Below are 288,358 nucleotides of genomic sequence, written 5' to 3'. Positions count from 1 at the left end.
AAAGCTGAGCTTCAACCCCTGTCTCCCTGCCCCCTCCCCCCCTCCACCTCGCTCCCTCCTGCCACCAGAAACACAGGTGTGGCCCCTGCCCAGCCCGGCCTCAGCTGCTCTGACTGCTCAGCAGCTGACAGTGTGGGCCGGGCCCGGGTGTAGACAGCTGTTGTCACTGGGGTTCCTACCGAGGGATAGATGCCAGAGGTAGAGACCTGCAAAATGGCTCATATTAGTTTGAGTAAACCGAGGCGATGTCAGATGAAAAATTTACAAAACAGGAGTCTCCAGCCTGAAGTGAAGGAAGGGTTTTAGGAGAGCCCCTTGTTTCCATGGTCCCCCACGTGTGGGAGGTGTCTTCCCCCCCCCCCCCCCAGTGCTCGCTGACTCTCCGTGAATTCACCCCACTCCGGGGTGAGTGATGGCGACCCTCATGAATCCACTTGTGGTGGGAAAGAGATAGGAAAAGGTGCTGGTTATATCCTAAAGTGCCTGCTGTCCCAGGCTCGTGGGGGTGAGGGGAGGCGAGTTTGGTTTAGAGTCTCGTGTCAGGGATTATAGATTTTTCTACTTCACTTCCTCCATCTCCCAAGTGGGGATGGTCACGGTCAACCCGACCTCTCCTGCTGGCCCTTACTGTCTCCACAACCTTAGCTTTGCCGTACTTTGGAGAAGAATTTGTTGATTTTTAAGGAAAGAGATCTACAAATATGATAAACTGGAAGAATTGGGACAATGTTGTTTCGAATAGTTATCAAGTCCTAGACGTGTCTACAGTGGCCTCTCGAGACCACGTGATTTCTACCATTTATGTTCAGAAGTCAATTTTCTGACGGCACTTGCCAATTTTCTAATTACCCATGTTAGTCAGGACTAGACCCGGTCTGATGACGTGAAGCCTTACTGTACTGAGTCTGAGTGGTGCTTCAACTTACTTTCAGAGCAAAGACACGTCACCCCTATTATCTTCTCAAGAGCCATCTGAGTGGAAGAGACTGAACAGAAACCCAGGTATGCTCTGTCTTACAGGAGTGCTGTGGACTCAGGTCTGCTGTGTATTCAACGTTGACATTTTCACCAGCCTCCCACGGAGATTTTCCGGGCCACTTTCCCACCCACAGCGTCAAATTCCATTTCCGTGCATTCGCTGGAGCTGCTGAGCGACTTTGAAGGTCAAAAGCCTTTTGCCCTCTGTGCCCTCTCTGCCTTGATCCCCCTGGTCAGGTTGAAAGAGTGAGCAGACGGGGCACCTGGGTGGCTCGGTCGCTAAGTGTCCAACTTAAGCTCAGGTCATGATCTCGTGGTTCATGAGTTTGAGCCCCGCGTCGGGCTCTGTGCTGACAGCTCGGAGCCTGGAGCCTGCTTCGGATTCTGTGTCCCGTCCCCCCTCCCACCCTTCCTCTGATGGTGCTCTCTCTGCCTCTCAAAACTAAATAAACGTTAATAAAGAAAAGAAAAAGGAAAAACAGAAAAGAGCGAGCAGATAGGAGAAGCAGGAACAGAAAGGAAACAAGATCTCTCTGGTGGGTCTTTCCCTGGTCCCAAATGTGCCTCCCACCCCTCCCCTGTCCACCGTGTCCAGTCCCAGATTATCAGGTCCCTACGTCGGGTTTGAAGAGGTGAGACAGAACAATGACAAGCAGAACAGTGAGGAGGACAAGACCAGATAGTTGACCTAAGAGACAGTCACACGGGAAATCAGAATAGTTGATCAGCACAGGTGCTTCTTTGTTCCTGGAATTTGAAGAAGAAAATTCAGATCACAGCGTTCCCCACGCAAATCACGCCATGGAGTTTGGAAAGCAATGGGTGTGTTGAGAGAAAAGGGTTAACTCAGGAAAAGAAGGCACAGTGACGGGAACCTGGTGTAGCCTGTACAGGGGCTTTAAGAAGACAATTTTTTTTTTTAAGTTTATTTATTTTAGAGAGAAAGAAAAACTGTGAATGAGGGAGGAGCAGACAGAGAATCCCAAGCAGACTCCACACGGTCAGCACAGAGCCCGATGTGGGGCTCGAACCCACCAGCCACGAGATCATGACCTGAGCTGAAGTCAGATGTTGAACTGACTAAACCACCCAGGAAGCCCCAGAAGATGAGGTTTAAATACGGACACTGGAAGAAAGAAATGCTTGCAGTTTATCCAGGGTATTTGCCTCTTTCTCCTGTGTTTTACTCACAATGTAACAGTCCCCTCAACAAGTTGGGAAATGTATGCGAACACAAAATGCTCAAAAAAAAGAGACGAAATTTGCGAAAACAGGTGGTGGTCAGGGATGAGGGGAAGGGACGGCCCTGAGAATAATGGTAAACCCAGAAATTCCACTTCTGCGAATTTGTTCCAAGAAATAACTGGATAGATACATATGGGTAAGGGTATGTATCTTATCATTATTTATAATAGCAAAAAAAAAAAAAGAGGGAAAAAAGTATCAATGAGACATAAGGTAAATAAAGTGCGGTATATCCACAGGACAGAACGCTATGGAGCCATTTAAAAGCATTGTAAAAGCAACATGGTAAATTTACATTTGACACAGTCAGATGTCTAGAGCCTGGTAAGTTTAAAAAGCAAGCTGCAGGGGCGCCTGGGTGGCGCAGTCGGTTAAGCGTCCGACTTCAGCCAGGTCACGATCTCGCACTCCGTGAGTTCGAGCCCCGCGTCAGGCTCTGGGCTGATGGCTCGGAGCCTGGAGCCTGCTTCCGATTCTGTGTCTCCCTCTCTCTCTGCCCCTCCCCCGCTCATGCTGTGTCTCTCTCTGTCCCAAAAATAAATAAACGTTGAAAAAAAAATTTAAAAAAAAAAAAAAAGCAAGCTGCAGGGGCACCTGGGTGGCTCCGTCGTTTAAGTGTCCGACTTCAGCTCAGGTCACAGTCTCGCGGTTCGTGAATTGAGTTCGAGCCCCACGTCAGGCTCTCTGCTGTCAGCACAGAGCCCGCTTCAGATCCTCTGTCTCCCTCTCTCTGACCCCCCTCGCTGCTTGTACTCTCTTAAAAATAAATATTTTTTTAAAAAAAGCAAGTTGCAACTGGCAGTTATAGATTCCATGTTTTGGTTTTAAAAAACAGGCATATACATGTGTGATCTAATGTTTCCCCCAAATGATTTATATATACTCTATTTGTGTAGAAAGGACAGGAAGAAATCACACTGAAATGTCAATGGTAACTAGGAGGGGGTGGTGTCTTTATGATCTGAACCTTTATAATGAAACACATACATAACATGATCAATTTTCGTTCAAAAGAAAGCAAGGGCCTCTGTCCGGGCAGTCGGTGGGGCCCTCACATCTGTCCTCTGGAGCACACGTGTTGTGCAAGCCAGCTCACAGGATGATATGTGCCAGGGTCCCTCCTGATGCCTGGAAGGAAGTTCCCAGGATTCTGCTACTGTCCCCAGCTGCTTCACGGAACAGACTTGAAGATTTGTGATTTTGGTCACTCCTCAGAGGAAAATATAAGCAGCAAATGAGTCAGAGAAACCACATGTAAGGAAAAACAGACTAAGCCTCCCCCCCCACCCCCACCCCACCAGATACACTAATCTGAGTGTGGCTGTTTCCTGGGGTCATGTTCAGAGTGATAAAAGAGAGAATCTGAAGATAACCTCTGTTTCAGTGCACGAAGCTTGGACAAAACAAAGCTTTATTTGAGGTAAAACAAACGGAAGAGGAGAAACTGATGTCTTGTGACATTTTCTGAGTCTATCATCTTCTTTTGCGTCCTTTCCACCCCCAGCTGTTTCAATTAAGACTCTCTCTGGTGGTGACATGTTATGGTTTCTGTCATTTCCCCAAAGACCCGGACAGGCAGATAACAACCTCTCCGGGCAGGTGAAGGACTGGGGGGGGGGGGGGGGGGGGGGAGGGGAGAAGCATGGAGAAAAAAGACGACAAAGGAGGGAAAGAATGAACAGGAAGAAAGCTGGCGAGCGAGAAAAGAGAAAGACTCATCCAGGACTCCACAGAGGAAAAGAAGGAAATGGAGTTGCCCTCCACACCCTCTGCCACAGACAAGATTCTCCTTTAAAAAAATTTTTTTGTATTATTTATTCATTTGAGGGAGAAAGAGAGAGAGAACAGTGGGGGAAGGGCAGAGAGAGAAGGGGACAGAGGATCCAAAGCGGGCTCTGTGCTGACAGCAGAGACCCCGACGCGGGGCTTAAACTCACGAACTGTGAAATCATGCCCCGAGCTGAAGTCAGACGCTTAACTGACTGAGCCACCCAGGCGCTCAGACGTTCTCTTTCTGAAACAAGGCAAGGGGCGACGCAGTGGGCCCAGGTCTGGCCAGAGCCCCGGAGAGCTGGGCCGTGGACGCTACAGCATTAAAGGCTTTGGCAGAGCTCGGGGACTTCTCAGCACTTTTGTTGCTCAGGGACTTGCCACCTAAAGACCTTCACGTCTCTTGAGTCGGGGGGTGGGGGTGGAGGTGGGGTCTGAGGCTCCAGTTTTATTACTCCTGATTTCCTCTCCTGCCATTTCCGCTTCCTGTTCCCACACACCACCTGAGGAAACATGGCTTCCTCCCTAAATGACTGGCCTGACCAGAGGCCTTATCCAGCCGGCTGACCCAATCGTGACTTTGTCTTATCAAATTTAAAACTCAGTTTGTTTGTTTTTTTAATATACTTTGGGGTGCCTGGGTGGCTCAGTCGGTTGAGTGTCTGACACTTGATTTTGGCTCAGGTCATGATCCCAGGGGGATGGAGCCCCGAGTTGGAGCATGGAGCCTGCTTGAGAGTCTCCCTCTCTCTCCCTCTCTCTCTCTCTCCCCTCTGCACCTCTCCCCCATTTGCTCTCTCTCTCTCTCTCTAAAATAAAAGAAAAAAAAAGTGCTTTAACAAACTTCAACTAACAGCTTATGAAAGCTAAACATTCACACCACCATAGGCTACACTCTTGTGATGGAACTTTTATTGCCCCCTACTTTTACAGGAAGAGCCTAGCTCTCAGAGAAGTTAAGTACCTTACCCAAGATTACACCGCTCAGTATTAGAGCTGAGTTGAAATCCAAAATCCACAGTGTGTTCTGATATCTTTGGTGATGTCCCCAAATGTAAGAGATCAGACCCCTGGTCCATCCAAGAGCAGAAGTTCAAGGTTTTGTGTGTATTATTAAGGACATTTCATAATCAGGGCCAGGTTGCTGCGTAGCCCAAAGGTCATCCACCCCAAATGTTTCCAACCACCTTAATAATCCAGGAAACTCTAGCACTCAAGATACATTTGGTCTGTTCTGAAATGCTTGGATCTTTTATCCTGAGCCGCTGTAGAATGGGTTCTAGGCCCATGGCTGGCTTAGGGGCTGGTTGACAGAGTCCCCACTGATGTTGAGGTAAGTGACCCAAGTTCCAGGCTCCAGCGTGTTCACTTGTGCACCCACTGCTTGGATCAGTGATCCTTTCGTTCATTTCAAAAGAACCCTTCGCCTCTTGAACCTCAGTTGCCTGTTGTGTGCAAGGGGGGCCGGCCTTCTGAAGGCGCAGCTCAGACGTGTGACAGCCCGTGGTTCTGAGCTCACCTGTGCCCTCCAGCTTCTGTTTTCCCCTTGTCTGGGTTCCAGTTTCCCCAGCCAGTCTGTTTCCGCATCCCCTTTACCATTTCTGTCTCTGTAGGAGGGTGTGGGGTGGATTGCACCTGCTATCCAGTCCTTGGGGCCACGGGTACGGGCTCCTTCCCCAGACTGGGCAGTGCTTTCTTTCCCAAAGGTGACCTCATCAGATAAGATCTTTCACGGGTAATGGCATCCTCTGTGGGACTTGGGTGGTGGGCATCTGAGCATCTTTGATGAAAAACCCTTGGGAAAACATCTCTGAGGAAAACCTGGTGTCTCTCTTTTGCAATTTTCTCTTTATGTTATTTTCTACAAGGGCACATTTCTTTTTTTTTTTTTAAGTTTTTATTTATTTATTGAGAGAGAAAGAGAAAAAAGAGAGAGAGAGCAGGGGATGGGCAGAGAGAGAGGGAGAAAGAATCCCAAGCAGGCTCAGCACAGTCAGTGCAGAGCCCGAAGTGACGCTCAAACTCATGAACCATGAGATCGTGACCCTAACCGAAATGGAGAGTCGGACGCTTAACTGAGCCGCCCAGGCACCCCTACAAGGGCACATTTCTGAAGGAAGAGTGGCAGTGCGACTTTGACCTCCCTTCATTTTCCTTAAAACTTAAGGAGTGCCCCAGCTCCCCATAACTCCCTGTATTGGGTGTCTCTGCTTCCTTTTCCTACACTTTCAAGTTGCTCTCTTTCCGTTCTTTGGATTCCTCCAGAGATAAGTGTGAGGGGACTAACATTTAGAAGCTCTATGTGCCAGGGAATGAACACACACACACACACACACACACACTTTTGTTTATTTTGTACACATTATCTCCTTTAATCCCCACAGCAAACCCCTAGAGGGTATTGCTGTCAATGTTTTACAGATGAGGAAGCTGAAATTGGGAGAGGTGGAGTAATTTGCCCTTGATCTCTGCTACATTGCCTATAGGGTAAGTTACAAACACTTCAATAGCAACAGTGTGAGACTTGGCCAAGATCCCTCTGATCTATACCTTGGGAGCACCTAGTGAGTGAGTATTCCAGGACAGCAGTAGTCAACAGACTAAGTGCCCTAACCAAGAATCAATACCTTCAGAGGCAGTTACTTGGCATTTAAATTGCAGTATGTCACTGGACACTGAAGAGTTTATTAGTTAGCATAAGGGATGCCAGAAATATTTCTGTTGGTGATATGAATAGGTGATGTTCTCTAAAACAGGTCATTGGTTAGAAATATGGTGCAGTCTCCAGTGCCATTGCATAAACGAGGCTTAAAACGTGGGCAAATCCAGCAGTTTAATGCTGAAGGGCATCCCAGTTGCTCCTGAGCTCCTCCAGTTCCCTGTGGACCTACCAGAAGGCATGGCCTGAACTCCTGAGCAGACCTCCCATGCAAGGTCCTTGTCAGAGCACTACAAAATGGGTTGGGTGAACAGGTCATACACCTGCTACCGGCATGCTAATAAACGTTTGTACCCCAGGCAGAATTGAGCCTAAGACTGGCTTTCACTGTCACTTGGAATGCCGCTGTGGGGAAAGGGACATCAACTCGCTCGTCTCTGGTCTCCAGAGAACCCCCCACCCCAGCTCTTCGAGGTGGTCCCTGCCACGTGCTGCACGATCGGACTGGCTTAGGCGCGGTCCGCAGTCGTCCCGCAAAGAGTGAGGGGCAAGGCCAGAATGCGGGGCCAAGTCCATCTCCTTCAAAGCCCACGGGCCAGCTGCCTCTTAAAGAAAGGGTGAAGGCCAACGTGAGCAAACAGCCATTCAATACCAATAGTTCTGTCAGTCAACAAAGTAGGAAAAAAAAAATCCTCTTTATTGACTGAACTACCTTTAATCTGCAGGATCTTCCATTAAGTGAATCCTTAGAAATCCTACTTGAGTCCTAAGTTCTTTAAAGGTCAAGCTGCATATATAATCCACTTTAAGCCCTAACAGGAAGTAAATGATGTTCGGCCTGAAGGATGTACTTAGAATATCTCATGTAAAATTCAGTACCAGGCCCCGTAAGCGGGAGGGCCGCAGAGTGGAAACCACGGACACAAGTTTCTCAGTGTGCCTTTTCAAAAGGTCAAATTTATTTTAACTCTGGTGTCCCTGGGCCCGGCCAGGGAAATGCACTCTTCTCTTTCATGTGGTAAGACTCCAGGCTGCTGCTGTTTCAAGCAATCAGATTGTCCAGATTATCAACAAATACTTATTTTTAGACCTGAAAGGATGAGAATTTCCTATCCGTCCACCATCCTGTGAAGGCAGTAGGGGCCTTGTTTGTGAGTATTATCAACAAGGATAGAAAGCAGAAAATCTTCCAGATTTGTTTCCATCCGCACTGACAGTTGACTGAAAGCACTTCCGAATCGGACCCAAAAAAAGAAAACATTGTGAGCAGGAAGGTCACCTCAGTGGGAATGAACAGTGAGCCGTGGTCTTTAAAACATTCGTCTTGGTTTTTGAAACACATGTATTTATTGCAAGAGATTGCTGTGAGCGTTCCCCCCGAATGCGTTTATAGTGGTGAGGCCAACAGGCTTACCTCAGGTCCTATGAACAGCCGGCTGTAGAACCAGAAGAATGAAGGAGTTCGGAATCCTAGTGTCCTCCCCAACCCCCACCCCCAATCCACTTACTTAACTTCGGTGCCTGTGGGTTCCAGGCCAAGTGTTAGAGTTGAGGCATCATACATAACAATCTCTAGATCCTTCTATACTAATCCTTTAAAATTTTTTTTAAATGTTTATTTATTTTTGAGAGAGAGAGATGGAGACAGAGACAGAGCATGAGCAGGGGAGGGGCAGAGAGAGAGACCCAGAATCCAAAGCAGGCTCCAGGCTCCGAGCTGTCAGCACAGAGCCCGAGGCGGGGCTCGAACTCATGAGCCGTGAGATCATGACCTGAGCCGAAGTCGGCCGCTTAGACTGAGCCACCCAGGTGCCCCTATACTAATCCTTTTGTGATAAAAGAGTCACACTGGGGCAGAGTTCCCAGTAAACCTTCTCTTCTCCACACTTCTCTTGAAACCTTTAGTTGCGGCCTGAGAAAGACTTGAAGTTTTTAATACTTGTCATCTAAGGAAATATATTTATCCCTGCATCATAACAAATACACTGAAACACATTTTATACCCCCTTGTGAAACCAGCTTCCAAGCCACAGCCAAGCATCTGGTTTCCTGAAGAGCTGAATGGTCAGCGCCCCCAGCTTGGGTCACTGAACAGCTGTCCATCATCTGGCTTTGTTCGGTGCCTTTATGAAGATCTGAAAGCGTCAGCCTGAAGCAGCGGTCGAAGTGAGAGAGGCAGTGCTTCTGAGACCTGGGGGCTTCCCCGGGGTTCTCCAGGTGAATTTCTTGATCCCGAAGGGAGGAGTCCTGTGCTTGAGCCTACCGGTACCTAAGAATAAAAGAGACAAGGAAGGGGGCCTGGGGACAAGAGCAAGAACCCAATCTGATTCTAACTTTACTCTGGAAACTCTTAACCCCCTCATCCTTATCTCCAGAGCCCTCCCCTGGACCGGTTTCCCCTGTTTGACGCCGTTCCTTTGACTCTGTAGCCTGGAAGCTGTACCTTTCCGGGTAGGAAGGATGATGTAGGAGGTAGGATGACCCCACGGCAAGAAGACCCGACAGCCTATTTACTTCTTTTCCTTCATATGTGTTCTGAACACTTGCCCTGTGCCGGGCTCTGTGCTTAGTTAGCACCGATGCTCTGGTAGGAACTAACACCCACATTTTTCTGGCTAACCTTCTGCCTTACTCCTAGGGATCTAAAGTTGCCTTACACCTCACCTCTTGAACCGAGCTTGAAGAACTCTGTATCCTCCTTTGCCATTCACCCAATCAGCAAAGACTTTCGGATTCAGCTGCTGTATGTTCAAAATGCTGTCGGGGTGCACAGATGAATTAGGTAAGCGTCCTGTCCTCATTGTCTAGGGGAGAAGATGCTCATACAAAAATAGAATGCCCATTTGGGTTGTTTCCAGTTTGGGACCATTAGGAGAAAAGCTGCTATGAATATATTTATACAGTTCTTTTTATAGACATATGTTTTCATTTATCTTGGGTAAATATGTCATCCAAAGGTCCACTGTCAGGTGAATAGAGAAACTGTGGTATCGTCATCCAATGGAATATTACTCAGAAATAAAAAGGAATGAACTACCGGTATTTGCAACATCATGGAAGAATCCCAAACACGTTATGATGAGCAAAAGAAGCCGGGCACAAAAGAGTTCATTCTGTACGATTCTATTTATATAAAGTTCTAGAACAGGCAAAACTAATCTATTGTGAGAGAAATCAGGACAGTGGTTGCCTCTGGCAGGGGGGATTGACTGAAAAAGACACATGAGAGAAAATTCTATATCTTGTCCTATCTGGGGCGATTGTTACACAGAAGTACGCAGTGGTCAAAACTTACCACACTGTACATTTCAAATCGCTGTACTTTATTATATGTGGATTATATCTCAATAAATATTTAATTAAAAAGAAGAAACAAGTCTGCACAGGGTTTATTTGTGTCCAGAATAAAAAGTTAAAATTTGACCATTAGGTGTTAGTTACATAGGTATTTGTTGTTTGCGGTATTGTTTCTGTACTTTACCATATGCTTGAAAATTTTACAATAAAAAATCCTTTAAAAGTCCAAAGGCAAGAAATAGATATAGAATAACCAAACCATAGGGGTGCCTGGGTGGCTCAGTCAGTTAAGCATCTGACTCATGATTTCAGCTCAGGTCGTGACATCATGGTTCGTGGGTTCAAAGCCCTGCATGGGGCTCCATGGTAGCAGTGTGGAGACTGCTTGGGATTCCCTCTCCCTCTCTCTCTGCCCCTCCCCTGCTCAAGCTCTCTCTCAAAAAATAAATAAACTTAAAAAAAAAAAAGAACAATCAGTGTTAGGAGGGATCTTAGGGTTCATTTAGCCGAACTTCCCATCTTGAACTTGGAACTTCTTAAAATGTCGCTGTTAGATGGTCTTCCAAGCTGGGTTTGACACCCTCTGGAGCAGCAGATTCTAAAACCAAAATGATGATGGGGCGCCTGGGTGGCTCAGTCGGTTAAGTGTCTGACTTCGGCTCAGGTCATGATCTCACGGTTCGTGGGTTCAAGCCCCGCGTCAGGATCTGTGCTGACAGCTTGGAGCCTGGAGCCTGCTTCGGATTCCATGTCTCCCTCTCTCTCTGCCCCTCCCCCGCTCACGCTGTGTCTCTCTCTGCCTCTCAAAAATAAATCAACGTAAAAAAAATTTTTTTTTAACCCCAAATGATGAGTGAAGCATTCAGGAAGGTACAGAGATGGGGTGCTATGACAATCCAGAAGAACATAGCCCACTGTTCTCAGGAGCAGGCTCATTGGAGAGCCACCACTCTGAGCACTCACTCGGGGCCTCCACTGGAGGTGCAGTCATGAGCAAAAGCTGGCCACGTCGCCACGAGTGGCTGAGCTGTAGCCGCTGGGTTTGGCAAGCTTAAAGTTCTGGTTCCTTCCTCTCTGCTGAACACTCTGTCTCCAGCACTGATGGAGCTCCAGGGCTCCTGGCCAAGCTGGTCTGGAGGAAAGGGGAAAGGCCAGGAAGGAGACAGCCAAGTTGGAGTCTGACCTAACAAGGAGTCAGACCTGGGAGGCCAGGCTAGATGCAGGCAAATACTGAGAAGAACCACCTCCCTTCCCCTCTGGACTCGGGCAAGGTAAAGAGAACATTCTGGAAACTTCAGTCCAAAATATGAAGGGATTTTCTTCATGGCAACACTGATCACACGGCAGAAGGGTGGGGGCAGGCCAGCTACTCTACAGGCATCACAGTGCAGGTAAGTCGCTCGGCTAGCTGGACCCTCCTCTCTCCAGGCCTTCTCTGTCACTGGGGAAAGCAGGTTCCAAGGTCCCTGTCAGCCTCACTGGTTCTATGTCAACCTCTCCCTGTGCAGGATCAGGTCCGGGGACAAGCCTCCGATTAGCTTTCTTAATACTTAGGGGTCTAAAGTTGCCAGCGACAGAAAAGAACTCTGGATAATCTCAGCAAGAAAACGAATGTATTGGACAGATAGAGGGTAGCTTCCAGCACTGAATAATCAAGTTTGAAAAGGATAGGAATCAGAGCCATCTGGGATCTGAGCAGCAGAATCTTATCAACAGGCCCACTGAGACAAATCCATGCCAGCCGACCTCATGTCTGCTCAAGAGAAAGACAGTCTGATAGGCCAGCCTGGTGGCTGTGCCCACTGAAGGCAGGCAGCTTGATTGACAAGCCCACCCAGATTGAGAGAAAGCATGTTTCCCCACAGGAATATCATGCCCCTGTGGCCAAAAGAGAGAATATTGGGCAGGTGGCATGCCCAGTACAGTTCCACTGCACTTACTGCCTGCTTTGTGTCCTTACTGGACACAACGTAGGGCATTTTCCGGATGATGTGACATTACGGTGCATCGTGGCATGCTGTGACCATCCCCCTGCTTGCAGCTCAAAGAATAAGCAGAAGAAGCGAAGATCATGGATTCCAGAATGTTTTCTCCAATGTTTCTCCAAATCCACCAGCCAAGCTATGCTCACAAACGCACGTTTCCAAGGTTCCCCACTTTGGACCAACCGAAGTTCCAATTGAGTAGGAGTTTTCTCTGAGCAATCGCTGGGATGGCCTTTGTGAGTCACCTCTGTCCCCATCTGGCCCGAACAAGACTTCAAGTCTCCCCTTGCAAGCCCCGCCCCAAAGCTGACACTCGGGAAGCCTGTGCCTTTTCCGGGCCGTGATGGGAGCTTACCCGGGGTAGCAGGGGCCCACAGACCTGAACATTACCTTAGCCTCGCCCTGCAATCAGTGCCAACACCCACGGTGACCCGGACCGGGAGGGGGGACACGGCTGGGGGAGGAGGCAGTGGTGGGGACACAGGACACAGGATGATGGAATGCCCATCAGGGTAACATCGGCCGAAGGCTCGAATTCTTAAGAACCTGGCTAACTTCAATCACTCATGCACCAGAATGTGAATTCCTGGGGCGCAGAGTTTCTTGTCTGTTCGGGTCACAGCTCCACCTGCTCCACCCAGGGCAGCCCCTGGCCCAGTCGGGAGTCATGAAGAATTTGTACCACGAATGGGCAACGCTGCTGCTCTGCCTTCTTCGCGAAACTAGTCTGGGGTCTCCACTAGTCTGTGGCCGGGCCTGTCTGCGGAGCGGAGCTAGAAAGTCAGTCCTGCCATTCGGGGCCGGCCGCTGGAGGCGGCCGAGTGACCAGGCCAGGCAGCCAGCAGGCTGCCGTGCAGTGCTCGGGGCTGGGATGAGTCAGGAACTTTGCACGGAGGAGCCGTGACGCGGGCGGGGGGCCCCTCTGGGCCGGTGCTCAGGGCAGAAACGCACAGACAGACACACGGGAGGCCTCAGCCGAAGAGCGCCGGAAGGAGAACAGGACGGTTATGTAAGACAGAAGCGGGGATCAAAGGCCTGCACAGGGCGCTCTCCCACATGGCACTATTCTTGGGCTTTTTTCTTCCTTCAGCTCCAGAGGATGTAATGAAAAGGAGGGGAAAAAACCTGCTGCGGAAAGAAGCTTCGTTCACTCGGCTTGGGAGACAAGCTCTCACCTTCGCTCAGGCCCCTCAGGAGCTGAAAGGGGGCCCATCCCCAGTGCCCCCAGCCATGCCAAGGGGCCTGGACCCACTTGTTCTTGGGAGGCACCTTTTGCAGGCCTGGCGTCCTGCCACTGTCCTGTTTGCTACGCCCATTAGCGCTTACCCCGCTTTCCTCACCCCCACCATTCTAGCGTTTGGGGGGGCCGGTGACCGCGGTCTCCAACTGCGGCCCGCTCTCGGCTTTCTCTCCTTCTGCTTCTCCCCGGTGGCTTCTGTGGTCAAGAAGTACCTCCTAGGCAACCAGCTGTGGGGGTTAAGGAGAGCTGCCTGCCAAGTCTCCCCCCCCCCCGACCCCCCAGCAGCCCAGCAGAGATCACCTCCGGCTTTGCCCAGTACGGCTCCCCTGGGCCAGGCGAGGGGGTTCGCTGCACCCCAAACTCACTCCCGAGCTGCCTTAAGCTACCTTTGTTCTCCACTTGTACACACCTGGGAGCCATGGGGTGGGGGTGGGGGGGCAAGGGTAAGAATCCAGAGCCAGACACCGGAGTCACAACCCTGGCTCTGCGAAGCAGCACGTTCCTCCCCGGGAACCTCCCCGGGGCCCCAAACTCTGCGTGCCTCACCGTCCTCCTCTGTAAACTAGGGGGTCATTGCAGGACCCACCTCCTAGGCCTGTTGTGAGGATTAACTGGGCTCCCGTAGCACCTAGAACAGCGCCTGACGTGCGGCGGATGCTTGATAAATATTTGTAATTATGATTACATCTCTCCTAACCCCTCCTACCCTTCAGGGCCTAATTAGATGTCTCGTCAGGGTCTTTCTCTTCTCTGAGCTCCCCGAGTACGTTCATCTGAACCTCGAAAGATAACGCTTTGCATCACACGTTGTCCATGGGATTCTGTGAGTCTGGAATGTTCTTCGGTGAGGCTCTCTGTGCTCCTCACGGAGGCTGTGAGCGCCCCGGCTCCGGGCGCGGCCTCTCCCGTGGTGGCCGGTGGCCAGTTGCCCTGAACCCCTGCCGACAGTCTCTGTGAACCAGGACATTTTGGGGTGTGGGAGGGGGTGGATTTCTTACAAACTAATTTCAAAACTGTCTTTTAGGGTTTCCATATTTAAATTCAGACAACCAAGAACGATTTTTCATGATTCTATCGTGCGTGGAGACATAAAGATTAATCAACCCATCTCACTTCGTTGGAGCCAGAAACCTTTGAGTCATGCCTCCCTCTCGTGCCTCCCTTTCCCCCCGGTCCCCATCTCAGTCTGTCACTGGGTCCTGTGGCTTTCACCGCATCCTTCCCCTCCTGGACTTCCGCAAGGCATCCGCCCTACTTGGGGCCCCGCCGTTTCTTGCCTGGCCTGTTGCAAAAAGTTCTCACCGGTGTCTCTGCTTCCAGTCTCTGCTGCCCCTCCCCCGGGGCATCGTACCAAAACGCAAATTAGAGCATCGTCTCTCACTGACCACCGAGTACAAGTTCCAATTCCACGCGAGGCCATCAGCCCCGTGGCCTACTCAACCTCAGTAGACTCGGCTCCCACCGTGCTCCTTCCAAGCACCACGGATTCAGGTCCTGACAACTCTCCCTTCTGCTGAGCACGGCTTTCTTCCCTGACTCTCTTCCCCTGGCAACCGCCACCCTGGCTTCGAGGCCAGATCAGATGTCACTTCCCCGAACTCCCCTCGCAGCTGTCTCCGCATCTTTCTGTTCCCAGAGAGCCTGGTGCGATCCTTCACTAGGATGCCTGTGGCTGTTGGTGGTAGCTCCCAGGGGTTCGGCTCCGTTCCTTTGGCACCCGTGCCTGGCACACGTTAGATGACCGGGAAATATGGGATCGACCTAAAGTAAAGAGCACCCTAAAGCGACTTACCTCCCATTCTTTGCTCGCTCTTTTCGGCAATACTGATCGGAAGGGTGGTTTTTATACTCACTGCCTCAACTTTGTCCGTTCGTCCCATTCTCTCTTGCATCCATTTCAACCAAGGTGGAGTCCCGTCGAGGGCACCGGTGACCTCCATGTTGTTAAACCTCCGATCTCTGTCCTCATCGTCACAATGGATCACCACCTCCTCCTTGCTCACTTTCCTCCCTCAGTTCCCCGGACACACAATCTTCGGGTGTTCCTCCCGTCTCCTTGGTGGCTCCTTCTTAGACTTGGCTAAGTCCTCCTCATCTTCCTGACCTCCTACTGCTGGACTCTTAGGGTTTGATCCTGGGACCTCTTCTCTTTTTTGTCTACTTTCTACCTCACTCCCTGGACCCCCTTGTCCAGAGTGATGGCCTTCAGCACCATCTCTCCGTTGATTACTTCCAACTTGAGAACACCTGCCTATCCTTCTCTCTTGAACGTAGGGTTCCCGTGTCCAGCTGAATAGTCCGCATCTCCACTCCACATTTCAAACTTGTTACACAGAAATCCTGATCTACCTCCCCAACACCTCCTTCCCGCTCAGTCCCGCCATCTCAGTGAATGTCAACTCCAGCCTTCTGGCTTCTCAGCTCAAACACCTTGAGTCTACCTGCAGGTCTTTCTTTCTCTCACACCCTACCTCCGATTTGTCGCCAAACCCTGTTGCTCTGTCTTCAGTGCATATACAGACTCCAACCACTTCTCACTGCTCCGGCCAGTCTCGCCCGGCCTGTTCCAATGGGTCCCTGGCTGGTCACCTTGCCGTGGCCTTCGTCCCCATCAGTTTATTTCAAGAAGACGACCTGATTGGTCTCGTGAAAACCTGAGCCAGATCACGTCACTGCTCTGCGCAGAACTCTCCAGCGGCTCCCGTCTCGCAATGGCCTGCAAGGCTCCGGGCGATCCGGCCCTATCACCTTTCTGCCACCACACGCTACTGTTCTCTCCCACCCTCCTTGACTCGGCTCCAGCCACACTGGCTTCCTTGCTCCTTGCTGTTCCTCAGACAGGTCAGGCACACTCTGCTTCAGGGATATCGGACTTTATTCTCGCAGCCTTGAATGCTTCCCAAAGCTGCACACTCACCCCTCCACCACCTTCAAGTCTTTCCACAGGCCACTTGCCCAATGATCTCCCCTCAACGCCAGTTATGACACTTGTAATTTACTTTAAGATACTTCAGTATGGTCAGTGGCGTATGAGAGATGTGCCCGTTAGTTTAATTCTAGAGATGGTCAGTTCGCGTGCGGTCAAGAACGCACGGTTCAGGGATGCTCAGCTGGCGTTCCACTGGCAAAGGCCACACTCCACGGCAGGTGCTCCAAGAGTTTCTGTTGCCCCATCTCAAGCAATGACCAACACTGTTAACTAGAACAGTAAGTTAAAAAGAAGAAAAAAGGTCTTTATTGGTGAAACTACAAACCTGTTGGGGCGCCTGGGTGGCTCAGTCGGTTAAGCGTCTGACTTCGGCTCAGGTCGTGACCTCACGGGCCGTGAGTTCGAGCCCCGCGTCGGGCTCTGTGCTGACAGCTCAGAGCCCGGAGCCCGCTTCGGATTCTGTGTCTCCCTCTCTCTCTGCCCCTCCCATGCTCATGCTCTGTCTCTCTCTGTCTCTCAATAATAAATAAACATTAAAAAAAAATAAAATAGAAAAAGAAACTACAAACCTGTTAAGCAACATGGTAAAATTGAAGAATTGCCTTTCTTATGTAAAATTAAAGTCACCTCTGCAGACTGGCTCCCTCAGTTTGCTAAGACGATACGTAAATAGGGCATACGAATCCAGTAAGGCTTGTAACCTGTGCCCACTAGGAGACACTTGTTCCCTACCCTGCCCCATCATCGGATACCAGTTGGGAAGAATCTGTGGTGTATGGTCCCAACTGGAAGGCAGAGAACCTTGGAAACGTGAAAGGTCGCTGGGAATTCAGAACAGGTTTTATGAATGCCGTCAGGCCTGCTTTGCGAACAAGTGCTCGGCTAATAGATGTGATAAGCAGAATCCGGTTTGAGATTTCCTGATGGTGACATTGTGGGGGAATGGCCAACCGTCACCTACCTCAGACTTCTTTGTGGCCACCATCATCTGCCAAAAAGAACCTGAGAACTGAGCAGATACAAACCAGCTTAGGTCTAGTTTACAAAACCTTCTTATTTAAAAGCTTTACCAGGGGCGCCTGGGTGGCGCAGTCGGTTAAGCGTCCGACTTCAGCCAGGTCACGATCTCGCGGTCCGGGAGTTCGAGCCCCGCGTCAGGCTCTGGGCTGATGGCTCGGAGCCTGGAGCCTGTTTCCGATTCTGTGTCTCCCTCTCTCTCTGCCCCTCCCCCGTTCATGCTCTGTCTCTCTGTGTACCAAATAAATAAATAAACGTTGAAAAAAAAATAAAAATAAATAAATAAAAGCTTTACCATCCTCCCACACTCCGTAGCTCTATCCCTGTTTTATTCTCCATGACCTGTCAACCTGTAACATACTATACATGTTAGCTTTTTGTGTTTGGGGCCTGTCTACCTGTAGATAATACAAGCTCCACGAAGTCAGGGGTTTTCATCGTAATTTATTGACCAATAAATTGGTCCTGCTGACCACCACCACCCGGTACAAATAACAGTGCCTGGTAGAATAACAATGCCTGCGTGTTTGTTAACTGAATCAAGAAAAAATGGAGTGCTGAAAGAGTTGAAAAGAAAAGAGGATTACTTTTGGCTGGAGAGTCAAGAAAACAGAGCATTTGATCATGACAAGGAACAAAGACCATCCCTGTAAGTGCATAGGCATGAATGTATCGTTTGCCACACTAGGAAGAGCCACATCCTTTCAGAAATGTCAGTGCGTCTCCGTGAACCGAAAGTGAAAGGGGCAGATATAATGTCAACAGAAGTTTTGTCCAAATTTCCAGTTGACTCAAAAGGGAAGTTTGAAGTCTCTTCTTGAGACGGGTTACTGTTCTCGTTTTGCATCACTCGGATGTGGGGTGACCGTCAAACAGACCCACGATGGGTTCCATGAGGCCCGGGTGGGAGCGGACCGGGAATCACACAGCGTGCAAATTCGTCCACGCATGCGCAGAGCGGGGCGCGCGCTTCTTTCGGCTGTCTGGAGAGACCCGGGAGAAGGACACGTGTGAGCCAAAGCGCTCAGGAGAGAAAATACAGAGCACATCCAAGGAAGACACAGGGCAAAGGGTGACTCCGGACAAAGGGTCAAAGATGTTGGGAGAGGAAGCAGATGTTTCGGGGTAGACTCCTTGAACGTGGCCAGCAATAGAGTCATCAGACGTTTAAAATCAAGAGGTACGATCGGAGCTGTGTTTAAGAAAGTTAATCCCGCAGCAGTGTGGGGAAAAGGCTGTGGACGCACCACCCGTTTTGGTGGGAGATGGTTGGGCCAAGAGACATCTGCGTCTTCATGGATGTAGGGAGAGGGCTGGGGATTCCTCTGCCTGTGCACCACTTCTCTTCCCCGCTCCCCAGCGGAGCTTCCGGCAGACGCTTGGGCTATGGAATGACCAGTGTTTACCCAACCTTTGTCTCTTTTCTGCTGCATTGGGAAGAAAGGGGGTACTTTTTTATTTTTAATTTTTTTCCAATGTTTATTTACTTTTTGAGAGAGAGAGAGAGCATGAGCAGGGGAGGGCAGAGAGAGAGGGAGACACAGAATCGGAAGCAGGCTCCAGGTTCTGAGCTGTCAGCACAGAGACCAATGCGGGGCTGGAACTCACGAACCTTGAGATCAGGACCTGAGCTGAAGTCTGACGCTCAACGGACTGAGCCACCCAGGCACCCCAAGAAAGGGGGTACTTTTAAGGACACAGTACCCAAATAACTCTAACACAGTTCCTACCCTTGCCAAGCATATCCTAGTTGCTTCTCTGTCAACTTTCCCATTTCAGCACCTTCTGGAGAAGTTAGGAACTAGGCTAGGAAGGGCAGGAACAGGCAAAAGAGAGGCAAGAGAGAAAACCGCCACCAATGGGCTGCCTTGCGCCCAGGCAATGCTCTTCCCAGGGCTGACCTCTTCTCTCCCCCGGTTCCTCGGCCAGGAAATGCTGCCCACCAGAGCCCCGACCACAGAGCAGGAGAGCGTGGGAGAAACGGGTGGGGGGTGGGGGTGGCGGGGGGGGGGGTGGTACTTGGAAAGTGCTGATTCCAGCAGCCCTGCAACATGCCTTCTGATCTAGAAACTCCTTCTCTATCTTCAGGGATGTCCTCCATACACTGCCTTCTAAAGCAAGGAGAGCCAAGCTCTCCCAGCGAATCTGGCACTCTCCCTTGTCGCCCTCACTCTCCTCAACTGCTCTTAGCAATTGCTTCTGGCTCTCCTGACAAGCCATAGGTCACCTTCCACAGCCTGGGAAACTGCTCATCCCTGGAATCTGACAACCTAGTACAAGCAGATTTGCCTTGGCCCCAATCCAAGGCTCGAGCATTTCGATTTCTTTCTGTGGCCACGTTGGCCTCTCCACCAGGAGACCTCTGCCCTCCCCTTGCCTGCCCTGGGACAAGCACCCTTGGAGTTGAGGCTCCCTAGCCCTCCCCCACCCCCAGCCCAGCAGGGGAAGGAGCTGCTGGAGGGAAGGTCCAGGAGCACAAAGCAGGTTCAGCTGTGCATGTGGGATCCAGGAACAGCGCGGGGCCCCAGGAGACAAAGATCCTTCCCTTGAGGTTCTGAGATATCCTGAGGGGCGCATAAGCTATTGACCCAGCAGGCAATTGCTCTCTTGGTCAGAAATAAATGTACCTGTCTGATCTCTAGATGGGCATGTGCTTGGGGACCTCAGAGAAGTGAATGAGTCAAGAGGTAAGGTAGGAGACATGCGTCTTGAACCAGGTAGCATGCCAGGCTCTTTTACGTCATTATATTGAATCCTTGGGCTGCTCCTAAGGTGTGTGGGTTGTGTCCCATTTGTCAGCAGAGGAAACTGGAACTCAGAAACATTAAGTAACCGACCTAAGGGCACACAGCTAGAAAGGACCAATCTGGGATTCAAATCCAGTTCCGGCTGATTCTAGAACCTGAGTTCTCTCAGCCACACAGAACTACCTCCTGGGGAGAGTGTCAAGAAGAATGATATTGAAGATTTCAAGCCTGTTTCTGGGAAGAGTTAACAGCAGCTCTGTTGTGTCACCAAAATTCATACGTTAAAATCCTAACTCCCCGTACCTCAGGATATGATGTATGTATTTGGAGATGGGGTTTTTGAAGAGATAATTAAGTTAAGATGAAGTCATAAGGGTGGGCCCTAATCCAATATGATTGGTGTCCTTATAAGAAGAGGAAAGTAAGAAAGGCCACTGTGAGGACACAGAGAGAAGCCAGCCACCCATGAACCAAGGGGAGAGGCCTCAGAAGGAACCACCCCTGCCGGTACCTTGATCTTGGACTTCGGGCCTCCAGAACCGAGAAAATAAATTCCTGCTGGTTAAGCCACTGTGTCTGTGTCTGTGTCCTTTCTTATAGCAGCCCAAGCTGACTAAAGCAGGTCCCCATTTTCTGGGTGCTCATTGTGGTCTACACCCTGGCAGGGTATTTGACATGGAGTCATGTTCAGAAAGGAGCCCCATCCAAGAAGTAGGCAGAAGAGGTTGCTCAGTCCTTTCAAAATAGGACTACAAGTGGGGGCACCTGTCTGGCTCAGTTGGTTCAGTGACTGACTCTTGGTTTCACCTCAGGTCATGATCTCGTGGTTTCATGAGTTCGAGCCCCATGCCGGACTCTGTGCTGACAGTGAGGAACCTGCTTGGGATTCTCTCTCTCCCTCTCTCTCTCTGCCCCTCCCCTCATACCGTCTCGGTCTGTCTCAAAATAAATAAATAAACTTAAAAAAACCCCCACACAACAGAACTAGAAGAAGCACAGGAGGGATTCAGAGAGACAGACACAGACCCTCCCTGATGACAGGCACGAGCTGACCTTGAGGCACTGGCCAGGTAGGAGTCCAGGCCCTTCTTCTCGGGGCCTCATTTGAACAACTACTATTCTCCTCTGCAATGATGAGAACGAAATGCAAGACGGCTCACTCCTGGATCCTCCCTGATCCTCCCTGTCCACCCCCAAGCACCCCGCATCAATCATCACCCAGTGATTGCTGCTGACCTTCCAGAGCGGTAACTAACTCAAGAAGCACCGACACGTGGGAAAACCCAGACTGGAGGTGGAATAAAATCGGTCTCTGAATTTTGCGAGCACTGAATTTGAATACATCTTATCACAAGCGAGCAGGAGTTAACACATACAACAGAAGAGGAAGAAAGCCCCTTTGAATTGCAAGGGTGGGGACAGAACAAGGAGGTTTTACAAAAATGAGCCCAGGTAGGGACAGGGAGGTTGGAAATGGGTGTTTCAAGAAGAAAAAAAAAATGTATATACACACACTTGTGCAGATGTGTATGTATATACAAACACGTGCACACAGGTATGCGTGTGCATATATGTATTTGTGCCCACGCACAGAGATACACACACACATCTTATCTTCTGAAATCTTGGGGAATTTCATACAGGAAAAGGCCTCTGTCAGAGCTGCCCTACAGGGAAGGGTTAAGCCCATCTGCAACTTTTTTTTTTTTTTTTTGAGAGATTGAGAGCATGAGCAGGGGAGGGACAGAGAGAGAGAGGGAGAGAGAGGATCTGAAGCAGAGGATCTGAACCAAGCAAAGAGCCTGATGTGGGGCTCAATCCCATGAACCGTGAGATCGTGAACTGAGCCAAAGGCAGCCACTTAACCGTCTGAGCCACCCAAGTGTCCCGCACAACATTTTTTCTTGATTCTTCAGCCACGTGGAGAGCAGGCACAGAAACAGGGGTCCTCGTAAGGAAGACCAAAAGAATCTACAGTTTTAGCATTCCGCAGTTTGGTATTTTTCAACCTTGGTAACTTCCAAGTGGAAATCCTGAAAATTTAAAAAACCATTTCTGTGCTTTTCCCAACCCAAACTCTGTGAAGCTACTGCTAAAGGTACCTAGTCTGATCTCCTGCCTTTCCTTTTAAACCAACACCAAATCCCCCAGAAAAATGTCTGCTCTAGAATTACATCCACTGACATTTGTGTAAAATATTTATCAGTATGCTCTGTTTACTCCACTTTTATTCACATGTATAAAAGAGAAAAAAGGAAAAAAACCTCTGCCTGGCTTAATATTCTAGAAGCGAATACATTCTGACCACACTTCATTACAAGCCTGAAAAATATCCCTTATGAAAGGAGAAAAAAAAAGTATATGTGGTGTTTATGCCTCAGGCCAGGAAGTATACCCTTTAGCTCGGGTTCTGCTCTGCACAGCCATCTACACACATAAGCCTGTTTCAATGTGACTGCCTTTGTGCGCCTCAGCTGAGCGGAAGCAGCTAGTTTGGTCAGAAGTTCCTGCAAAGCACACGCCTCTTCAGGGCGGGATTGGAAACTGCCTGGAGCTTTGGACAGTTGCTCAGGCTACAGGGGTCCAAGGAGAAGTTGGCCCCGTGGACTAGCTGGAGGCTAAGGGTCTGGATGGGTCTCTCCAGGCACCTGAGCTGTGGTCCTGGGTCCCCCGGCTGCAAACATCAAAACCACATAAAAGGTGCAGGAAATGGTGGGCAGAGAAGCCAGCAAGAGTGATGGTGTGCTGGAGCAGGTGAATCCTGCAGGGTGTGTGAAAGACCGTAAGGAGCACAAATGAAACACAGAGGTGGCGCTGGGGGGAGGGGGAGAGGGAGACAGGAGGGGGGAGGGGGGGCGATACAAGGAGCCTCGGCACTTGTTCTGCATAGAGCTCCGCCTGAGGATTGTAGGAGTTTCATCAGGGTTCAAGCACAGAGCTTGCAGTGTTGCCATTCACGATATGGACAGGGGCTTTCGTGTGAATTTGCTGCAATGTCTAAGATGAGTTTAATTCTGCCATTGAAAATCAGGAAAACCCCGGCTGGAAGCGGGAAGCTTGCTGCAGACTGAATGTTTGTGTCTCCTCAAACTTCAGATGTTGAAACCCTAATTCCCAGGGTGATGGTACTCCCGAGAGGTGGGGCTCTGGGGGGTGATTAGGTCTTGAGGGTGGAGCCCTCATGAATTGTCCTTGTAAGTAGAGACAGGCCAGAGCTTGTGTCCTCCTTCTCTACCGGGTTATGATGCCATGGAAAGACAGCCACCTGGAAGCCAGAAAACGGGTCCCCACCAGACCCCAGATCTGCCGGCATGGTGATCTTGGGCAGAATCCCCAGCCTCCAGAACTCTGAGAAATGAATGTCTGTTGTCTCAGCCGCTCTGTCTGTGCTATTTTGTTATAGCAGCCTGAACAAACTAAGACAGATACTTTGCCCAGGAGTAGAATTGGAGGCTACCGTTTCATCAAGAGCACTTCTCACATTTCTTGGTGGAAGGAGAAGTACCGTGCAGAAAACAGTAAGAAAGAAATGAGTGCAAGGCAGCAAGGACTGGAGGAAGCCAGAAGCCGGAAGGGTTGCCTTTCTTGCTGAAGGGGTCACAGAAGTTCTCACTGATACAGTGAGATGTGTGTGGGGATCCGTGGGTTGGTGGAGACATATGGAGGGGGATGGGAGGGGGGAGCACGGAGCAGTCCAGGGTAGCGGGACGCAGCAGAAAGGATCCAGGGGCCTTTTGTGGCACATTGGCCGATGGGCAAACACCTGGCTTAACAGCTGGGCCAGCTCAGTAGCCTGGCCTGACGACACTGTACCTACCCGGGCTTTTCAACGCACCTGGAGTTTTGCCAGTTGCACCTCTGATTCTGATGTATGAATCAGAAAAGCTGGGGCGCCTGAGTGGCTCAGTCGGTTGAGCGTCTGACTTCGGCTCAGGTCATGATCTCGCGGTTCGGGAGTTCGAGCCCCGCGTCGGGCTCTGGGCTGACAGCTCGGAGCCTGGAGCCTGCTTCGGATTCTGTGTCTCCCTCTCTCTCTGCCCCACTCTCTCTCTCTCTCTCAAAAATAAACATTAAAAAAAAAATTTAGAAAAGAAATGCTGCCTCACAGGCATCTCCCAGCTTAAAAAATTCTCGAAAAGAAAGGGAATAAATTTTGAAGAACGACACTCTCCCAAATTAGCCTAAGCATTTAGTAACACTCCCATTGAGAGGATGTGGAAAGTAAAGGTCAGAACTCATCCAAAGTTCCCCAGGTGGCTAAATGACCAAGTTAGCACACAAAACCCACATTTGTCTGGCTCCAAAGCCTGTGTCTTTTTCCACTGCACCAAACGAAAGCCAGGTCTGGAGAGGATATAGCTCAGGTTCAAGGCAGGGGCATCCAGATGGGCTTTGAAAAGGGCCCTTTGGTCCTTGGAGGAGAAGACCGTTCTCATTACCTTTTTCCTTGGTAGGGAGGTTGAAGACTGTGTGACAGACAGGATGCAGGACACCAGGAGTCTGGGGAAAAAGAGAAATAGATTAGATTAAAAACGGAGTTGGCTGGGTGCAAATTAGTTAACCTCTAATCAATGGGATAAATAGCAGGATGTAATTAACCACTGCTTAAAGAGAACCCTGGGTATTTCCCTCAGTGAGCAAACCCCTGGGGATTGTTATGCTAATCGCAGCTGAAAAGGTAGAGAGAGAGAGACAATTCTTATCTGGAAAAGAATAGAGCAGGTTTAGCTGTTTTCCTTTTGTAGGTTGATGCCGGCTGGCCCAAATCATTTCTTTTAAAAAACAAAAATTGGATTAAGCAGCAGATTAGATTGTATGGAGGAGAATTTGCACTGTAGGAGGGGCAGCTCCTGGTGCAGAACATGGAGGCAGTGTCGTGACCAGGGTGCGTGGGCAGGTGGGGCTGTCATTCTGCAAGAGCTTCTGGGGACTCCAGCCCACGGAGAAGCTTGAGGGAGAGAGCAGAGACCTTTTGCTCCCCCTTGCCTCTGCTTCTCCCTTGGTTCCTTTGCAGGGCTGGTAATCTGAGCATCCTATCCAGCTGGGAGAGGCTGTTCATGCCCTGACCCCAGAAAACGATGATTTCAACTGGAGTGAACCGATCAATCTCCTGCACTGTCAAAGGCCTTTTGCTTTCTGCTAAAATTGGTAATTAAAGGTGGAAATTTTTCATTCATGAGTTGTTGGTTCTTGGCCTCTCCCTTCTGTCTACCTGAAAACTCAGAAATAAGGACTTAAGGGTTTCTAAATGATTAAGGGTTTCTAAAGCCACTGATTGGCTAAGTGGGACCGGTTTGTCACTCAAGCAAAGCTCAAATTGAAACTCTGATACCCTTCCTTGCACTACCCAGTACCTGCTCAAGCTGTGATACGGTTATCAAGGGAATCAGGATACAGCATCCCCAAATATGCCACTTTGGCATAAGGATTGTTTTGAGCTGAAGGCAATTGAAAAAAAAAAAAAAAACAGACATAAGAAGAGCTCTCTGTTCCCTTTCCCATCTGCCTAAAAGTAGCACATAAATTTCCTTTGTGCGGGTGGCTCCTTCCATATAAGGAAGGGGAGAACAATCCTTAACCACCAGAGACAGAGATGGCACCAAGATGAGTCTGTACAAATCTTAATAAACAATCTTTATCTAACGTTAGTTTCCTCCCATAGATTTCCTAGTTGTCTTTCCATAACTTATCAGCCCTAGAAGCCGAACCACCCTTTGTCTAGTCATTTTTCTACAATTTATTACCCTTTGTTAAAATGGCATTGAAGTTCTTAAGTTTAACCACTTCTTTGGTTTTCATTTTTCTGTGAAGCCCCTGTGCAGGTAAAAAAAAAAAAAAAAAAACAAACCCACAAAACAAAACCCAAAATAAACAAGAACAACAACAAAAAACCCCAACTAACATCAATTAAAATTAAATGCTTTTTCTCTTGTTAACCTATCTTTGTCAGTTTAATTTGCAAGCCCCAGGTACAAACCTAAGAGGGTAGAGGAAAGATTTTTTTCATCTCCTACAGTTTTGATGAGAGTTAACCAACTGTTACACAAATAAAACCTCAATGAAGCCAAAACATGGAAGCAAAGAATAGCATAAACATCTAATAGTAAGGACACACACTCCCCACACTTACTGGGCAGGAAGGACCATGCCCAGGACCGTCTGCAGATTGAATGTGGGGTATCAGTGGATAATGATGATCTGGAGCTAAGGTAGCAACTATGGTAGAAAGTAGGTAGAATGACATAGGTTTTCTTGGTTGTTTTGTTTTGTTTTGTTTTTACTGTTTCTCTAATGAATAATGCCCCAAAGTCCAAGATTTTCTGTGATAGTCTTAATTTGGGGCTGTTCTGATTGCTTTCGATTAAAGAAGATTTACAAAATATATAAACAAATGTGATTTCATGTTTACCTCTTGGTAAGAATTTTTATAGAAATAATTTCATAAGTCCAAAAATCTTTTCTGAGCGTGTACTCGACATTTGATTAGGCAAATATGTTCACCAAGGCTGGGTCCTTAGGAAGGTGATTTTGATATTTTGTTGTCCTAAAAAAAAAAAAAAAGTAAGTATTACATTATTTTTCCTAGTTTTATAGATGGTAAAATTAAGATCTAGAACAACTGACTTGCTTGCGATGACGTCACTGTCACTAGAGTCAGGCCCACACTTAGGTTACCTGGCATCTAAGGTCAGCTCACTGTCCAAGGCATAGATTTTCTACAGAGTTTTTGCATCATCTTGGCTCTCTTGTAGCTTCAGACCAATCGCTCATCTATTTTTAGCAGGCAAAACCACTGGGGAAGAGAGAGGTTAACAAATGAAAGGAAAAGATGTAAGGCACAAGGACAGAATGAATGTCAGAGGTGGGATAAAAGTTAAAAAAGAAAAAAAAGGACCTAACAGAGAAGTCAAGGATAACATTTAAGTAGATGAAATTCATTTTATTCGCACTGTCCTTTTCCTTCCATTTCCCTAATCCCGCAGCACTGTGCAATCCCTTTCTTTTCTGAATCCCCCTGGCATTTTATTTGTTTTTCCCTAATGATATTTATTAGATCCTTGCAATAACGTACGGTGACATTCACACCCTGAGTAGCCCGACTGAATTATAAACTCTTTGAAATTACAGTCAGTATTTTGGATAAGTTTGTTTCCCCCACCTTATTTCATGTGTTTGTTGAATAAATGTTATCAAGCTACTTGGGATATTAGCACTTGACAAAAAACATCTAAATAAAAACTACCAACTTTGCTCTCCATGAGCAAAAGAGGGCCAGATAGGAGTTAGAGACTGTTCCTGGTCTTGGGCATTTAGTGTGCCAGGCTCTGGGGAGGGAAAGGAGAAGGCTGCTGAGGTTTGGGCTTGGGGTTGACAGGAGGCTCTCTTGTGCATTCACACAGGGTGGGAAATGGACTAGACCTTAAAAACTGCCCTGCCTCAACTCTTCCATTTGCAGATGAGGAAACTGAGACCCATGGAGATTGTCTTGCCCAAGATCACAAAGCTACATGGTAGCGTAGCCTGGATTGAATAGTTTTCAAATAGATTAATGAACCAAGCAATGTATTGAAACCTTTCTTCAGAGACCCTAAGGTTAGAAACCTAGCATTTTAAATCATTAGCAAGTGCTATAGTATTATGCATAGAAAGTAAATGTGACAAAGTCAGGTCTAAAACTTGAGGCTATGTTTTTGACATTGCTTGCTGATGTTCAGTCCAAATGCTGAAGAACATTCCATTGCTTTTAAGTTCTGACTTGATGAGCAGAGGTGGGCAGGGAAGGACAGACATGCCTCAATTCCATTTGTGTATGTTGCCTAAGAACATGCAGGGGGCACACACTTTTCTGCTTTGAGGAGCATGAAGACAGCTTTCCAGTCCTTTTGAGCGTTCTCACTGCCAGAGGAGAAGCTTCCCAATCAGCTGATGTAGGAAGCCTAACCAACAGGTCCTTGCAAAGCAGATCATTTCCGTTCCAAGTGAGAGAGTAATGAGCAAGGTAACTTCTCTGCTCAGGAAAGAGGAATCCACAGACCCTTTCTTTCCAATGCCACCTTGATTAATTCATTAATGGGTTTTCAGGCAAGTTTTATTCAGGCACCTTGGGACAGGGCAGTGAGTCAGAGGTTGGCATCGAAACCAGAATAGAAGCCATAGTCCTCTCTGGGGATCCTACTCTGGGCTTTAAATTCCCAGATCACACAACAACCTAATTGGAAAGAAATGTTCTTAAACAAGAGCAGGGGTTTTGCCAGGTCTGCCAGGGACTAATAAGGTCGGTCTAAGGACTGTCTGATGAAAGAGAGATTGGATTTACATGTCACAGCGAATTTTTAAAGTATTTTCACCCGGAGGGTTACTGCTGACTATAAATAAAATCTCTCTCCTTGGGCAATCCCACACCAACTCCTGCAGATATGGCTTCCTTAATTAAATTAACTTTGAAATGACATTCAAACAATGTCTTCCTGCCACACGCCTTTGTTTTCTCCAAGATCTACCTTATTGACAAGCTGTTTCCCGAGGTTCCTTTGTAAACTGATTGTTTCCCACTCCCAGCCTGCACATTAATTGGAGAGGAGTTTTGACGTCTCTATAGCCGGTATCAGATAGCTCTCACATTGCATTCATTTCACCGTGTACCAAATGGCCGGCACACTTACAATACCAAAAATTAAAAATGAAAAAAAAATTATCTAGGGTGCTTACAGAGAACCGGATAAATACAAAATCTAAATTTCATCTGCTGAAATTCACACGCCTGAAGGCTCCGGAATTTCCCAAGTTGAGGAAAGAATTTTTTTTTTATTAGTCTCTCAAAAATCAGGCATTCGCATTCGCAATTAAAGCTGCTGCTGGCTTAAATACATTAAGTCCGAAGCTGCGGCTCCCCTCCAGGGTGCGGGCGCGCAGGCGCGGGGACGCAGACGTGGACACACACACACACACACACACACACATACATGCCCGCCCACACCACCTTCCTTGTGAATTGCCTGCGGGATTTATGGGCTTCGCCACCACGGATTACTGTCAGGTGCAGAAAGCAAGCCTTTGTCCTTGGGCATTTTCCTCCCCACCCCCCCCCCCCCCCCCCCCCGGATTTGACGGTTATTTACCGGCCACGTGAGCGCTGGGCGGGGGTCGGGTAGGGGAAACAAAGGCTAGCTGAGCGCGGCCAGTGTGGCCCAGGGACGGCTCCCCAGCTCCTGCGACACGTGTGACATTAGCCAAGACCTGCATCCGACTGAGAGGCTCCTCCAAGAGAAATCTCGTCCAATCCCTTATAAAAGTGTCGCGTTTCTTGAGGCCGGGAGAGCGCTCAGTCAGCGGGCCGGGCAAAGCCGGGTTCCTGGGCCGCCCCGGAGCTCCGGGACTTGGGCGGCTTCTTGGAAAGGGCGCACACTCCTGGTGTACCAGTGAGAGCGAGTGTTTAGACAGAGCCTTGCTGCCGCTCAGCAAATGAGAAACCGGACACAGGCCCCCTTTGCCCTCAGGAGGAAGTACAAACCCCTCCCCAACGGAGAGGTCACGCAGTGAGCCTTTGGCTGCTGACCTCCCCACCCGGAGTGCCTGGCGCCCAAGGGCCTGCCTCCCCGAGGCCTCGGTAGGTGCGCAGTTGTGGCCCCCTCCGATTAGCAGCAGCGTGCCGTGGGCGTTAAAATTTCGGAGGCACCGAAAAGTGATCAAAAATGCAGTGCTTTTTAAAACAAAATTTATTGCAAAAAAATATATGAACAAAATATTAAATGCTAAGTAGAAACCGGATCAGTGCAGTGCCGTGCTGAGCCATTTTGTAATCCGAGGTAAAAGGAAGATCCCCTACTTGACCTGAGCCCGGGTATCAGGGGATTCGCGGCGCAGTAGGAGGGGAGCGCGGGTGGTAGGCCTCGGAAGCGGCGGGGGGGGGGGGGGCCCTCCCGAGGCCCGGCTGGGGAGTGGAGGAGGGGTCCTGGGGGCCCGGAGATGAGAGCTCCAGGGAACCGCTCTGCTAGTAACAAAGGCGGAGCGGAAGGCCGAGTTTGGGGCGGGAAGGACCCCGCGGCGGCCGTCGCTGCTTGGGTCGTGCTTCCAGGGGAGACCCAGAATGGAAGGCCCGACCCCGCTGCTACCGGGGCCGCGAGCGAGTCCTGTAATTCCCCCGCTCGGTGGTTAATTCTCACTAACAAGATTTGGCAAGATGTCGGGCGAATAATTTTTGGCTTGTGTCGTGTCCCCACCGCGGCGCGCACAAACCCCATGCCAAAAGCGGCCTCTGGGATATTAAATGCCTAAGTAAAACTGGGGGCGGGAAAAATGCTACATGACCTGGAAAGAGAGATGCATGGAAACCTGAATCACCCTCAGAACTTATTCAATCCTTTACGCATCAATTTCTCAGGGTCTAGCTTCGCACCAAATGTAGACCGTAACTGTCATTTCCCGAGAAAACAATTCACATGCATGCAAGATGAGGTGAAGACTTTTCCAAACGCCTAAAACGTCGGGTTTTCCCCCCACCGGGATTCAATAAACATCTTTAGGAAGCGTGGACGGGAGTGGCACCCCTACCTTCCTCCATAGAAACAGCATTCCGGCAATTAATGCCTCCCTCTGGGTCATAAAGCAACAAACCCAACACCTCACTACTACTGGGCTGCGGGGCAGGAGGGCTTTTCTCTTTCATCTTGTAAGTTAGGGCTTGCCCACGTTCTCGGGAAGCTATAAAGCTGATTTAATGGCTTGAGATGAAAATCGATCACACTAATGCAGAAGCTAACGTCTGAGGAGTCGCTTCGACAAAACGACCGGCCGGGCGGAACGCACTCCGTAAGCCCCGGGCGAGGAGGTCCCCGGCCATGCCCGCTGGGCAGCGGGGCAACGCTGCCCTCTCCACTTCGGTTCGCGGGAGGAGACCCGCGAGCCTGCTAAGGGGGAAGCACGGAGGCAAAAAGGAATGAAACCTCCAAAACCGAGCCCCGGCCGCCGTTAGGCCGGCTTCCCGGCGGGCCGTTTTCCGTACGCCGAACGCCGCATCGCCGCGGCGGGGAGGAATGGCTGGACTGCCACTAGGGTCCGGGCGGGACGCGTGCCGAAGAGGCCGGGGCCGGCCGGCGGGCTGCGACAGGCGCCGCCGCGTTCCATTCACAAAGTCCTGGCGCGGCCGCTCGCCTGCCGGTCGGAGGCCGCCTCCCTCTTCCTCTAGGTCTCGGTTTTATGAATGGGCCTGAAGGCGAGCGCCGAGCGCCCTGTTTACTCTGCTCTTTGTGACGTCGCGTTCCCATGACTGGGCGCAAGCGGCCCGCGCTCCATTCACGCGCAGGGGAGGGGGCAGGGGAGGGGCAGGCGGGGCCGAGGGAGCAGGCGCGGGGCGGGGAGCCGGCGCGGGGGGCGGGGGGGGAGGGCGCGAGGCCCAGAATGGCAAGGGGCGGGGCCTCTCGAGGTAGTAATGAATCTGCCCCCTCCCAGGGGAGTGCAGAGGAGCATTAATACATCTACAAGCTAAAGAGGAAACTCTGGCTGGGGCAGTGCGCGGAGCTCCGGCTGTCGGTGGCGAGCGGCAGCGGCCCGAACGGCAGCGCCGGTGGCGGCTACGGCGGCAGCGGCACAACGGGCAAAATACAATAGAGGCAGCAACAGAAGGGAGCCCCGGTGGTCCTCTCTCCCATAAACACACTCCCCTTCACCTTCCCCTCAGCACCGCGCGCGGTGCCGCCCGGTGCCCGAGGCCGCTCGGACTGCTATGTAACCGCGAGACTGCTGGAGGAAGGGGACCGGGGAGAAGAGGCTCGCCCGTGGGAGGCCGTGGGGGCCAAGTTTGCGGCCACTTCTGCACGCGCTTCCCTTAGCCCCCGCTTGTCCCCTCCTGCAGCCCAACTGGCCCGGGTCCCCTTCGCCTCCTCCTCGCGTGCCCAGCAGCCGCGGTTCCCGGCGACCATGGTGACGGTGGAGGAGCTGCGGGAGATGGACTGCAGCGTGCTCAAAAGGCTGATGAACCGGGAAGAGAACGGCGGCGGCGCGGGCGGCAGCGGCAGCCACGGCGCCTTTGGGCTGTTGAGCGGCGGCAAGTGCCTGCTCCTGGACTGCAGACCGTTCCTGGCGCACAGCGCGGGCTACATCCGAGGCTCGGTCAACGTGCGCTGCAACACCATCGTGCGGCGGCGGGCCAAGGGCTCGGTGAGCCTGGAGCAGATCCTGCCCGCGGAGGAGGAGGTGCGCGCCCGCCTGCGCTCCGGCCTCTACTCGGCGGTCATAGTCTACGACGAGCGCAGCCCGCGCGCGGAGAGCCTCCGCGAAGACAGCACCGTGTCGCTGGTAGTGCAGGCGCTGCGCCGCAACGCCGAGCGCACCGACATCTGCCTGCTCAAAGGTAAACTCTGGCGCCGGGGCGCGAGCTGGAGGGTAGGTGTCGCGGGGCTTGGCGGCCTGCGCCTTAGTGGGCAAGGGAAGAAGCAAGTGCCTGGAGGGACTCGTGGCTGCGTGGGTACCCACGCACTCCTTTGTGCGTGCTGTTTTGCATGGGTTTGCAAGGTTTTCGTGCGTTTGTGTGCAAGTGCGAGCGCCTGAAGTCCTCAGAGACGGTGAAGGTGCGTTTCCTCTGTCACCTGCAAGTCGGTACTCTTCCTGGAGACTGCATTTATTTACGCTCACTAACCGTCAGGTCTCTTAGGCGTAGTGGCTCCACTGCGTTGCCCACCCATATATAGTCCAGGGAGGTGCTCCCGGTGCTAGTGTGCGGGTGCGGAAGGTCAGGCCTGTCGTTTTGGCGTGCTCGGGCCCTGCACTGAGTCCGACCCCTTGAACCCGAGAGGTGGGGAATACGGTGAAGAAGGGCGAGCGCCGAGGTGGGATCGGCTTGGTAAATGCAGAAAGGAAGATCGGGTTGCGGACATTGCGTGGAGCTATCTGCTGCCCAACTCCGAGCTCCGCCTGGAAGGTGGCCAACTTCTCCCGCCTCGGGCTAGACCCCAGCTCCGGGAGCGGGGAAGGGGGGGAGGGGCGGGAGGACTGAGTTTCGGGGAACGCGAGACGCGAACGTCCCCCTTAAATTCAGGCCGCGGAGAAGTACGACCTTTTGTTCAGACGGGGTTCTCGACTGTCTTGTTAGCGCGTGCTTGACTTAAGTGAAACCTGGCGAAACTTCGGGGACGGGAGTTCTGGTCAAATCTGGAAGTCAGAACCCCCAAAGGACCGCGTGCTATCTAAGTAACTGGAGGGCCGGTGCCCCGGCCGCACCTGCCGGGCCTCGTCGGGTCCCGGTCCCTGACGTTCCTCGGGTGGGAGAGCGGACAGGACGGGGTGTGGGTAGGGGCGCCCCTGCCGCGCTGCGCCCCGTCTTCCCACTGCCGCATTCCGCGCATTCTTTCGCCCGCGTCCGGTCCTCGCCTCCGAACCCGAGAGGCGTTTCAGACCCTGGCCTTCAAAGAGCCGCTCCTTTCCCTGCCGGCGTCCTTCGCCTCCTCCCTCCTTTCTTTCCCCTCCGGACCTGCTCGCCCCGGAGGAAGGGAGGTGGTGGAGGGAGGAGGGGCGGAAACCTCTCCCCACCGCCCTTTCCAAAAAGCACAACAAAACTGCTCAGTGCCGCCGAGCCGGGTTCGCCCCTGCTGAACAGCGGGGGGCTTTGTTCTCGGCAGTTGTTTCCTGGCCATTTGACCTGTCAGCTGCTGGGGAAATGCTGCTGTTGACCTTTGGTTGAACTACTAAGGCGATTTTGCTGATATTTCTTTCTCTGTGAGAGCTGCCTTTTGCACCTCCGATCCAGCCTAATCTTCCTTTTTTCTCCCCAAAGCGCTTTAAGAGAAAGTGCCGGGAAGGAGTGGCACCGGAAGGACCGGCGAGCCGGGCTCCTGGGACTCGGCGGCCTCGCCTGCCTGGGGGCCGGCCGAGCTGTGCCCGGAGCGCCCGGCAGACGCACGTCCGGCTTCCACCCGTGCCAGTGTGGGGGTCCGGGCTGCTGAGCGCGCCTCCCCTCCCCTGCCTGGTGCCGGCGTCCATGGCGACAATGGGAGAAATTTCTCCCGGGAGATAGCCCTTTCGGGTGGCACGGGCTGCACTCCGAGCCGCACTGCCCTGGATCCCTCCTGATGGAGAGCCCGAGCCTGTGCCTTCCTTCGCGGGCTCGGAAGTCAGGGCTCTTCTCGAGGTGGTGCAGATCCACGTGGAGGCTGGCTGCGTTTTGTTTTGTTTTTCTTCCTGGAAGAAACCCGTAGGGGATCGCCCTAGAGCCGCAGCTCGGTAGGGGACCTTGACCCCTGGGCTTCCGGGCTCCAGGACGCTTAAGCCCCTGGGAGGGAGGCGTGCTTTTAAGGTTTCCTCCTCCCGCTGGTGGCACCTCCCTGGACCCGCAGGGGAGAGCCCAGAGCCAGATCCGTTAGGCTGCTGGGCGCGAGGCTAATGTTAAAGACTGAGTAGGGCAGAAGCCTCTGGGTAAAGTGACAGTTCTCTGGTCGTTGGCGAGGTCCCTGGAGGGAGGAAGAGGAGCCATCTAACGGCTCTTTCCTATTGGGCCCTGTACTGCTTCCTGTTGTCTGACCTGGGGTGGTGGGGAGGCCTACCTTCCGCTTCTCAAAGTCGATATCCTTTAGTATCTAGGCCTGGGCGGCAGGTTGAACTAATGCCTCTTCTGGAACAGGCCAGGGGGAGTAGCCAGGACACTCAGCTGAACAGCTGTGTCTTCCAGGGGAAAGGAGCCTGCTTTGGAAGCAGCCGCCTGAAATTCAGTGGTGGTGGTGGTGGTGAGGGGCTTGTTCTGTAGCGATGGTAGAAGCTGCCAGGTTCACAGGGTCGTATGCTATTAACCTGGCTTCTTTTCATATGTGTGCTAAGCAGAGGAAGTATTAATTAACACCGTTCCTCTTCCTTCCCTTGGCCCTCTAATGAAAAGGCATCCCTAGTGAGTTGAGGGAGAACCGGGAAGTGTCTGCTCCCACACCGCTGGAAGAGGACAGCCATGCCTCCTAAGTTCTAGTGGAGAAGCCGGTAAAATGGAGAAAATGTGGGTTCATGGAAGGGCACTCTGGGGGCGGAGAACTAATGGGAAACTGGGGAGGAAAAGCCCCTTAGATTATCTTTAGTAAATGCCTAAATTGATTCAGTGTTGGGTAATTTGGTTCCCATCGGAGTTGTTCATTTTAATTTCCATCTAATGGGACTTTCTGTATATCTCATTGCACATGTGGTGGGGAATGTGAAAGGAAAAGTGGCCAGACCCGACTGTTCTCTGCCAACCTACAGGAACAGAAAAACAGAATATTTTCGGAAGTTATATTATCCTTTCCAGCCAAAGGCTATCTAATTCTACCAACTAATTGTGTTTAATAATCTGAGTTTTCTATTTCTGCCACGTGGACGTGCGTTGGTAGAAATGAGTTAGCTGCAGGTGGTTAACTAACACCACATGCAAGAATTCGTAGTTAAGAGTAAATGTTACTTAATACCAATAAAATGCTGCCTGGCCTTTACATTTCCTAAATGTTATCCCAAGTTTTGCTAAGAACGATAACCTTAAATCACTACACTCTCTGGTCTTTTTGCTAGTAGAAGATTCCCATTGGGGCAAATCTTCCCCCCACCCCCACCCCCCAACTTTAAGCTCATTTTATTTAAAGTCCTGTAAGGCATTTTGGGGGAAAGTTTAGAAATTTCAGCTTTTCAGATTTCATTAGAATACACACCTCCTTTGAACTCCCTTTCTTTCCTTGATAGCTCCTCAGATGAGGGTTTTAGACCCTGGTCATTAGAGAAGGACAAAAAGGGCATTTTCTTACCCTAATATCTTACTTTTTTCCTGTCTCAAATTCATCTCAGCTCATGACTTTTGTCCGTTCTTTAAGTTCTGATTTAAAAGTTGTCCTGGCCCTGTCTTGAGGCAGTGGGACGATCAATTAGATATCAATTAGATAGCTTCTCCCTCCAGGTTGGGACTCACATACACTGTAGTCCTAAGGCCTGACCCTACAGACTGTGACATTACACTTTCTGTAGGAAACAGCCCCCAAGGCCAATGACGGAGTGGGGGGAGCGCTCAGCCAGCAGCTGAGCTGGGTCTTGTCTCTCTCTGTCTCCATTTCCCTGGCCCATCCTAGTCCCCCAGGAGGTCAGTGGCAGCAGACAGCAAACCCCGGCTGGGGGGGTGGGGATGACGTTGCACACCTTTTGACCCAAAGAGAAACGGACTGGCCTTTCTTCTTATAAATATGATACAGTGCCCGTGCCAGCCAAGGATTGAGAGCATTAGCATTACACACAATGGCAGGCCTTAGAGCTAATCTCTCACCTCTGTTGTCATTCGTTAAAGAATGACCCCGAGCAAGCGAAGCAAACTCCTTCGACCTGGATATTTCCAATCAACAAAAGTAACAAAAGACCGGGCGCAGGTATCAATTGAAAGTGAAAACCCTATCACTAGGAAGCCTATCACAGGTCCCTTGGGCTTGTCCTGAGGGCTTATAGGAGAGACGGGCTACACTGGGAACTGAGGGAAGGTGGCTTTTCCAAGGAGCCAAGAAATTCCTTTAAAAAATCAGAACATCTGAAACCAGATAGCCAGTTTCCTTACTGGGAGGCAGTTGCCGCCTAACAAAGGAAGTTTGACAGGAAGAAAAGTTCACTCTCCAGCGGAAGGCAGCACCAGCCAGCTTGCTGAAAGTAGCAGATAGCCCAGAAGGACTGGGAGGGACCGTGAACCAGCTCCAGCTCCAGGGTGGCATTAAGTGTCAGCCAGCTGGCCCAGGATGCACAGGTCTGTGTGTGGGGTCCCAGAGTGGGAAGCTCACTTAGGTAAATCTTCAGCACTGCTCAGCGTTTACGTGGGTGCTTACTAAGTTAACACCCGCATCAACGGGAGTTCTCAAAGTCGAATGACCCCAGACTTTCTTGCTGGGCAGCGTTTGGCTCGTACTGATAATGAAGTCCCAGGAGAGCAAGCCCCTGTCTGTGAACGGGTGACATTCTGAGTGTTTGAGAGAGGGTGACTGGAAGAGCGACAGCCATATTAAGATCTGTGACCACTGTCCCCACCAAATGACTGGCTTCCCCATCACAGACCCCACTAAGAGTCCTATTGTAGTGATGTGATCGGCACTGCACCAGCCTGTCCTTTCTAGAGCACTTCTATGCGCACTGTCGCAGCCCTGCATGGACGTGTGGACAGTGGGTCATCCTTTTCAGTAAGCTGTGACAGTTGTCTTGCTTTGTATGAGAAAAAGAGCGTGGAGTTCAGCTAGCTATGGATGTGGTTATCCCTCAAAAAAAGTTGGGGGGATATTATATTCCTTTTCTTCCCTCTAGACTCTCACGTTTCAAAATTAAGATGAGAAAATGAGAGCTTTAAGACCAGAAAGTCTATTATTTTTTCTTTAAATTTTTTTCTTAACGTTTTATTTATTTTTGAGACAGGGAGAGACAGAGCATGAACAGGGGAGGGTCAGAGAGAGGGAGACACAGAATCTGAAACAGGCTCCAGGCTCTGAGCTGTCAGCACAGAGCCCGATGCGGGGCTCGAACTCACGGACCGCGAGATCATGACCTGAGCCGAAGTCGGCCGCTCAACCGGGCGCCACCCAGGCGCCCCCAGAAAGTCTATTATTAAGAACATGGGAAAAACAGGTCAAAATTAGTCAGAATATCTGTTATGGAATTACATCCAATTGGAGCTACACAAAACAGGCGGAAAGTCATTGGTGTATGTGTCATGAAACTGCATTCAGAAGCTAGAAATGCAGATCTTAGACACCTGCTTTGCAGAGAAGCTTGTGACATTTAGAATCGCAGAGTATCAGAAGTTAAAGATGATAACAGTCTGAAATCCTTGCATCGTGACCCCGTAGGGATACAGATACACCTGAAACCAGAGGCCCATGAACTTCTACCTTCTTTAAATGCAGTGGATTCTAGAAGTTTCTATCCTGTTGTGTTTCCTTAAATAAAGAGTGCTAGTCATGACTCTTTAGTGGCAACCTGTAGTTTGAAAAACACCGGTTAGACGCGGAGATTGGTGAAATGTCACGAGTGTCCAGATCCTTTCTGTTTCTACATGTGTCTTCAATGGGATGAAACCAGCAGTCTGTGCCTCCCCCGGGAGAAGGACCACCAGGAAGGCAGAGATGGGCACACAGCAGGGTCGGCTCCCGGTGGCCAGACTAGCAGGTGGCTTCGAGGTCAGTGGTCTGAACGCTGGCACTGCCCTTACCTGAGGTTGCCCTGCGCCTCAGTTTCCTCATCTGTAAACCTGGGGCCAGTCACCCCTCAAGGACTGCTGCTTGGGAAGAACCTGGCACATAGCATTTCCTCTATCCCTTTTAGTAACATGGAGCCGATACCCGGCGTGGACGTGCTGGTCTTGTGGAGTGTGGACGTGGGTGGTTCCCCACTTGCAGCCTTCCGTCCCTGCCACCCTGCCTGCCACCCCGCCTGCGTGCTCTGGGACTGTCCTTCCGTGCTGCGCGCAGCCGAGGTCCCCGCCCGGTGCCGCTCTCACCCGCAGGAAGGAGCTCCTTGGGTGCAACTCTTCATAACGGTCAGCCACAGACCCTCCAGAGCTAGTGACAGCTCAGGAGGGAGAATCCCTTCCACGGCTGCCTGCCTGGGACACTCCAGTCCCTCAGGCAAATCTGCTTGTTCACTTGGTTCCTTTCTGCTTGTTCTTTAAAGAGCTGCCAAAGGGAATGGACCTCAGTAATCCTGTTTCTGCTCCACTCTAATGCTGCCTTCTCCCGCCCTCTCTGCCCTGTTATGAGAGGGTTGGGGGTGGTGCGGATGACAAATGGCCCCCCTTCAAGCCTGGCCTGGCCCCCCGGGTCACCTCTGTCCCTCCCAGTTGGCTGCTCGCCCCCTGCCTGCCACACCCCGAGGGCATCGGCCAGCTCGGGAGCCTTCTGGGCTGTGGGTGCTGTGCCACCTGCGGGGCTGACTGAGGATCGACCTGGAGGCAGCAAATGTCCCCTATGGGGAAAGGTCCTGGAACTCAGGCAGTGAACTCAGCCCTTCTGCTGTCCAACTACCAGATCTCAAGACTGTGACTGGAAAAATAAGTAAAGCCCAGGAGGAGAGGGCTGTCCAGAGTCTGGGAAATTGCCCGTAATGCTGGAGTCCCCTTGTAAGTGCCAGAAAAGGAAGTCTTCGTTAGGTGCCTCCCCGAGGCCAGGTGCAGAGCACTGGCTGTTCCAATCAGTCCTCAGAGGATGCCAGGTGCGGATGTCTCATCACGCTTTACAAGTGAGGGAGAGGCTCAGAGAGGTTCGATGACAGCCCCAGGCCGCACAGCTTGATGACTTAACCAGGTTGGGATTCAACGCAGGCCTTTTCAGTCTGGTGCCCTGTCCCGCACCTTCTCAGCAATGGGAAGGACATTGTGTGTTGACCACTCTGAGGCTCCTCCTACTTCCGCTGCCCTTTGGTGGGGGGGGGGGTGCTCCTCCTCGGTGACCTCACAGCCTGGCCCTGGCGCTCCTGTGTCTCCAGCACTCGCTTTCAGGGGGGGCACCGCTAGTCTGCCTGTCTGGGTGACAAGCTTTGGGAGCGCACCGCCCATGTCTTCCATAGCTTTGAAAACAGCATATTTGAACAGCTCAAATTACGTAATAAACACAGGAAATCATTTTACTTAAAAGTCTTTAAATCCTATAGAAATACATAGAGTAACAGCTAATGGCTTTGTATATAGGTGTTCAACAATGGTTTGTTGATTGATTCACTTCCCTTTCTGCCTTTCAAAGGGAAACATTTAAGGAACTTTCCCAGAGTTCTACCTTAGGAACTTGAGCTAAAGACATTTGCTGGAAGAGCCATCTTCCCTCATTATTCACTGCATTTGGGGCAGCAATGTTTGTAGCCTTGTAAAGAAAAGGGGGTGCTTATGGGAAGGAGGGGTGCCCCTGTGCTGAGATGACCATTAAGGCCACCAACGCGCCCGAAGCTGCCAGTACTGGGCCCTCTCCTCCGGGGGAAGCTGGTTATTGTGACTCAGCAGGAGCCGGGCCTGTGACCAGAGAGATCCCCATTTATATCCCGAGGGAGGGAATGGAGGGGAATAGAGAGGAAAAAATGTATACCCTGTTCTGTAAGCCTTATGATGTGGCGAAGAAGCATTCCCTTCTTCTGCAAAGCAGAATTTTCTAGGGCTGGGATCTGGGCAAGTGATTGACTAACTGTCACATGTCTGCATGTCGGAAGGTTACCATGAATGTCTCTAGGAACCCGTGACACCATGCCGCTTACGAGTCAGGATTTAACGGTGCTAGCTACATTCGGGACTGTTGGTTGAATGGTCGCTTCACAACCTGTAGGCTCTCCTGAATGAATTTGTAATATGTTTCAGGTCCTGTGGAAACTGCAAGATAAAAATACAAGCAGGGCCACACAAGGACCGTGGATGATAAGTTACTCGCAAAGCAAAGTCCCAGAAGTGAGAGTAAATCGGATACTGACCAAGCGCTTCTCTTCTAGTGTTTCCTGCCCCTCTCCTGCCTCTCTGCCCTCCGCCAGCCAGCAGGAGCTTTTCGGCTTGGCACTAACACTATTCCAGAGAAGTCGGCCCTTTATCTCTTTTTACTTAAAAGACCTCCCTTCCCCGGAAGACTATCCCACAGATAACCATTCCAGAGCTTAGCAACTCGCAGGTCAGGAAATCCTGCCTTGCCCCAAACCTGTATGTAGCAAGAGGGATTTATATTTAAGCCCGTTTCCTCTTATTTTGGCCCCTTGCTGATGAACAGCTGTTCATGAGGCTGGGCGACTGGCATCTGTTCTGTTGCTGAGATCCAGAAGGGCTGGTGCCAGGGTAAATTTTTTTTCCTTCTCTCCCACATTGCAGAACCTCTCCAAAGGCAGGACTGGAGGTGGGGGATGACAGACATCTTTGCAGGCCCCAAGGCCCAGCACCAGACTGCCTCGGGGCTCCTGGAAACACACAATGGCTAGTCTTCCATGCTTTGTCATCACCCCAAGAAGCTGCCGTGGAAAGTCCCTTCTGCATATCCCCTGCACGTCGTCCTTTCTGTGTCTGCCTCCCAAACCTAAGTCTTAACTCCTAAAACTTCCCTTCCAGCCTTCAGGATGCAGCCCTGGCCAAATGCGGCTCTCTGAAGGTTCCATAGCCGTGATCTCTGGGCCCACAGCGCCACCCGGTGGCCAATGTAGATCCGGCCGTTCCCAGCTTCCAGCCGTTCTCCTCAGTCCAGGAGTCAGATTCAAGTACTTTTCTGGGGTTTTGCCGGCTTCGTGACTCTATTAACACCAACGTCTTTCTCTTTTACAGGTGGCTATGAGAGGTTTTCTTCCGAGTACCCAGAATTCTGTTCCAAAACGAAGGCCCTGGCAACCATCCCACCTGCTGTTCCCCCCAGCACTGCTGAGTCCTTGGACGTGGGCTGTGGCTCCTGTGGAACCCCGCTGCACGACCAGGTAGACCCGGGCCCAGAGCCTGGGAGGAAGGGGCAATGGGAGGGGGTGAGGCGGGGGCAAGGGGGCTTATTTTCAGAGTTCTGCTTTTCCGAGGCTTTGGGTCCAGTGCCTCAATTTGGGGAGAATGGAGTGAACCCCGAGTACTGGGGTGCAGTGTTAGGGAGGGTCCATTTGTTCCTTCCTTCCCTCTTATTGCCCTCATTTGGAAACATACAAAGACCTAACTTTCTGACTTTGCCTCTAACTTCACGTGCGGACACGCGGGGCTTGCTGAAGCCAGCGCATGTGGGCTGCTGTGTAGAAAGAGCCAGGCCACCCTGCCGTGTACAAGCCAATTGCAAACGCCCAATGGACATAAATGGTTGGCCAACCCTCCCCCAAGAAAACTGGCTTAAGCTGCTCTGTGTCTTACCAGCCTTTGCACTTAGACGGAGAGGGAGTGGATTCATAGGGTCCAGCAAGTCTGCTGTCAGATCCCAGACCATTTGAGTTGGTCTGACTCAGAAAACGTCACGAATTGCAGCCCCCATTTCCTCATAGATCCCGCCTCTTGTCTGTGAGGCCGAAACAGCATCCGTTTCTAATGTGCCCAGGGAAATAAGTCCCTCGACCCCACAACAGACAGCCTGGCGCTGAGTTAGGTGTAGATTCGTGTCCTAAGTGGTGTGGCAAGGCCGGTGTTGTGTCTGCCACTTTATTTATCGAGGGGGAGGGGGGCTGCTTGAACCGGCAGGTGGGGCCCACGAGGCTTGACCTGTCCTGGCTTTGCCGCTCACAGCAGAGCGGAGCGTAAAGGCTAGAGAAGCCCACCGGGCCTGGTGTCCCGCCAGGAGCCCCAGCAGGCTAAGGGGAGACCCGGAAGGGCTGTGTCCACAGCCCACCTCGCCCAGGTACCCTCCCGCCCTGTCCCAAGCACCCCGGCCATTTTCCTGGGGGCCTTACACTCACGATGTTGGGGGCACTCTGCCCTCTCTTTCTGGCGCAGGGGGGTCCTGTGGAGATCCTTCCCTTCCTCTACCTCGGCAGTGCCTACCACGCTGCCCGGAGGGACATGCTGGACGCGCTGGGGATCACGGCCCTGTTGAATGTCTCCTCCGATTGCCCGAACCACTTTGAAGGCCACTATCAGTACAAGTGCATTCCCGTGGAAGACAACCACAAGGCAGACATCAGCTCCTGGTTCATGGAAGCCATTGAGTACATCGGTAGGTTGGCTCTGGTGGTGCGGTTCAGGGTGGAGGCCGAGTGCAGGCGGTTGTGAGGGAACCACGGGTACTTGCCTGCGGAAGGAGGGACCGAAGGGGCGTGGTCGCCGGGGTGTGCCCGTTTCCCCTGTGCCTCTGAGGAAGGCTCACTGCCTGGATGCTGTGTTGGGTGGGGATAGATAGGAAGAGAGACTCCCCAGCCGGGCCGTTAGCTTATCTAGGCAATAACGTTTTCCGTGCGTGGCTCCAGATGTCTAGATGATAAGGCTTTGGGGATGGGGAGGAAACAAATAAAGGGAGAACTGGGCCAGTGTTTTTGTTCCTGCACATGGAAATCCTTGAAGGTATGTTGGGATTTAACCGGCTTTACCATGCATTTTTCCCAAGCTTAGTGCATTTGTTTGGATCAGCCTCAAAAAAATAGCCCAGAATGGGTGGAAGGAATCCTAGAGTCCTTTGCGGTGGGCTTCCTCCTCCCCCTCCTCGGCCGCCAACGTTATTCCTGGACCGGGAGTGCCCCTCCCCCAACACTCTTCCCCGCCCCTCCCCCCCCACCCCCTCGGCGCCTCCCGCACCTGCCATCTGGTGGAGCCTGGGGACCGCGCGCGGGGCACTAACCGCGTGGCGCTCTCTGCCCCAGATGCCGTGAAGGACTGCCGCGGCCGGGTGCTGGTGCACTGCCAGGCGGGCATCTCGCGCTCGGCCACCATCTGCCTGGCCTACCTGATGATGAAGAAGCGGGTGAGGCTGGAGGAGGCCTTCGAGTTCGTCAAGCAGCGGCGGAGCATCATCTCGCCCAACTTCAGCTTCATGGGGCAGCTGCTGCAGTTCGAGTCGCAGGTGCTGGCCACGTCCTGCGCCGTGGAGGCCGCCAGCCCCTCGGGGCCCCTGCGGGAGCGGGGCAAGGCCACCCCCACCCCCACCTCGCAGTTTGTCTTCAGCTTCCCGGTGTCGGTGGGCGTGCACTCGGCCCCCAGCAGCCTGCCCTACCTGCACAGCCCCATCACCACGTCCCCCAGCTGCTAGGGCCGCTCGGAGCCCCCCACCCCCACCCCGCGAGCCCGCCGGCCCCGCGGGGACTGACCAGCGTGGGGAGCAGGTGGCCAAGCTCCTCCCCCTTTGCTCCTCCTGGGCCAGCGTGGGGCCAGCTAGAATGGCAATAAGGACTTCGAATACACCTACTACGAGCAAACAAAACACTCCAACCTAGAGCAATAACGGCTGCGGCTGCCTCAGCGGGCAGGGAAGACCTTGGTTTGGTTTGTGTGTCTGTTACTTTTCAGATAGGAATTTCTTACCTCATTTTTTTAAGCGGTAAGGCTTGAAGTTAGGAAACCCACAGATCCTGGCAAATGTGCCCACCCAGTTTTGTTAAGGTGGGGGGGAGGCGGGTGGGAGTGGGAAAGGGACAAAAAGAAAACAAGTTTGCCAGAAGTGCCTGGTTCTGTGTGCTTCGTCCTTTTTTTGTTCTTGTAACAGGTTTTTGGTTTTTTTTTTTGGTTGTTGTTGTTTTTTGGTCGATGTTTTGTTTGTGTTCTTTGACGAAATCTTATAGGACGTGGTTTTCCCTTTGAAGTCACCAACAGGTGAATAATTACGCTTCGTAATAAATAAAAGTATTTATTAAGAATTTCCTCAGAGTATGTAAGTACAAGGAGTCTAGTGACAGTGAATTTTGGATATGTTTCTGTCGATGTCCCGCAGCGGAGCACGATTGCGTGCAAATGTCGAAGCAGTTAGAAGGGAAATGGCATCTCCCAGGTGTGGACAAGGTGGCGGGATAGACACCTGGGATTGGTTGCCACTGAGAAGCAGGCAGGGTGGGGTGGCAGGTGGAAGGAAGGTGAGGACTGCTGTTTGATGACTTTTGAGGCTGGTTCCTGGGCACATGGAACACTAAAGTGGCTTTACATCCCAACAGTACAGTCTTTTCTTTCTGAGGATCAGTGATCCAGTTGGTGGGAGCATGTTCTCACAGACCTGCCTGAGGACTTGCAAATCATGTGTGAAATGCCATGTTGTATAAGGTGCTCCTGAAAAATTGGGCGCAGTGGAGATTTTCCTCCAGGGAATCACTGGGCCGAGCCATTGGGGAACCCAGCTGACTAGAGCCAGACGTGATGTGAATCCTATGAGAGTAGAAGTACGCCAACAAATTCTTGCCTTCTTAAAATTCCCCGGCTTAGGTGAATACTTTTTAAAGGCCCTTATTTGAATAAAAAGAGGGGAATGGACACCATGTTTCAGGTCTAGGATGGAAGAGTGTGTGTGAGGAGCTGGGCAGACCCTTTGCTTGGGAGCTGGCTGCTGGGCTCCTGGAATGGGCACCGTGGGTGCCGGGTGCCATTTTGGAATCCATTCTTGGGATAATGCCATTTGAAGGGGCCTTTCCAAATGGAGGTAAGGCTTTCTGAGGGAGAAGGATGTTGTGTGTGGGTTGGGCTTGGGGGGAGGGAGGAGGGAAGCTACATGTTACTTCAATTGTAGTAGTGTGGAACAGTGTTGTTACTGAGTGCCAGCTTAGAGGTATTTGCAAACTTGTCTAGAAATGAGAGCATGTTTATTTTTTGGTTGTTTTTTTGTTCTTTGTTCTTTTGTTTTTTTGTTCTTTAGCCCCTTGTGAGTCTAGATCTAAATGAATATTCTTGCTCATCCGTAAATAACTTCAAGCCTCAATGTCAGAATCGTGTTGGAATGCTCTTTCTTATCCTGGCATCCCAGACAGGACCAGGTTCATTACATTTCCTTCCATAAACATGAACCTGTGCTGGTATCACTCATCCTGCCTTTGTCAAGCCCTGTCTTTGGGTGAGGCCAGAGTTCCCGCTTCCTGTTTTTAGAAAAGCCAAAGGCTCCCTCATTCCCTAGGAGCCGCTTGGCTGAATAGGGGTGAGGTGTGGAGGGGTTAAGATGCCTGGACAATGGACCTATTTAGAGGTGGCACAGCTGGCCATTCCCACTTTTTCCTTGATTCCTGGAGGTTGCTCTGTGTTTTGTGGTGAATGAGGTCCACTGGGTTCTGCAGCTGAGGGAGCCCTGGGTTCCAACAGCAGATGGACCTGGGGGGCAGGGTGGCTGTTGCAGGGGGAGGAAAAGTAACCTGGAACAGACTCACTTTCTATAGAACAAGTGCACATCCGCCAAAACCTGTGTTTTCCCAGACTGGATTCCAACCATGTGGACAGTCGGAGCTCAGGACCAGCCCCAGACACGTCTTCCCCCCACTTTCCAATTCAAGTCTTCTGTCACTGTGTCAAACTGCTATTTATAAAGCCATTTTCTTTGTACTTGATGACAACGTGAGTCCCAGAACTCTCAGAAATAAAAATAGGAAATTGGCTTGATAGGAAGAGGGGATTTGGGGGAGGTGGTCATAATTCTGCCATCAGAAGCCTCTTTGATGACTCGACATAACTCTAATGAAGACACCACCACAGGGTCAGTTCAAATGGTCAGGTGGGTTTCCATTGGCCTCTCTCCCATGAAGTGATTTCTGGTGATGCAAACTTTCTGTGATGGCCGGAAAACGTTGCCACTTTCACTGATTATCAGCCATGCTGTTGGCTACCTTGGATCTCCTCTAGAGACCAAGGGTTGCTGTCAGCTCCCAGAATCTTGTGTGACCAAGGGTGTTTGTGGGTCGCTGAGGGTAACACACCTGACTTTCCCATGGAGACATACCAGGCTGAAAGTGCCAAGAACAGGTGGCCGGGAGCTCACAGTCTCAGTCCTTTCCTCCTGAGGCCATTTTGCTCAGGTGCTTGTTGGAACTGGATTCCAGAGTTTTCAATAAGGTTGGGATGCCATGAGAAAAAAATGTAAACATCTGTGGGAAAGTGGACAGTCGGAGGCAGGATGGTTGATCGGGATGGGAGTTGGCCACCAAGCCCAAAGTACGGAAGGGGTGGTTCGCCTTGACTGTCCACCGGCATCAGCTGGGGAGTTTTGAAAACCTTGCTACCAGGCTATCCCAGACCAATTAAGCCAGGATTTCTGGAGTTGGGACCAAGACATCCGTGTGTTTCTGAGCTCCCCAAGTGTGCCCCATGTGCAGCCAAGATGGGGAAAATGGCCTTGCTTTCTGGAAGGCTAGTCTTCATGACAGAACTAGCTTGTCCCGAAGAAACCACAGCCAGGGGTTGGTCACTGGCTCAGCAGGGTCTTGCCACCCGTCCCAGCCTGGCTGCGGGACGAGATGGTTTCTATCAGGAGCTCAAGGAGCATGTGACCTCCTGAAGGGGGCACCTCTCAGGCTCCTCGAAAGTCATCTGATCTGTGGAACGTTGTCGGCGAATTGAATACAGTGTCTGGACGTTGGGGTCTTTCCTTACATTTTCCTTGTCGAACAAGAAAGATGGGGAGTTTCACCTCTTGAAGATAACCCCGTCCCCGAAGGGCACCCTGCCTGTTCTTAGAGCTTATGAGTCATATGAGGAAGAGGCTTCTTCAAGACAGAGCAATGCAATACTTGTAACTTTTGTAAATAGCCCCGTCTTTCAGAGTGATGTCATTTCTACATTTGATATGCTTGTATTTCTGTAGGATGTATATAGTTTAGGGGATTTTTTTTTGTTTGGTTTTGTTTTTTAGAAAAGTTGACATGTCTGTTTTTATTTATTGCTTGAAAAAGATCATTTGAAGAAAAATAAATACATTTTCAACCACCTCTGGCCTGGTTTATTCTTTCCTTGAAAACTGCTCTGCTGGGATGACTTGGAAGAGAAGGGAAGGACTGGGTCACTTAATGTGCGCTTAGTGACATTGACAGTAAGATGGTAGGCAGACTGGCTGGTAAAATCAGTGACCCCACTGTTCTCCCTGATGACCACTTGAGGACAGTGATGGTATAGCTGACGTGCATCTCTGAGAACCTGATTTCTCTAGGCACACTCCTACGGGAAGAATTCGACAGTGGAGCACCTGGGTGGCTCAGTCGGGCCGGTGTCTGATTTCAGCTCAGGTCATGATCTCATGGTTTGTGAGTTCGAGCCCCACATCGGGCTCTGTGCTGACAGCTGGGAGCCTGGAGCCTGCTTCGGATTCTGTGTCTCCCTCTCTCTCTGCCCCTCCCCCACTCACTCTCTGTCTCTCTCTCCTTCAAAAACAAACAGAACAGTAAGAGACAGGGACTGTCCTTCATCTGAGAATCTCCTTAGGGCCAAGCACAGGATGAAGCGAAAAGGATGGCTCCTTGGTGGGAGGAGTCGATCAAACTGCCTAAGCAGGAAGCGATTAGGGCTATAGTAAAATGTATAAGGCATCACTACCACTGGGACACCCCTCCCCATTGATAAAAGGTCCTGCCTGACTCACACAGAATCTTAGGAAAGTTTACGGACTTCATATTCCATTGGGATCATGGAAATCACCAGCATGTTTGAAGGCCAGATTGAAGAAATACCTGGATAAAGAATTATATAAATTGGCGGTCCCCCAGTGCTGATCTGCGGGTTGTTATCAGATTCCTTTGTGCAGATTTCCCAAGTTGTAAACCAAAAGCAATTAATAAACCTCATTCCCACTCTATCATTTTTATTTGATATTCTGGAAGCCCTACCCAATGTGATTAGGAAGCCATAAAAATGAGGTATACAGTTTGGAAAGTGGGAAGCCAAATTGTTTGCAGAGGATGTGTGTCAGGAAAACACAGAATCAACTAAGAGATGATCAGAAGTAAGAAAATTCAGCAAGCACTTGATGGTAAAATTAATATGAAAAAATCAATAGGTGCTGCTATGTGAACATATCCATCAACAGTAAGATGGGAGTCGATCCCATTTACAGTATAACTTACAGATGAAATGCCTACAGGGCACCTGGGTGGCTCAGTGGGTTAAGCATCCAACGTCGGCTCAGGTCATGACCTCATGGTTCATGAGTTTGAGCCCCACGTCGGGCTCTGTGCTGACAGCACAGAGCCTGCTTCAGCTCCTCTGCCCCCCCGCCCCTCCCCCACTGCTTTTCTCTAAATAAATAAATAAATAAACTTAAAAAAAAAAAAGATGAAATGGCTAAAATAAACTTTACCAGACATAGGCAAGACCTATATAATGGACATAGTACAGCCCTACCAAGGGGTTTCTAAGAACACGTGAAAAAAGTAAAAGACATACTATGCTCTCAGATAAACAGACTTAATACTGGAAAAAATATTTCTCTATAAATTATACATTTTTAAAAATGTTTATTTCTGAGAGAGAGAGACAGAGCATGAGTTGGGGAGGGGCAGAGAGAGAGGGAGACACAGAATCGGAAGCAGGCTCCAGGCTCTGAGCTGTCAGCACAGAGCCCGACGCGGGGCTCGAACTCTCACGGAGGGCGAGATCACGACCTGAGCCGAAGTCGGCCGCTCAACCGACTGAGCCACGCAGGCGCCCCTGTAAGTTATACATTTAATGTGATCTCACAACACCTACAGGATTTGTAAGGAACATGGGAAAATGATTCTGATTTCGCCTGGAGAACTAAATGTGCAGAAATGGGCAGGATGGGAGAGAATGGCAAGGTGGGGGGATGGGGATTATATATATCCTTCTCTCCTGTGGGAGATTATCTAAAAGGTAGAGGTTCTTGGGCCCACCTAAGACTTCCTGAGCCAGAGACCCTACAGACTCCTACAGGTGATGTCCGATTTACCACTCAGGAATCCCTGATACAGCTTTGTCTCTTCCACCCTCCCCCTTCCATTCAACCCCCAGACCCTGACTTCGGATTACTGTCGCTATTACTATGACAACTTACCCCAAGAGCTTCCTTGTATAAACCAATAACCGCTTTATTTTGCTGACGAATTTGTAGATTAGAAACTTGGGAAAGGCCCCGCTAAGCAGTCCTCCCTCGGCGTGTCTCAGGTGGTCCCAGTCCGTGACAGCTTGCACCGCTGTCATCCGAAGGTGGTTAGGCCGTGCCTCCAAAATGGCGCAAATGGCTGGCAGCGATGCTCTCAGCTAGAGTTCAGTTGTGACGGTCACTTGGACTGCCAACACACGCCCTCTCCTGAGGGCAGTCAGATTTCTCACGAGACGAGTGGTCCAGTCAACACCCCTTTTTACGATCTGGTTTCAGAAGTCACTTCCTCCCTACTTGGTTGACGCAGTGTCAGGCCTCCTCAGACTCAAGTTTTGCTCCTAACCAAGAGACATTTATCATCTAAGATCTCCTCCAAGGACTGAAACAGCTTCCGGCCACCACGCACACTGTCTATGGCCCCTTCTGATCCAGAAAACATCACAAGATAAATCCATTCTTCGAAAAACGACATGCTCGAACAGTGCAATCCCAGGAGGGAATGCAGGTAGGAGGGTTTGAAGCAACCACTGATTTCAAGACCCCCACCTCACCATGAGAGTTCACCTTTTTACGTCTGTGTCCACCCAAGGTGTCTTCCCCGCTGCAGGGCGGGGCGTAGAGACCAACCCAGTGCATGATATGGAGAACAAGTGGCTAGAGAGAGTGTGCTGGGTTTTCCTCCAGCAGAATACAAAGCTACTGAAATTGTCTGGCAGCCAGTTGAGGCAGGCAGACCAGGGTAGCTCAGGGGTCTCTGGACAGACACATTCCCGTGAGTCCTTGCGAAAACTCCTTGCCCTGCGTCTCTGGGGGCACATACAGTGCCGTGAGGGTAGGGAGGTTTGGACTGGATTTTCATCCAAGAGGTTACTAGTAACAGCCACCAAATGGATACACATCTGCCACCTCCCAATGACGGGCTCTTACACAAGACTCTTACCCAGCTTAGACCAGCAACTTCGTACTTCGTGAACCTGAAAGAGCCAGGCCCACTGCAACTTACCATCCTCGTTGCTGGCAGAGAAGGGAAGGGCTTTGTGGCAGGAGAAATAACAAGGAAAATGTGTTCACCTTGAGGCATAGGGACCTCACCCAGTGGAAAAAAAAACTGTAGTCCAATGGCTGTCCTGAGTTCTGAGCAGTTAGATGGGTCTCCTTTTCCTGGGAGAGAGGAGAGAGAGAGGGTAGGCAGGCTGAGGCACAGAAAGGGGCTGGAAACAAAAGGAAAAGGTCCGTTTCTCCAATATGTGCCTTCAGGGGGAGACGCCCTTATAGAAAAGTCGTCTGTTACCTTGAGATTGGGGATTTCATGACCATCTGCTCCCTAAAGGTTGTCCAGCCTCTGGATCCATGGGTCTAAGTGGCATGGGCTTTATCTCTCAGTAATTAGCAAAGGTCCCATCGAGGTCCCGGGAACCTCACTGTCATCAGCGTAGACAGAATAGGGAGCTGGGACGGTCTGGAAACAGGGCCCAGACCTCTCATGAAAGTAGGGAATCCAGCCTTACAGAGCAATAATAGCCAAGGGAGCTGGCTCTGGTGAGGTGCCCTAGGGAAGTTCATTGGGAAGACACGGAACTTGACCTTGAGGCGTGTCTCCCATCAGAGTTCCAAGCTGACCTGAGTCAACAATTTTGGCGGGGGGGGGGGGGGGGGATGGGGTGTTGCACAACTCTTAAATTTAGTAAATTTACTAAAAAAATCACTGAATTGCACACCTAAAATGGGTAACTTTGTGACACATAAATTATATCCCAATAAAGCTGTTCAATGATTAATATATGGAAATATGCTCACTGCCAAAAATATCAAAGAACACAAATATAGATGAGGAAAATGGAAACTTTCTCCTTCTCAATATTTCTGCCCTACATCCCACTGCTTTTACTTTCCATAACCAAAATGAACAATTCGGCACGATCCGTTTGAGACTTTTATGTGCGCATTGTGTAAAATGTGTGCGTTTGACAGGATAATACTGTTACGCCAGGATTTTCCCCCTTGTTGTTCTCTGTTATTCTTGCCCTGCCCTCAATTTGATCAGCTCACCATTTGCTCTAACTGCCCCTAAGGTCAGGGATGGCACTGGGCAAGAACACAGAAACCAAGTAATCACATTCTTCTTTTGAGTTGCAAAGACACAAAGCAGTAGAATTGAGAAAACGTCTTTGTGTGGTCAGACCCTCCTGCCCTAGGGGATGGTGGGGTTGCACGTGTTGATCCATAGCCTACTTTTCCATTTAATGGTACACTCTGCAGATGTCCCGTGTCCATACCTACCATTCTACTTCACCTTTAAAAAATGTTTATTCATTTTGAGAGAGAGAGAGAAAGAGAGAGTACAAGCAGGGAAGGAGCAGAGAGGCAGAAAGAGAATCCCAAGCAGGCTCCTCACTGACAGCATGGAGCCCCGTGTGGGGCTCAATCTCATTAACTGTGAGATCGTGGCCTGAGCCCAAGTCAAGTCAGACTCTGAACCAACTGAACCACCCAGGCGCCCCGTGCCCCCTTTTTTTAATTTTAAGTAATAGTTGGAGGTTTATCTTTCGATCACAGAGAAAACCTGACCATTAAGTCATAGAAATGTGTCCACGGTATAGGTTGAATTCTGTAATTAGGCCAAATGTTGATTCTGGGTATTTGTTTACAACAGTGTAACTGCATTTAATGTATAATCCATTGCTTTGAGGGGCGCCTGGGTGGCTCAGTCGGTTGAGCGTCCGACTTCGGCTCGGGTCCTGATCTCATGGTCCGTGAGTTCGAGCCCCGCATCGGGCTCTGGGCTGACGGCTCGGAGCCTGGAGCCCGCTTTGGACTTCTGTGTCTCCCTCTCTCTCTGCCCCTCCCCCGCTCGTGCTCTGTCTCTGTCTCAAACATAAATCAACATTAAAAAAAAAAATTTAATCCATTGCTTTGAGCAGACACAGCAAGAGACAAGCAAAGAGAGACCCTTCCCCCAGTCCTCTTCATTTCCACCTTCCAGCTGAACACATGCGCTTCCAACATTCTGAGCAAATGGGCAAAAATAACAGAGGCACTGGCAGAATCAGACACCAACACTGTCATCACCATCATGGCTTCTGCCGTCGCTAAGATGACTGCACCTGCTTTAAGTTTCCAAACAGATCAAAGCAATTCACGTAGAGATCAGACTCTAAATTTAGAGGAGCCTTGAGTTACCGAGCTACAGGAGCGTTTATAAATTATTCCTTTTTCCTTCCCACGGTAAAGTGGCTTTATTGAAAAATTCAAACGCAGCAAAAAATTAAACAGCAAAAAACCCTCTGACATCCTTATCTCTGAAGCTACCACCCTTAGATTCCGTGAATGTTTTTTATGTATGTGTGTGGGTGTGCGTGCATGGATATATACATATGTGCAAAATATATGCAAATATACATGTGCTTCGATGTCCTATTTCATGGATGAGTCACGATAGCTCTGTTTTTCTTGTGGCTTGTGGGCGATGTTTCTTCCGTGTTTGACAGATGCAGGTGCGTGTGTGTGCGCATGCACACACACACACTCACACACACAGTATTCCAGAGATATGTCAGACATATTGTTAAAGAATACTTTTCGACTGTGGCGCCTGGGTGGCTCAGTCGGTTAAGCACCCACATCTTTTGATCTCTGCTCAGGTCATTCGTGAGATCGTGCTGACAGTGTGGAGCCTGCTTGGGATTCTCTCTCTCTCTCTCTCTCTCTGCCCCTCCCCTGCTTGCGTGCATGCTCGCACCCTCTTAAAATAAATAAACATTGAAAAAAAAAGAATACTTTTTGACTTACCTCCCTCCTTCCACCAGACCCTGCAAACAACTATGGTACACAATCATGTGACCTTCCATAGCTCTCCCTGCTCAGTCATATATAATGTATTGAATTATATGCTATCATGATATATTGTATATATACCATGTATCTCTATATGTAAGTACATATAAGGATTTTATTTCATAGTTGCTTCATTAAAAAAGCAACACCATATAATATGCAATGTTCTGTATCTTGCTTCCCTTAATATATTGTGGAAACCCCTCCAAGTCTAAGATAACCCAATTCACTCCTAATTTTTAGTTCTTTATATAATTTGTTCACATGGATGATCAACATCTGGAAAATACAGATGTGTATACAATAGTGTCTTCTTCTCAACTATGTTGCCTTGACTCTCAGTTTACCCATGTTTACCGATGTTGTCAGATTTTTACATATTTACCCAGAAGATCTGCCATGCATATACAAGTAAGTACATGAAAGTGTGTGTTCACATTTATGTAATTTCGCCCCCCACTCACTGCTTTTTTACCCAAATACTCACTAACACTGTCATAAAACTTCCTGGGTTAATCTGGTAGGTAAATTGCATTAATTTACTATTTTAACTTGCGTTTCTTTTATTATGAGATTGGATACTTTTATGTACTCAAGAATCATTTGTATTTTTTACTATGAACTGTGTGTTCACAACTGATTGGTTTAGCTTACAGATTTTCACAAACTCTTTCTGTATGAAAGAGATTAATCCCTTGTCTATAGTATGAATTGAAAACATTTCCCGTTTGTCATTTATCTTTGCTTAGTTTTTTTTTTTTTTTTTTTTTTTTACAAATACCTCTTTGAGTCCCTGCTTTCAGGGTATATACCATGCTGCCTTACTTGAACAACTATGTAGACAGAGAACAAAGCCCTGTGGCCAGGCCCCCAGGCCCGCACAAGAGAGCATCGTGTGGATCGGTGCTGTATGTGCTGGTGAGCCTGTGGGAGAAGAGCTCATCTGTCTTAGTGCTCTCTTTCCCTCACTGTTTTCCTGGGTCTCAGCTTCAGGGCACCGGTCTATAAAATCCGCCTCCGAGTCCAAAGTGGAGGAAACACCAAGAATTTTTTTGCTTTTCCTCTTCATTCTCCCAAGTTTCAAATTAATTAAAAGTCTAGGATTCTTTAATATGTTTATACTGTTCACCTCCTTGAAGTCAAAGGAGGAATGAAGTCAAAATTAACAAATTTTATTTAATATTTATTTATTCATGTGCATGTCTAGGTTTCCTGTCTCCACTAAAAGAGAAAGTCTATCATCTATCATCTATCTATCTATCATCATTATCTATCTATCTATCATCATCATTATTAAGTATCATCATTATCTATCTATCTATTATTATCTATCTATCATCCATCTATCCTTTGCTTGGACATGTTTCTATCCCTCATCTCTCTCTCTCTTTAAAAATAGACTGAATTTTTAACAGCAGTTTTAGATTCACAGCAAAACTAGAAGGTACAGAGATTTGCCATATACATTGTGTCCCCACACGTGTGGCTTCCCCCCATTTTCAGCATTTCCCATCAGAGTGGCACAGTTGTCACTGTGGATGAGCCTGCGTTGACACCTCATAGTCAGCCAATGTCCATAGTTTCCATGAGGGTTCACTCTTGGGTGTTGTTCATTTCATGGGTTTGGACAAATGGGACACGTGTCCAGCATCACGATATCCTACAGAGTATTTTCATTACTCTAAAACTTTTCTGCGCTCCACTTATTTATCCCTCTCTTCCCACCTGACCCCTGGCATTCACTGGTCTTTTAACTCTCGCTAGTTTTGCCTTTCCCAGAATGTCATGTAGTTGGAACGGTCTTTTCAGATTGGTTTCTTTCACTTAGCGGTAAGCAAGGTTCCTCCACATCTTCTCATGGCTTGGTAGCCCGTTTCTTTTCAGTGCTGCATAACATCCCATTGTCTGGGTGCGACACGGCTTATTTATCTGTGTGCCTGCTGAAGGACATCTTGGTCACTTTCAATCTTGGCAGTTATGAATACAGCTGCCAGAAGCACCCGCGTGCAGGGTTTTGCATGGACGTGCTTTTCCACTCCTTTGGGTAGATACCAAGGAGTACAATTCCCGGACTGTAGGTAAAGAGTGTGTTTAGTTTTGTGAGACAGTTGCCGAGCTGTCTTTCCAAGTGGCTGTACTGTTTGGCGCTCCCACTGGCAATGGGTGAGAGTTCCCATCACTCCACATCCTCAGCAGCACTTGCTCTTGTCCGCATCTGGGATCTTGGCCATTCTACGTGTGTCCTGTTTTCTTGTTGTTGTTTTAGCTTGTGCTCACCTAATGACAAACGATGTGGAGTGTCTTTTCATACGCTTCCTCGCCATCTGTTCACCTTCTCCGGTGAGGTGTCTGTTCAGATCTGTGGCCTATGTTTTACTCCGCTCGTTCATTTTCTTAATATTGACTCTTACGAATCCTTTGCGTGCTTTGGACAGGAGTACGTCTTGTCAGATGTGTCTCTTGCAAATATTTTTTCCCAGCCTGTGGCTTGTCTTCTCATTTTCTCCACAGTGTCTTTCAAAGAGGTTTTTAAAAAATTTTAATGAAGTTTAGCTTATCAACTTCTTTCTTCTGTGGATCGTGTCTTTGGTGTTGAATTTTAAAAAGGCATTGTGGAAGACTCTGCCAAAGAACTATTAGGATGAATTCAGTGACGTCGCAGGATACAAAATTAACATACAGAAATCAGTTGATTTTCTATACACTAATAATGAAGCAGCAGAAAGAAACATTTAAAAAGCAATCTATCATTTCTGTTTTCTAACATCAGCAAAAACCACAGGGGAAACTGGAGCTCAAGGGCGCTTAGAATCTGATCTTCTCGTGAGATGACGACATAAAACCATGTAGCAGAGTCACCTTGGTGGTTTCATTCCTGCTTAAACACCAGCTTCAGACAAGAGTCAGGTTTGGTGCCTGTCAACAGGTGTTAAAGTCCATGTTGGAAAGAATTCTGGGACATCAGTTATTTAAGCTGTTTCACCTCTCTGAGTCTCAGTTTCTTCATCTCTAAAATGGGGATTAAAATTCCTATTCTGTGGGGTTGTTGGAATTTTTTTTTTATCCTTAATATTTGCTTGTTTTTGAGAGAGACAGTGTGTGAGCAGGGCAGGGGGCAGAGAGAGAGAGAAAGACACAGAATCTGAAGAGGCTCCAGGCTCTGAGCTGTCAGCACAGAGCCCAACGCGGGGCCCGAACTCACAAGCCGTGAGATCATGACCTGAGCCAAAGTCGGACGCTTAACCGACTGAGCCACCCAGGCGCCCCGGTTGTTGGGATTGTTAATGACAAGGTATATATAGAGTCCCCGGCTCATCACAAGGGCTCAGTGATAGCTATTGCTATTTGTGGGGTTATTAGCGTGCTTGCAAGTACTTAATTTATGACCTCTTGTGACTCTGCCACCCTCTGGCAAAGAAGTCGTAGATAAAATGCTAGCTTCCAATTTGCTATGTAATGCACCACGAGGCATGGAGAAAGGAGGATGGAAGCAAAGGGAATGATTTCCTTAGTGCTACGTGCCAGGCACCGTGCCAGGTGCTTGGCGTTTCCCATTGCACCTGGAAGTTATCACACCGGGAGTGGTGGAGGCAGGGAGTCTCGGCACAGAAGTCGTGCAGGGCCTCCGAGATGCCCCGGGCGCCGGCGTGGGTCTGCCGCCAGAGCCCAGGCCCCTTCATTTCAGAGATATTTCTAAAAGGAACCTGTGCTTCTTTTCCCGTGGCTGCTGGACGTCACCCACTCCCGTGCGAGCTTACAGGTGCGGATGAGGCGTCTGCAGCACGGATCTGAGCAGGAAGACGAGAGGAACAACAGCTACTTGTATTCTGACAGTTTTAGGTCAGTTGTGTTAAGGGTGGTCAGGCTGAAATGGACAAGCAGGGAAATGATGACACTCCAGAGCTGACTGCTGTCCATACACAGTATATTTTAAAAATGTTTTTATTGAATATTAAACAGTTACAAGTACTGTTAGACATTTAGCCAAAGCACAATTACAGGTTAAATATAATCATAAAGATGTCTTAAATAGAAACCCACCATGCAGGCAGGTGACGTTCCTTGATGCCCTCGTTTGGAAAGTAGAGGGCGAGGAAAAAAGGTCTTCTGTTTCACGGGAAAGACAGTAAAGACTAGAAGAATTTACATGCTGTAAGCGATTTCCCATGAGCAAATCGATAGGGTTGCCAGATTTAGTAAAACAAAATAAAACAAAGCAAAAAGCCAGGATGCTCAGTTAAGTTTGAATTTCAGATAATGAGAAACCTTTTTCTTTTTTACTGTATATATGTGCCAAATAGTGCATGAAACATATTTAAGCTAAAAAATTATTTACCTCAAATTCAAATGTAACTGGGTGCCTCGTATTTCATCTGGCAATCCTGCAAACGGACAAACGCAAAAAAGCAAAGCGAGGGGACTGGAACCCCCTGCCACTGGTGGGTCACAGAGAGACTAAAAATAAAAACAACACCAATAACGAACCAAGGCGTCACTACAATGGTTACTCACACAGACCAACATCACAATGGGAACATATGATCACTACTCCAAATGCTGTTGCCAGGAAACACTCTTAGATTTCCTCAAAGCTGGTTTTGTAAATGTTGAGAAACCTTGTTGATAAAAGTACCTTTATAGTTTGTAGCTATCAAAGACAAATACCACTACCACTAAGACCGGTGATGTTGAAACAATGGAAGCAGAAGCAGGTATTGTATGCACATGAAGAGCTTAAATATTTTGTGTAATCACTACAATGGTTACAGGGTCAAGGTCATCCTCTAGGTCTAGGCTATTAGCCTCAAAGAGTTTGGTTCCGCTTGTACTGCTGCGTGTTCTCGCTCCTCATCCTGAAGCTTGGGAGGGGCATGGGAGCGTGAGAGACACCCCACTACCAGAGTTTTCCTGTGTTTCTCTGCAAACACTCTCAATCAACAAAGGGCTTTCAGGGCTGCCTGAGGAAATGCACAAACAGATGAAAAAGTAGCAAAACAATCTGAATTGTGGCGCATGAGAAGTCTGGGTGAGTGTGACAATGTAACGCGGGAAAGAAAACAGGAACGAAGGAGGAGCCCAAATGCGACACCCCTGCGGCGTGACTGTTATTTCAAAGGAGGCGGGACCTCTGGCGGATGTAGAAAATGGGTCGCACGGCGAGCGGCTTTGGTCTCATGGGGTATAAAAGCTGGAGCTTCCTACTGCCCTTCACTCATAACCGTGGCTTATAATTTAAAATGATGAGAAAACAGCTTGGGGAACGCTCAGGCTCCACGTGGTATCACTTCGTGAGATGCTGCTGTGTCCCCCTCCGCCGCCCCCTGCCCCCCACCCCCCGCCCCCAAATGCTAAGTTTTGAAATCCTGCTAGCACTTCTTTAAACCAGAATATCTGGTCGCCGAAGAATTTCAGGCATCGAGAAATCAGGGGGGATTGATTAGATCCAGTCCGTGGCATGTAAGGGAGCATCGGTTGTGAAATACGTACCCTCATCAAATCAGCTTTATGGGTGTGACATACACGAGACATGCCCGACTGACACCTTTCAAACACTGAGAAATGGAATTCTAACTTCTTTATTAGGCTATAAAAGGTTAAAAAGTTTCTGCCACAGTTAAGGCTTTTTCTTAAGAAGAAACATTTAATTGTCTATTAATTTCAGAATGCACAAGGTATCTGAAGACGCCTCACTTTCCAGGGCGGTTTTTCAAAAAAAGCATTTCCTGTTCAGGTGCGAGATGTGTCCAACCAAAGCTCAAATATTATCTTCACAATTACGTTCTTTTCCTTTTTCCGTCACTGACTGACAGTGAACAAGTTTGAGTTTAGTCTTTAAATGAATTTCTGACACATGAAACCCTATCTTAAGGTCGGCTTGGAGTGTTCCCCGCATGACCGGAGTCCATAGCTCTGTAGGAGACAACTGCCCAACGAAAAACACAGCAAGAAGGCCGCTTATCCCACATCCTGATACAAGCGGGCTCTGGCCACACTGGAGGCAAGGTGCCCGAGGACACACCCACTTCTTTTCTCAAGGCTCTTTACAGGATTCCAGAGCACGCACGTTGAGAAGGGGGGGGGGGGTGAGCAGTGGCCAATAACCCCGTGCACTTGGCAGGTGGACTGAAATAAAGAAGAACCCAGGCAACTTCGTGCATTCTACTGCTGCCCTTCCAGAGCACACTGAAGCGCTATTTTTTGTATAAAGGCTACAATAATAGAATACTAATCTATATTACTTTATTTGCCACGTTCAGGCATTTCTCTCTCTACATCAATGCACTTTGCTATTTTGAGAGCAAAGGGAAATTAATCTAGCCGCTGATGTCAAGCTCCAGGAGCACAAGGATGCTGTCATGAAAACATCCTGATATTACTTATTCTATTTATGTTACTGAAAAGCTAGAAATCCCGAATTCCAAGAAGGAAAGGGTAAGTAAGAATCCTGGTTGTACTGCTATTATTTTGCATAGAAGTAAAACTCTGGTTTCCATGCTGTCATTTGTTAACCGATTGGCAGGATCTTTGGAGCAGAGCACAGGAGGCCGCATACCGGATCTGGTCATGGTATGCAAACAGAAGCACAGTCTCCTTCTGCAAGACTCAAGATGAAGAAGGGAGGAAGATGAGTGGGGTCACAGGTAACTATTGGAGCTACTCAATTCCAGACTAGCAACCTGAGGAAAAGGGAAGAAGGCCAAGTGCAAGGAGAGAGTGTCCAGAGCACTTAACTTACGAGTTAAGAACCCAGCCGGCAATACCCAGTAAACTGGAAGCATCAGGTCTAGAAGATTTGACTTTAGAACTGCAGTCAGGCTGGTGGAGGTGTGCAGATTCTCTCTTCCATTTGGTTTGGGAAAACAGAAGGGCCATTTCAGGGGAGGCCACACTGAAGTCCTCAACTTGCTAGCGCTCCTACAGAAGTGCGTATACAAAAAAGCAAATGGATTTCGGCCTAAGTTAATGCCATGCTTTTATATTCCAAAGGGGTTTTCACACTGCTATGGATGGAAGTCCCAAACGTAACCAACTGGTACTAGCTTGTGGGCACTCATGATGACCTTTGGTTTTCAAGTTTTGAAAAGATGTATTTGGCTCCTGTGAAATATCAACGAACCCATTCTCTTGGCAGATGAATAATACATACACATTCTTTCGACAACTACTATGCACTTGGATCATTACAAGACAAGAAGCACTGCAAATGTCTTCCTTACACAAGTACCTTTACTCGGCACACGGAACATCAGATACGGAACATCGACGGGTTAGATACTGAGCCACAGGTGGACTTCTCAAGTGTAAGGCTGAAGTTTAACACATCCATTAATCTAGTTAGTATGATGGAAACAACATATAACCACGGTTGAGCAGTGGCTTATCTTTTTAATAAAGCTATAAAGCTTTTGAGATCTATACCATATTCACCCTTTTACTGAACTAAAGATCACAGCTGTGTTTACCATTTTAAACTATTTCTAAGTGGGGAGGCAAGTATTATACACTTTCACAGCTACTGAAAACAATACAGATGCCATTCCTTCAACCCATTGTTACACACGGCAAAAAAGAAAAGAAAGGAGGAAAAAGGCCTTCTTAACAAATATTAAACTCTGAAGCTTCGTATGGAATTCTAGTGCTTTACACAGGTAGCCAAGACACGAACACCCAGCTTGGGTCACTAAAACTTCAATAGAAGCAACAACTGAGGCTAATTCTTGATTTCATTTTGAGGACCCATGCAAGATTCTGCTATAAAACTCAAACTAGTTCCCGATGCCTAGTTCTAGCACTGGACTCAAGCCAAAAAGAAAGCTAAGTGTATACTTTAAGAGCCTATTCTAGAATTTTTGCATGTAACCATTTTATTTTCCTTTAGGAAGTAAATGAGGTCACAGCTTAATCAGCCTGCATTAAAAAATAAACCGGTTTTCAGAAATTGAAGTTGAAACGGCAAGTTTGTTGTCACACTGTTTCTCCTTTTCTTTTTTTTCCTAACCACATTTATGTTACTTTTGCTTCAAAGCTGAGAAGATGCACAGCGTGTCAAAGTAAGTGAGTTAACGCAGTCAATTCGATATTCAGTTCGGGTGAAAAGGGCGAGTGTAAAAACTAGAATGGGTAATCTTTTACGAGCATTGATGTGCACCGGGCAAATATTGATTAAAACATGCAAAACAAAGTGGTAACTTCCTGCAGAAACAGTATAGTATTTCTCCACCTTCATTTATAAAAATAACCGAAAAGAGCTTTGGTTTCAGTTTTTGTTCTCCTTGTCTGTTAAGAAGTTTGAAGAAATGGTTCGGAAACGTAGTGCAGGGACCTCTATAAACTATCTGAAGCACCTCACTCAAAATAAGCCCCAATCTGGAGTAAACACAAAAGTCCCTGCACATCTATCTACTAAAGACGATGTGAACTTTAGCTTTTTGAACTGGAGAAACCATGAAGATTTTTGTGACTCTAATAGAGTACAATAATTCCACTCAATTTGGAAATAAGGCAGCTAATTTCGGGGGTGACTCTTCCGGCGGTCCGGATTAGGCGAAGAGAAGTACTTTTTCTTGGAGGAGGCCCTGCGAGCCTTTCCTACGACGGTATCCTGCAACCACGTGCTCCTCCCACGCGTCAGTGGGGTCCCCCACACCGTCCCGCGGTGTTTCCTGAGCTCCGAGACACATCACCCCCCACCCCCCTTCCCCGGCTGCGCTCTTCGGAGGTCTCCGCACCAGGCGCCCTCCCAACACCTCGAAGGCTGGAACGGGAAGAGCAGGGGCCCAGAGCAGCTTCCACTTTTCTGAGCTAGCGAGCTCCTAAGTCAGTCTGACCTGTGTGCCTTTCCCTTGTAAGACTGGCCAAGTCATAAAAGGAAATTAAACCTGATGTTTTTCCTTCCCCACCCGATTTACAATGATACGAAGTACAGATACAAAATAGATCAGAGTGAAAAAAAAGGGGGAAACTAAGTCTTGCTCAGCCAGAAGCTCATGTTGCATTGCTAATGATTTTAGTCAGTGTGACTTTGTGCAAAATATCCTCGAGAAGGCTCTGGCTCATTTTCAAAGTAAACAAAAACACATACCAAAAAAAAAAAAAACCCAAAAAAAAAGAAAAAAAAAAAAGGAAAAGAAAAAAAAAAAAAGAATGATGCATGTTTATAAAACATTTAAAATGAGCCTGACATAGGTATTTGTTGCATACACGTGCCATATATAACAAAGCAAATGTAGTGTGTAAATTGTGAAATTTGGGAAAGTATGTTTTGTTTTTCCATTTCCAAGCCCAGATCAAAGCAATCTTGTTTTAGAAATGGACAATTGCAATGCAAATGAGCCTGAGATATGTTAAAAGGCCGCCCCTGTAAACATTTCCTCAAAGGGAACAGTAGCAGTTGAGTATTTATCAGTTACTCATACTATATTCATCACTATAGCAATGCTTTATAAAAGACAAACAGCTTATTTCTAGGCTGTCAGGGATTTACGGAATATTGATTTTGTTGGAAACAATCCACTGTAATCCAGTCCCAAGTTTAAATCCGATCTGGCTTTTCCCTGGGGGCCTTCACTAGGTCTTCTGCTCCGCGGCTGTGGCGGTTTGCGAAGGAGCTTCCGGCTTCATGATCTGGTATGTGATGAGATACTCTGGGTAGGCCTGCAAAGGACCGGAAGAAAACAAATCACTCCTTTGGCAGGTAAGATATTAAGTGGATGTCTCGGAGGCTGTTGATCATCATCAATATTCTATACATACCCAAAGCCTGCAAAGACCAGCCAATCAACAGGTGTCTAAACCTGCCCACCACCCCTCCCCCCCGCCCCAAACATACACGATCTACCTGTATCTTGTACATAAATGTATCTAGACCCTATAATCGAGAGAATGGTTTTAATGTTATTTCTACTTTGAGTACTTTAAAGTGCTGCATTCACCTGTCATGCACATGGCATTAATGGGAAAGCTAAGGCAGGAGATAATCTCTCTCACCTCATCTAACGTGGTGCTGTCACACAGCATGTGTTTAAGAAGTTTGTTAAATGAAAAAGTAATTTGGCTGAACCGATTTCAAACTAATTTCAAATTAATTAATGACAAATAGAACATACTGAACTAGAAGCAGGAAGAATGAGGCTTGTGGAATCACTAGTAATGTAGAGGCAACAGTTTGGAGATAATGTTTAAAAGGTGACTAATGAAAGGTAACATAATGGTTCAGATTTAGGCCCTCCACCCCATATAGTCTCTTTTGTCTCTTTTTCTTGCAGTACATAAAATGAAAGGCTCAGGATCTGGAATGGAAGGAGTACTTCTTAGGGGAAGTTGTTACAAACCTTCGCCAGACAACTGAGTGGGGGGCAAAACCCCCTTGTAGTATGTGTACTACATAGGAGTTCTTCAACCCTAAATATAATGACACAGCTGGATGCAGTATTTCAGAGAGGTCTGGGCCTGCACACTACTACTCTTTGGTGAGGTAAATGTTTCGGGGCCCAAAAATAATTTGCTGAATGCGGACTTATAAATTACTTGTATACAGATATGGAATAATATAAAAAAAAAAGATGAAAAAAACTGGACTTTCAAAAAGATACATGACCATCTATGTTCACTGCAGCATTATTTACAGTAGCCAAGACAGAAGCAACTTAAGCATCCATCGATAGATCAATGGATAAGGAAGGTGGTGTGTGTGTGTGTGTGTGTGTGTGTGTGTGTGCGTGTGTGTGTAATGGAATATGACTCAGCCATTGAAAAAAATGAGATCTTGCCATTAGTGACAATATGGATGGCCTCAGAGGGTATTTCTGGAGTGAAGTAAGTCAGGCACAGAAAGACAAATACCACATGCTTTCACTTATATGGAATCTAAAAAACAAAACAAAACAAACACAAGAAAATGCTAGCAAACCAAATCCAACAATACATTATAAAAGTCATTCACCACAATCAAGTGGGATTTATTCCTGGGTTGCAAGGGTATTAATATTCACAAATCAATCAGTGTGTTCCATCACACTAATAAGAGAAAGGGTAGGAACCATATAATCATTTTGATAGATGCAGAAAAAGCATTTGATAGAATACAACATCGATTTATGATAAAATCCCTCAACAAAGTAGGTTTAGAGGGAATGTACAGCAACATAAAAAAGGCCAGATATGAAAAGCCCACAGCTGATATCATCCCCAATGGGGAAAAACTGAGAGCTTTCCCCATACGATCAGGAACAAGACAAGGATATCTGCTCTTTCCACTTGTATTCAACATAGTACTGGAAGTCCTAGCCACAGCAATCAGACAACACAAAGAAATCAGAGGCATCTAATTGGCAAGGAACAAGTAAAACTTCCACTATTTGCAGATGACATTATTATGCTGCATTCTATACTAATCTATATTTAGAAAACCCTAAAGACTCCACCCCAAACTGCTAGAATTGATAAATGAATTCAGTAAAGTTGCAGGATATAAAATCAATGTACAGAAATCTGTTGCATTTCTATACTCCAATAATGAAGCAGCAGAAAGAGAAATTAAGAAAACAGTCCCATTTATAATTGCACCAAAAAAAATAAGATCCCTAGGAATCCAGCTTGTAATAACCAAAGAGGTGAAAGACCTGTGTTCTGAAATCTATGAAATGCTGGTAAAAGAAACTGAAGACAAAAAGAAATGGAAAGACATTCCATGCTCATGGATAGGAAGAACAAATATTGTTAAAATGTCTATCCTACCCCAAAGCAATCTACACATTTAATGCAATCCCTATCAAAATATCACCAACATTTTTCACAGAACTAGAACAAACAATCCTAGCATTTGTATGGAACCACAAAAGACGCTGAATAGTCAAAGCAATCTTGAAAAAGCAAAGCAAAGCCGGAGGCATCACAGACTTCAAGCTATATTACAAAGCTGTAGTAACCAAAACACTATGCTACCAGCACAAAACCAGACATACCGATCAGTGGAACAGAACAGAAAACCCAGAAATAAAGCCACAATTATATGGTCAATTAATCTTCAACAAAGCAGGAAAGAATATCAATGGGAAAAAGGTAGTCTCTTCAATAAACAGTATTGGGCAAACTAGACAGTAACATGCAAAAAAATGAAACTGAACCACTTTCTTATACCATACACAAAAATAAAATTCAAAATGGATTAACGACCTAAATGTGAGACCTGAAATCATAAAAATCTTAGAAGGGGGCACAGGCAATAATTTTTCTGACATTGGCCATTGCAATTTTTTTCTAGATATGTCCCCTGAGGCAAGGGAAACAAAGGCAAAAATGAACTGCTGGGACTAAGAAGTTTCTGCACAGTGAAGAAACAATCAATAAACCAAAAGGCAACCTATGGAATGGGAGAAGATATTTGCAAATGACATAGCTGATAAAGGGTCAGTATTCAAAATACATAAAAAACATGCAACTCAACACCCAAAAACCAAATAATCCAATTTAAAAAATAGGCAAAAGACATGAACAGACATTTGTCCAAAGAAGAGACATCCAGATGGCCAACAGACATGTGAAAAGATGTTCATCATCACTTATCATCAGGGAAATGCAAATAAAAACTATAATGAGATAATACCTTGTACCTGTCAGAATGGCTAGGATCAAGAACATAAGAAACAACAGGTGTTGGCGAGGCTGTGGAGAAAAAGGAACTGTCATGCACTGTTGGTGGGAATGCAAACTGGTGCAGCCACTGTGGAAGACAGTATGGAGGTTCCTCAAAAAATTAAAAAAAAGTACTATGCTATGATCTAGCAATCACACTACTGGGCATTTATCCAAAGAACACAAAACAGTAATTCAAAGGGATATATGCACCCCTATGTTTACAACAGTATTATTTACAATAGCCAAGATAGGGAAACAGCCCAAGTGTCTACTGGCTGATGAACGGATAAACAAGAAGTGGTGTATGCATACACGATGGAATGTTACTCGGCCATAAAAAAGAATGAAAGCTTGCCATTTGCAACGACATGGATGGGACTTGAGAGCATAATGCTAAAATGAAATAAGTCAGTCAGAGAAAGACAGATACCATAGGATTTCATTCGTATGTGGAACTTAAACAAAACGAATGAGCAAAGGGAAAAAAAGAGAGAGGCAAACCAAGAAACACCCTTAACTATAGAGAACTGATGGTTACAGAGGGGCAGTGGGTGGGGGGATGGGCGAAATAGGTGACGGGGATTAAGGAGAGCACTTGTCGTGATGAGTACTGGGTGTTGTATGGAAATGCTGAGTCACTATACTGTACACCTGAAACTAATATTATGCTGTATGTTAATTGACATTTAGATAAAAACTTAAACAAAAAACCCTGAAACAAACAAACGAACGAATGAACAAACAAACCAACCCAGCCTCACAAATGCAGAGAACAAATTGGTGGTTGCCAGATGGGAAGGAGGTGAGGGGATGGGAGAAACAGGTGACAGGCATTAAGAGGTACAAAATTCTAGTTATTTAAGTAAGTTGTGGCGGTGAAAAGTGCAGCATAGAGAATACAGTGGATAAACCAGAAAAAAACCTGCACTGTTGAATATTTAAAATGCAGAAATAAACATGCGATTGACTGACTGGATTATTTCTAATTTCACATCTGATTTTTAGGAGGCAGAAACTGTTACAGGTCTTTGCCTCCACTTTCCTCATCTATACAGGGGAACGGTAATAATACTAAGATTTTTGTAAGCATTGAATGCAAAGATCTTAGAATAGGTTTGGCCGACTAAGAATTTGGTATGTGTAAATTGTCACTATTAACATTATTATCATGATTTATTAAAGACATAAGGATAAACAATTAAAAAAAGACCCCTCCTGAGGGGGTCTCAGCAAGAATAAAAAATGTAAATGTGTCTTTAAAAGTTATAACTGTGTACATGTGTAAGGAAACACTATCACTCATAATATGTTTCCAAAAATTCTAGTCTGCTCTGATTTGATGTAAAAACAGCAATGGTTTCTATCTTCTTAGTACCTCTAGTTGGAATAACACAATTAACAATCTTCATCTCTCCTGACTTTCCAATCTGAAGCTTCAATAACTAAAAAGTTTGTAGTCTTATTTTATTATGATTTGAACACTGCTTAATTCTTGAAATGGTATTTTAGTCAACTAGTTACTAAAACAGGCTAGGTCAGCTAGTCTCCTAATTCTAGAGTTTGAATAAAACTCTAGGAATTGAAAAACTCTAGGAAAGCTCAAATACCGCTGGAGAAATGGACAAACTGCCCAGCCAACTAGATGGTTAAATGGTCAAGAAAAGTATTTATTCACCACCAATATACATGTATTGAGCATCTCTATGTATAAAGTACTCTACGGTGAGATAAGGTCCTTTGCTGTCAAGAAGCTTCCAGTCTTGCTTGGGAAGGTAAGTCAGACCCAGAAAAAGAAGGATTCAAAAACAACCCACACTGGCATGTGCCCAGTGTCAAAAATGAGTGTGAAGCACACTCCTACTTCTTTTTGTCCCAGTGAAATTTAGTATCTACCATACCTTGTGTGACATTCGTTTTGCTTGCAGAAAAGCTGCTGAAGCAAAGGAGTTGGTAATGCTAGTGTTTACATTTTGGTGGTGCACTATTTAAGGAGATCCCTCTCACATGTAAATTTTAGTCAGGCAGATTCTAAGACTCCAGTGGTATGAATGATTAAGGGCCCTGGTTCCTAGTGGTTAGGCTACCGCACTGTTTGTGGGTACAGGCTGATTACAGACATTCAAGTCCAGAGGGATTTAAGACAAGGGAATTATTTAACTGCAGGAGCAGAAGGGCGCAGGATCAACCACCGAGTGTTACTTCCTGTCAAGTCACTTTATATCCATGCTGGTTATAAAAGCGTGGAATGTCTTTTTTTTTTTTTTTTTAAGTTCCTGTAAGAAAAAATTCAACAACCACTTTGGTAACTGACTTTCAGGAACTGACTTCCAGGAAGTTCTAACTGACTTTCAGGAACCATTCCTTAACCCAGATCCCTACTGTTATCTAAACTCAAATGCTTTCAGTTTATTCTTCACAGGGATGAAGAAGAATCATGGTCTCTTGAATAACTTTATATATTTGAAAATCATGCTATAAATTATTATACAATTTTCTACTTTCCAGGTTAAATAACTACATTGTTCGTGTCATTTCAGTAAAATAAAGGCTAAATCTCTGTAGCAACCAATGGCCAGAGAATACCTCTCCTTTATGTCTAATTTAATGTGATGCTTAAAGTACAACATACAAAAATACTCCTGACATTTTGAGTCCAGCCATATACTAAAATCAGAACCACTTTTCTTCCAAGCATAATTTTGAACATATCTTTTCAATTCTAAAGAAAGAAACAATCTCACCAATGATGAATGATACTCCTTAAATCAACCCTCTGAATAAAACATTTGTGTGTTCTTGAAAGCGTTAGTACTAAGGGTGAAGAATGATTTAAGGTATAACAAAGAGAAATGAAATAAAGTTACCAACGGAAAACTTCACCCAAACTTTAGGAGAAATGCCAAAATGGAAACGGAAAATGACTCAATTACTAGACAATACACTTAACAATATCCATGCGGGCAAGTATGCCTTGAAATAAAACAACTATTACCTGCGTTTCATTGTTGAAGGAACTTTTTTCTTTCAAATAGACTTGGACTACATCATTCTCTAAAATTCTCTTAGCAACAGATTGTAAACAAGTTATCAAGCCAAATTACTCAGGAAATGATGATTGATCAGCAAATATCAGAAACGTAAACCTATTATTTTTGAAGTAGCCCTTATTATTTCTTTACACCCAAATATGAAATACATTATTCTTACCATAGGTAACTTTCTTGAAAAGTGTATGGTGAAGACCACTGAAATCACCTATAATCTCAATACCCTTAAGTTTTGGGGTTGACTCCATTTGACATAAATCACGTAAATGTATTTTTTTAAACTCACAGGCATATAAATATACTAACACCTATTTAATCATTCTCCTTGTTGAATATTTAGGCAATTTAAATTTTTCATTATGGTAATCAAGACAGTGATGAACATCCTTATATGGTTTTGTGGGCTTGTGTTTTTTTGGTGGTGGTCATCATTGATTATATTGAATACAAATTTATAGAAGTAGAATTACTGGATCAAAGTGAAAGTATTTTCTCTCTGATTTACACAGAAAATTTTGACAAATTTGTTCTTTGGCAGTTTTTAAACTTTTTATTTGGAAACAAATGCAAACTTACATATTAAATTGAAAAAATTAAAATGTCACCAAAACACCTGTACACCCATTACCCATATCCATAAAATAAGCTTTTATTTACCCCTTTGCCTTGTCATGTACACTCTCATGTACACTCTCCCCAACCTCTAGGGAGGTACTAGGGAGACAGACACACACACCCATATTTTCTTTGAACCATTTGAGAGTAAGTTCTATATATCATCATAGTTCTTTACCCCTAAATATGCCAGTATTTATTTCCTAAGAATAGGGATACTCTCTTACATAAGCACAGGATCAACAGTATAATTTTATGCTAATACTTTAATACCTATCCTTCATATTCCAATGGTCTTGGTTAAATTTTTTAAAAAGTTTAATTTATTTTTGAGAGAGTGTGATAGAGTGGGGGAGGGGTAGAGAGAGACAGGGAGGAGGAGAGAGAATCCCAAGCAGGCTCTGCACCATCAATGCAGAGACCAACACAGGGCTCAAACTCAAGAACCGTGAGATCCTGACCTGAGCCGAGAGATCAAGAGTCACATGCTGAACCAACTGAGCCATCTAGGCACCCCATCAGTGGATTTAATGATGCTGTTTCTCTTCCAATACCAGATCCAACTTGGGGGAAAGACCTTACGTTAGTTGTCCTATCTCTTGTGTTTCATTTAATCTCTAAAGTTTTTTTTTTTATTAAAAAAATTTTTTTTAAGTGTTTATTTATTTTTGAGAGAAGGAGAGAGAGACAGAGCGTGAGCAGGGGAGGAGCAGAGAGAGAGGGAGACACAGAATCCGAAGCAGGCTCCAGGCTCTGAGCTGTCAGCACAGAGCCCGACAGGGGGGCTTGAACCCACGAACTGTGAGATCATGACCTGAGTCAAAGTTGAACCTTTAACTGACTGAGCCACCCAAGCCCCCCTAATCTGGAAAGTTTCTAAAGCCTTTCTCTTTTATCATATTTACATTTCTAAAGAATCTAATCTTCCCACATTTTAATAGAAACTTTATTTCTTTATTTTGAGACAGAGAGCACACACCATGAGCAGGGGCGGGGCACAGACAGAGGGAGAGAATCCCAAGCAGGCTGCGTGCTATCAGCACACAGAGCCTAATGTGGGGCTCAGTCTCCCATACTGCGAGATCATGATGTGAGCCAAAATCAAGAGTTGGACAGTTAACTGAAAGAGCCACCCAGGTGCTCCATTCCCATATTTTTTTTACTAGAACATTCCTCATTTTGATTAGACCAGGGTTATGCATTCTTGGCTAGAATACTGCATAGAGGATGTGCCCTTCTCAGAATATATCTGGAGGCCCACTCTATTTCTGTCTGTCCCTCATTAGTGATGTTAATTTCGATCATCTGGTCAAGGTGTTGGCCCCCTTTCTCCAATGTATCATTACTGTTTGCTTCTCCTTTGTAGTTAATGAGAACACCATGCAAATATCATTTTTCTTATCAAAATTATCTCCTAGATTTAGCATCCACTTATGATTCTTGCCACAGTGGTCTCAAGATGATGACTTTTCAAATCCTCCCTCCACATGTCCTCATCTGCCCTTGGCTTTCTACTGTAAGCAAACCTTCTTTGCCCCTTCATTTATTTACTTACCTATTTGTTATCAGTATAGAGTCATGAATTCCTATTTTTCCCAGTGGCTTTAAATTTATTACTGTACTTATTTTGGTATTCCAACTGTTCCAGATTTGGCCAGTGGGAGCCCCTTCATGCTGGCCCTGTGTCCTTGTGACATGCCCTCACCACTTCATTCCTTTCTGGCATAACAGGATGGTCCAGGCTCACTTGTTCCTATTCTGCTTCAGCCCTGGAATTAGCTGCTTCTCCAGAGACGCCGGGTTCCTTTAAGTGGGGAATGGTATTAGAGACCAACCAAGGTCTAGGTCTGAGTATGTTCACCGCTATTGGGGTTTTCTTGTTTTCAGCAGACAGTGCTAAGAAATATATGTGAATATATGCTCATATACATACATACGCTTACATATACTCTTACCCACATACCTACACATAACATGGATTTACCAGTGCACATACATACATTAGAAACAATGAGTTCCTATCGATACCTCCAATTTCAGTCCATCTTTGCATTTTTTATGTCCCTTCTTCCACCATGAGAATCCCAGGTCCCAAATCAAACATCAACACATTTACTCATTTGTTCAATCCTACAATGCACCTAAAGGCATTTCATCGCTTTGCCCATATCCCCACCATCAACATGTCTACTAAATGGAGTTCAGGATTTGTGGCCCACGACTGATGGCATATAATACTGTTCTCATATGTTACTTGTACTTAATTTCTCCTTTCTCCATTTTGTGTTTCCTCTTCTCCATCAGAGTAGTTAAGGTATCCATTTGGAATTCAATGAAGTTCAGACAAACTGATCTTTGTTTTTAGACAAATCGGTAGGCATTTAGCAGTACTGTGAGAGTTAGGGACTTGGTTGAAAAATGACAGGAAGTTTTCCTGCTTTGTTGACAATTTTACTTTGGAGCCTTGGGCAGTCGGCAGAATTTAATGTAGCTTTACAACTCACAAAACTATTGTTCTATGTTAAGTGCCATGATCAGAAATATAGAGATTCAACTCATGTGACCAGCCTATGGCAAGGACATCCATCAGGAAAATTCTTTAGGGGCACCTGGGTGACTCAGTCGGTTAAGCGTCTGACTCTTGGCTTCAGCTCGAGTCACGATCTCATGGTGGTGGAATCGAGCCCCGTGTAGTGCTCTGCGCTGAGCGTGAGTGTGAGGCTTGTTTGGAATTCTCTCTCTCTCCCTCTTTCTCTGTCCGCTCCCCCTCCCAAATTAAAAAAAAAAGTAGTAAAAATTCTAAAATAAATACAATATTTTTTTTTTTTTTTAAAAGGAAAATTCTCTAAACAGAAGTTGGTCTTAGCTCTCCTCGCACCGACATTTTAGCGACTCAGTTATGCTTATCTAACGAATACCATACCTGTTCACCTCTGTAGATGACATATTCAGCATATGCCAGCCCGTTCACACTTGGTCTCCCGATCACTGAGTGATGTCCTGGAGGGGCATGAGCCATTTTCATGGTGCTGAATTGCAGAAAGGATTTGCCAAGGGTCACTCTACAGAAAAGCATTTGTCTAAAGAAGGAAAGGAAAGAAAGGAAAGTGATGCTCTGAAGGAGGCACTCAATCTTAGAGTGATAAAATTGTTATATTTGTTGATTTTATAAAAACTATTTCACACAAGGCAAGCTAGTTTAAAATGTCACTTTCAAATATAAGTAGGAATGGGATGGGAGGTGATAACTGACTTACTATAAACAGTCAGCAGGCTCAATAGTTAGTTACACAACCAATGACAGCAAATCCCTGGTGAGTTTTGACTAGTGGGACAAGAGAAATACTAGCAAAAACTGAGTTCTAAGAGGATGAAAAGGAGGAAACTGAAGCAAATAAACAGAGGGCAGATGCATCTGAAATTAAGACTGGGTTTACTCATTATGAAGAAGTAAAAACAAGGATGAAATAAATAATAATAAAAGTGGATCATATACAAAACTACTTAGCTTAAATGTACGGCTAGGAATCCTCCTACTTGGGAGAAACACCAATTGGGGTAGATGTTAAATATTACAGAGAACACGAAAGGTTGACTGGGAAGAAGGTGTACTATATAAACTAGGGGTTGAGACGCTACGGCCTATGGGCTAAACCTAGTCGGCCACCTGTTTTTGTAAATAAAGTTTTATTGGAACACAGCCGCACATTTATTTACATGTCATCTGTGGCTGCTTTTGCACTACAAGGGCAGAGGGGAGTCACTGTGACAGGGATCATATGGCCCGTGAAGCCGAAAGTATTTATTACGTGGCCCTTTAAAATAAACGTTTGCGAACCTTTAATATACACTATCAACACTTCAGTCAGTGAGATTGGTCACACTGTTAAATGTGTAAAACAGTATTCAGTCAAATGGTTTGTTTTTAGTTACACAGTATGATCTCTGCATTATAACCAACCAGAGATATCATTTTGAGCCAAAACTGTGCCAGACCCAGTCTAACTGGGTCCTGCCTGGGTTTGCTTTTTCTGTTACTGATGACCCTGGGGGGTGCTGGCTCAGTACCGGCTGCATCTCCCGCAGGTCCCAGAGGAAAAGGTTTGGCTCTGTATTAGAGGGAGATGTTTGAGCCCCATTTCACATTATGGCGGCACTTGGGGGTCACTGGACCTTGCCCGCCCACTGCCATGGCTATTCTCAGTCCTTAGGTCACACAGAGCTTGACCTGACAGGCCCCCACCTCCTGGCTTCTGCTTCCTGCCCCAGAGCTGTGGAGGCAGGAGAAAACGCAGGACCGGCTCACGAAGCGGTGGGCTGCAGACGGACAGGTGGAGGGTACTGGCTTCTGCTTGCTCACTCGCCAGCTTTGAGTGTTGTGCCGCATTCTGCAGACGCAACAGCCCCAGACACGGGGATACCGATGTCCCGTGGGGTAACTAGTGACAGTGCCAGACAAGGGCCAGCAGACAAATTCCTCTGTATCCTCCCATGATGTCCTATTCTGAGATGCAGGAGTTCACACAGCCTCTCTGACGACGTCTCGCGGACTCAGCGACCACCTGCTCGTTATGAAACAGGCCAACTCACTGAGGCATCATCTCACGGTCTTTGCTCTGCCTCCTTCTCCACCTCACTTCCTCGTGTGCCCTCGTTCCTGCCTCCCTGGTATCGCACTTGCCAAGAAAGCGTTAGTACATCAGCTTTTGCTTCAGGCTCTGTTTTCTAGGAAATCCTGGCTAAGACATAAACCTATGTGTCTAGTTGTCATGGGCAACTGCTCATCTAGGCTCATTTTTATTGTTTATTTAGGATAGGTTTGCAGCAGCAGAGAGTTTTTGCATGTTACGTATCCCTGGGAATTTTTGTGTATTATTAACCGTGGCGGCTTTAATAGAAAGACGGTTTTTTTCTGGACATACCGGATCCATCCTAGAACTGCTGACGGCTATAATTTTTTCATAAAGTAATGGAGGGCAGGAAGTTTTAAAGTCAAAAACTCTATGTATTTCAAGGCTATCTGGGTCTTTTTGAGCTTTCCTCTGAATTACAAGATCTCTAACTAACCTGGCTTTCCACCTGGTTAAAGAACAATGCAATCAACGGCAATCTCTGTGATGTATAATTTGTTTGTATTTTTTCCAATGGCAGGGAAGAGAATGGCATTTTTTTCACTGACTTCAGAGACCGTGTACTATTATTCTCTTGAATTTGAGTTTTAAAATTCTATTTAAAAAGCTAATATTCGTTTGTTTACTATTAAATCCAAAGTTAATATTCTGCAATTAGACTTCTCAAGGCTTACTATATATCCTGCCTTAAACACTGCTAGCAACATCAGAAGGAAACTGAAGATTCAACTTGTTTATAGAAGTTGTGTCTTAGTTCAAATGTGTCTAATGCTCAAGGTTCTTCGACAGATAAAATTCTCAACCTTTTCTTGTTCTGAATCTGAACCTCAGCAAGTGACGCTCAGGGACCAAGTCCAGCTGGAGGGAGCTTCATCATAACCTATGACTGGTTGGCAGATACCTGGTTTTTCCCAGCCCCGCTGTTAGCTGTGCTGTCGTTTCTCTTCTTAGGACACAGGCTGATCAGCTATTCCCATCCAACCCCGAATCCGTGTGATCCATTATCAACACTGAGGATAACCTGTGACTTCAGCAGAGCCTGAGAAACTAATCCGGTTCGTGACCTGAGGATAGCAACCACTATACGAGACCCAAGGTGCTCACCTGTGACATATATAACACGAGCGATCTTTGTGCGTGGGACAGCCTGTTCCTCCGCCAATTCCATAAACATACTGGTTGCTTTTGGAGGAGTTTTCAGCAAAATAAATCCCGGCACCAAACATTCCTCCTATGTATGCATGTCGCTCATCAAACCCTTTATGAATAATGGCATTAATGAAAGGAGAACCTAAAAATACAAACACAGAAAGATCAGTTTTTGAGTACCTGTCTGGAGTCTCAATTAGCTGCAAACTATTTTGCACTTGGCACGTTAATATTAAGTAATTAGTGATGCACAAATGAAGTTGTAAGATGGTCTACCTTACATAAATTATTATCTTGTACTAGAATCTTAGCAGGGACCTACGGTGTTCACCAAGCAAGGATGTAATATGGATTCTGCAGATGGCAGGAGATTTTAGATACCAAAGTACAATGCGGCTTTAAAAATATAGATTTTACACGCAACCTTACTTTACACAAAAACAGATAATCAGATAAGCTGAAGCAATTATGCTAAACTATAATAAAAATATTTCGTCATCTAGATGGCTCAACTTGCAATATGAGTTCTAAAACAATTTCCGTGAAGTGATTTTCACTCTGCATGCCTTGGAAAGCCCGTACTAACACGCAATGCATTACAAAACTGGTCACGCAGAATTAAAACAAAAACTCAAAACCAGCCATTTTTAACGACACTGATACGGTCAATGACATCGGAATTCGCAAAAAAGCCCAGAGAGATAATGGCGGGCCTGACGCTCACCGTGAAATAGCATGCGCTCATTGTGATGGTTGTGATTCTCCTCAGACACTTCCTTTTGTCTGTGACAGAATCGTTCCCTCAACTTCTTGTTGACAACTTTTTGAATCTTTAAGGATGAGGAAGAAAGAAGCAAATGAGTGCAAAGAATGTCAAGTGGCAGTTTATAATTTAAAATGAAAAGTATGTTTTCTTTTAGGAAGGTTCAATTTTTGTTTGCTGAAAACATTACCTGAAAATGATAAAGTTGCCAGGTAGCATGACTAAGTTAACATTCTGGCTTTTAGTGACATAATTTTCAGCTCTGGCTTTTGTTACTCTGCACTAGACCTGGCTGTGCCTCAAAATCACCCAAAGAATTAAGGAAAAAACAGAGTTATTCCTAGACTCCTCCCAGGCTTGCCGAGTTTTAGGATACAGGGGCCTGCACATCTACCTTCTTCGAAAATCTTTCCAGGGAATTCTGACGTGCGCTGGTGTAACTCAAAAGGGATAAGCCCGTGTTCAACAGATTCTACTCGTCTTTAGGACGCTCCCTTGAAAAAAGCACATCTATCCTATATTATTGATTGAGATACTGAGACGAAGAGATATATGCATTCTGATACAATCGCTGACTCAGACTGAAAATCTGGGCTCTGGACACTGCTCTGAGGTGGTGATAAAAATCACTGTCAGCTACAGTCTAAATATGTGGGTGGGCCAGGTCTCCTCACTGCCTCTGTACCAGCAATGGCAGCAGATCTAGACTCCAGTCTGTAGCTTTCCTCTTTCCACCCAGTCTCTGTTTCTAGCGAAGTATGGTCTTGAGGGGTCAGAGGAAGGTAACACCTGACTGTCAGGCAACAGATGACCCGATTAGCTTGGCAGTTTAAAAGCAGGAAGCTTAGAAAAAATTTGTCATTTTCTATATTTGATTTCAGGCACACCTTGCAATCTAATTTTCACCCTGAAATTTTAAAAACTTACTCGAATGACATTGTATCTGTTGAAGATGCCACCAGCATTACCACCATCTCTGTGTTCTCGAATCGTACTTTGCATCTATAGAACAAAATAAAATAACTTTCTGAAAAGATGCCAGTATCTAATTCTAAAGACATTCCTCTGTTGTTTTCAACATTCACCTTCTGTTATATTGTTTTGCTGATGACTCTCAGACTCAGCACTAAGAAATAAACGGGAGTTCACTGTAAATCGTTCAACAAAGTCTAGTGGATGAGTATTTCTGATGAGAAAATAAGTCAGAAATACAGATATTAAACCTCTACATTTTCTTTCTTCCTAATAAAAAAAAAAAGCTTTAAAAGCTTTTCCTGTCAGCACTGTGGGGAAACACAGAAATAAAACATCACACTAAGCCATCTCCATTGCTATTTTATGGTACTGAGGAGAAGCCACACCGGGGTTAAGTCAAACTTCAACTCCTCACATTCGATGAATACTCATTAAACTCATCAAACAAATGTGATTTTTAAAAATTAGTAAGTTTTTGTTCCCTAGGTGAGATACCCCGTATTCTCTCTTTAATCTGGGATCTCAAAGTGCATCTGCACAGACAGACTGGGCGAAGCTGGATGACGTCTGCCCAGGGGGAGTAACCTTCTTCTGCGCAGTCCTTGCTCTTCTCCCACGCTCCAAATTCAAAAGAATGATGGAAAAGTAACATGTTTGGAAGACCCAAGTTCCTCACAGAATTGACTCCAAAGAGTTAATTCTCCATCTCACTGCTCTATCTGTGAAGGTATTCGTCACGTTTTTGACAGTATGATCCAAATTTGCGACCAGTAAAAGAAGGATCAGGCACTGAGCTGCTAGAAGATCTGATGCTCTCCTGACAGACTGGCCAGGCATGAGCTGAAAGACCACCCTGAGGTAATAATGGTCCTGAACTTCCTGGGATGAGAATAATGTGATTAAAAGGCAGAAAATAAACAGAGAAAAATACGAAGGCATGCCTTCCTCTGCAAAATAACGGAATTGGTTAGGCAGCTTCTTTACTGTGACAATACCACTGGCACTGTGTTTATTAGGTGTAAGAAATGAGGCATGAGCCAGCGGTAGAGGGGGAATCTCTATGGCATCTGTCAAGCAAGAGGGGCATCCATCAGCCTCACCACGGTGCTTTCACACAGTGACCGGAGAGATAAAAGGTGACTCGAGGTATGAGGCAGATTTCATAAGCACACACGAACATCAGGTGTACTGTTTTATAATCACATTTTATAACTTTGCATGAAAGTGAAAACAAGAGGATCTTTGCTATTCGTGAGGCAAGATTCTCACTCCCTATCATTCTTAGGTAGCATTTTAACGCTGGAAGAAAACAGTTCTAGTAGGGCTCTTGTATAGCTTCAGGAAAGCCTCTACGATGAAAAGACACCTCTGGCCCCCCTACCGGAAACCCTAGGCTTATTAAGATGTGCAAACACTGTGGCATAGTCCTAATCCCGAGTCCTAGCTGAATTGGGCGATATGTCACCATAATGGCTAAGGGAGACAGGAAAATAGACAGGTGATCATAAATCACTGTAAGACCAACTTAGCTCTACTGGAAAAACAGGCTTAACCACAGATTTCAGGAAGACAATGAAAAATTTTGCTGTACATTACCTCTTCTTCTACTGACTGATATTCCTTATCCTCTGGAGCAAGATCCAGCAAAATAGTTCCCTGATTAACACAGTGAAAAGTCAGATAAGGGTTGGTGCCTGTAGGAAAGAAAAATGAATACGTTAAAGTCCACACTCCTCGGCCTCAATTTTAGGGAAAACTCTGTCATAAATAATTGACATTTTGGAACAAGTCTCAATTACTTGCAATTCAAACCTAATATATAAGGCTATATTGAACAGTACATCCAAAGACAAGAGCAGTAATGGAGATGTGTTTGGGGATCAACTTTATCTGTTCTTACAGAGTTCTCCAGCCAGGGCTCAACAATTTTTTGTTGAACTGAATTCATTCATAAACACACATGAAGCTATCTCTGATACAAAAGAGAAACACACTGTGATCACAATCTAGTCAGGTCTAAAATGTACGAATTATCCTGTAGTAACTCTGTGAGATGGCTTGAGATGGTCACTTATAATCAGTTTAAAATACATTATTCTTGTTCATTTCATCATGCTTAATTTAATGCAGATAAATGAGCGAGACTTAAGTTCAAAACCTGCTAACACTTAGTTTCATGTTGCTCTTGCAATTTTATTGGCTGCAGAGTGGCTAATTCAAGTTTCTCCCTTTTCTCCCTTTACTTTCCTATTGTAAAAGCACTTTTAACAAATAGAAAAATGATAAAAATGGGGGCCGACAAAGGGGAAAGATAGGAGGCTTGTAACAGCAAAGTATGGTGGGAGGAAAAAGGCTGAGCTGACAACTGTGAGTGGGGAGAAAGGTTCAGGACAAGGTCAGAGAAAAAGGTCAGATTATGAAAAGCCATGTTACGAACGTCTGATTTTATCCTAAGAGCGACAGGATTCTGTTGAAAGGTCTTAAGCAATGGAGTGATCTGATCACACATTTTGAAAAGAGTCTTCTGAGTACATGCAGGGCAGGTACTGGAGGGGAGACAAAGGTGAGGGTCGGAGATAAGCTGGAAGGCGGTTGTGACAGTCAAGGAGACAGCTGACGGTGGCCAGGATTAGGTGACCTGTACTAGATTAGACAGCAGTGGGAAGCAGACAGAAGTGTAGATTCCAGAGATGTTGAGGGTATAAAGTGAGAGGGGAGAAGAGAGAACGAGTAGACGGCTAGCTAGAGCAGCGAGGGGGAGAGCCATGTCCATAACTAAGATGGGGCAGGCAGGAGGCGCTACACCAGCTGAGTGCATGCGCTCTGGGTTCAGACCACCTGAGCTCAGATGCCAGCCCTGACAACTTACTTGTTCCTTCTGAGATTTTACTGTTTTGTTTCCGAATAGCTTACCTTGTTGTCCACCTAAGAGTCTTTCTACTCCTTTGATTAATTTATGGCGGTGTCCATATGCATTGATGCCTATTTCTTTCAACTCCTCATGACCCATATCAGCCAGTACATCTAGTGTAATCTAAAAAAAATGGAACAAAATTAATTGCTAAATCTTGAACTGCTCCTCAGTTCTTCCATTGGTCTTTAATGCTACAATATTCATCCAAATTAATAAATTCTTTTGTCTCCTTTATAAAACAACCTTAAAATTGTCTTGATAATTTTATCATTTTTTTTTGTTGTTTATTTTTTTGAGAGAGAGAGGGTGCAAGTGAGTGACAGCAGACAGAAAGAGAATCCCATGAGGGGCGGGGGGGGGGGGGAGAGAGAGAGAGAGAGAGAGAGAGAGAGAGAGAGAGAGAGAGAGAAGTGGGGCTCACCCAAAGCAGGGCTTGTGCTCATCCCATGCGGGACTTGAACTCATGAACCGTGAGATCATGACCTGAGCCAAAGTCAGATGCTTAACCAACTGAGCCCCCATGTGCCCTTTATCAGCTTTTTACTCACATGAAAAACCCTCTGCTTCCAGCTGACTGTGAATTAAAATGGAAGAAACAATACTGTACAAATATAAAATGGTCACTGCTGTATTTCCTTTTGATTATTTAATTCTACCACCTTTTGCTTTCTTCAAGACATAAGAGAGAACAACCAGAAGCATAAAATAGGGAAATACCAGGTCCCAGTATCCAGCAGGTAGCAGAGAAGAATGGTAGGGGAATGGGAGAGAGGTTTATTAGCACAATGAAACAGAATGTAGCAAAAGGAGTAAGCAGTTTTAGGTAAGCGGGGTTTATATCAAGATGAAGAAGAACTTCCCAGTGCTAAGAAATATTCAAGTCTGGAAAAGGCTGCCTTAGAAAGTGGTGAGATTCAGATGAGAAGTGTTTAGTTCAAGTACAGACCATTTTATGTAGAAGCTGTATACAAAATTCTGATTTGGAAAAGAGAGAGTAGATGGTTTTCAAGTTTTCTTTAAATTCCCAGATGGAATAGTCCCTGAAGCCTAACATTCTGTTGTTGTAAAAAATAGTGGTTTTAAATTTTTGGTTCTTCATCCCTGCAAATGGAGATGATTAGTTGGCTACCATCAGGACTCAAAATCGCCCATTTCCTTCTGTGGACGAACAGTTAACTGTGACTCTACCGCCACCCAGTGGCAGAATTCTGAATGCACAGGATGAAATCGTGGGCAACCACATTTCTAGGGGGCTGAACATGCAATTTTCTGGCTCAGAAGAAGCTGGCCCTCTGACAGTGCAGATACTACTTTACAAGATCAGCCTTTAATTTTATCTTTCCTTGAAAAACTGAGAAATCCTTTCAGAGACACCGTTTTCCCAACTCAAATGAGATGTGCTTTATCTATCTATAGCATTCTCTACCTTTTTAGTTATACATAACATTAAAAAAAAAAAAACCTGACAAATTCAGCCTGTAGTTCTGCTGATTTTTATTGTCAGAATGAAGTATTTTATAATGAGTCTGATCTCAGTGCAGCAAGCATATACCACTCATTCTTTGGAAATAATTACTATATTGCTCTTAAGTGGCCATTTGAGAAATGATTGCTCCATTGTACAAAACGGGCAATTCGCTTCCAATCACCAAAAGGAAATTTTGAGCAGAGCTCTTAAAAAGCAACAGTTTTGAAATATACATCGTGGAGACAGAATAGTTCACACCATAATAGGAGCCTGTACATTTTTAGCTACATGTAATTTAATACGCATTGGAAGCCATGCACAAGGTTGACTACATTACTGATGTCTCAGTTTTTCCTTCTAAACTTTGGTTCAGATAAAGTTGATGTACAAACAGGATCTCAATCAATGTGGTAGCTTCAATCCAAAGAAACCTTAAGCTTTTCTGAATAGCTACATATTGTGTATATCTGGAAGAAGCAGAAACCAGGCCAGCAAAGCATAGAGTGCTCTCTATGAGGTTTTAGAAAAGAAACGGAGAATGTTTAATATATTTGTTGATTATATAGCTCCATCCATAAAATAAATAGCTCAATTCCTCCTCCCAATCACCCATGAAGTACTACTGATGTACTCATGAGGAAACTGAGGCCCAAAGAAGTCATAAAAACAGTACACGCAACAGCGGAGATGGATTGTATCGGTCTTTCCCTTGCCTATATTTCTTCAAAGGGCTGACTGGAAAGCTAAAATAACATTTAGTTGCTTGGGGTTACATGATACCCAATTCGTCCCCATACTTATCAGGCAGTGGCCACTGGAAAACCTGAAACGATAAAGCTAAGGAATTCAGATTACTGTTCATTTGTTCACTTATTCATACATATTTAATGAATACCTTCTATATGCTAGGTATTTCCTTAAAAAGTAACTAAGCATTTAATTCTAAAACTTCCCATTATAGCTCAGAAAGTTAAATAACTGTCCCAAATTGGTAGTAAAGGACTGGGGCAAGTAAACAAACAAGGTAGTACCACAAAAGTTCATGCTATGTCCTCTACCAAGAAGAGAAGTAAACATTAAAATACCGTACAGGTTGGTAAATGTTTTGGAGGAATCCTATGGGAACTCTATGGAAGGTTCTTACTTGATCAAGGCTGTAGGTAGGGCTGGAAAAGATGGAAGGAACAAGAAGGTGGTCAGGAAAGGTTCTTAGAAGGTAACAGCTTGGCTAAGAAGCAAGAGCTAATCAGTCGGAAGAAGGGAAGGGTATTTAAGACAAAGGGAACAGCGTACGGAAAAGGAAAAACAAGTAAGAGAATACAGAACATTTGGGAGATTCTCAGCACTGGAGTCCAAGAGGGTGAGCATATAACATACACACAGGAAAAAAGAAGGGATGGATAGAGCAGCAGGCTAGGAATAGATCTTAATGGGCTTTTTAGATCAAGTCAAGACAGTATCCAAAAGCTCCTGGGAGCCGTTTCAGCAGACAACACAATCAAAGTTGTATTTGATGAGGAGGATGGTAGCATTCTGCAGGATTTGGAAGGGAAAGGGACTGTGTGAACAAGGTCAAGATGGAGTGGAGTGGAAGGGAGGGATCAGAGAAAAATTTCAAAAAGAGATGACAGGGCCTGGTAAAGAGAAATGGTTAATGAAAAAAAAAAAAAAAGGAATAGGAGTAGAGATTATCCCAAAAGTCTGAAAATTAGTGAATCTGAGATTATCCTATCAATAAAAGAAATGTAAATATCCAATATAAGGCAGGTTAGATGTGTTGGTCCAAGATTTAGGGCTTTTATACTATTAGAGATAGATTTTTTTGAAAATTATCTTTTACTCACTTCAAAAATAACTTTATTATATCTAGGAAATCACAAGTTTCTTGCGCTAGATATTTATATCTAGCACACATTAAAATCAAATTGATCAAACCTGTCAGACTAGCTACTTTCAAAAGGAAAAAAAATGGGGGCGCCTGCGTGGCGCAGTCGGTTAAGCGTCCGACTTCAGCCAGGTCACGATCTCGCGGTCCGTGAGTTCGAGCCCCGCGTCGGGCTCTGGGCTGATGGCTCAGAGCCTGGAGCCTGCTTCCGATTCTGTATCTCCCTCTCTCTCTGCGCCTCCCCCGTTCATGCTCTGTCTCTCTCTGTCCCAAAAATAAATAAACGTTGAAAAAAAAAAAAAAGGAAAAAAATGACAACTGTTGGCAAGGATGTGGAGAAAAGGGAACTGCTGTTGGTGGGAATTTAAACTGGTGCAGCCACTGTGGAAAGCAGTATGGGGGATCCTCAAAAGATTAAAAATAGAAGTACCCTATCATCCAGCAAGTCTACTTCTGGGTATTTATCTAAAGAAAATAAAAACACCAACTCAAAGAGACAGATGAGCCCCTGTGTTCACTGCAGCATTATTTACAATAGCCAAGATATGGAAGTAACCCAAGTGTCCATTAACAGATGAATGGATACAGGTGTGGTGTATTTATACACAATATTACTCAGCCATAAAGAAGAATGAAATCTTCCCATTCACGACAACATGGATGGACTTAGAGGGTATTATGCTAAGTGAAATAAGTCAGAGAGAGGAAGACAAATATATGATTTCACTTATATGTTGAATCTAAAAGAGAAAACAGAAACAGACACACAGACATAGGAAGGAAACTTGGTTACCAGAGGAGGTAGGGGTGGGGAGTTGGGCAAACAGATGAAAGGGATTAAGAGGTGCAAACCTCCAGTTATAAAATACTTAAGTCTTGGGGATGCAATGTACAGCATAAGGAATATAGCCAATAACATGGTAATAACTTTGTATGGTGACAGATGTAACTAGACTTATCATGGGGATAATTTTATCATGTATAAAAATATCAAATCACTATGATGTACTCCTGAAACTAATAAATGCCACAGGTCAATTATACTTCAATTAAAAAAATCAAATTATAATCTTTAAAATAAGGATTATCCATGTATCAATGCAATCATCTTGCATATAAAGCAAGCATCATTTTAGGCAGGTTGCCTTTTGTTTCTAATATCTGTTCATTTTCTCTAGGGTAGAGAGAGAAAAAGTAGAGTTTTATTGCACAAAGAAAGTAGAGTTTTAATGAAAAAGCCCTTTCTTTTACTTAGGCTTAAAAGGATACAGGTCAGAGCAGAAATAACTTTACAATCATGTGCACAATTCAATGTCTTGAGTCCATTCCTTGGTCTTTCGATTTTGAAATAAAAATTTATATGATCACTTTTCATGAAAATATATAGGTTGCCCATAAATATGTCCACAAAAAGTCTTCTAAGTCATAGCATTTCTGTTTAGGAATTGCAGTGTAAATCAAATCAGCCTTTCTCATAGAAAAAGTGTTCTAATCAGGAAGCTATGTCATAAAGGAAGGGCGAAAGTGACACTGGTATTATATTTCATTAACTATAAAAGACCTGGGTATGTATTACTTGGCAAAGTATATGTGTTCAAACAGGCCAAGTTAGTTAAGAGACGTCTGAGAGAATAATTGTGAAGATAAGAGGTGAGGCTGTGATGTTCTGAGGCAGTTTTCCTGATACTGGAGTAAAAGAACTATATCCCCCACTCCATTGGCAGAGAAGTATCCTTGAGCAGGAACAGAGGCACTGAGATCTTATGTGTCAAAACATCTCAGGAAACAGAACAACTCTCTGGATTAAGAGAAATAGAAAAGAATTAAGTGAATATAATGTTTATACCCACTCCTTCCCTCACTACACAAATATCTCGACCATCATCAATCACATACTCACACCCTGATATAGAATGTTAATGGGAGAAAATTCTATGGGTGAACTATAGAAAGGGCTACAGAATTACTCTATAACTAAAGGCTACTCAAGTAACACTTGGCGGTGGAAATAAAAATTAATTTGATTGCTTGATGACTGGGCCAGAACACGAACACAGTTCAATACAAAGAAAGGTAAAATCATTTGTCTGCGGTAAAGGCGCCGTGCTGGGCAATATACATTAAATGGAATAGTCAACATATTAATTAAAAAGATATAGACATTATTCTGGCAAAAAGAAAATCGATGGAACCATTTACTCAGAACAAAAGACAATACAACGGACCAAACAGGATAAGCTGTCAAAAGGACAGACTAAAGTATTATGATCAATAAGGAGATAACCATGACATAGGAAATCAGTTACTGAGAGAATAAAGTTAAAGAGAAAAAAATAAAACACAAGATTATGTGCAAACTAACTGCAAGAGTAGAAACTGAAATCCTTTGAAAATTTTTAAATAGTCACTTGGAGTTATTTGTGTGAATTAGGGTCTTTGGTTTATTAAGCAAAGATGTGTAAAATTTCACAGTTATTGTGGTCTGATCTGGGAAGAAGGGATACATTAAGATATATCTTTTGGCTTTATCAGAAGATAATGCTTTTAAAACAGCTTTCATACCTTCAGGAAGGGAATAAGGGGAAGACATTCTTACTGTTTAGAATATTCTCAGAAGAAATCTTAAACCAGAGGGTAAATCAATGGTAGGTGAAGCTAAAGGAAAAGTAACTACAGAAGTTTATAAAGTCCTCACCACTAGGGGCGCCTGGGTGGCTCAGTCAGTTGAGGGTCCGACTTCGGCCCAGGTAATGATCTCATAGCTCCTGGGTTCGAGACCCGCGTTGGGCTCTGTGCTGACAGCTCAGAGCCTGGAGCCTGCTTCTGCTTCTGTGTCTCCCTCTCTCTCTGCCCCTAACCTACTCGCATTCTGTCTCTGTCTCTCTCAAAAATAAATAAACATTAAAAAAAATTTATAAAGTCCTCACCACTAGACAAAGACACATCTGGTGCTTCATTAAAGCATGTTCTAAAAATTGGCACAGAAGCACAGCATGACTGAGAATTTTAACTGTCTGGACATTTGAAGGTGTTCTATTTTATAGTTAAGGGGAGTGATACGTTAAGTGCCTTACCCAATTTACATAGTTAATAAGAAAAATAATCACAACCAAGATCTGTTAGTCCAGTGCTATTTCTACTCAACCGTTTTGATCAATAAGAGCATAAAAGATGAACCATAATAAGCACTATAAAGAAGTTAAGCTAAAAAAAAAAAAAGACAAGACATTAGAACATCCTCACAGTATAACTGCTATGAAAAAAGAAATGGTGTTTTTAATGAACTCCTAATTGACTATAAGCCTACAAAAAACCCAGAATGGGGCAAAGAGGCTAGTGAAGAATTTGGAAACTATGTACATATAAAGAATAACTAGGGAAAAAAAGTGTATAGTTATCCTAAAATAGGAGAAGCTTTGTAGAGTGGGTGGCTGGAAGGGTTAAGTCCATGATAAGTTGATTAGGTCTTAGAAATATATGAGAGGCTATATAACATGTTGTGGTGAGCTGAATGGCGGCTCTCCATGTTTTGATTACCAGAATTTATGAAGGACCTATTTGGAAACCTTTTTTTAGGTCTTTGCATATGTAACTAAGTTAAGAATCTTGAAATGAGGAGATCATCTAGTTTTATATAGGTAGGCCTTATATCTAGTGCAAGCGTATTTCTAAAAGATACACAGGAGGAGGCTGACAGAGAAGGCAAGGTGCCCATGGAAGCACTGCAGAAAAGCAGCCATAAGCCAAAGGGGCCTGGAAGCTGGCAGAGGCATGGGAGTGCAGACCTGTCAAAAACTTGATTTTGGGACACCTGGGTGGCTCAGTCGGTTAAGCGTCCGACTTTGGCTCAGGTCATGATCTCACGGTTCGTGAGTTCAAGCCCCGCATCAGACTCTGTGTTGGCAGCTCGGAGCCTGGAGCCTGCTTCAGATTCTGTGTGTGTGTGTGTGTGTGTGTGTGTGTGTGTGTGTGTGCCCCTCCCTGCCCGTCTCTCTCTCTCTCTCTCTCTCTCTCAAAAATAAATATTAAAAAACAAAAAATAAAAAACAACTTGACTTTGAACTTCAGGCTTCCAGAATTACCAGGGAATAAGTTTCTGTTGTTTAAGCCACCAAGTTTGAGGTAATTTCCTGTAACAGCCCTATGAAACTAATACGTTAAGTAGACTAGAAATTAGATTTCTATGCAAAACAAGGTAAATGTAAACATAAAATTAATGGATTATACACAGGGGCAGATTTGGGCACACTTTAAATTACAAGCGTTTTATTACACTTCCCCAAAGTGTAATAAATCGTCTTCCCACATGGACGTTAAAAGAGTAATTCCTATGTAGGATCTGGGAAAGTGACTTAATGATCTCTAAACACCTCTCCCATTTTAAGATTCTACATACAGTAGCAACTAACAGTCAATTTAAACTCAGGAACTTATTATTCTTCAATATTTAACACTGATCCTGGTAATAAAATCACTGATAAGTTAAAAACTCATTATCCTGTATAAAAGCAGAATGACAAACAGAAGGGTCTTAATTCATAAATACCCTAATGATGACCTCATATTAAGACCTTCATATACATGTAAGATGTATGTGAAAATAGGACAGGTCTATGAATGTGTGGCCAAGTTTAGGTTCAACATTATTTTGGACTCAACTGGACAACAGAAATTTCCTAAAGAGGCAATTTTAAAAAGGTACACTTATCTAAGAATTATTTTGCTTTCCAAATTTAACAGATAAGTGCTTTGTGAAGATTTTGCTAATATAAAATTTGTCATTGGTTTTAAGTGGAGTCAAGTCACAACAGTAATATATCGAGATGAATAAGGAACAACACTTTTTGGAAACAAAATAATGAAAGAAGATTTTGAAAACACTCTTCCGAGGTGGTTTCATGGCCTAAGTTTTGACATGTAATAAAACATATAGAGTCAAACGGCTTATAACAAAATAACAGTTAATAACTCCCACCATCTATTAGACAATTTTGGGGAGAATAATAAAACACTGGGTTCCCCTGGTTTCTTTAGAAATTTGATGAGTTTTAACGTATTGACTAAGTGATTAAGAAGTAAAAAACAAAGAATAGCAATTAATAGCTATTACTTTTTAATAAAAAAGACTCAGCTACATATGAGAGCTTACCTGTTCTGTTTCAAAGATGTCTCGAAGGTGTTCAAGACCAAGGCTTTTCAGGAATTGGCTGATATTCATGTCAAGACCCGCAACTAAAAGAAACACATTGAAGTTTTCAGAAAGCAGTTGATCAATCTAAAGGAAGTTACAGTATTCATTTAAAGCCATGACTCTGACACCCTTGGCTGTGCAGATGATTTTATACAGCGTAAAAATAATCCAGAATACATAAATTTAATTCAGACACTTCAGGTTATCTCTGAATTTGGCAGAGAAGTAAAAGAAGAATTTATCTTATCAGTAGCATTTATATTAATCGTAATATTATAATCTAATGCTTTTAGTGAAATATTTAATAGGTGGAATTAAAAATCGAATTTACCAGTTATTGTTTCAGTTTCCACTCCTTAAACATCTTTCAGGTTTTTTTTTTTTTTATATAATTTCAATAATAAGACTCACCAGTAGTTAAATGAAATATTATGGCTAAAAGTGGGTATACTGGAATATATGTAAGTAAGAACAAGATTGATGTCGAAAGATTTAGTCTATGAAGACAGTTCTTATAAACTGGTGTGTATACGAAGACTCACAGGATGTCTTTAAGATAGGTGTTCAATACTTACTAAGAGAGGTAAGTGAAATCTATTCATTTAAAAAGCCCAAAACCAAATACACGTTCACAAGTATACTCGCCTTCTCCCTCCTTCCTTTCTGCGCCCGCTGCTCCATCCCCTGTGTTGGCCGCTCCTCCTACGGCCAGTTCTGCTAAAGGGCCAGTGAGGTTATCGATGCTGCTGGCAGCAGACAGGCAGGAGGGGGTGGATGCTGGTGAGATCAGAGAGGCACTCACTACGGTGGCCTGAGGTTTAAAACAGGTAGGTAAGGCCTCCGGGGGCATGGCATCTATCAGCAAAGCTCTGATGTCGTCAGCCTAAAAAGAGTAATACAAAAAAAACAAAAAAACAAAAAAACAAAAAACACACACACACACACACACACAAATACTATATTTTAAAACAGTAAGTTTTTCATTAAGGACAAAATGCATTCTGAAATTAGTCTTTGGCAAGTGCCTCATTATTGCCTATTGGTTTTTGATCATTTGTTTCCAGCCCCTGGCTCCAAAAAGTCCCAGCAGTTTCTTTTCTTTTTTTTTTTTTAAATTTTCTTTTTTATTTTTTAAAATTTACACCCAAATTACTTAGCATATAGGGCAACAATGACTTCAGGAGTAGATTCCTTAGTGCCTCTTACCCATTTAGCCCATCCCCCTTCCCACAACCCCTCCAGTAACCCTCAGTTTGTTCTCCATATTTAAGTCCCAGCAGTTTCTACAGGTAGACCTGGAATCCCTGTATAATTTTTAAAAAAATATTTCATCTTTTGAAGATCTGATGTACAACTTGGTGACTTCAGTTAATAAAACTGTATTGTATACTTGAAATATGCTGAGAATAGATCTTAAATGTTCTCGCTACACACACATCCACATATACGAGAGTTAACTATGAAAAAAAGTCTAAGAGTGTAGAATGTAGACTATGTTGACTTCTGGAATGTTTTTTAACACTACATGTGCATACAGCTGTTCATACTGATCACACAATCACACACGTATTTAAAGGAGAAGTTCATCTTTTTTTTTTTTTTTTTGAGAGAGAGAGCGAGCGAGCATGCACAGGTGAGCAGTGGAGGGGCAGAGAGACAGGGGGAGAGAGAATCTTAAGCAGGCTCTATGCTGTCAGCGCAGAGCCCGACTGAGGGTTTGATTTCATGACCTGAGCTGAAATGCAGAGTTGGATGCTTAACCAACTGAGCTACCCAGATGCCCCTCATCTCTCATTTAAAAAAGAACCTGTTGGGGGCTCCTGAGTGGCTCAGTCAGTTGAGCATCCGACTTCGGCTCAGGTCATGATCTGTTTGTGGGTTTGAGCCCCATGTCGGGCTCTGTGCTGACAGCTCAGAGCCTGGAGTCTGCTTCGGATTCGGTGTCTCCCTTTCTCTCTGCCCCTTCCCCTCCCTTTGCACTCTGTCTCTCTCTCTCAAAAAATAAATAAACCTTAAAAACATTTTTTTAAAAAAAGAACCTGTTGCAGAGTGTTAATTCTCAATCTTTTCTTTAGAAGGAGTTTCTATACTTACAGTATGTTTTTGTATACTGTTTAAATAACAACAATGATTTTTATTCATTGTGCATTATTTAGTGCACACTTAATAATTTAAGGTATAATTAAAATCTGGAGACTTTTTTTAATGTTTGTTTATTTTTGAGAGAGACAGAGCATGAGTGGGGGAGGGGCAGAGAGAGGGTGAGGGAAAATTCCAAGCAGGCTCTGAGCTCTCAGCACAGAGACCAACGCGGGGCTCTTACCCACGAATTGTGAGATCATGACCTGAGCTGAGGTCGGACGCTTCACCGACTGAGCCACCCAGGGGCCCCTCTTTAATCTGGAGACATTTTACAAGGATGCCACTTTAATTTGGCCAGCTTATTTGTTAACTTCACAGTTAGGCACAACTGCTGTGAGATTAGGTAGGAGCCTCCAAAAACAGAAAGCCATTAATTCCCTCCTCCGTGTGCCGCTCTTCCCATCAAGAGGTGGCATCTATTTCCCTTCCATTAAATCTGGGATGCCCCGCGGGTTTCTGTGACCAAGAGAACATAGAGGGAGTAATGTCTGAGGCTTTTAGTCAGGCTTTAACAGAAATGGCAGCTTCGACTTCTCTCCTAGAAGGCGTCTCCATGCTGTAAAAAAAGGTCAGGTTGGACTACTGACTCAGGAGGGGCTCCGTGGAGAGAGGCCCTGTAGGATGAACGGCCGCCCCAGACCCCGCAGCTCAGCCGAGGTCCTGGCTGAAGGCAGGTGCACGTATCACTGCCTCGCTGAGCCGCCGACCCACGGAACTGTGAGGAATAATAAATCACCGTTTTACTCCACTCACTCAGTTTTGGTTAAGCTACTAAGTGTTTTGAAGTGGTCTGTTACTCAGCAATAGATGTATGAAACAGGATGTGGCTTGGAAAAGTACTTCAGGTTAAAAAATGATAAATTATTGTGCATATTAATTTACTTTTCCATCTTCGGAAAAATAATATACTGCCTAGAAGGTAATTTTTCTTGGACTCTTTCATAGTCTCAGGTAAATGATCATGAACATCAGTTGTTCCTGAACAATATGCCAAATGTAAAAGTTAGAAGATATTTTACTAATGCAATTCTCTGAAGATATACGGTATGTTCTTCTAGGATTGTTTTCCCTCCCTGTTAGGCATGGCAAAAAGAATTAAGTTAGTGTACTGCTTAGCTTGCCTTAATAGAGTTCTGAATTATATAAAAAATACACATTTAAAAAATTCAGAAGGAAGGAAATTTGTTCTTATTCTAAGTGAAATACGCACCACTAAGGTAAACCTGCTGCTGCAAATTTTTTAAAAGTATTCATTTATTTATTTAGAGAGAGAGAGGACAGCACGCACGGGGGAGGGGCAGAGAGACAGGGAGAGAGACTCCCAAGCAGGCTCTGTCTGCATTGTCAGTGCAGAGCCCTCCATGGGGATTGATCTCATGACCCTGAGATCATGGCCTGAGCTGAAATCAAGAGTCGGATGCTTAACTGACTGAGCCACCCAGGGGCCCCAGCTCTGTAACTTAAAGTCATCTCTGAAAGTATAAATTTAGTTTTTTTTTAATCAAAAAAAATTTTTTTAACGTTATTTAATTTTGAGAGAGAGAGAGAGTAGACAGAGTGCGAGCAGGGCAGGGGGCAGAGAGACGGGGAGACACAGAATCCGAAGCAGGCTCCAGGCTCTGTGCTGTCGGCAAAGAGGCCAACATGGGGCTCGAACCCACAAACCGTGAGATCGTGACCTGAGCTGAAGCTGGACGGTTAACTGACTGAGCCACCCAGGCGCCCCGAAAGTATAAATTTGAAGCAATACTAAATAACTCAGAATGAAGACTCACCGTCGCCAGATCTAAAGGTGTCTGGCCTTCCTGGTTCTTCATAGTTGGATCTGCACCATGTGCTAGGAGTAGGGCACATAACTGTGTCCTTCCTTTCTGGGCTGCTTCATGAAGAGGAGTAAACGCCCACTTGTCTGTTGCATTTACACACGTGTTGTATTTTATCAGCAATGCCGCTATGTCCACATGCTGAGGAAAAACAAAGGATGTGAAGAGTGAAGAATGAGATTGGTGAAGCTCCATCAGGTACGCTTGTTTTATTTAACATTTCATTCCCTCTGTATCTCTATTCTCATCCTTCATAGAAGTTTCTTCTATTAAAAAAGGCCTACGTAGCCCACTCCTGTATTTTGGACTCCCATCTTTTCTCGCCCACAGAAGCTCAATTCTGCAATCACTCCTTTACCTGGTGACTCTTCCCAGGGGCTTTTAACATTTTTTATTCAGCCTTTCAACACGGTCAGGTCTATCTTAAAAACGAACACACGAAATGCAACTATTACCTGACTCCACGCCTCCTACTAAAGGTCTAGTCTGTCTGTCAAACCTTTCAAACAAGTGTTCTTACTTGCTTCTTTTATGTTCCTATTTCCCTTCTAGCCACTGCAATCTGATCTATTTATTGAAATACGCGTCTCAACGATTCTCCGTGTTCTCTCTTCAGCCTTTGGGAAAGGTAATGTAACATAACAAAATGACTTTTTACAAAACTTAGTCTGTCATGTCCAAAATGACTCGAGGGTGGGGGAAATGTCAGCAGCAGATGTGTTAACTGACAAACGGCGTGAGGTGCTCAGATGCCGAACTGTGACAGAGGAAGAATAGAAAAGAAGAGCTACATTTGAGAAATTGTGAAGGAAAAACTACTGGGTTTTAAAAAGACATTAACTACAAAGAAAGAAAGTGAGAGACAAGTCAAAGATCACTACCTCTCTTTTTGCAAAATTTGTCTAGAAGATTTAAAAAACAGAATTGGAACTGTTAACAGAAACTGAGCAGTTTAAGTGGGAATGAAACTGTAAGAAAGTTAAAGTTCACTTGGGGTAAGTAGTTTTTGAGGTAAAATATCAAAGTAATGATGTTCCGTAAATGGCTTGACACAAATGGCTGGAGCACAGATAAGGGTCTGTTTATTCACTCACTTAACGCTCTCCCACCACCTCCCCCAACAAGCACACATTGGTGAACACCTACTATGCGCCTGGCCCTGGGGGTAGGGGCCCCGGGGAGGTCTGCAAAACAAAATGTCTAGCTGATAGCTGCAGCCAGGTGATAAATGAACTCACTAAGAAAAGGAATTCAGAAAGATGATTTCAAGGGGGATAAAGCCTTGAGAGAACAACATTTGGGGAAAGGAGAGTGGGCGAAGGGTCCCCAGAGGAGACAAAAGAGGCACTGAGAACGAAAGAACTATAAAGAGGTAGGACTGCGCAAGGCAACGTAGGAGAAAGTTTCAAGGAGAGCAGTTTCTCTCAAATAGTTAAGTTCTACATAGCATAAAGTTTGTTTCTTCCCAAAAGTCCTCATAAAATAAGCTTCAGATAAGCAATTATGCAACAGTAATATTGATTCAATGATTGGGCTTTGAGAATAATAAAAATAACCTTATTCTTATAAACATATTTAGGGATGCTTAGTTTGGTTACCTACCACTAATGAATGCATTTTTGAAATTCATTTCAACTCCAATATTCTATAATTCTGTGCAACTGGCACATTTGTGTTCTTTATGGATACATTTCCTGGCATAACTTGATCACTTTTAATAATTAACTCAGAAGCACATTATCTGTTGAGACTAAAATTCTGACTCATGCTGCAGTATATTCAATTATCAGAAACTTTCGTAAGAATGAGAAGAGATGGGGAAGGTAGCAACAGAAATATCCCAAGATAAGATTTAGGCCACCCTTCTTCATATTTTCTATATGACAGCCTTTTGCTCTCCTGAAGACACTCACCTCAAAAAGAACAGACACTTTTTCTGAGGTAATATTAAAGCTTTTTAAAGATAATACAAGTACTTATTATTTCAGGAAAATAGTTTCAGAAAATAAAGAGAAGAAAATTTATTAGGAAAATACGAATGAAATAACATTTTTATTAAAAAAAATTTTTTTTTAATGTTTATTTTTGAGAGAGAGACAGCGTGAGCAGGGGAGGGGAAGACAAAGAGGGAGGCACAGAATCCGAAGCAGGCTCCAGGCTCCGAGCTGTCAGCATAGAGCCCGACACGGGGCTCGAACTCCTGAACCGTGAGATCATGACATGAGCTGAAGTCGGACACTTAACTGACTGAGCCACCCAGGTGCCCCAGACCAAGTAACTTCTAAGGACACTCTTGCATTTGCTCTGAGAGTACAAGAAACAAAATAGTAGTAAAGGAACATCATGACACTAGGGCGTCTGAGAACAAGCTATGTTTTGTGATCCTTTTGGGATTAGGAATGATACATCATCATTATAAAACTGATTCTAACACAAAAGATAAAAATAGGTACCAACTGTGGTATTATCCAAATTACTTAAAACAAAACAAAACAAAACAAAACAATGGGGCACCTGGGTGGCTCAGTTGGTTGAGCATCCGACTTCAGCTCAGGTCATGATCTCATGGTTCGTGAGTTCGAGCCCTGCATCGGGCTCTATGTTGACAGATCGGAGCCTGGAGCCTGCTTCAGATTCTGTGTCTCCCTCTCTCTCTGCCCCTCCCTGCTTGTGCTCTGTTTCTCTGTCTCTCTTTCTCTCAAAAATAATAAATATTTAAAAATTAAAAAAAAAAAAGTTTAAAACAAAACAAAAATCCCCCAAAACGTATCTCCCTTATTCAAAGGACGTATGTTGAAAAGGGATAGCTTTTTGTTCAGTTAACCCAAATCATGGAATAACTTCAAGCTTCTCTCCAGTAAGGTTATATGGCATTCAAACAATGCTTCTGATGATTCATTTTATTCTACTCCCATGTGTACTGGCAGGGTGATATAATTCGGTAGACTAATTCGCACAGGCTTCCAAAATTAGATAGTCCCAGGAAAACTACGTGTGTGTGTAAAATGAATTGTATACAAGTATATGGTATTTATTATTCAACTTTCTTTATATTGAATATGTAGTTTATGCTTGGAGAAACCAATTGCATGCTTGTTAAATTTGCTGACAGACATGTGAAAGGGCAATAAACAGGAAGGAGTATATTACTACCAAAGTAGATGAAAAACACAATTCTTAAGTCTTCTAAATAGCTACACCACTGGGACAAAAATAGTAACTGAAATTTAAGGCTGACAAATGCAATAAATAAGCTGCAGCTTAGTTCTATACCATTTATAAGAACAATGTACTGAACTGGAAGGTCTAGAAAAGGAACTGAACTCTGCTGGAATGTTTCCAGAAGAAAGAGCCAATTAAACATAGCTTCAGAATCCAGCTGAAATGCAGAACGCTTTAAATGACAGATACTATGTAAATACTGTGAGGGCCTTAATTTAATTTTAGAAAGCTGGAAATTAGGGAGAAGAGAAACATAGTTGGGCTCCAGTTAGAACCATTTAATTGTATGAATGTCATGAAATCCACCCAATATTATACACTTTGGACAAAGCACTGAAAAATGAAAAAGTCAGCAAGTTGATTTATGAGATAATAGAAAATCACATGCTTCACGGTAAATAAATATTGAGGTCTTACATTTGTTAATAGAAAAATGAACTGTCTCGTGTAAATGTATATTAAAAATATAAGGCATTATAATACAAAACACTGAACAAGATAATGTATATTACGACTAATATAAACTCTCATGAAATCTACACCTTTTATTTAAACTTCTTAAACTATGTGTTTCTCTGTTTAGAAAAACCGAGCTGGCAAAGTTCTTTCTGTATAAAATGGTTAAAGATATACAGACAGCAGTCTGAGCTCTCTAGAGGAAAAAAGGTAAAATACAAGTCAAAGAATAATTACCAATAAATAACAGCTTAAGTAGCTTTATGTAATTTCACAGACACCTCACATGATTATTTTATCCCCAGGCTACCAGTCATTATCTCCTACTGAAGCCAGTTAGTCTGCGTCGGATACTGAGCTGGTCAAGCACACACATTACTCCCAGGGCTGTGCAACGTAAAAGTGACATACAGCCCGTATTCTAACCAGTAGGATGGCTGTGGGGAGTGACTTATCTTATAATAATAGTTATTATCCCAGATTTTATAGTGCCTTAGGCTAGCGAATGCACTTTCCACATTCAGGGTCTCATCTAATTATCACAACAACCCTGTAAAGAAGATTTCAGCATCTGAGTTCTACTAACGGGAAAACTGAAGATCAGAAAGATTAAGGCACTTCCTGAAGATGGTTGGGTTACTGAGTCAAAGCCTAAAGACTAGATCCCAGATGTTTAGATCCTGAGTTCAGGTCCTTCCATTACACACAGCTGCCTGCAAGGTCTTGCTGGACTAAAACTCAAGAGTCATTTCTTGAAGAGCTGAAAATGGCAAAGTGTATAGTATCAGGGAGAAGCCATGTCAGCAGGGATTACTGAGTAACACTATACCCCAAACTACTCTGCGAATAGCTTTATTTTTAACTTAGAAGTTTCTATTTCATAGGAAGCACCGCAAAAATCTCCACAAAACTGTTATTTCAGGGTAGGGCAGGGCACACAGCCAGGACAGCTCAGGCATCACTGGGATGAATACAATATAACTAGTGTTTTGCCACTTTAATGTGGACCAGAGCCCTACGATTTCATTAAAATATCCAGCCAAGGCTCATTGTAACATGAATAAAAGGGGACTTTTGAAAGATAACAGATTTGTATACCCATAGATAATAAAAATATAATTCTACCTACCTTTTAGTTAAAAGACAGGGTAGCTTTGAAAATTTTTAGATTGTGTTTAACATTGGTCCTCGTTTTAAATGTACTAATTGAGATTGAGGTAAATACTGATTTGATATGGTTATTAACAATAGATAATACGGTATACCAATTGCATTAGATAAAATAATTTTGTAGAGCAGAGATTCTCAGTGGCGGGGATAATCTGACCTACTGCCAACTGGAATCACTGTGTATCATAAGGGATGCTACTGGGACATTTGTATATGCCAAAACCCTGGCAAAAAAGAAAGGTCAAGAAACCACAGGGCTAAAGTTTTTAGTGAATAACAACACATGGTCATGAACTCACAGATATTTGATTTTTGAATTCGTAAGTTGAATACCAGAAGGACTTTTAATGACTCAAAAACTCCACCTCCACAAGGAGGTAAAAATACCTACCATAAACACATTATCTAGCCTGTTAACATTCTTCAGTAGGATGGGACAAACCAGGTTGACCAAAACCTCTACCCACATGCTCTTTACACAGCCTGGAGAATTTTCTGTTCATTTTTGCTTTGAAAAATTACCTTCATTTACACAGAGCTTAGCAGCAGGGATGTGGTAACACACAGGATAACACGAGATGAGAGAATGAAACACAAAAATGTCCACTATTTGTCTCCCACGGAGTTAGAAGGAGAGAGCAGATGGATGACGGTGAAGTAAGTTCATGAAATGGCACAGGGGGCCTCTGATCTGGGCCCTGATTGCATTACACCTCCCCTCGGCTGATGGAAGATGCTTCGAGGGAACGTGAAAGAAGACAAGACTGACCTGTACACTGCACTACTCGTTAACCACAAGACAGATCACGAGACATTTTGATTCTCTCCTCACGCTAGTCACCACATGATACACGTGTAAGTAACATCTCAACACCTTTCTGATCAGAGAAAAGGTAAAATACTTGACTTTTCAAGGAAGTTTTACGTTCTCTGCTCTCTGTGACAGCTGTGAAGACTGTGACAGTGGAAGACTGAAGGGACAGAGCTTAGCCACAGCCACAATGTGTAAAATACACTGAAAAGCACACAGACCCACAGAGTCTACATACAACTGACCGTGTAAGTTTTACCAGGTTGGGGCAATTACTCCTTCTACTGCCACACCCATTCTTACTCCAAAGACTCCGCTTTAAGTTCTACTGGACCCATCAGTTTGATAAACTCTTAACTGAAGCTTTATCAAACAGATTAGTGGAATGCAGTATGGAGAGAAGGATCACGCTAAGAAGTGAACGTTAATCTCCAAACGGTATGTATTTGTAGTTCTAACACAGAGGTAAAGAAATTCTACATAACTGTGTAAGCAGATGGTAGTGGTAAATATTTAGCGTGTCTGGTCTTCAGGAGAAACGTATGCTGTGCAGTGAAACTGGGCATCTTATATGAAGGAAGGTTAAAATTCTAATAAATGTCATTAAAGATAATCATCTTTGCACAGATTACTGCAGCTCCAAGAGGATTTCAGTACTAATAATACATGCAGTAAATATGGTAACTTTCGATGAATTTATGTGACATTTGGAAGGATAATTTTCTTTCCTGTTTGTCCAACTCAAAACTAGACTGTTTGCTTTTCTTAAGAGTATTCCCACTCAGACTGTCATCTCTCTGAAATACAGATTTTTGCAGAGGGGATATGAGAAGACGAGGACATTCCTTATGGAGGGCAAGGGGGAAAGACAGTAAGAGAATATGGAAATCACAATGATTAGGTTTTACTTAATAGCTTGTTAGGCTTTTGCAAATCCGGAAACTGTCCTCATCAATAGTGATTGGGCATCTGTGGGTTTTTATAATCAAATAGGGATTTAGTGAATGAACAGATAAGCACATGAACATTCATCCTGCAGGATTATTCCTGTGTGATTCAGGCCTGAGTGGGCCTGGGTGACTTCCAGGCAGTCAGTTTCAACAAACATCATCAACACACTGCAAGACACTCCCCTTCCTCGTCCTCTTTCAGCTGATGATTACAGTTCCAGTGCTTGGAGAATGGCTCTGGACTCTCACTGTGGGGCTTTAGCTAGTCAATCAAATTCTACGAAACCGTATGTACCAAGAGCTGAACCATTTACCTGAATATTTTTAAGATGCGGACGATAAACAAAAGCAAGCATGATTTCTATGCCTGCAAATAAAAAGCCTCCTGGGTCTTACGGTTTCTAAAAGCTCTATCATCTGTAACAATAAATATTAAATGAGCTGCCATTACACACCTGTTACCGCGCTAGACAATGTGAGGAGAACAGGGAGCTGTAAAGAGCACGGCCCTTGACCAAAAAGGTAGTTAAGCTTAACTGGGAAGGCTAGAAACGCGCTGAACAGGAAGACTAAGATTGTCCTAAATTATGTTGTTGGTTAGATATCTACTTACTTCATGCACAGTATGCATTTGATAGAATAGTAAATGTCAGTGAAGTTTTCTAGACTTGAAATGTAGCATGCTCACCCCATAGGATGCTGCGTTATGAAGAGGAATTAAACCACCTTTGTCTTGGGCATTAACATCTGCTCCGTGCTCCAGAAGATATTCAGCTACCTCCAGGTTATTGTAGCCTGCTATTAGAGTGGAAGAGGCGAACATGTCAGATTAAAGAACTATATATTTCTATCTATGTATACAAATCACAAGGGCTGGAAAACGTGACGATTTTAATACTTTTTGCTCATCTGAGCAGCTGATACTACTCTCACATGACTAAGAGCCTTTATGATAAGGCGTCATACAAAATGAAGCCAACCAAAAGCATTTCACTATTTCTGTCCAGCGTCTCCCTCATCTTTCTGGTGAGCTGTATCAGGTATCCGAGCAAGCACCGTGAGCCTCAGGGGGGCTGGGTGCGCTCACCCGCCAGGTGCAGAGGGGTGGAGTTTCTGCCCTGGGTGTCCCTGCAGTTGATATTCTCTGGGGTGCAGAGCTTCTGCACTCTCGCCAGGCAGCCTTTCTTGGCAGCATCCAGTAAGGCGGCGTCTCCCCTCAGCAGGTCCTGGATGTCCGTGTCTCCCTCTTTTACCAAATCTAATGGTGTGTTTCCATCTCTGTTCTTTTTGGTTGGGTCTGCTCCATGCTAAAACAACAACGAGACAAAACCAAATGGGGTTTGTATTTTCTATAGTACCTTTCTTAAGGTCTTTTTAATTTTTAACTTCACCTTCATTCACCCAAAGAAAGGTATCTATATCCTGTATGCATTTTGAAAACCAGAGGCAACACCTGCCTTTTCTTTGTAAATTCCCTGCTCAGCAATATGGTGGATCAGCTTTGTAACTACTTCTCAGTGGAAAGTCTAAGTCTTAGGATCAGTGGTGACAGTGAAGTGGGGAAGGGGCTGGGCACCTTTTCTGTGTCATGTCATATACTTTCCCAGACACCACGCTGTCTCCGGAAACCCCTTTTCCTTTTAAGAGCAGCCTGGATATTACTTTTTGACCAGACTTTAATGACATAAAGATATTTAGTGTGTATAATGGGAAGGAAGTAAGAAGAGGAAGATACACCAGTGGAAAAAGTACTTGATTCTAAATGCAATCAATACCAAAGTCTGCTAATTTTTTACTGTTTTCATTTTAAGTCTTAACACCTCATGTGAAATTAGGTGTAGATGTATTAACAATGGATTTGATTTTAAAAGTTGAATCATCTACACCTATAACATGAAACGAATAAAAGTCAAGGACCTTTATTATGGGCCTGACAGACTGCTACCGGCCCACTGGAGAAATTCAGAATAAACCAAACTAGACAGTGAATTCACAGTGACCTGGAAGTTCTTTGTTTGTTTGTTTTTCCTGGAAGTTATTTCTTACCACCTAGTGAAGGTAAAAATGAGTATCAAATACATTATTATCCTTAAGACTCATAAAAACATATTTAATGGCATAAAGGTGGTGGGGACAAGAATTCTATTTATGTTTAACCAGCATAAGCTTTAAAAAAAAAAAGAAAACTACACAAATATATGTCTGATCATTTCTCACATCTTTTAATCCACAAAATTGTTAGTTTCATATAACTATTAGTTCCTACTATCTCGTTGCTTTCCCCCAAATTTATATGAATAACTTTGTTTAAAGATTACTTTGTATTTTAATAAAAATCTAATATCAAAGTTCTTATAAGACATGTATGTTTAATGTTTGATAATGAGCAATGAGTTTTGTTAATAATAATACAGCTACTAAGAAAAAAAAATCAAAGTTGATTGAAAAACTTGTTTCTCCTTCTACCATGTTTTCTGATATTAATACCACAAGTATAAGCAATGCAAACAAATGCAACTCTTTCCAAGACCTACCTTGATGAGTTGTGATGAAATGAACTCATCAGATCAGCTCAGAAAGATACTTCAGACACTATTCAAAGCTATGCAAGTATCATGTTATCACACTCAAACACGCCCCTAAAATAGAAAATGTAAGCAATCTCTACAGCACTTATTGTACTTAATAATTCACTGTGATGTAATTTTCCATACTAACTGAAAAGCCAATGCAATTACTTTATATTTTATAATTTTAAAAACTACATACTTTTAAAAGGAGCTTGCAGATTTCATATTTTCCTTTAGCTGCTGCTTCATGCAGAGGGGTAAACTTCCATAAGTCCGCCACATTGACAGAAGCCCCATGCCTTACTAAAAGTTCCGCTACCTCATAGTGTCCATATGAACAGGCATTATGAAGGGGCACCAAGCCACTAAACAAAAGAAAATTATTTTTAAGACATGTAACAGATCTTTGTGTTAAGATGATACTTATAATAAAAATGATGTTAATTCTTCTTTGGCAGTGACTATGATGAGCACTCACTTAAAAAGAAAGAATTCTCCCTGGGTCTTGAAGATAAAGTCACCCATTTCCAAGTAAGGATTAATAATTTCAAAAACACCCCTTTCAACACAAGGATTTCCCCTAGCCTCTTGGTGATGGGACAGAAATTTCACAGCAATCCTATGCTTAGAACACATACAGACAGACCCAGAGAAAAGGTTCCATCACAATATTTTTAATTAAGAAAAATTTTTTTAAGTTTATTTATTCATTTTGAGAGAGAGAGTGCAAGCAGGGGAGGGGCGGGGAGACAGAATTCCAATCAGGCTCCACCTTGCCAGCAGAGAGCCTGATATGGGGCTCAAACCCACAAACTGCGAGATTCATGACCTGAGTGGAAATCAAGAGTTGGATGTTTAACTGACTGAGCCACCCAGGCGCCCCTCCATCACAATATTTTTAATTCAGGTTTCATCCTGGTGATAGGGAGAGCAACACTACAAAGTGATTTCAGGAATAATTAACCAATAATCTGGTTTCACCCACTCAGATTTTCTTCCATTTGGGTTTTCCTAATGAAAATGGTATGCCTACTTATAAAATAGACAAAAAAATTTAACTAATTTACTCAGTCAAGTTCTACCTTCTGTCTTTCGTTTTTATTTCTGAATTCCTAATTCAGCAGTGGCTTCAATGCACAGATTTAATATTTAGATGTTAAACAATGAAAAGTCAAAATCCAAGTGATCCAGGAACTGTAGTATTTGGTGAGGAAAATAATGACACCAACCATAAACTCTAGTTGCATGAGAAATCTAGCCACCTCAGCTCATGAACACACTATTCTGAGACAACTCCAAGCTCTGGTTAGAAGGCAGCTGGCATTCTAAAAGGATAGAAAGCTGTTCCTATAAACAGGGTGCAATGAAAGGATAAGCTTAAGTTGCACTTAAAATATAACAAAAACAAGGTACCAAATGTTTTTTCTTATTTAGAGATCAGTACTTTTGTTTTTAATATTTTGAGATAAAAAATATTAAGTGCTGGGGCACCTGGGTGGCTCGGTCGGTTAAGCGTCTGACTTTGGCTCAGGTCATGATCTCTCGGTGAGTTCGAGCCCCGCATCGGGCTCTGGCTGACAGCTCAGAGCCTGGGGCCTGCTTCGGATTCTGTGTCTCCCCCTCTCTACCCTCCCCCTCCCCCACTCATACTCTGTCACTCTCAAAAATAAAAAATAAAATAAATAAACATTAAAAATACTAAGTGCTAACTACAATGGGCAGTAGAAATAAATGTTGGTTGCTCTCCAGTGGACTACAAAACTTCAAGTCTGATGTATCCCTTTTAAAAGATAAATGCATAATGGTTAATTAAAGTCTGAATTGTGTGGTTTAATTCTACAGTACTCTGATATGTAATTGCACAGAAAAGTGCTTGCTTATTTCTATTTTGAGATGATATGAAATTAACTCAGAATATGGAAGCTCATTTCAGTTAAAACTTCCTTCTTGCATCACTAAATAGTTGCCATGGCTGCTTTAAACTCTGACTAGATAAATTAAAATAATTTAGTAAACTAACATAAAAATACAGAATATCTGAGTTGGTAAAAATAAAATTATGTGTCTATTAATAGCAATGACGTTGGGATGGATGGCTTCTTTTGGAAAGAGATTATACATTTTTAATAGCAAAAAAAAAGGACACAATAAATTGTAAACTATATAAACATATTCATACAATGCAGTAAAATACTATGATAGGCATTAAAAAGATGAGATGAACAATTAAGTACTGATATGGAAAGCCACTCAAGACCTATTTCTGGGTGAAAGAGCAAATTACAAAGCAGGCTGCATGGAATGGCATCCGCATTTATGTTAAAAAAGAGCCCGACCCCCCACAGCAGCATTCCCGCTGCTTTTAAAAAGTCTGGAGGATTACAAAACAATTTTTATCTAGAAGGTGGGGTGACAGGAATTTTCGTTTTCTATACTGTATGTTTCTATTAATGCTTTAGGTTTTAAAAAAACATGCATGACTTTTTTAACAGGGAAAAGAATCTGAGACTTCAACCACATTTTAACAATTTTTAAGTCCCAAACAGCTCAATTCTAGCACCTACCCTTTGTCTTTGGCGTGGACATCGGCCCCGTGGTGTAGGAGGTACTCCACAACAGACACACGATTGTAGCCTGCTGCAAAGTGTAGAGGTGTAGAATGCCGACCCTCCAAATCTCTGCAATTCACATTTTGAGGGCTGCAAAGTTGCTTTAGTGACACACACACACAAAGGACATTAATATTTATTCATAGGTTTTGCTCCAAAATACCGCAGGCATCTTAGATAAACTGTAATTTTCTAATGAATATCTATTTCCAAAGATTAGATCACGCAAGTGATGTTTAAAAATCAACACTATGCCTGGCTTCACAGTGTCTACAAATGTTCTTACTGTTTACAGAGCAATTTAATCTTTTTTTCATCATTTCCTGGCCAAAATCCTAATCGAAAAGAAAAACCCGGCATAAAGCAAGGCTTTCCAAGGCAAATGATGCCTTCATTTTTCATCCTCACAGGGCGTTTCTCCCTGAGACTGACTGCCACAGCGCGTCTACGGTCCTGCACGCGGTCGGCCACTCCTTCCTCAAGCAAGACCGACCCTGCTTGACTGCAGAACCACCCAGAGATCCTGGCTCTGCGGACATGGCAAGCAGAAAGCCTCCAGAAAAAACAAATTCTGCCTGGGCCACCCACTCGGCCCCCTGACCCACTACAGCAAAGCCGGGCAGTCACCAGGGCTTGAGCTGATCTTTGGGAGATGTCCGTCTGACTCATAGAGTCAGACTGATTTCAGTCATGCTCTAGTGTTTCGCCTTCCCTTTCGTCTCCTTCCGAATGCTACTGTCTCAGCACAAGCTCCATTCTGTCTGCTTACACGGCAGTGGGAAGCAAAGAAAGGCTGGTGGGCTGTGCCACTGTGCCACTGGCGGTTGGCGATGAATTATAATAACAGTATGTGAATAATAATCTACAGTTTATTTAGAATCTCGTGTTCTTTCAGTGAGAGAATTACTGTCCGTGAAGGGGCTCATCATCTCCATCTCACAGATAAATACACCAAGGTTCAGAGAGGCTAAGTAGCTTGTCCTTTTTCATAGAGCTGGCAAGGCAAAGGTACAATGAAGACTCAGACCCGGTTTTCCTGATTTGTGATCTCTTGATCTTTCTGCTCGATCCCTGCTTACTCTCTTAATTGCCCTCGTTCAGGGAAGTGATGTGAAGAAAGGTAATAGAAGAACAGTCAAAAAAGCCGAGACAACAGTGACATTTTCTAGGCTACAAGGTATGACGGCAGGACTTTCCAGGCATTTGACAATCTTGCTGCCACTCCTGCCACTGTAATGAGCTACGATAATATAAAAACTAGGACCTTGGAAGGCATCTGTTTCTACGGATTTACTGACGAGGCGCCTTCAACGTTGGTAGAGTAGAAACAGGGCTTTTCAGGTGGTACAATGCTTACATGACAGAAGAAAGTCTGGGCCATAAGGGAGAGCCTACGATCTCATCAGTTCTATGTGGAAAAGCCCCAGACTCTAAACTCCGAGGAGCCACGGTCATCTGGCCAGGTCATACATCTTATCCTTTCACGACAAGTGAATCTGTGGCTACATTAATACATATACTATAGAATCAAAAAACAGAATAAACACATAAAGTAAAAAGAAAGGATACAAACATTGGTAGCAAACACCTTCTACTGGTGTCCTATGTGATGAAAGCTGCTTCATGCTGCTGCTGGTGGCTCTTTAGGCTGTTATACTCTAAATTCACTTTTTTTCCATGCAGAGAATATTGGCAAAACAGGGATGAGGTAGGGAATAAAACACAACTCATTTAGCCAGGTCCCCAAAATAAAAGCTCATTTTGCTTATTAAATATTTGATATCTAATATTTGGAAGTTCTTCATTCTCTGTTCCATTTCACTTTCTTTTGAGTGCCAAAGAATTTCACATCTTTCTCACCTGGTCTCCATAGTTTCAGTCAAGCTGTGTGCTTTACTCAGCAGACAGCCTTGCCTCTAATTCCTAATTTTAAAAAATACTTTCTGAAGCCTATAGGGAAAGCAACCTACCACACTTAATTCTCAGTCTGTCCTTTGCTTTTTTTCTTCCACTTCCATTCCATTCATAAAAAATTATTTGGCCTTTACTGTGAATGGATTGTTTCAGAAACCTGAAAGCTGTGATATATTTGCCTATCAGTACATACAGAACATGTGGAATTAAAAACTACATATTCGGGAAATACTAAACGATTAATTTAATGATAATGGGCACATGTAGTAAGTCTGGAGCCCAGATTATCAATGCTGTGATGCAGAAAAGGAGTCCTGATCACTTTTCTATTTAAAGATTTTTTTTTTTAAGTTTATTATTTTGAGAGACAGAAAGAAAGAGAGTGCAAGAGGCAGTGTGTGTGCACACACGAGCAGGAGAGGGGTAGAAAGGGAGGGAAAGAATCCCAAGCAGGCTCAGGCTCTGTGCTGTCAGCACAGAGACCAACACAGGGCTCGATCCCAGGAACCATGAGATCATGACCCGAGCCGAAACCCAGAGTCAGACGTTTAACTGACTGAGTAACCCAGGTGCCCCTAAAGATTTTCTGTTATTAGGATACATTTCAAATGACAAGAAGTATGTAATTTTAATTATGAAAATAAAAAGTATATAATTTTAGATCTAAGAGAACTTTAAGATTTCTCCCCAGTGGCTATTACAACTGAAATTTACTATTTTTTCTTTAAATAACTTAGATGTTCTTGTAAGATGGAAGAGATGTTAGAAATGGCCACATACTGAAACAAAAATAAAATTTCTGCATATTTATTGTCATTTTCAACCAGAAAGAATGCTAAAGGTAGTTTGCTAAAAATCACAAAAATAGAGTTTGCTTAATAAGTGACAAACTTTAGTTTGTAAAAAATAATGTTACAACTATCAGTCCCAATTTCACATTAGCCTTTCTTTAAAAGAAAGAAAGAAAGAAAGAAAGAAAGAAAGAAAGAAAGAAAGAAAGAAAGAAAAAGAAAGAAAGACAGACAAACGAAACCACAAGACCAACCCCCAAACAAGAACAAAATGCCACCTCTTTCTATCACCCCTGCATGAGTGGTTACAGATAGGAAGTGTATTTATTCATTTAACGTTTATTCATGTTTGAAAGACAGAGAGAGAAAGAGCACAAGCAGGGGTGGGGCGGAGAGAGAGGGGGACACAGAATCCAAAGCAGGCTCCAGGCCCTGAGCTGTCAGCACAGAGCCTGACGCGGGGCTTGAACTCACGAATCGTGAGATCATGACCTGAGCCGATGTCGGATGCTCAACCGACTGAGCCATTCAGGCACCCCGGAAGTGTGTGTTTTTAAAAAACATATTCAAGATCAGACTATTATTTCATATTTGAAAAAAATTAAATCTATAACCATGTTTCTATACCACAAACAACGGCTGTTAAAATTTTCCTGGCAAGCAGAGTTACATAGAAAAGAAAATCCATCCTCTGTACATAAGTAATTCCAAATGGTTGCAGGATCATAAGAATGCTTTTCTAGAGCAATTGTTGAGAATCTCTTGGAAAAGTTGAAGAAACATTGTTTTGAAATTTATTGTACTATTATCTGGGCTTGAACTAGCTTAGAAATTTATGAGTGTGGCCAAAAGTAACAGTTTCATTAATATAAGTGAAAATAAAAGAGCTTTCATATAATCAGAAGAAAAGTGACTAAAACTGGTTTAATGGATATAAAGCACGTACTAGGAAATCTTCCTGGTTTATGGATCGACTTTGTTTTTCCCTTTCATTGTTTGGATTTGAATGGTTTCACTTATAAGCTTAAAATGAATTGGTTAGCAAAGTTCAATAGTGCCACCCAAGATGTTAAAAGCACTGATTTACCTTCACAGTTTCCAAGTCTCCAGCTTTAGATGCCTCTAAGAGTCGATAGTCAACATCAGAAGTGCGTATAGGTGTACTTTCTGAATAAAAGAGAGGAGAGATTAGTGTTAGGTTTTAAGGAATCACAGAGTTAAGAAGGAAAATTACTTGGTGAATGGAAAGAGGGATTAAGGGGTCAGAAATTCCTGAGATATAATCTATGGATTTTCTAAACCGTTTTCAGATGAGAAAAAAGTGGCTTCTTATTTCAATTTACATCCATCTCATCCTAAACCACATTAAAAAAAAAGTATTTATTCTGAGAGAAAGTGAGAGAGAGAGTGGGGGACAGCGGCTAGGCACAGACAGAGTGAGAGAGAGAGTGGGGGATGGGAGGGTAGGCACAGAGAGAGTGAGAGAGAGAGTGGGGGAGGGGGGATGGGCACAGAGAGAGAGAGAGAGAGAGAGAGAGAGAGACAAAGAGAAAGAGAAAGAGAATCCCAAGCAGGCTCTATGTTGTCAGCATAGAGTGCAATGTGGGGCTTGAACTTACAAACTGTGATATCATGACGTGAGCCAAGATCAAGAGTTGGATGCTTAAGTGACTGAGCCACCCAGGCACCCCCATCCTAAGCTACATTTAAATAAATTCGAAGACACATAAATCCTTCTCTGTCCCTACTATTCTAGCCTTCAAATCTTCTGGCCAAAACTTGGCAAAAGGGAATAAAGAAACATAGAACACAGTATCAAGAACATCTTTATGATACTTTGGTCTTACAAAGTGCTTTCGCAAAGCTTTGCCATTGATTTTGTTGTGCAAACCTAGGGGAGCCACTCAACTTTCAGTATTCAATGTTTAGCCTTTTTCTTTTTGGCCTCAACTTCCTCAATTTGAAACAGAAATACTACTCCCAAAATTAGTGATCTCAGAAAATATAATCAGTGTACTAAAATTCACATTAATTCACATTCGTTGAATGGCTTCAGGGAAACGCAATAAAAAATGTCTGTACAATTGGGAGGTGTGACAGAAATGCCAAATGGAATATAATTAGATTAGGCCATTAGGTCCAGATGTATGAAGTTAACAGATGAAGTGTTTTGATTAATATAAACCAAAAATTCATTACACGTTGGCCCAAATAAAAAAATTTTTAAAGAAAACAATGTACAAATATGTCACTCAAAATATGTTTGTGGACATTACGTTGGCCTTTCTACTGCACACGTGTACACACTCATGTAACACAAAAGGAGTGAGTGAAGTCCACGAGACCTGGATTTTAACAGTGATGACGGACAAATCACTTAATAGCTTAGTTTTGCACCTATAAAGTGAGTGTTGGGTTCCCTTAAATCCTCTTTCAGATTTAAAATTACATTATCTTTTGATCAAAGATCCTTCCTTGAGTCCTCTGTCTACAGGGAAAGATGAAGTGATACTACGAAAAGGTTTTAGATTTTAGAAGAAACAACTTCAGCTCTTTCTAAAGTGCTTCATTCAGGAAGAGTGGCTTTTACAGCATAAGTTTTGAGAACTCTTCCATAAAAGATAAACTGTGTTTATTTAGTCATATTACTTAGCAGATAAAATGCTAAGATTAAAGGGAGGAGAGGAAAATATTTCATTTAATGAAGTACATTTTTGAAACATCAATAAGTATTTTTCTTTAGACAAGAGCTTATTATTCATTAATTTGTGGAACTGTCGAGGAAAGAAATCAAGTCTTGCTCGTCTTCAAGGTCCTTTTCACAGAGAACATTCAGAAAGCATTTGCTGAACTGACTTCCACCATGCTATTTTATACTGGGGTCAGTGTGTCTGGCCCACCATCACTCTTTCTTTGGCTGCCTTTATCCTGTTCTTTGTTGTCTCATTTGCCTCCTTTCTCGGTGTGCACGACTTCGCTGCATGAATGGGTGAGGGAGTCGGTGTGGATATTATGTCTCTGTGACAGTAATTCTTGCAGCTGGCAGAGCTCACGGAAACATCCTTTGGATGTATATAGGTAATATTTCGCAAAGTGAAATGACAGTTGTTTATGTATATAGAGTTAGAACTTTGGATATTTTCAGACTCTAGCATTTGAGGGATACTGCTCGTATGGATAAGTGCTTTCATTCAATGAATTATTTGAAATTGGCACATTGGTCTTGATACAGACTACTTGCAAAGGGTTATAATTTTACAATCAAGCAAAAATTTTTATGCAAATATAAAAATCCCTCTGAGAACTATGGAGAAATTCTTACTCCTTGTCAAAGAGTAGAAAGTAGTTATTTAAAGATATTGATTAATTACTATAGAAATTATAGACCTTTGCATCCATTATAAATCCTGAACAGGCTTAGAACAGATTCATTTCTGGGAACAAAGTAGTAGCTGAAAGGATATGTATATACCCAGGAGCTTTGTACAAAGAGAAACAGAATTAAAAGAAGGATATAAAAATGAAGTTAAAAGGGAACATAGGTAAAATAAGAGTAGCTGATATGCAAAGTACTGTATCAGTAAATTCCTTTATGAGCACATTGGCTTTTTCAGAGTATGAAATTAAAGATTTCACTTAGAGTCAAAGGCTAAAGATAGGCTTCTAATTTTTTCTCCAATTCTATTCTGGCTCACCAGAATTTTAAAAAGAAAATAAAAGAGAAGAAAAGAAAAGGAAAAAAAAAAAAGAAAAGAGAAGAAACCCAAACTGAAAGTTCCAAAGGTCAGAAGGCAGTTTGCTATTAAAAAACAAACAAAACAGAACAAAAACAAGTCTCCTGTAGACTGGCTGTCACTGGACTGGCCAGAAATAAGTCTTACTGACTTATTTCAATGTGCAAATGTAAGTGGGGATTTCAGTATTTAATTTAGCTCTTATAAATCTCCAAATCCTTACCTCTATAAATGATTAGGTAAAAGTAATGGAATAATCATACTGGAATATACAGTCAGAATAATTCATTCTAGGGCACCCGGGTGGCTCTGGTTAAGTGAGTGACGTCGGCTCAGGTCATGATCTCGTGGTCCGTGAGTTCGAGCCCCACGTCAGGCTCTGTGCTGACAGCTCAGAGCCTGGAGCCTGCTTCGGATTCAGTGTCTCTCTCACTCTCTGCCCCTCCCCTGCTCACACACTCTCTCTCTCAAAAATAAAGAAACATTAAAAAAAAGAATAATCCATGGCAAGGTCTACCCTAAACATACTGTTTAAAAGAATTTATCTGTGATGCTGGATATATTCTTTATCTATGGTAATATAGTAGCCACTAGTCATATGTGGCTAGGACAAATGATGAACAGATTTAAAATTTTTATTTAATTTTAGTTAATTTAAATTTAGCCACAAATAGCTAGCAGCTACTACACTGGACACAGCAGAATATAGAGAAAGCAGGTCTGGAGAAAAAAGTCAAATCTTCTGAAATCATGTTTTAAAATTCTGGTTCATTGGGGCGCCTGGGTGGCTCAATCAGTTAAGTGTCCGACTTTGGCTCAGGTCACGATCTCAGGGTTCGTGAGTTCGAACCCCATGTGGGGTTCTGTGCTAATAGCTCAGAGCCTGGAGCCTGCTTTGGATTCTGTGTCTCCCTCTCTCTGCCCCTCCCCCACTCGTGCTCTGTCTCTCTCGGTCTCTTTCTCTCTCTCTTTTTCAAAAATAAACATTAAATAAATAAATAAATAAATAAATAAATAAATAAATAAAATTCTGGTTTATAAAAAGCTGCTGACATTAATTTTGACATAAATACTGCCAACAGTTTACAATTCAAACTTTATTTTATTTTTAAAGTATTTATTTATTTTTAAAGTATTTATTTTGAGAGAGAGTGAGCAAGCGCACAAGTGCAGGAGGAGCACAGACAGAGAAAGAGAGAGAGAATCCCAAGCAGGCCCCGCACTGTCAGTATGAAGCCTGATGTGGGGCTTCAACCTATGAACCATGAGATCATGACCTGAGCCGAGACCAAGAGTTGGTTGAACACAACCGACTGAGCCACCCAGGCACCCCTAATTCAAACTTTATTAATGTAAACTATTGGCAATTACTGACTTGAGAGCTGGAAGTGCAGGTTTCTAAAAGTGGATCTTAAACCTGGTATCAACATTATTAGTTAAATGTATCTTCATAAAAATGTTACCCAGAACACAACTCCAATAACCTGGTATACATCCTATATGACTGATGCATTCTTTTAGGAGTCATTAGAGATATAAACTGGAATTGGATTAGTAAATTTAGGTACAAGCAAAAAGTCCAGCTAGTACATGGTCCACAGACTATAGATACTCAGTTGCTCATAGAAATATTAATTTAAAAAACTGTATCCTTGGGGCACCTGGGTGGCTTGGTTGAACATCCAATTCTTGGTTTCAGCTCAGGTCATAATCCCAGGGTCTTGAGCTCAAGCCCTGCTCAGCATGGAGCCTGCTTAAGATTCTCTCTCCCTCCCTCCCTCCCTCTCTCTGCCACTCTCTCCCACTCGTGTGCGTGCTCTCACTCTCAAATAATTAAAAATTAAAAAAAATTGTCTCCTCTTCCAAAAAACAATTCCCATTTCAAAACCTTTCTAAGGGCAAGATTTTATCATATAATTCTACTACTGTATTATTTTTCCATATCAATAAAGAATATTAAGAATTAAACCAAAAAGTTCTGGCATATCCTATGCTAAGCATTTAATTACCTATTTAATGTTTTATCTTCCAAACAAACTTCTAAGAAGAATTATCAGAATAATTGAATAAAATATTTCATTTGTGATTCAGTATTTAATTTTATCTTTTACCAGAAGTCATATACTCTAATTGCATTGATTTAGAAGACATTTAAGAAACATTAATGGATCAAATCTGCCTAATTTATTCAATCCTTTCTTCTCCATTTTGTCAATTATCTCTAAATTATGCGTAGTATTATTAAGAATTTTTAACGTGATAGCTATCTGTTTGCCTGATTTATGGTTACAATTTAAAGAAACTAACTGAAAATTCAGCACTAAATGGTTCTTGGTAAAAAGCAGAAGAAAAACATTTAGAATGTTTGAACAAAAATCACACCTTTTGGAATTATATTAGAATTTACTGGGAAGGAAGAACTATTTCTTAGTCAAAGCATGATTACCTTCTTTAAGTAAATGTTCTATTGCTCTGTAGAAACAGGAAGTTAAATGAAGTCATGTTTTTCATAGTTTAAGCTTGAAATCCTATAACAGGAAATTTCATTCCTTTACGATCTTATTAGTTTTGATAGTAAAGGTGTCCTAGATAGGGCTTACTTCAACTCAAGATCAACCATCTAAGACTGAAGTTGAACGATACTACCTCCCAATGAATTAGCCTGAGGAAAGTAAATCCTAACTACTAGCTCTTACAGTGCGGCACACTCTTAGGGGGTTGGTTAGCTCTGATTCAGCTCTAACACATATGAGCTCCACAAGTCTGGAAAGTTCCCTATTTTAGTAGACAGCTGTGATGCTCAACTGTGTTGTACTTTTGGGGGGTCTTTCAGAAATCTGTGGGGTATATTTTTATCTTCTAGTGTAGTTTTGCCCAAGCTATTACTATTACAATAATCATAAATTATTTTATTGTAACTTACTGTCATTCCTTATATTATAGTTAGGGCATCTAATAGGAGTTTTTAGAAGGTAGCTGTGAAGGTAGGTCACATTATTTATACATTTCATTTCTGTATAAGAAAAGGGGATGTTATAGAATATTCATTACGAAAAGGGGGCACTGTGCCTGATGGAGTAAAGAACTACTGGGTTACAGGCAGGAGAAAGAAACTGGGACTCTCGATTACTAGTCTGTAGCCTTTCTTCTCCATTTAACTCTTCCAGTCGGTTATGTCATTCTAGAGCAGATATAACCCACAGACAAAATAAAAGGGATGGGAAAGAAGAGTCAATTACACCAAATTAATTCTGTCCACCATTTTTTAATAGCTAGACTGTGTTATTTCCTCTAATTTGGGGGCTTGGGAAACTAATCTACTTTCATATCTATTTACCTTTGATTTCCCTCAACAAGTTAAAGAGTTAAAATATCTAATACTGTTCTAGGAAGGCACTAACATTCGGCAAGATTTTACAATTATATTTAAGCTAGAAAAAAAAACCAAGATAATCTCATAATGGCACAATGAAGGTAAGAATTACAAAAAAGCAGGTCAGGCTATCACATATGTAAGAACAGTCAATTAAAGATCATTACCATATGAGTGATTTCTAATTTTCTCTATTTGATAGATTTGAGAGCTACCATAATTCCATACTGTTTATATGAGCCTTAAGTCACCTCTGGTTGTCACACCCATGAGTCGGATTTTCAATTTAAAACTGAAAAAAACAGAGCATAGGTCTCCTTCTCATGACACCTACCTCACTCCACCAAAAAGCCTGAGAGGGAGGGTCTCAGGCTAAACTGGGAGCAAGGAGAGGTATGAGAGATACTCAGGCAAAGAAAGCCTTCCAAGGAGCTACTTAAAACAAGCGGTGCAAAGTTTGTCTGCTTAGATCGGTGGCCGTGAAACGGGAAGCGGGAAGCCGAGACCTCACCGTTCATCTGCTTTAACTCACCGCTCAGAATCTGCTGCACGGCTTCGTTCCCCATCTGCGCTGCCGTAAAGCCTTGTAAGGAGATGATGGAGGGATCGGAGCCGTAACTCAGCAGGAGGCGGCAGGTCTGCAGGTGGCCTGCTAGGGCAGCTCTATGCAAAGCAGTCTGACCAAGAGTGTCCAGTGCGTTCATCTGAAAGATCATTGGGTGGGCACACGGCATTGAGCATCTATTTGTTCCCTTTTACACCCTAGCAAATAAGTTTCTATGAGAAAAATAAATTGTCAAAGGTTCTTGAAAAATGCCACAGACTATTCACTATTAACCTCTGTTTTCTGCTTCTGAAAAAATATCCCTTTCTTAGTCTCACCACCTTCCAAATACAAATGACGACATACTCATCCTTTCCCTGAGTAACTGTCTTCCTGTCCATCTTCCACGCCCGGCCACTCCCCTCAACAACTAGGATGTGAGATCCCTGAGGGCGGGACCCTGACCTGCACTGCCTGCCACATCTCAGATGCACATTAAATACTTTTGGATGAATGGGTTTTACCAAACTTGCTCCTGTAATATAAAGACAGCAGGGTATGTAGGCAAAGACAAAGTAGCTAATTACATTTCTCTTCTAATTTTAGTAAATAATTATAACAGAATGCTCTCATTGAATTACCAACACATTTAACACCCCCCCACCAGAAAGATTCAAAGGTTCAAATGTTCCATTTTTAAAACTTTGAAGAGTTATAAAGGAAGAATCATTTAGCTAGTCTTAAGACTGTTTAAGACAACATTAAGCTTTGGAATCACATTCATAATTTGATCAAACCTGTTTTCCAGGAGGTCCCCCCAAATATCCAGGATGCCCCAGTAAATACCTTCTATTCCAATCAGACCACAGTCCCTGTTCATTGTATATGCTGCTCCTTTCAGACAAGCCCTCTGTCTGCCTTTCTGGATTATGAAATCCAGTGCAAGTCTCATCTCTCTCAGGAAGTGTTTTTGTTGCTTAAAGGCTCGATGATTACTGACTTTCCAAATATCCATGTCAAGTTAGCACTATCTCATAAATTATAACACCTGGGTAGTTTTTGTTCACCAAGTTAAAGTTATGGCTATTGAGAATATGGATTGTATTATATAGGTTTTTCTGGGTCCTCTAGAAAGCTCCTCTTAAGGACATGTAGTGAATTCACAAATATATGTTAGTAGGTTATTTTAAGCATTTGTCCACACCCACCAAATAAATACAAGATTAAGGAAAGAAAATATTTAAGACAACTGATCTCTATGCCTCCAGTCTTTCATCGTTATTAGTAAGGCGGTCACACTTGTTCAGGCAAGGGTTCATCTAAATTCTTAATGGTGTTTCACAAAATTTGCCATGAAATACTGACATATTTAATTAGATCTCATTTGCCAGCAGAAAAGTGACTGTTTATACAGGCAACATAAAAACACAGCCATTACCATGTATTGATGGAAAACATAAGCTACCAAACTAAATTTCTTGACTTTTTCTATGAACATTTCTGTTACTTCACCACAAGAGAAAAACTTAAAATTGGGAATATTCTAATCATTAATAATTTTCTGGAAATTGCATAAGAAACTCACTAAATTATTTAATCAGAGTGACAGAAATTCTCAATACAGCTTGTTAAACCATGGTAACATGGTTTGAGAATTACTACTCCAAAATTCAGATATTACCTAAAATTATTCTTCAGCTCAAATTGAGGGTCTCTTCAGTGCCTTCAAATAACCTTGAATTCTTCAGCATGTCACTTAAGACCATCTGTAATTTACTTTCACACTCCCTTCCTTTCTACTGTGTTTTTTCATCACAATGTGATAGGCCTGCTATGCTCCAGCTTTATTAGATCACCCTGGAACCCCATTTTATGAAGATGTTCGCTTCTAAAGTCATTGCAAAAGGTAAAGTTTGCCTTTGGTCAATATTATCCTTGAAAATACCTTAGCAATGCAATGGCAGAGACAGACCTAGGGTTTCTCAGTAAATTCAACACTCGTTTCACCTTCAATGTGTGAACAGATCAACCGAACACCAAAGTACATACAGTATCTTTAAACAGTATAAACGCGCTATGTGTGAGGAGAGGTTCTCTCAATGCATTTGCATGGTGAAACTGAATGCAATACAGAGAACAGCAGATTCCCTTCTCTCTCTCACTCACCCTGGAGCATGCACTCATGGAGTGAAATCGGGCCCCAAATCACCACTCTCTAACGTTATTTACATTAACTTTTCTTGTTCCTCTCCCCCTCTCGGTTTTGGATGGCTGCTTCTGAATGCAGCTCCACTGACACGTATTCTCATTTCTCTACCCAGTAATTATTCTCTTCTCACGCTCCTTACCCTCGCATTTGGCTGTCAAAATTAGAACCAGGTAGTTTACCTCCAAAGAAGTCTTGTAAGGAAGGGATGCAACTAACATTTACTAAGCACTTGCTAGTATCAGGCTCTGTGCTAGATGCTCTATTGAAATTGTAAGCGACTTAAAAGCAGAAATTATGACTTAATCTTAAATGTAACTCTTCCCTCTACCCTCCCCACTCCCAGAAATACAAAAGGTATAGGGCATTTCATGGAGCTTCACCAATATCTTGTGAATAAGTGAAAAAAATAATGTATAAGTCATTTAGAGTTAATTTATAAAAGGAATTTTTTATGTTTAGCTGAAAAAAATTCCAACCATTTGATGAGGACTGATTGGTAACACCAGAAAGTTAAAACCATGCTGATATACTGAAGCTCTGTGTCCTCATCCCTGTTTATGTATAGAAGGCATCTGCTCCTTCCCAAGGTAGTATCGTATTCTAATATTTCAGAAAACCAAACTTTCTTAAAGTACAAGACAGATCAGTGTAACATAAAATTCTTTGCTTTAGAAAATGTATTTTTTATAATGAGAGAATTTCCCCCTCAAACTCTAATTATCACAGCAACAAAAGAATATCTATGGAGTGCTTTATCGGACAACATAGCTGAAGCACTAGAAGTGATAGAAAAGTATCAGCGATATTTAACAGGAGCACTCATTCCATGGAAACAAGTGGAATAATTTGGTGGAACTGTGTACAACCCATAGAATTAACAAGGATGGATGATAGGGAAAACATTAAACAAACATCCGACAAGAGTTTTCGTGAGGAAGGGTTATTCCTTACTAGAAGCAAATGTCAAATTTCTCAGATTCCCCGATCTCAGGACTCCAGGCTGGTCCTTCTATGGTCCAAAGATGACAATGGCAGCTCCGTGCAAACAACTCCATAAATCTCAGTGAAAGCCCAAAAGGATGTCTCATACATCTATTGTAAGAGAGAAGAAACCTTTCCCAGAGGACTTCTCCTTATGGCTGGAACCAGAAACGCTTCCTGAAGCCATGCCTATACCAGTCACTAGCAAGGAGAGTAAGATCACCAGAACTGTGTCAGACTCAGCCTTCTGTGGAGCTCCCAAAACTGAACAAAGTAGAGCTCCACAGAAGAAGGTTGCTGAGGCAAGCTATGGCCCGTGGGTCAATTCCGACCAGGTGACTATTCTGTACTGCTTGCAAGCCAAGAACGATTTTTAGATTTTCAAACGATTACATTTAAAATGGCTAGAGAAGTATCCATAAAGCCTAAAGTATTTACCATCTGGACTTTTAAGAATGCATTTGCTGATCCCTGTTCTGAAGCAAAGAAGGGGGAAAGTGATTATTGGATGGGAAATCAGCTGTCTGTTGGAGTCATTACTGACCTTTAAATTGATTCAAAATTGAAAACAAAAAGTCCCTAACTTCCTCTTATATTTAACTTCATCCACACCCTTAATGTTCTACCTTTGTTTACTCTTTTATCCACCAGTCACAGGATACAATCAGGGCTCTCTACAAGGCGGTCAGTCCAATTTTCTTCCCTCCACATGTGTAGTTCAAGACACAGAAGTCCAAAATGTATGTGCCTTCCAAGGTTGGTGATAACTTTGTTTTTAGAGGGCAGCAGGAACTATTTTATAGGACTACACCTGTAGCGTGTCCCCAAGTTTTTAAATGGGTCATCTGGCAGGATTTGCATTGCTGCTCTAATTCAGTTTCACAGTAGAAAAGTGATATTTTGGAGCTAGTGTATATTTCACTGTGGTCCCAGAGAGTTACAGGGAGCGTTAATTGTTTAAAGGTTCCCATAAGTTTGGATTTATGACTCTGCTACCATTCTGTAAGTTACACAAATGGCAAATGATAGTAATTCACTCTACTGATGGAGAAATATAAGAGATTAAATGACTTGGGCATGTTATCCACAAAATCTATAAATGAAAGCACTGGCTAAAAGGGCCCACCAATGTACAGAATATAGCCCATGACCTGAAAGTCATGCGTTTGTGTGTGTGTGTGTGTGTGTGTGTGTCCTCTTGGCTTTGACAATTTTGACTCACACATTGACAATTCTTCACTCAGTCAAAAAACAGGCTTAACAACATTTAAAATATTCTTTATATGTAAGAATCAAACTCCTAAAAAAAAACCCCAAAATACAGTCTTGTATTATACATATAATTAAGTACTTAAATGGTCATTCAAGCTGAGATAACTAAATAAATGAGATTGCCACTCACAGGATTCTTCTAAGAACTTTCAAATTAAAAAAAAAAAAATATATGTATATATATATGCATATACATATATATATTTCTCTCTGTAAGTTTTGTTTTTAACCTAAATGATATATTTGACAGACTTTATATATATACCACCATTAACTTATTATTCATATTTTAAAGAGATACAACCTGTGTGTGTGTGTGTGTGTATACATATAATTTGAAACCACCAACATACATATTTCTGGAAGAATTCAGGGAGTGTTGCATCAGTTTTTGTGACCAAGTCTTCTTTAGAGCCAGTCCTGTTTTCATCACAATCTCCACCATGAGGATATGATATAAGATGCCATCAAAGATGCTTATCATTCAGCACCAAGGAGATTTTTTTCACTGAAGTACAGACACTGACTCAAATAAGAAAAATGCTACATATAATGTGTGGTAATGTGTGGTTAGGACTTGGCTTGAGAAAAAAACGTATCTGGCAGTTTTAGAGACAAAATATATTCCCCCCTTTTCCCTTGTATCTAGAGAGAGAAACCTGAGGTATGCATTTTTTTTCTTTTTTTTTAAATTTTTTTTTTTTCAACGTTTATTTATTTTTGGGACAGAGAGAGACAGAGCATGAACGGGCGAGGGGCAGAGAGAGAGGGAGACACAGAATCAGAAACAGGCTCCAGGCTCTGAGCCATCAGCCCAGAGCCTGACGCGGGGCTCGAACTCACGGACCGCGAGATCGTGACCTGGCTGAAGTCGGACGCTTAACCGACTGCGCCACCCAGGCGCCCCATTATGCATTTTTTTTTTCTATTTCTGAGTAGTAATTAATGATTTTCCTATAGAGGGTAATTAGATACATGATACAAAATCACAATGGCATCTGGCCTGCAATGTATGTCTTATGTCTTATGTCCTGTAGGACATAAGACTATGATTCAGGGTCGCCTGGGTGGCTCAGTTGGTTAAGTGTCTGACTCTCGGTTTTGGCTCAGGTCATGATCTCACGATTTTGTGAGTTCAACACCCGTGTTGGGCTCTGTGCTGACAGTGGAGCCTGCTTGGGATACTCTCTCTCTCTCTGCTCCTCCCCTGCTCACACTATCTCTGTCTCTCTCAAAATAAATAAAATAAAACTTAAAAAAAATCATTAAAAAAAAAAAAGTATGCTTCAAATATGCCAAAACAATCCTGGAAACCCCAAACCAACTATAAGGAAATAGCTGAGGGGGACCTCTCAATATTCGAATCTGTGTGAATAGCCTAGTCTCAAAGTGCTAACCTCAAGACTGAGTTAATCTCTCGCCTAAACTTAAAGCTATTATTGTCCACATCACTTATTTGGTAATTAATCACGAACTGTTCTGTGATGTTGCTGTAATTAAGCATTTATTGTTAACTCACATTATAATTCTACTTTAGCTGCTGAACGTGGGTATATCTCAATCTAAACTGGGTTTCAAGTAACCTGAGCACTGAAAACAGTCTCTGTATTCCTTTAGCTAGAATGACAATGTACTTTCTCCCCAATCAGGACACTCTGAAAGTGAAAGTGAAGAGTTAAAACAAAGGCATTAATACATCTGCAAGAAAGGAGCAAAAGATAGGGATTTGAAATAGGTCTATGTCCTGGTAGACAGACTATAACCTAGGGAACAGGTGGCAGGCATATTATAATATAGTCTACATTTCTGTAATTGGCCTTATAGGAGAAAGTAGCCTTCTAAGAAGTTTCTACCTTCCTGAAGCAGGATTCTGTGCAGGTCACCTACCTGTTCAAAACTTCCCAATGGCTCTCCCAGTATAATGAGAACAAAATCAAAACTCTCCCATCGAAACTACCAAGACCCTGCTCCAACGTATATTTTCAAGATTTTCATTATTCTCCTTTTCAGTACCCCTGGGCTCACTAATTATAACTCCTGACTAACTGCTTTCCTGCTTGAGTCATTACTTGAAATATTATTCGTATTTTGCCAATTTCTATATATCTAATCCCTAGACATCCTAGCTGAAATCCTACTTTCTTCATGAAATTTCTCCAATCTCTCCCCCAGCCTGTTACCACCAATGGAAGTAACCGTTCTCTGAATAGCAATCTACCCATACTTCTCTTATATATCACTTTCCAATGTGTATGACAGATATTGGCGCTGACTATAGTAGATAAGACTATTACTAGGTTTTAAGTCCCTTCAGAGAAGACTCTTGACCAAATCCAAACTTCATATATACCCCACAGTAACAAGTGCAATGCCTGGTACAAGTTGGATGTTCAAAAATGGTTGGTAAGTAAATGGTTCACAAGAACAATAAATTAGTAAATTCTGATGATAAAGAATACTGTTTTCATCATACTAGTGTGTATACTACATGAACATCAGACTCTTAAGATATTCTCTAACCAAAAAATACATATTCTTCTTTCCCTAGAAATTTGAAGGAAAAAAGAAGTTAAATGCCAGTGTTGACAGAATTGTAAAATATTGAAAATAATTAACTTACTTTATCTGTAGTAAGAGTATAATTTAATTTGATTTTAAAGTTTTACAGATATTTACAGAGCACTGTTATAAGGAAGATGGACATAATTAAAGCCTCTCCTATGAGGAATGAAATAGACAAAATGACCATAATTTAATTCTTAACTCAAATTCTGATACAGCAATCAATATTTTACTTTAAAGGGTTTTTAATCCTTTAACATTTTACTAGCTGAACTCGAGTGTATTATTATTTGCAAACCTTCAAAATTCATGTGGAATTTTAAAAGAAACAAAAGAGATATATTATAATGGTATGTGTTTGCTTTGCTTTATTAAAAGGGCACTCACGTTCTCACATGCCCTGTGTGAGAAACGACCCCCTGAGCAGAGCTGATTGGACGAGTGGGAGCCAATCCGATGGCCGTGTGGAACAAACTGCGATCTCATTCAGATTCTCCCTTTCTCCTCCCTGAGACTCAGGAGAGACTGTAGCTGCAGGTGTTATATTTTTAAGACAAAGACTCATAAAACAGGGGCTACCAAGTCCATATTTAAGCCATAGAGAAGTAAAACCGAAAAATGTAGTCTATTAAAAGAATGAAGCAGATGGACTAAGACAAACACAGAAAAGAAACCCAAGCGACCAGAGAGAGAGACAGACAGACAGACACACACACACACACATAGAGAATGCAGTCGAGGTACTCAATAGTTTCCACATTCCTTGTTCTAGTCTTTTGTAAATCTCAGCTACAATTCCTGTAGATTATTTCTATGGGATAACAATATGGGTAATCTCAGAAAAGTAATAAGCATACATTTATATAAGTATAAAACAGATTTCCATTTGTGCTTACTCTAGATTCAATTGATCCGTTACTGGTAACTAAAATGTTTCTGAGACACTGGGCCTTTTGCTCTTTGTGCTGATATGCTCAAACGGCAGATAACTGAACGATTAGAGATACTTTACATCTATAGCTTTGAAAGCATTTTAACATCTTTGGGCTAACAGAAACTGCTTATCAACCCACCTCTTGAAGAGCATTAATCAGATCCTTATAATGAGATAACACATTTCCCCAAAGTGAGCAAAGACTCTTCATCACTTCTCAATGTGAGAAATAAGCCCACTTAATGCCAATTACTATTGACACAATTTCTTCTTACATACAATATAAATAAATCTGTCAAATTAAGACAAATGAACAATCAAATTTCTCCGTGTTCCACACATTTAACAGATGCTCAAGCAATGACAGAATAGCAAGTGCTTTTCTATATGAAAAAAAAGCACTTTTGAATTAAACCTTTCATTTTTAGGTATTAATAATACCATATGCAGTTGGGACTTAAGTTCTACTAAATAATGATAGCAGACACAGCAGTAGCAATAGGATGTCAGGGTAGGCTAACAACAATAAAGAAAAAACTGCCACATGAAGGATAAAATCTTCACGTCTCTCCCATTTAGGCTTTATAGCAATCTCGCAAAGCAGGGGATTGGTAGAGATACTTGACTTTTTTTTAGAAATAGAAATTTACTCCACTATAAAAGTTGATTTTTCAAATGAGTTGGCTAATACCCCCATTTTCTTATAACTCTCCTTTCTTTATAAGCCATCCGTTTCCTATCCTTTTTCTGACTACTGCCTGCTTGCCTCTCCAGATTCCTACCAATCCTCCACCCTGCTCGATGTCCTGCTTGATGTCCTGGGAAACTTACTTAATATGGATCATATCAATGGGTTCTTTTGGTCTTTAAGTTGTTACACTTGGACAATGGGAGGGAATGGCAAGAGACTGGTGGGGAGCAGGGGTGTGAGGGGTAGGGGTCAGATATACCCCTTATCAAAGGCTGCAGGTATTGTCAGGAGACCTTCTCCAAATAGCTACCTTCTTCTGCTTCTTTGCCCCTTTGGGCCCAGGGACGATAATGTCTCCCCATTTGCTGCTATCCCTTGCTCATATCCCTAAACCATGCCCACCTTTGTATATAATTCTTTTATTAAACTTTCCTCAAATTACCCACTTTGAGTATGCCGCTTATTGCCAAGACTCTGAATATAATTCTCTTCCCCTGTATCTTTGGAACACCTCCTTCAAAAGCTGCCAAAGCCTTTATATAAAAGTTGTCAAGTTAAATGGCATTGCCTACCTTGATTTCTCTTTGTAGCACCTGTTACTTCTTCATACTACTACTGTATTCAGTAGACCCTGTGATGGATCTTTCAGTTTTCTCTTCCCATTGCTGCCCTTCAAATATGGTAATTTGCAAAGGTCCTTTCCTAAATTCTCAACGCATCTCTCTATACTTTCTCCACCTTGGAATGCATGATCACTATGTTCATGGCTTTCCAAAAGATCTTTCTAACCCCACCTAGACTGTCTTTCACACTCTAGTGCAATTATTTCCAACTGCTAGTGACACTAAATGTCCCTCCTTATCTCATATCAACTCTAAGTACAAAATTATCAAGGCATAGGAAACCAGTATTTCTCTCTAGCTTCCTCACTTCCCTGAATTGTACCACCCTTTTCTAAGTCTGTTCTAATGCCCGATTCATTTCCACGTATATAACTATGTCTTCATAAGTTACTTTCATCTTTCTCTTCCTTCATTACTCATGCCATTAAATTGGATTTAGGATTAGCTTCAAGTTTGGTAACTGCATAAACTTCAAATTGGTACTTTCCACAGTATCTAGCATATGGCCTTAATCATTTTACATCTCAGTATTTCTTGCATTAATGGATCAAAACAAATTATAAAGGAACCGATATATAAATCTTACATAAAAATTTAGGTGACTAAGGGAAATATGTAATATGTCTGAAAAGACAAATATGGAAAAATACAGTGCTCATATTTACAAGTAATTAAAGTATTGCTTGTATGTCAGGTATTATACTACATACTTATATATACATAAGCTCATTTAATTTTTACACACATACACACACAGGTATCAATACACACATAATCACTTATGGGTGAATTACGGTTCCAGAAAATTAATTCCAAGTTCACAGGACTAGAAAGTGGAAGACTGTACAGTAAAAAGTATGCTTGTCTGTATGTTTAGTTTAACATGCATAGTGAACCTGAGCTTTATCATCAAGCTTTGAGCAAAAGAATGTTTTGGCTTATGTAAAGATTACTAAGTTCTATCTGTCAAAGTAAGACAGATTAGTTCATGGTATTAGATCTCCCTATCCAATTCTCTGCCTTTTCTGACTTATTAGCCTTAGCATGGTAACTTGACATGAGGAGGGAAGGAGGCAGGATGATGGAAACAGTGTAAAGGTTGAATCCTAATCCAAGGGTGGTGCTGCTTGATCAGAAGGTGTTTTTAGAATCAAATGGAAAGCATTTGTTGTCCAAAAATCAAATTGAAACCGTGAGTTCTCCAGAAAGAACACTAAGCAAGCAAACAATGGGGCCCAAAAGTAGCTAAGTGAGTTTTTATCAACACATTAGTCACCAAATAAGCTGACCCTGAGGGACATCAGCCTGAGTTGGAACCAGGGAAAAACTGAGTGCGGAGGATGGCAACTACTATTTATTGGTTCAGAACCCTGATTCAGTAGGATTTATTTTCCATTTAAAGGGCCTAATAGCAGGAATTCTGGATTTGGATGAACCATAGTGGAAGGACTAGGGAGGGTAAACTAGTCTAAAAGTCCTTCTGCATCACCGACAGAGTGTTTAAAACTGCGCATACCCCACTGATGAATTGAGACGTTATCGATGAGGATATCCCGTGAAGACGAGGAGCAGAGTAAGGTTGAGAACCACAGAGCTAGAGCAGTGCTGACTGGGAGAGCTTAGAAACGCGTGCTGTTTTTCACTGAAACGCCATGAAATAAAATGACTCTTGGGAGAAAACAAATAGATATTTTTCAAAAAGGAAGGGCATTGTTCACGGGTTTTCAAGAACGTTATAAATGCCATAAACTGTTTTTAAAAATGGGTCAGTGGTAAACAAAAATGCTCTTAAGTATAGCAGAGAGTCCACTTAGCTTAGTACTTTCTGCTTGACGGAGCAGCAACAAGACATTATTTACATAACAATGCAGGAGTTGTACCCTCAGAATAGGTAATAAATTGGTAGAGTGCTGTTCCCTCTCATTCTAGGTCATCCTGACTTTTTTAGATAAAAATACCAATTGTCCTTTTAAAGCAAGGATATCTAAATTTTTGGACTGGGAACCTTATGAATAAAAAAATGTTTTGAGAAACCTCTCAATATACATATGTGTTCATCTGTAACCTTAAGAAACAGTGCTATACTAATATATGAGAGAAACATATAAAACCTATATAAAAAGAAATTACAAAGAATGGGAAAGAGATGACACAATTAAAAATGAAAACATTTTTTTTTTTTTTCAACGTTTATTTTTGGGACAGCGAGAGACAGAGCATGAACGGGGGAGGGGCAGAGAGAGAGGGAGACACAGAATCGGAAACAGGCTCCAGGCTCCGAGCCATCAGCCCAGAGCCTGACGCGGGGCTCGAACTCACGGACCGCGAGGATCGTGACCTGGCTGAAGTCGGACGCTTAACCGACTGCGCCACCCAGGCGCCCTGAAAACATTTTATACAAATGTACAAAATACCTTCGGGCTCAACTAAAAAACCTTAAAAATCTTATGAAAATTGCAATGTAGATTTGAGGATCTGATTCTAAGTTCATTTTCAATAGCTGGTCCCATGGACCATATAGCTCAAAAGACGGGAGAGAAACAAGTTAGAGCCACTGGAAAAGTGCACTCACTGTTAGCAATGCCTACTAAATCACAATGCTTATTTTTTAAACATTTTTGGAAGTTTATGTATTTTGAGAGGCAGAGAGACGTGAGCAAGGGAGGGGCGCAGAGAGAGAGAGAGAGAGAGAGAGAGAGAGAGGGAGGAGAGAACCTGAAGCAGGCTCTGCATTGTCGGTATGAAGCCTGATGTGGGCCTTGAACTCATGAACTGTGACATCTTGACCTAAGCCAAAAAACCAAGAATTGGTACTTAACCGACTGAGCCACCCAAGAGCCCCCACGATGCTTATTTTTAATGTAATTTACTTAATCATGCTAAGGTTTTAATTGAACTCTGCTAGTAAAATTTCATCCTTCTTGATGTTTTCTAATAGGTTCAAAAACCACCTAAACACAAATTAAGAAAGACTTTAAAACAGGTTGGAAAATTGTTTTCCAGTTTTTAAATTACATGTAGATATAACAGTTGGGTGATACCTTACATCATTTTTTGGCAACCAAAATCACAAAACAGTGGACATTTCCAAAAATCTATTCTCAAAACGTCCCCTTCATTTTTGAAGTTTCTTTAAAAATGCAGTCACTTTCCCATTACTCTAAAATATGTAATATTTGCCTTTAAGGGCCCTGAGTATGTTCTTTCTTAAACAAAGTATCTACATCCAAGTAAAAATATCTACATGCAAGTAGTCATTTGTCATCATAGATGACAACAAATTTTGAACCCTTTATTTTCATTAAAAAAAAAAAAAGCACGAGAACTAAGATCACTATTCTTGAAAATACTAATTCATGAAATAGCCAGACAACCTCTTTATGCCATCAAATTATCATTCCCTTGGATTACCAACAGTGTTATTTATGAAGGATTACCGTTTAGGTAGTATCCATGAATCTACTTGTGTGGACATGTAGATATGTCACAACATGCTGGAAGTTGAAACGATGAGTAAGTCTGTCAGTGACAACCCCTCCCTACTGAGCCTCCCATTCTCCTCAGAGGAACCACCTTGAACCGACTCAGACAGGCTGACACACAGACACATAGAGGGAGCCAGCATCCATCTTTGTATTAAATATTAGTAGATTCTAACTGTCTTTATTCATAATAAGAAATTATGATTAAAAAAATTAAAATTCTAATATTTTTCCTATTCTCAATGGCTTCCTCTTGTACATTCCCATAAAGTGTCTACTTTGGGAGACTTCTGCTTTAAAAATATATGTACTTTTGAGGATTTAAAAAGTATGCATATTCAAGTTACCCTCTGAAAAACAACCAGTTGCTTCCTTCCTCCCTCAAGCAATTCATAGTTTCAGACAACGTCAACAGAAATGGTTACCCCAAATATCTATTTTTTCAGTCACTTGAGAAAATTATATCATTACCAGTTTGAAGGAATAAAAATATTCTTAGAGTAAGTAGCATATTTCGACTATCATTTACATAAATTATTCTCTGATAAACCCATCAATGATGTTGACTATCAAAATATATCAATTCCAGTATTAATGTAAAACAACGCAAAGTTAAATGTGTTTCAATGATAAGATCAGAGCTAATTTTATTGCTTTACGGAAGAATGACATTAAAGGAATAAGGACACAGCTCATTATTTTTATTAGTAACAGGACTTAAATTAGCTTGACAAGAGAACAGATGACTTCAAATACACGGTAAGAGTCCTTTACCAAATTAATTTCTCCCGGAAAATCAGAGAGAATAGTAATAGTCTTAAAGCAGCTAGCTACTCAACTCCAAATTTGGGATTTTATTTCTGATGTGTGTCTTACCTTTGCTCCATGCTTATGTAGAACTTCCATGACATCATTGTGAGCTCTTTCTGCTGCAACATGCAAGGGAGTCATGAAACTGCGGAGAGGAGAGAAGGAAAATGTAATGTCCTAACTTTTGTTGCATTTCCCCTTTAAGAGCCGAACACCTCCTTCTGCGATTGCACTTACTCTTTATTTTTTTCATTAACATTTGCTCCTTTTCTAAGTAATAGTTCTGTCACTTGTTTTCGTTTGGGATGCAGGGAGGCCACAGCACAGTGCTGTAAAGTAAACAAAACTAAGTTAATAAACTTCTATTTAAAAGGAGAATTCTGAATTAAGTAGCATCTGCTGACTCTTTAGAACACTGTTATGTCAAAAAACGTTTACATATTTTATGTCATGGAGATGATCAAATTCTCCCTAAACACCTTGGAAGTGCAAGACACAGGCCTTTAAAACAAGATAAAATTATCTAGGTCAAGCATTAAGAAAGACTGTTTCTCTTCCTTTGGCCGATGCTTGTTTGAAGGTAATAGAATACTGCCTCTCCAAAGGTACAAACATCTATACCTCAGTTGTTCAATCCTTCATTGGGTTGTCAGCTACATAAATAAATAGTTCTCAAAATCTTCCCCAGAGCCACTCCTGGCACTATATAAGCCTATACGCCCAGGGATAGGCAAGAGGTAATAGACTTGAAGGAGCTTAGTGGAAGAAGTATTCTCAGAGGCTTAATGTTTTATCCTGTATTTATATGATTTTTGTATTCAACTTTGTTTTATATTAATGTTTTATATTCAAATTTTATGAGTAGGGGCACCTGGGTGGCTCAGTGTGTTAAGTGTCTGACTCTTGATTTCGGCTCGGGTCCCGATCTCATGGTTTGTGAGATTAAGCCCCGTGTTGGGCTCTGTGCTGACAGTGGCGAGCCCGCTTTGGGATTCTCTCGCCCTGTCCTCGACTTTCTCTCTCTCTCAAAAGAAACATTAAAAAAAATAAAATTTTAAGAGTTAAAACCTACTTACTAATGAATAAAATGAACACTCCCAAAAAGCAGGTCAGGATTATTCTGTTGCTTTGGGTGTCTCCCGGCATAACGCTGTATAATTTCAGTATATCTGAACACCAGTTTGAGAGGCACGTACTTAAGTGTACATACAGCTGGCCCATTTCAGTTTGATAACTCTTTTAGTGTCGTTTTCGGCAGGTATTGACTACAGGTTGACTTTTTTGCACCGGATATATGTGGGAATTTTAACTGAAGCGTATTTAGAGGTCTGTGATATAGGCATCACACATGCTTCAATTCTGAACTCAGGAATAATTTTATCGGCCCTATACCTGAAATTTAATGTGACCAATGATAAGAAAAATCAGCTAATCTTTCTGAAAGTACGTTAGAAGAAAAAACACGAACTGTTTAAAAAACAATGTGTACGGTCTGGAACAAAAAATTCATAATCTTCGTATTTTTCTATAATGAATGTAGTAATTCTTTGGAAAATTAAGAATAATTCTTTGGATAAGTGCTCCAAAGGATAATGCAAGTATCTCTAAAAATACTTTTAATATTCCACAGAAGACAAACAGTCTTTACTTAGCAACCATAAGAAAAAGATTCTATAGAGAAAATCACATCTTGTATTTTATGAAAGAATTGGCCACAAAAGTAGACTTGTGAGAATACAGTTGGGTAAGGACAAAGGTAAAAATAATTCCCAAATCAAGGGTGAGCAAACATCTATTCTCTCATGCATGAAAGCAATCATCTCCTGAACCAAATTAAAAATCAATGCAACCAACATTAAAATGGAAATTTCTGGCATTTCTGATACGAAAGTTACTTAAGGGTTCTGAAATGAAAATCGTACATTGTGCTTCTATTACAGACCTAAGGAATGGATTAACAATGAAATCTTACCAGGGCAGTTTCATGAGACTGTGGTTGTTTGAAATTAATGATTTCCAAAGCAAGTGTTTTTTTAACTTTGGCTAGGTCTGCTTCTCTGGCTGCTTGCAGTAGAGAATGACCTTTAAATTCATCTGTCAATGAAATAAAGGTTGACATAAAAGATTTAAGATCTGTAAAAATCATTAGCATGATTACAAATAAGAAAAATACTAATTTTACATATTACTCTATTTTATCAATAGCAGTAACATGATGCTAGGATGATAAAGGCGCAGAGGATGTGCAGGTAATGAAGAACTTTGAAAAATGTATGCTCTGAAATAACACGATTTTATACTCAGAGTCCACAGAGATGCACACATACAAACACATTTACCCCCGCTAAGTTTTAAAACAAGCAACCAAAAACATCTACCAAATGGAAGCCGGTTCTAAACATATATACACTGGAATACTTTATAGCTCTTAAAAAAAAAGGAGGTCTGCACACACTATCATGAAAATATACATAATTAAATGAAAAATCAAGTGGCAAAAGAGGTATGACAGGTTGACCCAAGTTTTTTGTATTGTTACTACTGCTATTGCCACCACAACCAAATATGAGAAATGGTACAAAAAAGGCACTTAGAGAAATATTTGCCAAAATATTAATAGTTGTAGCACTGAAAAGGGAAGAACTGAATTATAGGGGAAGTGCCAAGAGTCTGAAAATTTTTTGAAGAACAAATAGTATTTTATTATTTGTATAAGAGATTTATATAAGCAAGTAAGAGATTTCTTCAAAAGTGATTTCTTAATTAACTGCATAAATAAAAATCCAATATTCTAATTAAAAACTTAGAGTCATATTTTCTATTTTACAGTTTTGGTTTGTATTTTGATATGACAAAAAGCTGGAAATTCTTTAAAAAGATGCAAATGATGTGTAAGCTAATATATTACATAGCAATCCCCGGCCAGCCCACATAGCCTTTGCACCTGCCTGCTACTAAATTCCTTTCTTTTCCTCTCTCCTCTCCCGAGTTCCCCATCTCACTCCCCTCTGTCCCTCAAAAAACAGAGAAAGACACACATGGAAACATATGTGCCTTAATAACTCCTATTACTGTGATGAATCACAAAATTCTACTACTGAAACTAAGATTTTACTATATGTTAACTAACTGGAATTTAAATAAAAACTTAAAAAAGAAAAAAGAGAACTACTATCATCGCTCAAGGCCTCAGTTTAGATACTCTGGTTAGGCCTACCTGATGTTCTCCATTATTGGCCTAGGATTCCTTCTTATGAAGCCCCCTGCACTTGCATTAGCCTTACGTCACAGGACAGATCACATGATCTTATTTGCTACGGTAGTCCTATCACTTAGCACACTGCTTGTATATGGTATATTACGTATTCAATTTGCTGCATGAATGGTGAATATTTATAAAATAAGTCATGGCAGGTGCAGGGAGAAACCATTTTTATGAAACTTCTTGTTTAGTGGTACCTTATCACTGCTAAATTCCTCAAAGTATAGGACTTTGAAACTTCAGAAACTCAAAGTTAAGGTCAAATGAAGTAAAAGTAAACCAGTGTTTTCAAAACACAAAATTATAGATTTTCATGTTAATGATAAAATTAGGGATAAATCAAGCAGAAGAATTACAAACTGCCATATGTAAGGAGCAGGATCCTGCCGACTGCAAAGGAAGGTGATGTGTTGAGAACGGATTTCAAACAGAAAGTATGGTTTTGCTTTGGCCATCAGTCTGGGGAAAGTTAAATGGAATTCAAATCATACTGGCTGTTTCTCTAATGACAAATGCTCTATGACTATCAAAATGATATAAGCAATTCTACTTTTTCAATTACTCTTTTGAGTTCAGGATAGGTGACTCAGAAAAAAAAATAAGGGTAAATTTACGAAAAACATAAGTAATAGGACTAGAATACTAAGGAAATTACGAAATTAGGATGTATGCAATAATGCAATTAGACATAGTATTTTCTCAAATAACAAGAAATAAAATATTCCTTATCTTTGCTCTTTAGGAAAAAGTAAAGATGTCTGCCCAAATTGGCTTTCAAATTTAAAATATAGTATACTCAAGATTAAAAAAAACAGAGAATGGAAAAATCTATCAACAATACAATGATCCCTCCAAATGCAAAGGTTACATAAAGATTTGTTTTTAAAACCTCAAGGAAGTACTTAAGTAGCAAAAAGAAGGCAATAAAATTGCAAATTATACTCAAACTTACCTTGAAAACTTAATACTTATAAGATGCCATAAAAGTTTCTTTTTTTTTTTTTTTTAAGTTTATTTCAGAGAGAGAGAGAGTGGCGGGCAGAGAGAAAGAATCCCAAGTTGGCTCTACACAGCCAGTACAGAGCCTGATGCAGGGCTTGAACTCACAAACCATGAGATCATGACCTGAGCTAAAATCAAGAGTCGGACACTTAACCAACTAAGTCACCCAGGTGCCCTAAGTTCCTCTTCAAAATCATTTTGAAACAAGAATGAAAGCTACGTTAGGTATTTTCAGCTTTAATATATGCAGAATCCAAACTACCTTGCTCATTTCACTTCATGGAAACAGTAAAAAAAGAGAGAGAAGAGCAGAAAAAAAAGTGTGAAATGAAAATGCTATAACCATGGGTAGGATAAAAATCTTGTTTGTTTCTTATATAATTATATAATTAAAAAAATTTTTAATATTTTTGAGAGAGAAAAAGAGAGAGAGAGAGAGAGAGAGAAAGTATGGGGGAGGGGCAGAGACAGAGGGGGACAGAAAATCTGAAGCAGGCTCTGTGCTAACAGCAGAGAGCCCCAAGTGGGGCATCAACTCAGGAACTGAGAGATCATGACCTGAGCCAATGTCAGAAGCTTAACCGACTGAGCCACCCTGGTGCCCCTTGTATACTTTTCTTAAGAAGAACTCTGTTAGGAGTGCCTGGTGGCTTAGTCAGTTAAGTGTCTGACTTCGGCTCAGGTCATGATCTCATGGTTCGTGGGTTTGAGCCCCACTTCAGGCTCCGTGCTGACAACTCAGAGCCTGAAGCCTGCTTCATATTCCGTGTCTCCTTCCCTCTATGCCCCTTCCCTGCTTGCACTCTCCCTCTCTCTCTCTCAAAAAAACCCAAACATTAAAAAAAAAAAAAAAAAAAAAGAAGAAGAACTCTGTTAATTGTGAATGTCTAGAGTAAGGCAGCGGGCATGATGATGAAAATCACAGAGAAGTTCCAACTTTGTTAAATCCTTTTCTTCAGATAATTCCTTGGCGAAATCTTATTTAATAAAGTAAAAGAAATACTGAGCAGGTTGAAAAGTACTCTAATCAGGGAACTTCTTTTACAAAACTATATAAATTTCTGTTAAGTCATAATGTGTACACTGGAATCAGATAGTGAAAGACACTATAAAAACTCATAATAATACTCACAATGGGAAAAATGCTTGAAAGGAAAAATAAGTCAAAGGTGACATGGAGGATAAAGCTGAGCCCAGGGTATAAACTAAAAGAAGGAAATTAAAAAACAACAACAACAAAAGATTTAAAAAAAGTTTTGAGTTCAATTCAATTCAATAAACTTGCTGTGCAGTGTTCACAATGAACTGTGCTGGGGTGAGGGGGGCAGATAGAGAGATCCAGACACAAATACCATCAACGCATTTTTACTGGGTAAATGAGGCACTGTGCGGGTGCTAAGGAGACAAGAATGAAATGAAAAGTCTTTCGAGAACTTAAATTTCACCGTGAAGATAGAACACGCACATAGAAGAATGAACTGTATGATGCAAGATAACATATGGCAAGGGTCATATGAGTGGGAGAGAGAAAAAAGGCATTTCTACGAGGATTCACTGCTAAGACATCTGCCCAGTTATAATCTGGTTTGTGCTGGACTGTAATCTAGTCGATGTTATCTGTGCCAGGACCAAAATAAGTTTAAATTTCTACTTAAACAAAGTGAAAATTGCAAGTCTTCCTGTTTTAATACAAACCAGCTTAAAATCTGCTTAAATTTAAATGACATCATCATTTTGACTCTGCCTTTTTCTTAAGTTATCATTTAAAGATTTTCTCAGGCATTTAAATCCAGTTACCTGATTCTTAGAATCCTGAGAGAGAATACCAACCATAGGATGAGTTAAATGGTAGGTAGGTGATGCCTAGTTGAATTTAAACCTGCAATGCCCACATACAGAATTAAACAGATCTCAGTATTTGATAGGACAACTAAATGTAGTGTAATATCCTGAGTGAGATCCTGGAACAGAAGCAGGACTTTAGGTAAAAACTAAGGAAATCTGAGTAGAATATGGTCTTTAGTTAATAATCTATCAATACTAGTTCACTAACTATGGCAAATGTATCATACAAATGTAAGATGTTAATAAAGGGGCAAACTGGATATGGAGTATATGAGAACTCTATGCACTAATTTTGTAAATTTTCTGTAAATCTAAAACTATTCCAAGACAGGGGCACCTGGGTGGCTCAGTCTGTTAAGCACCCGACTCTTAATTTTGTCTCAGGTCATGATCTCCTTGTTTGTAAGACTGAGCTCCATGATGGGCTCTGGGCTCACACTGCAGAGGCTGCTTGGGATTCTCTCTGTCACACCCATGCACGTTCTCTTTCTCAAAATAAATAAAATTAAAAAAAATATATATATATATAAAACTATTCCAAGACAAAAAGCTTATCTAAAAAACATGCATATGGTGGCGTGTGGGTGGCTCAGTCGGTTAAGCATCCGACTTAGGCACAGGTCACGATCTTGTGGTCTGTGAGTTCGAGCCCCGTGTCGGGCTCTGTGCTGACAGCTCAGAGCCTGGAGCCTTCTTCAGATTCTGTGTCTCCCTCTCTCTCTGCCCCTCCCCTGCTCACACTCTGTCTCTCTCTCCCTCTAAATAAAAATAAAAATAAAATTAAAGTTAGAATAAAAAACATGCATATGTATAATAGGTAATATATATCAATATATGAGAATATTACTTCCACCAAATCTTGAAAAAGATCTTATTTAAATTGGGGCAAGTTGGGGCACCTGGGTGGCTCAGTCAGTTGACGTCCAACTTTGGCTCAGGTCATGATCTCGCAGTTGGTGGGTTTGCGCCCCGCGTCGGGCTCTGTGCTGACAGTTCAGAGCCTAGAGCCTGCTCAGATTCTGTGTCTCCCTCTCTCTACCCCTCTCCCACTCACGCTTTCTTTCAAAACATTTTTAAAAACTTAAAAAAAATAATAAATTGGGGCAAATGATTGCACTTAGGCTATAACGCACACAAGCAACACAAACATGATTGTGCAACCTTGCAGGGCCTGGGAAATAGTGAGTGCTCAATAGCACCAGAATTATAAGCTCTGTGAGCTCAGAATTTTTTTCCCGGTTTTTACACTGTTGTGCTTGCAGGATCTGGCACAGAGTAAGCATGCAATAAATGGCTATGGATTGACTCACCCTCATTAGCCTTAGAAGAAAAATGCAGGATCAGAAAGGGGGATTACAAACTAGCGTACGTGTAAGAATAGAAGGTTGTTATTCAAGTTGGACAAAACACCAGTCTTCATAACTAAACAAAAATGATGTATTTCAATTTACAGCAAGCAATGTTGAGTCTGAGATATAAATACATACAAGTCAATCTCTCCCGGAGCTCAGGAGTTGGAGCCATATCTACAGCACTTTTGCCATGGCAATTGACTAGTGTAGGATCAGCACCATGGCTAAGTAACAGAGAGCAGACTTCCACACGATTCTTGGAAGCAGCCTCATGGAGTGGAGTGAACTGCCAGAGATCCATAGCGTTGACACAAGCTCCATGCTGGATTGAGAAAAACAGTTTCAGGTCAGCGATCATTTCACTGGATCTTAGTACAACTCAGAAGACATTTATCTCATTGTAAATTTCAGCTGTGACTCTTTGAAATGCCAATAAGCATTTTAGTTTCTTTCATTTCAGCTTTTAAAGACAATTTAAAATAGGTTGAATGTTTTAACATTTTTAAGGCAACAGTAGTATTTTTTAAAAACATTTTATTTTCTTAAAACTCTTATTGGCTCCCACAACACATGAAAACTCATGACAAGTTAGGGAAAAAAAAGCAAACAGTATCCAATGTTTTAAAACATCTTTTACCTTAAGTAGCAGTTCTGTGACCTCATAATGTCCATATGAACACGCATTATGAAGAGGCACAAGTCCGCTAAATGGAAAAAAAGGCAATAATGTACTCAAATTTCAAACAAACAACATATAGTCATTTATCTAAGTGCTAAAAGACAAAAACTAATAAATCCAAATATAATTATATTAAAAGCATTTAAAAATATTTAATAAGAGGCTACAAAGCATAGCTAATGTTTAACCTTTTGTATTTATCTTGTGCTTTGTGTACACAATCCTTAAATATGATAAAAACACCAATTAGAAAAGCATTGAGGTAAAAGGAAGGACATGAGCTAATTGACAACTGCATGCTTTAAAGATCAAGTATTTGTAGAAAAATGTTAATGGAGAGTGAGTTGAAAACTTCCTACCATTTTATTTCACTCTGTAGGTAACTGCCAGCATCAGAATGAAACTTCCAAACTATTATGACTTACATATCCAACTCTTATTCTGCATGAGTCAAGGACTCCCATTTTTGTGGTGTACTTCTCTGTTTTCAGACAAGCATAAGGGAACAGAGATGTACGAGAGCATGAGGCATTGTGCCCCTGTACTATGGGACACCATTCACAGTAGGGTACATGTCAGGCGAGACAGAACAGTACCAAGAAGAGGATTTGAAATGATGGATTCCCTCTCTGGTAAGTGTCTCAGGTATTGAGTTGTTTCTTCATTCTAATGTTTCCTGACAGGGAGAGGGGCAAAGTGAAAGAGACCCTCCTCCCTCTGGGGCTTCTTTTCTTTATGCTGCCAATGACCGGAGTGTAATACGGATCTACATTACCTGGGTACTAAGGTCAATTCTCTTTTATTTTTATTTTTTATTTAAAATTTTTGTAATGTTTATTTATTTTTGAGAGAGGAGGAGAGAGAGGGAGGGAGAGACAGAGTGGAGCGGGGGAGGGGCAGAGAGAGAGGGAGACACAGAATCCGAAACAGGCTCCGGCTCTGAGTTTCCAGCAACAGAGCCAGACACGGGGCTCGAACATCACGAACCATGAGATCATGACCTGAGCCTACGGCGTACGCTTTAACCGCTGAGCCACCCAGGCGCCCCAGGTCAATCTCTTTTAGATCTGAAGGTGGGATATGAGAAATGTTAGCCCATCACACAGGAACAGACCTAATTCCTATTCTCTGAAGACGAGATAGGAAACCGGTACTAAGTTCCCCAAAACCCCTATTCATAAAATAAAGGGCTTCGCTGCTTTTTTAACTGTCCCTCTCCCCTCCATTCCCACCTCAACCCTTTTGTAAATGTTCTCAGTTCAGATGTCCAAGTTTTATCAGGATAAAAACCAAATCAGAATATTGTAAACGTATGCTTTTGGTTTATTAATAAAAGATGATCCTTACACACCAGATGAACAGGACAGCTACGTTACTGGATTATCAGAATTTTCTATTTGTTTCATCTCCCTTTCTGAAATGCAATTTGAGTGAAAAATCAATAATTGAGAAAAGCAAAATTTAACTTCAAATAACAGAACTGCAATAAAATTGAACTAATTTAGGAAATTACTATGAGAAAGCATCTTTAATGAGTAGAACATGGAAATGAAGTCAAACTGAAGTTGCAAACATTCTTAAAGTGCTACACAAGCTATAAAGAAATGGATTTAGGACTTTGTTCAGTGAGCAAAAGCTTTAGTGTATCAGAAGCTAAAACAAAGCATAACAGTCCATGGGTGAGACCACTAAAGGAAATAAACTGAGGTGCGCCTGGGTGGCTCATTCAGTTAAGCGTCTGACTTCGGCTCAGGCATGATCTCACGGTTCATGGGTTCAAGTCCCGCGTCCGGCTCTGGGCTGACAACTCAGAGCCTGGAGCCCGCTTTGGATTCTGTGTCTCCCTCTCTCTGCCCCTCTCCCGCTTGCACTCTATCTTTCTCAGGAATAAACATACATGAAGAAAAAAAATGTCTAATAAAAACAAAAAAGGAATAGATGGATACACCTACCCTTTGTCTTTTGCATGAACATCAGCACCATGCTGGAGAAGAAGCTGTACTATCCGCACTCTGTTGTAGCCTGCGGCCAGATGTAGAGGTGTAGACTAGAAAAGAAAAAGAAAACACGTCCTCTCTTCAGGTAAATCGTCCTCGCCCTGTCATTTCATCTGTGCTTATGTAGACTGAAACACAATACATTCTAACATACACAGAAAGCATTGAGTTGAAGTGCGAGAAAGTCACATTGCATATTGGATGACAGTTCACTCACCTCAGGAGGTAATTCTAACTTCAGTGCTGTTCAGCGGTTTCTCCTACTTGTGGTTAAGGCCTTCAGTAATCTAGCTCCAGCCTACCTTCTCTACTTTATTTCCTATTTCTTTCCAACAGGAATTGTCCTCAGTGTTTCTGAGAGGACATGTTATAACCAAAACATTCTTCCTTATTCTACTTCAACCTTGCCTACTTTTCAAGTTCAAGCGTTTAAATCTCAATTCTACCATAAGGACTTCCCTAAAGATCTGGCTCTCAAAATTTCTCCTGAACACAAGGGTTGAGAAACCTCTCTAAAGAACAATTTGAAGAAACTTTAGTGGCAACAACAAGGACAATGGACCATATTCATTCCACATGGCTGTTGGCAATGGGTTAATTTGCTATATCAGAGGCAGTGAAATATAATATTTAATTTTTCTATTTTATGTACTCTAGATGCAGCATATATAAAAAATCTAGTTTCTTCGCAACCAATTTCTGCCACATTAATCTGAACCAAGTTATTAAAAGAATCTCTGCTCATATTTAAAATGGTAATTAAAATAATCAAACTTCTTACCTCTTTTTAAAAAAAGGAAATAACATTAATTAAAAGGTTCTCTGCAACCATTGCAATTTTCCTACCTTTGCTCATTTCCTTAAAGTTTAAATACTGTAACAGCTTTTCACACAAGGCCTAATACAACCATAATGTACTCTCATTTTTTCCTGTCTTCTATTTGGACCTTGATATTTAGTAAGACTTTAAATTTCTTTTCTTCATGTACTGCAAACGTCAAGATACAAAACAATCACTTCAAGGCATGTGGTATATTCTGACAGCCTCTAAGTTTAGGAAATATTTTTGAGTAGTACACAGCTAATAGTGAGGAGATGGGAGTAGGTCAGAAGAGAGTCCTGAAGAGGAAGTCAGGAAGCCTGATTCTATTTCTGGGTCTTATGAAACTGTGAAAGTCATATTACCTATACATCTCAGCCTCTTCATGTATAAAATAGAGAGAAAATCACCCATCCTAGCTACCTCCAAAATGTGCCAAAAGCAAGCTTTCTCCCATACATAAGCACTTTCAAAATGTAAAATGTCGTACCAAAATAGATGATTAAAATCTCTGTATCATCAAACACCTTGCCCATTCATGTTTCCACTTTCGGACACGGGTCAAATGTTACTAGCAGATGATACTGACAGGAGATGTCAAGTTATTTTTAAAACTGTTTTTCCCTCTCTTTAAGATTTTAAAGATGTTGCTTTGCTACCTTCTGGTTTGCATCATTTTGGACTAGGAATTTGCCAACATGCTTATGTTTATTCTTTTATACAGGTAGCTTCTCCTCCAGATGCTTTCATATTTTCTCTTTACCACTGGCTCCAAGCAATTTGACTGTGAAGTATACTGGTATACCCTTCTCCTCCTCCTCCCCCTCCTTTCCTTCCTCCTCCTTCTCCTTTGTGCTGCTCGGGGCTTCCTGGCCTTCTTAGATCTGTGCTGTATAGTTTTCACCAAATTTGGAAAACCTTCAGCTATAATTTTTTCATGTATTTTTTCTGCCCTCTCTTCCGCCATTCTCTCCTTCGGGGACTCCAAAGATACATATCTTAGGTTGCTTTCCAAGCTTGTTTTTAAGCTTTGTTAAACAGGCCCAGAGCAGCTTTTTAAGTCTAAGAGTAATTTTTCTCTCCTAGTGAGGTATTTATTACCCTTCTGAGTACCTTATGATATCTGGTGAATTAAGAGGTTTGTCCACTCTGGCTGGTAGCAACAGACACAGTGACAGATGCTATGTGACCTGCCAGAGTTGTTCCCTCTAATCCTCTTTTCCGTGGTTCTTCTCTTGCCTCTCGTGGTTTCCTCATACTTATATCAAATCAGTACTCAGCTGAACACTGTAAGGGGACCCTTTGCAGATCTCTGGAGCTCTCCTTTCGCTGGTCTCCAACCTGCTAACTCTTGCCCCATGGTCTCCCTAAACTCCTAATTCCACCTTCTCAACTCAGGGAGACCACGGGGCTCCTCCTGGGTTTCCCCTTTCCTGTTTAAGGACTGGAAATGTTTTCTTGGCAGTAAGCCAGAGCAGTCACACAGCTCAGCTTATTTAATGTTTATCTCTCAGGGATCACTATACGTACTGCATGATGTCCAATTTTTGAAAACCACTGTTTCATAGATTTCATTTGTGTGTGTGTGTGTGTGTGTGTGTGTGTGTGTGTGTTTATTGTTTCAAGAGGGAAAGTAAAACTAGTCCCTATTACTCCATCTTGGCCCACTTTCAGGACTTAATTGAACTTTATACTGCACTTGGGAAGCTTCCTCTAGAGACAGTGACTGCTCTGGATGACTGGTCAATAAGTCAGTAAGCTCTTTTATAGGACATAGCTGACATTTAATATTATACGAAAAAAGTGACACCTTCATTACTGATGCACAAAAAAGATTTCCCTTTTTCATATTAAGAATCTTTTACAAAATTTTATTTGTATACAGTTGATTTAATAATAGTTTTTCTGATTCTTGAAAATGAACAAAGTCCCTAAGTAGATGAATACACACACACACACACACACACACACACACACACACACACACACACATTAACTGTTTATTTAGAAGAATTAATCAGAAGAAAAAATATTTAGTTTCTGGATTTTTACAAATCAGTGAGACTAAAAATTATTTATAATGCTTTCAAAATGGCTACGTACTTAGTTTCTAAACTGCTGTGATCAGGTAAAGTAGAAGGCTCTGTAGTTGACAAGGCAGGAAGTGACAGGCTTGAAATAAAGCAGTTGTGGAAAAAACAAGAGTTGAGGAATGAGTAATGTCAAGAACTATTAGAAAGCAGAAGTGACAGAGTCTGATAACTGACGGATGCAGGTAGTAAGGGATACAGCAGTTCCAGTTTGGAAATGTCAGTGACAGATGAAAAAAAAGAAGGATGTAGGTCAGGGCGGGGAAGGGAGGAGAGAAGAGGAAGACGTTTGGGTTTATGAATCTGAGGTGCCTGATACCCTAGTGATCATGGGACCAACTAGAATTCAGGAGAGGTGAAGGCTGAACACAAATTTAGTTATCACTGGCATTCATTTAAAATATTTTAGCATGTGCAGTGTATCTTGCAGTATGTTAAGTGCTAGGGGTAGCATGGTAAACAAGAAAGGCTCGATACTTTGCCTTGATCAGTCTTCTTCCTCCAAAACATGAGTCCCTAAATGAAATACATACATACTAATTCTTCAGAAGGACAGAAGATGAAGAAACAAAAGCCTAGCTTCTGAGGAATCAACTAGAGAAAGCAAATACTATTTTTTTTTTAATTTAAATTCAAGTTAGTTAACATATAGTATAGTATCGGTTGCAGGAGTAGAATTTAGTGATTCCTCACTTATATAAAACACCCAGTGCTCATCAAATACCGTTAAATGTGACAAACAGTTCAAGATGTCAGGAGAGGCTAGAGGCTGCATACCTAACCCACTCTGGAGGCTAGCAGAAGGGACTGGGCTTAGGAAAGATTCTCAGAACTGCTTCCTGAGGGGAGACTGGAGGATAAACATAAATCCCTGAGGCAAAAGGATGGGGAACTTTATTCCAGGTAGTATGAAGAGCACATATTAACACCCAGAGGACACGGAGGAACTAAAGAAACTTCAGTGGCTAAATTCAGTGTATGAGATTGGGGGGGGGGGGCTCTAAGAACAACGGGAACCCCCTCAAGAATGTGAAGCAGAAAATTATGTAAGACTGCAGTTTGGGAAAGATCGCTCTAGCTATTCCACAGAGAATAAACTGGGGGTGGGGGCCAAACTAACAGCGGAAGACCTGAATTGAAGATCGCAGAGGGAGAGAGATAATGAGAGTGTCAGTTAGCAAAATGGTAGCAGTGCCTCAGTAGGGGTAGCTGAGCCAAGGGAGTATATAACTTTGCAGGGAGAGTAAGTACAGAATAAGCTAGATGAGACTTTCCAAGTAGTCACCATAATGCGGATGCTAATTATGTAAACTGAATCGTATCACTAGAAGGCACATACAAATCTGTAAATGCATGCAATAAATTTGAGGAAAGGGTACAAAGCAAAAAGAAAAAGTACAAATTAAGAACCAAGGATGGTTTAAACAAGCTTACACTACTAAGAGCCCAGAGGTTTTTCTTCTAGAAAGAAGTTCAGTAGGTGTAACGGTTAGCTAGATGGTAAACAATACACACCAAATACTATTTTCTGACGCAAAGCAATTAAAATCATATGGCCTAAGACTAAATTTAGTGCATGGTTAACACACAGTGCCCACTTTATGCTTTTACAATTGCGAAATGGCCAAGTAATGATAAAAGTAATTTTCTAAATGCTAGGATAATTAACAGAGTGCAATTTAGGCTTTGAAAAAATAAAGAAAACCCGTTTGCAAAATATTCACACATGTTCCTTGATTTTGCGGTGGTTGTAAACTAGTAAACACAAGAAGCAAATATCTAAGACATCATCATACAGAGGCCAGCAATCGTCGTTAGTTTGCACACCTTAGATGGATTCTTAAAACTGATTTTTCTGTTGGAGTATTTAAAATTTTTTTTTCAACGTTTATTTATTTTTGGGACAGAGAGAGACAGAGCATGAACGGGGGAGGGGCAGAGAGAGAGGGAGACACAGAATCGGAAACAGGCTCCAGGCTCTGAGCCATCAGCCCAGAGCCTGACGCGGGGCTCGAACTCACGGACCGCGAGATCGTGACCTGGCTGAAGTCGGACGCTTAACCGACTGCGCCACCCAGGCGCCCCATCTGTTGGAATATTTTAAAAGTCAGCCTGAGGAGTGATAAAATATGGGACAATTGCAAATATAAAAACTTTTCTCTGCCATAGAGAACGTTATTACTGATATTTCATATTGTAAAATGTGTATGGAAAAAAGAATCTTTACTGAAAGAAATCTCCTAATTCAAAGTTTCCTTCTTGGAATCAGGCCACAGGAAAAAAAACCAAACATATATATCTACCCTTGCCTTTTATGATTTAAATTTGCAGCACAAAATAAAGCATGTAAGATAGCTTTAACTTACCCTACACATAAATGCATAAAGTAACGTCAGGTGAAAACCCTGTTAAAAAACTGTGGTGGCAACCTTACTGTAAGTCCAGCAGTACAATATAAGGATAAAAGTAAAGCCTTTTAAATTTGGGGTTTGCATTCTTGCTTTGCAACTTTACAAGGTATATAGTTTTGGACAAATGTCTCAGTGTCTTGGAGCCCTGGCTTCCAATATCTATAAAATGAGAACTGTAATTCTTACCATATAAAGCTATTTAATGGGTTACAGAAAACTGTATAAAGCACCTAATACAGTATCCCACAGAAAAAGCCCAATAAACAGTAGTGACAACTTATCACCTTATCAAGTATCTTATATGCTTAGAAGTTATCTCTTAGTGGTCATTTGTCAGTCCTCACCTTACTTTACCTGTCAGCACTATTTGATGTAGCCGATCACCTCTCTTCCTTCTTGAAATATTTTTCCCCTTGGTTTCTAGGATACCTAGACACCTTCCTCACTGGTTACTCCTTAGTCTTTTGTTTCTGGGTGCTCCTCATTTTCTTGACACTGGAGTACTCTAGGACTACATCCTTAGATCTCTTTTCTTCATTACCAATATCATTCTTCGGTGACCTCATGCAGTCTTGTGGCTTCAAATAACATTCGTACACTGACAACTTCTCAGTCATATCTCCAGCTCAGTCTCTCTGCTGAACTCCTGACTCTCATAATCTAACTTCCTACTTGACGTCACCACAAGGACATGCTGGAGACATCTCATGCTGAGGCCCACAACTGAGCTCCTAGTACTCCCTCCAAAACCTACTCTGAAGAATTTCCTATTGCTGTTAATACCAACTCTATCCTTTTTCTTACTCAGGTCCAAAACCCTGAGTTCTTCCTGAGTACCAGCCTTCTCTCACACATGATGCTCACCACATCAGAGTATTTCTGTTGGCACTATCTCCAAAACATCTCCAGAATCTAGTCACTGCTCGGTCACTGGCCTGGTCTAAGTCACCATCCTCTCTCAGCTGGCTGAGTGGCAACAGCCTTCTATTTGGCATTCTGGCTTCCAGAAGAATCCCCTTAGAGTTCATGCAACATAGCAGCAGAGTGATCCTGTTGTAACATACCAGTTAGATACACCAGTCCCCTGTTCAGAATCTTCAGTGGCTCTTCATCTCACCAGACGTAAAAGCTAAGTCTATACAATGATCTGGAAGACCATAGGGAATCTCTCCTATCACTACTCTTCAACTTTCCAACATCATCTTTTACTCTGCTTTCCCTGGTTCACTCCACATGGCTCAAATACCCTAATTACTAATTAGCTGAAATGAATGGGAATTAGATTATACTAATAAGTGAAATACCTTCTGGAGAAATTAACTAGTAACAAAATATTCTCCCATTTAAATTGAATTTCACGCAACTTCTTAACAAATCAAAACAACAATGAAAAGACAAAATATTCTTGAGGGTTAAATATTAAAAAGAAGAATCTTAGGGATCCATAAGGCAGCTATGAGCTTTCAGGGACTGATGTATTATTACGTGCCTAGAATATAAAAATTTAATTTCTAAATCTTGTTTTTTTCCATTGAGCAAAGAAATCATGATAACCATGTCTCAAGATTTAAATGCATTATTACAAATGTTCAATGCCAAAGGAATTTTAGCATTTATATTTTAACACAAAACCCATACTGCTCTCTCACAAATGACTTCTGGGTACAGGGGAAAGGGTTCCTTGATCTGACAGTGCTGAGAAAGCTTTTGAAGTTCACCATTATCACACAAAACATCCCAATCTTTGTAACACCGTTCATCTCAAAAGCATAAAATATAAACATTAATTCTTAATTTCTTAAGACTGTTATTCTATTTTTATGAAGCACAAACTTTGGGACATCCTTTGAACGAGATTTTAAAACGAGATTCCAAAATACCAATACTCCAAATAATTCTCTTTTTTCCTCTTGTTTTGTCTTTGTAGAATACTTTTGCAAATAAAATACAAAAAAAGATTGCCAAAGACTGGTCCTAAAACCATTTGCCACAATCTTTTACCGTAACACTTGTCACAAAATAACATACAGTAATTATTTGTCTCCTCTAATCCACCGTGAGCTCGTGAGAACAGAGAATATATCTTAATTTTACGTTTGAAGGCTTAACATAGTCCCTTATATTTAGTAGAGTGTTAACAAAATCAAAGTTATTGTCAACTTTTGATTTACATTACTAAAAGGGAACAGAGGACATGAATGATCCAGCTTGGTGAATGAGACTTTAAATTTATGTGAGAGATTTACACCTACATTTCAACACATGCCTGCATGATGTTTGATGCGTTCCCTAGGAAAGAACAAAACCACAACTGTGAAGCCATGATGTAAGTTATCAGACAGCTGTCTAACTTCATGATATATAATGTATTTCAGTTTTCATTAAGATGAAGGCCCAGTTTGACCTCTATCAAATCCTCTAGACTTTCCTAGACTAGGGTGACTAGCTCATCCTGCTTTGCCCAAGATTTTTTTGATCCCAGGAAGCCCATTCATCTGAGGCAAACTGTGATGCTTGGTCACCCCACTCCAGCTTAATGCTGAATGAGTTTCTAGGTTCCTGGAGTTGTCCCAAGTCAGAAAATCGTGTGTGTGTGTGTGTGTGTGTGTGTGTGTGTGTGTGTGTGTGTGTGTATGTGTGTGCCTACGTGCAAGGGCACACAGGCATTCTGAATAAAGCCAGACTTATTCCTCTGCCAAACTAGGAGAAGAATCCTATTAAAAGCTGGCTCAAGAGATAACAAAGGATACTTCTCTTTCCATTTAACAATTTCTTCAAAAGACTCAAGCGTAACCTTTTCTCAGTCCATACAAGCTCCATATACTATTCAAGTTCTTCCTTCAGCCTCTTGCTCTAGAAACAGTTACAAAAATGGCTTCATAAGATAAAAATATTATGATCTTTTCAGCACTTGAACACTCATGTAATCATCACCCAGATTCAACAACCACTAATTATTAAGACTTTGCTACCCTGGCCTCTGCCATCTATCTTTTCCTTTTCCCACTAAAGATTTCTGCAGCAAATTCAAGACATTGTAACAGTTCGCCCACACACACTTCCACAGGTATCTCTAAAAATTATGGGCATTTTCTTTCAAAACCCCCAACTTAGTGCATCTAACAGAATAGGGGTATATCCATCTATTACCCATGCCAATATTCACATCTCATCATTGGCTGAAAAAAAACTTCCTAACACTGGTTCACTGGATGTCAGGATCAGTACTTTTGTTCTTGTGCCATTAAGTCTCCCTAAATGTACAAGGGTCTTCTTCTCTCCTTTTTTTCTCTTTTCACCTGACGGACTTGTTGAAGAGACCTTGTTAGTTGTTGTCTTTCCTGTGTGATTATTTAACTTGCGCCTATCTATATTTTCCTCTTTCACATGAAACTTCTTTCGCAAGAATGTTTCATAGACGATATGTCATACGGTATCATATCAGGCAACATTTCATGTCTGGATATTCTACTTTTTGTGATAAGATTGCTCTGTGTACCATCAGTTTTATAGTTACTACCTCTATGAATCTGTGAATTAGAGGTATCATGGGTTTTTTTGTTTGTTTTTGAGAGAGAGAGAGAGAGAGAGAGAGAGAGAGGCGCAGAGTGGCAGAGAAAGAGAATCTTAAGCAGGCTCCATGCTCAGTACAGAGTCTGATGTGGGGATTGATCCAAAGACCCTGGGATCATGACCTGAGCCGAAATCAAGAGTCAGAGGCTCAATCAACTGAGCCCTCCAGGCACCCCTTGCCATCTTTTTTTAAAATAAAGTATATATAAACAAACAGAAAATCATTACACTTAAAAATTCCAATACTTGGGGCGCCTGGGTGGCTCACTCGGTTAAGTGTCCGACTCTGGTTCAAGTCATGATCTCATGGTTTGTGAGTTCGAGCCCCATGTCAGGCTCTGTACTGACAGCTCAGAGCCTGGAGCCTGCTTTGGATTCTGTGTCTCTCTCACTCTCTGCCCCTCCCCTGTTCACACTCTGTCTTTGTCTCTCAAAAAACAAATAAAAAAAAATTTTTAATTCCAATACTTATTTCCACTTTTTTATACAAACAGACTTTCAGATATGGTTTTAAAAATGAGGAGCGCCTGGGTGGCTTGGTCGGTTAAGCATCGGACTTCGGCTCAGGTCATGATCTCACGGTCTGTGAGTTCGAGCCCCGCGTCGGGCTCTGTGCTGACAGCTCGGAGCCTGGAGCCTGGAGCCTGTTTCAGATTCTGTGTCTCCCTCTCTCTCCGCCACTCCCCTGTTCATGCTCTGTCTCTCTTTGTCTCAAAAATAAATAAACGTGGGGGCGCCTGGGTGGCTCAGTCGGTTGAGCGTCGGACTTCAGCTCAGGTCACGATCTCACGGACTGTGAGTTCGAGCCCCGCGTCAGGCTCTGGGCTGAGGGCTCAGAGCCTGGAGCCTGCTTCCGGTTCTGTGTCTCCCTCTCTCTCTGCCCCTCCCCCGTTCATGCTCTGTCTCTCTCGGTCTCAAAAATAAATAAACGTTAAAAAAAATTTTTTTAAATAATAAATAAATAAATAAATAAACGTTAAAAAAATTTAAAAAAAAATAAAAATGAGACATTACAGGGGCACCTGGGTGGCTCAGTCAGTTAAGCTCCTGACACTTGATTTTAGCTCCGGTCATGATCTCACAGTTGTGAGACAGAGCACCACACCCCATGCCCCCGTTGGCTCTGCGCTGGGCATGGAACCTCCTTAGATTCTCTCTTCCCCTCTGACTCTGCCCCTCCCTCGCTTACACTTCAGCTCTAGAACTCTCTCTCTCTCTCAAAAAAATGAGGTATTACATAAGTATTTTCTCAGTTTTAACTGGTCTCACTTATCATTTACCTTTACTCACCATTCCCTCCCCAAAAGAATTCTTTTAAATGATAAAAATCATGATTCCCTCTAAAATAATATCAAGTAAAATGTCCTCAATTTCTTCCTCTAGCTCAACAAACCCCTTTCCTGTAAGTAACCATTGCTTAACATGCACAAGTAGCATGTGAGATTTTTTTTCTATGTACATGAACATGTGTTTCTCTGAGTTCTTTTTACTGTTGTTTGGGTCACACAAATGGATCATATTACAGTCTTCTGAAGTTTGCTTTTTTTCTCTTAAAATATTAGTACATATAAGTCTAATCTTAGTCTTTGCTTAGCATTTCCATTGTGTAGCTGTATCATAATTATTCACCGGTTGTCTGTAAATAGACAGGTTGTTCCATCTCTGCTCTGGCTATCTTAACAAAAAACACCTCATTCAAACGTATCATTTGGTTAAGATAGATCAGTATTTCCCTTCTACAAATAAAATACTGTTATCAGCCATTAATATAAATTCCCAGGAAAATATAACAACACATAATTAGAGCTATTAAATTTCTTTCAGGCAGAGAGACATGATTAATCTGCTTGGTAGGAATACCTAAGAAGTTCTTTGAGACAGGGATACATAAATCAAAATCAAAACAAACTATAAGCTAGAGAATCCATATGGGCACGAGTCCATGGAAATACATATCACTGATGCCTGTCTTTTGAAGGGAGATTTAAAATAGTACCATAATGAAGATTAGACAATCTCATCCTTGAAGTTTCTCAATTCTTGGGCTATTATAAAGAGAATTTAAAAGAGAAACTATCTGGAGAATAAAAATTGATGAGCCAAAGTAGAAATAAAACTTTTTAAAAAGATATTTTATTCATACTTTTTTCAAAAACTTTGTTTCCTTTAACTTGTCTCTTCTACAGATTACACATTACTAGATCCTTCTACAGTAATGTTTTCTTTTCTAGTCTTTTCCTCTGGTCCTCTGACTCCTGGTGAATGGTTCTCTCAAGCACAGTACCTCGAACTAAACAAAGCTAACAACATATATAGTCTGATCATAGTGGACTATGTCAGAACTATAACTCTTCTTTCTTTTTTTTTTTTCTTAAGTTTATTTCCTTATTTTGAGAGGAGAGAGAGTGTGTGAGCTGGGGAAGGGCAGAGAGAGAGAGAGAGAGAGAGAGAGAGAGAGAGAGAGAGAGAATCCCAAACAGGCTATGTGCTGTCAACACAGAGCCTGATGTGGGGCTCCAACTTGTGAACCACGAGAACATGACTGGCCAAAATCAAGAATTGGGCACCTAACTGACAGAGCCACCCAGAAGCCCCATGACTATGACTTTTCAAAACAGACATGATACCACTCCTAGAACTGAAGTGTTTTAACATATTAGTGTTTTTAAGTCACAGTCTCTGTAATGGGAGGAGTTGGGTGACAATAGTAATGGTTTCCTCATTGAGTTATTTTCAGGCTAAAATGAAATAGAAGACATGAAAACATTTTGAAAATACAAAGTAGTCTATTGAAAATAATAGCTAAAATCTACTGGGTACTTTCTATGTACCAAGCACTCTTCAAAATGTGTATTTACTAATTTGTATTTACTTTACACAACAATGATCAGAGCTAGAAACTATTATCTCCATATAACAAAAGGGTAAACTGAGGAAGAGGAGGATTAATACAGCAAGTTAACAGCAGAGTTGGAGATCAAAAGCAGACAGTCTTGACTTCAGAACTCTCATTCCGCTTTCCTTCTTTTCCTTTGCCTGGGTGCTCAGGTTCTGCATAGCATGTTCAGAAATGGACTAGTGTGGCTGACTGCAGAAGGGTAACTGGGTAGGCAGGGGTCACATTGGTAGTTCTGGCTACTTCAGCAGTGATCCAGGGGATACTGTATGTGAAATCCTACCAATAATGAGAGTGTGACCATACCACTGGATGAGCACCCTGGAAATGTAGGACTTCTTAACAACAGAAGTTGTCTAAAACAGTAAGTATCAGAAGACAAGAAAAGAGTAACAGAAAATTGAAACTAGAGAAGACAATTTACCTGCCTCTTTCCTACGACAGGATTTTTCTGCAGATCCCTAACAGACAATCATTTGGTCTCTTGAACTAAATTCCTGAAGTTGCCTCAACTGCTTTTTCCAGAATAATGCCCTGACTACCTTCCTAGTCACCCTCGGGCTGGTCAATATGCCTCCCTAATGTGTGAAACCTGAAATTCAGGACTAAATCAGATGCTGGCTGATCCAAACCAGTGACAGTGAGCTCTCACTTTTTTAAGAGTGTATTCAAGCAGAGCCAGACGACAATCTGTCAGAGTTCCCATAGTGAAGATGAGAACTGTACTGGGAAGTTGGACTAGCTGTCATTTAAGTTCTTCTCCAAATAAGATTCTATGAATTCTAGATAAGCTACATGAACAGAGGTAAAATATGATTGATATTCTCCAGGCTCAGAGAGGATATTCTTCCAAAGTAACATATGTAGGCATCTTTAGGAAGGAATCGAAGGCATTTGAGAATTTGTAGAATTTATGAAATATCTTCTAAAACAAAGTTTCTGTATTTCAACTGTCTTTTATAATAAAAATTTATTTTTATATTGAAAATATAAAGGACTATCTTTAGTGTGTGTATTGGGAAGAGGAGAGGGGAAAGGAAATGAGCATACAAGAAAGAACAGGAAATCCACAGAGGAATCTTTGTGAGAATAAAGCTCTGAATGCCAACTTAATTCAATTTTAACTTAACGTTCTCATCATGGAAACTCCAAGGGGATTCTTCAACAGCCAGAAATTTGTTTTCCTCTTTTCCAGCCTCAGATTTAGCAGAATTGAAATGTATGCATGAAAATGAGTTTCTAGCTTCCTCTCATAGGGTTTGTATGGGAGGAAGAAAAAAACAGAATGCTTAGCACTCTCAGAAGGTGCAACATTAATTTTGCATTGTTTAATGAGAAACAGCTGGCAGACTTTATGGAAACCAGGTTTCATGTCTGATACGAACCTGATGTTTTATACCTTAAGCGGAAAAGTTTTCACACAACCCAAACCTCACATGAATCCCTTTTTACAGTTAATATTTACAGTCTTGGGTTTTTAAATCTAAACATCAAAGATTCTAACTAATGTTCAACAGATAGCTGGCTGATTCTTGAGACAGGACACAAGTCACACTGATTGGCATCTAAAGATCATTTGTGAGGGAATCATTCCACGTTAGATCATTAGTCATTTTAACTGTGCAAACTGGGAGAAATGCCTCACAGCTCCTTCAGTGATACAGTCCTTGTTGCTTCTGAGTTTGCATTTGTGAATCTGGCAGCTGAGAGTAGTCAGGAGCAGAGAGCTCTAGTTCTGTTCCCTGCCCATACCCCTTCCCCAATTCTAAGAGGTACTGAACCCTCTCTGAAACTAGGAGATGACTTTAATGGGCGTTTTTATGGTATTCAGAGTAGGGTTTTATCATGTTACTATCTTCAGAGAAGGAAAACCAATATATGAAACATTTTATATTTAGAGTTTGTCTATTTTCAAATTTGCTAATTTGGCTACCCAAACAGGCATTTCAAACAATTATGCATGGTATTCATAGTGTTTCCGAAGTTTTACTACTGATGCTATTCTTAGTAGAGAAAGATGTTTTCTTATTAGTCACTGAAAACAGTCTTTTGAAAAAAAGAATATTATGGGGATTCTTGATACTTCTTAGAAATTTTCTTTTATAATTCCAATTTAATTGAGCAAGCAAATAAATGGGTGACTATGCATGGGGCGGGGGAGGAGGGAAGATTCCTGAGCAATTATTGTATTTCTTTAAAAAAAAAAAAGTAGTGACACAAAAATAACCAGGTGTTACAGACGGACTGAGTGTTTTGTGTCCACCCCGACCCCAGCAAATTCCTATGTTGAAGCCCTAACCCTAATGTGGCAGTATTTGAAGATAGGGCCTTTAGTTAGATTTGGATAAGGTCACAAAGTGGGGTCCTCACAATGGGGTTGGTGCCCAAGAGCTCAATTCCTCTTTCAGCAAGAAGACAGCCCTCCCCAAGCCAGGAGGGGAGCCCTGCTGAGAACCTGACTATGCTGGCACCCTGACCTTGGGACTTCCCAGCCTCCATCCAGAACTATGAGAAATAAATCTCTGTTGTTTAAGTCACCAGTCTATGGTATGGCAACCTGAGCTAAGATTTCAGGTAAGCAGTACAAAATGAATTAAAAAATTAACACTTTATATTGGTTTTGTATTATGGCCAGACCACAGTTCCTAATAATGCTAATTCAAAGCTACATACAATCTCAAAGTTCTTAAGTCCATAATTAACTCTTCACTTTTTGCTGCTTCTCATCAGGCCTGAAGTTTCTGAAATCAGACTTCTCTTTGCTCCTAAGCAAGCCTTTTTACCCACTAAGGTTCACCCTTTACTAAAAAGGATTTGACCCCTTTTCAGAATATTCTGTTAACTGAGGTTAACCGAATAGTTTAAGCCAAAGAGATCATATCAAATCATAATCATTATGGGACTATTTTTAAATGTTTTTCTCGTGTACCAATGGATACAGAAAAATATGTTAATAACACTACCCACCATCCCACTCAACTGCAGAACTAGGACATCGGCAATACCACTGAAGCTACTTTCTGTGTTTCTTCCAGAACCTATTCCCTTGCCACTCTGCCAGATGGATGTTTTTCAAGTGAATGCTGCAGTTGTAATCTAGTGTACTCTATAAAGTTTGGTTTACTTGTAGAGGCAAAAAGAGCACTTTAAACTTAGACTCTTGCCATTTGAAAAGAATACACTTAAGTGTCACTTCTGTGAAGTGGCTCCTATAATTCAAATTTTAGTAATGAATCATACTCACAGCAAAACGATTTAGTACTCACTCCTTTTCTATCCCTCGACCAGTAACCAGTCTAATGTTGAAAACTGCAGCAAACATGCTTTTTGGATGCAAGTATAGGAGAAACCAAAGTGAGGAGGAGAGTGATTAAGCAGAGCTCAAATAAACTCCTGTGTTAGCACCTGCTTTTTAACACAGGTCCCTTTCGACTAAAAATTCTCTCCTCACAGAGAGAAACAGAGCACAGTTGGCATGGGTACTAATTACCCTCACCAGTAGAAATGTCATGCTTGACAAAATAGAGACTGTTTTAGTAGAAGCGATTCCCTAATGAAAAATAAAAAAGACATTTTCAAGCCCTTATTGTTACAAAATGAATATACACAGGCATAAAGATTTTATACAATATACTCCATCATAAGTAGGCAAGAAAACTTGCTCTAAGGGATTTCTGCATTACAGCAAGACATGCATTGCTCAGCAAGATGTACTTTAAAGAAGTGATTAGATTAGATATATAATTAAACGTAAAGTGCTTGAAGAGTTCCCTGATGCATTTGACCTTCCTGTAATCCCATGTAACATCTGAACTCTGGCGCATAAAAGTTGGATATTAAAAAGTGGTATGACCTTTCATCTACCAGGCTTTGCCAAGAACAGAGGAGGATGATAAAGGCCACTAAAGGCCACCGAGAGCCAGGCATCGGCCCCCAGGTAATGCTAACACTTTCTTAAAGGGGAAAAAGACTCTATGTAAACTTTTTTCCAGATTCCAGGAGCGTCTTATCTCGTGTGACTCCATACACCTTTACATAATCCAATTCTATATTGCTGGTAATTACTACTAACTCTAATGAGAAATAAATAACAAAATACATTGCAATCTTAAAATGTTAGAGTTGAAAGGTGTCGTTTTTTTAATGTTTATTCATTTTTGAGACAGAGAGAGACAGAGCATGAATGGGGGAGGGTCAGAGAGAGAGGGAGACACAGAATCGGAAGCAGGCTCCAGGCTCTGAGCTGTCAGTACAGAGCCTGATGCGGGGCTTGAACCCACAAACCATGAGACCATGATCTGATTTGAAGTCAGATGCTTAACCAACTGACCTACCCAGACACCTCTAGAGTTGAAAGGTATTTTAGAACTCATGTGTCCCAAATCCTTCATTTTATAGGCTAAAAAATGGAGAACTCGGAGGAATGACAAAATTTGCCTCATAGGAATTTTAACTTAAAAGCTAGTAATAATTTTACCTTAAAACTTGGGTCTTCTAGCTTCCAACTCCTGTTTTTTCCCCTGAGACTATGACCACAAAAGATGTACATGAAATTTCTTTCTTGCACTCTGAGGGGGAAAAGAATCATAAACTGCAAGATATAATTCAAAATCATCTTTATAGCTAAAGAAATAAATATATTTGGAGATTTATCTTTAAATCTTCACGGACTCTTCCACACAGCTATGAAACAGCCGTTTTCAGTAATCTACATGAGAAAAGATGCAACCTTCTTGCCCAGCAGATAACAAGCATTGAGTTATTATTTTCTTACAGTAGGGGTATATCGGTTATCTTTTATTAGGTAACAAAACCCCCACAGCTGGTGGCTTACGCAGGTGGCTCTTCTACTCTGTGTGGCATGGGCTGGGGTGCTGAGGTGGCTGATGTCACCTGGAGGCTACTAAACTGGGAGCTCAACTGAGGTTATGAGGCCTGGGACGCCTGGACAATGAGCTGTTTGTTTAGAGGCTTCCCTGAGCTCAAGTGGGTCTCTGGCTGGAGGCCTCTGCACGGCTACGTGGGCTGCCTCATGGCATGGCAGCCGGGTTCAAAGAGGGAGGAGCATTCCAGAAGCAGGGAACTGGCAAGCGGCCAGGCTACCTCAGGGGCTAGTCCCGGAAGAGGCAGAGCAATCCTTCTGCTTCATTTTATGCATCGAAGCAGTCCCGGGTTTAGCTCAAAGTCAGCGTAAGAAGGAACTCGGCCAAAGCATAAATAATGAGAGGCACGGTTTCACTGAGGGGTCTTCAGAGTAATAATCTACCATATAAAGGCTGTTTAAATCCTGGTCAAACCTGATATTTGGTGGAGACTTACAGTGAGGGAGGGAGCTGTTAAACAAGAATACGGAGGGGCGCCTGGGTGGCGCAGTCGGTTAAGCGTCCGACTTCAGCCAGGTCACGATCTCGCGGTCCGTGGGTTCGAGCCCCGCGTCGGGCTCTGGGCTGATGGCTCAGAGCCTGGAGCCTGTTTCCCATTCTGTGTCTCCCTCTCTCTCTGCTCCTCCCCCGTTCATGCTCTGTCTCTCTCTGTCCCAAAAATAAATAAACGTTGAAAAAAAAATTAAAAAAAAAAAAAAAAAAAAATAGCTACTCTAGGGACGGGTTAAGCGTCCAACTCTTAATTAGTTTCAGATAGGGTCACGATCTCAGTTTCATGGGTTCGAGCTGAGGCAGGCTCTATGCTGGCAGCACAGAGCCTGCTTGGGATCCTCTCCCTCTCTCTCTCTCCCTCTCTCTCTCTCTCTCTGCCCCTCCCCTGCTCATGCTCTGTCTCTCTCTGTCCCAAAAATAAATAAAAACGTTGAAAAAAAAATTAAAAAAAAAAAAAACAAGAATACGGAGAAATTCTATACTACAATACGACAAAGGTATACAACCCTAAGCACTCCCATATAAATACAAAAGAAAGTTCTCTGTGCTTCACTGGATGTGCTCTATGCAATTCAAATGAATACTGTGGCATTATTTTCAGCCAGATATTAATTTTTCACAAATATAGTCTTAAAATGATTATATAGAGCTCAAAAACACATTTCTGAATTTACAAACTGTTAATATAAACAAATTTATTTATTAAGTGTGAGGTTTTCGGAGGGTGGTGAAGACGGAGCTCCTAAAGAATTAATTCAATCATATGCTTTGTAGATTACCTGGTAACGTACAATATCCAAATGATATCTGGGACTGAGCTTGGATAATAAAGACAATTTCTGTGGTGTAGTGGAGAATGTTGGGATACTCAAAACTATATATATGTCCATTCTAAATATGTCCAAAGTCTTCAAAAAATGTTTCAAAGGAGTAGGGATCTAATTTACTGACGTTCTACTAAGTTACTACGATGGCATAACTTCATCCTCTCAACTACCTTATGGAATGAGTAGGATTATCTCCATTTACACATGAGTACATTGAAAACTACAGAGCCATAGTCACACTTAGAAAGTGCAACAGCAGAGAAGAGAACCCAATCTGTCCGACCTTACAGCCTATTTGCTCTTTCTTTTTTTAAAATTTTTTTTTGATGTTTATTTACTTTTGAGAGAGAGAAAGAGAGAGAGAGAGAGAGAGACAGAGCTCGAGAGGGGAAGGGCCAGAAAGAGAGGGAGACACAGAATCTGAAGCAGGCTCCAGGCTCCGAGCTGTCAGCACACAGCCCGACGTGGGGCTCGAACTAACGGACCGCGAGATCATGACCTGAGCCAAAGTCAGACGCTTAACCGACTGAGCCACCCAGGCGCCCCCCCCCCCTTTTTTTTTTAATGTTTATTTATTTTTCAGAGAGAGAGAGACAGAGCTCGAGAGGGGAAGGGCCAGAGAGAGAGAGAGGGTAGTTTTGCTCTTTCAACTAAATAATTTTTTTATGGTATCTTCAAGGGATGGCATTAAATTCTACTTTATTTCTGGGGCGCCTGGGTGGCGCAGTCAGTTAAGCGTCCGACTTCAGCCAGGTCACGATCTCGCGGTCCGTGAGTTCGAGCCCCGCGTCGGGCTCTGGGCTGATGGCTCTGGGCTGATGGCTCGGAGCCTGGAGCCTGTTTCCAATTCTGTGTCTCCCTTTCTCTCTGCCCCTCCCCCGTTCATGCTCTGTCTCTCTCTGTCCCAAAAAAAAAAAAAAAAAAAAAAAAAAAAAATTCTACTTTATTTCTGACTGATCACTATTAAAAAATAGTTTTTAAACACTTTACTTTTCTCTGTTTCCAGAATCTTTCTCCTTATTAACTGTTTTATGGAGGCAAACATTTACACAGTAGAAATGTGACATTTAAAGATATCCTTCAGTTAATCTTTCTGAGTTTAAATCATGCTCCTCCAACTGCCTGTTCATCTATATCTGTGGCTTCTTAGAAGAGGATCCATGTCTAAAAACCAATGCTTTAAAATAAAAGTCCCCCCCCAACAAAACCCACCCACCTTAAATCTACACTTTATAATTGTACCACAGCAAAAGGAATCATACATTTTTTTAAGAGGATTAACTTCAACATACTGGATAATGTCTGCTTTTTTTTTTTTTTAAGTTTATTTATCTTGAGAGAGAGGGAGAAAAGGCACGAGCAGGGGAGGGGCAGAGAGAGAGGAGAGAAGGAGAATCGAAAGCAGGCTCCACACTGCCAGTGCAGAGCCCGATGTGGGGCTTGAACTCACAAACCGTGAGATCATGACCTGAGATGAAGTCAGATGCTTAAGAGACTGAGTCACCTCGGCGCCCCACAAAGGAGGCCACAAGGAAGCATGACCTTTTTTTTTTTTAATGTTTCATACTGGATGATGTCTTAATCATTCTATAAGTTGTCGAGTTCCTTGTGAACCAATACTGTTAAACACATATTTCTCTCCCATGACACTTGGCACAGTGACCTATAGGCTGTAAGTACTAAGTGCTGGCCTAATGGGTGAAAGGAGCACAAAGAAACCTGAAATACCAGAAATTATATTGAATACTTTATAAAAATAAATTACCAGTCAAATATTAGTTACTTTCATTATTTGGTGACATACAATCATAGCAGCATTAGGCACCATACATGCATGCAAAGATATATATTCCTATTTAGGAATACATACAGTAATGCTCAACTCTACTCCCTTGTTATAAGGAGGAGATGAATGTAGGACATTTATTTTGGAAGGGGATAGGCAGACAAGAAAGGGAAATGATACAAGAAGGACCAAAGAGAACTCTGAAGAGGGCTGAGTATGGGAATAATTTGAGATGTATTCAAATATTTTTTATTCATTGTCTAAAAGTATCCTTATGAGAATGAATACTGAAAAACAAGAGACCACGGCCACCTTAAAGTTACAGGTAAACAATTATTTGGCTAATTGCTAATAAAACACCTCGACAGAAAATATAAATGTAAAGGGAGATTAAAGAACAACAAATCTAAGCTTGAAAACATAGGAAAAAAGAATTCTAGAAAGGGAACAGTATCTAGTTGCATTTCACTGTAGTTCAAAATAAGGAATTGTAGAATGTTCTGTCTAGTCATAATGGGTAGGAGATTGAAGAATAAGTTATATCTATGCCCCTATGTTTCTAAAGTGGCCATCATTTGAATGTGTATGTAAGTGTATAAAAGTGGCATTTTAGAACAAAAAATTACAAAAAAAATTTTGTCTTTGATTTTTGGGGAAAAAAACAACTGGAAATTTCTAGAGTAGCTAAGCTCCACTTTGATTTACATGAAAAATAAAAGCATAAATAACAACATAAATTACTTAAAACCTTATTGGTACTTCACTATTTTCAGAATTCTACAGGTTAGAAAAACAAATGTCTATAGGAAATAAAAACACAAACAACTCGTATATTACCTAATTAGATAATCACCAAGTGACAGTATAGAATTAAGAGGCTTTTGAAAAGTTACATTGTCATTGTATAACCCCATGTACTGCATTAAAGAGGAATGCTGTAGTCTAAAACCCCCGCATATATCCAAGGCAAATTCTCCACCTACCAGTTAACGTATAAGGAACATTTCTTTTCTAAAAACATTATGAAATTGACATTTCCATGGGCTTTTTAAATTTACAAACCAGGAATCATAGTAAAAACAGAGACAGGCAAGGATTCAGTTAAGCATTAATACAGTCATTTAGAAACCTGCTAAAAATAAGTTTGATTCAGTATTGTGCTCTAACATGCAAATCCAAGAAATAAAACTTTATATATCTAACTTACTATATATGTAAAGTACCTTTATCCTTTTATTGTTAATATACAATCTAATTTCCTAATTGTAGATAAACATAGGCAAATGGCCTGAAAAAATACTAAATACCTAAGACAGACTTGTAATTTCACAGCTAGATTTCCTTACACATTTTCTTGACACCAATAACAAGAAAACAAAAGATACTGTCATAACTAAAGGACCTTATCCCAATCTCCATCAGCACCCAGAATATTTGCCACTTTATGGCTTTACCGTAGCTGGCACATTTAATAAGAACTATTCTGTGCCATAAATAAGGGTAATATGTAAATATGAATATAATTAAATTTTAATTATGAAATTTTATTTACATTTTGCATACTGATGAACAATTGTGACTGATTTTTTATGTTATACGCATAGCACGAAACCTAATAAATGCTTACATCTAATTTTCTTTTTCTATCTAATTTGAGCAAACTAATAATCTAAAAAAGTATAGGAGCCCATTTTGGAGAATTATTACATTATTTATATGGTATGAATCCTACAGCAAAATCACAATGTATGAAACATGTTCTTAACAATGTTCTATACATTAAAATATAGCTTTCCTTCATGATATAATAAATCAAAAATAAATTAGTAAAATAATACTAGTAATAACATATAATAATGGAAAATATAAAATCTTCTATTCACACACTTCTGAGTTCATTTTCTAAATGGAAAAGAGCACAGATGATTTTTCAGTCAGAGGATAAAATTATGTTTATTAGGGAGCATAGTCATATCCTAAGATTCTGGCTACCTGCAAGGTACCAGGCTTGGTCCAGGGCAAAATACAAAGAGCTAATGGATGAATAGAGGAAAAAACTCTGTGGTAAATGCCATCCATAGAATAATACAGAAAGGGAGCCCCAGGAATTTGGGTAAGGAATACACTGGTTCCAGCTAAAGGAATGAGGGAAGTGTATTCTCCTTTGGGGAGAAGGGAAAAATAAAGGAGTTTATATAGTTAGGCAGGGAGTGAGGCAGGGAGAAGAGGTAATTTGTTAATTATCAGTGTTCGTGCTCCTTAATTATTATGACTTATTGAGCTACAAATGGGGCTGGTAAGGTATAAGGCTGACGATGGGAGAATGAGGCTGGAATAGAAATCGGCTCCTGCTAGAGCCATCTCACATAAAGTCTGTAATATTAAAATGACTATGGAAACTGAAGCAGGCTGGGCTCTAGACGAGCTCTACCTAAAGACAGAGCTACACTCACCATAGTTCAGAAGGCCCTCTTCTGCACACTGATAAAAGTCACTTTATTTACTGAGAGGATCCAAACAAAATCTGGAGCTCCAAGTAACTCAAGAATGTTAAAATCCCCAAAGCAACTTCAAAATTGAAGGGAAAAAATGAGCAGTTATCATTTAAAACCGTCTCCCAAAAGTCATTACAAATACTGAGTAAATCTCTGCTAGTTTATAGCTTGATATATGTATAATAATTTAACCTTCCATTAAAGTAGAAGTCTGTCCCCAGATTATCCAGAGAAACTGAATGCTCAATAGGCCACATGAAATAATATACAAAGCACCTATAATAACAAATAACATATATTCTGCGGAGAGGATTCAGTTCCTTGCCACTATTATATGGGTTTCATTGGAATGGAAAAATGTGTAGAGGCACTATAAAGACACTATATATATCTAAGGGGTGTACCATCTATCCTGATATTTCCCATAGCACATTTTCACTATAAAATAATTTCAAAGAAACTAATTCTTTAAATATTAGACACAAATGATGTTCCTCAATATTCACAGTGTAACTTCAAAAATATTTTACATTTTTAAAATACAAAAGTTATCCTTAATCATTAAAATATGAGCTGTCTGTCATTTTAACCAAGGCTTTACAATACAGTGTGTTTTATTTTTCAATATCTATTAGGCAAATCCCTGCAAAACTTTGCAGTCAATTACCAAAGGCTGTGAAGGGATACATTTCGGCCCATACTCGGCAAGAATGCAGAGCATGTAACGAAGACTCAGCTGTACATTTATATATACCTTACATTTGTAGCAACTGTAAATTAATGCAGAATATTTCTCTCGTCTTTAGTCTATTTTCTTTCAACAGACCATGATAAAAACTTAGCCAATAATAAAAAAAAAACAACAAGCAAAAAAGCAGTGCTGTTACATATCTAAAAACTGTTAGCATTTTCTCAGCTTTAAATGGAAAAAGTGTTGGTATCTAGCAAGCAAATCTTCCGCTGCCAAAAAGGAGATCAAAAATGCAAATATCCAAACAAAGACAGGTAAAAATAGGACATAAACAAATATTTCCAATTTCCAAGATCATACATAAAAAATAATATATGTTGCTATAATTTTAATCACCGACAAAGCTGCAGTTCTATTTAACAAACAACTTTCAGTGTCTGACATTTAAGAGGAAAGGCTTTAAAACCCATGCTTCACCAGTTCTATGAATATGTCACAACTGCCAATAACAGATACAGCAGCATTTCATTTTATGGTGAAAAGATGCCAGTAAAAATAGTTGTATGTACATATGTACATATATGTGTGTATACACATATATGCCGACTTCAAAAATTTTCAGTATAAAGCAAGAAGAAATTGTTGAAGGGGGATATTAAAGAACTTACCTTTCGCCCATCACTTGCATGGCAATTCACATTTAGAGGAGTCAGTAAAGCCATTAGTTTTTCTTCATTACCACTCCTGTAAAAAGGTAGTAAGTCAATTCCTATGATATTATAGAGCTTCTTATGAATATTTATGGATATTTTTCAGAAGAGTGGAAAATAATATAGGCTTGCTTTGATTTCCTGTATATGGTTCTCAATGACTCTCTTTTGGTAGACTGAATTAAATTAACACATTCCTAATTAATTCCTGTGAATCATCATACAGCGGTACATCTTGGATAGTACATCTTTCTACATTTTTAATGGTTTTATTTATCTGCATCAAGTCACCTTCTTAATTACAAACAAACTTTATTTTGATAAGTGCTCTAAAACACTGGGCTTAAAAATACATACAAAATGATGAACAAAGCTAACTAATTAAATTATAAATGACCAAGAACAAAAGAAAATGGATGAGAATTTTAACATTTACTTTATACTCCCCAGACAAGCTTTGCTAGAAAAATTTTCTGAGAAAAATGAAGAGATAGGTTTTTAAATACTCCACGAAGATCATCCGAAAAGCTGGGCAACTAAGGTCTGCAGGTACCCTGAGAAATGTTCCAAATAAAATTAACCTTGTAATCTTTGCCATGTTGCACAACTCTATCATTTAATAAACATTATGTAAAACAAAGTATATAGAGATTGAGTATAGGGTCTCAGCCACATTATCACGTAAAATCCAAGCGAGACAATAACATGTTATAATTTTTATAGTCCTCCACCTGCCCTCCCCCTTTTCTCCCTTACATGCATTATACTCACTTAAAATGAATGGAATCACTTACCTAGCAGCTTCTAGGAGTTCGTCTTTCTTGTATTCACCTAGATGATTGCAAAATATCATGCTGTTAGCATTTGGCAGAAGACAGATTAAGAAATGCAGTAGGCAGCAAATAGAGAATTAAATAGAGAAGAACAGAAAAAGAGAGTCCACACCCCGCTGGGTGATGGAGCCGTGACGTTAGCCAGCTTGTGAAGGCAGCATCACCAGTGCCTTGGAGACGGGCAGCAAATTGACGCAGCTTCTTGTCCAATCCTCAGATGAAATAGCTTTCTTCAGACAACCAATGAATGCTAAATCTCGTGTCCAGAAACACATTCCCTCTGATAACAGCATGCCAGCTGAAGACAATGTCCCCTCCCCCCTTTCCTATTCAGGCTGTCACAGTATACTTGTGAAGCATAATACATTCTGAGACAAAAGCAAAATAATGTGGCTCTTTAAAGGTACAAATTACTAGCCTTCAAAAAAAACCCTCAGTTTTATTTGTAATGACATGGAAAGTTTTTTTTTTTTTAATTAATTACCGTTGCTGAGCATTATAGCAGTAGAAAAAAACACATCAGCATCATGAAGCTTTTGCCTCAATAGGGTAGGTCTGTAGACTAGAAATACGTGAACTCCGTACCAAATGCTACGAACCTCTTGGAGGCAGTGCTCCAAAAACCCAAACAGTGAATACAGTCTTAGATGACAAAAATATTCTAGCATGCTGCAATCTTCAGACTTTACACAAATTCAATACCAAATTTTAGTAAACAAGAAACCCTTAAAATTATTTTTAAAAAGGAGGCTGGGGTCTCTGAGAGTAAGCAGATAGCCAACTATTGAGACGTGGACAATTTTGCTCCCTTCTATTTTTTAAAAATATCGCAGACTGAAAAACAGGTATATAATTTCAAACCTTTGATACACATTCCTTAGAGTACGCAAGATCTAACAAACAAGCTTCTTTTGCAAACTCAGTTGAAGGACAAAGAATTTTAACAATACAGTGTTTGTTTATTCAATAAATAAAAAGAAGAGCCAGGACTATGATTCAGCTATAATGTGCTGAGTCAGTTTGCTATATCATTAGAGAAATAATTATACAAAATGTCTAAGCAAATAATTACATGAAAGCAAATATTAACCATACATAGAAGAAATAAAATTTTAGATTAAGTGAAAATGTTACAATTCTATTAAGAAATAAGCTTAAATTATTTTAAACATCTTATCATTTATAAATATGGATTTCTTTGCGTTTTGTTTCTGTTTTGTAACAGAATGCAGAATATTGATGCAAATACTCAAAAGACACCTAAGGACAACCAAGTACATGCTTAAATTCTATAGCCCATCACTGGCAAATATTCTTTTGGTTCAAACTTTGTCTTGCTTCTCATATTAAGATTACATTAAAATCTAGAAACTGTAAACAGTTATTTTCAAATAAGGAAGAAGTTATTAAATATCTATTCCCTCCTAAGGAAATTTTATATACCACTAAAGTCACAGATTCAACAATCTACATGGATAAGCTAGAATGCATCATTCATCATAGAGTTGGTCTTTCCAATTTCCCATATATTGTATTCCACATTCTTTGGCTAACTGACAGTGTTAAGATTTATATTACTGTACCTCCTAGCCAATAGGTTCTTGTCTTCCCAAAGCCAAAGACTTTACTACACATTTTAGGTGGCAATATGGAAGTGAGTGAGTCAATTTAAAATCTCCTTGTGAGGAATATGACATAAACCATACTCTCAGATGCCTTAAGGATCAGGGGCAAAGTAAGTCAAATTATGAGATTATCTCTAGAAGTCATTCAGTCAGTCAACAAACATTTATTTGAAAATGCCAGATTCAGACCCACAAAAGACCCCAGTATCATCTCTGAACTCAAGGAGTATTGGTCTCTTAAGTGAGCCAGACAAACATAATGTCCCAGTAGAGTATGAAAAGAATCTTGTGAAAGTCATAAACAGCTTAAAGGCTGGTCTGACTGAGATTAGTAAGAGGCAGGGTAATTGTGGCTCAAGGAAGGTTTCCTGGAAGAAGGGAAATGTACGCAGAGTTTTGAAGGAAGAGCAAGCGATTCTCAGGTAAAATGAAAAAAGGGTGAAGGAGAAGCAGGCAACCAGTGTAAAACAGAAACAAAAACCAATAGGAAGGGAAACAGTAGTAAGTCTGAAACCACACTCACACTGCAGGGGAATGGGTAGGGAAGGAACAGATCACGAACGGCTCTCTAAGAAGTTTGAACTTTACTTCAAAAATAATGAGGAAATACGGAAATATCTCAACAAGAGGAGTACGAAGTATATTTAAAGACCTGTAAGTTTTGTAATAATATAAAATATCTCCAGACTCTACTTCTGTGAACTGTTGTCGGGGAGAAAAGTGGCCCAAGAGGTAGGGGGTGGGGAGGGACAATGAATTCTGACATAGTTTATGTTTTGGGGCCAGTGTAAATTCCCTGATTGACGGTCACAACACATGAAAATTGGGAACTGAAGTAGCTACTATTGAAAGCTGAGTCGTAGTGAAACAAGACTCTAATAAGCTAGATAATAAGAGTGCAAAGTATTTAGGATTTTCAAGGTTCAAATCAGTCTACCCACATAAACTTCTCATCAAGTATTGCTTATGGATGTTTTCTCCAAAAGGCGCATTTTTTTTTTTTTTTTTTACAAAAAGGTTATTCCTGCATGGATAAGATGATAATAAACCAAAGCTCTCTAAAGGAACCATATAAGTGCACCCGACAGAGTCAGGCACAGGTATTACAAATGACTTTCTACTTTTACTTTTAGAGGCTCTAGTACTTTAATCAGCTTTTCTGCAATACATTCCAACATCCACTATCTGGTGCCCAAGGACCATAATCCATAAACAGCTGAAGCTGTTTTTCAAATGCTACATCTCAGGAACAACGAGCAGTGAATTTAGAATCCCTTGTACATTCTGACAACAAATCTGAGCTACTTACTTACCAGCCAAACCACTGGTTTGGTGTCATTTTAGCAAAGAATCTGAGAACATTCTGGCTGGGACTATATGGTGCTCTATGGAGCATTTATATTCTTTAATAACATCCAGATAAAGGCTAGCAATAGATCAGCCGGAAAGGAAACTAGGCAATTACAGTCAAGATAATAGCAGCCAGGAATGCTGAAAACAGATAGCTTAAAATATTTTTCTTTGATTAGAATAAAATAAGTGGGATTAAAAAAATAAGCAAGCCACAAAGTTTACTTTTCAAAGTCTGAACTGCTTTTTCTTTTTAGTAAACTAATGCCAGGATATATGTAAAAATAAATACACACACACACACACACACAAGTATACACACACAGGAGGTGTGAGTCAATGTGTTAAAAAGAAAGGTTTAAAAAAAGGTTAAAAAATAACAGTCAAAACAGGTTAAAAATGAAACTCCCCTTTTATTTCTCTGAGGTAGTTAGAAAAAAAAAACTTCTCTTTTCACTTAGTATGAAGGCAAAATTACCTTTTGAATAAAAATGAAGAAAACTTACATCAATAAATAGGAGTCATAATTATTGACTTACCTCAATTTCAACATTTAAAAGTGCTTTTGCCTCTTTCTTTAGCAAGTGAAAGAATCAAAGGAGACTTAGTTTTGTAAAAATGAGTCATTTGGCTTTGTTGAGGGGAAATAGCATGGAAAGATTATGAACACAGAATCACAAATTCTTAGAGCAATGAGGGACCAAAAAAGAATTACGACTTTTGTCTACTTTGAAGCCATTCACAATATATGCCTATAGTAACATCTTCTTAGATGCAATGAGGGAAATGGAGTTTGAAAGTCACCTTTCTTCTGTCACCTCACCTCCAATTTCAGAATTGTTCTCCTAAGGGATCATCTGCAACATATTCATTTACAGTTAATGAAATTGACACCGAGGCAGTTAAATGAATTGTCTAAGGTTTTACTGAACATTATTCATGATCAGCCAGGCCCTGAAAAAAGCTAATATGTAAGCACAAACTAACCAAACCTGAGCTCTACAAGATGATGTAAACCAAAGAGTAACAAAACAGTAATGGCAATAAAACAATTTTAAAAATAGTTAACAATAACTAGCTTTAAATAGGTTAAACCTATTTATATTATTTAAGCTAAATATTTCCATCAAAACCATTTTAAAGCATTAGAACTCTCATATGAGCTTGTAAACATGGGCAAAAAAAAAAAAAAAAAGTATACAGGGCTTAACCTTTTTAGTGTGTTTTAACATTTTGGACCAAGGGAGTAGGAATGAGAAAAATTCATTCCAGGTCTATTCAAATGATCAATGCTTTCTGCATTTCCATTAACATGCTTAATTCCTCCTGCTTTAGATACCTCAAGGGAAGGGCTATGTAAAGACTTTAATCAATCATCTCAGTTATCAGGTGTAGGGACCCTTGCGCTGCTGAGTGCTAAATAGTACCATGAATTGATAATTCTTACAGAGATACTTTCTCATCAAGGTACCAGCAAATATAAGAGATTAACTGATTCTTGTAGCTAAAATGACAGCCTACATGGGGAATAAAATATTAATTTAGGTGACAAACTCCATTGTATTTTCACTAATAGCTTTGAAAATTCAGAACTAACTATGTAGCTGTGGAAGGAATTTCATTAAAGCACTGGGAAATAATCTCATCTCAAGAAGCTTAAAGCTACAGGTCTTCCACCAAAAGCAATTTGCAGATAGACTGGTATTCTACTTTAATAAACAATGGCTCCAGGAGTTCTTGAATTCTTTTTTCTCTCTGAAATCTTTCCTAAATATTTTCAGGACAACTGGAGAAAAACTACAACGTTGTAAGAGTTCTCCACGCCTTCCTCCTACTTCTGAATCTTATCAGTCTTCCCACTCATTCTGATACTGGAGTCAAAGTCCATACCATTAATTAAGTCTAGAATCATGGTCAAACTACACACTCCACCTCCATTCTAAACGCAGAATAATGTGGGGCTTTCAAATTCTAGGCTTGAACAGAGAATTGTTCTAGTGGAGATCCTTTTATTTTCTTTTGCTTCCTACAACTCGGACCTTTTAATTAGTCAACATTAGCTAACATTAAACATCGCCTGCACTACCACACCAAAGTCCATACCAAAGGTCCATACCAGAGGACCTCAAAGCCGTGCTGTCCTATACAGTACACGGCACTCTCTCATAGCTATTTACTTTCACGGACATTCACATTATACAAAAACAAAAACTGTTCATCAGTTGCACTAGCCTTATTTCAAGTTTTTCAATAGGCACATGTGGCTATTGTCTCCTCCAGCAGACAGTGCAGAGAGAACATTAGAACAATTAAACATTTTTTGGACCATGCTACTCTAGGGTTTTTATTGACTATTTAAGAAGTCATCTTAAAAAAACAAAAAAGAAGTCATCTTTTACTTTAATAAGCTACTTTCCATATTATTCTTACTATTAATTTGTCAATGCCAAAACTCTGTAAACTTTTTTCCCCTATTAAATATTAAACAACTTCTTCATCAGTATGAAATATAGGGGAAGACACTGAACTGTATGATAAAAGATCTGGAGTGGATTCTACCTCTGCCATCAATTTACTTGTGTGACCTCGGGAAAGTCACTCTATATTCTAGGGACCTTCTTCTATTTTATTGCCATCTGGAAAGGGAAGGTGAAGGGTTCAATGATTTTGGGTTTCAGGTGTAAAATTCTCATCCTGTATTTGATTCTCAATATTGCTCAGCTCTTTTTCTAATACAATTTTAATGTTGCTCCAAACAAACTTTAAGGAAAAACATAAATTATGTGGGAAACAAAATCTCTACTGAACTGTTATAAAACGTACTACACCTGCGAATTACAGAATAAGCGGTAAAGCAATTTTAGTCAACCTATACTATTTACTTAGTTGGTTCTATATTTTGGTGACACTCTAACAGAAGCTAAATGAAAATAGCTCTTTCAGAAGAAAGTGGTGATCTGTAGAATTCTGATATTTAATTATAGATATTTCTATTTTGTTGGTAAGATTGTTTTTTAAGGAAAAGTTCATCTAAGCATTGAACTAGATATAAACCAAAAGATTATTTGAGAATTTTCCAATTCTTTGAGAAAATGGAAGTGTCCTACTCCCTGCAAAAAAAGAAAAATCAATTTTCAAAGAAAAAGACCCCCAAATACGATTATATTATCCCAGATCACAATATTTAAATGATAAAAAATAACAACAGATTACATGTCAACACAAAACCCAAACCGATGTCCTAAAACATTTAAAAAACATAATGTAACATTCAAATATAACAAAGGCTCTGCGAAAAAACCATGTAATGCAACCAGTAAATAACAATTATTTTCTTTTAAAATTATTTTAATGTTTATTTTTGAAGGAGAGAGAGACAGAGTACAAACAGGGGAGGGGCAGAGAGAGAGGGAGACATAGAATCTGAAGCAGGCTCCAGGCTCTGAGCTGTCAGCACAGAGCCCGACACGGGGCTCGAACTCACAAATGGTGAGATTATGACCTGAGCCAAAGTTGGACACTTAGCCTACTGAGCCACCCAGGCGCCCAAATAAATAACAGAATCATTAACCCTTAGTTTCTGTGTGGGCGGTCATATGACCTTGCTTAGCCCCAGCAACATCTAGTCCAAAGTGTCCCATTTATGGACACTCTGCAGAGTTTCAAATAATTTATACAGGTCTCTGACATTCTGTCAGTTGTATCTGGCACGTAACAAGACTTTTCATTGGATTTTTGTTATTAAAAATGTAAGTATTTAAATTTGGGGCATAAAAATAAATGTACACTACTTCCCCCAAAAAGGGTATATTACAAGATATATACACTCTCTAAAACTGGATATTAAAAGCCAAGAAAGGTGTTCCTACAGGACGTTATTAACCAATGAGAAATTCTCCAAAGTATGCCTATACTTTAAAAAGGAAAGGACTTTTAGATTATTCTGCAGAGGAAAAGACCTTTTGATACATCAAAAAGAAGACAAGAAGGGAGAGCTGGGTGAGACTGGGAGACGTGTGACACTGATTTTTTTTTATCACAATGGCTGTTCCCCTCCCAAAAAAGGGGTTTGGAAAAGTAAAATCCATATTTGATCCAAAACAGGCCAATAGTTTTATATTCTTTGTTCTATACCAGTGGTCCCTTTTCCATAGTCATCAATCTACAATTTCTTATTTTTTTTAATGTTTATTTATTTTTGAGAGAGAGTGAGCAGAGGAGGGGCAGAGAGAGAAGGGGACAGAGGATCCAAAGCAGGCTCTGTGCTGACAGCAGACAGCCCAATGTCGGAGTGGAACTCATGAACCACGAGATCATGACCTGAGCTGAAGTCAGACACTTAACCAACTGAGCCACCCAGGCGCCCCCACAATTTCTTATTTGTAAATCTCAAATCCAAAAGGCTCCAAAAAGTCATCTGGCAGCAAAACTTAACCTACTCAGCGTACCTAGTTATCATATATTTCAATGCAAAAATATTAATGTTTGACTACAAGGTGCATCACCAGACTCTACCGGGATGTTTTATAAGGCATACAAGATGGATGTACAGTGTCTTATTTTATTTGCATACTGAAGTATAATTTATGTAAAGTTAAATCCATCCCTTTTAGATGTACAATCCTGTGAATTTTGACAAACTTATACAGCCTGTGGCCACAACCTCCAGACACAGAATATTTCCATCACCCAAAAAGTCTCTTCAGGCCCCTCTATAATCAATCTCCTATCCCAACCCCCTTCCATGGCAACCGCTGATCTTATTTCTGTCCCTATAGTTTTACTATAGTTTTATATAGTTTTACTATAGTTTTACTACAGTTTTAGAATGCCATACAAATGGAATCAGAGAATATGTAAACTTTTGAATATGGGTTCTTTTACTTAGTACAAATGCTTATTCATGTCATTGGACAGATCAATATTTGTTCTTTTTGAGTGTTAAGCAGTATTCCCTTATATGAATGCACCTGAATTTGCTTACCCATTCACTAGCTACTAGAGATCCAGGTTGTTGCCAGCTCTTTGTTAGATTATGAATAAAGTAACTATAAAAATTCAGATTTTGCAAGGACCTATATCTTCATTTCCTTGGGCAAATATTAGGAGTAGGGGTATTACATATAATAAGTACATGTTTAAACTTTATAAGAAACTGCCAAATAATGACTTCTTTAAAAATTTGAAAAATTCTTAATTCTGGAATATGGATGTATCACCTACAGAAAGGAATAAGAGGGGCGCCTGGGTGGCTCAGTCAGTTGAGCCACTGACTCTTGATTTTGGCCTGGTCATGATCCCAGGGTCGTGGGATCAAGCAAGCAATGGGCTCCACCCTGAATGTGGAGGCTGCTTAAGATTCTCTCTCCCTCTCCTCTTTCTTGCTCACTCTCTTAAATAAGTAAGTAAGTAAGTAAGTAAATAAGAAAGAAAGAAAGAAAGAAAGAAAGAAAGAAAGAAAGAACAAAATTGAAAAAGTTTACTAATGAGATATAAGACAACTCTGCCACAACCTCACAATTAGAAACCCCAACCCTGCCTCTCATGGGGGCAATTCACCTAAAATGAAGTAATTTGCACAGCTTTTTAGTTCTTCACTTAATTGTGCTTTTGTATTTTTTTCAATTTTTAAAAAAATGTTTATTTATTTATTTTGAGAGAGAGAGAGAGAGAGTGTGTGTGTGAGTGGGGGAAGGGCAGGGGGAGAGAGGGAGAGACAGAATCCCAAGCAGGCTTCACGCTCAGCATAAGAGTGCCCTGCATGGGGCTTGATCTCAAGACCACGAGATCATGACCTGGGCCGATTTATTAAGAGTCGGACACTAAACCAACTGAGCCACTCAGGCACCCTGTTATTTTTTTTAAACAGGGAGAATATACAAATTTGATCTCTTCATGTGAGAAACTGGTACATGCTACCTGCAATCCCAGAGCTGAGAATATATACACAAAGCATATTTTGATGTGTAGGAACCATGCTGTTATCTGTGAAAGGAAAATTACTTTCCTGCAGTCTTACACTTATCAGGATACTTGGCCCCTCAATGCATCAGGCTACTGAGGGCCTGGAGTTTTGTGAGACACCTACCTGGGAACTGTCCAACCTCTGCTTCTTATAACAAGGACCTAAAAAACAGAGGCTAATGTAGAAGGGCAAGTGACTACCTTTTGAATAATATAAGAACTGGCTTGTCTTCATTGTAATTATTGTGCATGATTGCATTTACATTCTTTGTATAATGTATTTTGTCCTTGGTTTACAAAAATCTCTAAAAGATGTAGTAACCTTGTCATTCTGGCCTTCTCAAAAGCACCAATTGTGGTTTATTTCAACTGCAAATGCTTAAAGTATTTTTTTTCTTATATTGTCCCCAAAGTATCACTCAATCTCTTATTCAAGTTTAGAGGTTCATTAACTTTAGTGAAGTTTGATGGTATTGTACTAGGCACAGTCTTTCTCATTCAAACTCTTGTTTTTTTTTTTTTTAAACTGCCATTCATTTATTAGTTGTCCTCTGAATAACATCTTTTCTTTATTCATTTAAAAAACATGCATTCAATAGCTACAATATGGCAATAATACAGCTACCACTACTGTGTTGTGTACTTAATCTGGAATCAGCAGGAGAAAAAGCGATAGAGTTAGAGCAGCACGCCAGGCATGGCACCAAACCTACACAGCATCTCCTGCATTCAGCAGGCTGCAGTGCAGAACTGTTGTTGATGGCAGGATCTCACCCATGTGAACGTTATCTGTCACGAGTGGTGAGGAAAAGTGGAGGACCACCCTAAGGAGATAACAGAACTAAGCACTACGTTTTTAAAGCTTTCAGATATTTACCAATGCGACTGAGAGAGATACTGTGTGTGTCTGGGTATGCCTGGGTAAATAGAAGATTCAGATCAGGGAAATGGATGGTTCCTAACCTTTTTTGGATCATGGACCATCCTAAGGAGTTAAAGAAAGAATAGCTTTAGACCCCCTCCCTAGGGAGAAAACACCTTGCACACTTGACCCTAAACTCAAATCTTTTAGAGTTTTTGCAGGCTTTTTGGATTCATCAAGTCACCACAGGTTAAGAACCTCTGGTTTGTGCTCGTGGCTTCTCAATAGAATTTTAAAACAGGCTTGGCAGTATAAACAGTTTGATGTCCTTATTTTATACATGATTCATCTAAGACCCCAAATTTTAAACCTATGTAGTGACAAAACTAGGACTGTAATCTCTGCCTTGTGACAGTAGGGAGGGGCCAAGTTGGTGGAGCAGCATGGAAGTTTACTACTTCTGATGGTATTTTTTATATGAATGGTATGGACTGATTTCATGAAGTCAAGTCATATACAAGCTTGGCCACATATTTTTGGGCAGGATTTTAAACATGTGGAAATGAACTAGAGGTTGGATAAGTATCTACCTTAACAAAGAAGTTTGAAAATTCAAGGTGTATTTGGGGAAAAGTGACTGATGCCAAATATGTTGAAAAGGCATAAAGAATACTGAATAATACTTCAAATAAAAATCTGGTCCATATTTTAAAGGATCTTGAGTGAAAACATGGTATCTGTCTTTCTCTGCCTGACTTATTTCACTGAGCATAACACTCTCCAGTTCCATCCACGATGCTACAAATGGCCAGATTTCATTCTTTCTCGTTGCTAAGTTGTATTCCACTGTATATATAAACCACATCTTCTTTATCCATTCATCAGTTGATGGGCATTTAGGCTCTTTCCATAACTTGGCTATTGTTGAAAGTGCTGCTATAAACATTGGGGTACAAGTGCCCCTATGCATCAGCACTCCTGTATCCCTTGGGTAAATTCCTAGCAGTGCTATTGCTGGGTCATAGGGTAGATCTATTTGTAATTTTTTGAGGAGCCTCCACACTGTTTTCCAGAGTGGCTGCACCAGTTTGCATTCCCACCAATAGTGCAAGAGGGTTCCCATTTCTCCACATCCTCACCAGCATCTATAGTCTCCTGATTTGTTCATTTTAGCCACTCTGACCGGTGTGAGGTGGTATCTGAGTGTGGTTTTGATTTGTATTTCCCTGATGAGGAGCGATGCTGAGCATCTTTTCATGTGCCTGTTGGCCATCTGGATATGTGGATCCTGAGAAACTCAACAGAAGACCAGGGGGGAGGGGAAGGGGGAAAAAAAAAGTTACAGAGAGGGAAGGAGGCAAACCACAAGAGACTCTTAAATACTGAGAACAAACTGAGGGTTGATGTGGGGGGGGAGGGGAAAGTGGGTGATGGGCAGTGAGGAGGGCACATGTTGGGATGAGCATTGGGTGTTGTATGGAAACCAATTTGACAATAAATTTCATATAAAAAAATAAATGATCTTGAATGTTAGGGTGCAAGATTGAACATTATTTTGTAAGGCACAGGAAGAGGGAGTTATTCTTTGCTTTTTTTGAGTACAAGAGTAAGCTAATTAAAGCTGAACTTAACCTGGTAACTCAATGAGTTAAGACCTGGAGACACTGGGGATTAGTTCCAGGGTCACTGGCAAGAGGATGGTGGGAGGAAAAAGAACATAGATGGTAGCAATAAGAATGGAAAGAATGTCAAGGAGAGAGAAGGCACCGAGCGGATCACGATGCAGCAGAGTTTGTAATCTGATGTGTTAGCTTTATGGTGTGATTAGGAATATCATGTTGCACAACTATAAACTGTAAAATTTAAAATTTAAAATATTTGTATATTGATCTTAGATTAATACTTTGTCCAATAATCTTTCTGAACATAATCATAGAAGTACTTTGATGTTTCAGTTTATATTTAATGAATATATTACTATTGATTCAGACTTCATATACTGAGAAATGTCTATTAAGTTAGAATAACCTATTTAAATAATATAGTTTAATTAATTAATTATTTTTTCATATATGAAATTTATTGTCAAATTGGTTTCCATACAATACCAAGTGCTCATCCCAAAAGATGCCCTCCTCAATACCCATCACCCACCCTCCACTCCCTCCCACCCCCCATCAACCCTCAGTTTGTTCTCAGTTTTTAAGAGTCTCTTATGCTTTGGCTCTCTCCCATTCTAACCTCTTTTTTTTTTTTCCTTCTAATATAGTTTATTTAATTATTTAGTTGTTAAAATTGAGCAGCCTTTCATTCTTGTACAGCCCACTTCAAGACACATATCGAGGGTTCACAGTCCAGCTAGGAGGCATTTCAGACATATTAAATATAATGTTCTCCAGGAGAAGTAGTTTTCAAAAATATTGTATCTAAAAGACTATAAAGAGAGCTACTGAGATATAATGCCTGGAAAGTCAATTTGGCCTTTTCCTGAGCATAACATTAACTTCAAAAAAATGTTTTTAATGTTTCTATTTATTTATTTTTGAGAGAGAGACAGAGCACAAGCAAGGGAGGGGCAGAGAGAGGGAGACACAGAATCTGAGGCAGGTTGCAGGCTCTGAGCTGTCAGCACAGAGCCCGAGGTGTGGCTCGAACTCACAAACTTCGAGATCATGACTTGAGCTGAAACTGGATGCTTAACCAACTGAGACATCCAGGCACCCCAGCTTCAAAAATTTCTAATCAGGCTGAACATTCACTTGATTAACTTACCTAACCATTCATTTTATTATAAAGTGAATGCACTGGGCTATTGTACTACTACGATTACTTTTGGCTTCAACTATCCTCTCGTATTTTTATCTACTTTCCTTATTTTGTTCAGTGAGGAGACATAGGAGGATGTTTACTATTTCAGAAAAATATGGAAAAAAAGACTTTAAAGTTGAGGAAATAAAGAGGACACATTTGCATTTGGGGGAAAAATTATTTTGTAGTATTTTGCTTTGGGAAAGTGCTTCATGTCCGACTAAATAAAAGTCAGAAAAATGTTTTTATTTGAATTAGCAAACAGGAGAAAAAAGAGATATTCAATTTCAGATAATCTTAAAATTATCTTACTGGGATACATTCTCCTATGCAGATTTGGCATACAGCCACGTCAATTGTACATTTTCATTTTCTTATCTGAAATATATTAAACCCCATCCCTTAGTATCAGTTTTATCTAGTTCCTTCTTATTTTAAATACCTAGCAATACAGGGAAGCAACATTTCTATCAGAAATACGTCAAAGACAATCTGATATTAATAACAATGAAATGTGAGTCAAAATTCCTTGTCTTTTTGTCTTTTCCTTGCTGATAAAAATTTGTCTCTTAGTTATTATTTCTTAGAGGGCAGAATTTAGATTTATGTAACTTTAAGCACTTGATATTGTTTCAGAACATAATTATTCAGAAATTCCTTGTTCCTCCTTTTTTTTTTTGGAAGGCCGAGGTTAACCTGTGATACACATCACTTCATGCACACAATGTTGCCATGAGGTTCAGACACGGATGGTAACATTAGTTTGCTTTTTCAGGGTGAAGTTTTGGTTTTGCATTATCCATAACTTAATTGGAGAATGTGCCAGTAAGAAATGTTTAGCACCATTTCTAGACACAGATAACCAAAGACAAAGACTGCAGGTACTACACCCGAAAGCTTCTTGAATGAGGAGATCAAATTTATATACAGGTTCAAAAAAGTTATTTTTGAAATAATGATTTTAATATAAACACAATAGTTGACAGCAAATTTTAAACATTTCTGAAGAAACAAACTGTTTTGGGGTATTTTGGGATTTCTACTCTTGCACGGACTTGTTTGCCTTGCATGAATTTGTCAACTACTCTCATGTAAAAATTGTCACTTTGCCTTATTAGACAGCTGCTGCCATAAAAATGGACTCTCTTGGAACACTCAAAGACCACATCACTCCGGATAGCCAAGTTTTCAACATCACTCTGCTAATTTAGCAGTTTAATTCCTCTGCTCTTGATGGAATTTCTTTGTGAAATATATTACACAAGCGTATGCATTCAAAAAATGGGTTATTCCAAACATGATTTAACCTTTCGTGACAAATCAGGGCCAATTATTATGAACCTAAGCCAGACTGTGCAATGATGCAACAATGTTCTTTGGGCCTAAGGAGATGTACAGGCATGGCTGTACCTGTCCAATAAGATTGCTATACATTTTATTATTTTTAAAGTATAATTTATTTTTTTTTCTTTGTGTTAATGATTCTCCTCAATTTAGAGTGTCTAAAAATGCTGTCTAGGGCAAACATAATTCAAGGCACATGTGTAACTTAAAATTTTCTAGTAACCATGTTTAAAAAAAAAGTGAACAGAAGACACTAATTTTAATAATACATTTTATGTCACCCAATATATCTAAAATATTATCATTTCCCCATGTGGCACTAGGCCCATTCCTGTGTTCAACAGCTACCTGTGGCCAGTAGCTACTGTTTTGGACAGTTAACATCTGAGACCATCATGAGCTGGAGGACTACAAAACTCAGTAAATGCGGTCACTAAGGTAGGAGCAAATTCTAAGTTAAGAATGGCTCTCCTAGAAAGCAGGAAAAGACCTCTCTGACCTCAGCCGTAGCAATCTCTTACTCGACACATCCCCAAAGGCAAGGGAATTAAAAGCAAAAGTGAATAACTGGGACCTTATGAAGATAAAAAGCTTCTGCACAGCAAAGGAAACAACCAACAAAACTAAAAGGCAACCAACGGAATGGGAAAAGATATTTGCAAATGACATATCGGACAAAGGGCTAGTATCTAAAATCTATAAAGAGCTCACCAAACTCCACACCCGAAAAACAAATAACCCAGTGAAGAAATGGGCAGAAAACATGAATAGACACTTCTCTAAAGAAGACATCCAGATGGCCAACAGGCACATGAAAAGATGTTCAGCGTCGCTCCTTATCAGGGAAATACAAATCAAAACCACACTCAGGTATCACCTCACGCCAGAGTGGCCAAAATGAACAAATCAGGAGACTATAGATGCTGGAGAGGATGTGGAGAAACGGGAACCCTCTTGCACTGTTGGTGGGAATGCAAATTGGTGCAGCCGCTCTGGAAAGCAGTGTGGAGGTTCCTCAGAAAATTAAAAATAGACCTACCCTATGACCCAGCAATAGCACTGCTAGGAATTTATCCAAGGGATACAGGAGTACTGATGCATAGGAGCACTTGTACCCCAATGTTCATAGCAGCACTCTCAACAATAGCCAAATTATGGAAAGAGCCTAAATGTCCATCAACTGATGAATGGATAAAGAAATTGTGGTATATATACACAATGGAATACTACGTGGCAATGAGAAAAAATGAAATATGGCCTTTTGTAGCAACGTGGATGGAACTGGAGAGTGTAATGCTAAGTGAAATAAGCCATACAGAGAAAGACAGATACCATATGGTTTCACTCTTATGTGGATCCTGAGAAACTTAACAGGAACCCATGGGGGAGGGGAAGGAAAAAAAAAAAAAAAAGAGGTTAGAGTGGGAGAGAGCCAAAGCATAAGAGACTGTTAAAAACTGAGAACAAACTGAGGGTTGATGGGGGGTGGGAGGGAGGGGAGGGTGGGTGATGGGTATTGAGGAGGGTACCTTTTGGGATGAGCACTGGGTGTGGTATGGAAACCAATTTGTCAATAAATTTCATAAAAAAAAAAAAAAAAGAATGGCTCTCCTAGGTGTAAGGAACTTCTGATTCTGAGCATGACTGCTGGACATTTATTTGGCAGGGGTGGAGTGATGGGTGGGAGAAGAAGAAAGGGAAGGGGAGGTGGAAGAAGGAAGAAGTAGGGGAGAAGAAAGGTCAGCAGTAAAAGTAGAGGTAGGGATGAAGTTAGGGAGGACAAAGAATCCAAGAATAAAGTTTCTGAGGTAGACTCTCAGAAGACTGCAAACTCAGAGGTGAGTAAAACATACAAAGTACTCAACACTATTGACCAGATAATGCAAAAATGAGGCTTTTCTTAGTTGGTAAATAGGGCTTTTAAAGATGTATGCAACAGTGAAGAGAATTCACAGGTATTAAGGACTGGAGAATCCTTGCCAGCTGCTAGAGGATCCAGAGAGGGAGACCAGCCACAGTTAATGGTGACTCACAGAGGCAGCACAAGCTTTTTTACAAGGCTACCTCGTTCAAATGCATATGCCAAAAAGTGTCTGAGAGTATGCTCAGAGAATGTGTCAAACACACCATTAACCACTTTTAATGAATCTTGTAGAGATGAACAACCTTACCAAAAGAAATATAGACCATTTCTAGTGATAATGACACTCAATCCTGGGCAAGAGACCAAAGGATTTGGTAAATTCATTATTTCTTCTTGAAACTTAAAACAACAACAACAACAACAAAAAACTTTGTAAAAAAAGGAACAGCTGGCTATCCAGATAACATGAAAGAATAAAATCTGGTCTTGAGGAACCTGAGCTTTAGGACACAAAACGATGACAACTGGTGGCTAACACTACAAGAATAACAAGAATAACGAGGATAAATGCGATACCCTATTAGAACAAATAAAGAAAAAGTCAACTGCTCAAATATATAAGAAATACTTAAAACTGACTTAAGACTAGCCCAGATTAAACTACTCTGAAGCTACTTTGACAGGAAGCTCAATGAATTAATGTGACAAATTTACAAAAAAGCAAACAGAAACTTCCACTGTGTCAGCAGAATAAACAAGGTAGGAGTGGGTGCCATTCAGCTTACAATATAAAAACTAAGATGGAAGAGGTGGTGATTATAGTGACAGTAAGTGTCCTCTATTACTGCCAGTATTTCAGAGGAGGGTCTTAAAAAAAAATGCATAGCCATACACAGTGTACTTCCAAAGAGAAGTTACTGCATTTGGCTTAATAAATGGGTGAAATATTACCAACCATTTAAGCTATTCAACAATGGACTAATTATGTCAGAGAGCTCATAGGGATATGGTATAGAAATGTCATATAGGAACATAGTAGATAATCCTGAAGGAGTAATGGAATAGATTAGCTGAGCTCTAAATCTAAGGTCCTTCCAGATCCATGATTGTATGTGTAACGTTTATGTTACAGTTGTCTGTAAATTATAATACATCTAGACTTAAATTATACATGCATGTATTCGGTACTGTCTGTTCTTCATTAGTCTCTAAGTTCAGTTCATATATCAAATTACAGATCTCATTATTTGAGGGGTACTATCCTTGAATGAACTCATTTAATCCTCAAATAATGTTTGATTCTGTTATTTCCACCTTTACAGATGAGGAAACTGAAAAATGGAAGGTCACAGAGCTAACTGCGTTAGTTTCTTGTTACTGTAATAAATTACTAGAAACTTAATGGTTTAAAACACAAATCTATTCTCTTAGGATTCTGGAGACCAGAAGTTTGAAATGGGTGAGCGGGGCTGCATTCCTTCTGGAGGCTCTAAAGGAGAATCCACTTCCTTGCCTTTTCTAGCTTCTAAGGCATGCCCACATTCCTCGGCTTGTGGCCGTGCACCACGACAACCGACAACCTCCGTTTGCATGCCGCATCTCTTTTCTCTGACTGGACTTCTTTCCTTTCTATAAAGACCCATGTGATTGTTGGACCTACCTACGCAGAGAATTTAAATTGATCTCCCCATCTGAAGATCCTTAACTTAATGATGTCTGCGAAGTCCTTTTTACCTCATAAGGTAACATTTGCAGGTTCTGGGTATTAGTGTGTGGACGCCTCAGGGAGGCCACTGCTGTGCCTCCCACAGCTAGTAGAGAGCAGACAGAGGGTGTTTAACCACGATGATCACTGCTTCTCAAACACTGCTCCTGACAAATGGAAAGTACATTATACTTTCCAAGGTGTTCCCTACCAGCTGCCAGGAATAAAACATTCTCTTCAACAAGACTTCAATTTAACACCTAGAGTTACAGACCAGAAAGCAAGAAATAAAATTCCACCCGGCATGACCTTCTTTGGAGCATAATAAATATGTATTTTTTTGTTTATAAATATAACAGATTTTTCTTTAAAAATATAACATATGTTTATGAATCTAAAGAAAATAGCTACTCTGCTTTTTGGTTAAGTTTGCAATGATATAAAAAACAATATCAATAAAAACATGTTTATACATTCTGAAAGGAAGATTCTGGTGAAATTCTGAGGAACTTCATTCATACCTCCTTTCAACTGCAAGGGAATTAACATTTCATTTTTCTTGTAAATGCAGGTATATTATTTAATGAATATTCCATCTTTAGTTATTAGGACTAGGTTAGGAATAAACTAGGGAAAAACATAAATCCAAACAGAAAAGCACAACAGACCTGTTATTTTTGTCTGCCCAAGTGCCTGCTACCTCTTTCTTCTGATACGTGTTCTCTCCCTAGCGGTGGGCCATCTCCCTCCTTTACTGTGTGTGGTTGTAACGGGGTTGCCAATCAGAGCCCCGCTCCACCCCTGGCCAAACATCAGACTCCAGCCACAGACCGGTGCCTGATGCAGGTACAGATATTTGACTGAAGCAGCTCACAGTTCTTCCTTGAGACGGTTCACTATGCAACTGGGAAAGAGCCCTCTTTTTACATTAGAAAAATAAGAAAAGCTATACAGCTGTGGCCCCAGAGCTGCCAATGGCCATGCTCTTTGACGCATGAAGACTCTAAGAAAACAACAACAGAAAAATGAAACAGAGAGGCAGGGAACAAAACAACAGAGAAGGGGAGGAGAAAGAACAGGAATGAAAGGAAGGAAGCAGAGAAGGAGGCAGAAGAGTGCTCAGAGAGGGGGGCAGGAGGAGGTGGGTGGTTAGAGAAACAGTGACAGTCAGATACAGGATGCGGTTTGAGTCTCTGGATCCAGCAGACCTTGACGTCCAATGTATCTTTGCCTTTATGTAGTTAATACCCTTAAGCAACAAACGTTATCACTTAAATAATAGTAATTTGATTCATGAGTGTTTACAATGTGCTTTGTTCTCTTCCCTTTAACTTCCTCCCACTTCACCTTTAAAAAACAACAGGCAAATTCAAACCAATCTTCAGCAGCTGAAGCCTCCAACTTAGTTTTTAAAAATATGGCTTTAGATTCCAAATAATTTAACACTGCTATGATTTAATTAATTTACTTGCTCAACATTGTTTTTAAAATGTTTACATTTATTTTTATGTAATTCACAAGGCTCTTTAAATGTACATTATATAAGTACCTCACTCAGAAATAATCTTCTAGAAAAGGATAGATAGATAAACATACATATATATCCTTATAAGATATAAAAGGATACACACACACACACACACACACACACACACACACACACACATTTTCTTTTCTTCTTTGACTCCAGAACAAAGTCTTTCTGGCAAAAACATTTCACTTGTGTCTGGGATTTTTACAGTAATCTTTCATATTAAGTAAGATGGGTTAATAATGAGTCTCCTCCAGAGCTCCACATGCTTTTTGAGGACAAAAAATAAAAGGAGAAGCTAAAAAGCTCTAATTGGAGTCAGGATGGCATATTACCGCTGTCTTTAATCTTTTTTCTTCCTCTAACTTCATGACTTTGATCATAAAGAGGGGGGTGCCATGTGCACTTGTTCAGGGGGAAGCATGGCCTGGGCCTGGCCCAGAAGCACTGCTAAATCACAACAAAAAGCATCACCTTTTGTGCCAGCCCTTTAGATGAATCCTACGTCTGCTACTATCTCACCAAGTCAGTTTGACCAAATCATTTAACCTTCATCAGGGTTTCATGTTTCCTATGGTAAAACGAGAAAGATAATGCTTATCTTATGGGTGTTCTGAGGGTCAGGGATAAGAGAAACAAAACACCCGACACTGCTTGATTCACAGCAGACCTCCAACACAAGATGATGATGGTGATGATGCGTTTCAAATTTTAAAGCACTTGATGTACTAATAACTGTGTATTATTTCTTCCTATAAACCAGCAGGGAGACAGGACCTCTTTTTCATTAACATCAGTGAAAGAATTTTAATTAACTAACATTTAAGGAATTTGAGAAAATCGACTTCTCTACACCCCCACTAAATTTCTCTATAATAAATGGCTTTTATATAATGAAAAGCAGGGGAGGTATTTTGTCTTTGGCCCTAAAAATTCAACTGGGCCCCTAGAAAGTTGTAATCACAATGTGAGAAGAAAGCTATTGAAACTGATGTACCACATAAATAAAATAGTAGAAAGAAATGGAGTGGTTTAAATAATTTCTAAGAAGAAGTGAAAGCTATTCAGAGGAAGATAATTAGAAACACCAGGCAAATGAACCTCCCTTCCCCTCCACACCAAAACAGATAGAATCTTAACAAGACTGATGGAACCTTACAAGGAGTAAATCTCTAGTTCCTCATTAAAGAGAAAACTTCATTCCACAAAAAAGAAGTATTATGTACCAGTAATAAGTTCCTCTTCTACAGACATTTGATATTTCTTAAATCCTAGTTGGCGATCTACTGACTTCAAGTATATCCACCTGTCAGTAACGATAAGTCTGTGTCTGGTTTTTGGTTCATTTTAACCTTAGATTTACTTTAAATTACATACAATGATTTCATGAAATGCATACTGACTTTGGCAAATTTTATGTCTCTACCACGGAAATGTGTCAATCATACGAGGCAGCAATCCTTCTGAAACCTGGCTCAAGATTCAGATGCACTTATATAAGTAGTCGGTATTTTAAAGTATGAGTTTTGAGATAAATCAAAAATAAAAGTAATCTCGGATTAGTACTATGGTACATACTGAGGAAGTGAAAGTCAGCCCTGCTGATAATGACTGTTTCCAGTGAGACCTGGACAAGGCCACATAAAACAAAGTTCCTCTACAAGGCCATCCCACAGCTATAAAAGGGTCTGACGATCCTTTCTAATGAGTTACTGTTGCTTTAATAAAGACATCACCAGCCTGGCTTCAGGATCACTTCTGCTAGTCACTGCTGGTGTGCGTGCGTGTGTGTGTTGTGTGTGTGGATCTCCAGTACATGAGCTCAGAGTAGGCCCTAAATAAAGCACAGAAATCTGTGATGGGCAGACTGCAGATACCTATTTCCTTTTCCTTTCTTCTTGCTTCTTTAGTTGCAAGACATTTGTTAATACATTAGGAAAATTTTTTAAAGGGTACATTTGAAACTCATGTTAAATAAGCTACTTACTACCTATTACCATCTTCAGGAAAAGGTTCCGAAGTTACACAAGCTTTAACTTGAAAAAACAACTGGCAAACCAGCGAACACACACAGGCAAGCATACTTTTACCCTCATTCGAGACAGTAATTTCTTGTGTTCACGTTCTGCATAATGATCGTAATCACTTGATGCCTCTTGTTGTATACAGAAGAAAGTACTATCTACTCGGGAGAATGATACTGTTGTTGCTGAGAACAAGCTAGAAAAGAATGGTATTTTTTCCTTTTGCTCAGTTTGTTTATTGCATTTGTTTCATGCCATGCTTTCAGATGACCCAGAAGTAACTGGAGAGTGAAATTGAATATCATTTGGTTTTCGTCTCGGCCATATTCTTTTGACACTATTGAGGAAAAACAGAATGGAAAAACAGAATATTCTAAATGGAAAAATACACAAAAATATTAGACAGAAAATACTAGGCCTCAAAAGTAGAGAACAACCTGGGTAAGGCAAATGCTGAGTTCCTGGCTTTAATAATCTCTCTGGAGAATCAATTGCTCCTTCCTCTGTGCTCCAAACACTTTGTGTTGTATAAAAAATCATTTGTCTGTGTTCCTTGCCTAACCTGAGCTCCTTTAAGTCAGACAGCATATTTTATTTTCATTCTTATATTCCCCAGGAACATTCAGTGTACTTTATTAAAACAAAAGGAATACCTATCTCACCTTTGCATATCTGGAGGAGTCCATGATAAATAGTGATAAATGTCACTAGATAAAAAGAATGTCTTACGTAGAGGAAGTACCATTGCAATAATAGTATCTAACGTTAGAACTGAGTATAAAAGTATCACAAGGTTGCATGGAAATTCCTAAAAAAAAAAAAAAAAAAAAGAAGAAGAAAAAAAATCCAATACTATAGGATTAGGATACAGATTTAGATAACTGCATTATGAATAAAACAGGATATATAAACACAGAACATGATGTGCCAATCTAAAACTGCTGAGTCAGGTGGCTTTTAATTCAGATAAAAATTATTGTAACCATATATAAATATATAAGTGTACTCTCCAGCATTAAGTGTGGCTTGCTACAGTTTGTTAGCTTTTTAGAACGTATCTCTTACCTCTGAATGCAAGGCAAGTAGTTCTGAGACAGCTATTTGAATTACACACTGGGAAGAAAAAATTTCGACAGTAATCAATAAACTAATCAAACATAGCTATTTATGTTATGCAAAGAACTTGTTATTTCTCTCTTTCTCCAGGAGCATACTGGACTAATTATAAGTGGTGAGCCTTTTATAAGGCTGAATAAAATCCATTTTATGGACATACCACATTTCTTTATTCATCTTGTGATGGGCACTTGAATTGCTCCTAACTTTTGGCTACTGCCGATAATGCTATTATGAACATGAGTATACACATAGCTCTGAGTCTCTGCTTTCAATTCTTTACAATAAATACTTAGAAGTTGAATTGCTGGATCATAGTAATTCTGTTTTTATTTTTGAAGAACCTCCATACTGTTTTCCATAGTGGCTGCATCATTTCACATTCCCACCGATGGTGCACAAGATTCTGACTTCTCCATGTCCCGACCGATATTTGCAGTTTTCTGGGTTTTTTAAAGTAGTAACATCCTAACGGGTATGAAGTGGTACCACTCCACATTTCTTTTTACATTTCAAGACTCTGTCTAAAGAATAAATTTTAATAAAAACTCATTGCCCAAGATTCTATAAATGACTCCAAAATTACAGCAAAAAAGCAAACCTCTCTGGATCATTTCTCATATTAAATGATGCTTATTAAAGCAGATTTTGGTTTTCACTTGATCTGTCTCTTCCTTTCACTGACTTAAAATTAACATAAAAATAAATTAGATAAAATGTTTGTCTTTTCAGAATATTCTGGGAGTACAGCATAATCTTTATGCTAACTTTATGACATAAACTTTATGACAACAGGGTATGAAGATGTATAGTATTTATACACTTATAGTCAGGTAGTTACTGTGATAGTCCTCCAAAAGGGGTAAAATAATGAATTTTCTATGTTTTGGTTTAAATTTACATGAATTTTTATGAGATTCTAAAGTATGTGCATTTACTTAGTAATATTTTCTTTGCAGGTATAAACCAAGGAAAGAACTAACACATTTCTACTTAAGGTACTATTATTCATTTTCAATAGAGAATTAAAGTATCCCCAGAAAAGACTTGAGGAGAAATTAGGGTGAAAAAGAAATGAAAAAAAGAAAAAGAAAAAAACTGGTGGTCAATATTCTAAACTAAAGGGAATTGAATCCTATTTCAAGGACAACTTCAAGGATTTCTTTTATACATAAAAAAAAGTCTAACATATTATAGCAAAATAGCTCATGGCTGGTCGTGCTTATGAAAGATGACATTACTCTGGCCCATTTGCCACCATCTCAAATCATCTGTCCCCAGCCCAAAGAGAATACAGACACAAACAAAATTTAAATTATGTTTGTGGAAACCTTGGTGTGACAACAGCAGGTAATGGTTTCAAATAAATTCACATTTCTAAGTTGTGATTAGGTAATAGTAGTCACACATTTTAGAGAAAGCTATAATTAACGGCAACTAGAACCATGCAAATACTGAAAACGATTCTTCCTTTACATAATCTCTCATTGTGCGCTAGCAAAAAATACAATGCATTCATTTTGGGTAAATGTGGTTCAATTGATAGAGACAGCCATTTCTGTAATGGCTTCAGCAAATAATTACACCAGAGTGGTGACAAGGATTACCTAAGAGTGAGTTAGTACAAAATTTTAGCAAGCTATTTTCAGATTCCTGACAGCCTAATGTTTTCTCATCTTGATAACCTTAAAGATTTAAGGCAAACACATCTACAATAAGCTTATAAAGAATTATCTGTAGCTGTTTAGAAGTGTAGAAATTTTAAGTCCCAGGGGTCTACCGATTTGCCTTGGAATACAAGAAGACTTGCTGAGGTTATCTGCCAAAGAGCGAAACCAAGAAATGCTTTAAGACTACATCCTCTGCTTTGTGTGAAATGAAGATCTATAATTTTCATGACAGAGACTGAACTGAGAAACTTTCATATCCTACAGAAAATAACTTGTGGAGACAGATACATCCTGGGGCAGATGCTGGAACTAACAGTAATGCCAGAGCTTCTTTTAGGAAGGCACATAACGTATCATCGTAACTGGCCATCAGGTAGTTCTGCGTAAATTATTGTGACTGAGGTACAAAGTAAGTGTCTCTCTCTCGGTCTCTTCCCCCCAACTCCCTACAATACATTCTCAGATTATTTTATAACATTACAAATACTCCACATATTTGGAATAATATTTCCATTCTCTTTTCTTTAAGAAACAAAATATACAAACTATCATTCAATAACATCGTTTTGTTCTGAAAGAAAAAAAGAGTAATCATGTGAAATGAATATGTGTCTGTATACACACACACACAAGCACACATATATAATTACACATGTGGATGTGGCTGTACGATCATGGCCATTTTCTTCTCTAGGAGAGGAGGCAATCTTTAGGTCCAAATCCTGCCATAATGCAAAGTATCACCCACAACATTTATACATGACATTTGGCCCAAAGTGTACTTTAAATAATGAACACAGTAACAATGACATGAAAGCCATGATTAAGGTAAATACAGAGAAATATAAAAGGATCCAAGGACTTTCTATGAAATCCTAGTCCTTTAAGTTGTCAAATGCCCCTAATTAAGAATTAAAATATCAAGAAAGGTATAAAAAATACATTCTTAAGAGAAAGGAATGAATAAAATCACAGACTTTTGGTATGATGGTACTAAGCATAAAGCATTTAAATATCGCTTCCATTCTTTTGTTTTGTTTTTGTGTGTTTTTTTTTTTTTTTTTTTTTTTTTTTTTTTTTTTTTTTTTCAACGTTTATTTATTTTTGGGACAGAGAGAGACAGAGCATGAACGGGGGAGGGGCAGAGAGAGAGGGAGACACAGAATCGGAAACAGGCTCCAGGCTCTGAGCCATCAGCCCAGAGCCTGACGCGGGGCTCGAACTCACGGACCGCGAGATCGTGACCTGGCTGAAGTCGGACGCTTAACCGACTGCGCCACCCAGGCGCCCCCGTTTTTGTGTGTTTTTGAGAGAGAGATAGAGTGTGAGCAGGGTAGGGGCAGAGAGAGGGAGACTCAGAATCTGAAGCAGGCTCCAGCTCTGAGCTGTCAGCGCAGAGCCTGACACAGGGCTTGAACTTATGAACCGCAAGATCATGACCTGAGCCAAGGTCGGATGCTTAACTGACTGAGCCACGCAGGTGCCCCAATATTGCTTCCATTCTTAATTGAATTTCTGTTCTGCATTCTTGGCCAGTCTTCTCTTCCATAAATAATCATTAATATTTCTATTTGGCAAGTTTTTCTTTTTGCTTTATAAAGATTACAGGTGAGCAGTTATTTTCTCCTCCCTTATTAGGTTTTTAAAAATGAAAGAAGACTTATTTTTCAAACAAGTCCACAAAATTTGTCACTCTTCCAGAGAAAAGGATATGTCTCACATGTCTGTCTGTTATTGCCACCGGCATTCTAATGACTTCTTAAAAACAAGAGTCATTTTTATGTCCTGTCATAAGCGATACATCATTCACTTTCAGTGCAATGGAGGGTAATAGAATAATGGAGAAACAACATAGAAAGATTAGAACATCAGCTGAGGAAAGATTACTTTTCACTCACCTGGGGCCTACTTCCATACACTGATGCCAAACACATACTACTAAAATTAAGAGCAATGAATTTCTTCCCACGAAGAAAAAACCAGAAGGAAAGAAAGAAAGAACTGATACATGGCATTGTTCCTCCTGTTCAGAGAGAAAAGAATTATAACCTAAACTGGAGGTGGCGAAGCTCCGATAATCCACAGATCAACGGACAGCCTATTTGTAGAGCCCTGATTTCCTGTCTAATTAATCTCCTAAAAACTACTTCTTTGAAAAGAAATGCCCACACCTAAAACAATACTCATAGTCATTTCAGATACACAGTTTCCTCTTGCATTCAAAAAGACGTGAGCAGATGATTCGTGGTACTCCTGTCAATTCGGATGACTTTTCAATGCCCATGTCAAAAAAAAAAAAAAAAAAGTCAAGCATTTTTTTTTTTAATTTTTTTTTTCAACGTTTATTTATTTTTGGGACAGAGAGAGACAGAGCATGAATGGGGGAGGGTCAGAGAGAGAGGGAGACACAGAATCGGAAACAGGCTCCAGGCTCTGAGCCATCAGCCCAGAGCCTGACGCGGGGCTCGAACTCACGGACCGCGAGATCGTGACCTGGCTGAAGTCGGACGCTTAACCGACTGCGCCACCCAGGCGCCCCAAGTCAAGCATTTTTAAACCGTCATAGGCTGATAATCAAATGTACAATTTTAAGATAGTCTAAATTACTGACACTGAGTAAGCCCAGTCCTTTCCCTGAGAAGAGAAAATCCCACTCACCTACCTATCACAGTCAGATGCACAAAACTGAGAAGGCTAATTAGGTTAAAAAGCTGCCTGGGCACTGATACCTACCTAGTGCCCACTAAAGTCATGTAGCCTCAAAGAAGGGCGTGAATACATTCTTACCCAGGGAGGAACATTGAGTCTATTGTGTTCTTGAGGAAAAGAAAAGAGAAAAAGATCCAGCTATTATTATTTGTTTCAAAACAATCTCAACGAATGTAATGCCTGAGAGTTTTCTTCAGAGAAAGACAGAAAACGAAGACAGTTAATAATCTAACAATGCTCATAAAATGGTATGCTGATCTAGAGCAAGGCATGTAGACTTTGACCTTTATTCCCAAAATAGAAATAAGCATTTAATTTTGAGAGAATAATAAACAGGAAATGCCAATGCAGTTAGAAGTAAAATGTAAAGAAAAGAAGATGGAGCTTTTCCTAATCATTAGTAATGTGAAAAAGTAACACTGAGATCTGAGTTTGAAAAGCAGAAATAGTAGAGTGACCATATAATTTATCAACCCAACTGTCACTTTTTAAAAATAATTTTTCAATGTTTATTTATTTTTGAGACAGAGAGAGAGAGAGAGATCATGAGCAGGGGAGGGGCAGAGAGAAAGCGGGAGACACAGAATCTGAAGCAGGCTCCGGGCTCTGAGCTGTCAGCACAGACCTGACGCAGGGCTCGAACCCACAATTCTTGAGATCATGACCTGAGCCGAAGTTGGACCCTTAACCGACTGAGCCACCCAGGGGCCCCAGGTTTTGTTTTTGTTTCTGTTTGTTTGTTTGCTTTTTGCCCACAATGATAACTTGAAAAATCTTTGTATTTGAAATAATTTCAAACCTAGAGAAAAACTGCAAAATTAGTACAGAGGATTCTTTGCCCAGACTCACCAACTTTTAATTCTCTACCTAAGTATGTGCTTTACATTCTCTCCCTCTTTTCCCAGTAGGGGCCAAGGGCAGGCCACCCCAAACTGCGTCACTTGGTACAATATATGGATTCTTCCTAAATAAGTTAACATTAGAAAGAGCTGGTACAAGGACCCTCAGACCCTCCTCTGTCCCCCTGAAAGTGGGAAACAAATCTCCTATATGACAAATTCCCTCCTTGTCCTGAGAAGTAAGAAGATATCCTATCACCAGAGATAGGACTCGAAAGCCAAGAAAACTACAGGAACAAACCTGGTCTTTTCTCATCTAACACCTCAGCCTAAATTCTGCTTGGAATTCTCTACTAATTAGAGCTCCCAAACACCTGTCTTCTTGATCCTGTCGATTCCCCACAAATTTATAGTCTCTCCATCTAAATGTGTAAAAACTGCCTGCATTGGTCATTTCTCTAGGTCTCACTTTCATGAGTGGCCTCCATGCACATGTATTAAAACTTTGGTTTTTTTTCTATTAATCTGTCTCACATAAATTTCATTCATAATCTAGCTGGAGAGCCTTGAAGGGCAGAGAAAAAAAAAATACTGTTCCTTCCCAACACCCTCCAAATCTCTGGGTATGTTTGTATAAGTAACAAATAAGTTTCCTGAGCCATTTCAGAAAGTTGCAATACATCGTGTCTCTTTGCCTTTTATTACTTCAGCATCTGTTTCCTAAAACACAAGGATATTTTCTTATGTAAGCATTGCAAAGTAATTAAATTCAGGAAATTAAACACTGGTTCAACACTTTTACCTAACAGAGAGTAAGCATTCTAATTTGTTATTGTTCCAATAATATCTTTTATAGCATTTCCCCTTCCAGTCCAGGATCATGCAGTTTGCATTCAGAGGTCATGTCTCCTTAATCTCTTTTAATTTGGAATATTGCTTCAGTCTTTGTCTTTCAAGACATTGACATTTTTGAAAAATACAGGAGAATTAGTTTATAGAATGTGCCTAAATTTCTATTTGTCTAATGTCTTTTCATGAGATTTAGTTCTGCATCCCTGGCTAGACTACAACATAAGAGATAGGACGTCCTTCTCAAGTATTACATCTGCCAGCACAGAAAGTTTATCTGACTCACTGATTGTATTAATTTTGCTTTAATTAATTTAAATAAATAATTAAATAAATATTTAAATTAAATAATTTAAGAAGGTAACGTCCAACGTCTCCACTGGATAGCTACTGTTTTCCTAAGTAATAATCAATCCATGGGCAGACATGCTGAGAACTGGTTGCATACCTACTGCTCATTAAATCTGGGCCTCAAGATTTAGCATCCACTATTGTTTCTTGTCCTAACCAGTCTTCACTATGATGGTTGCAAAAGGTGATTTTCCAACTCCAACAGTCCCTCCACATTTATCAATGGACATTCTAACAGTAAGAAAGAACCTCTTCCCATTCATTCATTCACTCATTTATTATCACCGTATGAATATAACTATTCTTATTTTATCTAATGGGTTATAATCCATTACTCTATTTATTATCCATTACTATCCATTACTATTTATTTTGATGGTTAAATTGTCCCAGAGCTGGTCAGTGGGAGCCCCTTCAAGATGTCTCCTGTGTCCTTTTGACATGTCTCCATTATTTTTTCGAGCACTTCTTTACTTTTTTAGCACAATAAGGTGCTCTGGTTCATCTTACACCATCCTGTACTAGCCTTGAAATCAGTCATTTTTTTTTTTCAAAAGAACTCTTTTAATCACATGTAAGGGAATAGCATATAGCAACCAAGATACAGAAATTAGGTGTGCTCCATTGCTATGGGCAACACACTGTTTGTAGGCCTTTCCTGCAGCAGACCTAGGAGATCCCCACCCCCGCCCATGATCCTGATTCCTGCACCTTCAATAGAATGCCACAAGATTCTCCTTTGTCTTCCACATTTGTGTTTCTCGTGCCATAGTAAGAGTCTTGGCTCCCAACACATTTATTCAATCTCACAATATACAGAAAATCATTTCTGAATAACTATCTCCTATCACTGCAAAAAGCCTAATATAAAGAATTCAAGGTTTGTTTGAAATCGTCCTTTCTTCCCCTTCTAGACTGAAGGTATAAAGTCAAAGTGCTGGGTTCAAAAGTTCCTTGGATCAGTTGTTTTTCTTTATTTCTCTCAGTGTGGTTTTATTTGAAATGCAGACGATTCATTCATGTGTTTCAAATCAAATTTTAGGATCCCCTCCCACCCTTGATTTAATTTAATTTTTTGTAAGTTTATTTGTTTATTTTGAGGTGGGGGAGAGGAGGGAGGGGATCCCAAGCACTGACAGTGCGGAGCCTGATGCAGAGCTCAAACCCACGAATTGTGAGATCACGAGACCTGAGCTGAAATCAAGAATCAGACGCTTAGCCAAATGAGCCACCCAGGCACCCCTGATTTTATTTCTGAATATGTAAAACATTAACATGCTTCCAGAAATTAAAATTATATCAAAAAGGTATACTATAGAAAATGCCTTACCTTCTTTCCCACTGGAGTCCCTACACCCTTGTAGATAACCAATTTCAATGTTTTCAAGTTTAGCCTTCTTGTATTTCATTTTGAATAACAACAACAACAACAACAACAAGCAGTTAAGTAAATCTTTTTAAAAATGTTCCCTTGTGTACTGGTAATCTATTTCTACCTAACAAATTACCTCAAGACTTGGCAGCTTAAAAGAACAAATATTTCCTGTAATTTCTGAGGGCCGGGAATCCGGGAATGGTTAGCTGGATGATTCTGATTTAACGTCTCTAACAGAGCTGCAGCTAAGCTGTAGGATGGAGACTCTGCCACCAAGTACAGTGCTCTCTCGTGGCAGCCGGCAGGCCTCAGTTTCTCGCTAGCTGTTGGCCAGAGGTTTCAGGACCTCCCCGCACAAGCCTCTCTATAGGGTAGCTCACAACATGGCAGCTTGCTTCCTCAAAGCAAGGGATCCAAGAGGATGAGAAAAAAGCCCAGGACAGCAGCCACAGTCTGCCACAATCCATCGCAAAAGTGACATACCATCGGTGCTGCCATTATGCTATTGTTCACACAGAGTAACTCTGACACAGCGTGGGTGGGAGGGGCAACATAAAGGTGTGAAGAAGGCCAGACAGGCAAGGTAACTGGGGACTAGATACCACTTCTCGTTTTACACAAAGGATAGCACACTATAAGTGGCCTTTCATATTTTGTTCCAGTAAATGATACTCCTTAGGGAATTACATCCTCGGTTTATAAAGAATTTCGTTATTTTATAGCCATGAAATGTCTATGAAATATGTACCACAGATCGTTCAACCATTTTCCTATAGGTGGGCATTTAGGAAGGTTGCAATATTTTGCAACTATAAACAATGAATAACCTTTTGCTTATATATTTTTTATTATTGACAATTATACACTCTTAGAAAATCCAGTCTGGACCACCAATGCATTAAACTCCCTTGAGAAGATCAGTAATAAATTTTTCGAAGAGAGATTAAAAAGTCTTAATTTGATTTTTAAAACAATTTTACCATGCATTTCTTAAGAGCCTAATATAAATAGTAATGCATCATGTTCTGTAATTACCACCTGCATCCAAATATCCCTATAAAGAACAACGCAAACACAGCCAACATCATTAAACCAAAAGTAAAAGACGTAAAAGAAAAAAGGCAAATGTTTCAGTGAACAGATCTACTAATCTCTACGTGTCCATGAAAGAGTTCAGGAGTGCATGAGTGGTTCAGTCAGTTGAGAGTCTGACTTCGGCTCAGGTCATGATCTCACAGTTCATGAGTTCAAGCCCCGCATTGGGCTCTGTGCTGACAGCTCAGAGCCTGGAGTCTGCTTCAGATTCTGTGTTTCCCTCTCTCTCCCCCTCTCCCGCTCACAGTCTCTCTCTCTCTCTCTCTCTCTCCCTCTCAAAAATAAACATTAAAAAAATTAAAATTAAAAAAGTAAGAGTTCAAAGGGCTCAAAAGCTACCTAAAGAAACAGAGTTACCTGGTATTGATGAGAAAAGTCAGAGGCCAAGAAATATTTTCCTAAAACAGTAGGAAGAGGGATTGTATATTAGAGACAGAATTGTATTAATGCTTAATTTCCCAAGTATAATTGTGTTCTGGCTCTCAGGAGATACATGCTGAAGTGTTTAGCTGTGAAGCTCCACAATGTCTATAAGTAACTCTAAAATAGTTCAGAGAAGAAAAAATATTGAGATTGAAAAAGATATAAAATAAACTGGAAAATGTTAACAATTGGTGAATCTATGGGAAGAGTATATAAAGTATTCATTTTACTATTCTTTTAAATCGGAAATATTTTTAAAATATAAATGTTGGGGAAAGAGTGGATGGGAAGATTGACATTAACAACGACACATGAGTCACACAATTCAGTAGCTCAACTACTTATCCAACAGATAATGCAATTTTGAGGCAGAATGGCAGTTGCATGTGTATTAAGAAGTTTAAGCTATAAAAATTTCACTGTATTTTAGGATATGAAATGTGTCATTTTTTGCTTATCGAAGGTCTAATGGCAAGCTATCAGCTATGAATATCATTAAGTTCTCTAGAGATATAAATAATAATAACACCTAAAACTGCCACTAATGATCCACCCAAAGCTTTTTCAAAGACTTTTATGTAAAATCTGATTACTTCTGAACATACAACCCAATGTTCATCTTCCCCCCTTTTATAATAAGACTTATAAATGAGTCAATCATTGAAGAATGCACCATTGACATTTTGGCTGCCATTTTATAATTATACCTGCTTTCTATAGGTAGATTAATGTTAAAATTTCTTAAAAATTGCCACCTTTTTCTTGAAAAAAAAAAATGAACTAAACATGTTAGATTTATTTGTGCTATTTTGGAAAAGTCTTTTATAACTGAAGAAGTTAGATGAAAACCAAAAAGAGAAAAAGGGGAAAATTAAGGGCTTACAAATATAAAATTAAAAATTTTGTAGATTGGAATAAGAAATTTTGAAGCAGATTTATCTTTTGATTGTGATATCTAATTAAGTCTACAAAAAAAAAAAGGCAAGGTTGTTTATTTGAATGAGAAGAACCCCAAATTGGGTTAGTTTTTAGTACATTTCCTTCCATGACAACAGATAACAACCTAATTTTATAAAATAATTACCAATGGCTTCCTTCTCATCAGTATATTTTATGACCTCTGAGCAAACACATGAAAATATGCCCACAAAAATCATATCATGCTGGAGTAGGATTGTTCTCAGTCATGGAAGGCTTTCAATCTTTTGTATACCCTAAAATGCCCTAAATGGCTCTTGACTGTGGCAATGTCACGGCATGGCAGGTGTCAGGAAAAGTCCTGTCACCGGAAGATCCCTTTTAACACTCTTCAGAAGCACAAGAGGATCCCTGCTATGTAAAAATTTTAGGTGTTAACAGTGTTATGGAACACTTTATGAACAGTCAACTCTATGAACGAGCTGTTAAAATGAAATGTTTGAAATCAACACAATGATAGATATGAAGTTTTTAAACTTAGCAAGAATATCTACCTTAGGGTGCCTGGGTGGCTCAGTCAGTTAAGCGTCTAAATCTTGGTTTCAGCTCAGGTTATGACCTCAAGGTTCATGAGATCGAGCCCCGCATAGGGCTCTGCACTGACAGTACAGAGCCTGCTTGGGATTCTTGCTCTCACTCTCTCACTCTGCCCCTCCCCTGCTCACACACACATAGGTATATTTCACTCTCTCTCAAAAAAAATAAACTTAAAAAAAGAATATCTAACTTATGATATAGCCTCTTGAGAATCAATAGAATCAGAAGTTGTTTTCTTTAAAAGTTAAGACCAAATTGGGGCACCTGGAAGGCTCAGTTGGTTACGCATCTGACTTCAGCTCAGGTCATGATCTCACAGCTCATGAGTTCAAGCCCTGTGTCCAGTTCTGTGCTGACAGCTCAGAGCCTGGAACCTGTTTGGATTTCTGTGTCTCCCTCTCTCTATGCCCCTTCCCTGCCAGCGCTCAGTCTCTGTCTCTCAAAAATAAATACAACATCAAAAAAAAATTTTTTTAAGTTAAGATCAAACTGTATGGAGATTTAAGAAACCTCATGAGGATGTATGCACTGTTTCATCAAGGAGAGAAATAAGACAGTAAAAGAAGGCTCTACGTCGGAAACAGTAAAGAATGTGTGCTGAAATTATGAAATATTAAAACAATCTGAGGGTGTATAGAGAGCATGAATTTTTATACAAAAGGTGTTTTTGTTTTTATTTTTCATTAATGATGAGGACTATTTTTTAAGCACTCTAACTAAAGAGCAAGTTTGATAGTTTATTTAAATGAGCAGGAAATGGCCCTTGCAGATTCTGGGATCAACAGATCAACACAGATTAACAAACAAATAAACATTAGATTCAATAACTTATCAAGGATCCTTTTCTGGATTTTATGGTCAGTGGCAGCTTGCCTGACTGATGTTATCATTTCTTGTACATTTTATAGTTCTGGAATGCTGTTTTGATTTTACCATGTTATAGTGGCATATAATAAAACAGTTCTAGTTTATGAAGTAGCAATCAACTGAATGATCATTCATTTAACAAATATTTAGAGAATGCTGACACTGTAAACAATGAACAAAGAGGAAACCTCACTTCTCAAGAAGCCAGTACTAGAATTCAGGGATTGGGAGCTAAGGAACAAATAAGCAAAGTAGTAAATAAATGAAGTCATTTCAGACAGTGACAGATAGGTGACGTAAAGGGGGACCAGCAGCTGGACTGGACATTTGCTTATTTAAGGGGTTAGGACAAACTTATTTGAGGTAGTGATTTTTGAGTTGAGACCTAAATATTGAGAGAAAGTAGTTAAGAGAAGATCTGAGGAACAGAACACTCCAGTAAAGGAATCAGCACACCAAGGAGAGGATAGAAGGCAGAAAAAGAAATCAAGTCAGAAACCAACGTGGAGTCTATGGTTAATAGAAATGCAGTTGGTATGTCTGGACTATAAGGAGCAACAGAGAAACGGTTACACAATGCAGTCAGATAAATAGGTAGGGGACAGATAAAGAGTTTGAATTTTATTATGAGTAGAATTACTTTTAAAGAAATGAATGAAACTGGGGTGCCTGGGTGGCTCAGTCGGTTAAGTGTCCGACTTTGGCTCAGGTCATGATCTCCTGGTTTGTGGATTCGAGCCCCTTTTCAGGCTCTGTGCTGACAGCTCAGAGCCTGGAGCCTGCTTTGGATTCCGTGTCTCCCTCTCTCCCTGCCCCTCCCCCATACATGCTCTGTCTCTCTCCATCTCTCAAAAATGAATAACCATTAAACAAAAATTTTTTTAAAAGAATGAAATTAACCAGTTAAAATTTTAAAAAGTTTACTGGCTGCTATACAGACAATGGTCTAAAGGAACATTGACAGGAGGGTGTCAGGGGTGGTCTAAACCAGCACTCATCAAAGGAGCTAGCCAGCAAAAGATCAGAAGGCATCAGAAGGCAAATCATTGCATCAGAAGGCAAATCATTGCAACGTGTTTTCATCAAAGAAGTCTTGCTATTAAAAAGGGTGGGGGGGGGCACCTGGGTGGCTCGGTTGAGTGTCCAACTTTGGCTCTGGTTATGATCTCACCATTCTTGAGTTCTAATCCTGCATTGGGCTCGCTGCTGTCAGCACAGAGCCTGCTTCAGATCCTCCGTCCCTCCTGTCTCTCTCTGCCCCTTCCCGGCTCATGATCTCTCTGTCTCTCAAAAATAAATATTTGAAAATAAAAAAAAAATTGGCTAAACTAACTAGTTGATTTATATTCTGGTGCCACTCCCTTATCTCATCACAAGCCAGACACAAACAGCTCATCCGAACCAGCCTATAGATCACACTTTTCTTAGCCCTGGTCCAAATTAGAATTTTGATGGCGGTAGGAAAGACTGAGAGAAATAAATCTGGAATCAATTTTGGAAGTGAAACCAACAGAATTCGGTGATGAACTGAATACAAGGTATGAGGACAAGAGAAGAATCAAGTCTGGCCTGAAGTAGATTTTGATGCCATTTCTTAAGAATCTGAAAGAATGGGGTTCAAGCTTGATGGACTTGGCAATGGCATCAGATAGGGAGATAAGGAATTCTGTGCTGGCCATGGTAAGTTTGAGATGTCTACAATGAAGTTGGAAGTGTCAAGTAGGATATGTCAGCACTACAGTCATGAATTGGTGGGATACAGCGTTTGAGAGGCCATATAGATACTATTTATTTAAAGTGAATGGACTACAGGAGGTCACCTACAAAGTCAGAAAGGAAACGAGAATCCTAAAACTACTTCTGGGCCATTCCAGTATTTAGATGTGGACCAAAGGAGAAAGAATCAGTGAAATGGGGGTGGGAGGGTAGAGCAAGAGGGTACGGTAACCTAGAAGCCATCGGAAGACTGTTTCAAAACAGGTAGTTGTTTGAAATTATGTTGAATGCTGCTAAGAGGCCGCACAGGGAAGTGACCACTAGATATACAAAACAGAATTTACTGATAAACTTGGGAGAAAAAAGAAAATACTTTATCACAATGGTTAGGGGCAAAAATTAGACCAGGTGAGTTTAGTTCAGAATAAGAAGAAAGTAAAGAGCAACCATGGGTAACTTCCTGTGCTCCAGGGGGAGGCACAAAAATGGGGTCCTCGAGGGATGTAGGGATCAAGAGGAAAATTTTTGTTTTTATTGTATTTTTTAAAGATGGGAGCTACTGGAATCCATGTGTACACAAATGGCTATAAGCCAACAGGGAGAGCAAAACTGCAGAAGGTCCTGGAGCAGGTGAGACGGGATGAAATCCGGAGCCAAAGTAGAAGATAGAAGCAGGATGCTTCTCTCACCGTAACAGAAGGCAGAGTAGGCGAGTACAGATGTAGCCAGGCTGGCGGAAATGGCCACAGCAACAAGTTCCTGTTTGATGGGATCTATTTTTTCAATGAAATATGAGAAAATAAATTAGCTGAGAAAAAGAAATAGAGGATAGGTGCTAAAGATTCAAGGAGAGAAAGGGCTGAAACAAGAATAAAAGCCGATGTGAGATTTACGGTTATGATACTAAAGTGAAATCAAACAACTCTCTCTCCAGGTTTGTTTTTTTTGTTTGTTTGGAGTTTTCCAACTCTCTCTTCTTTTCCAGCCCCATTCATTTCTCAAGTGGAGGAATAAAATAGGCAGATAGCCGGGCTTAATAAATACTACAGTATTGCCAAGGGAGTACACTGGCTAGAGAGCTGGTGAATAGTTAACAGTGTTCGTGAGCAGGGGAAGACAATGGTGGGCAATAAAATCTAAGCTGGATAATAAGATGGTAAAGACAAAGGGGGTAATATATTGAAAAAAAAAAAGGTAGAGTCTATTGATTAGAGGGCCTGATGAAATTCAAGAATGCACAAAATAATAGAGTTGGAGAGAGAGAAGGACAAAAGCCGTAAGTCCTGGTACAAAATGAAGATTTTGGATGTACGACAGTTATTACAAGACAAGATGAAGAGTCTGACCACAGTATGAGCAGCTAAGGTAGGATGGAAAAGTCGGTACACATAAACAGTCAGGAAACTGAAATGGCAGGGTGTTAAGTGGTCACCCATGTGGAAGATGAAATAACATGATGATGTTAGTGAAATAATACTTCAATTTCTCTATATAATATGACCCGAAAAAGTAAATGAAACAACTGTTATTTAGGGATTTCGAGGCCATAAAAGGGCTGGCATATGACTGTTTGCCTTTTTTTGTCACTCATTCCAGTAATACCTGTTAATATAATTGTTTTCTTTTATCCTCTGGTAAAGGCTGAAAATGATTAGAAACACACACACACACACACACACAACATTTTTGAGGACAAAAATCAACAAGCATAAAATAGCGTACAATCTTCTCTCTCTGTTTTTAGAGGTTAGTTTCCAAGGAATTTTGGGACCCAACCTACTTTAAGGACATAGTATCTTAATTCCCACTAGAACCATTTGCTTTTCAGCCAAATCTGCTTCAAAGTAGCCTAAAAAGGAACGCACCAAGATATTCTTTTTTTTTTAAATTTTTCTAACGTTTTATTTATTTTTGAGAGAGACAGAGTGTGAGCAGGGGAGGGGCAGAGAGAGAGAGACACACACACACACACAGAATCTGAAACAGGCTCCAGGCTCTGAGCTGTTAGCACAGAGCCCGACGCGGGGCTTGAACTCACAGTGATTATGACCTGAACTGAAGTCAGACGTTTAACCTACTGAGCCACCCAGGCGCCCCACCAAGATATTCTAAATACAAAAAAAAATGATCTAGAATCAATTTATTATCCAATTATGTAGAACAAAATGTAGATATGCCAGAATACAGTAGTGTTACAGGTAAGTTGTGTTTATGTCTTTCTGATGCCCTTATGATTAATGGCTCATCATATAATTACAACAAACAGAAATCGATTAATTATAAAGAAAAGATCATCATCTGCCATTCTCACTTCTATTTACAGAAGAAGAAAAAGAAACAAAATTACTTACCCAAAGGCCACAAAACTTTAATAAGGGGCAGACAACTGGCATCTCTTGTTCCCAAATATAAAGCACTTTCTAAGCATATTATTTTGGCTCCCAAATATCTGCATAATGAGCTAGCCCATTTATCCTAAATAAATTTAAAAGTTAAATACACACACACACACACACACACACACACACACACTGTAGTTCTATCAAATCCATTCTTTTCACATATCTTGAACTCATCCCTTTCTCTTCATTCCAGTCTAGTAATCCATGCCCTCACCATCATCACCTCAAGCCTCAATTATTCTTTTCTCCAAAGCAGTTTCCTTACTTCTTATCTTTCCTTATATTAACACACCTAATGCGTGTATGTCTAATTCATATTCTTGAACTAGAACACTCTCCAAGCAAATCCCCTGCTTAGAAACTAAAAAGAGCTCCACGGAGAACAAATCTAAGACTTTTCCTGGGTCTCATCTTTCCTCCAAACTTAGACTCGAGGCCTCCTGATAGGCAACATTTTCTGTTATACCAAATAGAATACACTCTTCCCCCTTTTCTTCATTGATCCAAATTAGACATGTGAAGACCTGGGGATGGGGACGGGGCAGGGCAGTGTCAACAAATTTTAGAGGAAAAGAATTCTCCCCTACCCTCCTAATCATACTGATGCAGAGCTCTGGCTCATCTGGTCTTAATAATATACTGCTAAAGCAAATTCCTAAGCTGTGAAAAGGCTTCATTGGTGTTCCCGACCTTAACTATATATTGTTATTTATGGCTTTCTCCTATATTTGTTCAAACACTCTCTGAATCAATTTCTACTTCCTTCCAGTACACTCTATATAAACCTACAAGTTTATTTTCTGGTAGGTAGAGTGAAGTTTTTGATCAATCTCTCTTCCATCTACATCTTTGGAAACTCAAAAGACTCATTACATATTCTTAATGTCTCACCCTAACATACTTCCCTCATAAGCATGTAAGGTTCATAAGGACAAAATTTTGATGATTTTGTTCATCGTTTATTCCCATCCTACAGAATGACAAATTCCCTCTGCTTCCGATCCTGTTTGTTCTATTACTGTGGTTGTTCAGTCTAGGAAATTTTATACTTTCAGAGGTACAAAGACCACCACTAAGGAGTCATTGTTGTCTATGAGTAAAATACTGTTTTGTTTTGTTACGTTTCCACGTCTCCTTGATGATATCCAAGATGTATTATGTTTTTAACTATAAATTTACCATTTTATACTTAAGAATACTGACCTCCAATTTTCCCAGGTATCATGGATCAGTTAAAATCAAAGATAATTTCTAAACATCTCAGAGTCAACACATTTTTATGACTCTCATCAAAAGTATTAGCAAAGAACAAACTTGGTGATTCAGACTTCCCTTCCCCTCTCTTTACTAAAGAACCAGTAGATAACCTAAAGTTCTCAAACTAGAGCTTGTACCAAAATCACCTGATGGGCTTATGGTCAAACACAGATTGCTGGGCCCCACCCCCCAAATTTCTCATTCAGTAATTCTAGGATGAAGCCTGAAGATACGCACTTCTAACAAGTTCCAAGTGATGTCAATGTAGTTGATCTAAGGATAACTAACTAATCTAACCTAAAGAATAAAATAAAGAACAATGCAAATGATCGGACAAGCCCCAGAGGAGCTGAGCTGGTAATATTTAAAGTCAAAGCAATAAACATGCTCATTATTAATAAAATACAATTTAGTGTTTTCTTTGTATCAAGTGTTTTCAAATAAATTTATTCCATACACAACCCCAGAGGTAGGTATCATCACCTCCACTCTCTCAGTGAGAAAATGTAGGAAACTGAGGCTTAGAAAGGCAAAGTAACTTCCCCAAGTTTACAGGTAGTAAGTGGCAGAATTAGGAACTAATGCAGATATTCTCGATTCCAAAATTCGTGTAACTGGGCTGTAGAGCCGCTGCTGCAGTCTTACATTGTAGCCACAAACCTGCTGCTAGTGACACCTCTTCCTCTGTCTGGCATAAAAACGGTTGAAAAGAGCACGGTGCCTCTATGGTCATCAACAAGCCTCCCGCTCCAAGGCTCCCCTAACCTGCTCCCTAAGCAAATGGGTACACACATCTATTTAGCCTCTGCCTAGCAGCCAGCACAAGTCCCTCACTGACATCTGCTCAAACAGCATGTTGGAGGGTATTGAACGCAGGCAGGTGGAAGGACAGTTCTGCTTGGAAAATACCGGGCATAACAGCAGGTATCTGTCCAAAGAAGGTTTTTGTTCTAGGTCAACTTATATCTTTTGCATCATACCCTGCTCCGGTTTCCCCAGCCTTATGAATGAGTAATATAAGACAGGGACACTGACACCCTGTGTAGCAAAGCTGGGGCACAGTAGGAAAAGACGGTACTCTGCAGAAATTCCGACAGGAAATTCACTAACACTAAGCTGGTTACTTTAATTATGGAACCTTGTTGATCCTAAATAATTACCGAATATTCCCTTTATTCCACCACTCAGTGACACCTTGTTTTGTTTAATAATAAAAACTTCACGCCACAGGTCTAGTGACTTTTTAAAGTTTCAAAATGTAATTCCTCTGGATGAGACAAACTAGGAAAACACTGGCTGCTGGCCTCCTCCCACCTTAGGGCTGTGCCAGAGTCGATGAAATTAGCGAACAGCACAGAAAGAAGATCCCAAAAGAGGAGGCTATAAGCTTTTCTACCAGTTACCAACTGAAAAGGAGCAGGCTACTGATAACTTTTTCTTACAGTCACAATTATTTCAATTAAAAAACTAAAATCATAACTGTGCTTTTTATTCAGTTAAAAAAGCAAAAGCATTCATTAAGCAATGGTATTCTTTGCAATATTATGTGAACAGTAGTGACAGTCCACTACTACCCCTCATAACGCAAAGCTATTTAAATCTAGGTTTTTGATCTGCGGGTAGATTTAGAAAAATAGATATCCAACAAAAATCTCTACTGTTTATGCAGCTTCACTGTCTGCATACATCCTCAGAGTAAGGACTCTGAGTAATGACTCATTCCATATAGTAATGACTAATTAAAAAGACTTTCGACACTTCTCCTTCTACGAAAATGGAGATGTGTGCTTTTCCTTATTCTTGCTAAATACACCTAAAAAACCTGGACCTTATATGTGAGATAAACAGATGAAGACTCCCAGAGGTGGACAGAAAAGGCAGCCTGGTTAGGGATCTCAATTCCCAAGGAACGGCATGTTGGTGAGTTTTCAAGTTCTTTTTGCTCCATACACACAGACAAAAAAGCTGAAGAAGCTGGCAATCTAGAAATGCCAATGGGTGCAGACAAGAGAAAGCCTGCTCCCTCTAGACAAAGGAGCAGTAAAGGGACAGCCTAGCAAGACAGAAAACCTTTAGACAATCACCAGCCTATTCCAGCCAAATATGACAAAAAAACAGAAACAAAAACAAAGCTCAAAACAAAAACAAAAACAAAACAAAACAAAACAAAACAAAACAAAAGAGAAGAATTATATAGTTCCACCCACACTCATGAAGCAAAGGCCTAGTGATGAGCCTAGATTTACAACCTCACTGGGAGCCAGGACTTTCATATCTGCTAGGTTGTAATTAGCCCCTCCTCACCACAATGTTAGTGGAGACCACGAGTGCCACACACTTGCACTACAATCCAATGGTAATGAGGCTGCCCTCTCCCACCTCTTGCCCTGTGCTATCAGTGGAAGTTCTGTGAAGAAAATCAGCAAGGATACAGAAAAACTCAACACCATCAACTAACAGGACCTAACAAACGTTTATAGAATACTCCATCCAATAAAAGCCGAAACACATTCTTACCCTGTGCCCATGGAACATACCAAAACAGGCCACATTCTGGGATATAAAACAAAAACTTTAAAAAGAAAAAAAAAAAAAAGAAAGAAAGAAAGAAAAAATAAGGAGTATTGCCCAACCACAATGGAATCAAACTCTAGTTTCTAAAGTAATATCAGCGAGGTAACAGAAAAGTCTCCAAATATTTAGCATCTAAACAACATACTTCTAAATAATCAATGGGTTACCAGTTATCAAAAATGAAACAGGAAAGAACATTACAGATCCTGCAAACACCAAAAGCCCAATGAGAGAAGACTATAAACGATTCTACACACAGAAATTTGACAACTTAGGTGACATTGAGCAATTCCTTGAAAGACATAAACTACCGAAATTCACACAAGGAGAAATATATAACCTGGTTAGCTCTGTATCTATTAAAGAAACTGAATCAATAATAATCTTCCAAACAAGAAAGCCCTAGGCCCAAATGGTTTCACTGGTGAACTCGACCAAAAGAAATAATCTCTTCCAGAAAATAAAAGAACTCAACATTTCCTACAGGATACTTCCTAACTCATTCTATGAAGCCAGCATTACCCCAACACCAAAACAGATAAACATATTAGAAACAGGAAAACTACAGAAAAACATCTGCTAAGATGGAAATGTTCTGCATCTGACTATATCAATGTCAATATCCTGATTATGATACCATACTACAGTTTTTGTAAGAGGTTACCCCTAGGGGAAAATAACACACTAGGTACAGGGGGCCTCTGTATTACTTCTTAACGATTGCATGAAAATGTACAATTATGTCAAAATAAAAGTGTCATAAAAACTTCAAAAAAAAAAAAATAGAGCTATTAACCCTTACAATACCAAAGCATTAATGCATTCTAATGTCATGTGCTATTTTAAGAAAGTAAATGTTAATAGCAATTACTTTATTGTAAGAAATTTTAAAAGAACCATTTAAAATAGCTGTAATTTGGGGCACCTGGACGGCTCAGTCGGTTGAGCATCTGACTCTCGGTTTTGGCTCAGGTCATGATCTCATTGTTCGTGAGTTCGAGCCCCACATCATGCTCAGCACTGCTGGTGTGGAGCCTGCTTGGGATTCATTCCCTCTCTCTCTCTCTCTCTCTCTCTCTCTCTCTCTCTGCCCCTCCCTTGCTCTCTCTCAAAAATAAAAAGTAAATAAATAAATAAATAAACTTAAAAAAAATAAAAGTAGCCATAAATTGGTTGTAGTTGAAGCTGTAATCCAAAATGCAATGAAGATGCTGTGTGAAAGTTACAGTTACACACCAGTTACAGTTACAGATCACTGGGGAAAATGACAGGTGCTCTCAAGGTATACACTAACAAGTTATTATGCTTCACAAAGATGTCATTTTTGGTGCATTGAAAGATCATGCTGGTTTTAATGATGTAGGCTTGCTAGGTTTAATTACATCCAAAGGTAGATGGGAAGAGTCTGAAATACTGGAGGGCTGGGTTATCTAAACAGAAACATAGTTTCTATTCCCTCTTACTCCTAAACATAGATAACTGCCTGTAACTCATGAAAGGCTTACATTACATACATTATTTGAGGTGCCTCTTATTTATGAACAGCTCAAACATTTTGAAATTACATCGTCCCTTATACTTTCAAAATATTGTGTTTTTTTAATGTGTCCACTGAATGTTATTCAAACCTACTGGCTAGATAGCAAAGACTTAAAAATAGCATTTATAAAGTTAGGTTAATAACTTAAATTACCCAATTAATTCATTTTATAACAATATGATGATGAGTCTTGCAGGTAATATCAATCAGGTGAATTTTCTTTTTTGAAAGCACTAATCTTTAAGAAAGCAGAGAAACACGTTAATACCTTGGATTTAAGCCCTGAATTCATGAGTTAGTCTAATTTTTCAAATATGTTTATACCACATCCTTCTAAATGAACAAGTAGGTAAAAAAATCTGATTCTGCATAAGAGCACTGATTCTTCAGAAGCCAAACTGTTTGAGTTCAAATCCCAGTAATTTCCCTTTATAACTGTGTGAACTCATAAATGTGACCTGACCATTCTGATATCTGTAAAGATGGGTACAATCATATCTGTTTCCCAGTGTTCAATGCCCTTAGAATAGTGCTTGGCTGACAGAAGCACTCAGGAGTTGTCTATTATTATTACCATCATCATCATCATCATCACTAGATTCAGTAAGGTTTTGACTTGTTTATTTAAGGTGCAATATTTTAAAATTTAAATCAATATGACCTATGTCAGCTAAGGGCTTTTTAGAAAGGTACTAGCTCTATAATCCTCTCCTAAATTATTTTCATACATTTAAAGTTTCAAAAAAAGGTGTTTCAATCACTTTTAGTAACAAAATCTTATACTTTCCTACTCATGTCCAAAATTATAGACACATCAAAGCATTAATAAAATTTTCTTAAGAATTATGTGGTTAAGGGATTAACATTTTCAACATATCTTTAAAAGGAGTGTTCACACTGATTTATTTCAGCAATAACCCATTTTAACTTTCTTACTCTTACACTAAAGGGAATTTTTTTTAAAGACCAGGAATTCATCTTAACATAACAATAATTTTCCCTAATAAAAATGAGGCAGATAAACATACAGCTACTCTTTAAAAGTAAGCTATTTCCTCTTATGGTTTCTTTTCGGGGGAGGGGGGGTGGCATATTATACTATTAGGCTTCTTATTAACTGATAAAAATGATTCCTAAAGTTCAAAGTAAGTGTCTAGGAAATCAGTCCTCAATCACGGAGGTTATTAAAAAGGTATTACACCTGATATGCAATATGCCACCTCGTAGTATTAGTGTGCAAAACAGCACAGTAATGGAGCCATGCCAAAACACAACAACAACAACAACAACAACAAAAGACCAAAACAACAGAAAACCACAAAAAAACAGTAAAAATCAGGCCCTGGTTTCACATCTAGAAGTTTGATGTGACAGCTGCAGGCACTTTGATCTTTCCAGAACTGGCATGTTCTCGATCAAAGGAGCTACCCGAGAAATCTGTTGATGAAAGGGTCAGTACACACATCACCCGTCACACCAATTTAAAAATTATTTTAAATGTACTCTTAAAAGAGTATGTACATGACTATAAGCAATCCAAAACCATTTTTGGGAAGTACAAAATTTAATAAGACTATTACAATACGGCACGAGATATCAAGTAATTAATGGTTAACGAGTATTTGTAGGACCTGGAAGATACGCTGCCCTCAGTCACCAGTAATCAGACGCTTGAAGTATTTGTTTATTTAATCATTTCATGTATTTATGTTAAGTCCTGGGCACAGCGAAGTGAGCAAGACACACAACAGTCCAAATCCTTATAGAGCTTTTGTTGTATTGGGGCAAATAAACAAGGAAAAAAAAAATGCCATTTCAGATATCAATAAATCCTTGAAGAAAATAAAGAAAGCTAACAGGACTGAGGACAAAAAGACATCTCTGAGGAGTAAGCACTTAAGTGGAGATTTGACTTGAACCACGTGAAGTTCTGGGGCAGCGTTCCAGGTTCAGTAACTAGCATGTGTTGGTCCAGACACAGACAAGGCCTTCGTCTGTCTGTTGGAGAACAGCAAGTATCCAGCTGTGGTTGAAGCAAAGAGATCAAGGCAGAACACAGTGGAAGACAGATGAGAGATAAGCAAGGCAGGGGCCCATCGTGGTATGCTATGGCCAGAGTCTGGGCTTTAGTTAAGGGTAATAAGAATATATTAAGGGATTTTCTAATCATAGGGCTGATCTATGCTTTAGAAAGACCACTCCGGCTACAGGGAAAACTGAGTGAAAAATTAGTGGAGGCAGTGACTCGTTACAAGGTCAATGCCGTCACAAACAAAAGAAAGACGGTCAAGAAGTGTACTAAGGCTGAAGCGGTGAAGCTGGTAGGACATGGCTGGGTTGGAGATTTGAAAGTACTGTAGACCTGAGTTACTGACAGCGTGGATGCAAAGTATGAGAAAAAGCAAGGAATCTTAAATTTTGGCTTGAGCAAACCTATCTGGGTAGGGTCCAGTTCCCTAAAGTCCTCACCAATCATGCTGAAGAAGATTTTGGTTTCTTCTAAAAAGCAGTAGGGAGCAATGGAGTAGAAAAAAAAAGAAGTAGGACTCCAGATATATTTTGTTGAGGAACATGCCACACTCAGCAAGCACATGCCAGACCCCTCAACGTTGCCTCTAGCCTGAGCCAAGGCTGAGTCCTTCTGGAAAGACTGGGAGCCAGCCCATCAATCACCAATTGGGATTTCCTCAGAAGTGCAATGAATCCAAGTTAAAGCTTATGCTTGAGACACCTTGGTGCAAACGCATCCTTCTTCTCTACTTCCTTACCCCTGCTAGAAAACCGCTGGGACCAATTAACTGGGCATCCTTGTGGCCATCTAAACTCATCTTTGGTTCTGCCAATGATAAACAATCCTTTGGTTGGGTATCCTTTCCCAAACTCTCAGCTTCAATCTGCTGTTACGGCTTCTCCTGACTCAACTTCCCACTGTGCCCTACAAAACCTCCTTTACAGGATTAGCAAACACCCCTACATCCTTGCCCTCTGTAAGGAACATTTCCTGTGTCAACCAACTTTAATTTAAATGTGGCTCTCCCCATATAACACCGCATGCAGTGCAGACCCTTAAGAGGGAAGCTCCTCGTTCTCCAAATCCCCACATACTTCAGTCAGGAATGGAGAGAGAGAACATGTTTGTGGATGCTAAGGCTGAACGTGATAAAGAAGCACATTTCCAATGGAATTGATAAAATGACTCTACATTTACAAGTAAGAATAAAGAATGAAAACAACCTACCTAAACGGGGGATTTAGCTCAAAAATTAAATATATCCATAGAAGGATATTATAAAGTCATTATAAATTCATGTTGCAGAAGAAAACTTAATGCATCCTGGGAGCGTCCATGTAATTCCATTTTTTAAAAAAGTACTATTAAGCAGCATGCAATGTATAAGATTGATTTGATTAAAGAGAAAGAAGAGTGTGGGATATGTGTGCTCAGAAAAAGGTTACAAATAAAATAGACCAAAATGGTCTCTCTAGGTGGTAGAATTAAGAATGATTTTTTCTTTCTTGTACTTTTTCTACTTTCCTTAATTTCCACAAGGAATGTATTTCTTTTAACTGGGGGGGGGGGGGGGGGGGGGAGGGAGGGGAAGAAAAGGCCAAAGTAAAGGCACACCCACACTCCTCTTGAATAAAATTTACATAGGCCGTTTTAGGCTTTTTATATGCTTATTTCCTGAAAATAAAAACAAACAACCACCTCCAAGATCTTAGGTTAACTGCCCAGAACTTCAGAGTGGCTAACAAAAACCAACACCACCACCACCAACAAAAAACCCCTCAAGATTTCTTCTTTGGGTATCATTCACTTAGCGCTATAGGAGTTTGATGAGTCTCTCCAATTAGTTATTCTAAAGGTATGCTGTTGTTTTCTATGGCTTCATAAAAATCCATGCATTCTTTATGCAGACGAGGATATTAGTCATTTCTTCAATGTAGAATATTGAAAATATTCTATAAAAAGAGATATTCACTTTGCTAACTTCCTTTAAGGAATATACATAGACATCTGTATACAGTTTTGCCTAATGCATAAGTAGTAACATAAAAAATGTTAGAAAACCGTCTTCAGCAACTAAATTCCCAAAGAGGAAAAATACCAAGAACAGGAACTTTACTCTTAAGCTAAGTACCAGTACTAAAACCCCACCTGGCATAAAAACAAAGAATGACACATCACCCAAAATAATCCCTAATAACTCTAAATTAAGGCATTCCTTTCAAAAGATTCTTTTTATCAGTGCTTTCTTGTTTTAATTTAGCTTTGGAAATACTATTGCCTCTATAATTCCATTCAAAAGGACTGCTTGGAAGGAAACCTGTATGGGTAGAAAAACATTTTGGAATCCATTTCCCTAAAGTGTTAATTCACTAAGATTATATAACATGAACGTGTAAATATCACTAGCTTATATTTTCCACAAAATTAACTACCACCACTAGAATGTTTACCTTTTAAACCTAAAAAGTGGTACATCATTTCCAGAAGGGTAACTATTCATGAAAAGAACAATTAATGAATTCAGTATTAGGACCAAGAAGAATTAGTATCTCCCTATCTAAGCAAAGTACAGCCCAAGAGGGTTTTCAAATCAAGCTTAACAGATACGGCATCTGTCTTCCAGGAATCTAGTCTCCATGAGTTATTATGCCAAAGCTCTTCTGCAAACGAACAGCAGCCAATATCATCCCCCCAGAAATTCATTTCAAGTTAGGACATAGCTTCGTGCTGTTAATAATTTGTATTTCAACTTTGTCTTTGGAAAAACTTGGAAGTGGATTTAAAAACACGATTGCATTAAATGAATCTCACAGATGGACAAGAAAGGCGTTGACGGTTGAAGAGAAGGAAAGGTCAGAAGGAGGACACTCAGCCACAGAGACAGTCTTGGTCCGCGTTTGGAACACATCTCGATTCCCACGGACGCTGTTTCTCCTCCGGTCACAGCCCACTCCAAGGCTGCTACTACTACGGCCCTAGTGCTTTGTGAAAAGAGGGGATGGAAGGAGGCCTGAGGCTGTATCTTTTCATTGCATTAGTTAAAATTATATAATTATACTTAAAGTTCCTCTTATCTACACTGGTTTAAAATAGCTTTCTTTCTCTAGTATATATTATCTTGATTCGGCAACCAAATGACTTCACCAATTCGAATCACTTAATTAATGGTGAAAAGTCTTATCACTCAGATTGAGCAGAGATTTATCTCAATTTTAGCAATAGTGAGAAGTTGTGTATGTGGAGTAATTGAGCAAAATTCCACACATTTTCAAAGCTTCTACGTATAAACATTTTCCATGCACCTCAGGCTCTGTTAAAAATGCGCAGCATGTACTCTAAACTTAAAAGTGAACATAAGATTTATTTTCTTCAAACACGGGCAAATTTAAAAGGAAGGTAAAAGTCATTTACTTTCACACAACCTAAAACAATACTGTTAGCACTGCAGTGACAAAGAGGCTCCAAATTACAAAGGTCAGTTAAGTAAAAGAAGGCAAAGGCAGCAGAACTCAGATGCTAAGAATAAAAACAAAAATAGATCCAATGCAGTATTCTGAGAACGAAGATCAATGAGAACAGTTGCTCCGTATCCTCTCACTTATAGCATTATTTTCTATATTGTTATGAGACAACCTTTCTATGCCAGCATCTCCTCTTTGCTGGCTCTTGACATTTGCCTTGATAAAACCAATATGTAAGCCCCAAATGTTCATTATCTGAAAGAAAAAGGCAATACATTGCCTCATCTACAAAGTACTTAGCTATCATGGGCAAAGTGAGAAGACAGGATAAAAATATAAACAGAACGGCAAGGAAGGAGCAGCATCATATTTTATTTAACTATTGATCTGAGTAATAAGGCAGCAGGTTGTCTTTCCAATCAAAACTACTTTTATAAGTAATACAAATGCCCTTGCTTGCTCAGTGGTGAAGGTCTTCAAAAGAAATCAACGGAGAAGAGGAGGTTCAGGGAAATTATGCTCGAATCCATAAAAAAGGACTAACACATGAGTGAATACTTTATGCTATCATTTAATGCTGTAATTCTCAGAAATTCCAAGCAGAATAAACAATCCTACTGCTTATGCTTATGACAGCATAGAAATTAATGAGACAGTTAATATAGCAAATCAATAATAAAGTAGAGATAATGGCACGCATATTTGTTGAGCTTAACCAGCAGGAAAATAAAATTCAGCGCAGAAAGGTTTTATGTAAAGTCAAGCTAGGGGTCCCGTAGATAAAACAACGTGGTAGCTCTCTGTTTCCTTACCTGTGAGGACAGCTTTCGCTGAAGAGTCGGCCAGGTCCAGGGCTGATTTCCCATCAGTGTTCCGAATGTTTGGATCGGCTCCGTGCTGCAGCAGCACTGTGCAGGGAAAGCAGAAACAGTATCTTACCTCAGGGATACAGAGATTATTTACTGGTAAGTGTCGCCTCGGCATGGTGTAGGCATAAACATACATTGCACGGTTTTTTCTCTTTCAAGAAAAAAAAAGAAGAAAGAAAGACACAGAAAGGTGGGAAAAAAGCACTGCAGCAGAGGATCCTCTCTAGAGTAAAGCAAAGTTGGCAACTTGTGGTACAGTATTATCACATGACTTAGCATCATAAACATGCAACTAGAAAAATCTTGCGAGAAGCCAGTTTTGGTTTGCCTCCTTCAGGCAGCGGAATGGGAAGCTGTGTGCTCACTGCCTCACACTGGGAAATACGCTAACCGGGAACCTCCCTATCTTTACTACCACTGTGGCTGCTTGTTGCTGCTGCTTTACTGCTGAATTTCCTAACGCTTCCTCTCCTCAGAAGAGTTGTAATACCGTGCAAGCCTTTTAGTGGCTCGCTGCTTGCACAGGAAACTCACCAGAACATGCTGGCTTGCTTCCAGGAAGTTTAACGGACATAGGAATGCATGCAACCCTGCTCCCCTGCAGTCAGGCTGCAAAAAAGAACTGCCCTCTGCAATAATTCTTTCCATAAAAAATGTTTAGAAGCAGAATATCACTATGATACATGCCGAGGAATGAATGCTGCACATGCTGTATTAGGTAGAAAGTGGCTACGGAGAATTCTTAGACATGGAGGCTCCCAAAGGAGAGAAGTACTGTTTGAGTCAAATCCAGATGTAACGATTTATTAATCCAAAACGCTTCCCCGCCATACCTGGTATGTGAGCACATGGGCATGGAGGGATGGCGGGTGTTGCTGTAATACCACCCAACGGACGGTTAGGCTACTAAATACAATAACAACTAGTCCAAACAAGCAGGGTTCAATTACAAGTTCTTCTAACAGTTCAAATAGTTAAGATTTTGTGTCCTGCTGAGAACAGTAGCTGTTACCATTTACCACTATATTACAACATAAATTTAAAACAAAGCAGAAATGTCATATTCAAATATGTGGTTAAAGAGATGTTATATAATGTCTAAAAACGTCGGAGCCACTGCTGTTGATGAGTCCCGAATTTTCATTCATTGGCACTTCCAAGCTAAAGTCCATACATTCCTTGGGAATATATGGAAGGCAATCCTCCTGTATTACTAAGTAACAGGTCCTGCTGTTTATAAAGCTCTTCCCCCTCCTTTAATCCATAAGCCATCTAGTCAATGGCTTCGCTATAAAGTACAAAGGAATAGCCTTATCTGGAATTAGGACGCAGCTGCCGGAACAGTGTTCATCAGCACCTCTTGCATTAAATCTTGGCCACTCTCAGATGTGGGATAGTAAAAACTAGCCAGGGCTGAGAAGATGGGAGCGAGATTTTGCCAGGACTTTCCATATTATTTCATCTCTGAATGAAAGCAATCATAATTATTTTCCAGATGTTTACACACTGACTCAAGAGTAAACAGAATAAAAGAACAAGTACCACAATCTCAAACCGTGGTTACTCTTTCATCACGATGAATAAGCTTTCATGGCAACAGTTTTGTTTTTGTTTTTGTTTTTTTTTAATTCCAAGAAGAAATCCCAACATTGAGGTCTGGCTTATAAAAAGGGTCTTTATCATGAAGCGGACTCATGTATCAAATGTAAAGCTGACAGCTATGGCTCTATCTTTATTTAGTAGCTGAGTGATCACATGCAAAGGGTAGGAAAACAAAGAAGTAACAGCCCCATGAAAAGCAGAGTTTTTTTACTGCATACTTTGAGAACTTCAGACCTGCTTTAAATAAGTAAAGCAGTATGTTCATTTAACAAGACTTGACAATTATATGATGGGAGCTTTTATTTTGCAGTTTATGAGGTGGAGGAAAAAACCTGAAAGCCTTATTGTTTCTCCAAAAGTCACCTAAAATCTCGATCTTTTTTGTTGTAACTAGTACTTTACCTATTATATTTCTGCTATTTTACAATATTAATCTGCCATTAAGTTTGGCTGCAGTTTTGCTTTATTTTAGGTGACTTTTAAAGAAGCAATCTTGTTACTAAAAATATCTGTTTTCTAAAGATTCTGAGTCCTATGTATTTCTTTCATTAGACCTGAACGCACAGAAACAGTGCAAACTAAAGTAGCAACAGGGAAGAAGAAGTTGAATTTTCTGAAGCAGATGGTGACTACAAAATCTACATTAGAAAATATTCAATCATTTTTAATTAACTGGAGAGCAGTTAACTAAAAACCAAAACTCAGTAGAATTAAGAGTTTTAGGGGGGGCGCCTGGGTGGCTCAGTCGGTTAAGTGTCCGACTTTGGCTCAGGTCACGATCTCCTGGTTTGTGGATTCGAGCCCTTTATCAGGCTCTGTGCGGACAGCTCACAGCCTGGAGCCTGCTTTGGATTCTGTGCCTCCGTCTCTCTCTGCTCCTCCCCTGCTTGTGCTCTCTCTCTCTCTCTCTCTCTCAAAAATAAATAAACATAAAAATTTAAAAAGAAGAGAGATTTAATTTAGGGGCAATAAAGGCATCTATAACTAGAAGTAAGCTAACAATTCTCTAACTTGTGTAAAAGGGCAGTGCTGGGAAGTTTAAAGAACCGTGGCAGGCAAAGCACTAAGCACGGAGCCTGTGCTACACAGCAGCTAACGACAGTATTTAAAGCAGCTAACGACAGTATTTAAAGTATTTAGATGGAGACCTTGTTTGTGCTCTCAACTCTACCACTAACTACTAATTCAATGCTCTGTCCTAGAGCCAGCTCTTTAAATCTTTATTTTTTCTGCAAAGGGTCTGATAGTAAATATATCAGGCTCTGTAGACCATATGGTCTCTGTCTCAACTACTCATCCCTGCCTCAACCTCATCCTTACAGGGGAAAAGTAGCTCCAGACAATACTTAAAAGAATGTGTGTGGCTGTGCTTCAATAAAATTTTAGTTAAGGATGGTGAAATATTAATTTTACATAGTTTTCATGTGTCACAAAATACTAGTACTGTGATTTTTTTAAAAATCACTGAAAAATGTAAAAGCAATTCTTAGCTTACATACAAAACGCAAGGGGTGAGCTGTATTTGGCCCGTATATGACAGTCGGCCAACGCCGACCTTGACAGTGATATACCAAATATGGTCTATGGACTATGCTAGTCCCAAAACTCTTTGTAATCCATCTACATTGAAATAAGCACAGAAATTAAGAGGAAGCATCTAGAATTGTGTATGTTATTTTAAAATTATTTACTGGTATTTCATTTTTTTTTTTTTAATTTTTTTTTCAACGTTTTTTATTTATTTTTGGGACAGAGAGAGACAGAGCATGAACGGGGGAGGGGCAGAGAGAGAGGGAGACACAGCATCAGAAACAGGCTCCAGGCTCCGAGCCATCAGCCCAGAGCCTGACGCGGGGCTCGAACTCCCGGACTGCGAGATCGTGACCTGGCTGAAGTCGGACGCTTAACCGACTGCGCCACCCAGGCGCCCCTGGTATTTCATTTTTATTGTACTTTACAAAATTATTGGCCTGCCATACCCTGGGGAGGAAGAAAAACCTAGTCCTCTACCTCATATGGTTTGAGAATCAAAAAAATTCTCTGGGCCAGACTTCCCAAGTCTATGAAGTGGAGGAGCTGGACTAGGCAGATGATGTCTAGATGTCTAAGGTAGAAACTCAATTAAAAAGAAAAAAAAAAGTTATTTCGAGTAGAACCTTTTCCTTCCCACCCTCTAAATCAAAATTAAAAAAAAAAAAAGTTTTTCATTCACCCTAACACTTTAGCTAACAAAAACAAAACTCAAAGTAGAACCCATAATCAATGGAAGTTGTGGGGTACATACTAAAGCGTCCCAACCGACTCCCAAGCAATTCCTCCGATTGAAATTCTGTTTCACACTATTCTCTATGGGGAGCTGTTTCTCTGTTTTCCAACGCCAGACAAACAGCACATACATCAGGCAAAGGTAAAACAATGGCTTTCAAGAATGACAGTCTACACTTGAACTGGTGACATGTGGAATTCTCAATTCTGCTTCAAATTTTGCGTTCAAACTTCTGAGCTACCGAATAGTTACAAAATGTGACCTGCAATGCATACTACAATTAGAAATTCCTCTCTCTCTACCCCTCCTCTGCACTTGCACACATTCGCTCACATGCTCTCTCTCTCTCTCTCAAAATAAATAAGTAGTGGGGCACGTGGGCGGCTCAGTCTGTTAAGTGTCGGACTTTGGCTCAGGTCATGATCTCAGGGTTTGTGAGTTCAAGCCCCACATTGGGCTCTGTGTTGACAGCTTGGAGCCTGCTTAGGATTCTGTGTCTCCTTGTCTGACCCTCCCCCACTTGCGCTCGCGCGCTCGCTCTCTCTCTCTCAAAAATCAACATCAAAATAAATAAACTTAAAAAAAAGAAATTCATCTTGTAACATCAACATACACTGACAACACACTCATATAAAACAGTCTCCTTCAAAAGTAGCACAACGTCTGAAGCAAAGTTCCCAAAATATACAAACAATATAGAAAGTAAGGTTTGAAAGAAAAACAAGGAAACTAAAATCTGAGTAACGATTCAGTACATAAATTCAAGACTACTGTGGCCATTCAAAAATCTCCTTGTACTATCTTTAACCAATTAGGTCATCATCAAATCTCGAATCCCAAATGACTTGTCTATATCCAATTGTTCGACTGATGCATTTCAAATCCATTTATGTCCTTCTGAGTTTAGGAGGATGGAGAAAATCTAGCAGCTGGCATAACAACAGATAGTTAAAACCAAGGTAGGATTACAATATTCAAACTGTCATTCTCAAAAGAGCTTATGCCAAGAAGGACACGTGATTTTCCTATTTCTGGTGCAAGCATTCAGCTATAGTGAGCCAGATTCAAAAGCACGCCTTTACCTTGTGACCAATACAGTAGAAATTGAAACTGTTTCATTTCTCAAAACTATTGAATTTAAGCATGTCTATCATTTTAATTCTTCCGAATAAAAAGAAAGTATTTTTACATGTATGCAAAGCCTCATCCTATCAAATTCCTAGAAAAATACCAAGTGCTAGTATGGTAGATTGTATTTAATTATAGGTATTAGTAACTTATTTAAGAAGATAAAAGAAATAAAAACCATACAAATATCCAAGCTAAAAACATAGCAAGACTTTTAGGTAAGTTGTCAAAAAGTGTTTAATATAGTTTTCACTATAAAATGTAGAAATCCTCTATTAAAATATTGTAAATTCTTTGTTATGTGAATTTTAGAGCTACATTAAAGGTCTAAAACTGTTCCTCACAATGAACACTCAATTTTATTTGTTTATTTATTTTTGAGAGAGAGAGAGAGAGAGAGAGAGAGAGAGAGAGAGAGAGAACAAGTTGGACAGGAGCAGAGAGAAGAGGAGGGAGAGAATCCCAAGCTGAGTGTGGAGCCTGATGTGGGGCTCAATGTCATGAACCACAAGATCATGACCTGAGCCGAAATCAAGATCATGACCTAACCAACTGAGCCACCCAGGCCCCTGAATACTAATTTTAAAAGCAGTTATGTTTATGTTAAAATGTATTTCACAGTCATCTTATCTTTATGAGTATAGAGATAGTCATCTGACTGAGCTTCCAAAATTCAATCACAGAGAGGACTAAATTCATTAGATTTTTTAGCAAATAAAACCTAATCTTAGAGCAAATATCAAGTAGCCAAATTTTAACTAGCTACCATCTTCAATATATAGGACTCTCACCAACACACATGGCTTTTAAAAGATAGATTGCTTTTTCTTTTTTTTTTAATGTGTATTTATTTATTTTGAGAGAGACAGAGCATGTGCAGGGGAGGAGGGGCAGAGAGAGAGGATGAGAGAGAATCCCAAGCAGGCTTTGTCAAGACCCTTAGATCATGACCTGAGCTGAAATCAAGAGCCGGACACTCAACCAACAGAGCCACCCAAGCACCCCAACAAATTATTTTTTCTAAGTGATATACATGGCATATCCTGAGGTTAATACCTATTCAGATTGCCTTTTTCCACAGGAACATGTACAATATTATAATTGTACTATAAGATGTAATGGCATGGTATTATAAATCCTGTATATATTTATATATTGTACACATTTTTTGAAAAGCCATTTATCTTTTCATTCAGGATACACTTTACTTACTATGGCATAAAGGTAAACTACCATATTTTATTTTAAAAAATCATCAAGAGTTGATTTATCACTAACAGTAGACATGAAAATTCAAGTAACCAGTGTTATCCTACATAGTAGTATGGCTTACTGAATCTGAAATAGAATTTAGTATATGTGCTGCCGAAGTGAGCACTGAGTTAGAATTTGAATGACAATTTTCTCTTTTCAATACTGGCTGACCATTTATTTGGACCAATCCTTAGGCTGTGAATAATGAACAGAACTAGATTTAAAACAAAAACATAACTTCATCTAAGAGCTAATGACAAAGAATTACTAGCCCAAAACTAAGGCACAAATGGGAATCCAGAGGACAAACATATATGGAAACTGCCTTTGTTCCGAAAGCACTTACTAATCCAGAAAAATATAAGTTGCCCTTTCAATGTCTCATAGGACACAGGAACAGCAATCATTTCTGCCTCCCCCGCCCCAACAAAGTAAGGATTCTAACAAAGACTGTCCCCATACAAAAAGGGCTATATCCTCAGGATGAGGATAAAGTGACCTGAACTCACCCTAGCACAGAATCATCCCTCTGGTTGGAAACTTTGGGTGTCCAAACTATGTGAAGCCTTGAGTTTAATTTGAAGGTGGTCCCAGACTGGCAGTAATGTCAGGACATCTGGCAAACATATATGCCCATCCTCTCAGGGGAAAGTACTTTCATCAAAGGGCAAAAAGTTAGTCCTTACAGATAAATTTAGAGTAAAAGGCCCACCACATAGCCAAGATAACCAAGTACAGAGGTAATCCAAAATGCAGAAGCAACAATGAATATCAATAAACAACACACACAAAAAAACTCCACAAAAACTTTAGATATCAGAAAGAACTACCAGATACGTTATAAAAAGAACTATGCTATTTAATAAACAAGCAAAGACTGAAAACCAAAAAGAACTATGTTCATTGTGTTTAATGTAATAAAAGACAACCTGAAATATCTAAGTTAGATGAAACTATAAAAAGTGATAGAGCAAAGTTGTAAAAGAACCAAAAAGAATCTTTGAAGGCAGTGATCAACGGTGGTGCTAAACTGTGACCTTTGAAAGAAAGGAAACTCAAAAGATGGGTACCATGATCACTCGACTCTGTCCGTGACAATTTGGCAACCACCTGCTTACAACTAGAATCAGAGCAGAACAAGGTGGTCACGCTGAGCTGAGAAGACAGAGATCTGAATTCAGAGAACATGAACTGGTTGGAATCTGTAGGATGGAAAACTGGAGAGGAGGGACGAGGCAGCGAGCAGGGCCCAAATGTCTGTGTAGGGGTCCCTTGTGATAACAAGGCTGTGGGCTGGCCTCGTATCGTTTGTATAAGGTAAGACCACCTGAGGCTTGACAGGTAGTAGCTACTGTTGGGTTGAGCACATCACACAGTCAGTGGAGGTCAAAAAGTGCAAGGGGTGGGCAGTAGTGCTGAGAGAAACTGAAATTCTGGCCTTAAGAAAGTACGGAGATACTAAAAACACCTCCTCAACACAGTGCAGAGCTGAGAAAACAAAAGGCCATCTGAGTTACGAATATGCACCACACCCTAGAGCAGAGACTTGGGGTCTACAACGTCACTAACTTCTCTGTTTGATTATTATTAACACCTGCACTGATGGTACAAAAGCAACGAATAAAACTGCTGGTAACTTAGCACAAACCAAGGCAGTGGCCCCAAACTACACTAGGGACCCCTGCATTCTTCACTGCCTTGAAAGAAAAAATAAATAAATAAAGTGGTTTCATTTTAGAATGTCCTTAACGACAGTAAAAATTATTAATTGTATTAAATCTTTACCCACAGATACACATCTTCTTAATGTTCTCTGTGAAGAACTGGAACATGCATAAAGACTTCTACTATCTCAGTTAAAGGACTCATGGGATTACTGTGGTTGCAAGCTGAACTAGCCACTTTTTGTCATGATGCACCATTTTTAATGAAAAGAAGAACAATACTATGGTCATTCAGACTTGGTATCTGGCAGGCATTGTTAAAATGCCAATGATGGAAAATTTAAGTTTTCACGCAAAAATTAGAATTTTGCAAATTTTTTTTCTCTGCCTACATAAATTTGAACGTAGACTTTTCTGCTGACATTGGTATAACAAAAGTAGTTTTTTGGTATAGATTTAAAATGTGTCAACATCTTGGAATTTCCAACTCAGTGAGTTAATATTTTCAAAATGACCAATGGAAACCTACAAAATCATATTTGAGTACAGAACCTTTCAAAGTGAAACACAGATCATTAGACTGTGATGTTACAGAGTATAGAAAGTTTTCTGTTATGGTTTGTTTCCATATGGCAATTGCCTATTTAGAGTCTACCACTTGTCAAGTTTGGATTGGGATATCAAAGAAGAATACTCACAATTATTCGAAAATGTTATTATATACATTTCCCTCTTCCAACTATAAATCTGAATTTTCTTCATCAGAACATATTGCACACAAAAGCAGACATGAGGATCCCGTTGTCTTTGATTAAGCCAGATAATAAAGACTGTATGCATTAATGCCAATATTTTTACTAATTTTTGGTTTTGGAAAACATAGTTACTTTTCATAACAACATTATTTCTCTCAATATATAGTGAATTTAGTATTTGCTAAATAAATGGGTACCTTTATGAAGATTGTAGTTTTGATTTCTAATGTCATATATGACCCAAATAAACAAAAGCTCTTCAGAATAGAAAAAAACGCCAAAATACTTGGAAATTGCTCTAGAATAAGCCCTAGACTCGACACACCCTAATAAATTCTAAAACCAACCCTCCACAAGATCTGCAGGAGACAGTATGAACATCGAGTCCCACTATGATAAAGATTTTAGGAAGCACCTTGGGCTTTCCACAGAAATGCACTTATTTAATAAAGCATAAATCCAAACATCCAGAAGTTCAGGGTGATTTGCCAGCAACCAAAGTCTCTGCTAAAACAAGCATAAAAATTTTTCAGAGGAAGATAAATAAAAATAATATTGTAGTCCCTATAGTATCTACTATTGAATAAAAAATTATTAAACATATAAAGAAAAAGGAAAATGTGATCCACAGTCAAGAACAAAAAAAGCAGTCAAAAGAAATCGTGTCCAAGATGGCCCAGATGTTGGACTTAGCAGACAAAGACTTTAAAGCAATTATTATAAATGAGTTCAAAGAATTAAAGGAAAATATGATCTGAAAAAGTAGAGAGAGATACTCAGAACCACGTTGGAAAGTTGAAGAAATCATGCTACCCAATTTCAAGATTTATTAGAAAGATATAGTAATTAAGACAGTGAATTATTGGGATAAAAACCGATATTCAGATTAACAGAAAAGAAAACAGACCAACACAAGTATAGCTAATTGATTTTTCTATAAAGAAGGCAAGGATGGGCGCCTGGGTGGCTCAGTCAGTTAAGCCTCTGACTCCTGATCTCAGCTCAGGTCATGATCTCCTGGTTTGTGAGATGGAGCCCCCATCAGGCTCTGGGCTGACAACACACAACACAATTCTGTTTGGGATTCTCTCTCTCTCTCTCTCTCTCTCTCTCTCTGCCCCTCCCCCACTCGCACACTCAGGGGCACTCGCGCTCTCTCTCTCAAAATAAATAAATAAACTTAAAAAAAATACAGGCAGCAAGGTAACACGATGATGGAAAAAAATATTTTGAACAAAATACGTTGGAACAACAGTTACCTACACAGACAAGAAAAAGAAAACGCACAAAGTCTAACTCTTACCTCACACTTAGAAACAAATTAACTCCAAATGAGCCATAAATTCAAAAATAAAAGTTAAAACAATAAAACCTGTAGAACAAGACATGGAAGAAAATCTTCATGGCCTTGAGAGAGAAAAGATTTCTTAAGATAAAAACGGCCTACCCATAAAAAAAAAAGTTGATAAATTGTACTTCATCACAATTAAGACTTTCCGCTTTTCCAAAGACAGTTAGCATGAAAAGGAAAGTCACAGACTAGAACAAAATATTTGCAACAAGTACATGTGAGAAAGAACCCAGATCCAGATTATATAATGCCGAGACTGTCGAAAAGAAACAGTCAAGAAATAATTTTCTATTGTGTCAAAGTCCAAGTTTTTAATCATACCTTTTTTAGTCTTTGCCTTTCGTACCAAAGTCACCAAAAATTCAGAATCCTGTCAACATCTGGGACTAGCATACTTGTGATACATTACTTAATTTCACCTCAATGAACTACCTGCCTTTTTGTGCCTAATCAGATACCCACTTATTACTTTTTTCCACGTACGTCACTGGAAACAAAATGAGGCTGCACTTCTTTTTTGGAAAAAAGTTAAAAGAAATCAAATTCTCTGCAAGTCGTCTCCACTCACTACTGACAAAACGTCACAGTTAGCCAGTTAAGAACACAGTTGGGTTAAGAGACCATCCTCTTGAACAGGACTGCATGGGTTAGAATCCCAATTCCGTTCCTCCTAGTTCTGGGGCCCTAGGAAGTGATTGCACCTCTCTGCTCTTCCATCTTCTCATCTGCAGATAAGAAAATAGCAGTAGCCACCGCATGGAGTTATTAGGAGGACAAAAAGAATAAATATTTGAGGAGTTCTTAGAAGAGTGCCCAGCATATAGCAAGCAGGAGCATAAATAAGGCAAAGGGCACAAACTTCCGGTTACAAAAGAAGTAAGACGCCAGGGTGTAAAGAACAGCATGGGGTGCACACTAAATACTACACAGTATTAACAGTAATAACTTTGGTGACAGATGGTACCTAGACTGACCGTGGGGATCACTATCATGTATACCTGAAACTGTTCTATGTTTTTTTAAGACATTAAAAAATATTTACTCACTCAAACAATTAAGCCAAGTAAATAAAAATTTACTGAATTCACATCAGAGTTTTTCACGATCAAATTTTGGCGTGAAATTTTATAATAAAAGAATCCTCCAATTAGAATCTGCTCCCATTATCAAGTTCACCTACAAATATAGAAAGTCAAGAATTTTTTAAAAGGCCTATTGTATCCAGAGTAACTTAGAAACAGATGATTCTATATGCATATATAGTAGATTTTTAGATCCAGGTCAATTATATCCTTTTTATAATAGAGGTAAGCCAGGCCACAATACATCTGTGAAATCAGCATTATCTGCTTACGCAAACCACAATTTAAGACAAAGCAGGCCCTAAAATAAATCTAAGAATGAGTCTAACAAAGGATACTCTTTCTACCTGGAAACCCCAGAGAGTCAAGTCTAAAAGAAAGTACCGCCCAGGAGTCAGACAAACCTGAGTTTTAAAATACTGTTCTGTATTTTGCAATTGTCTGACCTTACACAAGTTACTTCACCTCTGTCAATCTCAATTTCCTCTTTCATAAAACACTACCTACCTCAGAGAATTGCTGTTATAATTAAGTGAGACACTATATATAAACCTAGCTTGGTTCTTGGCATATGATAGGGATGCAATAAACACCTTGTCCCTTCAATCAGGATCTTTTCACCTGCCTTTCAAAAACAGAATCATACACACAGAAAGCGCTAAAAATCTATCTGTTGGACTGAAATAAAGGCAAAATGGTAGGAAGAGCCCTAGGAACAATGAATTCATTTGTGCCAAGTCAATTATTGTTTTATGCTTCCTTTTATTTAGGGGAAGATTACTTTTCTAAACCTTGGCTAGACTCTACTAAATGAAACACTAATAAGGAACAAAGCAAATAACTTTAGTCTAACTACACAAGTTTCTAAAAGGATTACATTTTTTTTTTTTTTTTTTTTTTTTTTACAGTTCTAAGGGACAATGACCACATGAAAAAGGTGCTTCCCAATCTGTCTCTGGGAGAGAAAGGCAGACCCTACCTCCTTTCCAAAACCTTCCCTAAACTGTCACCCCACCTCCCCTCTCTCAAGTCCTCGAGGACTTAGTATTCCAGGCAAACTCCTCATTAGTATAAAACATTATAGCCAATTAAAATTCGTTTTAGTGCCACTAGGTACAAGGTTTAAAGTTACATATTTAGAAACAGTTGCCTCAAGGAACACAGGATTGAACCTGTACCCTAATATTCTGATTTTGCTTTGAACTTTAGTTTAAGAAATTATATCACTACTACGGGGCGCCTGTGTGGCTCAGTTGGTTAAGTGTGAGACTTCAGCTCAGGTCATAATCTCAAAGTTTGTGAGTTCGAGGTTCCTGAGTTCAAGCTCCTCATTGGGCTGTGTGCGGACAGCTCGGAGCCTGGAGCCTGCTTCGGATTCTGTCTCCCTCTTTCTCTGCCCCTCGCCTGCTCATACTCTTTCTCTCACAAATAAATAAGCATTAAAAAGTAAAAAAAAAAAAAAAAAAAAAAAAAAAAAAATATATATATATATATATATATATATATATATATATATATATATATATATATATATATATATCTCACCACTATTTTTTTCCTATACCTCTGAGAACTGATTGAACAGACTGAACTTCAATGTACTGTTGTTCTTTCAATCTGACAAAGAATGTAACTCTTTCACGTCTTCATTTTTGGGGAAATATACCAAATAATTTTTTAAACTTACTTTTGTTTTTTACTGGATTTGATAAATGATCCCATTAGCAATATTCTTTCCTTTCTTCTGTTTTTTGCTCTACTTTTCATCCCAGTGGCTTATTTTACAACTGAAAGTTTGTACCTCTTAGTCCCTTTCACCTGTTTTGCCCACACACTGGCCAACCAATGTTAGCAGTATGTTTAATAACAGTACTCAATCACATTTTCACACCCCACCTCAGCTCCTTTCCCCCACATTGAGGAAAAACAACAACTGATTTCATGTTTTATCATAATTCAAGTTTAAAAAATTACACAGGATATGAAACAAAGGACATAAACTAATTTGCATTGATGGTAACAAAGAATGGCATATGGTAATGGACAGTTATCCAAAGTTAGCTTACACAAAACCCAGCTGTAAGAACTCCTTACTGTTGCCACCCAAGGGAAAAGAGAGTGAAAGCAAACGAGCAATTACCGAGGCTCTACCTGCTTTACTATTTCACTTAACTTCCTCTAACAACCCCATGCAACATGATGCTCATTTTATAAATGAGAAATTGAGGCTCACAGCAACTAAATTTGCTATCCGTCCAAGATGACAGTTTATAGGTGGAAAAGTAGAAGTCATATCTAATACTAAAGTCCGGCATTTAATTTCTGCCTTATTCTACACAAGTACAAGCAAGATCACCCCAGAACTGTAACTCAAGCTTTTTTACCCTTAGGTGAATTATGAAAGGCACATCTACGTATTTGTCCTAAATAACTTTATTTACTGCTCCCATGACCAGCATCCTCTTTCTCATCCCATTGAACAATCCCCCTGTGGGAAACCATGAAACCAAGGTTCAGAAATAACACCCATGACAGCTAGGGTTCCATTTTAGAGACCCACTAGAATATTTCCTGTTCTTGTTCCCTCAATCCTTATGATCAAGCATATTCTTTCTAAAGACCAACACTCAAAACTGTGCCCCCAAACAGGCACCATAAGTGAAAGGCAAAATAAAATATATGTCCTCTATTTCTAACCCTGATTACTTGTACCACAGAGCAAATTCAGAAATTTTCAGGCCTGACACAAAATAAACATATATATTTGGACACAGTGTGGGATTTCTTCATGTCTTATTTGTATCTGTCATGTCTAAGGGAAAAATATGGAACAATTCACGGTAAGGTTTACATACTTAACCCTGGATTCGGGTTACAGATGAAGAGTCTGACACCCACTCCATTTAAAGAGAAAATTAAGGGGCGCCCAGGTGGCTTAGTCAGGTAAGCGTCTGACTCTTGATTTCAGCTCCGGTCACGATCTCACATTTCATGAGATGGAGCCCCACATCGGGCTCCGCACTGACAGCACAGAGCCTGCTTGGGATTCTCTCTCTCTCCCTCTCTCTCCTCCTCCCTCACTCTCTCTCCCCCCAAATAAATAAATAAACATTAAAAAAATAATATGAAGAAAATTAACAGATTCCAATAATTTAAGGACTAAGAGTACACATTTTTTTATAGCCTGGAACTGCACTAACTATACTTAATAATTTTCTATATAGTTTGGGTCAGTTGAGAATGAGGAGTGAAAAGGACGCTGTAAATCTTTCTTTCCCATCTGGACCTGCTTCTGCAATCTCAGTTACCACGGAACTGTACAAAGGGAGGACACGGCTTTAATATGAACACGTTTCAGATAATACGATAACCATGTAAAGGGAGAAATGACTGATTCCATGGGCCATTTGCATCAAATACCATTTTCATACAAACACAAATTTACACCAGACATCTCACTGAAATCCAGATCATTTCGGACCTCCACAGTTAATCTAAAAGTAAATGCAAATGTATAATTAATTCCTTTAATAGACAGACTTGAGCAATAAGCAAATCCCTGCACCACTTCGAAAACTATAGGAGGTCTTTTTTGTTGTGTTGGGTTTTGACCCTTTTCCTCCTAATTTAAACATCTTGATATATTCCTTAAGGCCTTAAGAGAACGAAGGCATTCATTCTGGGAATTATAATAAAATGCAATTGGACAAATATAAAACTTTATATATAAATATATACACTTACCACCATTAACCAGAATGCCTACTAAAGTAGTCTCAGATTTATAGTAAATGTATAAATACTCTAACTTTCTTGAAAGCAGTTGAACCTAAGTGGGCAAGTTATCAAGATAACGGTGTTTGGTGTTGGTGGGGACTTTTTTCAGAAGGGAAAAATTATCATCATCCTTAGCTCTTCTCCTCCTTTTAAGGATACAAGTGTGGAATTTCGCCAACTTTTACTTTTTATGAAAATGCTATATTGAGAGTTGTTTAGAAGATCTCAATTCAGTTTATATGGGGAACTGATGTTAAAAAAGCCCACGGGAGGTATTCTGGCAGGAAAAGGGAAATGAGACAATCATGAAACAAAAGCAAGCGAATCGCATTCTCAAGGGCTTCACTGAATTTTCAATGAATTTTTGCAAAGAGTAAGGAAGATGTGAGAAATGACTTTCCTTAACCCAGCTCATTTATGAATGACATATAAATACATAATGTGACAGATTAAACCAAGAACCCAAGTGGAGATCTCCAGCAGTTACAATTTCATTCTTAATTAAGAATTTGTGGCTTTCCAGGACTTTATGCTAAGATAATTAAGGATTACACATATATCTAAAGAAAAGAATATTCTCTATAGTACTATTTAGAAAACAAAAGTGAAAAATCAGAAATATTATAAATGGTATAATATAGGTGACTGATTTAAAAATAATGGTTATTTCCATATAATTCTTGACAGCCATTAAAATGAGATTAGATAAAAATATTCACTGATAATGAAATATGTTCGCATCACAAAGTGAAAAAATAAGAAACAGTATGCATGGAATGATCCCGTTTTTACTGTAAAAAGGATTACATACACAGGTACTGTGAGGTCTAATATTGTTCGATAGAAATCCCTACAATGATGGATATTTCTATAATCCGCACACTGATAGGACACCCAATAGTCACATATGGTTATTACACATTTGAAATGTGGCGAGGGCAACTGAGGCCCTAAATTTTTTAGTTTTTAAATTTTAGCTAATTTTATTTAATGGCTACCATATTGGACAGAAAACAAGATGTGACAGTTGTTATAGGTGTATTTTCTAATTTTTCTTTAATGAACATCTGTTACTTCTAATAATACCGTTAAGACAAAACCAAGAAAGTTGTTAACTTTGACATGCTATGTTTACAACGTTTATTTATTTTTGGGACAGAGAGAGACAGAGCATGAACAGGGGAGGGGCAGAGAGAGAGGGAGACACAGAATCGGAAACAGGCTCCAGGCTCTGAGCCATCAGCCCAGAGCCTGACGCGGGGCTCGAACTCACGGACCGCGAGATCGTGACCTGGCTGAAGTCGGACGCTTAACCGACTGCGCCACCCAGGCGCCCCGACATGCTATGTTTAAAGTAACAGGAGGTATGTATGTACCTGGAGTAGTCCAGCACCAATCCCTTCCCTCCCTGACCCCCAATGTAGGCCATTCCAAGTTCTAGGGCTTTTAACTTCATAAAAGGACAGGTAACCATGGAAGTGATCAGACAAAACTCCATTTAAAATAGAATTTATACAAGGAAAGTAAGTATCTTTTTCTCGATAGCAGATAAATAAAAAATGTAGTTACCTGAAAATCATGAGAGGGATATTACTTTAGGAGTGAATTACAATAATAAAAACATGGTTTAGGTTTTAGTAAATAGATTATCTTAAAATTTTGTGGTTTTTTTGTTTTTTTTTAATAAGGCTAGCCTGGTAAAGATTGCTACTTAAATTTGCTAAATATTATACAATCTAAAAAGCTAACCTAAAAATAAAAAAGAATTTATTCGGCACACTTTAAAGAATGAAATTAATTCTTTATCCTTAAAATATATTCTTAAATAAATCCCACTAAGCAGACAGAACTTTCAGTTCTCAATAAAGAAAACACTTCTATTATAACAACTTTATATCAGCTTTACGGACTGCTGGAAATGAACAATTTTCTCCTTTCCTCACAGATAAAATGGTAGGTAAGATGAATCATCTGCCTCATGCATAAGATACAAATATTAGCAAAATTAATTTGGCTAAGTGCTTTGAGCTGCCTCAAAGGAAAACACTTTATTAAGTATCATCCATCCACAGCAATTTCTGGTACATTTGCCACCGTCACCTTTTTCTTTCTTCTCCCTCCCTACCTCAATTTCTCAGTTCCTGACAGCAGCAATTCAAAGGTTTGATCCACAAGTGGCAACCAAAACTGCCCATTCTTTATAGAAAAACCACTATAACAGAAGTCAATGCATGACTGGAATCAATATTCAGCGCCCTAGCCGATTGAAGAAGAACAATGCTTTGACAAATGACAGACAATCTAACCATAATTTGTACCTGACCATAAAATGTGTCTTGTACTTGTACAGGAATATGGAAATGTTGGACATGCTGCAAATTCACCGATCTTTAAAATAAAAGCACTTCAAAATATCACCTAATCAAGAAGAGGTGGAAAATTACTGGGCTTCCTTATCCCCATTAACACAGGCTTAATGCAAAAAAGGCCAGAGAGAACAATGCTATCTTCTTGTAAACTGCTTTGTCACCCCACACACATCGGTGTACGTGGAACGTACCACAGACACTAGTACCAGTCATGGGCAGTATTAGTACCAGTGATGGGCAATAAGAATACAAGAATGAGTAAGATTATTGTTAGCTCCCTATCACAGAGAATGACCAAGTATGATCTAAGTAGAATACTACAGAAGCATACAACGAGGCACTAACCTATTTGGAGCATACTCAAGTTCACACCTTACCTGATTCAGTTTAAGAGATTGGCCCCTGGTCTTAAAGCTGCATTAGGAAGTAAATACACTTTGATTATTTTAATTTAATTTTAATTTTATTCATCCATTTTAAATTATTTTTTTTTTCAACGTTTATTTATTTTTTGGGACAGAGAGAGACAGAGCATGAACGGGGGAGGGGCAGAGAGAGAGGGAGACACAGAATCGGAAACAGGCTCCAGGCTCTGAGCCATCAGCCCAGAGCCTGACGCGGGGCTCGAACTCCCGGACCGCGAGATCGTGACCTGGCTGAAGTCGGACGCTTAACCGACTGCGCCACCCAGGCGCCCCTATTCAGCCATTTTAATTTAATTCATCACTATGCACATACCAATCGTTTATGCTAATAAATAGGAAGGTATTTTAAAGTGTGTGTGTGACCCTGGTTTACCTGGGGAACAACTCCAAGATATTTCTCTCCATAATGGCATCCCAACAAGTCATTCTTCCTAAATCATCATTTCTTTATAGTTTATCTTTACTTGAATTCAATTTCACAAACAGAGTGTTTTCAGTCAGGCTAGTCTAGGTTATGTTGCAGTAATGAAGTGCTCCAGAATCTCATAGGCTTATTAGCAAAATTAAGTTCATTTCTCACTCACACGAGTTGAGAAAGTGACAGCAGGGGAATTTCCTTACTCACAGGTCAGGCTGAAGACAGCTCTATGTTAAAATGTGATACCCACATAACCAAGGTGGAGAAAAACAAAACATAGTAAACTATACCTTGGTTCTTAACACTTCTGCTCAGAAATTATATATTTTGCTCCCACTCACATTTTGTTAGGTGGGAAAAGAAGGAAGTAAATATATTCAGTGGACAGAGGACCATTTACTTCCAGAACTGGAGATTTGTTGGACTACACCAGACTAAAAAGATCAGCATTTGCAACTTTGCTCATATTTCCTGTCTCGATATTGCAGAAATATGGAAAGCTATGAGAATTATACCAAGGCCAACAACATGAAGAAATAGCTCAAAGAATATCTATGTGTCCTCTGATCTCAGAAAAGCAGAGGGAAAGCACAAGCAAAAAATGTTTAACTGTAAGCAATTAATGAGCCTTCCTTCATGGGAAGGTTTCAGGCAACAAGCTATTAAAATAACCTACTTCCTTAAATTCTAGAAATATACTTCCAAATGGTAGGGGCAAACAATGGTCTCTCAAAAATAAGCAAGCATATTTTAGATAATTATTTTCTAATTAAAGAAGGTCCACCTTACTTTTACTCTTAAATCTTAAAACTGACCTATATAATATATTCACTTTTCATTATGGAGTCGCTTACTCTTTCATTTTGAATTTTAAAAATAAGTCCTAAACAAATTGTTATAATGCACTTCAAGCAGAAACCCTTAAACCCAAAACTGCTTTCCTGCATTTCTGCAATGTAATTAAAATTATAATCCTATTTCCCTATAAACTGCTTTTAACCTAAGAATAATTGTCTAATAGAAATCTTACCTTATCATTCCAATGCTGGTGAGACACCAAATACTCTTCTATTTTAATTGACAAATTGGACTTCACCAAAACTAAAAACCTTCGCTTGTCCAGAGACACCATTAAGAAAATGAAAGGTAAGGCACAGATTAGGAGACAGCATTCACAATAATGCTTATGATAATCACACATCTTAGGACCCATAACCACAACCCACAAAGAATTCTTACAACTCAATAATAACCATACAAAAAAAAAAAAAAAGATCTGAACTGAGATCTCACAAAATAATATACACAAATGACCAATAAAGATGAAAATATGCTTAATACATTCAGCCTTATTTAATTTGCTTAATGCATTCAAATACGCTTAATACATTCAGATGATTCAATTTCCTGAATAATCAGGAAAATTCAGCTTCTTGTAAAGTTCAACATAGATGTATCATTCCATCTAGCAATCCCACTCCTAGGCATCCATCCGTAAGAAATGAAACAATACGTTCACACCAAGACCTATACACCAATGTCCACAGCAGCATTCTTCGTAACAGCCACAGACTGGAAAGCACCCAAATGTCTGTCAACTGGACTACATCCATGATGGAACACAACACAACAACAAAAAGGAAGGAATTATACAGAAGTACAGTAACAAAAGCTGCCAGATTTTTAGCCAAACAGACTCAGAAAAAGAAGACTCAAATAACCAGAATCATACATGAAAGGAGTATATGACTACCAAGGTTACAGAAATAAAAAGAATTATAAAGAAACATGAACTGAATGGGAAAACTGGATACCCACAAAGTTGGACCTCTTGTCTCACATCGTATACAAGTATTAACTCCATATGGATCAAAGACCTAAAAAAAGAACTAAAACTATAAAACGCAGAAGAAATGTTCCCTATGTTTAGAAAAAAGCAGGATTAACTCTTCATAACCTGGGATTTGGCAAAGGATTCATTCTTATGACACAAAAGCACAAACAACAAAAGAAAAAGTAGATTTTTTAATGTTATTAATCAAATCATCAAAATTAAAAACTGTTTCACTGCAAAGTATGTTACCAAGAAAGTGAAAAGACAACACAGAATGGGAGAAAATATTTGCAAATCATGTTTTTGGGATGGAACGTGTACCTAAATATATAAAAAATTCTTACAATTCAACAATAAAGTGACAATCCAATTAAAAATGGACAAAGGACACAAAGAGGCATTTCTCCAAAAAATATACACAAATGGCCAAAGGGCACATGAAAAAATGCTCAAGATTACTCATCAGGGAAATGCAAAATAAAACCACAACAAGGTTCTGCCATAGAGCAGGCATTTTACTCTGAGTAGGCACAGAGGTATATACACTCGGAAATGGTGCAAAATAAGGCAAAGTTCCTGTGTTTCTACTCAGGCACAGAGTAGGGAAGAGTACACAGAGGTGACAGACAAATATATGATTAAGCAAATATATAATTTCAGGCAATAAGTTCTTAAGTAAAATGAAACATGGTTGTAAAAGAAAACATGGTTAGAAAAACCAGACAAGCAGGGCAGGGCAAGAAATTATGATAGCATCACAGCAAAAGTACAAGGAATTAACATTATGTGTGAAAATCTGGGGGGAAAGTGTTCTAGGCAAGAGCAACAAGTACGCAGACCCCGAGAAAGATGCATGGTCGGTTCATTCCAGAGACGAAAAGACCAGGGTAGCCGCAACATGAAGAAAGGGAGAGAAGGACAGGCATTAAGTCCATGCTGTAGGTGGAGGTCTGACCCAGATCAAAGAGGGCCCTGTTAAGGGATTAAGATGTCATTCAAGTGTAATGAGAACTCTTTGTGGAGCACTTTAACCAGGCCAAAGGTATGATCTGATCAGGGCATATAACCTGTGCAGCTGCACAGGGCCCCATGCTAGGTTTAATGCTCTGCTGTCACCATCTTGAAATACTTAATAATTTTAACTTTTAACATGTATTTTGTAAACAAAGTCCAATGGGACAACGGAGTATGCTGCGAGAGAAGAGATACACTGGGCAGCAGCCCATGCACACACAATAAAATCAGAAGTTTATATAGAATACCTTTTTTTTTTTGTCACCCAGAAACAGTATTAAGGTATCCTTTAAGGCATAATGACATGGCTCAAAGAATGTTAATTATTATTCAATATTTGAAGGAATCCAAGTTCAAAACCAAACTCATCTTTACTTCTTCCTCTCCCTGACTCACCCCACCCTCTGCACCTCACCGCTCAGTACCTCTCTGGGAATGGCGCCCAGTTGCTATAGTGAGGCCGGAAGAGCCACGTCCGTACTCGAGAACTTCTGATAACAAAGATGATTGGTTAAAAGTCAACATCTGACTCCAGCTGGGCATCAGATTCCTTCTATCTCAGGTTTGAAACACAGAGTGGATCTGAAGCCAAGACACATTAACATCACTGGAGAATTCTAGTGGGGAGGGCCACAAACCTAAGCTGTTGGAAGTCCCCAGAGCTGGCCTGGTTCCTCACATCTCCACTCTTGGTTCTCCTGAATGGTTGAGTTTCTGACTCAACCATCTGACATGCAGTCTGACAATTTTACATGCAGTTTTTATCATAACTTCATGTATCTGCCTGACCCTTTACAAAGGCCCTCTAATCTGTAAATGATAGCAGACCCCTCTAGTCTAGCTGATCCTATGACCAACCACAATCCTGCTTCCAGTTTCCTACTTCTCCAATCAAATCTACTCAACACAAAGTGGATTATTCTTCCTTTAATATAGGCTTGATGGCTTCACTTCATCCAAATCACGGCCTACAGAATTTTTTATCACATGAACAGAATTCGGTAAGAGCAGGAGGTAATTCCATGAGTTCAATCATTATACTTAATCAGAAGGTTTCAACCATAAGATTTAATATCAGATTAATGATAGTCAAATAATAAAATTAAATCATTTGAGATAAATTGTAAAGATTATAGAAAACTCAACTGTTTGATTGCCAAAAATGTAAAATGGAACATTTTCTCATCTGAGATAAGAGGAGTCTATTTGAGCATTCACATCAATTTTGTTACTTAAAATACTCTTAGTTTATATTCAAATCACTGTTTTTTTGGATCAAGTATATCACCATCTATTTTGATGCTATAAACATTTTTAAATCCTGTTTTACTCACCAATGTATAAATCTAAATGCCTAGCAAGTGCCAAATGTTTGAAAACAATAAATAAGTATTTGTTGTTTAAGTGATCAATGGTGAGGTATTCTGTTATTTGCAAGTGAATGTATCCCAGATAACAGAGCCTCTTACTCCATTTTAAGAAAATGAGCAAGGGGTGCCTGGGTGGCTCAGTTGGTTAAGCGTCTGACTTTGGTTCAGGTCATGATCTCACAGTTGGTTGGTGGGTTCGAGTCCCATGTCTGGCTCTGTACTGACAGCTCAGAGCCTGGAGCCTGCTTCAGATTCTGTGTCTCCCTCTCTCTCTGCCCTTCTCCCACTTGCACTCTGTCTCTGTCTCTCTCTCTCTCAAAAATAAATAAACGCTAAAAAAAGAAAATGGGCAAAAGACATGAAGAGATATTTTACACGAAAGGATATACAAACAGTAAATAAGCCTGTGAAAAGACATTCAACATCCCTAGCCATTAGGGAAGTACAAATTGAAATCATCCTGAGCTATCCCTACATACCTATTAGAACAGCTAAAATAAAGGAAAGTGACAACAGCAAATGCTGGCAAGATGCAGAGAAATTAGATCTCTCATATACTGTAGTAGGAATGGAAAATGATATAACACTCTGGAAAACAGTATGACAGCTTCTTTAAGAAACTAAACATACACTTAACATAAGATCCAGCAATCACACTCCAGAGCTTTTATCTCAGAAAAATGAAAACTCATATCCATGTAAAAACTTGTACGTAAGTGTTCAAAGAAGATTTATTTATAATAGTCTGAAGCTGGGAACCACCAAAATGTCCCTCAATTGGTGAAGGGCTAAATCATGGTACAGCAACACCATGAGATACTAATCAGCAATTAAACAAACAAACAAAACTGAAAGGCATTGTGCAATGTGGGAAAAAAGCCAATTTAAAAAAAAAATCACATGCCCTATGATTCTAGCATTCTCAAAAATGACAAAATTATAAAGACTGAAAACGGATTAGTGGTTCCTACGGGTTAAGGAGTAGACCATAAATAAGTAGAATGAGAGGGATCTTTGTGATAATAGTTCTGTATTTTGATTGTAGTAATGACATGAATTTCCAAATGTGATAAAATGGCACAGAACTATACAATGTACCAACACTAGTTTCCTATGCTTAGTTTTGTACTATAAATGCATAAGGTATAACCAATGGGAAAACTAGGCGTGCCCATTTCCCTGCTTTTCCAATCTCCTAGAGGTCCCTGCATTCCTTGGCTCATGGCCCCCTTCCCCATTTTCAAAGAAAGTAATGGCTGGTTGAATCCTTCTTACAATGCATCATTCTGACTTCCTTCCTATCACCCTTCTCCAATTTTAAGGAACACTGTGATACCTGGTGCCCACCAAGATAATTCAGGATCTCTCTCCATCTTTAGGTTAACTGACTGGCAACCATAATTCTATCTGTAACTTTAATTCCTGTTTGCATGTAAAATAAAATATTCCCAGGTTCCAGACACTGAGATGTGGACATTTGGGGGCCATTATTTTGCCGCATACTACATAGAGCAGGTCCCTTCTCATAGCTGTAAATTGTAAAAGTACAATTGTAACTCATATGAGATTTTTACCATCTCATATTATCTCTATAAAATAACAGCAAGGTAAAAAATAAATAAAACAGTTCTATTATTTCTACTTGATAAGCGAAGTAACTAAGGCACAGGGAGTAATCTGCCCCATAATCTGTCCTAAGTCAAAGTGCTTGCTAACGAGATCCAAGAGTAGTCATGAGGTCCCATGATTCCTGTCTTGTTGCTCCTTTGCAGCAGACCACAGTCGTCTTCAGTTACGCTAAGAGCAAAATCCTCCCTATCGCTGAAAGCTTTTGTGTTCGTTTTTATCAGCCCATAATTTAAACAAGTCATCAACTGGGTTATTTATCACCTAATCTCTCAATCTCTCTCTCTCTCTCTCTCTCTCTCTCTCTCTCTCTCATACACACACACACACACACACACACACACACACACGTAATATGTGTGTAATTACATAAAAATTACATAAACTGTATAATGTAATAATTTCTGCTTTAACTTTTTTCTGAACCAGGATCTTATCCAGGTTAATATATTACATTTGACTGAATAAACTTAAGTTTTATCCAGTTGAATGCTCACAAACTAAGGCATGCCTTTTCTACGGCAAAGAAAAAGAACAGACAAAACACAATTATGTAAGACTCCCCAAATGGTAAATAATAGGGGGGAAAAGGGCAGAAATCCTATCACGTATGAAATAATTAATTGAAGTTCTAAATTGGGATAAGAAAAAAATGAGAATGTAGCTAAACATTTTTATTAATTCATTTCAATAGCTGACTTTAATTATGGTATTAAATGATACTATTAAAGTTGGCCTAATCTTTCCTAATAAACCAATTTGCTTAAAGACGTCTTCGAAAAATATCATCTCATCTGTTTTCTCTTACATTTTTCAACAAATATAAAAGTATCTGAATCAATATTCTGTACTACAATAGGAATGTTATTTCTGATCATGTTATTTTTATATTAACATAAGAGCAGTTACCAATCACTGAGCATATACACTACAGCATTTAGCATATACCCAGATATAGATATTACATGAAGAGGTTTTATTTGCATTCTCTCACTTAATCCCCTTACCAATTATATGAAGTACAGTTATTACTACCATTTTAATAACTAAAAGAGAATAAGGACCTTGTTCAAAGCCCACATCTCTTGGACTCTAACCAGTGTAATATAATGCCAGTGAGTGTGAAAAAATTTTTTTGAGTCTGAAAATTTTTTAATTTTTTTTGATGTTTATTTTTGAGAGAGAGAAAGAGACAGAGAGCAAGCAGGGGAGGGACAGAGAGACAGGGAGACACAGAATCTGAAGCAGGCTCCAGGCTCTGACCTGTCAGCACAGAGCCTCACGCAGCGCTCGAACCCACGAACTGAGCCGAAGTCCAAGGCTTAACCAACTGAGCCACTCAGGCACCCCGAGCCTGAAAACTTTTTTAAAGTGCTAATTGTTAGATTTTAAGTAGCAGTTTGAATTTGAAGTTTCCAAGTAAGATATATATATAGGAAAGATCCTCTTACCCTTTGCGTGTAAGACAAATGAAGTCAAGAATTATTTCAACGTACAGAAGGAAAGAAAGCACGTGACAGGAGCTTTGTTTCTCTAAAGTAATGTCACTTGCTCTATTCAGCCTTTCATACTCCCAAAAAGCTGAAGAACTCCTCTTTAGCAAGCGAATTACAGTTTCTTTTCTTCCAGTAGTCTTTAGAAAGTATTCCACTGACTTCATGTTTTCAATGTTGTAAGTGGAAAGTCCTTTGCTTAATTTTTTTCCCCCTTTGTGGGCAACTTATTCTTTCTGCCTGGAAAAGTTCCGTATATAGATATATATCTTCCTCAGTGTGTCTTTTCACATCAAAACAGCATAGAGCTCTGTGAGCATTTTCAATCTCAAGACTTGGGTTTTTCTATGCTTATCATTTGTTTAAAATTTTTTTTTATTATTTTTTTTTAACGTTTATTTATTTCTGAGACAGAGAGAGAGACAGAGCATGAACGGGGGAGGAGCAGAGACAGAGGGAGACACAGAATCAGAAGCAGGCTCCAGGCTCTGAGCCATCAGCCCAGAGCCCGACGCGGGGCTCGAACTCACGGACCGCGAGATCGTGACCTGGCTGAAGTCGGACGCTTAACCGACTGAGCCACCCAGGTGCCCCAGCTTATCATTTGTTTAATTATTACTGATCTCTTCTATCAGTAATTTTTGTCTATTTTCTTTTTCCCTCCTGAAACTCCTGTCACATGTAAGGTTTTAAAATAATGTTGGTTTCCTAGATCTATTTACCTTTTTCTTCAGGACTTCCTTATGCTAACATTTTGTTCTGTAGTGGGGGGCATTTCTCACATGTGATCTTCTACACTACTGATGTGGTCTTTAATTCACCTACTGAATTTTTCACTTCGAAAAAAATTAGGTTGTTTTGGCCCCGGGAAGTTTCTTCTATATTACACTTTAATTTCCCTGATGGACTCTTTTTATTTTTTATTTTTTCATTCAGGGATATGTATTCAGGTTGTTCAATCTTCCCCTCTGAGAATTTTTCATTTGGTTTACTGGGTTTCCAGGTCTCAACGCTGGGTATTCCAATCAGTGAGAATCCCACAGGTGTTCCAAAACCAGGCGCCTCTATTTTCATTGAAACTGTTTGCTGCGGAAGTCAGCAAGCTGTCCCACGCCTGCTGAGGAACCAAGAAGTCTCCAAAGGGAACACGCTCTCTCCACCTCTCCCTTGAGAATCACAGAGTATAAGCAGAGATGGGAGTGTAGTATAAATGTGGACGCACTGGAATTCTATAAAGATTCAAGAGATTTCTTTATTAAAGGCCCCATACTAGAACTTCCACTTAGCTACCTTTGCCAGATCTCTGTATCAGTCATAAACACTATACACCTGGAAATGGCAAAATCCAATTCTGTCTACCTTAAACAGGCAGAGCCACTACTGATACCACAGGAAAAAAAAACTGCTGCTATAAATAATTCCTTAACATCTCTAAGTCTTTTGGGGTGCCCGGGGGGCTCAGTTGGTTGAGCACCGGATGTCAGCTCAGGTGATGGTCTCGCAGTATGTGAGTTCGAGCCCCGTGTCGGGCTCTGTGCAGATAGCCTGGAGCCTGGAGCCTGGAGCTGGTTTCAGATTCTCTGTCTCCCTCTCTCTCTCTTTCTGCCCCTCCTCCACTCACACCCTGTCTCTCTCTGTCTCTCAAAAATAAATGTTAAAAAAAACGTTAAATATCTCTAAGTCTTTGTACTCAAAATTCTACAATATAGAAGGGGAGGGGGTGTGTCCGATTGATCAAAACAAGTCCATCCCTGTATGTTCCTCTCCAAAATGATCACTCATAGTTTTAAATCTCCAAAATCAGAAAAGCAATTGGATACTAGTTAGCCAAAATTAATCAAACAAACAAAAAACAAATGTCCATTATTTTGGCAGACTTTGTATCAGTTAACTTTGCAAAAGATGTGTCTACAACTGGCTTTTACAATGAATTTCAAAGCACTAACACTTGGATAGTCTTAAAAAAAATCAGATAATATATATTCAGAAAAGAAGATGTCTTTTATTTTTTGGACACTTTATATCTGGGAGTAGAGAGACGTAGAGAGAAATGAATAAGTTCTAAAGGTAGAAAAAGTATTGATTTCTAAAGTAAATTAGGTTTGTTAGACAGAATCTAAAAATTGTATCATTGAATTACTATAATGAACCATGACCTCGGTCTTAAGTAGCTGGTTTAATTATACAAGCATTTAAAGTTGATTTTTTTAAAATAATCTCAGGCTGTATTTTGTTGTTTTTGATGGTAGCTAAAAAAGCATCTAAGAAACACATGGAATAGACTTTTTGTTTTTTTAAACTTGAAGTTTGTATTCTTAATCCCCTTCACCTATTTCAGCCATACCCCCACTGACCTCCTCCCTTCTGGCAACCACTAGTTACTCTTGTATTTGCATCTGTTTGTTTCTGTTTGTTTCGTTGGGATGGATTTTAAATTGGCCTTTAAAAAAAAAAAAAAAGTCAATAAAGGGCAAACAAAAGAAACCAGGAGGTCTATGTTACATAGTAGTCACAATTCAGGTTGAGATCTTAGCAATAATAATAGCAATTAATAATAGCTATTACACCTGTCAGAATGGCTAGACTCAAAAGGACAGGAAATATCAAGTGTCAGTGGGGATGTGGAGAAAAAGGAACCTTCATGGAATTGGTGGGAATACAAACTGGTACAGCCACTGTGGAAATGAGCATGGAGGTCCCTCAAAAAATTAAAAATAGATCCTGTAATTCTACTACTGGGTATTTACCCAAAGAAAATGAAAACACTACTTCAAAAGATACATGCACCCCTATGTTTACTGCGGAATTATTTACAATAGCCAAGATATGAAAGCAACCCAAGTGTCCACTGAAAGATGAATGGATAAAGATGTGCTATACATATACACACAATGGACTATCACTTGGCCATAAAAAAAAAAAAAAAAAAAAAAAAGGATGAGATCTTGTCATTTACAACATGGACAGACCTAGAGGGCATTTTTTTTTAACCCAAAGGGTATTATGCTAAGTGAAATAATCAAACAGAGAAAGAAAAATACCATATGAATTCACATATATGTGCAATCTTAAAAAGAAAAAAAAAAAAAGGCAAACAAACAAGCAGAAACAGAGTGGTGGTTGCCGAAGGGGAGGAGGATGAAGGATGGGGAAAATGGGTGAAGGGGAGTGGGAGATACAGGCTTCTGGTTATGGAATGACCAAGTCATAGGGATAAAAAGGTACAACACAGGGAATATAGTCAATGTTATTGTAATAGCATTGTAAGGTTACAATAGCTATACTTGGCGGTGAGCACAGCATAAAGGATAAACTTGTCTAATCACTATGTTGTACACCTGAAACTACATCAATTATATTTCAATTTAAAAAAGGAAAGCAATAAATATTTAATGTTCACTATACCAGATCCTCTAAGTACTTTAAATGTGTTATCAGCTAATTCTCCCAAGAACCCAAGTATTCATTCCCATTTCACATATAAACATGGCACTTAAATGGCCCCTGGTCTCATAGATAGCTGGTCACTGGTCACATCAGCATATAAGACCAGAACACGTGCTTTGAAGCAATCCATCCTGCTGCCTCCTTTAAGCCAGATGACAACATGGCCTGGCTCTACTTTTATAAATATCAAAAATATTCACTATGATACCTCACATATGGAGTATGATTAATCTGAAAACAATCGGGCTAGCATTTCATCATCTAGGCAAAAGCCTTTCAAAAATTAATTTTGTGCACTAATCTCTCCAAACCATCAGACTCAAGTTTTCATCCAGTTGTGCCAAAGTGGAAATTTGCCTAGAAGAAACATTTCAGAGTTCCTTAACTCTTCTCAATTTACAAAGTATGATATACAGCATAACTATCAGAGATTTTGGTATATTTGGTTTCCTAATAGATTCCTGAAAGCTAATTAATGTACAGAAGGATCTACATCCAATCTTACTTCCCATAACTATTTTAATAGCAGCTATATCCTCAATTATATCTTCATTCCAGTTTTGAAGGTGCCCTTCTCCTTCCCTCAACTTTTCTAAGACACAAGCACTTAACCAGAAGGAAAGCAATATGTACCAAAGCACAGAGGACCACGGGGTTGGGGGACTGCGGGAATCCATTCTGTAAACATTCAAGTCCTACATCTAGTCTCTTATTCCAACAAAACCTAGATAAAAGGAGCATTTCATTATGTACTTTTGGGAGAGGGATTAGGAAGAGGAGGAAAGAATATTAATTGCGATAAGCTATTCAGAGGGGTACAGGTACAGAAAACATAATACTGAAGCCTAGAAAGGATAATAATTCAAGAAGGTGAAAACTATACAAAATTCTGTGACTAATGACAGAAGAATCCAATGGATATGACAAGGTAAAGCAAGAAGGGATGAAGGTAGGAAGTTCAAAGTCTACATTAGGTAAGAATACATAGCAAATTCAAAAATAATTATCACATGGGTAACTTACCACAAATAAGAGAGGTTTTGTGGTCAGAAAGGATATTTTATAAGTTCCAGATTTTCAGGGTAGTTTTATGTAATGACTTAGTCCAGGACATGGCTGCTTTAGTGAAAGACTTGGGAGGAAATGGGAGAAACAACTTTAAATGGAGTATCTCAGAGATCAAAAAGGACCAGGGTACCCAACGGCTTATGTCAACAGATGTAGAAGGGAGAAAAGATAATGACAGACAATGACATAAAGAAGCTGTACATCAGGCATTGCAATAATTTGAGGAAAAATAAAAAATATACTGGAGGCTGGACTAGATGGCTATGAAGAGGGAGAAATTCTTAATAATACCACCACCACTATATCTTTAAAATTGACATATATGTTTGAGTTTTATCATAAAGATAAACATGAAAGATTAAACTTGAAATGGCTGTTATCCATCCCAGAAGATAACAATTATGAAAACCAATCTGCCATGGGTTAAACAAACATCCACCATCCCGAGTGTTAAGAAATAGATACACTCAAAAGAAACTATGCATGACTTCTAGAAGCTTGTTTTAGATTTCAAAATGAAAGGTTTTATACAATAAAGTAAAATCTAAAAAATATATATACATTTAGGTAAATATGAAAGAGAAAGAAGTGTGATTGAATATAATTTCATATAATCCCAAAATTTTAAATGGTTGAAAAGTTCAATTTTACTTGAAATTGCTTTTTTTCTAGACTATGGCACATGTTGAAAATATTAAGCTTTGTACTACTGTATTCGAACCACTCAAAGCTTTCCAGTGCTAATAAATGGTGTTCAATTTTAGCAACATGAGGAAAAAAGATTTTGCCTTAGAGGTAGATGACTTTCCTTGAATCAACATAAAGCATCCCAATATGTCATCCAATTCAGTAAGAACTTGTATTTTACAGGCTTGTATTTGATGCTAGAATGGAAAATTTGCAGTCTTTTAAAGAGACCATAAATTAACTAAATTTGATAATAGCAATCCATCAAAATTTAGTTCCACATCAGTCGGCATCTGACTTGCATTTGGAAAGTTAATATTGTGAATCCTGTTCTTAACCAACTTTATATTGCTATCTCTCTACTTCCCTTTTGATGGAAAAAAAAAAAATAGCTTCTAAGAATGAAAGTAATAAAGCCCTCTTTATTTATTCTGTGAGAACACTATTTGCACCACAATAAAAAAACAAGAGAAAAAATGTTAAATCTTCATTTCAAACTTTATACCTGCCAGATTGATCTTACAGCTTAGATACCATCAAATAATACTTACCGATACATACGTCGATTTTCCCTTTAATAGCAGCTTCGTGCAGAGGGGTGTAGTTCCAATTATCCCTGGCATTTGGATCGGCTCCTTGACATAGTAACAGACTCACAACCTCAGCATGGCCAAAAGAACAGGCATTATGAAGTGGGATGAGACCTCCATCATCACGAGCATGGACATTAGCACCCATCTGTAGTAAGTGTTCTACGACATCCTTCCTTCCAAAACCTAAAAAGGAAAATATATAGTGAAGCAATTTTGTGTAAAAACAAACAAAACAAACAAACAAACAAACAAAAAACACTAGGATTTCTTTAATAACATTAACAAATATGAACACCTAAAATACTGTAGCAAAAAAGGGTAAAGAAAAAAAAATGGCTACCATTCAAATAATTCTCTCCTCTTACAGAACTCTAAACTAAGAAAGTTGATCCTTAAGTCTTTGGGTAGTTCATTCAAAAGACATTTCTTCAACATCTTTTATGTGTTGGGCAACTGTTCTAGAAATACAAAATGAACAAGACTCCTGTCCAAGGCATCCACTTTCCTCTCATGCTTCACGAGAAAAATTGTATCTATAAACTCCACCTCTATATTTTAAGAAATAAAGGTTATTTAAATACCGCCAACAACCAAATCTAAGACAAAGTACAACATTCAACGTTATAGAGAACATATGGATACCAGAAATACGTGGTAATGATTTGGTGACAAGAAGTTAGAAAAGGAAGAATTAAAGACAATGCCAAAATATTCTACTCTTGGGACTTATGGCCAAACTAAAACATTGCAAGCTTGAATTTAGCGACCCTAAGGAAACAATATGACAAAGAAGCCGGAACACGGGCATTTGGAAATGCAGAACCAGAAAACTGGTAGGAAGTATCATAATTTTCAGACGGAAAAAGTGGGGGGGAGCCAGAGCGGATCTGAAGCAGTGCAAGGTCTAGGCATACACTCAGAAAGGTAAAGATTACGAAGGAAGTACATTATAAAAGTCAGAGGGCAATAACATTATGCAAGTCCAGCATGAGGATTTAGAAGGGAAAAAAAAAAAACCCACCGACAATTTTAAATTTTAGTACAATGATGAAATTGTAAGCTACATTACAATGGATTAAAAAGAAAGAAAACCATAAGCATTAGTATTTTTATCTTTATAAGTTAATACACTTCATTAATGATTCTTTCTCTACTTTAAATTTTATTTGGTTTTACCATCTAAGTATCACTACTCCCATGCTGTTACTTACCGTGTAATGTAGTTAGAAAATGGCATCATAAGTAAAACTAAGACTAAAACAGTCCTATCTTTCTCCATTTTATGCATATATAAACTAAATGAGAACTATGAGAAAAGTTGAAAAAAAAAGATTTATTTCAAGATATGTTCTCCACACTATCTATAGAAATTCATTTAATTCAGGAGAGCAGGCTCCAAGAAAAAGTCTTCAAAGTAAAGATTATGTTTCCACAGATACATATTGCAAGGTCAGAATTGGGTTTCTGTCGAAAATATCCTTCAAATTAAGCTGAAAATTTTGAGTGAAAAGAGGCCGATTTTGTACTACTAACTGGGAATACTCAAGTATAGGCTACATGCTAATGTAACTATCACCATCTTGCTGTTTGCTTTTTAATATCTGCACGACTTTACAGGTGCTAGGTTCTGTTTATTTCTCCAACTGCAGTGTGCTTCTCACCCTACTAGCACAACCTTGCTCCGCCACCGGGCTACACGCACTTTCCTTACTCGTGAAGATTTTGTCACTTTCCCTCTGTGGATTTGAATAAAGCCTCCATGGCAAACTCGCATTTCCCTAATCAATGCATTAATAATACCTGAGACTGAATTTCCTTTCTTCACTAACAAATGGGTTAAAATAGATATTTTTAAACTTATCAACTGGCATTTTAAAAAGTATCTATTATAACTTTGAAGCAAAATAGCAAAGTGTGTGTTTACTTTTTACTAACACTTTTATATGTAAAATATGAAAAACAAAAACAAAAACAAAAAAATGCTTGGTATCAGAAAGAAGGGCGGAAATGGAATTGTGCTCACACATTGATAATGTGAGTGCAAATTGGTACCATATTTCATTTATTTATTTTGGGGGGGGGTTGGTGCAAAAAAGGTGGTTTTATTAAAGCACAGGGACAGGACTCATAGGCAGAAATGGCTGCCTAGTACCACACGTTAGAAAAAAATATAGCATTATCTGAACAAAGATTCTGCATCAAGATGTTTATCAAAGCATTATTTATGGACAATCATGGAAACAGTTCACGTGTCCAACAATAAACTCTCTATTAAATAAATGATGGTTTTTCATGTAACATCATCCTGTACTAAAAGGATGCTACAGAACACTGTGACTATACTTAATGACACTGAATTTTACACTAAAAAATGGCTAAAATTGTAAATTTTGTTTAAAAATAAAATTTAATAAATTTCAAATTTGTGTATTTTACTGCAGTTAAGATCACCAAAAAAGTATAAACCATACATGCCAAAAAAAAAACAGGATATTACAGAAAATTCAACAACATGGGAAAGTGTTTTCAGATTAGTCTTTTAGATTAAAATATAAAACAAAATCCAGGAGAAAAAATATATATACATATATATTTGAAATACAGATAGAAAAAAAGGACTAAATCACTAAGTAGTGGGATTACAGTTTCTTTTTATCTGTTTTCTTAAAAACACAATTTTGTATAAAATATATGTAACTGTGTAACACACATACATTCATAAAAGAAGGTAGAGGTGAACAGTCAAAATCAGTGAAGACGAAGAAGAAGTTATCTTTTTTTTTTGAGAGAGAGAGCATGCGCACAAGCAGGGGAGGGGGCAGAGGGACAGAGAGAGAAACTTAAGCAGGCTCTACACTCAGCCAGAGCCGAAATTGGGGCTCTATCCCACAACCCTGGGATCACAACAAAAGCTGAAATCAAGAGTCGGCCACTCAACTGACTGAGTCACCCAGGCACCCCAGAAGTTAGCTCTTTTAATTTGGGTTTGAATTTATGAAATATTAAATCAGAGGTTTTGTTACCCACAACACAAAACAGTCCCCTATTTAAACTACTCAGAAATTTAGTACTTAGTAATTCAGAAACATTTACTTAAAACCTAAAGTTTACTTAAAACATATATTCTACCTGTTCTATTGAGTACAAATCATAATTGCTTATTCATCATTCTATAATGTTAAATACATTATTTTTACCAATAAAGAGAATTCATTATCTCTGATGGTTATACAAGGCCTTTCTTTCACAAACAAGGTTTGTAGTCATAATTATCCCTATAATTGAATTGCTTATTTGGGTCTAAAGAACCAAAATAAAAGTAGTAATTAGGATCACAGTCAAAGAAGTACATAGAATTTGAAGTAACTTATCACTAATTAACTTGCAGGAAAATAGTCCCTAAGCAAAAACATTACAGACACACACTTGCAGACAAGATTTTCAGGGACTCACTTCATCGAACTAGCACATGTATAAAAAATAGCTAAATCACAACTTTTTAAAGATATAATGTTGCCATTTATACACAGTTGCTACTTATACATATATTTATGGCTCAGTGTTATGAAGTACAGGAGGAAATCAATAAACCTTCTCTCTCTGATCCAGCAAAGGTCACTAAAAATTAAGACTAATTCTCTGATCTTTACCAAGTATGTGCTGTAACAGACATCCAATCTGAATTGTACTCAAGGTATAATTTAACTTCTACAGAAAAACTCTTTTTGCTCAAAGACCATGCCCTATTCTTGACAATAATAAAAATAACAATAATGGTAAGCAACTAACATTTTGTAAGTTCTTATATGCGTCAAAAATATGCCCAATACTTGACATGCATTAGCCCCTTGTGATAACACTCCGTGGGAGATACCATTATCCTCATTTTGTTAAGTGATTCTTTCCCCCAGTGCTGATATTAAGAAGAAAGAAGAAAGAAGGAGAAAGAAGAACAACAACTGTGCTTCTAAATACACGCCTCAATTCTATCTACTCCCCAGTGCTACCATCTCAGTTTCTAGTTCTATAATCTCTTGCCTAGACTTCAGCATACAGCCTTCTAACAGCATATAACCTTCTAACTGGACTTTGCTGTCACATCTGCTGCCCTACAATTCATCCTTAACACAGTAGGCATAGTGATCTTTTCGAGGCATATACCAGATCAGGTCACTTCCCTGCTTAAAATCCTGCAATGGGTTCCCATAGCACATATAATAAAGTATTACTACAAACTTCTTAGGATCTCCAAGGCTTTCTGTGAGCTGGCCCCCGTGAGCTTTCCCATGTGTCTGAGTTTCCTCACTCTGTCTTTCACTCTCTCCTGCCTGAATATGACAAACTCCTTTCAGCCTAGGCGACTTTGCACTGTGCTCCGCCTGAGAACTTGGACCCGGATCTCCGCATGGCTAGCTCTTTATGCCATCCAATTATCGGCCTAAAGTTAATAAGCAACTCAGAGGACTCTGTCAACCACCCAATTTAAAGTCATCCATGCATGCACACACACTTTTCCATCAGTGATTCCAATATCACTCACTTTTACTTTCTTTCTGCATTTAATCACTACCTGAAAGTACCTTATTCATTTATCTATTTGCCTTTTACGTATCTCCCCACTCAAGATGGTCCATAAAATGAGGTATTCTTGAGTTATGAACTACCTTATGAGCTGTGTGTATCTCCAGCATCTAAAATAGTGCCTAAATAGCTTCAATAAAATATCGGTTGACTACATGAATATACACATTTACTTACTTCATCATAACTAAATCAAAAAGTGAGTAGCTTTTAATTTTATATTTTTAATTTACAAAATGAAAATTCTTAAAGGCTTTTCCAGCTACAAAAATGTCAAATATTTTTAAATATTTTTTAAAAAACACCAAGTTCGCAGAAAGGAAAATCATTTGTAATGCCATCATCATCTAGAGATCACCAGGAACATTTTGATGATTAAGCTTCTAGATTTCATTCTTTGCATGTGTGTGTGTGTATTTAAATGTCTTTGCTCTGCCTTTTCACTTTTCAAATTTTTCAGGTAAAAAATTTAAATGTATACACCATTTTACTTAGCATTCTATTACATGGATGTGTCATAATGTATTTAGTTGGGTGGTTTCACCACTATAAAAAGGAGATTTCGACATTATAAAAAAAAAGTTAAAAATTAATAACATTGTATACATATCTTCATACATCTGTCCAGTTCTATAAGATGATTTCTCAAAATAGAAGGACGAGGTCAAAGGATACACATTCAAAATTTTGTATGTTGCCAAACTGTCCTCTAATTGTCTATCAATTTTCATTTTTAACCAAAATACACCCATTTCTCCCATCTTATGTACATGAACATAAATACATAAGCTTTATAAGCAAAGAGGCAAAAAAAAATGCATTGCTTAATTTACATTTTGGGGGTTCATATACTTGCTCTTTTTTAGAAAATTAAATATATGAACACAGTTGAAATCTCTTAACCCTAGTCTTCTTTCCTCTCCAAAGATACCATTACACAAACTCAATGTTATACTTGTGCATATTTTTATATTTTTCATATACATGTGTTTTTAAGCACATGAGTTTATATATGTTATATATAATTCATATTAATACATTTATGTTATGTTTCACATTCCATGCTCTTAGATTATATACCTATTATATTATCAATATCACACAGTCTTTAATCTCTGTTAGGGAGGTTGATAATTGTGGTGATTACCCCCTCTTCTTGTTGGCCCAGAGAAACCCAGTTATTGCTCAGGAATTGGTCAGGATGCATATGCTAACAGAAGGTAAACCTTTCCCCGGTATAAGGAGTAATCCTCATTACTCTAGGCCAGAAAGGTGAATTCATTCCTCTTTGGCAGTGACTGGAATAAGACAGAATGGAAAATCTGGAAGCTTCTGGAAAGACTTTTCTTCCTGCCAGTAGAATGTGTGTAGAGGAAAAAGGCCGCTTTCTCCTCTCTCTCTTCCTCTCTATTTCTAGAAAATTTTCACATTAAGGTTGTGACATTCGGAGCTGCTGATCCCATGATGGGAAGGTCAAGAGAATTATGAAAATCCTAGCATACCCCACTGTGCTCACAGAGTACTCAACTAATTCTTGAACTTCCTACCTCTGGACTTGCCAAGCAGGAAATAAACATCCTTAGGCTTTAAATTTCTGTTAGTTGAATTGTGGAATATTTGGAGCTGAACCCATGCAAATTGATACAAACATCTGTTTGTATATTTACTAACCATTCAAGTTTCATTTGTCAGCTTTCAGTTCATTGTCTAGCTCAAATTTGTTGTCTTTCTCTTATTATTTTGTAGGAGATCTTTATATATTCTCAACACTTGTATTGGTTACACGCATTAAAAATATATACTTTTGTTTATGGCTTGTCCTTACACTCTACTTACCCAGAGTTTGATTTCGGACAAGTTTTAAACTTTAACATAATAAAATATAGCAATCTTTCTCTACACTGTTTGTGCTTTCTACATAGTCTGTAATAAATCCTTCCTATTCTTACACTGTTTGTACATTTTCTTCCAGATTACTTTTATAATTCTGCTTTCCATATTTAGATCTTTAGTCTACCTGTCCATATGGTGTGAGTCAGAAATCTAATTTTATTTTTTTCTGTATCTTTTCTTTTTGGTTGATCAGTTTGTCTTTTTAATAGTAAAAAATCTCTAAGTACTAATCAATTCACCTTGTTCGTCTTAAACATTATCTTGGCTATTACTGCTTTTTGATGTTCAATATGAGTATCTTTAAGTTCCATGAAGAAATGTGTTAGAAAAAAAAGGTTTTAAGTTCATTGATTAGAATTAATTCTATAATGTTGACAAATTTACAATACTGAGTCTTTTAATCCAGGTAAATGATATATCCCTCCTCAAATTCACATCTCCTAAGTCCTTTCGTTTTGTGTTTTTTTTTTCCCTCCATTAATTTCTTGCAAATATTTGTCAAGAATTTTGGGGTATGGTAAAGGTTTTGTTGGTATTGGGATGGAGAGAGCAGCGGTACACCAGGGGCGATCAGTAAAACCAGATCGCACAGAGCCTTTGAGTCATAAGGAGTTTGGATCTGAGCAGGAGTTTGTCAGCCAAGATTTGTCCACTAGCTAATGTGACTAGAGGTAATAATGATAAAATGAGGTCAGAAGATAGGCAAGATCTAGATCACGTAGGGCCTTTATCAGTGAGGAGCACATCCAGCTACAAATAACAGAATACTCAACACATGAAGGCTCAAAAAAAAAAGTAGAGATTCACAGGTCTTACTTAACTTGTCCAGTCAGAGGCAATTCAGGCTCACATAGCAGTTTAACAAAAGCTCTTTAAAGATTTTTCCACCCTGGCATGCTTAGTTAGCATGGGTAAACTGTCTTCTACTTGTCACCTCATGGTCACGAAAAGAGTGCTACACCTCAAAGCCTGGTATTCAGGGTCCCACACAAGAAAGAAGAGGGCAAGAGAGAAAAAGGTTTTCTCTTAGTCTTTATTATTAAGGAAGCCTCTCTAAGATACTTTCACTTCTATCTTATTAGCCAAAAATGAGTCATCTGACCAGCTCCCCCCAAAAGCCTAGAAAATCGGTTCTTTTATGACTGGGCACAGTGCTGCCTTGACCAAAATCTCATACCTGTTTGTGAAGATTAAGGAGAAAATAAACTTTGAGCAAACAACTGAAAGTGTCTGCAGCAACTCACCTGTTGTGGTTTCTGTGACTCACCAAGGAGTAAACTCACGTTGGTTCTTTTACAAATACACTTAACTATTTTCCTTATCCTAATGGTAGAGTCTAAATTAAGGCCACTCAAAAATGTTTCAATATCAAACGTGAGGTCATTTGGCATATATTCACCAGGTCCAAGTTTAGGGACAGAAAACTGTTTCACTTATGTTCAACATTTTAAGCCTGCCTGAAAGTAAAGCTTCAAAGGAACAACCTTAGCAGATATTAAATCTTGTAACAAACAATTATGACTTCTAAAATGTAATAAAAGGAGAGAAACCTGAGGTGTCTGGAGTATTTTAAAGTGATGTTTTTATTTATGGTAGGAAAGTCATAGCTTAAAGATATTTTTCACACTAATCGGACTGTCAGCAAAGCAACAACTACTGTATTCCATTTGAACTGCAAAATCCATTGACCTATATACTTATATACTCGATGAGAAAATGTATATTACATCTCCCGTATTTATTTATTTAAAAATTTTTTCCTTAAGGGTAGAAAGACCTAATTACACTCAGAAGATATTCAAAGAGTAAAATACGTTTGAGATTATCTAGGAAATACTCATGAACTCTCACATATATTAATGTCTTTCCTGATACAAAGAAATCACAAAAGCTAAGCTGGAAAAGATAAGGTGCTTGATGGCAGATGTGAACTGTTCGCTATTCTCTCTAAAAACATTAGAAAAAAACAGAATCTACAAGAGTAGAAGAATGTACTTACTTTCTTAAGCATTATCAATCCACTCCCATACAAATAAAAAGCAAAACAAAAACTCTCGCCAATGACAATAAAATTACTTTCAATGAAACAAATTTACCTATGATATATTTATGCAATAGATAGAAGGTTTTTAAGTAACTTTTCTTTCCTGGTCAACAGACTTATTCACCTATTTAACACTGATAGCTCCAGATATCTGTGAGCACCTCTAAAAGTCCATAATTTCACTGAATCTGAACCGTACCTGTATCTTAGCTGATGTGCAAGAGGCAGCCTCAAAATTACAGGGGGTGCCTAGCAGAGCATCTCTACATGATTTTCTAATTTTACTCACTTTCTTCTACAGGCCTACCTTCTAAAGTTTTTTAAGTTTCCAGTTTTACTACATTTTATGAAGGAAATTACATGCTACAATGGTATTCTCTAACCTGGGGAATGGGGAAAGTCTTGCAACATATTCTTTTAAAAATGTCAAGGGTTGGGGCGCCTGGGTGGCGCAGTCGGTTAAGCGTCCGACTTCAGCCAGGTCACGATCTCGCGGTCCGTGAGTTCGAGCCCCGCGTCGGGCTCTGGGCTGATGGCTCAGAGCCTGGAGCCTGTTTCCGATTCTGTGTCTCCCTCTCTCTCTGCCCCTCCCCCGTTCATGCTCTGCCTCTCTCTGTCCCAAAAATAAATAAACGTTGAAAAAAAAAAAAAAAAAAGTCAAGGGTTTTCTGGTCGCCTGGGTGGCTCAGTCGGTTAAGCGTCTGACTTCAGCTCAGGTCATGATCTCATGGCTCCTGAGTTCCAGTCCCACACTGGGCTCTGTGCTGACAGTTCAAAGCCTGGAGCCTGCTTTGGATTCCGTGTCTCCCTCTCTCTCTCTGACCCTCCCCCACTCATTCTCTCTCCCTCTCTCTCTCTCAAAAATAAACATTAAAAAAAATACTCTCTGGACCTACTGATATATATGGAGCTGTCTAGTTCTCTTTTTACTGGTTGTATGATATTCCATTATGTAAGCTGTTTTTATTTAACCAAGCTTAAACAACCATTTGAATTGAGATTTAGGCTTAGGCTATGATCCCAGGGTTGTGGGATCGAGCCCCATGTCAGGCTCCACATTGAGCGGGGACCCTGCAGCTGCTTAAGATTCAAGATTCCCTTGGGGGGGTGGGGGGGGCCTGGGTGGCTCAGTTGGTTAAGCATCCAACTTCAGCTCAGGTCATGATCTTGAGGTTTTGTGAGTTCGAGCCCCACGTTGGGCTCTGTGCTGACAGCTCAGAGCCTGGATGGAGCCTGCTTCAGATTCTCTGTCTCCCTCTCTCTCTGCCCTTCCCCCACTCATATTCTCTCTCTCTCTCTCTCTCTCTCTCTCTCTCTCCCCCTCTCAAAAATAAATAAACATTAAGGGGCGCCTGGGTGGCGCAGTCGGTTAAGCGTCCGACTTCAGCCAGGTCACGATCTCGCGGTCCGTGAGTTCGAGCCCCGCGTCGGGCTCTGTGCTGACGGCTCAGAGCCTGGAGCCTGTTTCCGATTCTGTGTCTCCCTCTCTCTCTGCCCCTCCCCCGTTCATGCTCTGTCTCTCCCTGTCCCAAAAATAAATAAACGTTGAAAAAAAAAAATTTAAAAAAAAATTTAAAAAAAAAATAAATAAACATTAAAAACATTTTTTAAATGTCAAGAATTTTCTATATACTAGGCTAAATTCATGCAATCTAATATACACAGAACCAGATATCCAGTAACAGATTCCTGCTTACTGTATAATAAATATTCTACGACAAAGAAACATAAATTTTCTATTTAATATTCAAAGTTATTATTGCTTCCTATTCTTATTTCAATTCTAACTATATTAGCCTTTAAATAAAGAGTTATTTTACACTTCATTAGGTCGAAAGTCACTGTTAAGCAATAGGGAGCACGTATATTCCCTGTTGGTTCTAAAATAACAATTTAAAAACAAACTACAAAATGACTTAAATGTCAATGAAGTTGCATGTTTTTCATTTGTCAAAGGCAGACTCTCACCAATTTTTCCATTTTTTTAGAACCTGATTTAGAAAAACATTTATGCTTGGATAAAATAGTATTTAATTAATTAGCAAGTATAGTCAAGAATGTGCACCTTCCCCAAACCCAACAGAGAAAGCACCAGAAGCAGAAGGGTAAGAGATGAATCCCAGATGCCAGCTTAAAACAACAACAGAAACAGTGTACGAAATCATCCTTTGAGGAAGAAAGAAGAAATGTTTGAGTACCATTGTGAGAAGAAACATCAGCTTAAGAGATAGATCAGGTATCCTGGACAGAGGCGAGGCCAGAAGAAGGTGTCCCAATTGTGTCCTATCACTCCTCAACACTGTCACATTGTTCCCTATGCTACTCTAGAATATGAAAGCAGTATTTCCATCCCAGTTCTAGCCAAAAGAAGAAGGGTAACATCAAGGTAAAATATTAGAACTTGGTCAGGGTGGGAAGCAACATACCGGTGGACTCCCAGTTAGGCAATTACAATGAAGGTGACAACACTTTGAAAAGAGAAGGGTCAGAGAAATTCTGAGCAATCTGGACGGAGCTGGAGGGAGGCTACCATCCAGAGCCTGTCTACTCTGAGGCATGTCCCTATTTACCTCAGACCACCTAGAGGACCAAAACCAAGAACACAGGCTTTCACCACCCCTAAACCTGACCCCCACCAAACCCATTCTCCCATAATAATGCAATATTGGCCCAAAGAACTGTTGGTTTCAAGGGAATATAAGCTCACAGCAGAAAATAATAGCATGTTTGAGGAGTGCAAATACCATGAAAGAAGAACAAAACGAAAGTGAAATCAACGAATAAAAAAAAAGACATTTAAAAGTGGCAAATTAAATGCTTCAGTAGAAAAAAAATGGAGAATATTGAAAGCACAACATGAGAACAAAAATGTACCGACTAAAGCCAACTGGAAATACTGACATGAAAAATGTAAGTGGAGAAATAAAAAAATATAATGAATTGATTGAATAGTAATGAAAACAAAGAATAAATTCCCGAGAGAATCAGGTTGAAGGACTATCCCGAAAAGTATCTGATAAGGATAAACAGAAGGAGAGGAAAGGAGAGGTAGAGGATGGGAAGAGAAGAAATATACCTATGTAGAAGTAATGATAACACTTCTCATAATTAAAGAAAAATGTAAAGTTTCAGATTAATAAGAGTTCACGTAGCGCCAAAAACAATGGACAGACGTGTTATATGTAATCTGCCAATACTAAAGGCTATGAAATTTCTAAATCCTTCAGAAAGAAAATACAGATGATCTACAAAAACAGAAATCATTTTACTTCAGACTAAAGTCAACCTTGTTAGGGCACCTAGGTGACTCAGTCCGTTAAGCATCCAACTTCAGCTCAGGTCATGATTTCACTGCTCGTGGGTTCAAGCCCTGCATCAGGCTCTGTGCTGACAGCTCAGAGCCTGGTGCCTGCTTCAGATTCTGTCTCCTTCTCTCTGCCCCACCCCTGTTCGCACTCTGTCTGTCTGTCTCTCTCTCTCGCAAATATAAAATAAAACATAAAAAAATAAAGTCAACCTTCTCAGTTTCAGTATTTTGATGCTTAATTTCCTATCTAGCTAACTTTTTATTTACATGAAAGAGTGAAGTTATTCTCATATGTGTAAAATCTCAAAACTGAACACAAAAATATCCCAGTTCAAGTACTCTCATCAGAATACCTCAGCATGATGAAAAATTGATTTAATAGTTTGTGTGTGCGTGTGGGTGTGTGTATCTGTACATCATGAATTATCTCAGTAAAAGTTTATTGCTGTCTCCAGGAAGACTAAACAATAAACATTCTAGCAAATAACTGCAATGTGTGGGTTACAAAGAGTACACAGCTGTGCTAACTTAACCGAGCTGGGGAAGGAAACCTTCCCTATTTATAAAGTGGTATTTTGAGCTAAGATGTAAAGAATAAGCAGTTAACCAGACAAAAGGATAGGAATAAATGTTCTAAGGAGGACAAGGTATAGTATATCCAAAGGTGAAGAGGTGAGAAATGCTTTATACATTCTAGTACCAAAAAGAAGTTCAGAATGGTTCAGAGATACTGTACTAAAGATGCTGAAATAGGAAACAACGTAGAATGAACTAACCTTCTACCACAAAAATCACGGAGAAGCAGGATCGTCCTTCGAAACCAGTAATACATCAGAACTAAAAATCCTTTAAATTAAATTGTGTTAAGTCAGTGGGAAGACTATGACTGTACCCCACCAAAATGGCATAATTCAAAATTTCTGCAATGCAAATACAGGAAATCTACAAAGAAAAGTACAAAATGTAAACATCTATAATATACATCAATCTTAGGAAACAGAAGACTAAAGACTTGAAATTCCACTGACAGTTTTCAGTCTACTTCCAATTTATTTCAATATAGAACTTATTGAGCAGGAAAGATCAAATATAGTACAATGAATTAATCACTTGGTTAACTAGAAGTCAAAGGAAAAAGAAGTAAAACGTGCCCTACAAAACTTTTGCTTTCAGCTATAATAATAAGTAGACTTCATCTTTTTATTTTAATGGTTTGTACTTACTATACAATAAGTGGTTCAAGGAAACTGGCTACCTACTTAGGATAAAAAAAAACACGTTTTAAAGCCTTACTTCTCAGTATACAGCAAAATAAATTCAAACAGATTAAGGTGCAAAATGAGAAAATGAAACCATAAAAAATTTAGGTGGACATTTACATGATTTCAGAATGGAAATAATTTTTAAAACATAGAAGAAAACAAAAAGAAAAATTTTAAAGGCAACAGGTTTGGAAAGTTTATGGATAAAATTAAAAAGCAAACCAGGTGGGGCACCTGGGTGGCTCAGTCAGTTAAGCATCCGACTCTTGGTCTCGGCTCAGGTCACAATTTCTCGGTTGGTGAGTTCGAACCTCTGGTGAGTTCGAACCTCGCACTGGGATCCCAGCTGTCAGCGCCGAGCCCGCTTCAGATCCTTCTCCCCCACTCTCCCTCTGCCCCTCCCCAGTTCTCTCTCTCTCTCTCTCTCAAAAATAAACATTAAAAAAAAGCGCAAACCAGGAAAATATGTGCAATAAGAAAAACACCAAAAGGTAAAAGAAAAAGAGCATAAGGGAAAGATAATTCACTAAAAAGTAAATCTCAATTATTTTAAAAGTAAAATCAATTACTCCAGATATAATCAAAGAAATGTATATCAAAACATGAATTCTGCTTTTTTAAAATCAATAAGAAATATGTTTTAAATGATGACATTTGGAGACATGTACAGAAATGCTCACAGGAGCACTATTCACAATAACATATGGAAACTCCCCAAATGTTCACCACCAGTAGAACAGATAAGTCATCGTATATTCACACCACGGAATTCTGTATATCAATGAAAATGAACAAACCACAATTGTGCAAAATAGAGGAACTGCACACAATATAGTATCTACTATACAATATAATTTATATCAAGTTCAAAAACATACAAAACTGGGGCGCCTGGGTGGCGCAGTCGGTTAAGCGTCCGACTTCAGCCAGGTCACGATCTCGTGGTCCGTGAGTTCGAGCCCCGCGTCAGGCTCTGGGCTGATGGCTCAGAGCCTGGAGCCTGTTTCCGATTCTGTGTCTCCCTCTCTCTCTGCCCCTCCCCCGTTCATGCTCTGCCTCTCTCTGTCCCAAAAATAAATAAACGTTGAAAAAAAAAATTAAAAAAAAAAAACAAAAAAAAAAAAACATACAAAACTAATCTATGGGTGGTGTAGGGGTAGTGAGTAACTCAGATGACACAAGACAGGAGCTTAACATGGTTTTTTGCCAAGGGTGTGGTAGGAATATAAATTAGTACAACCTTTTAGTAAAGCAAATTTAGTAAAACAGAGATTCACATACAAAAACTCTCTAGGAATATATGCATAGCACTGTCTTAAAAACTTTCAGCAGGGGTAGTTAGGTGGCTTAGTTAGGTTAAGTGTCTGACTTTGGCTCAGGTCATAACCCTCTTAGTTGTGGGTTTGAGCTCCACATCGGGCTCACTGCTATCAGCACAAAGCCAGCTTCAGATCCTCTGTCTCCCTCTCTCTGCTCCCCCCCACCCCCTGCTCGTGCTTGCTGACTTCTCTTTCAAAAATTAACCTTAAAAAAAAAAAACTTCCAGCAATTACCCTTTTAGTTCATTTCATAGACTCAAAACCCAGAACAACAATGAAATTGCAATTTCTTGAATCCCAAGCCAAGTTTTCCCCAGATAATAACTACCTTATAGGCTTGTAGTCAGTGAGTCACAATTATCAAAATACTTCCTAAAACATAAAAAGCTAAAGAAACATTAGATGTTCTTAATCTCACTAGACTTGAGTCTTAATCTGTGTTACATGTATCCTCAAGCAGTGACTCTCAACCCTGTCTGCATGTGAGAATCGCTAGAGGAGATTATTTAAAAAAAAAAAAAAAAAAAAAAGGCTTGCCCCTACTCCTGTGATTTGACGTATTTGGTCCAGGGTTAAGAATCACTACTTACAAAGTGAACATCAACATCAGTATTACCTGAGACTTGTTAAAAATGCAAATTCTCAGACTCTACTCCAGAGCAACTCGATGAGAAATTTAGGGAGTGTGGTCTAGCAACCTGTTATAATAAGCCCTTCAGCTGATTCTGATGCAGAGTTTCAGAACCATAGTTCTAGTACTTCGGGATGTTTGTAATCCTCTGAAAATTACATGTAAAATTTGGTTTTAAGTATATCATTCTGGGGAGAACGTCCATACCTTTCATAAGATTCTCAAAAGAATGCTGACAAAATTAAGAACCCTTACATAAACTCAGCAGCTTTCAAAGTGTGCTCGGTACCCCTGGCGGTCCCTGAGACGCTTTCTGGGGGTCTGAGAAGTCAAAACTATTTACAAAATAATACTAAGATGATTTTGCCTTTTTGTTACCAAGACATTGACAGTACATGATTTCATAACATTATGTGGTTGGTCATCTGAAAAATGCTCTTGATGATACAAAGCAATGGTAGGTGAAACTGCTGACATCTTGGCATAAACCAAGACTGTGGCACCAAACTATACTAATAGTCATTGTATTCTTTACCACCAGGTCCTCACAGTTTAAACAAAACAAAACAAAAACCCAGCCAATTTCACTTAAAAATGTCCTTCATGGGGACGCCTGGGTGGCCTAGTCAGTTAAGCATCTGACTTTGGCTCAGGTCATGATCTCACGGTTCATGGGTTTGAGCCCCATGTTGGACTCTGTGCTCACAACATGGAGCCTGGAGCCTGCTTCAGATTCTGTGTCTTCGTCTCTCTCTCTCTCTGCCCCTCCCCTGCTCACGTTCTCTTTCTCTCTCTCAAAAATAAATACACATTAAAAAAAAGTTCATGAAAATATATACGCTCTTAACTTTATTAAACTCCAACCTTAGAGTACACATCCTTTTCAATATTCTTGTGGCAGAATAAGAAATACACAGTAATCACTTCTGCTAGACACCAAAGTGTGGTTGTCTTGAGGAACAACACTCATGCAACTGTTTGAGCTCAGTTTGACTTGAGTATTTGGCAGACATTTTCTTGAGAATGAACAAAGTGAACCCATCACTTCGAGGCAAGCAACAGACGGTATTTGTTCCTAATGACACGATTTGAGCTTTTAAGCAAAAATGAGAATGTTGTAAAACTTGCATCTGCCCACGAGCATTATAGTTTCCCAATACGTAAGTGCTTTTCTGAGAAGACTGGTGTGGTAGTAACAAATGTGCTTTACAGTTTCTTATAAAGTAAAATGTATGAACATTTAGAGGATCTGTACACCTCAAGCTAGTATTTTACAAATGACCACAACACATATAGGTGTAAGATCCATCTGTGAAAAAGAGACCAATGGATTTTAACAGAGTATGAAAAACTCATTGATACAGCTTCAGATTCCATGTTGCAAATAACCTTCAGGAAACTATTATTTACCAAATTTGCGTGTAGTACCAAAGAAAAGCACCTATGATTATCTGAAGATGCTATTAAAATCAGTCCTTTCTTTTAAAACTACGTATCTGCTTAAAGCAGGGCTTTCTTCATGTACTTCAATCCAACACAACAAAGGGCATGCAGCAAAGACTTCTCTCTTCTATTAAGTCAGCCATTAAAATGACTTGCGAAGTGTAAAATAATGCCTCTCCTCATTAATTCATGTGTTGGAAAATAGTTACTTTTCATTAACAGTGAGATTTACTTTAACATATAAGAGAGTTTTTTATTGTTATTTTTTTTAAGTTCTCAGTTTTAATTCCTAATATGATAAATCCAAAGACACAAACAAAAAGCTTTTTCAGCAACGTTTAAGAATGTAAAAGGGGGTGCATGGGTGGCTCAGTCAGCTGAGCATCCGACTCTTGATTTCAGCTCAGATCATGATCTTACTGTTTGGTGAGGTCAAGCCCCGCATCGGGCTCTGTGCTGTCAGCGCAGAGCCTGCTTGGGATTTTCTCTCTCCTCTCTCTCTGCCCCTCCCCCACTCACACACAGTCTCCCTCAAAATAAATAAGTAAACATTAACAAAAAAGAGTGTAAAAGAGTTCTAAGATCATGAAGTTTGGGCATGACTGCATTTTGATAATAAACTTCCTTAAGCATGGGAAATAATGCCATTCTCATCATCCTTCTCCTTATGGCACTTTTATTTCTTGAGTTGTTATTGAACTACTATAAAACCTTAGTAAAATCTTAGGAATCATGCCAGATTCCTCAGAAATAGACCCAAAAGGGGAAGACACACTATGGAAGTGTCCCCATGGCTGTTAATTAAGCAAATTGCAAAAAGTTCTTTTGAATTTCCATACACATTTCACTAATATAGTGAGTCTCACACTCCTAGAAGAAGACCACAGTCACTCTTAGAAACATGAATTAACAGAGAGATGAAAAGCGTGTCTGCAATATATCACTAGGATTCACTCTACTGAATACACTATTTTCCATATTTCATGCTAGTGATATTATGAAATAAGTTCTCTCTAGGACAACAGAAAGACCAAAATGCCACTATGATAGATACTCCCATTCAAAAATGTTTAATTGTAGTAAAACATCTGTAACATAAGATTTACCACCATAACCATTTTTAGGTGCACAATTTAGGGGCATTAAGTTCTTTCAAATTGTTGTGATTCCCATGTGTTTTATTCAAAATGTATTTTTTTCCTTGACTACTTCTATGAATCAAAACATAGAGCAGTTTATCTTCAAGATTTTCTAACAATTTTAAGTAGTCTTTTTTTTTTTTTTTAAGTTTTTTAATGTTTACTTTTGAGAGAGAGAAAGAGAGAGCCCAACTCAGGGCCTGAAGTCACCAGCCATGAGATCATGACCTAAGTGGAAGTCAAATGCTCAACCGACTGAGCCACCCAGGCACCCCATCAATTTTAAGTAGTCTTTAAAAGAAAGGAGTTGTGGGGCGCCTGGGTGGCTCAGTGGAGTAAGTGTCCAACCCTTGGTTTTGGCTCAGATCAAGGTCTCACAGTTCATGAGATGGAGCCCTGCACTGGGCTCTGCACTGACAGTGTAGAGTCTGCTTGGGATTCTCTCTCTCCCTCCCTCTCTCTCTCTGCCCCTCCCCTGCTCTCGTTCTCTCAAAATAAATAAACTTAAAAAAAAAAAGAATTGCTAAAAGATCCTTCTTCCATTTGATTACGAGGTTCTTCAAAGATTATTTCCAATCACACTTTTAATGTTTATAAAGCAGTTGGTCAAAAGATCAGAGAGTCCAACATTCTGATAATTGCAAAGGTTCCAATACTCTCTAAAAAATATGGTCTCAATCAAATCCTAGTCACAATGTTTTAAGTAAGCATCTACATGAAGTTTTGCTCTATTTTAAATGCCTAAGAAAAAAGCTGGAAGGAAATATACCAAAATGACTATATGAGCTGCCTTGGGTAGGTAGTGAGATAATGGACTTTTTACTGTACTTTCCAAAATCTGTACAACTACTTTTATTTTCAGAAAACAAACTTAAAAAGTGGTAACAACTGTCAAATTATAAAATGACTCAAAAGATTTTATTCTCATTGCTACTAACTTTCTAGTTGAGTTAGCACAGGCCAAATGACTTTAGACAGCCAGATGTGGATTTAAATCCAGCATCATCATTTAACAGCTACATGACCTTGGACAAGATATAACTCTGTTGAGTCTCAGTTTCTTCGTCTATTAACAAAGACTTAAAATCTACCTTGTACTATTGCTGTGAGGATTAAATAAAATCACATAGGGAAAGCACAAAAATCACTCCAAGACAACTGTTATTTTTATTAATTTTTATATTACTATTTAGTAATAATTTCAAAACTAAGTTCATTCATATATGTGGCAACAGAGCAGTGAAAGCATTTTGATGACAAAGGACTAGACTAATACACAAGGATTATTATTTACACATTAAGAAAGTCAGAAGATCAGAAATCAGAGGCATTAACTAACAAAGTTCACTTGCTCAAATATTTATAGTGCACATACTGGGATCAATTCAATGAACTAAATACTGAACTTCTCTTATTATATACTTCACATTTATCTGCTTTCATAAAATTCCAACAGGATAACAATTACACTTTCCTACTATTAAATTTTAGGATATGGGGGCCGGTGGGGGAGGGAGCCAAGTTTTTAATAACTTGCAATAAATTTTTATATTAGTCCAAAAGGTTTTCTGTTTGTTTGTTTGTTTTTTTCCCGAATGAGAATATTTTCCTGCAATGAAGAAAAGTATAGTTTGGCATTTCTTCTCAAGACGTTAGAAAAAAAAATAGTTAAAATGTATTCATTTATTCACTAACTGTAACCCCATGTCATTTCCTTCTTTAAAAAAAAGTCAGTAGTCAACATGAGAACAATGTGAGCTTTTGGAAAGGGAGAGCTGCACATCTTATTAACAAGATGGATGAGAATGTCAAAATGGTTTCTATGGTTGATGAATATATCAAAATGAAGGCATTCTATCTTTTCAGTGTCTGGTTATACACATACATACCCTAGTTTTTCAAAAGCATTATACCTGAGCATTAACTGGACATCAGGAGATTTAGGTTATTTTTAAACTATAACTGATGATGCAGGGACTTTAATTTTAAAAATTTTTAGTCAATCAGTAAGTTCCGTTTGTCGTTAATACATATCATCTAAAACTACTAAATGCCTCTTCACTTTAAAAAAAAATCTACCATAAAAGAAAAAAGGTGCAAATCCAAACAAACAAACAACAGCTACCACCAACCATTAATGTACTTTTTGTTATACAGAGAAGGCAAAAGAGAGGACACTTTACATCATTTTATTTTCTTTTTCTACAATTAAAAAATATACTACTCTAACCAAATAGGAAGCTGACACACTCAAAAAAAAAGAAGAAAAGGAAGAAGAAGAGAGAGAGAGAGAGAAAAGAAAAAAAAGGTACTTAAGCTCACAGTTTTTAATTCTATACAGATACCTGAACAAACAGGCAGGACAAGTTTCCACTTGACAAAGAACCCAGCAACTTGCTGTAAGGAAAAGCAATCTTGGACATCTGATGAAGCCTGAAAAGGAAAACCCAGGGAGCCCACAAAAACAAAAAACTCCTAATGTTTCTTAATTACTCAAAAAATGATTTTTAGAAAATGACCCTCAAAATGATCCGAGTACCTAGGCTTCAGTGGAAATCCCAAGATCAAGGCTACATCCCACCTTCCTGAGCATTTCTGTTAGAGGAATAAACATAAGTCAAAGTAACTTCAAGGATCTTGACATTGCGGGGGTGGTGGGGGGGGGGCAGGAGGAAGGAGGGGAGGGAATAAGAATTTAAGAGACACTTGTCTCTTCAACTGTATCTACTGCATATTTTACAGTGAACCATCCAAAAGATTTCTTTGTCGTGAAGCAAAAGGAAGCTATTAAATACATTTAAGAATAGCTACTCTAGGGACGGGTTAAGCGTCCAACTCTTAATTAGTTTCAGATAGGGTCACGATCTCAGTTTCATGGGTTCGAGCTGAGGCAGGCTCTATGCTGGCAGCACAGAGCCTGCTTGGGATCCTCTCCCTCTCTCTCTCCCTCTCTCTCTCTCTCTCTGCCCCTCCCCTGCTCATGCTGTCTCTGTCTCTCTCAAAAATAAATAAACTTAAAAAAAATTACTTGAAAAAAACTACTTTAAGAATAGCTACTCTAGTGTTTTTACCTGCATTTTATCACAACACTCGTGACTATGTTTACTCTTTTCCAAAACAAGGCACTACAATAAAATATATTTTCTTAGCATCAGTTATATTCCTTACTTTTCTTCTGAGATCGAAGCTTACAATCCCATTTTTAAACATACATATGCTCACAACTTGACCCTTGATTGGCCTTCTATCCCCCAGATATATTTCTTTACCCTTTTAACTGACCAAGAATCACTTCAGATCTGGAAGGAAGGAACACCTGGCTGTGATCTACAGTTTCTGGGGAAGGAAGGGATGCCCCAGGGGAAAGAAATGGCAGAGGAGTAGACTAAACTTCTTGTCAAAAAAATCTATGTAAACAGACTATGAAGAAAGGATATTATTATTAAAAGCCCCTTAACAAAACATCTCTGGTTAACGCCCATAGAAAGCAGTACATAAGTTATCTAAGCTGGGACATAAAATGGTGATGTTTCATAATTTAAATGCTATTACTACTATAAGAGATGAACCTTATAGAGAGACTTCATCTACCCTAGATCAGAGATGCATGTCCAACACGAGAAGAAAGAACAAAGGTTGACATCTCAGACCTTCATTTTTTCTTTCAAACCTCTATTTTTTTCCTTGAAATTACCAATTTTTATAAAAATGAGCAATGGAAAAAAATTGAGGTAAAATCCCATGCAAAGTTCTTATAAGAAGAGTTTGAGCAGAATAACATCTCCCCAAAACAATGCATGCCAGAAGAAAACACTCACAAAACAAAATTACGATCTACTATTTCTTTTTGCTAAAAGGCAACAGTAAAACGATGCAAGACATGAAAGAATAGCATATGTGTGAATTCGAAATAAGATGACAAAACTCAGAAAATAATTCAAAATTTTAAAAATCATTTCATAAGTAAAAACTAAACAAGAAGGAAAACAAAAGTGAAAAAAATACCACAGAGAATGCCCTGTGATGGGGATCAGCAAACTACAACCCATGAGCCAAATATGGCCGCCACCTGCTTTTGTAAATAATGCTTTATTGGAACAAACCACACCCATTCATTTATGTATTTATTGTCTCTGGACACTTTTATGGCACTAAAGCAGAGCTGAGTAGCTGAAACAGTTGAAACAAAGACCATATAGGACACAAAGCTTAAAATATTTATTGTCTAGCCATTTACACAGAAAAACCTTCCAAACTCCTGCCTCAAGAAAAACGGAAGGAAAAGGAAAACATCTTTTAAATGCAAAAAGAAATGAAGATGTATTTTCGGAAAAAAGATTCAAGAGTAAACGACAGTTATCAGGGCTTGGGGGAAGGTGGAAATGAGCAGTTAGTGTTTAAAGGAGTACAGAGTTTATATTCAGAACTATGAAAAAATTCTGGAAATGAACAGTGGTGATAGTTTACAAGACCATAAATGTATTTCATGACACTGAAGTAACACTTAAAAATGGTCAAAATGGTAAACTTTCTTATATATTATTTTTACCACACAGAGAGAAAGCAAAGTAGCAAATTTAGAGAGGTAAAGCTCCAATATACATAAAAGGAAAAAAACCATGGGGCGCCTAGGTGGCTCAGTCGGTTGAGAATCTGACTTCAGCTCAGGTCATGATCTCAAGGTTTTTGAGTTCGAGCCACGCATCAGGCTCTGTGTCTCCCTCCCTCTCTGCCCTACCCCTGCTTGCTGTCTCTCAAAAATGAATAAATGTTAAAAAAAATTTTTAAGAAAAAACCCACAAATATTAAAAACTAAAATTCAAGGAAACCTTTCTAAAATAAAAGATCTGAAACTATATAAAGAAAAGGCATATCGTGTACCTGAGAAAAATCAACTTAGAGGAGCTAAGACCAAGATATATATACTCTATTAGAATATGTTGACTTTATGGAAGAGAAAAAAATCCTTTGGACATCCAGGAAAAAAGACCAAGGGAAAGAAAATCAGATTACCATCAGACTTTCAACATTAACAGCTTTTACAGAAGAAAATGGGATAATGTTTTAAATACTCAGGAAAGAAAATGAGAACCAAAGATTTTATATACAGTCAAACTGATTTCCAAGAATAAGCCAACAACTGTTACCGACATTTAAAAAAATCTCAGACAATGCTGTTTCCAGGACAGCTTCCTGGGTAAACTCTGGAGAATAACACCAAAATAACTAGAGACATCAATATCAGGACTAGTGGTGAGCATTTGCAGCAAAAATGGCTAGAATTGTAGCTGTAAATAATGATTTCAGGTATCTATTGCTGTATAACAAACTATTCCAAAATCTATGGCTTATGAGAACAACTACTACTTATTATTCTGATGATAACTGTGAATTACCTAAGCTCAGTCATCTGGAGACTTCATGAGGCTGGAATATCCAAGGTGGTTCACTCACTCAGCTGGCAGTGGAGACTGACTGAGAGCCACAGGCCTTAATTCTCTTTTCCATGGTCCCAGCATGGTGGCTGGGTTCCAAAAGAGAAAGTTTCCAATGCATGAATGTGAAAATTTAAGATCTCTGAAGGCTCGGATGTCACATAGCGACACTTCTGCCACATTTCATTCATCCCAGCAAATCACAAAACCAACTCAAATACAAGAGGAGGGAAATAGGCTGCACCTTTTGCTAAGTGATGTCACATACATTACATAAAGAGGAGGAATATATGGGAGTCATCTTTGGCAACTATCTATCACACATATACTTGTAGAACTAAAACTAAATAAAGTTGATAAGAGAAAAACAAAGTAAATGTGCAAGACAGCTTCCAGGATGCCTCCCAATGATCCCCATTCCCCATCATATACACCTTTGTGTAACTCTCCCCTTTTAATACAGGTTGGCCCTATTGATTTCCTTCTAGCAAGAAGAATACTACAAACGTTGATGAGACAATACTTGGGATAGTATATTTCGAAAGGACTCTAGCTTCCATCTTGCTTGTCCTTTCTTGTTCTCTCATTGCTGGCTCTGAAAAAAGTCAAATGTCATGTTGTGAGCTGCTCTATGGAACTGAGGGAGACCTCAGTCCAACAACCTGCAAGGAACTAAATCTTGCTAACAACCACATGAACAAGTTTGGAAGCAGATTCTCCCCTCAATCATCCCTTCAGATAAGACCGTAGCCCCAACCCACATTTTGATTGCAGCCAAATGAAAGGCTTTGAGCCAGAGGACGTAGCTAAGTCATGCCCGGATTCCTGACCCGCACCTGGAATCGTGACCCACAGCAACTGACCCACTTAAAATTACAAAATAATAAATGTTTGTAATTTTAAGCTCTTAAGTAGTTTCATGAACTTCAGGGTAGTTTCATAAACAGCAATAAATAACTAACACAGTAAACTCAAAATAAGTAGAAAGAAGGAAATAATTAAGGGAACAAACAATGGAGAAAATTAACAAAGCTGAAAGCTGGTTGAAAAGATCAACAGAATTGATAAACCTCCTAGCAAATATAATCAAAGAAAACACAAATTATCAGTATGAAAAATAATAAAGGAGTTTATCTCATTAGCTCTTATAGACAATGTAATAGTAATAAAACAATATTATAAACAAATTTATGCAAACAAATTTGACAACTTAGATAAAATAAATTCCTTGGAAAATATAACTCACTAAAATTGGGTGATAATTGAGACAATCTCTCAGCCATCTATGTATAAAAGAAAATTCAGTATCAAAAATCCTCCCACAAAGAAAACTACAGGTCTAGTTAGTGTCATTTGGGGATTCTATCAAAAATTTGAAGAAAATTAATGGCAATTCTCCACACTTCATTCAGAAAATAGAGAAATGAACACCGCCAAATACACCTGACAAATACAAATAAAGTGTATTTGGCATAATCCTAATGCCAAAACTTGGCAAAGACACCACACAAAAAAAGAAAATTACAGACCAATATTTCTCACAAACTTAGATGCAAAAATCTTTAACAGAATATTAGCAAGTAAAACACAGCAATATATAAAAAGGATAATATACATCATGACCAAGTAGCATCTACCTCAAGAATGCAAGGTTTGACTTAACATTCCAAAACTCAATGTAATGTAATATATTAAAAGAATAAAGGAGAAAACCCATATGGTCATCTCAATATATACAGAAAAAGCGTCAACAACCTTTAATGATAAACACACTCAACGAACTAGAAATAAAAGAGAACTTCCCCAGTATGATAAAGGACAGCTTTGAAAAACTTAAAGCTAACATCATACTTAATGGTGAAGTAGTGAACATTTTCCCCTTAAGAGTAGGAACAAGACAAAGATGTCTACCCTCACCACTTTTATTCAACATTATCAAGAAGAACAAATACGAGTCATAACTGACTCCATCTGAAGATGCAATTCTTCAATAAAATCCTAAGGAAATAGTAATTTTCTAGATCACAGGATAATATACAAATTGATCAAATTAGGGGCACCTGTGTGTCTCAGTTAGTTAAACATCTGACATTAGCTCAGGTCATGATCTCACAGTTTGTGAGTTTGAGCCCTGCATCGGGCTCTGCACTGACAGCTCGGAGCCTGGAGCCTGTTTTGGATTCTGTGTCTCCCTGTCTCTGTCTTCCACTGCTCATGCGCTGTCTCTCAAAAATAAATATTTAAAAAAAATTCTTTTAATATTTTTTAAAAAAAGAAATTGATCAAATTAGCAAACAATTGAAAAATAAAAATTTTCAAAACCCAATGTAATGGCATTAATATACATTTTTTAAAAACTAGGAATAAAAAATCTCTTGAAAGACTCTTACACTAAAATTTATGAAAACTGCTAAGAGAAAATAAAGGCCTAAATAATACTCATGCATTAGAAGACTCAATATTGTTAAGATGTCAATTTTTCCCAAATTGACTAACAGATTCAATATAATCCCAATTATCATCTCAGCATGCTATGTTGTAGAAATTGATAATCTGATTCTAAAATTTCAGTGAAAATGCAACAGACCTAGAAGATCCAAAGCATCTTGAAAAGGTTAGCCAAATTGGAACATTCAAACTATCAACTTCAAAAATAACCACACAGCTACAGCTACCCAGCCAATGTAATTCTGAAATAAAAACAGGCAAATATATCAACGACAAGACAGAATAAAAAGCCTGAATACAGACCCCCCCCTTATACAAGCATCTGATTTTTGACAATGAAGAAAATGCAATCCAATAGAGAAAAGAAAGCCTTTTCAAGAAACAGCATCAAAACAAGTGAATATCTACCCAGAGAAAAATAAACCTCAACTCAAGCTCACAGATGACACAACAATGAACATAAGATTGATCACAAACTTAAATGTAAATGCTAAAACCATAAAGCTTTTAGTAAGAAACATCTATCTTTGTTACTTGGGAATAGGTGAAAGTTCTTACCCCAGTCATAGGTCACAGAAAGCAATAACTATAAAATAAACATACAAATAACATAAATTAAATTAAATTTGAAACTTCCATTCAAAGGACTTATTAATAACGGATCAGCACATGTGTAACATATAGCTAACGAAGGATTAACACGCAACTATATAAAGTACTCCCAAAATTCAACATAAAAAGATGAACCCAATGAAAGTAAACTTTGTCCAATTTTTAAAAAGACAAAACTTCATAAAACATATATAAATGGCAACTAAACAGATGAAAAAGTCTTCAATGTTAGACTTCAGGGAAATGCAAAATAAAATCACAATAAGATAAAATTAAAACATCTGAGAACATGAAATGATGAAGACACAGAACAGCTAGAACTCTTACATATTACATTAATGGAAATGTAACATGACACATCCACTTTGGGAAAACGTCTGTAAGTTTATTAAAACTGAGTATTTACCTACCCTAAGCCCACCAATTTCAACACTAGGTATATGCGCAAGAGAAAGAAAGTCTATGTCCACACACAAAAAAATGTTTTTTACAAGAATGTTCATAGCAGCTTCCTTCATTAAAGTCCAAAACTGGAAATACCCTAAAAGTTCATCAATAGGAGAAGAAACAAACCAACTATAGCACATTCATATAATGAAATACTATTCAGCAGTAAAAAGGAGCCACTGATACATGTTACAACATCAAAAACATCAGCTGAGCAAAATATATCTTACAGAAAAATAGTAGATATTATAGGACTCCATTTTTATGAACTTTTAAAACAGGCAACTTATAATCTAGAGTGGACAAAAAGAACAATATTTGTATCTGGGACAGAGATTGAGGAAATGGGCATGAAGGAACTTTCTGAGGTTATGATGACTTTCCAAAAGGGTCTGAGTTGTCACATTTGTCAAAACTCAGTGAATGGGGGCACCTGGGTGGTTCAATCACTTAAGCGTCCGACTCTTGCTTTCAGCTCAGGCCGTGATCTCACAATTTGTGAGATTGAGCCCCGCAACTGGCTCTGTGCTGACAGTGAGGAGCCTGCTTGGGATTCTCTCTCCCTCTCTCTCTGCCCCTCCCCTGCTTGCACACATTCTCTCTCTCTCTCTTTCTCTCTCTCTCTCTCTTTCTCTCTCTCAAAATAAATAAACTTAAAAAATTACTTAAAAAGAACTCAGTGAATGTACAAATAAGATTTGTACAGATTTTACATTAAAACACAACTTTGTAAACAAACACTGAACTCTAGATAATAATATGCATATATTCGCATACTTAGGGAAGGTGCACAGATGCTTGCAATTTACACTAAACTGCTCCCCCAAATAGATTGATAGAAGAATATACAAGCAGATACATATGTAATAGAAATTACACAGTATTTTAATTTATATAAACACTCCTCTATTGTTGACTAGTTTTATATAACATCTTACAAATAGCTATTTTGTTCTTTAAATCACTTGCCTCCAAAGAGTGACATAGTTAAAGTAGAAGAAAGAGAAACTTACCACATCTTTCTAACTAAAAGTTCAATGTAACTTTTTTTTTAAATGGTACCTTAAAGCATAAGATTTTAAGAAAACACTAAATAAAAGATAAAATGGAAAGACATTTATGAAGCTAGTTCCTTTTACAAATTAGATCCTTCTTAAACTCTGAGGCAGGGCATTTGCTTGAAAGTATAATCAAGGAGTTTACCAAACAATGTTAACAATGTTAAACAAGATTCCCACTCCAGGACTGAAGGGTTCCGACTCATTTTCTTAGCCATTGATGGGCAACAGCTCAGAAAACGTGATGTTTTTTATGTGTCTTTTTTTCAGGTGTAGGAACTTCATTTGTACCATCAAAGTCAAAAGAAAGCATAAAACTGCCATACATAATTTGCTGGGTTTGATACTGAAGTGCCTTGTATTACATATCCTAATCTCAGGTTAATTAACTACTTGGGAAGCCTATTTCAAAAGTTTATCAATTTAAATACTACGAAATCTCAGAATTCAATGCTTCATTCAAGTTTTTTGTTTTTTTTTTTAAACCCATCTAAACTTTTCTTTAAAAGAGATCACATGAGAACATACTGGTCCTTGTAACAAAAATATGTCACTAGGAACTGAACTGAACACTCCAAATTGATACTATTTATATAGCTTTGCCTGCTGTCCTTTAAATAACAGAAAATCAGGGTCAAGGATCTTATCTGTAGGAGAAAGTCTTATATAAACTCTAGTCAACAATGAAAAGACCGGGTCCTTTTGATATGGCCATAGGCATTAGAAATAGTATTTTGAGAATCTACATAAACAATGGAAACTGGAGATTACGTTTCTAATTATGGACAGAGTGATTCCATTATTGTGTCTAAGCCATATTTTAAATAAATAATTATCACGGTCCAAAATGGGATAGAAAAAAATGTTTAATTCTGCATCTGGAAAGAATTATGAATATTTTTAAAAGTTATAAGGATTTAGGGGTGCCTCAGTGACTCCATGGGTTAAGCTACCAAGGCACCCCTAAATCCTTATAACTTTTAAAAATATTTTGGTTTCAGTTCAGGTCATGATTTCACGTTTCATGGGCTTGAGCCCTGTGTGGGGCTCTGCACTAACTGCAGAGTCTGCTTGGCATTCTCTCTCTCCCTTTTTGTTCCTCTCCTCCCTCTCTCAAAATAAATAAATAAGTTTTTTTTTAATAATAAAAGTTATGGGGCGCCTGGGTGGCTCAGTCGGTTAAGCAGCCGACTTCGGCTCAGGTCACGATCTCGAGGTCCGTGAGTTCGAGCCCCGTGTTGGGCTCTGTGCTGACCGCTCAGAGCCTGGAGCCTGTTTCAGAGTCTGTGTCTCCCTCTCTCTCTGACCCTCCCCCATTCATGCTCTGTCTCTCTCTGTCTCAAAAATAAATAAACGTTAAAAAAAATTAAAAAAAAAATAATAAAAGTTATAAGGATTTAAATATGACTTCATACCACTTGAGATCTTGAAAATGGTTTCATTTCATTCTATAGAACTGTAGACTCACTTCTCAATGGAAACAAAGGCATTAATTAACACTCTTCCTTTCCAATCTTTGCTTGGCTAGATTGGACCCATCCTTTAAATCCCTCTCTGTCTAAAAAGACTTCCTTAAATGCTGTAAAACCAGGACAAGAAACCCTACTGCCTCCTCCACTAAAGTATATTCCGATAACTCCAGGTTACACACTTTATGGGGTTTTGTTATTACTGCTGTTCTTGTTTAGTCTTCCCTATTAGACTGTAAGCTCCGTAAGGGCTTAGATAGCCCTATCTACCACATCAAAATTGTGTTGGTATTTAACACCTGACCTATGACAAGTAACAAAACATTTGTGGAACAAATGAATTACGGTTTTTAAACTTCTCCACCCAAGGGATTGTTCCAATTTCCTCTTTAAAACAGTTTTTCTATGACAATCCCATTACTAGCATTCTAACCAAGAGTCAACTGAGAATTACTTTTAACCACTCATCCAACACTACGCAATGCACACAAATATGGAAGTATGATAAACTGCGGAGTGTTATGTTTTTATACCACGTAGTTTTACTGTGTTTATCTGTTTTCCACAACGAAACTAAAAAATTTTTCTTAAAAAAACAGTTAAAAGTCAGGTTCTCATAATTACAACATAATTACAGACCTGTGTGTTATTGTCTTGTAACTTATCGGGTACACATAAAACTCTAAAACAGAATAAAAAGTAACTATTGTAGCACACAGAAGTTGATTTAGAAGCCAAGCACTGTTTCATGTGTGACTGATCCTAAATAAGTACATTATCACAGATATACACATAACTATCCTCTGTTAACACTTACTTATAATGTGGTACAGTGAGGAATGACAAGATTTGTGATATGTGCTGAACTAGTCAAGTTTGGAACAATGTATGCAAAAGCAAACCTCAGTTGACTTATTATATCAGACTCAGAGCTTTCATTTGACCTAAAGAAAAATAAATGCTATTTCATCTAAAATAAGCAACACCCTTGAGCAAATATCTACTATATGGGCCTGTTTATGATTCAACTCACTAAATACCTAATAGTATCTATACTATCTATAGTGTCTATACATCAAAAATGGATCCAGTAATCTAATAATGATTTCCTGTTTCTCATATTGCTGACCATGACCCATTAACAAACCACAAACATTTGTTAAAAATGAAATGGAATAGGATATAAAATATAAGAAGATAACACATGTAATAAAGGAAAGTATTATTTCCTAAAACTTTTGATTCAGTTTCTACGTGTGTGAAGCAATGTAAAATATATTTCTAAGTATAGACTGCAATAAAAAAAAAAAAATGTGTGAATGCTACTCTTAGAGTTTATGCCCCAGTTGCTTCTTCCCCCAAAACAGTGCAAAAGCAGAAACTTTCCATCACACACACTCACAAAGTGAAAAGTGACCTTAACCCAGGTATTGGTTTTAATAGTTTTAGCTTGATTTCACAAACTCTAAAATCAAACAGTTCAAATCCAGGTTCCATGATTCTCTGTGTGAATTTGAACTTATTTTAATAATAAGTGCTTCATGTCTGTCATCTATAAAATGAGGGTAATAATATCTTTCAAGTTAGGGTAAAAAATATATAATACACATAGTTCCTAACATATCTTTTACCATAAATAGAACAAACTGAAAAAGTGATATGTATTGCCAACATAGCAAGAACCTTAACAGGAGGTATCTTCGGTGTGTTATCTTTGATGTGTGTGTGTGTGTGTGTGTGTGTGTGTATGTGTGTGTGCTTTTTCATTTTGTACATTTCTGTCCTATATGAATTTTATAATGTATATAGAGCATACACATTTTTAATGTTTCTAATGTATATAACATTATTCTCTTTATATTTTAGAATATCAATAGTAGATATCTGGGCAGTGAGATTATGGTCCTTTTTTAAATACTTATCTGTATTTTATAAAAATATACTAGGTATTTTTAAAAGACAATGGTCAATTACTTGATTTAAAAAAAAAAACCACACACACACAAAAAGTGTGTGGTCCAGAGTTTAGGAACTAGCAGGTTTTTTTTGGAAAACTAATGTGCCAGATGCTTCTCACTAAATCCTCACACAAACTTAGTATATCATTTTTGTCCACGAGAAAACCGAGGCAATTGAGATAAGGTAAACTGTCTATCAGACAAGTAACAAATAGGAGTGTCCAGGACTTCAAACCCTTTATTTCTTCTACCATCACATACGCATCCAAACATTCTTCTCCAGTTGTTTCATTTAGGCATATTTGAATCTACCCAATTAGGCTGTAAACTCCTTGAGAAAGGGGGAAAGTTTCACGTACTTCATTTATGTCTTTCATTGGCTTACTAAGAGTACCATAGATCCTTAAACACTTGTTGAGTTACATTAAACTTCTTTTGGTCTAGACTATCCTCATGGAACATACCCGTGTTGTAAAAACGAAATAAACTAGTAAACAAACGACAAAACTCTTAAGACTGCCCAAATCTAACTTTATTCCTTCACACTCGTAACCGAAAAAGTTTAAGTATACCCATATCTGGAGACGATCTCTAAGGGAGTTTGGAAACGGGTACAAGTATCACTATGCGAACGCTAAAAAAGAATGAATTCACACATTCCCCCACCACGCCCCCGTCATCCAGGCACTATTCTAAAGAAAGGAACCTCTAGACTTCCGGTGAGGTGTTGAAGAACCATAACCACGCCCCCACTTTATTCTATCATAACTTGTTTTCCATCCCTACCCAGACCCCTGTCCCCAAGACCAAACCCTTAATAAACAAAAGTCTCTGACCTGCAGCGAAGTGCAGGGGAGAAGACTTCCGGCCGGCCATGTCCTTAGCATTCACGTTTGCCGCGTCCACCAGCCTCTTTACCCGGGACACGTCCCCATTGCGACAGGCCTCCAACAGTTCCCGTAAGGCCCCGCTTACTGCTGGGACCCCTGGCCCAGGTCCCGCTGCCCCAGGCCCCAATGTTGCTGTGGTGCTAACTCCTGCCGCCTCGGGGCTCTCCGCCAAGCTCGATCCAGGGGAGGATGGAGAGGAAGATGAGGAAGAAGTCGGGGAAGAAGAGGACGACGGTGAATTGTTACTGCCACCGCCGGCTGGGTTGGGAGCGACCCCGACGGCAGATGAAGCGGAAACCGCCGGGGCCACGGGTGCGGCGGCGGCCGTACAGATTGTGCTGGTGGTACTGCAACAGCTGGTACTGTCAACCGGCTCCGGGGATCGAGGCCTGTCGGGCGGATCCCGACTGCCATCCCCCTCCGGCAGCGCTAGGCCGTGCCGCGGGGAGGCGAAGGGGGCCAGGCCACCCGCCGTTGGGGAGGCTGGTGTGGTCCCCGGGGCCAGGCCAGGGCTGAGTGGGGGTGGAGGTGGCGGCGGCGGCGCCGAAGCCCCTGGGGCGGGCTGGAGCTGTTGTTGATGATGGTGGTGATGATGCTGAGAGCGACGCGACGCCGCCATCTTCGGACTCCCCCAGCACTGTCACTGCGGCAACGGCCCCACCGCCCGCCCTCACTTCCGACCGCTAGGCCAATTAGCATCCAGCGCACAGGAAATGATGCGGAGCGGAGTGGGAGGGGCCAAAGAGAAGGAGGGAAGTATTGGGAGCTCAGAGAAAAGCCGAAGAACGGGGCGTGGCTTTGTGACCGAGGGGCGGGTTTTGTGACTGAGGGGCGGGCTTTGTGAAGCCTTGGCGGGCCGGCTGCGGAGATTTGAAAGTTGGAGCAGACCACTCCATAAATGAGGCACTTTTCTTTCCTCCATTCTCGCTTTCAGTTTGCTTGCCTTGCCCTGCTCGGTTCTGTCGCCACGTCTCCTTCAGTCTTCCGTATCTTGCTCCGGAGCGTGCTCCTAAGGCGTAACTCAATGCAAGAAGGGACTGTATCGCTTATCATGTCTCAGGTGGCCTTGTCTGAGAAATGGAACTGTGAGTACCTACCACACAGAATTGTTAGCAGAATTAAATGAACAAATGTACACAAAGCGCTCCGACCGTTACTAAAACATAACTATATTTAGCCCATTGGTAATTTTTTTTAATGGAGCCCCCATCCTCTCCCCTCCCCCCAGCTACTCCCCCCCCCCCCGTTATTCTCTTGGTCTCAATGTCCCTTCCTGTAAGTAAGTATTCTCGCTCTGTCCACTTTATTAATATTCCATTTTAAAATAGTGGTTCAGGGGACGCCTGAGTAGCTCAGTCCGTTAAGCGTGGGACTCTTGACTTAGGCTCAGTTCATGATCCCACGGTTCCTGAGTTCCAGCCCTGCATGGGGCTCTGTGCTGGCAGTGAAGAGCCTGCTTCAGATTCTCTCTGTCTCAAAATAAAAAATAATAAATAAATAAATAAATAAATAAATAAATAGTTCAGATTGCCAGGATTGGAATTCAAACTTCGTAATTTACTAGCTGTGTAAATTTGGGTAAACTGTTTAACCACTCTGCATCTCACGTTCTCCTCTGCAAAATCGAATTAATAGTTCCATAATTGTTAACTATTAAAATTATGATTTTTCTATTATGTTATCTCTGTACTTTTATTTCTCGCCTAAAGTTTGACTCTAATAATTATGAATATGTTACTTTTGAATTCTTTTTAGCTGAACCTTTCTTCCCCAATCCTCTCGCCTCTGTTCTCTCTCCCTCCCAAACTAAGATAAAAACTTGACTGGTATCCATCATTCACCTTTAGATGCCATTCTTTTTTTTTTCAACGTTTATTTATTTTTGGGACAGAGAGAGACAGAGCATGAACGGGGGAGGGGCAGAGAGAGAGGGAGACACAGAATCAGAAACAGGCTCCAGGCTCTGAGCCATCAGCCCAGAGCCCGACGCGGGGCTCGAACTCCTGGACCGCGAGATCGTGACCTGGCTGAAGTCGGACGCTTAACCGACTGCGCCACCCAGGCGCCCCTAGATGCCATTCTTTAGTAACTGCTTTTTCTCTCTTTCTTCTGCCTGTACCTACTTTTTTGATCTGCCATCAAAAGAGATGTGTCAGTGCATGGGATAATCTCAGTGCAGTGTCCATTTCCTGCTTCCTATTTAATAGTCAACTACGCATTGTGGAAGTTTAGACAAAACAGCATTATTCCAATAGAGGGGACATAGATAACAATTGTGTCTTAAGAAAGGACAAGGATTACATGGGTCAAGTAGAAATTGGTCATTGCAGAATATTAAGCCAGGTATTGTTTCATATGTTCATTATTAAATATAATTACTGTGATGTTAATATTCCCACCTAAATAAACGGGTAGGTTTATTTAGAAATACCATCTACATAAAACAAGGTCAGTAACATAATATTGAGTGCCATTTGTTATCATCTCATCTGGGATTACAGATTATAACTCTCAAGTGTATGCATCTGTTTTACAGATTTGTGCCATTGTTTAGAAATGTGTGGCTGGATAGGAAAACTCCATCAGTACAACTGACATCTGCCCACAATACACATGGTTTTCAATGTTGGTGTTTTTTGTTTAAGTTTATTTCTTTATTTTGGGGGGGAGGGGCAGAAGGAGAGAGGGAGAATTCCACTGTCAGGTGCAGGGCTCAAACTCACAAAAACCATGAGATCATGACCTGAGCTGAAATCAAGAGTCAGATGCTAAACTGACTGAGACACCCAGGCACCCCTCTCCTGGTTTTGAATCTTAGTTCACAGCACAGGATAGTATTGAGAAAAGGCGTTTATCAACATAATACATTAGATGCTCATAACTCACCTCGTGCCCCATTGACTATGGATGGCCTTCTTCCTGAATGGGAGGCATAAGGAATATCCCACCTGGTCCCTGATGTCCAATTACTCATAGATCATGAGAAGTAGTAATGTTTACCCTGATTCACATGCATCTACTGTGTCTGTTTATCAGTACAAAATAAATAAGAAAATTTCTGCTGGATAAAGAGAAACAGGCCAAATTGCCTGAAACTATTCTACTGGTAAACTAGGTCTGAAAATGCATTTGCTCACTTGGAAATTGCCTTTTCCCCCTCCAGTGGAAAGTAGTAAAGGTACTTAACATTAAGTATTTATAAGGTTTAGGTTTATATGGACTAATGTTCAGCTCTAAACAGGAAAGGGCAGATATCATTACCTAATCTTTTACAGCTACACACAATTCCATGAGGGATGCATTGTACGCTAATGAAAAGAGCAAAGTCTGAAGTCAAACCGGCTTGAATCACATCTCTGAGGATTACTAGTTGGTTAATCTTAGTAGATATGCTTCAGCTCTGTCATTCAAAAATTCTGATTTTATTGTAGCATTGCCATGAGGATTAAAAGACCTGGTGTTTTGTAAGCACTTCCCCAGTGTTAATTTGATTCTCTTATGTGGTATACATAAGGTGTTGCAACTATTGATGCTATCTCCTTACAACTTCCTCTGTGACAAAGAGAGTGGCTGGGAATAAATATCCAACATTTTACATGTAATGGGAATCTTAAACAAAGAAAGATCAGGTTTAATTGTTTTCTCATCTGAAAATTCAAGATTTTGTACAGATAGTCAGATACTCTATCTCCAAGAATTATTGAAGATCATAGTTATGTGGCACCCTATCACTTTCAAAAATATTTTCAGAACAATCATGTCCATGTGGCATAAAAATGTGAGCACAGAGCACTCTCTGAAGCATTATTGTTGACACAAAAGAAAGAACCACCAACTCAAAGGGCACTTGCCTTCTGGACTGTGATGTAATGTTTGTTTTTCCCCCAGAGGGATCATATGAACGCACTTTGTAAGTTACACAGTCATAAACTTGCAGTTGCCAAATTTCAACTAGACTTGGTGTGGGTATTCCATCCATGCACTTCTCATTGATCTGCCCCAAATCCAAGTTCACTGGTAGAATTTTAGATCTACTAAGTCCACTTATTCTTCCATGCTCTGAGCAAAGCCTTCTCTGCAAACTCAGAAGCGCAGACTAGAGCTATAGATTAGGTGAGGCGGTGCCATTTCCTCACCTTGGCCTTTGAAGGTGTTATTCTTAAGTCAGAAATGGCCATTATGCCCAGGGCCCAGATTTCTCTATGAAAGTAGCACTAAGCTGAGAGAAACTTTAGCTGAATTGCTATTCAGAAACCCAGGAGAATATTATCTTGTAAAGCCATAGATGTGCAAAAATTCCAACAGCTGCAATCATGCTAACCACATTGTATCTGAGGAAGTTTCATTAAAAGGAAAAGCTAAACAACTTACTACAATGCAATAAAATTACAGTAATTTAAAGATCCCTATATATTAGCTTATTAGATTTTCAGTTGCTTTGTAAGATATCTCTTCCATAGCTGGGTCTCTGGATACTGTTCCTAAGATGTCTATAGTCTGCCCTCTGATAAATTGGGTTTTCTCCGGGTGGGTCTATACACTTGAGACTAGTCACTTTGATGTGAAGTATTAATTCCAGGCAGAGAGGCAATATAATATAGTAGTAAAGAATGGATTCTGGGGGCACCTGGGTGGCTCAGTCGGTTAAGTGTCTGACTCTTGATTTCGGCTCAAGTCATGATCTCGTGATTCCTGAGTTTGAGCCCCATGTTGGGCTCCACATTGACAGTGCTTGGGATTCTCTCTCTATCCCTCCTTGTCTCTGCCCCTCCCTTACTCTCTCTCTCTCAAAATAAATAAATAAACTTAAAACAAAGAATGTGGATTTTGCATTTAGACTGCATGGATATGAATCCTAGCTTTGTCACTAATTAGCTATGTGTGATTAAAGGGTACCACATCCTACATTTTGACAGACAGAAATATATAAAAACCTATTTTCTGTGCTTTAAAAAAGTGGTAAACAAGGTTTCCCACCAAAACATTCTTTTCTTTATAAACATTTTTTACAAAAGTAATTAAAATCATGTATGTGTCAGGGCGCCTGGGTGGCTCAGTCGGTTAAGTGTCCGACTTCGGCTCAGGTCATGATTTCACAGTCTGTGAGTTCGAGCCCCGTGTCGGGCTCTGCGCTGACAGCTCAAAGCCTGGAGCCTGCTTCGGATTCTGTGTCTCCCTCTCTCTCTCTCTGCCCCTGCCCCGCTAGTAGTCTGTCTTGCTCTCAAAAATAAATAAAACATTAAAAAAAAAAATTAAAAATAAATAAATAAATAAATAAAATCATATATGTGTGTATGTATGTATGTGTGCCTGTGTGTGTGTGTGTATTATGGATTAGCATGTGGCTTCCTCCTCAAAAGAGATAAATACCTGCTATCCCCCAAACTTTTAGACAAGTCTAGAAAAGTTCCAGAAAGTTCTGGAAGGTATTGATAAGGAATGGCATAAATAGCTAATAATGCACATGTAATGATACAACAGCTTATGTAAGTTTGGGTGTAGCTCACCTGAATAGGGCTGATGCAAGAGCAAACCAATAGATGGTGAGGCGCACCCAGAGCGCTCGGCCTCCCCAGTCAGAACATGGGGCTAGCCAGCCAAGCCATGATGAACATATATCCCCAACTGTCCGGGGTTTTGGTCTACCACATAGTGACCATGACCTCACCCCTGGTGAAGATTGGAGTTAAGACCTTGACAAGCAGAGCCCACCAGACCTGCTGGCTGGAATAAGTGGCAGCCAAGCCACTGAGAGACACTAGTCAGTCCCGAAACAGGTGGTGTGGGCCATCACCAGCTATCTCCTTTTGCTTTCTTGCAGTTGTTGCTTGGCTCATTGAGAGAAATAAATGAGTAAAAGTTGTTAAATGATATTTGTTAAATAAATGGTCATTGTTAAATGATATTTGTGTGCAACTTCTCACAGGATTGCCTACTTCCTTCATATCATGTCTTTATTTTGATGTTGTTGCTCACAAGACATTGAGTAATCCAGGAAAGTTATTTAACCTCTCTGTAAACCCACCAGCAAGGCAGGGATATAAAGCTTTGTTGTGAGAAGTAAATGAGTTAATATATGCCAAGTGCTTAGAACAGCTCCTGGCACATGACAAATGCTATGTAAATGTCAGCTCTTATTCAAAAAGATTAATGCACCCTTATGCTTATTGCTGCATTATTTACAATAGCCAAATTATGGAAGTAACCCACTTGGGTCCATTGATAGATGAATGGATAAAGATGTGAGATGTGTGTATGTGTGTGTCACACACACACACACACACACACACATACACACATATATATTATTCAGGCATAAAAAAGAATGAAATCTTGCCATTTGCAACAACATGGATGGATCTAGAGAGTATAACGCTAAATGAAATAAGCCAGTCAGAGAAAGACAAATACCAAATGATTTCATTCATATATGGAATTTAAGAAGCAAATCAAATGGACAAAAGAGAGAGAGAGAGAGAGAGAGAGAGAGAGAGAGACAAACCAGAAAACAGACTCTAGAGAGAACAAACTGATGGTTCACACTGGGGTGGGGGGATGGGTGAAATAGGTGAAGGGGATTAAGAGTATGCTTATCGTGATGAGCACTGAGTAATGTATAGAATTGTTGAATCACTATATTGTACACCTGAAACATAACACTGTATGTTAATTACTCTAAAATTAAAAAAAATAAAATGAAAGTCGGGAAAAGTTACAAGTAAGTGTCAGCTCCTATTATTATCAAGAACTGGGGAAGGCCTCTGGTAACAAACAGAATGTTAAAGGTTACCTGAGAGATGTGACCAGTTTGCCTGCCCAATAACAAACAGGTTTCTTCTCACCCGATGGCTTTGGTATCCAGCTTCTTGCACCTACTTCCTTTTTTGCTTTACAGTGTCTTAAAGGAAGGTCTAGTAAGCTTGGAAACTGAAAGGGCGTCTTACATTTGGGGAAAGGCAAATACCGTTCCTTTTGGCTGCAATCAGGCTTGCGGGAGGTAGAGACTGCAAAGGAGGGCACCTCAGGAAGGAAGTATGCAAGTGTCTCCCTCAGAAGATTCTGCCCCGCTCCCTGTGCTGAGAAACCACTGTGGCTATTGTATGGGAGACCACCTCAAGAGAACCCAGCAGCCATGGTCCTGAGGTCACTGAGAAACAGAATGTTTGCAGAAGAAATCTCCCAGAGAAGATGAGCTCACCATAAATCCGCAAGCATGTGAGAAGGGCCAACAGTGTGAGAGGAAAAACAAACCCAGCGAATGAAAGGCCCTACATCAGAGAAAACAACAGAGGAATCCACAATTTATTTTTATATCCATATTTCTGCCTTGTGGTAAGCTGAATAATGGCACCGCAAAGATACCCATGTCCTAATCCCTGGAATCTGTGGATTTAAGGTGGCAGATAGGATGAAGGCTGCTAATCAACTGACTTTAAAAGAGGGGATTTTCCCGGATTTTGTGGGTGGGCCTAATGTAATCACAGGAATTCCTAAAAGCGCAGAAGGGAGGCCTAAAAGAAGATTTTTGGAAGCAATGTGAAAGAGAATCACCAGCCATTGCTGGCTTTGGAGACGAAGGAAGGGAGCCACAAGCCAAGGAATGTGGGCAGCCTCTAGAAGGTGCAAAGGGAAGGAAACCAACTCTCCTTTAGCATCTCCAGAAAAGAATGCAGCCCTGCCTACATCTTAATTTGAGCCCAGCGAAGCCTGTTCCAGCCTTAAAGCCTGCAGAACTATAAAATAATACCTTCATGTTGCTTTAAGCTACTCGGTGTGTGATAATTTGGTACGGCAGCAAAAGAAACAATGGATTTGTTGGGAAATGGATTGATAGAAAGCACCCAGCCCACTTTCCTGCATGACGATAGGCTAATGTGGCATAGTTGCTGCCACTCAGTATTCCCAGAGGGCAATTATTCCCTATCATTTATTTTATTAGTTTATATCTAGCCGGCTTTACCCGGTTAAGGTCCTGGCCCCAGAGACACAGGAGTGTTTTCTATGTGACACGTGCCATATCAGGTGGATTACCAAGATGAATTAGACCTGGTCCTAAACGTTGAATGTTTATGGTCAAGTGGGGAAGATAGATTCATAAACAGATAACATCAGCACAATGCTGGGAGTGCTCCAACAGGGGCATCCAGGGTACCCTGGGAACACAAAGCAGTGTGTAGCCCAGTCCTGGGTTTGCATGCAAGGAAGCAATAACTCCATGTCGTACTGAGATCCTAGCCCCAAATAGCACCATTATCACTGTCACTTACATAGTATCTGCTACGTGTCATATATATGTATGGCACATAGTATTATATATATGTCCTAAGTGCCTTGTCGACATTAATTCACTTAGTCTTTCCAATAACTCTATCAGGTACCTATTGTTATTAAATGCATTGCACAGATGATAAAATGAGGAACTGAAAGTTTAGGTTGCTTGCCAAGGTCACATGACCATTAAGTGTGGAGCCACAGTTTGAGCCAAGGGATTTCGGCTCTGGTGTCTGGGCTTTTAATTTTTTTTTTTAATGTTTACTTATTTTTGACAGAGAGAGAGAGACAGAGCATGAGCGGAGGAGGGGCAGAGAGAGAGGGAGACACAGAATCGGAAGCAGGCTCCAGGCTGAGCTGTCAGCACAGAGCCCGACGTGGGGCTTGAATTCACAGACCGTGAGATCATGACCTGAGCCGAAGTCGGACGCTTAACCAACTGAGCCACCCAGGCGCCCCGACTGGTGTCTGGGCTTTTAGCCCCTGCCCTACACCCCCTTCTATGTTAACTAGTACCTTATATGAATGTCAGAACTGGAATTAATGGCTGCGCTCACAGTGAGACCCACAACTCCCCTGGAGATTTGTTTTGCCCTGATTTGCAGAGATACTAATTCTCTTCACAGGGGAAATAACTCCTCCCATAGCCCCAGTGTTTTTACTGGAAATGGCTTCTACTAAATGTGGTGCTTTAAGGAGGAATAGAAAGTAGCCAGACAGGGGGATAGAGGAAGAACAAGAGAATCCTTGCCCTCTTCTTTTCTCCATGTGTATGTACTTCCTGGATGATTCCATCCGTACCCATGATGCTAATAACACTTGGCAGGTAGTCACTTTTTACTGAGACATTTAAAGTATGTCAGGTCAGTTTGAGTAATCCTTAAGTTCAACCACAATGAATGAAGAAGATTATATATCACTATGCAGGTTAACCAAATTCTTCAATGCTGCATATCCACCCATCCCACCGTTCATCAAATATTTATTGAATACATACCAAGTGCCAGGCACAATCCCACATTCTAAAGATACAGAACAAAATTTCTTGCTGTCATGAAACTTATGTCTCTGCCTAGGAGAAACAGATAACAAATAGGTAAAATCTATGGTCTGTCAGGTGGTGATAAGTAATGCTACAGAAAAACAAAAAAAAAAAGCTGGGAAAACCAGGGTGACGGAGATAAGCATTATAATTTACAGTGTGGTATAAATGAATAAAATGTATGTAGGCCAGGTCTCATTGCATAAGGTAACATCTGAGCAAGGATGTGACTGAGGTTAAGGAACAAGCATGGGTATATTGGGGGGAAGAGAGTTCCAGGAGTAGGTGTAACAAATGTGAAGGCCCTGGGGCAGAAGATAGTTGGCGTGTTCAAGGAACATCAAGGAAGTTCATGTGGTTGGAGCAGAGTGAATGAGGAGGGGAAAAGAAATAGGGTCAAAGAATAACAGAAAATCAGATTGCACAGGACTTTAAAGTCCATAGGTAAGTTGAGGGGCCATTGAAGGGTTTTGAGCAGAAAAATGACATTATCTGATGCATTTTCTTAAAAACTTACTCCAGCTGCCGTATTGAAAACAGATTCTAGGAAGGAAGAGGCTATTAAAATATGAGATGATGATGACAAGAAAAAGGAAAGAATGACTCTCTGGAAGGAGAGAGTTGCCATTAGGCAGACGTGCATGGGGGATAGCTTAAGGAGAAGATCAGGATTTTATTTTTAGATATGTTACATTTAAAATTACTGTTAGGAATTCAAATGTAGATAGTTGGGTATATGATCTAGAGTCCAGCGGAGAGATCAGAGTGAAAATGCAAATGGGGAGCCATCAAAAATATAGACAATTTTTAAAACCATAAACCTAATGAGATCACCAAAAGAATCACTATAGCTAGAGAAGAAGTCTTAGGACTGATCCTTGAGACATTCCAATTCCACTGCTGGAAAGGAGCAGCCAAAGGGTAAGAGTAAAACTAGTAGATTGTAGACTTCTGGAAACCATTGAAGTGGTTCAGCATAGTGGGTTAAATTAAAGACCCCCAGTCTTCAGCCCTCTCTGTTTCCCGGCTCTTTGCCATATGACATTGTAATATGACAACATATTTAAGCATCCTTTGATTTGGGGCTCAAAGACACTATTTTCTTTGGCTGATAGGATCTAGGTGAAAAAGCCAGTGTCTGTTATGAGTCTAGACCTTACAGGTATCCTGTTTTTCCATTTGATTTCTTGCAGTCTGTCGTTAACATGAGATTAGAAGCATGGCCTAGTGAGTTCGCTGGTCCAAGAAAGACCTGAGCCCATCCTGCTGCCTGGAGCCCAGCCCCTGTTGAAAAGACCCCTCATGTGACCCACAGATGAATGGGCAAAGTAAATGTTTTTAACTACTGAGTTTGGGGGTGATTTGTTACACTGCACTTTTGTAGCTGTGTAGCAAGGATAACAAGGAAATGGTCGGCAAACTGTGTCAAATATGGCCGATAGGACAAATAAGATCAGAACTGAGAATTGACCATCAGATAGAACTCCACAGAGGTTGCTGGTGTCCCTGAAGACAGTTTTATTGAAGTGGTGTGGTGATAGCTTGAATGGAGTAAATTCAAAGAAGTGTTGGTAAAGAGGGATTGAAGAAAAACAGTAGAGACAATTCTTAAAATACACTTTGGGTGCAAAGGGAAGGGGAGGAATAAAATGGCACCTGGAAGGAGTGATGTCAAGAGAGGGCTTTTTTAATGAATGTACTTTAATTTTCTATCTTCGTTTTCTCCCTTATCTTATTTTTATTAATGAATAGATGGTATTTATATCATTTTCATAGGATACATTTGCAAATATTTTCATAGCTTTCGTTAAAGTAGTTGAAATAGGATTGCAACTTATCCTACCCAATTTCAAATATTTGGATATCATATTTGCCAGCATCCTCCTTTTTAATAATAGCTCTATTGAGATACACTTCACATACATACAATTCATTTGTATGTGTACACCATTTCAAGTATACACATCAGTGGTTTTTAGTATATAGTATATTCAGCATTGTGTAACCATCACCAAAATCAATTTTAGAACATTTCCAGTACCCCAGAAAGAAACTTTGTACCCATTATCAGTCACTTAGAAGAGGGGTTTTTAATGTGGGAAAAATAATGTATATTTTTCTGCTGATGAGAAGAATCCAGTAGAGAGGGAAATTCATGACACAGGAGCTACAGAGAGAATTGCTGGGGCAAAGCGTCCTGAAATAGATAAAAAGGATGAGCTCCGGAGGGCAATCACTGACACACAGATTAGGTATGGTTTAAGGAGATGTGTGTGGGTGCCAGGTTGACGTGGCTAGCTTTACATGTCAACTTTGACGAAGCTATCTACCCAGTTACTGGATCAGACAATGACCTAGTGTTGCTATGAAGGTATTTTGCAGGTGTTGTTAGCATCTATAATCAGGTGACTTTAAAGGAGATTTTCTTCCATTTTGCAGGTGATTCTCACCTAAACAGCTAAAAGACTTCTAAAACAGGGGTGCCTGTGTGCCTCAGTTGGTTAAGCATCCAACTCTGGATCTCAGCTTAGGTTTTGATCTCAGGGTCGTAAATTCAAGCCCCACGTTAGGCTCCACACTGGGCATGGAGCCTACTTAAAAAAAAAAAAAAAAAAGAAAAGTCTTCTAAACAAGTTCAAGCTGGGTGAGGGGGCAGTTTTAACTTACAAATTCCATATTTTATTATTTTACTATTCTGTTCCTGTGTACTATGAAAAGGAGACTATTCTTCTTTTAATTATACCCTAAAAAGATGTGATTGTTTATTTTCTTAACATTCTATTAATAAATAAAAGGAAAAGTTCTTTGAATATTATCCCTTTTGCACATTTGTACCCCTACAATCTATAGGGGGAGGGCTATTTAATCTAATCTGTCCTTTCATTTTTGAGAAGGTAAAACCTACGTTTTGTCCAGAATAGATTTCTCTATTATTACTGCCACCTTGACCGCACTGTTTACTCCAAGCTTTTCCAATTTGTCTACCAGCCTCAATACTAGATGGTATTCCACAGTGGATGAGTTTGCTTCCCTCTGCACCTTCCTGACTTTCAGACTATTCAAACTACACAGGCAAAGCTGACTTTGAGTAGGGATAATTATGGGTATCACAGAGAAGTGGGCCATTCTTGCTACCTAATGTCACAGGAAGGACAAGCTGGGCTCTCTTCAGTTTCCTGCTGTGCCCTCCAGACCCTGGGTCTGGCTCCCTGCTCAGGAAGGAAATGAGTGGTAGTGGAACCTAGTATCTTGGGAGATCAGCAGGTCTCTGCCCTCGTATATCCTGGAAACAATCATGCTGACCTAAACTTCTGCATGACAAATAATGAGCTCTTTCTCTAGCAATAAAATTTGATCTCTTCATTCAAATTGTTCTACCAAAATATACGCTAAATTAAAGCATGTGTGATCAGAACTGTTGCTACAATGGGGCTTCTCTCTCTGACAAGAAATTCTGTAAGGGGCCTTAAAGGTAAATGTTTCAAGTCCTTTCTTTCATCTCT

The 288,358-nt window shown here is 40.3% G+C and overlaps 2 protein-coding genes and 1 long non-coding RNA gene across 4 annotated transcripts; 1 reads left to right on the top strand and 2 right to left on the bottom strand.

The window, feature by feature from the left end:
- Positions 1 to 17,398: 17,398 nt before the first annotated feature.
- On the bottom strand, positions 17,399 to 29,357 carry LOC115511846. 2 transcript variants are annotated; one of them, XR_003968206.1, is made up of 5 exons: positions 28,987 to 29,357; positions 26,543 to 26,660; positions 26,277 to 26,411; positions 24,307 to 24,367; positions 17,399 to 18,103 (listed from the first exon to the last, which is right to left on the bottom strand). It is a non-coding gene; the product is annotated as an uncharacterized LOC115511846 (long non-coding RNA). The 2 variants fall into 2 exon arrangements; XR_003968208.1 differs by lacking the exon at positions 26,543 to 26,660.
- Positions 29,358 to 31,346: 1,989 nt separating this feature from the next.
- DUSP4 (dual specificity phosphatase 4) lies at positions 31,347 to 44,536 on the top strand. Its single transcript, XM_030312271.1, has 4 exons — positions 31,347 to 32,216; positions 41,103 to 41,248; positions 42,234 to 42,453; positions 43,094 to 44,536. Exons 1-4 carry the CDS (start codon positions 31,784 to 31,786, stop codon positions 43,477 to 43,479), a joined length of 1,185 nt encoding a protein of 394 aa, XP_030168131.1. The 5' UTR covers positions 31,347 to 31,783; the 3' UTR covers positions 43,480 to 44,536.
- Positions 44,537 to 56,989: 12,453 nt separating this feature from the next.
- TNKS (tankyrase) lies at positions 56,990 to 276,162 on the bottom strand. Its single transcript, XM_030312270.1, has 27 exons — positions 275,489 to 276,162; positions 243,565 to 243,789; positions 212,327 to 212,422; positions 162,629 to 162,665; positions 161,793 to 161,868; positions 138,116 to 138,210; positions 136,122 to 136,188; positions 135,620 to 135,806; positions 129,996 to 130,117; positions 128,261 to 128,352; positions 128,090 to 128,168; positions 114,448 to 114,619; positions 107,896 to 107,975; positions 104,059 to 104,204; positions 101,694 to 101,859; positions 100,012 to 100,231; positions 99,613 to 99,722; positions 92,268 to 92,456; positions 88,996 to 89,233; positions 88,309 to 88,391; positions 79,806 to 79,926; positions 78,489 to 78,586; positions 76,845 to 76,919; positions 75,879 to 75,984; positions 75,110 to 75,296; positions 72,298 to 72,454; positions 56,990 to 62,730 (listed from the first exon to the last, which is right to left on the bottom strand). The coding sequence occupies exons 1-27, from the start codon at positions 276,159 to 276,161 to the stop codon at positions 62,644 to 62,646; spliced, it is 3,984 nt and encodes a 1,327-aa protein (XP_030168130.1). The 5' UTR covers position 276,162; the 3' UTR covers positions 56,990 to 62,643.
- Positions 276,163 to 288,358: the final 12,196 nt, after the last annotated feature.

Source organism: Lynx canadensis, chromosome B1, assembly GCF_007474595.2.
Source record: "Lynx canadensis isolate LIC74 chromosome B1, mLynCan4.pri.v2, whole genome shotgun sequence".
Taxonomy (NCBI): domain Eukaryota; kingdom Metazoa; phylum Chordata; class Mammalia; order Carnivora; family Felidae; genus Lynx; species Lynx canadensis.
The sequence above is the reverse complement of the archived record's forward strand: the minus strand, read 5'-3'. Positions and strand labels throughout refer to the sequence as shown.

Excerpts from the sequence above, each read along its gene's own strand:
- DUSP4 (XM_030312271.1), top strand. The coding sequence starts at position 31,784 with ATGGTGACGGTGGAGGAGCTGCGGGAGATGGACTGCAGCGTGCTCAAA. Across the intron at positions 32,217-41,102 it reads CGACATCTGCCTGCTCAAAG|GTGGCTATGAGAGGTTTTCT; the intron begins GTAAACTCTGGC and ends TCTCTTTTACAG. Across the intron at positions 42,454-43,093 it reads GGAAGCCATTGAGTACATCG|ATGCCGTGAAGGACTGCCGC; the intron begins GTAGGTTGGCTC and ends TCTCTGCCCCAG.
- TNKS (XM_030312270.1), bottom strand. The coding sequence starts at position 276,161 with ATGGCGGCGTCGCGTCGCTCTCAGCATCATCACCACCATCATCAACAA. Across the intron at positions 89,234-92,267 it reads CACCTTTAGATCTGGCGACG|GCTGACGACATCAGAGCTTT; the intron begins GTGAGTCTTCAT and ends TACTCTTTTTAG. Across the intron at positions 62,731-72,297 it reads TCATCTACAGAGGTGAACAG|GCCTACCCAGAGTATCTCAT; the intron begins GTATGGTATTCG and ends GGTCCTTTGCAG.